This window comes from Ranitomeya imitator, chromosome 3, assembly GCF_032444005.1.
Source record: "Ranitomeya imitator isolate aRanImi1 chromosome 3, aRanImi1.pri, whole genome shotgun sequence".
Taxonomy (NCBI): Eukaryota; Metazoa; Chordata; class Amphibia; order Anura; family Dendrobatidae; genus Ranitomeya; species Ranitomeya imitator.
Window position 1 is genome coordinate 348014177 of NC_091284.1, and position 288358 is coordinate 348302534.

A 288358-nucleotide genomic window follows, 5' to 3' on the forward strand; every position below is an offset into this window, starting at 1 on the left:
GAATGGTCTGTGGGCATTATGTTGCGATTGCAGAGCCCCTGATGTACCTAAACTGTAGTAACCCCCCACAAGTGACCCCATTTTGGAAACTAGACCCCCCAAGGAACTTATCTAGATGTGTGGTGAGAACTTTGAATGCCCAAGTGCTTCACAGAAGTTTAGAATGCAGAGTCGTGAAAATAAAAAATATTTTTTTCCACAAAAAAGATATTGTAGCCCCCAAGTTTTTATTTTCACAAGGGTAACAGGAGAAATTGGACTGCAATAGTTGTTGTCCAATTTATCCCGAGTACGCTGATGCACCATATGTGGGGGTAAACCACTGTTTGGGCGCACGGCAGAGCTCGGAAGGGAAGGAGCGCCTTTTTGGAATGCAGACTTTGATAGAATGGTCTGTGGGCATTATGTTGCGATTGCAGAGCCCCTGATATACCTAAACTGTAGTAACCCCCCACAAGTGACCCCATTTTGGAAACTAGACCCCCCAAGGAACTTATATAGATGTGTGGTGAGAACTTTGAATGCCCAAGTGCTTCACAGAAGTTTAGAATGCAGAGTCGTGAAAATAAAAAATATATTTTTTTTTCACAAAAAAGGTTTGTAGCCCCCAAGTTTTTATTTTCACAAGGGTAACAAGAGAAATTGGACCCCAGAAGTTGTTGTCCAATTTATCCCGAGTACGCTGATGCCCCATATGTGGGGGTAACCCACTGTTTGGGCGCACGGCAGAGCTCAGAAGGGAGGGAGCACCATTTGACTTTTTGAGCGCAAAATTGGCTGTCGTGTTTGGAGACCCCCTGATGTACCTAAACAGTGGAAACCCCCCAATTCTAGCTCCAACCCTAACCCCAACACACCCCTAACCCTAATCCCAACCTGATCCATAATCCTAATCACTAACCCTAACCATAATCACAACCCTTACCCCAAAACAACCCTAATGTCAACCCTAACCATAACCCTAATCAAAACCCTAAATCCAACACACCCCTAATCCTAATCTCAACCCTAACCTCAAACCTAACCCTAATCCCAATACACCCCTAATCACAACCCTAACCTTAACCCTAATCCCAAACCTAAACCTAATCCCAAGCGTAACCCTAATGCCAACCCTAACCCTAATACCAACCCTAATCCAAACCCTAACCCTAATCCCAGCTCTAACCCTAACTTTAGCCCCAACCCTAGCCCTAACTTTAGCCCCAACCCTAACCCTAGCCCTAAGGCTACTTTCACACTTGCGTCGTTTGGCATTCCGTCGCAATCCGTCGTTTTGGACAAGAAACGGATCCTGCAAATGTGCCCGCAGGATGCGTTTTTTGCCCATAGACTTGTATTGCCGACGGATCGTGACGGATGGCCACACGTCGCGTCCGTCGTGCACTGGATCAGTTGTGTTTTGGCGGAACGTCGGCACAAAAAAACGTTCAATGAAACTTTTTTTGTACGTCGCATCCGCCATTTCTGACCGCGCATGCGTGGCCGTAACTCCGCCCCCTCCTCCCCAGGACATAGATTGGGCAGCGGATGCGTTGAAAAACTACAGCTGCTGCCCACGTTGTGCACAATTTTCACAACGTGCGTCGGTATGTCGGGCCGATGCATTGCGACGGCCCCGTACCGACGTAAGTGTGAAAGAAGCCTAACCCTAAATTTAGCCCCAACCCTAACCCTAAATTTAGCCCCAACCCTAACCCTAAATTTAGCCCCAACCCTACCCCTAACCTAACCCTACCTCTAACCTAACCCTACCCCTACCCTACCCCTAACCCTACCCCTAACCCTACCCTAACCCTACCCCTAACCTAACCCTACCCCTAACCCTACCCCTAACCTAACCCTAGCCCTACCCCTACCCCTAACCCTACCCCTAACCCTACCCTACCCCTACCCCTAACCCTACCCCTAACCCTACCCCTAACCCTAACCCAACCCCTAACCCTACCCCTAAACCTACCCCTAACCCTACCCCTAACCCTACCCCTAACCCTAACTCTAATTTTAGCCCTAACTGCTGTTCTCCTGCCGGCCGGCAGATGGAGACAGATGGCGGGCGTACTGGGCATGCGTCCGCCATGTTCTTCTGCCGGCGGCCAGGAGGAGCAGCAAGAGGATCCAGGGACCTAGGTGAGTATGCTAGGGTCCCCGAATCCCCCTATTTCTCTGTCCTCTGATGTGCGATCACATCAGAGGACAGAGAATTACACTTTACTTTTTTTTTTTTTTTTGCGGTCGCCGGTAAACAGTTAATTACCGGCGATCGCAAAACAGGGGTCGGTAATACCGACCCCGATCATGCTCTTTGGGGTCTCGGCTACCCCCGGCAGCCGAGACCCCAAAGATTCTCCCGGTGCCGGCCGGCGGGCGCACTGCGCATGCGCCCGCCATTTTGAAGATGGCGGCGCCCACCGGGAGACACGAGGAGCATCGGGGGAGCTAGGTGAGTATTGGGGGGCCACCTGGGACCCCTTTTCTCTGTCCTCCGATGTGCGATCACATCGGAGGACAGAGAAATTAAAAAGAGATCGCTTTTTTTTTTTTTTTTTGCGATCGCCGGTAAACGGTAATTACCGGCGATCGCAAATGCGGGGTGGGTTAAAAACCCCCCGAATCATGTTCTCTGGGGTCTCGGCTACCCTCGGCAGCCGAGACCCCGGAGAAAATCGGCCTGTGGGGGGCGCTATTGACTTTTTCCACAGCGCCGTTAATTAACGGCGCTGTGGTTTAAGTACCCTTAGCGGCCGCCGTTAAAAGGCGTTTCGGCGGTCGCTAAGGGGTTAAACCTTCTTTCCTCCAGACATAGAGGATGCCCCCTTGTCCCTGTCTCAGGTCTATGATTAAAAAGATCATCAGAAAGGTCTTTGTACTGTCCCTTCATATATTTATACATTAACCCCCTCCCGACCTTTGACGCCACGTAGGCATCATGAAAGTCGGTGCCAATCCGACCCATGATGCCTATGTGGCGTCATGGAAAGATCACGTCCCTGCAGATCGGGTGAAAGGGTTAACTCCAATTTCACCCGATCTGCAGGGACAGGGGGAGTGGTAGTACAGCCCAGGGAGGGTGGCTTCACCCCCCTCCCCTCCTTCGTGGCTATGATCGCTCTGATTGGCTGTTGAAAGTGAAACTGCCAATCAGAGCGATTTGTAATATTTCACCTATTAAAACTGGTGAAATATTACAATCCAGCCATGGCCGATGCTGCAATATCATCGGCCATGGCAGGAAACACTGGTCTGCCCCCCCACCGCACCGATCGCCCCCCAAGCCACCGATCTGTCCTTTACACTGCTCCGCTCCCCTCCGTCCTCCTGTCCGCTCCCCCCGTGCTCTTTTCTGCTCCCCCGTGCTCCAATCCCACCCCCCGTGCTCCGATCCAACCCCCATGCACTTCGATCCACCCCCCGTGCTCCGATCCACCCCCCTTGCTCCCCCTCCACCCCATCATACTAACTGAGCCTCCCGGGGTCCGTCCGTCTTCTCCATGGGCGCCGCCATCTTCCAAAATGGCGGGCGTATGCGCAGTGCGCTCCGCCGAATCTGCCGGCCAGCAGATTCGTTCCAATGTGCATTTTGATCACTGTGATAAAGCCTATCACAGTGATCAAAATAAAAAAATAATAAATGACCCCCACCCCCTTTGTCACCCCCATAGGTAGGGACAATAATAAAATAAAGAATTTTTTTTTTTATCCCCACTAAGGTTAGAATTAGGGTTAGGGTTAGGGTTTCGGTTAGGGTTAGGGTTTTGGTATGTGCACACGTATTCTGTTCCTCTGCGGATTTTTCTGCTGCGGATTTCATAAATCCGCAGTGCTAAACCGCTGCGGATTTATGGCGGATTTACCGCGGTTTTTCTGCGCATTTCACTGCGGTTTTACTGCGATTTTCTATTGCAAAACCGCTGCGGAATCCGTAGAAAAAAGTGACATGCTGCGGAATGTAAACCGCTGCGTTTCCGTGCAGTTTTTCTGCAGCATGTGTACAGCGATTTTTGTTTCCCATAGGTAAACTCATGGGAAACTGCTGCGGATCCGCAGCGTTTTCCGCAGCGTGTGCACGTACCTTTAGAATTTTTTGTGCGGATTTGGCTGCGGATCTGCAGCGGATTGGCCGCTGTGGATTCGCAGCAGTGTTCCATCAGGTTTACAGTTCCATGTAAACTTATGGAAAACCAAATCCGCTGTGCCCATGGTGCGGAAAATACAGCGCGGAAACGCTGCATTGTATTTTCCGCAGCATGTCAATTCTTTGTGCGGATTCCACAGCATTTTACACCTGTTCCTCAATAGGAATCCGCAGGTGAAATCCGCACAAAAAACACTGGAAATCCGCAGTAAATCTGCAGGTAAAACGCAGTGCCTTTTACCCGCGGATTTTTCAAAAATGGTGCTGAAAAATCTCACACGAATCCGCAACGTGGGCACATAGCCTTAGGGTTAGGGTTGGAATTAGGGTTGTGGTTAGGGTTGTGATTAGGGTTATGGCTACAGTTGGGATTAAAGTTAGGGGTGTGTTGGGGTTAGTGTTGGAGGTAGAATTGAGGGGTTTCCACTGTTTAGGCACATCAGGGGTCTCCGAACGCAACATGGCGCCACCATTGATTCCAGCCAATCTTGTATTCAAAAAGTCAAATGGTGCTCCCTCACTTCCGAGCCACGACGTGCGCCCAAACAGTGGTTTACCCCCACATATGGGGTACCAGCATACTCAGGACAAACTGCGCAACAATTACTGGGGTCCAATTTCTCCTGTTACCCTTGTGAAAATAAAAAATTGCTTGCTAAAACATCATTTTTGAGGAAAGAAAAATTATTTTTTATTTTCACGGCTCTTAGTTGTAAACATCTGTGAAGCACTTGGGGGTTCAAAGTGCTCACCACATATCTAGATAAGTTCCTTGGGGGGGTCTAGTTTCTAAAATGGGGTCACTTGTGGGGGGTTTCTACTGTTTAGGCACACCAGGGGCTCTGCAAACGCAACGTGACGCCCGCAGACCATTCCATCAAAGTCTGCATTTCAAAACGTCACTACTTCACTTCCAAGCCCCAGCATGTGCCCAAACAGTAGTTTACCCCCACATATGGGGTATCACCGTACTCAGGAGAAACTGGACAACAACTTTTGGGGTCCAATTTTTCCTGTTACCCTTGGGAAAATTAAAAAATTCTGGGCTAAATAATTATTTTTGAGGAAAGAAAACGTATTTATTATTTTCACGGCTCTGCGTTATAAACTTCTGTGAAGCACTTAGGGGTTCAAAGTGCTCACCACACATCTAGATAAGTTCCTTTTGAGGTCTAGTTTTCAAAATGGGGTCACTTGTGGGGGGTTTCTACTGTTTAGCCACATCAGGGGCTCTGCAAACGCAACATGACGCTCACAGAGCATTCCATCAAAGTCTGCATTTCAAAACGTCACTACTTCACTTCCGAGCCCCGGCATGTGCCCAAACAGTGGTTTACCCCCACATATGGGGTATCAGCGTACTCAGGAGAAACTGGACAACAACTTTTGGGGTCAAATTTCTCCTGTAACCTTAGACCTTAGAGAAAATAAAAAATTGCAGGCTAAAAAATCATTTTTGAGAAAAGAATTTTTTTTTTCTATTTTCATGGCTCTGCGTTATAAACTTCTGTGAAGCACTTGGGGGTTCAAAGTGCTCACCACACATCTAAATTAGTTCCTTTGGGGGTCTAGTTTCCAAAATGGGGTCATTTGTGGGGGGAGCTCCAATGTTTAGGCACACAGGGGCTCTCCAAAGTGACATGGTGTCCGCTAATGATTGGAGCTAATTTTCCATTTAAAAAGCCAAATGGCGTGCCTTCCCTTCCGAGCCTTACCATGTGCCCAAACAGTGGTTTAGCCCCACATGTGAGGTATCGGTGTACTCAAGAGAAATTGCCCAACAAATTTTAGGATCCATTTTATCCTGTTGTCCATGTGAAAATGAAAAAATTGAGGCTAAAAGAAATTTTTTGTGAAATTTTCATTTTTACGGATCAATTTGTGAAGCACCTTGGGGTTTAAAGTGCTCACTATGCATCTAGATAAGTTCCTTGGGGCGTCTAGTTTCCAAAATGGGGTCACTTGTGGGGGGCTCCAATTTTTAGGCACACGGGGGCTCTCCAAACATGACATGGTGTCCGCTAAAGAGTGGAGGCAATTTTTCATTCAAAAAGTCAAATGGCGCTCCTTCCCTTCCAACCCCTGTCGTGCACCCCAAACAGTGGTTTACCACCACATATGAGGTATCAGCGTACTCAGGACAAATTGGACAACAACTTTCGTGGGTTCAGTTTCTCCTTTTACTACTGGGAAAATAAAAAAATTGTTGCTAAAAGATCATTTTTGTGACTAAAAAGATAAATGTTCATTTTTTCCTTTCATGTTGCTTCTGCTGCTGTGAAGCACCTGAAGGGTTAATAAACTTCTTGAATGTGGTTTTGTGCACCTTGAGGGGTGCAGTTTTTAGAATTATGTTTACATTTGGGTATTTTCAGCCATATAGACCCCTCAAACTGACTTCAAATGTGAGGTGGTCCCTAAAAAAATGGTTTTCTAAATTTCGTTGTAAAAATGAGAAATCGCTGGTCAAATTTTAACCATTATAACTTCCTAGAAAAAAAAAATGTTGTTTCCAAAATTGTGCTGATGTAAAGTATACATGTGGGAAATGTTATTTATTAACTATTTTGTGTCACATAACTCTCTGGTTTAACAGAATAAAAATTCAAAATGTGAACATTTTCAAAATTTTCAAAATTTTTGCCAAATTTCTGTTTTTATCACAAATAAACGCAGAATTTATTGACCTAAATTTACCACTAACATGAAGCCCAATATGTCACGAAAAAACAATCTCAGAACCGCTAGGATCTGTTGAAGCATTCCTGAGTTATTACCTCATAAAGGGACACTGGTCAGAATTGCAAAAAACGGCCAGGTCATTAAGGTCAAAATAGGCTGGGTCATGAAGGGGTTAAAATAATATCACCCCTTAGCCTTCATTTTTCCAAACTAAATAGCCCCAAGTGTAATAACCTATCTTGGTATTGCAGACCCCCCAGTATTCTAATAACGTTGGTCGCTCTTCTCTGCACCCACTCTACTTCAGCTATGTCTTTCTTATACACCGGAGACCAGAACTGTGCACAGTATTCTAAGTGTGGTCGAACTAGTGACTTGTATAGAGGTAAAATTATGTTCTCCTCATGTGCATCTATGCCTCTTTTAATGCATCCCATTATTTTATTTGCCTTTGTAGCAGCTGCCTGACACTGGCCACTGAATATGAGTTTGTCATCCACCCATACACCCAGGTCTTTTTCATTGACGGTTTTGTCCAGAGTATTAGAATTAAGCACATAGCTATACATCTTATTACTTCTACGCAAGTGCATGACCTTACATTTATCCCCATTAAAGCTCATTTGCCATTTATCAGCCCAAGCTTCTAGTTTACATAAATCATTCTGTAATATAAAATTGTCCTCCTCTGTATTGATTACCCTGCAGAGTTTATAATCTGCAAATATTGAAATTCTGCTCTGTATGCCCCCTACAAGGTCATTAATAAATATGGTAAAAAGAACAGGGCCCGATACTGACCCATGTGGTACCCCACTGCTAACCGCGACCCACTCCGAGTGTGCTCCATTAATAACCACCCTTTGTTTCCTATCACTGAGCCAGCTCTCAACCCACTTACACATATTTTCCCCTATCCCCATTATTCTCATTTTATGTATCAACCTTTTGTGTGGCACCGTATCAAAAGCTTTTGAAAAATCCATATACAGTACGTCCACTGGGTTCCCTTGGTCCAGTCCGGAACTTACCTCTTCAAAGAAATTGATCAGATTTGTCTGACAGGAACAGTTCCTAGTAAACCCATGTTGGTATTGGGTCATGAGGTTATTCCTCTTCAGAAACTCCAGTATAGCATCCCTTAGAATAAACTCCAGGATTTTACCCACAGTAAAGGTTAAGCTTACTGGCCTATAATTTCCGAGTTCAGTTTTTGTCCCCTTTTTGAATATTGGCACCACATTTGCTATACGCCAGTCCTGTATTACAAATCCTGTTATTGCGGAGTCTTTAAAGATTAAAAATAATGCTCTCTCTATGGCAGTACTTAATTCCTGCAGTACTCGGGGGTGTATGCCATCCGGGCCCAGAGATTTGTCAATTTTAGTGATTTTTAGACGCCGCCATACTTCCTGCTGGGTTAAGCAGGTGACATTTAATGGGGAATTTTTGTTATCACTGATCATATTGTCTGCCATGGAATTTTCTTGCGTAAATACTGATGAAAAAAACTCATTTAACATATTGGCTTTTTCCTCACCCTCATCCACCATTTCACCCATACTATTTTTAAGGGGGCCAACACTATCATTTTTTAGTTTCTTACTATTTACGTAGTTAAAGAATATTTTGGGATTATTTTTACTCTCTCTGGCAATGAGTCTCTCTGTCTCAATCTTTGCTGCCTTGATTTGCTTTTTACAGAATTTATTTAATTTTTTTGTATTTATTTAATGCCTCCTCACTACCTACTTCCTTTAATTCTCTAAATGTTTTCTTTTTGTCACTTATTGCGCCCCTTACAGCTCTATTTAGCCATATTGGTTTCCTCCTATTTCTAGTATGTTTATTCCCATACGGTATATACTGTGCACAGGTCCTATCCGGGATGCTAATAAACGTCTCCCATTTTCTTTGTGTATTTTTATGTCTCAGGATATCGTCCCAGTTAATTGCACCAAGATCATCTCTCATCCATTGGAAATTTGCCCTCCTGAAGTTTAGTGTCCTTGTAACCCCTCTATTACACATCTTATTAAAGGATACATGAAAACTTATTAGTTTGTGATCACTATTTCCCAAGTGACCCCAACCCTTATATTTGCTATGCGGTCTGGCCTGTTGGTTAATATTAGGTCTAGCAGTGCCCCCCTTCTTGTTGGGTCCTGAACCAGTTGTGAAAGGTAATTGTCTCTCATAGTTGTCAAAAACCCATTACCTTTGCTGGAACTGCAGTTTCTGTTCCCCAATCTATTTCAGGGTAGTTAAAGTCCCCCATAATAATGACTTCTCCTTGAGTCACAGCTTCATCTATTTGTTTTATGAGGATATTCTCCGTTGCTTCCATTATTTTTGGAGATTTATAACAAACCCCTATCAGTAATTTATTATTTTTTCCTCCTCCCCTTATCTCCACCCACAGGGACTCTACATTTTCATTAGATTCACCTATATTATCACGCTGGATGGGTTTTAAGGATGATTTTACACACACGTCCCCCTCGCTTATCCGTTCGGTCATTTCTGAACAGACTATAGCCCTGCAAGTTAACAGCCCAGTCATGGCTCTCATCCAGCCATGTTTCAGATATCCCCACCATGTCATAATTATGCTCCAACAACATTAATTCTAATTCCTCCACTTTGTTGGCGAGGCTTCTGGCATTTGTATGCATGCACTTTATGTATCTCTCTGTACCTCTATTCTTTCTTAAATTATTAACTGTTCTAACCCCACCCCCATGCCACCGCCACCCCCAACTTCCTTCCTATCTTCCCCTACTATAAAATGAATACCCTCCCCACAATCCCTAGTGTAAACACTCCTCCAACCTTCTAGCCATTCTCTCCCACAGCACAGCTGCACCTTCCCCATTGAGGTGCAGCCCGTCCCTAGCGTAGAACCTGTAGCCAACTGAGAAGTCGACCCAGGAAACGAAACCCCTCCTTCATACACCAATTCTGGAGCCACTTATTAATCTCCCTAATCTTCCGTTGCCTCTCTGGCGTGGCACGTGGTACAGGTAGTATTTTGCAAAATACCACGTTGGAGGTCCTTGCTTTCAGCTTGCAGCCTAATTCCACCATTACGTTTTTAAGGACCGTCCACCTACCTCTAATTTTGTCATTTGTGCCAATGTGCACCATGACCGCTGGGTCCTCACCAGCCCCTCCCAGTAATCTGTCAACCCGATCAGTGATGTGTCGGACTCCAGCGCCAGGTAGGCAGCACACCGTTCGACGATCCCTGTCGTTGTGACAGATTGCCCTATCTGTTCCCCTAATAATTGAATCCCCCACTACCAGCACCTGTCTGGCCTGCCCTGCTCTCCTATTTCCCTCCTTACTGTAGCAGTCACTCCTCTGGCTTTCAGAGGACATGCCTGGCTGCAGAAGTGCTACCCCTGTACTGGCACCCCCCTCATCTGCCAACTTAGCAAACTTATTGGGGTGTGCCAGATCAGGACTAGCTTGTCAGCGTAGTGCGTTATTAACCATAATGTTGGAGACTGTGTTACCAGCTCTCTTTGGGTCATTGACTATGTCCTTCCATGTAGTTCTGGGCTGATTCCTGACCTTTCTCAGAATCATCCTTACTTCATGAGGCCAGACCTTGTATGGAGCCCCAGACAGAGGAAGATTGAAAGACATCTTGTGTTTCTTCCATTTCGTAATAATTGTACCAATAGTTGTTGCCTCCTCACCAAGCTGCTTTCCTATTGTCCTGTAGCCCAGTCCAGCCTTATGCAGGTCTACAATTTTGTCCCTGGTGTTCTTGACCAAGGTGAACAGGTTTGAGTGGGATTGATAAAGTGAGTGGACAGGTGTCTTTTATACAGATAACGAGTTCAAACAGGTGCAAATACTACAGGTAATGAGTGCATGGTAGGAGGGCTTCTTAAAGAAAAACTAACAGGTCTATGAGAGCCAGAATTTTTGCTGGCTGTTGGGTGATCAAATACTTATTTCATGCAATACAATGCTATTTAATAATTTAAGAATCATACAATGTGATTTTCTGTTTTTCTTTATTGTAGTTTTTTAGTTGTAGTTCACTACAATAAAAATTACAGACCTCTCCATTCTTGGTAGGTGGGAAAGCTTGCAAAATGCAAAATCGCAGTGTATCAAATACTTATTGTCCCCACTGTATGTACCAGGATGAAGGGTATATATATATATATATATATATATATATATATATATATATATATATATATATATATATATATATATACAGCTCTGGCAAAGAGACCACCACATCAAAACCCTGTCATGGGCAGCCCAATCTCCAGACCTGGATTCCATTGAAAACCTCTGGAATGTAATCAAGAGGATGGTGGATAGTCACAAGGCATCAAACAAAGAAGAACTGCTTAAATTTTTTGTGTGTTGGGGATATTTAGCATATATGATTGGAAATGGATCATTGTGTATGATTTCATAGTGATCTTGGCTATATAAAATATTAAAATCTTCTGTACTATAGTTATCTCGACTCTATACCACTATACCAACCCCCTTGTTGGCAGACCATATGACAATATTGGGTTATTCTTAAGGGATTGTATCTCCATCTTTCTGTCCCACTAACATGACTGATGATTTCAACATTTTTCTTGCCCTTCATGCTTTTATCAGGAAGTTAACTTTGAAAAGACAATTTCCATAAATAAAAATAAAACACCTCCACAGGATGCTCCACCTACAGATTTTCATGTTGATGTCCAGTCCAAGTCTAATTTTATCCACTTGAAAGTCAGGGCCATTTTATAAATACATTTTTAGAGTTTATACTTGATGATTTCAAAAGCGTCAAAAGTAACACACATGATATTTCAAGAACAGGCTCACAAAGCAAGAAAAAATGGTAATACAATCCCTTAAGAATAACCCCAAATGTATAGTCATCAAATAACTTCAGCCTTAATCATATGACATTACATTTGCACCTTTGTTTTGAAGCAAAATGGTTCTAATAGTAAAATTTATTTATTAGAGTCTTATTCATTATTTAATTTGCACCTTTTTTAAGATAACTTTATTTGGGTTTAGGTACCTTCACACTGAGTGACTTAACAACGATATCGCTAGCGATCCGTGACGTTGCAGCGTCCTGGATAGCGATATCGTTGTGTTTGACACGCAGCAGCGATCTGGATCCTGCTGTGACATCGTTGGTCGGAGCAGAAAGGCCAGAACTCAGAACGCAGGGCCGCGCTTAGTAACCCGATGTTTACCCTGGTTACCATTGTAAATGTAAAAAACAAGCAAACAGTACATACTTACATTCCGGTGTCTGTCCCCTCGCCGCCAGCTTCCCACACTGACTGTGAGCGCCGGCTGGCCGTAAAGCACAGCGGTGACGTCACCGCTCTGCTTTACGGCCGGCCAGCGCTGAGACAGTGAAGGGAAGCTGAGGCCGGGGGACAGACACCGGAATGTAAATATGTAGTGTTTGTTTTTTTTACATTTACAATGGTAACCAGGGTAAACATTGGGTTACTAAGCGCGGCCCTGCGCTTAGTAACCCGATGTTTACCCTGGTTACCAGGGGACTTCGGCATCGTTGGTCGCTGGAGAGCTGTCTGTGTGACAGCTCTCCAGCGACCACACAGAGACGAAACAGCGACGCTGCAGCGATCGGCATCGTTGCCTATATCGCTGCAGTGTCGCTTAATGTGACGGTACCTTTTGTCTTTTCTTCTTGTTTGACTCACCATATCACCACATCAAGGGTGTGGCTGGGAAGTTAAATGTTCAGCCACTGTTTTTTTTTTTGTCTGTGTAGCGTTTTGGAGAGGAGAGTCTCCAGATGTTGTTAGGGCTAGCGGAACGCACCAAATAATAAGATAGAATAAGGTGCGTTCACAGCCCGGGGTCCACCGTGCAGAGATGGAACCTGCTGCCAAGTAATGACGGACTATATGGCGGTACAATGTGAATGCACACACGGGTTAACTTCACCCTGTGTGATGGCAGCGAACCCTGTTGCATCACAGAGCCGCAGTACCGCACGTAACAAAACTAATAATTAAATACCACGAGAGTGCTAACTGTGCCGTACTGGCGGACGCCACTAACCACCCAGACTTGGGCTAAAGAAGCGCTCTAATGGCGCGTGGCGCCATACTGGCGGTCACAGCAGTAGGCGCTGTTTCGTGTGTTAACTCTGTGAGTTCAGCCAGGCGCTAGATTGCAGCCGTTCACCTTAAGAGAACAGTCATACACAAGGGATAGGTTTTTTAAGGAACGACTTGCACTCATCAACACACACACGATTACAATTGTATACTAGCGCATGGCCGTGCGGTCATGCGAACCTTATATAGCTGCAGCATGTAAATGACCTTCCCACAAGGACCAATGGGAGGCTGCCACAGAAGAGATGGTTCGAGATTCCCCCTGTGCAGAGGCGGGAACTCGACACCTAACAGACGTGGCAACAGAAAGAGCTGAAGACATATGGTGGCCTTAGCGGGCGAGACCCTCAGATATAATGACTTTGCTGTGATTTATCTTTTGTTTTGCCGTTGTGCCAGAAAGGCCATGTTTGCTTTACTGAACCCTGCTATGGTTTATGCTGTTCCATAATAAATAGTGTTGAGCATTCCGATACCGCAAGTATCGGGTATCGGCCGATACTTGCTGTATCGGAATTCCGATACCGAGATCCGATATTTTTGTGATATCGGGTATCGGTATCGGATCAATAGGGATGTGTAAAATAAAGAATTAAAATAAAAAATATTGATATGCTCACCTCTCCGGCGGCCCCTGGACTTCACGCTGCTAACCGGGAGGCTTCTTTGTTTAAAAAGCGCGCCTTTCGGACCTGGGAATGACGTCCCGGGTTCTGATTGGTCGCGTGCCGCCCATGTGACCGGCACGCGACCAATCAGAAGCCGCGACGTCATTCGCAGGTCCTCAATTCCTAGAATTAGCAGTTTTGTGAATGAGAATGACGTCGCGGCTTCTGATTGGCCGCGTGCCGCCCATGTGACCGGCACGCGGCCAATCAGAAGCCGCGACGTCATTCTCATTCACAAAACTCCTAATTCTAGGAATTGAGGACCTGCGAATGACGTCACGGCTTCTGATTGGTCGCGTGCCGGTCACATGGGCGGCACGCGACCAATCAGAACCCGGGACGTCATTCCCAGGTCCTAAAGGCGCGCATTTTAAACAAAGAAGCCTCCCGGTTAGCAGCGTGAAGTCCAGGGGCCGCCGGAGAGGTGAGCATATCAATATTTTTTATTTTAATTCTTTATTTTACACATCCCTATGGATCCCAGGGCCTGAAGGAGAGTTTAGTCTCCTTCAGACCCTGGGAACCATGAGAATACCTTCCGATACTTGGTGTCCCATTGACTTGTATTGGTATCGGATATCGGTATCGGCGATATCCGATATTTTTCGGGTATCGGCCGATACTATCCGATACCGATACTTTCAAGTATCGGACGGTATCGCTCAACACTAATAATAAACCCTTAACTGAATTACCTAAGAATCGTTCTTGTATCAACTAGTGTTGAGCCACCCCCCTGGTGTTCGAGTTCGAGTTCGGTTCGGTTCGTTGAATTGGGGCGTGTTCGACAAATGTTTGTCGAACGTTCGACGAACACCGTTGAACCCCATTGAAACCAATGGCAGGCAAACACAAACACGTACAAACACATAGAAAACACATAGAAAACACTTTAAAAGGTGTCCAAAAGCTGACAAACTGCTCAGAAGACACAACAAACACATGGAAAAGTCACAACTAACATAGTAACATAGTAACATAGTTAGTAAGGCCGAAAAAAGACATTTGTCCATCCAGTTCAGCCTATATTCCATCATAATAAATACCCAGATCTACGTCCTTCTACAGAACCTAATAATTGTATGATACAATATTGTTCTGCTCCAGGAAGACATCCAGGCCTCTCTTGAACCCCTCGACTGAGTTCGCCATCACCACCTCCTCAGGCAAGCAATTCCAGATTCTCACTGCCCTAACAGTAAAGAATCCTCTTCTATGTTGGTGGAAAAACCTTCTCTCCTCCAGACGCAAAGAATGCCCCCTTGTGCCCGTCACCTTCCTTGGTATAAACAGATCCTCAGCGAGATATTTGTATTGTCCCCTTATATACTTATACATGGTTATTAGATCACCCCTCAGTCGTCTTTTTTCTAGACTAAATAATCCTAATTTCGCTAATCTATCTGGGTATTGTAGTTCTCCCATCCCCTTTATTAATTTTGTTGCCCTCCTTTGTACTCTCTCTAGTTCCATTATATCCTTCCTGAGCACCGGTGCCCAAAACTGGACACAGTACTCCATGTGCGGTCTAACTAGGGATTTGTACAGAGGCAGTATAATGCTCTCATCATGTGTATCCAGACCTCTTTTAATGCACCCCATGATACTGTTTGCCTTGGCAGCTGCTGCCTGGCACTGGCTGCTCCAGGTAAGTTTATCATTAACTAGGATCCCCAAGTCCTTCTCCCTGTCAGATTTACCCAGTGGTTTCCCGTTCAGTGTGTAATGGTGATATTGATTCCCTCTTCCCATGTGTATAACCTTACATTTATCATTGTTAAACCTCATCTGCCACCTTTCAGCCCAAGTTTCCAACTTATCCAGATCCATCTGTAGCAGAATACTATCTTCTCTTGTATTAACTGCTTTACATAGTTTTGTATCATCTGCAAATATCGATATTTTACTGTGTAAACCTTCTACCAGATCATTAATGAATATGTTGAAGAGAACAGGTCCCAATACTGACCCCTGCGGTACCCCACTGGTCACAGCGACCCAGTTAGAGACTATACCATTTATAACCACCCTCTGCTTTCTATCACTAAGCCAGTTACTAACCCATTTACACACATTTTCCCCCAGACCAAGCATTCTCATTTTGTGTACCAACCTCTTGTGCGGCACGGTATCAAACGCTTTGGAAAAATCGAGATATACCACGTCCAATGACTCACCGTGGTCCAGTCTATAGCTTACCTCTTCATAAAAACTGATTAGATTGGTTTGACAGGAGCGATTTCTCATAAACCCATGCTGATATGGAGTTAAACAGTTATTCTCATTGAGATAATCCAGAATAACATCCCTCAGAAACCCTTCAAATATTTTACCAACAATAGAGGTTAGACTTACTGGCCTATAATTTCCAGGTTCACTTTTAGAGCCCTTTTTGAATATTGGCACCACATTTGCTATGCGCCAGTCCTGCGGAACAGACCCTGTCGCTATAGAGTCACTAAAAATAAGAAATAATGGTTTATCTATTACATTACTTAGTTCTCTTAGTACTCGTGGGTGTATGCCATCCGGACCCGGAGATTTATCTATTTTAATCTTATTTAGCCGGTTTCGCACCTCTTCTTGGGTTAGATTGGTGACCCTTAATATAGGGTTTTCATTGTTTCTTGGGATTTCACCTAGCATTTCATTTTCCACCGTGAATACCGTGGAGAAGAAGGTGTTTAATATGTTAGCTTTTTCCTCGTCATCTACAACCATTCTTTCCTCACTATTTTTTAAGAAGCCTACATTTTCAGTTTTTATTCTTTTACTATTGATATAGTTGAAGAACAGTTTGGGATTAGTTTTACTCTCCTTAGCAATGTGCTTCTCTGTTTCCTTTTTGGCAGCTTTAATTAGTTTTTTAGATAAAGTATTTTTCTCCCTATAGTTTTTTAGAGCTTCAATGGTGCCATCCTGCTTTAGTAGTTCAAATGCTTTCTTTTTACTGTTAATTGCCTGTCTTACTTCTTTGTTTAGCCACATTGGGTTTTTCCTATTTCTAGTCCTTTTATTCCCACAAGGTATAAACCGCTTACACTGCCTATTTAGGATGTTCTTAAACATTTCCCATTTATTATCTGTATTCTTATTTCTGAGGATATTGTCCCAGTCTACCAGATTAAGGGCATCTCTAAGCTGTTCAAACTTTGCCTTCCTAAAGTTCAATGTTTTTGTGACTCCCTGACAAGTCCCCCTAGTGAAAGACAGGTGAAACTGCACAATATTGTGGTCGCTATTTCCTAAATGCCCAACCACCTGCAGATTTGTTATTCTGTCAGGTCTATTAGATAGTATTAGGTCTAAAAGTGCCGCTCCTCTGGTTGGATTCTGCACCAATTGTGAAAGATAATTTTTCTTGGTTATTAGCAGAAACCTGTTGCCTTTATGGGTTTCACAGGTTTCTGTTTCCCAGTTAATATCCGGGTAGTTAAAGTCCCCCATAACCAGGACCTCATTATGGGTTGCAGCTTCATCTATCTGCTTTAGAAGTAGACTTTCCATGCTTTCTGTTATATTTGGGGGTTTGTAACAGACCCCAATGAGAATTTTGTTACCATTTTTCCCTCCATGAATTTCAACCCATATGGACTCGACATCCTCATTCCCTTCGCTAATATCCTCCCTTAAAGTGGACTTTAGACAAGACTTTACATAGAGACAAACCCCTCCTCCTCTCCGATTTTTACGATCCTTTCTAAACAGACTGTAACCCTGTAAGTTAACTGCCCAATCATAGCTTTCATCTAACCATGTCTCGGTTATTCCCACTATGTCAAAGTTACCTGTAGATATTTCTGCTTCTAGTTCTTCCATCTTGTTTGTCAGGCTTCTGGCGTTTGCGAGCATGCAGTTTAGAGGATTTTGTTTTGTTCCAATCTCCTCACTGTGGATTGTTTTAGAAATGTTCTTACCTCCCTTCTGAGTATGTTTTCCTGGGTCGTCTTTGTTCGAGTCTAATGTTTTTCTTCCCGTCCCCTCTTCTTCTAGTTTAACGCCCTCCTGATGAGTGTAGCGAGTCTTCTTGCGAATGTGTGTTTCCCAGGTTTGTTGAGGTGTAGTCCGTCTCTGGCGAGGAGTCCATCATACCAGTAATTCACACCGTGGTCCAGGAATCCAAATCCTTGTTGTCTGCACCATCGTCTTAGCCAGTTGTTTGCATCAAGGATCCTGTTCCATCTCCTGGTGCCATGCCCGTCTACTGGAAGGATAGAAGAAAAAACTACCTGTGCATCCAGTTCCTTTACTTTCTTCCCCAACTCTTCAAAGTCCTTGCAGATTGTCGGTAGGTCCTTCCTTGCCGTGTCATTGGTGCCAACATGTATCAGAAGAAATGGGTGGACGTCCTTGGAGCTGAAGAGCTTTGGTATCCTATCGGTCACATCCTTGATCATCGCACCTGGAAGGCAGCATACTTCTCTTGCAGTTATGTCCGGTCTGCAGATGGCTGCTTCGGTGCCTCTCAGTAGTGAGTCTCCCACCACCACCACTCTTCGTTGCTTCTTGGCTGTACTTTTTGCTGTCACTTGTTGCTGTGTGCCCTTTTCTTTTTTGCTTGCTGGTATTGCTTCATTCTTAGGTGTGCCATCTTCATCCTCTACAAAGATTTGATATTGGTTCTTCAGTTGTGTGGTTGGTGATTTCTCCATGGTCTTCTTGCTTCTTTTGGTCACATGCTTCCACTCATCTGCTTTTGGAGGTTCTCTGACACTTTTTGCACCTTCTGTGACCAGTAGAGATGCTTCTGTTCTGTCTAGAAAGTCTTCATTCTCTTTGATGAGTTTCAAAGTTGCTATTCTTTCTTCCAGACCCCGCACCTTTTCTTCTAAAAGGGCCACTAGTCTACACTTCTGACAGGTGAAATTGGATTCTTCTTCTGGTCGATCTGTGAACATGTAGCACATGCTGCAGCTCACCATGTAGGTTGTCACATCTGCCATGTTGCTCCTAGATCCTGCTGACTTGCTGTGTGTTTTCCTTCTTGTGTAATCTACTCAGCCAAGCTCTCTTGCAATAATGTCCTACAGGCAAAAATTTGCGCGCCGCAAGGCGCGCGGTTTGGTGATGCTTTCGAAGCAGCTGGTCCCGGCTGTACCCAACGATCTTCTAGCTTAGGGAGACTTCGCTTCTCCCAGAAGGCACCTGGAATATGCAAATTAGCCTCCTGAAGCTTGAATCCCTGGTTTGGTGATGCTTTCGAAGCAGCTGGTCCCGGCTGTACCCAACGATCTTCTAGCTTAGGGAGACTTCGCTTCTCCCAGAAGGCACCTGGAATATGCAAATTAGCCTCCTGAAGCTTGAATCCCTGGTTTCATAGTCATGCGAAAAGAAAAGAGGTGGAGGAGTAAAAGGAGGAAGAGACACAAATATAGACATGCCATGCCCTTCTGAAATCAAGAAAGGCTGGAGTAAAAATCTAAAATCTAAAGTCTATGAGGAAAATGCTTGTCAAGCGTACACGGATCTGGTGGAACAGGATGTTCCTGGAGCAATACCTCTCCAAAAAAATGATCCCTAGGGGTCTCCGTGTCAGGGTTATGCCAACATTTCCTGTTGAAGATACAGAGTTGTTCGCTGGATGGGAGGAGGCTTGCGATTTATGTTCAGTGGCACTAATGAAATTATTGATCGGCTTTAACACTAGGACCATTGATGGCTTAGATAAAGACATTGATGGGGCGCTGTCAGAATTGCGTGGGAAATGCACTGAGGAACAAATCAAAAACTATGACACTCAGATGGACAAATCTCTGGAGATGATTGTCAAGAGGATAAGTGACACACAGACCTCTAAACTAAACAGAGACATCAGGGATTACCAGACTCAGAATGTATATCAGTGGAGGAGATCGGTGCCACAGCAACGTCAGTTCCAGCGGAGTACATCTAATACATCCTTGTCATCGAATAGCACTCAGTCTGAGGCTTCCACATCCTCAGCAGTGACACGGTCTGGTGCGAGTTATAACAGATCGAGGAATTATAACTACCACCCATACAAGAGGCAGAAACCTCGCCATTTCGATATGCCAAGTGATACGAGTAAGGTAATTAACCTGAGTAAATATGTACTGTCGAAGACCGACTGTTCGCTCCTGTACAAGGGTTTATCCTTCTCGCCAACAGCTGGATTTGATGGCTTTACGGCGGTGAAGGATCTGCATTTGTTTGCTCGTTCACTTTTATTTAAAAGATTCTTTTATGATGATAACTTACATCAATTATTCCCTACAGAGAGCGAACAGTCAGCCTTGAGGATACTAGAAGAACTATCCAGGGAGCAACAAGTTGAGGAAGGAGGTAGGATTCCACAGTCCATCCGTTCAAAATCAAAGAGATTTCCGCCACTGTCCAGCTGTGGAGCCATCGATATGTTTGTGAAGGTGGTTAGTGAAGAACTTATACGTATCCCTAAATTCATACTAAATGATAATCTTACGGCCAGCGAGCGAGTTAGACTTAAAACCTTGAAGGATCTCCCTGGGGTCGTGATCAAGCCGGCGGACAAGGGGGGTAATATCGTTTTATGGCCTACTGACATGTACGAAAAGGAGGCCTTGCGCCAATTGTTAAATACAACATGCTATAGGAAGTTGACGTATAACCCCTTGTCCGCCTATTGTGTGGAGCTCAGGGAGATCCTTCAGAGAGCTACGGATAAAGGCACCATAACGAAAGAACTTGGCACAGCTTTGACCATAATGGAGCCTACGATTCCAATGTTTTACCTCCTTCCTAAGACTCACAAAAATATCTCTGTGCCGCCTGGCCGCCCTATCGTGTCAGGGCGAGGTAACTATCTTGAGGCGATTAATAAATGGATAGACTCGGTATTACAGCCACTGGTAGAGGAGCTCCCGTCTTATCTAAAAGATACTAATCAGCTCCTACGGCGGGTTGATGACCTGAAGCTGGGTACCGATACAGTTATGGGGACAATGGACGTAGAATCATTGTACACGAGCATTCGGCACAATGATGGTTTAGCAGCTACCGATTTCTTTCTATCTGCGTCCAATTGTTCCCCTGACTTTCGGGACTTTCTTCTGGACATCTTAAGATTTACACTCACTCACAATTTCTTCACGTTTAGGGGGTCCTTTTTCCTGCAGCTCCAGGGAACAGCCATGGGAGCGGCCTTTGCGCCCTCCTATGCTAATCTGTTCCTGGGGCTGTGGGAAAGGGACCTCCTACGGTCAGACAGTCTGTTATCTATGGAGCGCGTCCTTTTATGGACGCACTACATAGATGACATTTTTGTGGTCTGGCAGGGTGACCAGAGGACCTTTTCTGAGTTCGTGGTTGCCTTGAATGCAAATGATAGAAACATCAAACTGACAGCAATATCCAGTGACTCTAGTGTCGATTTCCTTGATGTTAGGCTTACTAAAGATAGGGCCGATACTGTTCAAACTACAGTGTACAGGAAACCAACTGCCACGAATATGCTCCTTCATGCTTCCTCCTTCCATCCAGCGCATATGGTCCGTTCTGTCCCTATTGGACAATTTTTGCGGATACGCCGCATCTGCTCCACTAACGCTGAGTTTGAAGCACAGGCGGATGCTCTAAAATCCCGTTTTAAAGAAAGAGGGTACAGCAATCGCGCGATAAAGAGGGCATACCTACGCGCTAAGCACAGTAATAGAGACACACTCCTTTATAATAATGCAGAAAGGGGTGATGGGTCCGGCACCATTAGGTTTGTCACTAATTTTAGCTCACGTGCGGGTGCCATCCGTGCTGCCCTAGAACGGGCCTGGCCTATTCTTAAGACCGACCCGACGTTAGCTAAATTGGTGCCCAATCGACCTACAATTGCGTACCGTAGGGCTAAGAACTTACGGGACCACTTGGTGCGCAGCCACTACACAAGCACGCCTCCTAGGACATTTTTAAATGATCCTAACAATAGACTGAGAGGTGGCTGTCGCACCTGTGGCAAGTGTATAGCCTGTAAAAATATCATAAGAGCAGATACATTTGTGGACTCTACAGGACAGAAGTCGTTTGATATCAAAAAGTATATAACATGTACGTCTAAGAATGTTGTATATTATGCATCCTGCCCGTGTCCTTTAATTTACGTGGGGCTTACCACGCGTCAATTAAAGATTAGAGTAAGAGAGCACGTTAGGGGGATCGAGGCAGCTGCTTCTGAAACAGATATTCAGTTACTGAAAACGATACCCCGACATTTTAAACAACATCACAATTGTGACAGTAGTGCTCTACAGGTTAGGGGTATTGATTCGATCAAAACAAATATTAGGGGCGGGAACACCTCACAACGTTTGGCACAGCTCGAGACTCGGTGGATATGGACGCTTAATAGCGTCCACCCCTATGGTCTGAACGAGACCATTAGCTTTGCGTCATTTCTGTGATCGCGGCCGGTATATAGGAGATGGTTGGGTGCACGATCGGGTGCACCTCTATTTGTTTTTAACATTGTTTTTATTTTTTAGATTCGTTTTTTGTATTGTGGACATGTCAGACGACTTCTTGATTGGACCCGAGCCATTATCTGTCCATCGTGTGATGCTTCGGACCGATTGTGTCCTGCAGAAATACCATCCAACTTCCTTTTGTGGGTCTTCATCCTGTCGGTGGACAGCTACATATATTTATATATCTCTCATGTATATGTTTTTTATGTTTTTCCCTTGTTTTTTTCCCCTTTGGTGGTATATTTGTATTTGCTATTGTATTCTGTTGTTTTGTTTGATTTATGGTATCATGGCGTATGCCATGTATGGGTATCAATCGTATACTAGTGTTATTATGCCGGTTTTTATGAAAGCATTTGTGGCGACGCCGTTTGATCTCTGAGGAGGATATTGAGGGGATTACACCACACATGAGTGGGCATCATAGGGGCACCTGGGTGAGTGAGATATATATAGATATATATATATATATATATATATACAAGTTCTTTAAATCAGCCCAGTTGGGGGTTGTCACTAGTTACTTACATGTATTGCTGTGGGTATCCCTAATCCAGTCAGTGCCTCACATCTGCAGTTGCGCCGCCTGCACGCATGCGTGCTGGGCATCGCTGCTCCCTGCGGCTTGCGGCGTCTTGTCGCTCGGGCGGTTGCCATGACTTTGGCGGCGCCCCTGTGTGACGTCGCCGCCGCTGTGAGTTGGTGTGTTCTGGCAACGCCTGCGTCACTTCCGGCGGACGCCGCTGCAGATATTGGCGGCCACGTATTTAAACTCCGGCTTAGTGACAGTCTGACACGCACCCCTGACGAAGGAGCCTCGGCTCCGAAACGCGCGTCGGGTAGACGTGTCGGCCGCGCACTTGGCTCACTCCCGCTAACACCGCCCAGGACCAGGTAATATAGATCAGACCATTTCATCTGCCTTCATGTATATGGGTGCATGTGCACCTTCCTGGTTGTGTTCCTGGGGTCGGGGTTAGTGTTTTCAGGGATGGCTTTTTCCATATGTCACTTTCTTGGTTCCAGCGGCCATTCTGGATGTTTAGAGTAGTCAAAGTTCTCTGGGCCTTATTTTTCACATGTGTATCATAGTTTAATGGGCGTGATGGAGACTTATACACCATATATCCGTTGGTTTCAGGGTATAGTGTTCAGGGGTATGTAGTGTATTTTACACTTACTGTAGCCATTCCATTACCTTTGGGGTTCCTTCCCATTATCCATACTCTGTTTTTACATTTGATAGGGAGCCAGTGCGAGGCCTACACGTTTTCTATAGGGGAGTACCTATATTGTGACCTATACCATTTCCCCATATGTGTCCTATTTTTGTCATAGTTATTTTTAATATGTATATTGAATAAAGAGTTTTGTATTTTGATTATAGTTACCCTTGTTGGTCGTTCTTTTTGTGGTTTCCACATCTTCTCTGTACTATACAGCTACGACTGGTACGGTTAATAGTCCGGCAAGTGAGCAGCAGTGAGTGTTTAAATCCATCTTACTCACTCTATGTTGCCCTTGAGCACCGCCATTTGGATACTAGCTTGAAAAAGAGAATATTCCCATCTCGGCGAGTTTGAGCATTGCGCCGACCGTTAAACCAGGAGCTGTTGTGGGGCAATTCCCGCTTCATACTTGTAAGTATATATCTGGGCTGCTCTATACAGGTTTATGTAAATATTGTTACAATGATTTCATGGGTAACTGGCACCGTTAACTTTTCAAATATTACGCAGGACCATAGCTATGCGTCGCCGTTTAGCTTTTCCAATTTTGCCCCGTTTCGCTGCTATCCGACGCTTGTATCTTTTCTTTTAGATACGCCGAATCTTCAGCAACGCGTTTTGCAACGGCGTAATTACGGAGCTGCAGAGAATCATCCACAAAGAGCTAATACGGCGGTGAGAACAACATCTCTTTCGCCCATCTGTGTTGAGGATCGTGATGAATGCTACGCGTCACCAAAACAACCCGGGAATCCAAGCCCCAAGATTCCACATCAGAAATATACGAACGTTTCAAGAGAGAGACGTGCATCGCGGGACGCTAGTCCCTGCATAACTCGGGACGCCAATAGCGCAGTCGCCATACCACAAGTTACTCCTGAAAACAGAGAAATTGAACAGCTCTCCGAGGGTATGTGGTCACCCATAGACCCCCTCAATATACCTGTGTGTCAGACTGTGCAATCTGCAGATACTGCTCTTGCAGGCTCTTCTAGCGTTTTTGCCCCTGTATTACCTCTAAAGAAACGCGCAGTAGCCCGTCGCCGTGTAGGTAAAAAACAGAAAGTTGCTGTACATACACCTTACACAGGTCGTCCTTCGTGGGATGATGACCATGTCAAAATGTTTACTGACATGGCTGCGCAGTACGCTCAAAGCAAACTCGCACAGATGGATCTAAAATCTTTCTGTGATACATATGAAAGACTGTTAAATGCCAGCCCAACCCCAGCCATTATCGCGGAGCTGTGTTCTTTCAAACTAAATCACCCCTGATAAATCTAAATCCCCATTCTTTCTGTGACACGTGTGAGCTACTAAAGTCTTTTAAATCACATACAATGATTGTCATTTTTTCATAATATGTGCTTGTTGTGTGTTGTGTGTGTGTGTTCTGTATGTGTTGTGTGTTCTTTACAGAACCATAAACTTATAATAGCACAATGTTGATCCCGCCAGCCGCCCACAGATGTATTTTTGCATTATTTCACAGTGCCTGGTGAGTACCAGCTGCCGGTGTTGCTGAGAAGCGCCCGTGGGTGCAGAAGTGTTATTTCTATAAAGATATATTGCACGGCTTCTTATGCATGCCCAGTTATTTTCAACAAAACATGGATTCGAAATGGTTCTATAATGGTGTATTCATTTACCCATATTTATACAGAAAAGATATGGATCATAACTGTTGAAGACGCCAGTAATACATGTGCATAAGTAACACACTGAAAATAAAATACTGTAACATAAGTAAACTAAATAATATTCATATTTTTAAAGACGCCAGTAATACATGTGCAAAAGTAACACCAGAAAAATAAAATAGTGCAACATAAGTAAACTAGATAATATTCATATTTTTAAAGAATCCAGTAATACATGTGCAAAAGTAACACCAATAGAAATGTAACACCAATATGTATGTAAAAAACGCTTTAAAAGTCCGCATATGTTAGCTGTCTTTGAATAAAAAGGAGTCAAATTATAGGCCGCACAGGCAAAGTGTAAAACATAATAACATAAATAAGTCCTAAATGTCTATTTCATGTGTGTGTGTGTGTGTGTTTGTTGTGTGTGTGTGTTGTGTGTGCCGCATGTGATGTATGTGTTCTGTATGTTGTGTGTGTGTATGTTTGTCATGTGTATTGTATGTGTTGTGTGTTTTGTATCTTATGTGTGTTTGTTGTGTGTGGGTTCTGCGTTGTGTGTGTGTGTGTGTGTGTTTTTGTGTTCGTGCCTGCCTGACCGAGATTTTACACAAAAAACAAGAAAAACAGTAATACGGGTGCAAAAGTAGCACCAGGAAAATAAAATAGTTCAACATAAGTAAACTAGATAATATTCATATTTTTAAAGAATCCAGTAATACATGTGCAAAAGTAACACCAATAGAAATGTAACACCAATAGGTATGTAAAAAAGCTTTAAAAGTCCGCATATGTTAGCTGTCTTTGAATAAAAAGGAGTCAAATTATAGGCCGCACAGGCAAAGTGCAAAACATAATAACATAAATAAGTCCTAAATGTCTATTTCATGTGTGTGTGTGGGCTTAAAAATTTCCAATGAATTTGTAAGTTTCCAAAAGTAACCCCCAATGTATAATTAATATGATATTCTGCCATCTAGTGGCCGTGGTAGGTAATTGGTTATGCCACACATTTCTCAAAATGACATACACTGCAGAATATATCTGCAATTCACTACGCTTGTAACACATATTTCATCGCCCCAACTCCTGACTGTTATACAAATAGACCAAATTTACGCCTAAAATAGCACAAATAGTTAATATTGGTGTATTTTCATACACTTATCAAAACTTTGGGTTTCTACATAATTTTCTATTTATATGGACTAATTAGCAATACTATTCAGATGCATTCTGAGATATATATATTAATGTACACTCTACACGCCATCATGCCTGAACAAAACAGAAATGTAGATTTTTTGCGAATTTATTAAAAAGAAAAACTGAAATATCACACGGACATAAGTATTCAGCCCCTTTGCACAGTATTGAGTGCAATATTACACTCAGTCATGCCGACTGTTACTGTATACCGGCTGTAATCCACATATAGTGTGTAAAAGTGCGAATTACAGTGCCATGTAAATACACGCCTAAGGTATAAGCATAATTATAGATAGCGCAGTCAGCTGGGAAATTAATTGAGAAACGAGTCCGGTGGTACCGCTCAGCGATCTGCAGTAATTCAATATAAAATGGCTATTTTCATCATGTGATAAAATAATGCAGAATTAAAGAAAGCTGGAATAATATATGTGGATGTGTCAGCGCTAAAATAGAAAAATGTTAGTAATTCAATATAAAATGGCTATTTTCAGAATTTGGCATTACCACTTGCTAGAGTCCAAAACAATATTAGTGTGTGTGATTTAAATAATACCAGGATGATAATCGTACAGATCCTCGAGCTGCGTATAAAATATAAATCAAATACGTGAATAATATCAAACTGCAACAAATTAAAATATATCAAACTATATCAAAAGGGGGAAATCAAAGATTTTCAGTAAATGGATGTGGCAGCGCTAAAATAGAAAAATGTTAGTAATTCAATATAAAATGGATACTTAAAATTTGAGATGCTGTTTTATTGTGAGAAATAAAATTTATATTCGTATAAAACACACCGCTTCTTACTTGCTTGTGTTGTAACATTGGGTCATATTATATATATATATATATATATATATATATAGGCACAAAAGAGAAAATCTGGTACACTGTGAATAAACACAGCTTACAGAATCAAGGTGACAATCATTTAGTTAATGCTCAGTAGAAACACAAATAACTTCTCAGATGACATCTACAGACACAAAAAAGAGAAAGCAAATATCAAACATTGTGCGTTATAAAAACATAAATAATACACAATGCCTGGGCAAATGACCCGCAGATAACCCTACATAACCCTACAGTACAATACATGTACAAACAGAAAATCTGCCTCTTCTGTTTGTGAAAATAAACATTTATTGGGAAAGCAAATACAACAACAATTGACCTAGGTGTTATAAACCTCTGACCCACAGTTAACCCAAACAGAAAATCTGGCTCTTCTGTTTGTGAAAATAAACATTTAGTTAATGTTCACCATTTAGTTAATATTCAGTAGAGCCACAAATAAACAGCTTGGTGTGTTATAAGTTCTGAACTATATGGATACATGAATAAAACACAGCTAACAGAATCAAACTCGAGCTACGTATAAAAATATAAAACAAATACGTGTAGAGACACAAATAAACAGCTTGGTGTGTTATAAGTTCTGAACGATATGGATACATGAATAAAACACAGCTAACAGAATCAAACTCGAGCTACGTATAAAAATATAAAACAAATACGTGTAGAGACACAAATAAACAGCTTGGTGTGTTATAAGTTCTGAACTATATGGATATACTGTGAATAAAACACAGCTAACAGAATCAAACTCGAGCTACGTATAAAAATATAAAACAAATACGTGAATAATATCAAACTGCAACAAATTAAAGTATATCAAACGATATCAAAAGGGGAAATCAGCCAGCCTCAGGGACAGCTGGCTGACAGGAGGAGGGGAGGGGTTACACACTTTGATACACTTTGATAGGGGCGAGGCACCTGTCAGATTGAGTTTGACGAAACCACCCGATTATACACTACTCCTGTAGATCCTCTCTAGGCGTTGGCTATGAATCAGACTTCTTGTCTCCTGTGGCCTTGCAAAGGATGGTCTAAAAAAATCTTGAAATGATTGGAAAAAATTGCTGTTACCACAATATACGATGTTACTGTTATGGTTTGAGTGATGACTCGATAGTCCCACGGTTGGCAAGCTAGAACTCAGAGATTCACTACGTGCACCACTGGTGTTTTGTGGAAAAGCAGATGTAAGATTCTGTAACAGTCTCTGCTGATACTCCTGTCTGCGTGAATCCCTTTCTATGGCAGGAATTATTTAGGCAAATTTACTTTTGTAGCGGGGATCTAACAGTGTGGCAACCCAGTAGTCGTCATTACTTTGGATTCTGACAATCCGAGAGTCATGTTGCAGGTAGTGCAGCAAGAAGGCACTCATGTGTCTTGAGCATCCAGGAGGACCGATTCCTTGTTGTCTTGGTGGCGGCGAGGAGAGAATCATGCTTCCTTCCTCTGCCCTCTCCCCCCAACCTCGCACAACAGAAATTTGATCAAGGTCTCCCTCATCTGATAAGTCTTCCATGCCCAGCGCCAGGTCATCCTCCACTTCTTCTGCGCCTCCTGCACCATCCTCAACAGTTTGGCTGCTACCATGCGCCCTCGGTAATCCCTCTCCCCCAGCCTCCAATGCCAGCCGCCTTGGTGCTGCCGACCGTCTGGAACTTGGAGATATTATCCCTTCCGCATACGACTGCTCCTGTTCCTCCTCCTCTTCTTCTGTTGTGAATTCCGCTCTTGGGCTCCCTCCGGTGGCTGTAAGTGGCACTTTTGTGAGTTCTGCTCTTGGGCTCCCTCCGGTGGTTTTAAGTGGAATGGCTGTTCCTTGGATTTAGCAGTCTGCAGCTGCTTACACTGATTGTCTTTCTGCTCGGCTATTTTTGCCTGGCTCTCTCTTCAGCCAGTGCCACTTGTCAATGGTTCCTGGTTGGATTCACATCTTTGCTTGGATTTCCCTGATATCCTGACCAGTTCAGCAAAGATAAGTCCTTGCATTGCTCTTTTCTGTCCACATGTTGTGGACTTATTCGTTCTGTGTATTCTATGTTTTGTCCAGCTTGTCAGTATGGATTAATTCAGTTAAGCTGGAAGCTCTGGGAAGCAGAGTTACCCTCCACACCTTTAGTCAGGTGTGGAGATTTTTGTAAACTCTGTGTGGATTTTTGTAGTTTTTAATACTGACTGCACAGTATTCTATCCTGTCCTATCTATCTAGCTAGACTGGCCTCCTGTGCTACATCCTGGTTTCATTCTGTGTATGTCTTTTCCCTCTCGACTCACAGTCATTATTTGTGGGGGGCTATCTATTCTTTGGTGATTTTCTCTGAGGCAAGATAGCTTTCCTGTTTCTATCTTTAGGGGTAGTTAGTTCTCAGGCTGTGACGATGTGCCTAGGGAGTGACAGGAGCATCCCACGGCTACTTCTAGTGTTGTGTTGAGCTTAGGGACTGCGGTCAGTATAGGTACCACCCCCTTCAGAGCTCGTCCCATGTTGCTCCTAAACCACCAGTTCATAACAGTACAAGTGGCCAAAAATGAATTAAATGCATCTTAAAAGAAGGAAAAAAAATTCTGAGCCATTTTTTTCTGTGCTCTGTTTTGTCTTTTTTTTCCTCTTGATCTCTGGGTGGTTCAGGATTTATGCTCTGGCATGGATGTTCAGGGTTTGTTTTCTCGTGTGGATCAACTTGCTGCAAGAGTACAGGGTATCCAAGATTATGTTGTCCAGACTCCGGCTTTGGAGCCTAAAATTCCTACTCCTGATTTGTTTTTTGGGGACAGATCCAAGTTTTTGAACTTTAAAAATAACTGCAAATTGTTTTTTGCTTTGAAACCCCGTTCTTCTGGTGATCCCATTCAGCAAGTTAAAATCATCATATCCTTGCTGCTTGGTGACCCTCAGGACTGGGCATTCTCCCTTGAATCAGGGGATCCGGCATTGCTGAATGTAGACGCATTTTTTCAAGCGCTCGGATTATTGTATGACGAACCTAATTTTGTGGATCATGCAGAAAAAACCCTGTTTGCCTTGTGTCAAGGTCAGGAAGCGGCAGAATTATACTGCCAGAAATTTAGGAAATGGTCTGTGCTCACTAAATGGAATGAGGATGCTCTGGCTGCTATTTTCAGAAAAGGTCTTTCTGAAGCCCTTAAAGATATTATGGTGGGCTTCCCTACGCCTGCTGGTTTGAGCGAATCTATGTCTTTAGCCATTCAGATTGATCGGCGTCTGCGCTCGCGCATAGCTGTGCACCATATGGCAGTGTCTTCTGAGCAGAGTCCTGAGCCTATGCAATGTGATAGGATTTTGACTAGAACAGAACGGCAGGAATTCAGATGTCAGAATAGGCTGTGTTTTTACTGTGGTGATTCTGCTCATGTTATTTCTGATTGCCCTAAACGTACTAGGAGGGTCGCTAGGTCTGTTACCATTAGTACTGTACAGCCTAAATTTCTTTTATCTGTGACCCTGATTTGCTCATTGTCATCCTTTTCTGTCATGGCATTTGTGGATTCAGGCGCTGCCCTGAACTTAATGGACTTAGAATTCGCCAGGCGCTGTGGTTTTTCCTTGCAGCCTTTGCAGAGCCCTATTCCTTTGAGGGGCATTGATGCTACACCATTGGCCGAGGATAAACCTCAGTACTGGACGCAGATGACCATGTACATGGCTCCAGCACATCAGGAAGATTGCCGTTTTCTGGTGTTGCATAACCTGCATGATGTTGTTGTACTGGGTTTTCCATGGTTACAGGAACATAATCCGGTGCTGGATTGGAAAACTATGTCTGTGACTAGTTGGGGTTGTCAGGGGGTACATGGTGACGTTCCTTTGATGTCAATTTCCTCTTCCCCCTCTTCTGAGGTCCCTGAGTTTTTGTCGGATTTCCAGGATGTATTTGATGAGCCCAATTCCAGTTCCCTTCCTCCACATAGGGACTGTGATTGTGCTATTAACTTGATTCCAGGTTGTAAGTTTCCTAAGGGCCGACTTTTCAATCTGTCTGTGCCAGAGCATGCCGCCATGCGGAGTTATGTTAAGGAATCTTTGGAGAAAGGGCATATTCGGCCGTCTTCGTCACCATTGGGAGCGGGTTTCTTTTTTGTTGCTAAGAAAGATGGCTCCTTGAGACCCTGTATAGATTATCGTCTTCTTAATAAGATCACGGTCAAATTCCAACACCCCTTGCCTCTGCTTACTGATTTGTTTGCTCAGATTGAGGGGGCTAGTTGGTTTACTAAGATTGACCTTCGAGGCGCATATAATCTTGTTCTTATTAAACAGGGTGACGAATGGAAAACTGCATTTAATACGCCCGAAGGCCATTTTGAATATGTCGTGATGCCATTCGGGCTCTCTAATGCTCCATCTGTGTTCCAATCTTTCATGCATGTTATTTTCCGCAATTATCTTGATAAATTCATGGTTGTATATTTGGATGATATTTTGATTTTTTCCGATGATTGGGAGTCTCATGTGAAGCAGGTCAAGATGGTATTCCAGATCCTTCGTGATAATGCTTTATTTGTGAAGGGGTCTAAGTGCCTATTCGGAGTTCAGAGGGTCTCTTTTTTGGGTTTTATTTTTTCTCCCTCGTCTATGGAAATGGATCCTGTTAAGGTCCAGGCTATTCATGACTGGATTTAACCCACATCTGTGAAGAGCCTTCAAAAATTTTTGGGCTTTGCTAATTTCTATCGCCGTTTCATGGCCAACTTTTCCAGTGTGGTTAAGCCCCTTACTGATTTGACGAAGAAAGGCGCTGATGTGATGAATTGGTCCTCTGCGGCTGTTGAGGCCTTTCGGGAGCTTAAACGCCGATTTACTTCTGCCCCTGTGTTGCGTCAGCCGGATGTTTCTCTTCCTTTTCAGGTTGAGGTTGACGCTTCTGAGATTGGGGCAGGGGCCGTGTTGTCTCAGAGGGATTCTGATGGTTCTTTGATGAAACCGTGTGCTTTTTTTTCCAAAAAGTTTTCGCCTGCGGAACGCAATTATGATGTCGGCAATCGGAAGTTGTTGGCTATGAAGTGGGCGTTTGAGGAGTGGCGACATTGGCTTGAGGGAGCTAAGCACCGCGTTGTGGTCTTGACTGATCATAAGAATCTGATTTACCTCGAGTCGGCCAAGCGGCTGAATCCTAGACAGGCTCGATGGTCCCTGTTTTTCTCTCATTTTGATTTTGTGGTCTCGTATCTTCCTGGATCTAAGAATGTTAAGGCTGATGCCCTCTCTAGGAGTTTTTTGCCTGATTCTCCTGGAGTCCTTGAGCAGGTTGGCATTCTTAAGGAAGGGGTGATTCTTTCTGCCATCTCCCCTGATTTGCGGCGGGTGCTTCGGGAATTTCAGGCTGATAAACCTGACCACTGTCCAGTGGGGAAGCTGTTTGTTCCTGATAGATGGACAAGTAAGGTAATTTCTGGGGTTCATTGTTCAGTGTTGGCTGGTCATCCTGGGATTTTTGGTACCAGAGATTTGGTTGCTAGGTCCTTTTGGTGGCCTTCCTTGTCGCGCGATGTGCGTGCTTTTGTGCAGTCCTGTGAGACTTGCGCCCGGGCCAAGCCTTGCTGTTCCAGCGCTAGTGGGTTGCTTTTGCCTTTGCCGGTCCCTGAGAGGCCCTGGATGCATATTTCCATGGATTTTATTTCGGATCTTCCTGTTTCCCAGAAGATGTCTGTTATCTGGGTTGTTTGTGACCGGTTCTCTAAAATGGTCCATCTGGTACCTTTGCCTAAGTTGCCTTTCTCCTCTGATTTGGTTCCATTATTTTTTCAGCATGTGGTTCATTTGCATGGCATTCCGGAGAATATTGTGTCTGACAGAGGTTCTCAGTTTGTCTCTAGGTTTTGGCGGGCCTTTTGTGCTAGGATGGGCATTGATTTGTCTTTTTCTTCGGCGTTTCATCCTCAGACTAATGGCCAAACTGAGCGAACTAATCAGACCTTGGAAACCTATTTGAGATGCTTTGTGTCTGCTGATCAGGATGATTGGGTGGCTTTCTTGCCGTTGGCCGAGTTTGCCCTTAATAATAGGGCTAGTTTGGCTACTTTGGTTTCACCTTTCTTTTGTAATTTTGGTTTTCATCCTCGTTTTTCTTCTGGGCAGGTTGAGCCTTCTGATTGTCCTGGTGTGGATTCTGTGGTGGACAGGCTTCAGCAGATTTGGACTCATGTGGTGGACAATTTGACGTTGTCTCAGGAAAAGGCTCAACGTTTTGCTAACCGCCGTCGGTGTGTTGGTCCCCGGCTTCGTGTGGGGAATTTGGTTTGGTTGTCTACTCGTCATGTTCCTATGACGGTTTCTTCCCCTAAGTTTAAGCCTCGGTTTATTGGTCCTTATAAGATTTCTGAAATTATTAATCTGGTGTCTTTTTGTTTGGCTCTTCCAGCCTCTTTTGCCATTCATAATGTTTTCCATAGATCTTTGTTGCGGAGATATGTGGTGCCTGTTGTTCCCTCGGTTGTCCCTCCTGCCCCGGTGTTGGTTGAGGGAGAGTTGGAATATGAGGTTGAGTAAATTTTGGATTCTCGTTTTTCGAGGCGGAGGCTTCAGTATCTTGTCAAGTGGAAGGGTTATGGCCAGGAGGATAATTCTTGGGTTGTTGCCTCCGATGTCCATGCCGCCAATTTGGTTCGTGCTTTTCACTTGGCTCGTCCTGATCGGCCTGGGGGCTCTGGTGAGGGTTCGGTGACCCCTCCTCAAGGGGGGGTACTGTTGTGAATTCCGCTCTTGGGCTCCCTCCGGTGGTTGTAAGTGGCACTTTTGTGAGTTCTGCTCTTGGGCTCCCTCCGGTGGTTTTACGTGGAATGGCTGCTCCTTGGATATAGCAGTCTGCAGCTGCTTCCACTGATTTTCTTTCTGCTCGGCTATTTTTGCCTGGCTCTCTCTTCAGCCAGTGCCACTTGTCAATGGCTCCTGGTTGGATTCACATCTTTGCTTGGATTTCCCTGATATCCTGACCAGTTCAGCAAAGATAAGTCCTTGCTTTGCTCTTTTCTGTCCACATGTTGTGGACTTATTCGTTCTGTGCATTCTATGTTTTGTCCAGCTTGTCAGTATGGATTAATTCAGTTAAGCTGGAAGCTCTGGGAAGCAAAGTTACCCTCCACACCTTTAGTCAGGTGTGGAGATTTTTGTAAACTCTGTGTGGATTTTTGTAGTTTTTAATACTGACTGCACAGTATTCTATCCTGTCCTATCTATCTAGCTAGACTGGCCTCCTGTGCTACATCCTGGTTTCATTCTGTGTATGTATTTTCCCTCTCCACTCACAGTCATTTTTTGTGGGGGGGCTATCTATTCTTTGGGGATTTTCTCTGAGGCAAGATAGCTTTCCTGTTTCTATCTTTAGGGGTAGTTAGTTCTCAGGCTGTGACGAGGTGCCTAGGGAGTGACAGGAGCATCCCACGGCTACTTCTAGTGTTGTGTTGAGCTTAGGGACTGCGGTCAGTATAGGTACCACCTCCTTCAGAGCTCGTCCCATGTTGCTCCTAAACCACCAGTTCATAACATCCTCCTCTTGTTCCACCACCTGACTCCGAATACTGTTTAAGGTGTGCTCCAGCATGTAAATCACCGGTATAGTCATGCTGATAAAGGCATCATCAGCACTAAACATCTTCGTCGCTATTTCAAAACTGTGCAGAAGTTTGCATAGATTCATGATCTGAGACCACTCCTGCAGTGTGATTTGCCCCACCTCTGGATCTCGTTGGCCCAGGCTATACATCATAGCGTATTGCACCAGGGCTCGTCGGTGCTGCCACAGTCGCTGCAACATGTGCAGAGTTGAATTCCACCGTGTGGGCACATCGCATTTCAGCCGGTGAACTGGCAGGCCCAACGAATTCTGTAGAGATCTATGTTGTTGAGCTGCGAGAAGCGAACGGCAGAAGTGAGCACACAGTGACCGTGCCATCTGCAGAAACCCATCTAGTCCGGGATAGTTGGATAAAAATTGCTGGACAACCAGGTTCAAAACGTGAGCCATACAAGGCACGTGTGTGACATTGAACCGGCGAAGGGCTGCACCCAGGTTTGCAGCATTGTCGCACACGGCCTTCCCTGGCTGCAGGTTGAGTGGAGACAACCATTGATGCAACTCGGTCTCCAGAGCTGACCACAACTCCTCAGCTGTGTGACTCACATTTCCCAGACATTTCAATGTAAACACCGCCTGATGCCGTTGAGCTCTGGTGACAGCATAGTAAGGAGGTGTGCAGGATTCCTTCTGTACAGTTAGAACACGGGTGGCATTACCAGACAGGTTTTGGGTGCAGGTGGAGGACTGAGAGGAGGTTGAGGAGGCAGAAGCAGTGGAGGAACTTCTAGATACAGAGGATCAACGGGCAAATCGTGGGGATGGCAAGACTTGGAATGCAACCCCTTCTCCTAATGTCACCATAGTTACCCAGTGCCCAGTCACTGACATGTAACGCCCCTGTCCATGTCTACTCGTCCAAGTGTCTGTGGTGAAATGCACCGTGTCACACACAGAGTTTCTCAAGGAAGCGGTGATGTTGCGTGCGACATGCTGGTGTAGCACAGGCACAGCTTTCTTTGAGTTGTAGTGATGACTAGGCATCTGGTACTGGGGCACTGCGACGGACATAAGGTCTCGAAAATCCTCTGTGTCCACCAGGCGAAATGGCAGCATTTCTGTAGCCAATAGTTTGCAGATGGTGAAATTTAACCTCTTAGCTTAGTCATGGCTAGGAGGAAATGGTCTTTTACTTGTCCACATCTGAGGGACTGAGGGCTGGCTGCCTGTTGTGAATTCTGTTGTCGGGCTCCCTCCTGTGGTCATGAATGGTACTTCGGCTGGTTCTGTCCATGGACTTCCTCTGGTGGGTGTTTCTGAGTTTCACAGGTGACGAGGTTAATTCGTTAGCTGCTGCTCTATTTAACTCCACTTAGATCTTTGCTCCATGCCACCTGTCAATGTTCCAGTATTGGTCTGTTCACTCCTGGATCGTTCTTGTGACCTGTCTTCCCATCAGAAGCTAAGTTCCAGCTTGTATTTCTTTGGTTTGCTATTTTTCTGTCCAGCTTGCTATTTAATTTGTTGTCTTGCTTGCTGGAAGCTCTGGGACGCAGAGGGAGCGCCTCCGCACCGTGAGTCGGTGCGGAGGGTCTTTTTTGCGCCCTCTGCGTGGTCTTTTTGTAGGTTTTTGTGCTGACCGCAAAGTAACCTTTCCTATCCTCAGTCTGTTCAGTAAGTCGGGCCTCACTTTGCTAAATCTATTTCATCTCTGTGTTTGTATTTTCATCTTTACTCACAGTCATTATATGTGGGGGGCTGCCTTTTCCTTTGGGGAATTTCTCTGAGGCAAGGTAGGCTTTATTTTTCTATCTTCAGGGCTAGCTAGTTTCTTAGGCTGTGCCGAGTTGCATAGGGAGCGTTAGGCGCAATCCACGGCTATTTCTAGTGTGTTTGATAGGTTTAGGGATTGCGGTCAGCAGAGTTCCCACGTCCCAGAGCTCGTCCTTATTATCAGTAACTATCAGGTCATTCCGTGTGCTCTTAACCACCAGGTCCATTATTGTCCTGACCACCAGGTCATAACAGTACAGGTGGCCCAAAGTACTAATGCATCTCAATAGAGGGATAAGAGAAGTTCTGAGACCATTTTTTTTTCTTTGCAGTGTGTTTTGTCTCTATTTTCCCCTTTACCTCTGGGTGGTTCAGGACACTGGTGTAAACATGGACATTCAAGGTCTGTCCTCTTGGATGGATAATCTCACTACAAGGATACAAAACATTCAAGATTTTGTGGTTCAGAATCCGATGTCAGAGCCTAGGATTCCAATTCCTGATTTGTTTTTTGGTGATAGATCTAAGTTCTTGAATTTCAAAAATAATTGTAAATTGTTTCTTGCCTTGAAACCTCGCTCTTCAGGTGACCCTGTTCAACAAGTAAAGATCATTATTTCTTTGTTACGTGGTGACCCTCAAGACTGGGCATTTTCCCTTGCGCCAGGAGATCCGGCATTGCGTGATGTTGATGCGTTTTTCCTGGCGCTTGGATTGCTTTATGACGAACCTAATTCAGTGGATCAGGCAGAGAAAATCTTGCTGGCTCTGTGTCAGGGTCAGGATGAAGCGGAGATATATTGTCAGAAGTTTAGAAAGTGGTCTGTGCTCACTCAGTGGAATGAATGTGCCCTGGCAGCAATCTTCAGAAAGGGTCTCTCTGAAGCCCTTAAGGATGTCATAGTGGGGTTTCCCATGCCTGCTGGTCTGAATGAGTCTATGTCCTTGGCCATTCAGATCGATCGACGCTTGCGTGAGCGTAAAGCTGTGTACCATTTGGCGGTACTATCTGAGCATGGGCCTGAGCCTATGCAATGTGATAGGACTTTGACCAGAGCTGAACGGCAAGAACACAGACGTCGGAATGGGCTATGTTTTTACTGTGGTGATTCCACTCATGCTATCTCCGATTGTCCTAAGCGCACTAAGCGGTTCGCTAGGTCTGCCAGCATTGGTACGATACAGTCTAAATTTCTATTGTCTGTTACTCTGATTTGCTCTTTGTCATCCTATTCTGTTATGGCATTTGTGGATTCAGGCGCTGCCCTGAATTTGATAGACTTGGAGTATGCTAAGCGCTGTGGTTTTTTCTTGGAGCCCTTGCAGTATCCTATTCCATTGAGAGGAATTGATGCTACGCCTTTGGCCAAGAATAAGCCTCAGTATTGGACCCAATTGACCATGTGCATGGCTCCTGCACATCAGGAGGATATCCGCTTTCTGGTGTTGCATAATCTGCATGATGTGGTCGTTTTGGGGTTGCCATGGCTACAGGTTCATAATCCAGTATTGGACTGGAAATCTATGTTTGTGTCCAGCTGGGGTTGCCAGGGGGTACATGGTGATGTTCCATTTTTGTCTATTTCGTCTTCCACTCCTTCTGAAGTTCCAGAGTTTTTGTCGGATTATCGGGATGTATTTGATGAGCCCAAAGCCAGTGCCCTACCTCCTCATAGGGATTGCGATTGTGCAATTAATTTGATTCCTGGTAGTAAGTTTCCTAAGGGCCGATTGTTCAATTTATCTGTGCCAGAACACGCCGCTATGCGGAGTTATATAAAGGAATCCTTGGAGAAAGGCCATATTCGCCCGTCGTCATCACCGTTAGGAGCAGGGTTCTTTTTTGTGGCCAAGAAGGATGGTTCTTTGAGACCTTGTATTGATTACCGCCTTCTTAATAAAATTACAGTCAAATTTCAGTATCCTTTGCCGTTGCTGTCTGATTTGTTTGCTCGTATTAAAGGGGCTAGTTGGTTCACCAAGATAGATCTTCGAGGGGCATATAATCTTGTGCGTATTAAACAAGGCGATGAATGGAAAACAGCATTTAATACGCCCGAGGGCCATTTTGAGTACCTGGTTATGCCATTCGGGCTTTCCAATGCTCCATCAGTATTTCAGTCCTTTATGCATGACATCTTCCGAGAGTACCTGGATAAATTCCTGATTGTGTATTTGGATGATATTTTGGTCTTTTCGGATGATTGGGAGTCTCATGTGAAGCGGGTCAGAATGGTGTTCTACGTCCTTCGTGCGAATTCCTTGTTTGTGAAGGGGTCAAAGTGTCTCTTTGGAGTTCAGAAGGTTTCATTTTTGGGGTTCATTTTTTCCCCTTCTACTATCGAGATGGACCCTGTTAAAGTCCAGGCCATTTACGATTGGACTCAGCCGACATCTGTGAAGAGCCTGCAAAAGTTCCTGGGCTTTGCTAATTTTTATCGGCGCTTCATCGCTAATTTTTCTACTGTTGCTAAACCGTTGACTGATTTGACCAAGAAGGGTGCTGATGTGGTCAATTGGTCTTCTGCGGCTGTAGAGGCTTTTCAGGAGTTGAAGCGTCGTTTTTCTTCTGCCCCTGTGTTGTGCCAGCCAGATGTTTCGCTTCCGTTTCAGGTTGAGGTTGATGCTTCTGAGATTGCAGCAGGGGCTGTTTTGTCGCAAAGAAGTTCTGAGGGCTCGGTGATGAAGCCATGTGCTTTCTTTTCTAGAAAGTTTTCGCCTGCTGAGCGTAACTATGATGTTGGTAATCGTGAATTGTTGGCCATGAAGTGGGCATTCGAGGAGTGGCGTCATTGGCTGGAAGGAGCCAAGCATCGCGTGGTGGTCTTGACAGATCACAAGAATTTGACTTATCTTGAGTCTGCCAAACGGTTGAATCCGAGACAGGCTCGATGGTCATTATTTTTCTCCCGTTTTGATTTTCTGGTTTCGTACCTTCCGGGCTCTAAGAATGTGAAGGCTGATGCCCTGTCAAGGAGTTTTGTGCCTGACTCTCCGGGTGTTCCTGAGCCGGCAGGTATTCTCAAAGAGGGGGTAATTTTGTCTGCCATCTCCCCTGATTTGCGGCGGGTGCTGCAAAAATTTCAGGCTGATAGACCTGACCGTTTCCCAGCGGAGAAACTGTTTGTCCCTGATAGATGGACTAGTAGAGTTATCTCTGAGATTCATTGTTCAGTGTTGGCTGGACATCCTGGAATCTTTGGTACCAGAGATTTGGTGGCTAGATCCTTCTGGTGGCCGTATTTGTCGCGGGATGTGCGTTCTTTTGTGCAGTCATGTGGGACTTGTGCTCGGGCTAAGCCCTGCTGTTCTCGTGCCAGTGGGTTGCTTTTGCCCTTGCCGGTCCCGAAGAGGCCCTGGACGCATATTTCTTTGGATTTTATTTCGGATCTCCCCGTCTCTCAAAAGATGTCGGTCATTTGGGTGGTTTGTGATCGCTTTTCTAAGATGGTCCATTTGGTACCTTTGTCTAAATTGCCTTCCTCCTCTGATTTGGTGCCATTATTTTTCCAGCATGTGGTTCGTTTACATGGTATCCCGGAGAACATCGTTTCTGACAGAGGTTCCCAGTTTGTTTCAAGGTTTTGGCGATCCTTTTGTGCTAGGATGGGCATTGATTTGTCTTTTTCCTCGGCTTTCCATCCTCAGACAAATGGCCAAACCGAACTAACTAATCAAACTTTGGAAACATATCTGAGATGCTTTGTTTCTGCTGATCAGGATGATTGGGTGTCCTTTTTGCCGTTGGCTGAGTTCGCCCTTAATAATCGGGCCAGCTCGGCTACTTTGGTTTCGCCGTTTTTCTGCAATTCTGGTTTCCATCCTCGTTTCTCTTCAGGGCAGGTTGAGTCTTCAGACTGTCCTGGTGTAGATACTGTGGTGGATAGGTTGCAGCAGATTTGGACTCATGTGGTGGACAATTTGACATTGTCCCAGGAGAAGGCTCAACGTTTTGCTAACCGCCGGCGCTGTGTGGGTCGCCGACTTCGTGTTGGGGATTTGGTTTGGTTGTCGTCTCGTTATGTTCCTATGAAGGTTTCCTCTCCTAAGTTTAAGCCTCGTTTCATTGGTCCGTATAAGATTTCTGAGGTTATCAATCCTGTGTCATTTCGTTTGGCTCTTCCTGCTTCTTTTGCCATCCATAATGTGTTCCATAGGTCGTTATTGCGGAGATACGTGGCGCCTGTGGTTCCATCCGTTGATCCTCCTGCCCCGGTGTTAGTTGAGGGGGAGTTGGAGTATGTGGTGGAGAAGATTTTGGATTCTCGTGTTTCGAGACGGAAACTCCAGTACCTGGTCAAGTGGAAGGGTTATGGTCAGGAAGATAATTACTGGGTTTTTGCCTCTGATGTTCATGCTGCCGATCTGGTTCGTGCCTTTCATTTGGCTCATCCTGGTCGGCCTGCGGGCTCTGGTGAGGGTTCGGTGACCCCTCCTCAAGGGGGGGTACTGTTGTGAATTCTGTTGTCGGGCTCCCTCCTGTGGTCATGAATGGTACTTCGGCTGGTTCTGTCCATGGACTTCCTCTGGTGGGTGTTTCTGAATTTCACAGGTGACAAGGTTAATTCGTTAGCTGCTGCTCTATTTAACTCCACTTAGATCTTTGCTCCGTGCCACCTGTCAATGTTCCAGTATTGGTCTGTTCACTCCTGGATCGTTCTTGTGACCTGTCTTCCCATCAGAAGCTAAGTTCCAGCTTGTATTTCTTTGGTTTGCTATTTTTCTGTCCAGCTTGCTATTTAATTTGTTGTCTTGCTTGCTGGAAGCTCTGGGACGCAGAGGGAGCGCCTCCGCACCGTGAGTCGGTGCGGAGGGTCTTTTTGCGCCCTCTGCGTGGTCTTTTTGTAGGTTTTTGTGCTGACTGCAAAGTAACCTTTCCTATCCTCGGTCTGTTCAGTAAGTCGGGCCTCACTTTGCTAAATCTATTTCATCTCTGTGTTTGTATTTTCATCTTTACTCACAGTCATTATATGTGGGGGGCTGCCTTTTCCTTTGGGGAATTTCTCTGAGGCAAGGTAGGCTTTATTTTTCCATCTTCAGGGCTAGCTGGTTTCTTAGGCTGTGCCGAGTTGCATGGGGAGCGTTAGGCGCAATCCACGGCTATTTCTAGTGTGTTTGATAGGTTTAGGGATTGCGGTCAGCAGAGTTCCCACGTCCCAGAGCTCGTCCTTATTATCAGTAACTATCAGGTCATTCCGTGTGCTCTTAACCACCAGATCCATTATTGTCCTGACCACCAGGTCATAACAGCTGCCGTGCTTAGACGGGGTTGAGTGGGGTGCCCCCTGCAAACTGCTGATCTGTGAGGAAGGTGCAGATGGAAATGTTATGTTGCCTTGATCAAAATGTGATCTAGATGTCAGAGAGCGCTCAACACCAGCAGGTGTTTCCACTTGCAAATGTCCTGACGACCTGCCAATCACACTGGCTGTTGCGGGTAAAGAGGTGGAAGGTCTGCGCCCAAAACCATGTGTGACTGCTGTCCCCACAGTCTCAGAGGATGAAGAGGATGCGCATGCACTTGATGGGGCAGACGGTGGTTGACCCGGCCCACTAAGCTGCATTGTAGCACAGTGAGCTTCTCACTGCAACTTATGCCTCATATCCATGTGATGGTTCATGCATGAAGTACTCAAACTAGTAATTTTTTGGCCTCTACTGAGATTTTGGTGACAAATCTTACAGACAACATGAGTTGGGTCATCCTTTGCGATGTCAAAAAATGCCCAGGCTATGCAAGGCTTAGAGCCCGTGCGACCTGAAGAGCAACCACAACTTCTGCCCAGAGGCACAGTTGGGGTTGAGGATGCAGTTGTTGACGTGCTTCCAGTACTCCATCTCTGTCAAGGAAGGCGCAACCTAACTTCGTCGTCAGACTCTTCACTAGCATCCTCCTCCACCTCCTCTGCTGACCTCATGGACTGGCGAACTGTGGTTTGACAGTAAGTGGGGTCTCCACCCTCGTCATCATTATCCTGTGTGTTCTCATACCTGTTGTCCTCAGAGCCAATCTCTTCCTGCCCTGACCGAAAAGTCAAGTTTTCATTTCAATCAGGTATCTCAGTCTCATCATCTTCTTCTTCATTGTCTCCACCAACAGGAGTTACAGTTTGGGAACGAGGGTCTACATTATGCTCAGAACCTTCTTCATCTGGGCCTGGATCCAACTCACAAAGATTCTGGGCATCAGTGCAGATAATTTCCTCGTCTGGATTCACAGAAGCTCTGGAGCAAACCTCTGATTCTATAGGCTATAGTATGAGTAAACAGCTCTGCAGACTCAACCATCTGTGTTACCCCATACTCAGACGGGCGGCTGGAGACTTGGGAGCTGTGAGGAAGCAAGTGCAATTGGGGTGACACCTCTGAGGACTGGAGTAGTTGTGATGTTGAAGTTGACATGGAGGAGAGCCCACTTGAACGAGCACTTGATATCCATTCAAGCACCTGCTGTTTTTGTGCCTCATCTGGAATTTTTAGCAATGCTCATAGCGATGGTCGTAAGAAAGGGATCATAACAGATTGTCTATGAAAAGAAGTAGACATCTTACTTTGGCTGGAAGATAGTCTTTCTTCTGCAGATGTTACTGTTGCTTTACCACCTACCCCATGGACACAACCTTTTTTTCCCTTTCCAACACGCCTATTCCCCTTTCCACCAGAAGCAGGCCTTTTGCCACTCATTTTGGTGCTTAACTAATTGTCAACTCTGTATCTGTAGTTGTTGGCACAAAAAACAATGGATGAAAACCGAGCAGAACTGAGTGGCCAAACTGTGGTACTAGGCCCAAAAGGATTTACTGGGTTAGATGCAGTAAAAATTTAGATGCACAGGCGGTGTAGCTAGCTTCACAGGCAGGCTACTCCGCTGACGTGCAGACACTGCTCCTAGGCCCAAAACTATTTACTGGATTAGATGCAGTAAAAATTTAGATACACAGGCAGTGTAGTTAGCTTCACAGGCGGGCTACTCCGCTGACGTGCAGACACTGCTCCTAGGCCCAAAACAATTTACTGGGCTAGATGCAGTAAAAATTTAGATACACAGGTGGTGTAGCTAGCTTCATAGGCAGGCTACTTCGCTGACGTGCAGACACTGCTCCTGGGCCCAAAACTATTTACTGGGTTAGATGCAGTAAAAATTTAGATACACAGGCAGTGTAGCTAGCTTCACAGACAGGCTACTCCGCTGAGGTGTAGACACTGCTACTAGGCCCAAAAGGATTGGCTGAGCTAGATTACACCAAATGCTGTGACAAACACTTGCACAGCACTGGCACAGACCTGCCTGGCAAAAAGTGCTATGAACTACTGTAACCTACCTTGAAAAGGGCTGATATTACAACTAATCCCGACTCCCTAAACCTTTCTCTCAGAAAATTTGCCCGCAAAAAAACACTCTTAGACTGTATAGCGCCCACAGAAGCAGCGGTGCCATCTAACAATAAGTTGCAGCAGTGAGGAAATGGTGGCGATGGCAAAAATGGCTGGTTTTTATAGGGCAAAGACATGTGACATACACAGCCAATGACACATGCCCTTTCTTGTGTGCATCATATGCACATTGCTGTGTGTGTGTGCACTGCTGATAGGCTAAGAGACTGCACGTCCCACTGTAAATGCGGGAAAGAAAAAAAAAGTAGATCGGCGTTTTTTCAGCACAGATCTGTCCCCCGCCCACTATACACTGAAACAGTCTATTAACAATGATAAACAGTTTTAATGTGAAAATCAAGTTAGGCTTTTGGTGAACGAACAGTTATCGAACAGAAACTCAAACAGACGAATTTTCTTTCAAACATTTTTATTAACTTTTCAAACAGTTGTATAGAAGGATGGGAAGTATGGGGAAAGGAGAAGAAAGACAAGGGCAGGGTATCTTAAAAGAAAAAATAGAGGATTCAAACTATTTACATAGATATTTAGTCTAAGAATAACTATATATGAACATTAGTAATTATAACAAGCGTAATGTTACAAAATAAATAAATAAAGCTGAAAATTTATTACAAGTCTAAAATACTAATGAGTCCAGAGGTTAAATTATTTCTACAATGCAATATATTTAGCGTTCCACAAATCCCATTTTATATGGTATTTATAGAGGAAATTGTTGTTCAAAGCGAACCTTTTTTCAATGGAGCTGTGGAGTTGAATTGTATTAATAATATCCGAACATTTTGGTGTTTGGGATTTTTTCCACCACAATGCAATGGAATTTTTAATTACCAGGAAGATATGAATAATTATATATTTAATTGAAGGGTCAACACTCTCGAGTCCTATTGAGAAGAGCGCCATTTGTGGCGTAACTATGAGTTTGATATGTGTAAGAGAATTAATATGTAGTATAGCGTCTTTCCAGAGTTTCTTTATTTTTGGGCATGTCCAGAAAATGTGATATAAGTTAGCAGGTGATCCACATCCTCTCCAACAAAGGGGGGAGTTATCTCCATTAATGTGTGTAAGTCGTATCGGTGTGAAATACCACCTTGTGATCAGTTTATAAAAAAACTCATGGAGGGGAATGGAAATATTTGACGCATAAGTGTGCTTGATAGCATTTTCCCATGTTTCCATTGAAAAATCTCTATTTAAAGGGACACTGTCACCTGAATTTGGAGGGAACAATCTTCAGCCATGGAGGCGGGCTTTTTGGGTGTTTGATTCACCCTTTCCTTACCCGCTGGCTGCATGCTGGCTGCAATATTGGATTGAAGTTCATTCTCTGTCCTCCGTAGTACACGCCTGCACAAAGCAATCTTACCTTGCCCAGGCGTGTACTATGGAGGACAGAGAATGAACTTCAATCCAATATTGCAGCCAGCATGCAGCCAGCGGGTAAGGAAAGGGTGAATCAAACACCCAAAAACCCCGCCTCCATGGCTGAAGATTGTTCCCTCCAAATTCAGGTGACAGTGTCCCTTTAAGTCAGATTCCCATCTTCGAAGATAAATATTTTTAGTCTCAAACAGACAAATTTTAAGCAAATTGTTCGAGTTCGACGAACGACTCGAACACCGCCCAAAACAGCTTGAATTTGAAATTGGCGAACAGTTCGACTTGAACACCGCTCATCTCTAGTGTCTACTTCTAAAAGCAGCTGAGTGAGTCAACCCCTCACAATATGTTATCATTTATTAGTTGTGACTTTTAAAAAAGTTGCTACATTTTTACATAATTGTACTCTAGTACCCTATTTGAATATGAAAAATCTGTCTAATTTTTTGGTGCATAGTTGAAAATTGCACAAGATTGCAAGATTGAAGATTGAAGATTGCAATGCTTAAAATGATCACGTGAATTTTTGCTCTAAAAAGGCCACAGAAAAGGTAAAAAATAGGTTGGTTCTGCACAAAATTAATTGCCTCACAAGCTTTAGTTTGAAAAAATTGGTGCACAAACATAGCAATGAATATAACAAAACAAAAAAGCCACTTAATAATGACTTGAGGCTATAAAATCAGAATGTTCTGGGATGTGTTTGCTTGATAATTCTTCGTATACAGCACAGTTTTTTTTAGTTATGTTTTATATCGAAAATCAGGCAATGTTATCTTAATGTAATTTCATTTAACTGGCAATTCTACAGTTGATGCCTCAAATGTTTGTGAAAATATTTAGAAAAATCCTGTTTAGGTATATAAATGTTAGACATTTATAGAAATGTATACCTGATACATGTCTGGTGGTGAGGTCATGTTTGCAAACAATAATAGGGAATGGCAAAGCTTATTTATTATTTGTGCATTGCTTATATAGCCTTATCATAAACCACAGTGCTTTACATTATCATCACTGTCCCCATTGGGGCTCACAATCTACATTACCTATCAGTATGTCTTTTGAGTGTGGGAGGAAACCCACCCAAAAATGGGGAGAACGTAAAACCTCCTTGTAGATGTTGTCTTTGGTGGGATTTGATCCCAAGAACCCAGCACTGCAAAGCAGCGGTGCTGAGTGCTGACCACTGAACCACCTTGCTGCTCAATACCAGATTTGAAAAAATAAATAAATTAAATGAATACATTTTTTTTACTCAATTCGTTGTGATTTTGAACAACTGCTGGGTTTTATCTCTCAAGGTAAAATGCTGAGCTATACACTATATACTATATACCATAGTACAAATGTAACTCATGGTGGAGATATTCTGATATATTTCATGGATATTTAATACCACAAATATATATATAATATTATGTAATAATACAATTTGTTTAGAGCCAGATCTGGTAACTAATAAACAGTCAGATCTTCAATAGTCAGTAAACAAATCCCACAGTCAATGAACAGTTCTTATTTCTGGTTGATTAATGCATTGTGACACCGGCTTTTTATCTATGATGTCATTTTGTCAGAATCTACTAACTATGCTTGTTACCATAATCCTTGAGGAACCGTTAATAATTAATTTCTGTTGAATGATCATTTAAAGCTCCTTAGTTTTAGGATTACACGCTCTAATTAAATCAAATTATTGTGTGCATATTAAGCAGAGTTATTATCCACTACATAACAGATATAGGCGACATCACATTGTAGCTCTCATTGATGCAGAACCGTAGTTCTCGTAAAATATCAGCAGAAAGAGTTGGCAACGTAACTTTTAGCCTTGGGGGGAGAAGTTGTAATACAATGTAATCTGTATTGCTTCTCTAAGAAAAACGCAAGAAAAATTAGGCAGAATCACACTAAAATTATTAACAAATTAAAGAGGTATTCTAGAAAATTTTAAAAAAAATTGTTTGATTCAAAGGCATTCATTCATATGAAGGCTGGTAGAACATTCAAGCATAGGCAGAGTAGGGCACAGTTGTTGGTGTGTGCGTGACTGTCATTTAATACAGTTGTCATACGCTGCAGCAACATCATCTTAAGGTGGTGATCCAATAGTTAAAAGTTTCTATTATTGCAACCTGAGGACTTTTGTAATTGGCTTTATAATAAAATACCTACACTTCTCACAATATAGCGAGTCTAAATGTTTTTTACTTTACTTCTTGTGATGCTCCATTTGAGAGGATTCTCAAACGCAGCGTTTATCATCCCACCTGTAACAGGACGTCATCAGGAGGTAGAATTACAGTCACTGAACACACTTTCTATCATCGCCACTTCCTGAAGATGTCTTGAATAGTGATGGGCGAGCACTAAAATGCTCGGGTGCTCGTTGCTCAGGTCGAGCAGATTGGAATACTCAGGTACTCGGCCAGAACAACGAGCCCAATGTAAGTCTATAGGAGACCCGAGTATTTTTACTTTACTGCGATCCCTCGGGGGTCCTTTTAACGTCTAAAAAAATCTGAAAATGATTGAAACATTGCTCAATTGACACAGGGACATCATGGGGATCGCCACTGGAAGCATTACTGACTCCTAGTTCACAGCTTTAATCATTTTTTTTCCAAGATTCATGCCATTTTTCCCGGAGCCACAAAAAACACATTAAAAAGAAACCAAAACGGATTTTGCTTGGAAATTTGTCAAGGTACATCCTTTGCAGGTTAATGACTTGACTGTAAGGCCAAATATTTAACCCCAGACCAAAAATTTCATCCCCCACTTAGGCTTAGTTCAGACGCAGCGTTTTTGAAGCGTTTTTCAACTTTAACATTGCTTTCAACCACTACAAATGCGTTCACTGGGAAATGTCATTGTAACATTTAACAACCCTAGCTGGCCATGTGGTGTGTGACACATAAGCAGACCCATCTTGTTTCATGTATGAAGGAGGGACTCTTAAATTCACAGGACCTATTTTTACTGGTGCATCAGGTGGCATTAATCTTCTTAAAGGGCCATTCTGAAACAGTGGGTCTCCTAAGCTGTTGTAGCCTATGCTGTGAGTGGATGGGCTGCCAAGAATTACGACGCACCACAATACCCCTGTCATAAGATGTCCAGGGGGGACACCTGAAAAAGACCTGCCCTGCTACCAATTCATATGCACCCCAATAAGCATTTGAACCCACATACTGGATGGGCCCATGCAAATCCACTTCACAAAATTAATTTTGTACGCCTGTATTCCTTCGTTTTACACATTGGCAACAAGGCCATTTCTGCTGCATAGTCAGTCATATGCACCCCATTACACCTTGAAACCCACATACTGAATGGGCCCATGAAAATCCACTTCACAATATTCATTTTGTACTCCAGTACTCCATTGTTTTACACATTGGCAGCAAGGCCAGCCCTGCTGCATAGTCATATGCACCCCATTACGCCTTGGAATCCACATACTGGATGGGCCCATGAAAATCCACTTGTATTTTTTTAACCCCTTAAGCCCCGAGGGTGGTTTGCACGTTAATGACCGGGCCAATTTTTACAATTCTGACCACTGTCCCTTTATGAGGTTATAACTCTGGAACGCTTCAACGGATCTTGGCGATTCTGACATTGTTTTCTCGTGACATATTGTACTTCATTTTAGTAGTAACATTTATTCGATATAACTTGCGTTTATTTGTGAAAAAACGGAAATTTGGCGAAAATTTTGAAAATTTCGCAATTTTCCAACTTTAAATTTTTATGCCCTTAAATCACAGAGATATGTCACGCAAAATACTTAATAAGTAACATTTCCCACATGTCTACTTTACATCAGCACAATTTTGGAACCAACATTTTTTTTTGTTAGGGAGTTATAAGGGTTAAAAGTTGACCAGCAATTTCTCATTTTTACAACACTATTTTTTTTTAGGGACCACATCTCATTTGATGTCATTTTGAGGGGTCTATATGATAGAAAATACCCAAGTGTGACACCATTCTAAAAATTGCACCCCTCAAGGTGCTCAAAACCACATTCAAGAAGTTTATTAACCCTTCAGGGGTTTCACAGGAATTTTTGGAATGTTTAAATAAAAATGAATATTTAACTTTTTTTCACACAAAATTTATTTCAGCTCCAATTTGTTTTATTTTACCAAGGGTAACAGGATAAAATGGATGCCAAACATTGTTGTACAATCTGTACTGAGTACGCTGATACCCCATATGTGGGGGTAAACCACTGTTTGGGCGCATGGCAGAGCTCGGAAGGAAAGGAGCGCCATTTGACTTTTAAATGCAAAATTGACAGGAATTGAGATGGGACATCATGTTGCGTTTGGAGAGCCACTGATGTGCCTAAACATTGAAACCCCCCACAAGTGACACCATTTTGGAAAGTAGACACCCTAAGGAACTTATCTAGATGTGTGGTGACCACTTTGACCCACCAATTGCTTCACAGAAGTTTATAATGCAGAGCCATAAAAATAAAAAATCATATTTTTTCACAAAAATGATCTTTTCGCCCCCAATTTTTTATTTTCCCAAGAGTAAGAGAAGAAATTGGACCTCAAAAATTGTTGGCCAATTTGTCCTGAGTACGCTGATACCCCGTATATGGGTGTAAACCATTGTTTGGGCGTATGGCAGAGCTCGGAAGGGAAGGAGCGCCATTTTACTTTTCAATGCAAAATTGACTGGAATTGAGATGGGATGCCATGTTGCGTTTGGAGAGCCCCTGATGTTCCTAAACATTGAAATCCCCACAAGTGACACCATTTTGGAAAGTAGACCCCTTAAGGAACTTATCTAGAGGTGTGGTGAGCACTTTGACCCAACAAGTGCGTCACAGAAGTTTATAATGCAGAGCCGTAAAAATAAAAAAATCATATTTTTTCACAAAAATAATCTTTTCGCCACCAATTTTTTATTTTCCCAAGGGTAAGAGAAGAAATTAGACCACAAAAGTTGTTGTGCAATTTGTCCTGAGTGCGACGATACCCCATATGTGGGGGTAAACCACTGTTTGGGCGCATGGCAGAGCTCGGAAGGAAAGGAGCGCCATTTAACTTTTCAATGCAAAATTGACTGGAATTGAGATGGGACGCCATGTTGCGTTTGGAGAGCCCCTGATGTGCCTAAACATTGGAACCCCTCACAAGTGACACCATTTTGAAAAGTAGACCCCTTAAGGAACTTATCTAGATGTGTGGTGAGCACTTTGACCCAACAAGTGCTTCACAGAAGTTTATAATGCAGAGCCGTAAAAATAAAAAATCTTATTTTTTCACAAAAATGATCTTTTCGCCCCCAATTTTTTATTTTCCCAAGGGTAAGAGAAGAAATTAGACCACAAAAGTTGTTGAGCAATTTGTCCTGAGTGCGACGATACCCCATATGTGGGGGTAAACCACTTTTTGGGTGCATAGCAGAGCTCGGAAGGGAAGGAGCGCCATTTGACTATTTAATGCAAAATTGACTGGAATTAAGATGGGACGCCATGTTGGTTTGGAGAGCCCCTGATGTGCCTAAACATTAAAACCCCCCACAAGTGACACCATTTTGGAAACTAGACCCTCTAAGGAACTTATCTAGATGTGTTTTGAGAGCTTTGAACCCCCAAGTGTTTCACTACAGTTTATAACGCAGAGCCGTTAAAATAATTTTTTTTTTTTTCGCAAAAATTATTTTTTAGCCCCCAGTTTTGTATTTTCACAAGGGTAACATAATAAATTGGACCCCAAAAGTTGTTGTCCAATTTGTCCTGAGTACGCTGATACCCCATATGTGGGGGGAACCACTGTTTGGGAGCATGGCAGAGCTCGGAAGGGAAGGAGCGCCATTTGGAATGCAGACTTGGATGGATTGGTCTGCAGGCGTCACGTTGCATTTGCAGAGCCCCTGATGTACCCAAACAGTAGAAACCACCCACAAGTGACCCCATATTGGAAACTAGACCTCCCATGGAACTTATCTAGATGTGTTGTGAAAACTTTGAACCCCCAAGTGTTTCACTACAGTTTACAACGCAGAGCCGTGAAAATAAAAAATCCTTTTTTTTCCCACAAAAATGATTTTTAGCCCCCCAAATTTTTATTTTCCCAAGGATAACAAGAGAACTTGGACCCAAAAAGTTGTCCAATTTGTCTCGAGTACGATGATACCCCATATGTTGGGGTAAACCCCTGTTTGGGCGCACGGGAGAGCTCGGAAGTGAAGGAACACTGTTTTACTTTTTCAATGCAGAATTGGCTGGAATTGAGATCGGACGCCATGTCGCGTTTGGAGAGCCCCTGATGTGTCTAAACAGTGGAAACCCCCCAATTATAAATGAAACCCTAATCCAAACGCACCCCTAACCCTAATCCCAACTGTAACCCTAACCACACACCTAACCCTGACACACCCCTAATTCTAATCCCAACCCTAATCCCAACCGTAAATGTAATCCAAACCCTAACCCTAACCCTAGCCCTAACCCTAGCCCTAACCCTAGCCCTAACCCTAGCCCTAGCCCTAACCCTAATGGGAAAATGGAAATAAATACATTTTTTTAAATTTTATTATTTTTCCCTAAGGCTAGGTTCACATTGCGTTAGGGAAATCCGTTTAGCACTAGCGGATTGCGCTAACGCAATGTCTTTTTAGGTGTCGTGTTTAGTGGTCGCGTTAACGTCCCCGCTCTGGAAGATCGGGGATCGGACCTCGGGCGCGCCGCGGACGCTGCAAGCAGCGTCTGAGGCGCGCCACAAAAGAATGGCACCTTGCTAGCGCGAGCCGAAAATGGCACGCTCTAGCGATGCGCTACACCCGAAAATCACATTGCTGTCAATGGTTGTGCTAACGGACCCGTTGCACGGCGTTAATTGTGACATTTTCGCCGTGCAACGCTGTCCGTTAGCGTTAACCCATTAACGCAATGTGAACCTGGCCTAACTAAGGGGGTGATGAAGGGGGGTTTGATTTACTTTTATAGCGTTTTTTATATCGGATTTTTATGATTGGCAGCCGTCACACACTAAAAGACGCTTTTTATAGCAAAAAAGTTTTTGCGTCTCCACATTTTGAGACCTATAATTTTTCCATATTTTGGTCCACAGAGTCATGTGAGGTCTTGTTTTTTGCGGGACGAGTTGACGTTTTTATCGGTTACATTTTCGGACATGTGACAGTTTTTGATCGCTTTTTATTCCGATTTTTTGTGAGGCAGAATGACCAAAAACCAGCTATTCATGAATTTCTTTTGGGGGAGGCGTTTATACCGTTCCGCGTTTGGTAAAATTGATGAAGCAGTTTTATTCTTCGGGTCAGTACGATTACAGCGATACCTCATTTATATCATTTTTTTTATGTTTTGGCTCTTTTATACGATAAAAGCTATTTTATAGAAAAAATAATTATTTTGGCATCGCTTTATTCTGAGGACTATAACTTTTTTATTTTTTTGGTTATGATGCTATATGGCAGCTCGTTTTTTGTGGGACAAGATGACGTTTTCAGAGGTACCATAGTTATTTATATCCGTCTTTTTGATCGCGTGTTATTCCACTTTTTGTTCAGCATTATGATAATAAAGCGTTGTTTTTTGGCTCGTTTTTTTTTTTTTTTTCTTACGGTGTTCACTGAAGGGGTTAACTAGTGGGCCAGTTTTATAGGTCGGGTCGTTACGGACGCGGCGATACTAAATATGTGTACTTTTATTGTTTTTTTGTTTTTTTTATGTAAAGAAATGTATTTATGGTAATAATATTTTTTTTTTTTCTGCTTTATTTAGGAATTTTTTTTTTTACAAGTGTGGAAATTTTTTTTTTAACTTTTTCACTTTGTCCCAGGGGGGGACATCACAGATCACCGATCTGACAGTGTGCACAGCACTCTGTTAGATCGGTGATCTGACATACAGCCGGGCAGGATTAGAGCTGCAGTTGCAGCCTGATCCTGACCCGGAAGTGCTCCCTGCAGGACCCGGATGCAGCCCGCGGCCATTTTGGATCCGGGGACTGCAGGGAGAAGACGCTCGGTACACGGTGAGCACATCACCGTGTACCGATCGTCTCAGGGAAGCCCGCAGGGAGCCCCCTCCCTGCGCGATGCTTCCCTGCACCGCCGGCACACCGCGATCATCTTTGATTGCGGTGTGCCGGGGGTTAATGTGCCGGAAGCGGTCCGTGACTGCTCCTGGCACATAGAGCCGGATGTCAGCTGCGATAGGCAGCTGACACCCGGCCGCGATCGGCCGCGCTCCCCCCGTGAGCGCGGCCGATCGCATATGACATACTATCCCGTCCCTGGGAATTAAGTCCCAGGTCACCTGGACGGGATAGTACGTCATATGGGATTAAGGGGTTAATGGTATGATGGTTCCCTCTTTCCAGAATTATTTACAGGAGAATTTGGCAATTTTATTTGCCATGTTTTTAACACTAAGGTTCACGGCTTTAAATAATGTATATGCGCAGAAGCAGTTTTTGATTGGCTCGGTGCTTTTGTGTTTATGGTAGTCCGTATACCGTGGCTGTGCCTGCTACTGTGCAGGTTTGGTGACTGATAACCCACTATGCGGCAGCAATGTGGCAGACTAGCTGTACTAGTTCAGTACTTTGGCTGGGTTGCTATATTGCGCAGGTGTTGATGAGAATGTTCCCTGATTTGAAGGTTCCTTTTTGAACGTGAATGTGCATGCGCAACCTCTGACCATTATAGCGTTCCTCTAGCCATGGTAACCCCTATACCGGGACTGCACTCACTACTGCGCAGTCTCGGTAACTTTGCTGGGACAATCCACTGTGCAGGCGCAATGAGGGAAAATTTGTTGAACCGGGAGCAGATGCCGGTCTGTGCATGCCTTGAGGAAACCACACGTTGCCGCATCCTCACAGATGGAGAATATTGCATCTCATTATTCTATTATAAAAGAGTGAGGTAAGGTGGTTTTACTTCATACTTCCCCTGATGAAGACGCTCTTGCAGCCTCGATACGCGTGGGGCTCCAATCCCTCCAGCACTAGCACCTCATGCTCGTTTGGTACATTTCTGTTTGGCGTCCTTTTTGGAACTTTTTAGGATTTTGGACTACAGCATTTGTCTCGCTCCCAGGCTTTTTGGAAATATCTACTTCAATCCTGTGGCACCTATCTTTGTATGGCATCACTTGGTAAATATGCCTGGGATGCGGAATTTATGTCCAGTTCCTATCACTATTGTGTGGTGTAAGATTGTTTGATGCCAATGGGGTATAGTTGGTAGCAGACGGGCATTTACTGTTAATGCAAAAGCCAGGCAGCATACTAAAAAGACACAGGGAGGATAGAGCACTAAATAGTGCCACACTGCCCCTCACCCGAAGAGAAAACCCAACTCCATACAAATAGTGAAAGATAGGAGTACACCAGGAGCATATTGGTATTTTAGAAAAATATATTTTATTAAATCACATATAAGATCATATATTAACCCCTTAGTGACCGAGCCAAATTTTTGAAATCTGACCAGTGTCACTTTATGTGGTAATAACTCTGCAACGCTTCAACAAATCCCAGTGATTTTGAGACTGTTTTTTCGTGACACATCATACTTTATGATAATGGTAAATTTTGTTCAACATTTTTTGTGTTTATTTATAAAAAATATCAAAAATTTGAGAAAAATGTTAAAAAATTAGCACTTTTCTAAATTTGAATGATTATCCCTTTAATCCAGATAGTCATACAACAGCAAACCATTAATAAATAACATTTCCCACATGTCTGCTTTACATCAGCACCATTTGTAAAATGTTATTTTATTTTTTTAGCATTTTAGGAGGTTTAAAAATGTAGCAGCAATTTTTCATTTTTTCAAAGAAATTTACAAAATTTATTTTTTTAGGGACTTATCCATGTTTGAAGTGATTTTAGGGGTCCCATATATTGGGAAACCCACAAACGTGATACCATTTTAAAAACAGCACCCCTAAACATATTGAAAACTGCTGTCAGGTAGTTTATTAACCCTTCAGGTGCTTTACAGGAATTAATGCAAAGTGGTATGACAGAAATGAAAATGTGTATTTTTACCACCTAAATGCCGCTAACTTCTAAACAGATTACTACAGCCGTCAGACTCTAAGGCCACTATCTGGTCATGAATTGCCATCGCAAACATCAGGACAACAAAATCATGATCTGAGGGCACCAACTGTGACAAAGAAGAAGCCCCCACACTCTGTTAACCATTTATAATGATGTAGTCACTATTGACAGCAGCATCTAAGGGGTTAAACAGATTTAGATGGTGCAAATACTGATCGTGGCTGGTACAGCAAGTTGTCAGCTATAGTGGACAGCCGACAGATGCTGGATTGTCATCTGTATGGGGAGGCTATTCTCTTATATCTCAGGTCAGTTAAAAGACGTATTGGTGGTCATTAAGGGGTTAAGCATATAAATTAGCAATGATAAGTGATATTCATATAATCCAATCAGATACAAAACTAAAGGATGGAAAAAACGTGAGTGGGCAACCCCCGGTGTACACCATCATCGGAGCCAACATGCATGCCAAAAAGGTAGAAGAATTGTACTACTGCTAACTACCTGTCACACAATCCATGTGGGGTGCCAAGAAACGGCGTGAGGAGACAGGTAAATAAAAAAGGCTCTTACCACAGAAAGGTCAATGCGAGGCACCGAGACAGGGCACACCGGGTGGGATCCACAAACCAACCCCCGACGCGCGTTTCGCCCACGAATAAAGTTGCTTTTTCAAGGGGAGATGCCCGGGAATGTATGTGGCTCCCTTAAATGCCGCCGGCCGGAAACCATGTGACCACTCACATGGTGACTATAGGCCAATGAATGCGGGATAAAACGGCGCGTGCGCGTGTAACCAACCGAGTACAGCGTCACGGAAGGCGTCACACCCCGCACGGGCACCTGGGAAAAAGCCCAGGGCGCACGCGCGAGGCCGAAGCAGACGCCGCCGCGGCGGAGGACAGGAGAAGGAACACAGCGCACGCGCACACCCGCAAGACACCGACCGCCACCCAGAACAGCCTTAATGCCCATACACCAGAAAGCCCAATACCGGCCAAAAAAGACCGGGTAAACCACACAACGTACATACCGATACTGACAGTATAATGTATATAAATAAATAAAATACATCTAAATGCATAACAATTATCATGAAAAATCGGCCTGAATAGTAACAGCAACAGTAATATAAATTGTAATGGATGGGATCCTGGAGGCGGGCATCTATGTTGATCATAGAAGATGACAGTAGAACAGGATGGAAATTTTGGTGGTGCCGGCGGCGATGTAACAATGGGAAAATGCCAATCATACGGACATCATGGAATAACTGCTAAAAAAAGTATACAAAAAACACACATGAGAGAAAATTCAGAATAAAACAACAGTTAAAACCAAAGATCCCAGGTAGGGACCCACTCAGCGGGGTAGCTGGTACGGAGGGCAGGAGATAAATACAAACAAGAACACCATTGAAAAATCTGTATAATAATAATAAATAATGATACTAAGGATCTAAGGAGAATGGGAGGAAAAGAAGGGGGGGGGGAAAGGAAGGGGGGGAGGGTTTGTTGGGGGGGGTTAGGAGGTTTGGAATGGGGGGGGGGAAAGGGAAAAGGAGCCACGAACCACCAATACGGTGGATCAAAGGAAAGACGAGAAACTTAGGGACTCATTGAGTCCTTTAGGCATCATCGTGTCTACCCGAACGATCCAACCAGCTTCACGCTGGGCAAGGACCTTTCTATAATTCCCACCTCTGACTCCTAGATGGATACTCTCGATGCCCCGGACCTGAAGAGTCCCCGCATCACAATCATGAAAGCGCTTAAAATGGCGGGGGATTGTCTTCAGGTCAGAGGCATCGTCCATGGTCTTAGCAGCGCGAATGTCCCTCACGTGTTCACGGACACGTACCCGCAGCTCCCTAGATGTTAAACCGATATATATTAGGGAGCACCCGCAATAATACACAACGTTGGACGTGTTGCATGTAATTCGCTGCCTGATTGAGAATTCCTTACTGCCATCCGAGGATTTAAAAGTTGTGGCACGCACCATGTTTTTACATGCCACACAATGGCCACATTGAAAAGAGCCCACCGTGGGGCCCGTGGCACTGAAAGGATTAATTATGGGTGCGACATAATGGCTGCGTACCAGCAAACTACTCAGATTTGGTGATCTCTTGGCGGTCATTAGTGGAAAATCGCCCAGGGCCTGTGCCAGTGAAGGTTCGGTTTTCAGAACTGACCAATGCTTTTTCAATATACCTCTCATATTGGACCATTCGTGGTTATAAGTTGTGATAAAACGGACTTTCTCGCCATCTGTCCTTCTCCTCCGTCTATTATCACTAGTATATAAGAGATCCCGACGAGGAGTCCTCCTAGCCCTCTCCCACCCCCGTTTAATACTTCTATGGCTATATCCACGATCTCTGAAGCGACCCTCAAGGTCAACCGCCTGTGCTAAGAATCTATCCTCAGTTGAGCAGATCCGCCTCATTCTAAGGAACTGTCCGACCGGGACGGCCCCAATGGTGGCAGAGTTATGTGCGGAATCAGCGTGCAACAAAGCGTTGACCGCTGTCGACTTCCTAAAGACGTCAGTCTGGATCCGGCGAAAATTGTCGACCTCCAGCTTGACGTCCAGGAAGTCGATTTGCTTCGAATCAAAATTATATGTCAATTTGATGTTAAAAGAGTTCTTATTCAATTGACCCATAAAATCCCCGAGCTGCTGCGCCGTGCCCTCCCACAAAAAGAGGACGTCATCAATATATCTTAACCAGCACAGCACATGGTCCGCGGCCCGGACCCCCCCATCGCCAAAAATGTGTCTCTCCCATGAGCCCAGAAAGAGATTGGCGTATGAGGGGGCGCAGGCCGCGCCCATGGCTGTGCCGCGTATCTGTAAATAAAATGCGTCCTTAAAAGTAAAAAAATTGTGGGTCAGGGCAAGGCGCAGCAGCTCGAGGATTAAGCCACACATGGGGCCGCCCAAGTCGGAGGCCCCCAAGAAGAGGCGGACTGCAGCTAGACCTTGTTCGTGATCAATGCACGTATAAAGAGTCTGCACATCGGCGGTGACCAAAAGGACGCCTTGGTCCACAAGGACACCGTCAACCCGCGTAAGGACGTCCGTCGTGTCCTTAACATAAGATGGTAAGATCTCGACTAAAGGTTTAAGGTAAAAGTCGATAAATCTGCAAACAGGGTCACATAGACCCTCAATGCCTGACACGATCGGACGTCCCGACGGGTTGACGGGATCCTTGTGGACTTTGGGAAGCAAATAGAAAGTTGGTATCTTAGGTGACCTCACTGTTAAACCCTCCAAAACTTTCTTGTCAATGATCCCTTCGTCAAAGGCCCTGCCCAGGATAGCCTGTAGCTGAGACGTGAAGGAGGACAAAGGACTATGGGTCAATTTTGTGTAGGTAGAGGTATCTTTCAATTGACGAAACGCCTCTTTTTCGTATTTGTCACACGGCCAGATCACTATGTTCCCCCCCTTGTCGGCTGGCTTAATCACAATATCCTTCAAGGATTGCAACTCTTTAATGGCTTTTCTTTGTTTAAATGTAAGATTATCGAATTTACGCCTTGAGGATAGACGTTTAAAATCCTCAGTAACCAGGCGAGTGAATATATCAACCGCAGGACATAACGACAAGGGGGGGAACCTAGTTGATCTGGGCATGCACGCTGGTGGAAACCTACCTTGTGGATCAATAGACTGTTCTTCCAATAAGTCCTCCAGAGCCTGCAGCGCCTCCCTCTCCGTCTCAGATAGAGGCCCCTGGGCAGGGTTACTCCTATGATGTAATTTTTTCAGGACGAGTTTTCTAGAAAAGAGATGGAGGTCCTTCATTGCTAAAAAATAATTGAAAGAGTTAGTAGGTGAAAAACTTAACCCCTTACTCAGGACCTCCATCTGAGTGTCCGACAGAGACCGCGTAGACAAATTAAGTACCTGGAGGCCCCCATTGCTGCTTGTCGCCTGTTGTTTACCCGCCGCATTCACAGCCTTAGTAGCTTGTCGCGTGACAATCTTTTTAGCCCGTGGATATGATCCAGGCTGTTCCGCCCTTACTTCCACATGTGGGGGGTTTGTATCATCAGAAGGGGCATTTGATCGAGTTGATCTAGAACGTGATCTGGAACTTGAAAAATTCCTGAAGCGGGGACGAGACCGATCCCCCACGCCACGCCATCTATAGACATTAGAAGTCTGCTTATCTTGCACATCACGTTTAAATTTCTTAGCCTTCTGATTCTGAATTTCATTTACCCATTTCTGCAATTCATTGTCCATATCGTCATTTAATTTTTTTAGAGCTTCCCCCGACATATCTTTTTTGAGTTTCATCTGGACAGCCTCTATCTCGGTCTCAATCTCGTCAAGTTTAGATGAGTCCAGGCCCTTCAGTAGTGTCATGAACCCAACGGAGCAGGTGTTTGCAAGCTCTTCCCACCTATTTTTAAAGTCCTCATCTACGATGGGAAAAGACGGAAAAACCTGGACTCTGAGTCCGCGAGGAATCAGCCCCCCCTCCAGATATTTTTCAAAATAGGCATGATTCCACCACACCCTAGTTCTCTTTTTTAAAAGATCCTTAAAACGTCCAATGGTCTCCTGTAGGTCACCACCTGACCCATCCAAACCCCCATTAAAACCATCCTTGAAAGTATCGTTGATCTGAGCACGCCATGTGGAGTCTCGTGCTCTAAAGTCCATATTGGGCCTGAAATAAGCTGTGAAAAACACAGAAACAATGGTAATGCAAAAGCCAGGCAGCATACTAAAAAGACACAGGGAGGATAGAGCACTAAATAGTGCCACACTGCCCCTCACCCGAAGAGAAAACCCAACTCCATACAAATAGTGAAAGATAGGAGTACACCAGGAGCATATTGGTATTTTAGAAAAATATATTTTATTAAATCACATATAAGATCATATATTAAGCATATAAATTAGCAATGATAAGTGATATTCATATAATCCAATCAGATACAAAACTAAAGGATGGAAAAAACGTGAGTGGGCAACCCCCGGTGTACACCATGATCGGAGCCAACATGCATGCCAAAAAGGTAGAAGAATTGTACTACTGCTAACTACCTGTCACACAATCCATGTGGGGTGCCAAAAAAACGGCGTGAGGAGACAGGTAAATAAAAAAGGCTCTTACCACAGAAAGGTCAATGCGAGGCACCGAGACAGGGCACACCGGGTGGGATCCACAAACCAACCCCCGACGCGCGTTTCGCCCACGAATAAAGTTGCTTTAACATTGTTGTACATATGAATATATATACCTTATCATTTGATACACTGTAAAATCATTGGGTGCTTGATGGCATTTGTTTCCATTTGCTTGGGGGGTTGCATGTAGCTTATCAGCCTTGTGCCTGTTTTTCTGGTTTTTAATATGTTTTTAATGTGTGTCTTACCTTGCTGTGCTTTCTGTATTAATAAAGTTACTTTTTGAATGTTGATCCCATTGTTATGCATATCTTTCCTCTTGTCTGATGTTCATTGATCCCTTTTATATGCATATGGTTGATCCCTGACTTATTTATTTTTGTGGTGCCCGCTACTCCTCTTTGTAGGCTTTAAATAAGGCTAATACTTGCAATACAATGCAATTTTATTGCAAACTACAAAATTCAGGGAATAGTATGATTGAATAGTGTGAGTGCATACACCTTTGTATATGTTAACATACAAAGGTTAATAAGTACATATAAGGATTAAATACATATAGTGATATAAAAAGATTAACTACATACAATACAGTATACTTACATCATCCACAAGAGGCTTTTAAACATCATCCGTCTGGAATATCAGAGAAGCAAGACCAAGACAGAGAACCCCAGTTAGATTACCTACACTACATGGGTGTCCCCAATTATGCAGGTATCAGCACACTGCACATGTACAGGTACCGCAGTTTTGGCATCTGTCTTAGTCATGTTTCTCTGGTCTTATATAGTGATTTACACTATGTAGTAACTCTAGTTTCACCCAGCCCTTCAAGTGGACAGCTTTCAAGGTTGTATGAAACTGAGATATCATGGAGTCATCCGACGAGGGGCCATAAACCCCTAGAAAATAAAAGCCACAAGGATTTAGATCAAACCACCACAGGCAGAGTTTCAGTAAACCTTAATGTTTTACAATGACAAACTGCAAACATAGAGGCTTTGAACTGTTTGTGAAGTGAATAAACAAACATTTCTCAAAATCGTGTCACTATGAGCATTGTCTGTCACATCTGTAAATGTTTTACAAGAAATGCAGCTATGTGATTGTCTGAATGCATTCGGTATACAGAATTTTAATCTGGATTCCAAATCGCCACTTGTATATTCGCCATTTGTACATTTGAGGCAGCCAAAGTTATGGCTCTCAAGGAGAGAAACTAATATAGTCGACAAAGAAATATTTGTAATGAACTACTGAGCCAAACTAACAGCATTGCTTTATCAAATTTCTCTGAAGTGTATTGTGTCCAATTTGAGCAACCAGGCAACACAAAAAGGAGCTTTTCAAGTGAGCTCTTTAAGGTACACAAATGTTATGAAGTCTTTGCCAACAAGGGTGTGGTTTCACCAATGGGGGGTACCTTTTTAAAAAATATACTATTACCATCACAGCCCCCCTTGCTCAAAATTCTGGGGCCTATAAAAGTTCAGAACACGTTCACCAAGGTCATGTCGTCGGAGATAAGAAATAGACATTGCAGGAAGCAGAGTTAAGAAGTATGCCCAATGTAAGGATGTGGATCTCTGAAACTTGTTATGGAGGGCATGAGCTGACAAATAATTCCCCAATGTGGGGTTCTTTTTTACTAAATAAACAACCCCCATCACAACCCCCTTGCCTCAAATTCAGTGGCCTATAACAGTACAAAGCATGTTAACCCAGGTGATCTAGTGGCAGTTAAAGGAGACATTGCAGGAGACAGAGTTAATAAGTAGGCCCAATGTAATGTAATGCCCAATTATCTAATGTGGGGTCCTTTTTTTTACTAAATAAAATAATGCCATCGCAGCCCCCTTGCCCAAAATTCACAATACAGAGCACGTTCACCCTGGTCATCTAGTGGCAGTTAAAGGTTACATTGCAGGAGACAGAGTTAAGAAGTAGGCCCAATGTAATGTAATGCCCAATTCCCCAATGTGGGGTCCTTTTTTTACTAAATAAAATAGTGCCATCACTGCCCCCTTACCCAAAATTCACTGGCCTATAACAGTACAGAGCACGTTCACTCTGGTCATCTTGTGGCAGGTAAAGAAGAGACATTGCAGGAGACAGAGTTAAGAAGTGGGCCCAATGTAGGGGTGTGGGTCTCTGAGACTTGTAATGGAGTGCCTGGCCTGACAAGTATTTGCTTATGGGGTAAATTTAAAAAAAATATTTCATGTGGATCATAGACACCCTTTCCAAAAAATTGATTGTCTGTAGTAGCACACAACAAGTGAACCCTGGTGATCTATTGGTGGAGAATGAGGAGACATTGCTGTAGGCCTCATTAAAACCTAGGCTCAATGTAAATGATTGTGTCTCCTACACTTGTAATGCCCATACAGTAAGTGTATAGGCTGACAAACATTTCCTCAAGGGGGAAACATTTATTAACCCCTTCCGATCACAGGGTGGTGCTCACAGCAAGCCGGCATCAACAACCATAGAGGTCTCAAGGAGACCTCAGGTTGTCATGTTGACGCATCGCTGACCCCCGATGCGAGCACTTCCGGCCGCGCAGCCGGAAGCGGTAGTTAAATGCTGCTGTCAGCATTTGACAGCGGCATTTAACTAGCTAATATGGGCAGGTGGATCGTGATTCCATCTGCCGCTATTGCGCGCACATGTCAGCTGTACAAAACTGACCATAGGGCCTTTCTTGCATGAATTATTTAAAAAATTCCCATCTGAAAACACTGGCAGAAGAGGTCACAGTTCGTTGGCCAAGCAAGGAGTACAGATGAGAGAAACACAACTCCAATCCAGCAGAGGCAGTGGAACACTGACAAAGTTTGGGGAGAGTTTTCTCAGACCCTCCTATTACCCTGGCCCTGAGGCATGGGGGACTCTCACAAGAAGTGCTTTGTTTGGGAAAATGCTGAGGGAGTACCTTGCTGACCATACCAAAGTCTTCTGTTATTCCTCTGTGCCCTTTCATTATTGTTTTGCAAAGCTGAACACGGAGCATGAACTTCCTCTCTCTACTGCGAGCGTGCTCTGTACTCATGGTCATGGAGCGCACGGTGCCTCGCTCTCTGGCGGTCACTGTGAACATGGCTCCTCGCTTTCTGGCAGTGCCGCTTTTATTGGCGGGAGAAAACGTCTTCGTAAAATAGAGACAGAGTTCAACACCGCCCAAGCATTCACACTCTGCTCCTCAGACTTTCTCTATGCGCAATGACTGCCTCTAGGCAGAAGATGATGGTGGTAGTAGTAGTTGGAGCATTTAACACAGTCATGAAGCAGCCATAACAACATGAAAGAGAAGTATTTTTAACAAGATAACACACTGTTCGATATGTGGCCTGTATTTTTTAATTTATTAAACTTAAATACTGTACTGAACTAGGGTAACACACAGCAAATAAAGCTGAATGCAGGCCTGAATTTCCATAATTTGTAGGCCACAAAAACATCAAACGTCTGACAGCGATAACACAGTGACAAATATGTGGCAGGTATTCTTTTAATGCAAAATAATGCTGTGTATAAGTAGAGTAAGAGACAGCAAAAACAGTGGAAAACTGGCCTACAATGCCCAAACTTGGAGCACGCAGATATATGAGGCCTGTCACAGAAATACCACACTGGCAAATATGTGGTCTGTTTTTTTTAAATCAAAATAGTGCAGTATATAATTAGAGTAACAGACAGGAAAAAGGTGGGAAACCGGCCTACAATGCCCAAATTTGGAGCACGCAGATATATGAGGCCTGTCACGGAAATACCACACTGCCAAATATGTGGCCTGTATTTTTAGTTTAATGCAAAATAGTGCTGTACATAAATTGAGAAACAGACAGGAAAAAAAGTGGTCCACCGGCCTACAATGCCCAAACTTGGAGCACACAGATATATGAGTCCTGTCACAGAAACACCACACTGACAAATATGTGGCCTTTTTTCCTTTAAAAGCAAAATAATTCTGTATATAATTAGAGCAACAGCAAAAAAAAGTGGTAAACCGGCCTGCAATGCCCAGGCTTGGATCACGCAGATATATGAGGCCTGTCACGGAAATACCATACTGTCAAATATGTGGCCTGTATTTTTAGTTTAATGCAAAGTAGTGAGGTATGTAAGTTGAGTAACTGTAAATTTATTTCTAGTTTTAACAAGACAGATGGACCTCCTTCTTTCAGGGTGACTTATACCTAAGATGGGGTTCCTGTTCTCTCTCACAATTGCTATAATCTACTATATAATTGTTTAAGGGTCACTTCCGTCTTTCTGTCTGTCTTTCTGTCTGTAACGGAAACCCCAAGTCGCTGATTGGTCGCGGCAAAACAGCCACGACCAATCAGCGACGGGCACAGTCCGGCGGAAAAATGGCCACTCCTTCCTCCCCACAGTCAGTGCCCGCTCCATACTCCCCTCCAGTCAGCGCTCACACAGGGTTAATGGCAACGTTATCGGACCGCGTTATGCCGCGGTGTAACACACTTCGTTAATGCTGCTATTAACCCTGTGTGACCAACTTTTTACTATTGATGCTGCCTATGCAGCATCAATAGAAAAAAAATGTAATGTTAAAAATAATAATAAAAAATAAAAAATCATTATATACTCACCCTCTGTCGGCCCCCCAGATACAGCCCAGGCCTTTCCCGCTCCTTGCAACGCTCCGGTGAGCGCTCCATGCATTGCGGTCTCGCGAGTCCGCACATCAACATCTCGCGAGACCGCAATGCACTCTTGGGAGTGACGGGCACAGTACGGCCGCTCCCTACTCCCCTGCAGTCAGTGCCGCCTCCATACTCCCCCCCAGTCAGCGCCCGCCGCCCACATAGGGTTGTAGCAGTCCGTTAACGCTGCTATTAACCCTATGTGACAAACTTTCTACTATTGATGCTGCCTATGCAGCATCAATAGTAAAAAGATATAATATTAAAAATAATAAAAAAATAAAATATCATTATATTCTCACCTTCCGTCGCCTCCGCAGCAGCTTTTCCTGCAGTTCGCGATGCTCCGCTCCCACCGCTTCGCTGATTGGTTGCGACCAGCCGGCGCGACCAATCAGCAACATTGCCGTGGGATTTAAATCCCGCTTCGCTGATTGGTCGCGCCCAGCCGGCACGCGCAACAAATCAGCGACATTGGCACGGGATTTAAATCCTGCTTGGCTGATTGGTCGCAACCAATCCTGCTTCGCGACCAATCCCTATGACCTCATCTGTTTGCGTTCCAATGCGGAACGCTTTTTTTTGCGGTTGGGTCAGGAAGTGTATCTGAGGTTCAGCTGACACGCACAGACCGCACTTCAGGATCCCGCTTCGCTGATTGGTCGTGCCCAGCCAGCGCACGCGACCAATCAGCGACATTTGCGCGGGATTTAAATCCCGCTTGGCTGATTGGTTACGCCCAGCGAAGCGGGATTTAAATCCCGCACCCGTGTCGCTGTTTAAATCCCACTTCACTGATTGGTCGCACCCAGCCGGCGCGACCAATCAGCAACATTGCCGCTGGATTTAAATCCCGCTTCGCTGATTGGTCGCGCCCAGCCGGCACGCGCAACCAATCAGCGACATTGGCACGGGATTTAAATCCTGCTTGGCTGATTGGTCGCAACCAATCCCGCTTCGCGACCAATCCCTATGACCTCATCTGTTTGCATTCCAATGCGGAACGCTTTTTTTTTTGCGGTTGGGTCAGGAAGTGTATCTGAGGTTCAGCTGACACGCACAGACCGCACTTCAGGATCCCGCTTCGCTGATTGGTCGTGCCCAGCCAGAGCACGCGACCAATCAGCGACATTGGCGCAGGATTTAAATCCCGCTTCGCTGATTGGTTGCGCCCAGCCGGCGCGCGCTGTCATGACCTGGTGGTTAGGACAACAATGGACCTGGTGGTTAAGAGCACTCAGAAAAAACCTGATAGTGACAAAAATACAGGACAAGCTCTGTGAAGTGGAAACTCTGCTGACCGCAATCCCTAATCCTATCGCACACAAGGATCGCCAAAACCTCGAAACAAACTGGGAACCTCTGTCAGAAACGATGTTCTCCGGAATGCCATGCAAACGAACCACACGCTGGAAAAACAATGGCACCAAATCAGAGGAGGAAGGCAATTTAGACAAGGGTACCAAATGGACCATCTTCGAAAAACGATCACAAACCACCCAAATGACCGACATCTTTTGAGAGACAGGGAGATCCGAAATAAAATCCATAGAGATATGCGTCCAGGGCCTCTTCACCTGTGAAAGGAAACTCAGAAGCAGCAGCACCACTCACCGCCACCAAAGGAAGTTCATGGACAGAACTAGCCGAAGTACCATTCCTGACCACAGGAGGGAGCTTGACAACAGAATTCACAACAGCGCGCGACCAATCAGCGACATTGCCGCGGGATTTAAATCCCGCTTCGCTGATTGGTCGCACCCAGCCGGTGCGACCAATAAGCGACATTGCCGGGGGATTTAAATCCCGCTTGGCTGATTGGTTGCGCCCAGCGAAGCGGGATTTAAATCCCGCGCCAGTGTCGCTGTTTAAATCCCGCTTCACTGATTGGTCGCGCCCAGCCGGCGCGACCAATCAGCAACATTGCCGCGGGATTTAAATCCCGCTTCGCTGATTGGTCGCGCCCAGCCGGCACGCGCAACCAATCAGCGACATTGGCACGGGATTTAAATCCTGCTTAGCTGATTGGTCGCAACCAATCCCGCTTCGCGACCAATCCCTATGACCTCATCTGTTTGCGTTCCAATGCGGAACGCTTTTTTTTTGCGGTTGGGTCAGGAAGTGTATCTGAGGTTCAGCTGACACGCACACTGACCGCACTTCAGGATCCTGCTTCGCTGATTGGTCGTGCCCAGCCAGCGCGCGCGACCAATCAGCGACATTGGCACGGGATTTAAATCCCACTTCGCTGATTGGTTGCGCCCAGCCGGCGCGCACGACCAATCAGCGACATTGCCACGGGATTTAAATCCCGCTTGGCTGATTGGTCGCGCCCAGCCGGCACGCGCGACCAATCAGCGACTTTGGCACGGGATTTAAATCCCGCTTGGCTGATTGGTCGCGACCAATCCCTATGACCTCATCTGTTTGCGTTCCAATGCGGAACGCTTTTTTTTTTGCGGCTGGGTCAGGAAGTGTATCTGAGGTTCAGCTGACACGCACACTGACCGCACTTCAGGATCCTGCTTCGCTGATTGGTCGTGCCCAGCCAGCGCGCGCGACCAATCAGCGACATTGGCACGGGATTTAAATCCCACTTCGCTGATTGGTTGCGCCCAGCCGGCGCGCACGACCAATCAGCGACATTGCCACGGGATTTAAATCCCGCTTGGCTGATTGGTCGCGCCCAGCCGGCACGCGCGACCAATCAGCGACTTTGGCACGGGATTTAAATCCCGCTTGGCTGATTGGTCGCGACCAATCCCTATGACCTCATTTGTTTGCGTTCCAATGCGGAACGCTTTTTTTTTGCGGTTGGGTCAGGAACTGTATCTGAGGTTCAGCTGACACACACACTGACAGCACTTCAGGATCCCGCTTCGCTAATTGGTTGTGCCCAGCCGGCACGCGCGACCAATCAGCGACATTGGCGTGGGATTTAAATCCCGCTTCACTGATTGGTTGCGCCCAGCTGTCGCAACCAATCAGCGACATTGCCGCGGGATTCAAATCCCGCTTCGCTGATTGGTCTTCGCGCACCAATCAGCGAAGCGGAATCCTGAAGTACAGTCAGCGTGCGTGTCAGCTGAACCTCAGATACACTTCCTGACCCAACCGCAAAAATAAAGCGTTCCGCAATGGAACGCAAATAGATGAGGTCATAGGGATTGGCCGCTTCACTGATTGGTCGCGCCCAGCCGGCGCGACCAATCAGCAACATTGCCGCTGGATTTAAATCCCGCTTCGCTGATTGGTCGCGCCCAGCCGGCACGCGCAACCAATCAGCGACATTGGCACGGGATTTAAATCCTGCTTGGCTGATTGGTCGCAACCAATCCCGCTTCGCGACCAATCCCTATGACCTCATCTGTTTGCATTCCAATGCGGAACGCTTTTTTTTTGCGGTTGGGTCAGGAAGTGTATCTGAGGTTCAGCTGACACGCACAGACCGCACTTCAGGATCCCGCTTCGCTGATTGGTCGTGCCCAGCCAGCGCACACGACCAATCAGCGACATTGGCGCAGGATTTAAATCCCGCTTCGCTGATTGGTTGCGCCCAGCCGACGCGCGCTGTCATGACCTGGTGGTTAGGACAACAATGGACCTGGTGGTTAAGAGCACTCAGAAAAAACCTGATAGTGACAAAAATACAGGACAAGCTCTGTGAAGTGGAAACTCTGCTGACCGCAATCCCTAATCCTATCGCACACAAGGATCGCCAAAACCTCGAAACAAACTGGGAACCTCTGTCAGAAACTATGTTCTCCGGAATGCCATGCAAACGAACCACATGCTGGAAAAACAATGGCACCAAATCAGAGGAGGAAGGCAATTTAGACAAGGGTACCAAATGGACCATCTTCGAAAAACGATCACAAACCACCCAAATGACCGACATCTTTTGAGAGACAGGGAGATCCGAAATAAAATCCATAGAGATATGCGTCCAGGGCCTCTTCACCTGTGAAAGGAAACTCAGAAGCAGCAGCACCACTCACCGCCACCAAAGGAAGTTCATGGACAGAACTAGCCGAAGTACCATTCCTGACCACAGGAGGGAGCTTGACAACAGAATTCACAACAGCGCGCGACCAATCAGCGACATTGCCGCGGGATTTAAATCCCGCTTCGCTGATTGGTCGCACCCAGCCGGTGCGACCAATAAGCGACATTGCCGGGGGATTTAAATCCCGCTTGGCTGATTGGTTGCGCCCAGCGAAGTGGGATTTAAATCCCGCGCCAGTGTCGCTGTTTAAATCCCGCTTTGCTGATTGGTCGCGCCCAGCCGGCACGCGCAACCAATCAGCAACATTGGCACGGGATTTAAATCCTGCTTGGCTGATTGGTCGCAACCAATCCCGCTTCGCGACCAATCCCTATGACCTCATCTGTTTGCGTTCCAATGCGGAACGCTTTTTTTTTGCGGTTGGGTCAGGAAGTGTATCTGAGGTTCAGCTGACACGCACACTGACCGCACTTCAGGATCCTGCTTCGCTGATTGGTCATGCCCAGCCAGCGCACGCGACCAATCAGCGATTTTGGCACGGGATTTAAATCCCGCTTGGCTGATTGGTCGCGACCAATCCCTATGACCTCATTTGTTTGCGTTCCAATGCGGAACGCTTTTTTTTTGCGGTTGGGTCAGGAAGTGTATCTGAGGTTCAGCTGACACACACACTGACAGCACTTCAGGATCCCGCTTCGCTAATTGGTTGTGCCCAGCCGGCACGCGCGACCAATCAGCGACATTGCCGCGGGATTCAAATCCCGCTTCGCTGATTGGTCTTCGCGCACCAATCAGCGAAGCGGGATCCTGAAGTACAGTCAGCGTGCGTGTCAGCTGAACCTCAGATACACTTCCTGACCCAACCGCAAAAATAAAGCGTTCCGCAATGGAACGCAAACAGATGAGGTCATAGGGATTGGTCGCAAAGCGGGATTGGTCTCGCCGGCTGGGCGCGACTAATCAACGAAGAGGGATTTAAACTTCGCGCCAATCATCAAAGCGGGATTTAAATCCCGCGGCAATGTCGCTGATTGGTCGCGCGCGCCGGCTGGGTGCGACCAATCAGCGAAGCGGGATGTAAATCATGTGGCAATGTCGCTGATGGATCACGCTCCGGCTGGGCGCGACCAATCAGCGAAGCAGGATTTAAATCGCGGCTGGACTGCGCCTGTCGCTAATCAGCCACAGACATAGTCCGGCCGCGAATAGGCACGGGATTTGAACCATGCTCCAGGCCAGACTGCGCCCGTCTCTGATTGGTCGCCGCCGGCGTGCCGTGACCAATCAGCAAAATCACGCGCCAATTTGCGGCCGGGGGTGGGACAGGCCAAGTCCAGCCGCGAATTGGCGCGGGATTTGAACCAAGCTTTTCTGATTGGTCGCGCCTGCTGGCCACGACCAATCAGTGATATCGGTGCGCAATTTAACCCCCACTCACAGCGAGACGTAGTTCACTGAAGTTTACTGAATAAGGTCTGTCAGGTCAGTCACGGTGCCACATAGTTCAGTCAAATTTAATGAACACTTTCTGTCAGTCACATTGAGTAATAGTTCAGTTATGTTTAATGAACATTTTCTGTCACTCACAGTCACGTTTAATGAACACTTTCTGTCAGTCACAATGTGACATAGTTCAGTCACATTTAATGAACATTTTCTGTCAGTGATAGTGCCAAGTAGTTCAGTCATGTTTAATTAACATTTTCTGTCAGTCATAGTGCCACGTAGTTCAGTCACGTTTAATTAACATTTTCTGTCAGTCATAGTGCCAGGTATTTCAGTCACGTTTCATGAACACTTTCTGTCAGTCATAGTGCCACGTAGTTCAGTCACGTTTAATTAACATTTTCTGTCAGTCATAGTGCCACGTAGTTCAGTCACGTTTAATTAACATTTTCTGTCAGTCATAGTGCCACATATTTCAGTCACGTTTAATGAACACTTTCTGTCAGTCATAGTGCCACGTAGTTCAGTCACGTTTAACATTTTCTGTCATAGTGCCACGTATTTCAGTCACATTTAATGAACACTTTCTGTCATAGTGCCACGTAGTTCAGTCACGTTTAATTAACATTGTTTGTCAGTCATAGTGCCACATATTTCAGTCACGTTTAATGAACATTTTCTGTCAGTCATAGTGCCACGTAGTTCAGTCACGTTTAATTAACATTTTCTGTCAGTCATAGTGCCACGTAGTTCAGTCACGTTTAATAAACATTTTCTGTCATAGTGCCACATATTTCAGTCACGTTTAATGATCACTTTCTGTCAGTCATAGTGCCACGTAGTTCAGTCACGTTTAACATTTTCTGTCATAGTGCCACGTATTTCAGTCACATTTAATGAACACTTTCTGTCATAGTGCCACGTAGTTCAGTCACGTTTAATTAACATTGTTTGTCAGTCATAGTGCCACATATTTCAGTCACGCTTAATGAACATTTTCTGTCAGTCATAGTGCCACGTAGTTCAGTCACGTCTAATTAACATTTTCTGTCAGTCATAGTGCCACGTAGTTCAGTCACGTTTAATTAACATTTTCTGTCAGTCATAGTGCCACATATTTCAGTCACGTTTAATGAACACTTTCTGTCAGTCATAGTGCCACGTAGTTCAGTCACGTTTAACATTTTCTGTCATAGTGCCACGTATTTCAGTCACATTTAATGAACACTTTCTGTCATAGTGCCACGTAGTTCAGTCACGTTTAATTAACATTGTTTGTCAGTCATAGTGCCACATATTTCAGTCACGTTTAATGAACGTTTTCTGTCAGTCATAGTGCCACGTAGTTCAGTCACGTTTAATTAACATTTTCTGTCAGTCATAGTGCCATGTAGTTCAGTCACGTTTAATGAACATTTTCTGCCAGTCATAGTGCCACGTAGTTCACTCACGTTTAATTAACATTTTCTGTCAGTCACAATGCCACGTAGATCACCGACATTGGTGCGGGATTTAAACACAGCGCGCGACTAATTAGTGAAGCGGTGTTTAAATTCTGCGCCAATTCGCGGCCGGACTACGCATGTTGCTGATTGGCGCAGGATTTAAACACCGCTTCACTGATTGGTCGTGGCCAGCCGGGCAGGACCAATCAGTGACAAGTGCAGTCTGGTTGTGAATTGGCGTGGGATTTGAACCACGCTTCAGGCCGGACTGCGCCTGTCTCTGATTGGTCGCGGCATGCCGGCGGCGACCAATCAGTGAAGCGTGGTTCAAATCCCACGCCAATTCACGCCGGAGGTTGGACAGGTCCAGTCCAGCCAAGAATTGGCACGGGATTTGAATCATGCTTCGGTTCTGTGACCGCCTAAAGGTAATAGTGGGATTATTGTTAATACATTTGGCAATAACCCTGTCTGTCATAATTATTGGCCAATGTTTAGTGATAGCATTCCTGACTTCGTCACTCCTGGAATTAAAATCCAGGATGCACCGTACCTGATCCATGTTCTTATCCAATTTCCGTTTTTGTAGAAGTGTATTTCTTTTGCTGTGGTATGCCCTTTGGTAAGAGTGGCAAATAGACTTCTTCCCATACCCACGATCCTTAAATCGTTTGCAGAGATCTGAGGCTTGTTTCTCAAATAACTCATCATCCCACTATTACCTTTAGGCGGTCACAGAACCTTAGGGATCAGTTGGTTCACAGCTACCATAAAGGACCTGGCCCGAACCGCATATTTGAGGCGAAGGGCCCTAAATGGGGCTGTACTAGCTGTGGGAAGTGTGTAGCTTGCAAGAATGTGTGTAATGCCCTGGAGTTTACTAATTCTAGGAATTATAGGATTTTTTGAATTAGGCACACTATTACATGCACCACAAAAGCCGTTGTATATCATGCAACCTGCCCGTGTGGTCTCATCTATATCGGGATGACCACACGGGAGCTTCGTAGGCGAGTATGTGAGCATGCACTTGATATTGAAAGAGCACGAACTGAAGATGATCCTCATAAACTCAAGCTTATCCCACGGCATTTTAGGGCCTTCCATGGATGTGATCCTAAGGGACTGAGCATTAAGGGTATTGATAGAGTCTTTGTGGGACTCAGAGGTGGCAATTGGAAGAGAATGTTGGCACAAAAAGAGGCCAGATGGATTTTTAAATTGGATACCATCTCACCATCTGGCCTTAATGACCATAACAGCTTTGCCCCTTTTTTGCCAATCTGAGTCTGTGGCATTTCTGAAGGGGTTAGTGTTTAGTGTTTTGCGTTTTCATTGCTGTCTTTTGATCTTGGCCTTTTAGCTTGGTTTTAATGTTTTTAATATATTCTATGTATTTTTCTATTTAAGGACCTCTAGTTCTGGTGCTTCTAAACCTACAGTGGATCGTTAATTTTTAGACCTAAGTGCTTCTCCTCACTACGTTCACTTCGTTGGAGTTCCCTATGAAACTAGCTTTTGTCATGCGGCTGTGTGTCCATGCACTTTTTTGCACTATATGTTATTCATCAATATTATATGTATTGCTATCACTATGTACTGTAGCTATTATATTTTTTATATATTTTTTAAAAATTTCTTTCTTTATAATTATATATGCCTATGCACATGTACCTTTTATTGTGTAATATCACATAAGTATCATATATATATATATATGTATATCTTTTTATATGCCCTAATGTCTTTTTTCCTTAGGTCCTGTACTCATTTCTTCTGCACAATACACTTTATTCACTTACGCACTTTTTACGCTGCCTGTTACGGCTTTTGAGTAAATGCGGTGTTGCTATTGCGCACTAGATACTTTCATTTCCGGTCATGCGCCTTGTACTTCTTTGCTTGGTAGTTCCCCGTGTGCAGTTCTCAGGAGTCGCGTCCAATGACTAGAGGGTGCGCAGATATGACGTCAGCGGCCTTTACTCCGTGTTACACGGCGGCCGCATACCTGGGCTGTGGAATCGATTCCATGCACTTGCGCTCTTCATCTCGGTGGCGTATCTAGTTCCGGTATATCAGCGTTCTAAGTTGCCATGCGGTGTTCTTGCACAACAGGTATTCATTATTCATTTGATTAGTGCACCTGTTCTATTGGTCCTTGGGGGATATATTACCATAGCTGGCCAGTACCCAACCACCCCTGGACGAAGCATTTCTGTGCGAAACGCGTGTCGGGTGTGGTGGGTCCCCAGGAGTGCTCCTTGGTAACTATACCATAATATTGGTTCTCTCATACACTCACTGTCTCTATTTTTGTGCTTAACTGTACATGGTCACACAGTTGTCAGACAGTACTTTTGTGAGTTTATATATATGCATTGTTTGGAGTTACTACCAGGGTTACCCACCTTTTGTTACCTGTGCCTGTGGTTATATACCTGTTGTACTTATATTATTGTTTTTAATATGTTTAATAAAGATTATGTGAATTATATTGGCCGTATGTGAAGGTTTTCTCTTTTGGTGATTTATTCATTTACCAAATCAACACCAGCTTTATTTCTTTGAAGATGCTGAAGTCAAAGATGTCTCAAAAACTTTAAGCACGACGTCAACATTAATGGAATGGTTTTTGCTGAACCAACGTAACGAAAACGCAAGGCAGTATTTGTACCGAGAAATTCCAGAGCATTACGTTTGGAATAAAACTTGGAATCCAAGACAACGAGGAGTTAACAGAATAATTGGACGTATGTATACTGTTAGTGTCAAGGATCAAGAAAGTTATTGCCTTCGGCTGTTACTACTGCATGTCAAAGGAGCTACAAGTTATGAGGATTTGAAAACAGTTAACGGAGTATTGCAGGATACATTTAAAGCTGCAGCTTTGGCCTTAGGACTTCTATTGGATGATACTGTGTGGAAACTTACTTTAGAAGACGCAATTACCCTACATATGCCTAAGCAACTTCGTGATTTGTTTGCCTACATCTGTGTATTTGGACTACCAACAAATCCGGCTCAACTTTGGGCAAATTTTAAAGAACATCTAATCGAGGATTACTGCTTACATTTTCACAACAGAAGTAGAAGTTGTCAAAATTGCGAATCTTATGCCATGCAAGATATCCAAAATGTGTTACTACTGCATGGAAAAACGTTTTCAGACTTTAATTTGCCACAGCCTGCAATTCAAGTTCCACAAGTTCTAGAGTATGACGAAGCTTACTAATTATTGTTGTCAACAGAGAAAAGAAACTCCTTAAATGAACAACAACGGATTGCATATGACACTATTGTGAGTGCTATAGAAAACCAAGCAGATGCAAGGCCAAAATTCTTTATTGATGGTCCAGGAGGGAGCGGTAAAACATACCTCTATGAAGTTTTAATGCATCACATTAGGGGGTTGGGAAAAGTCGTATTGCCATCGGCTACAACAGGTATTGCAGCAAACCTTTTACGAGGAGGTCGCACTATCCATTCACTCTTTGGGATACCAGTTCCAGTCAACGAAATCTCTGTTTCTAGAATAAAACAAGACATATTTGCAGGAAGACTGTTAAAGAACGCAAATCTTTTCATACTTGACGAGTGCACCATGGCACCCAAATACGCTTTGAGCTTAATTGACAGACTTCTGCGTGAAGTAATGACTACAAATGTTGCTGAAAAAAATGAAATTCCATTTGGGGGTAAAGTTTTTGTCATTGGCGGAGATTTTAGGCAATGCCTTCCATTCATACCAAATGGAACAAGAACAGATGTTATCGAGTCCAGCTTAAAAATGGCTGACCTTTGGAAACAATTTAATAAACTCCAACTGATTAACAACATGCGATCTTCTGACCCAGAGTATAGCAACTGGCTTCTTAAACTTGGTAATGGTGAACTTAGCAATGAATACAACCTTGGAGAAGACATTATTGAAATACCAGAAGACATGTTGTGCACTGACTGCATCGTAACTGATGTTTTGGACAATGCATTGAAATTGATGTGAACGACCAAAGCAGTGTTGAGAGGGCCCCTTCTCATGCAATTCTCTGTCCCAAGAATGATGCCGTGGCTCTGCTAAATTCCCGTGTGATGGATAGAATAACTGGAGAGCATAAGTTGTACAAAAGTGATGATTCAGTGGATGTAGACAATGAAGATGAACGAGAGCATTATCCAGTTGAATTTTTAAATAGTCTTACGCCATCAGGAATGCCATCCCACAGACTTCAACTAAAAGTTGGAACAATCATAATGTTGCTGGAGAATCTAAATACAAAAAATGGTCTATGTAATGGAACTCACCTTATTATTACTGGACTCCATTCTATAGTCATTAAGCAAGAGTGATAACTGGATCAGGAAAAGGAGATGAAGTGTTCATTCCACGCATTGATTTATGTCCTTCAGACACTGGTCTTCTATTTAGGCTTCGACGTCGACAGTTTCCAGTTAAACCAGCTTTTGCCATGACAATAAACAAGTCACAAGGTCAAACTCTACACCGTGTTGGCATATATCTACCGCAGCCCGTTTTTGGTCATGGACAACTCTACGTTGCATTTTCAAGAGTTAAAATGAGATCCAACGTCAAGGTGCAAGTTCTTCCTACCCCGTTACAAGGAAAGTTGCTTATAGGTAGTCAAAAGGTATTCACAAGAAATGTGGTGTACAAAAATATTTTGGGTTGATATTGTTAACAAATATATTATACTGTCTATGTACTTCTTTTGTTCGATGATTTATTTAAATTCAGTCAGATATTCATGTAATGGCTTATGTATTTTGATTATCCGTTTCATAATTTCATTCAATTGTATTAAGTTCTATGAGCAATAAAATTTAATGATAATAAATATATTTTACCCAGAAAATCCTGTGTATTCATTGCATTATTCTGGAATCTTCATAAATAAACTACAGACATATTCTAGAATACCCGATGCGTTAGAATAGGGCCATCATCTAGTATATATATAACTGTCTGTCTATGCCTCTGGTTGATGTGTTGAACTAATCAACAATTGGCAGAAATGTTTAAATGCACAAGGGGTGCCAAATGCTAAAAGAAATTTTTCACGTACATTTGACAATCACAAACTTGATATTTGAACATTTTTCTAATGTAAAACTTACAAAGTGTAATATTTTTGACTCTTTTGTTTGATTTTGTCCTTTTTATCTACTTTTAGGATTTATGTGAAAATCTGATGTAAATTATGCTTCACAAACTGTCAAGCACCACTGTATTATCTGTAATCCTAATTGCACAACAAGCATAGCATGGAGCACCGTATAATATTAAAAAATCTCCCAAGCTAACACCAGAGGGCGCTCTGTATTTATTTAGCTAGAGATGCTAAAGCACATCTGTCACCAGTTATCACACTACAAACTGTATATATTATTAACTAGATATCTTAGATCTATGAAAGAGGTGTATTTACACTGAAAATCTCTGTCGGAATGGAAAGACAATTCTAATATTATAGAATGAGATAGCAATGAGTGCAACCTGCAACTTGTACTGAGCAGTGTGAGATCTCAGCGGCAGGAAGGAAGGCTACTGAGCAGCTGTCAATCAGGCTGAGAGGAAACTGAATTAAACATGTATATAGAATAATTCAGACTGCCTAGCAGAGATTTTCATACATCAGTCCCATTAGGTCTAAGAAATGTATTTAGTAACTTGTAGTTTGAGGCGTGAAATCTGGTGACAGAGTTATTAATATGAATTTGCTGTATTTTACTATCAAGTTCTGACTATGCAACTGACAATTGTAAATGACAATGTGTTAAGGAGAATTATTATATTAATGCATATACTAAGTATTGTTTTGCGGCATCACTCAAAGTCTATGCAGATAAATAGAGTATTATAATAACACAATACATAAGAAAAACAAGGAAACAAGTATGGTCGTGAAAGGCTCAAACATCACTCTGGTCATGAGAAGAAGGCTCCTGTGCAAGAACAATATCTCATCATAAAGCACAATTTCACCTGCTTTGAAGGTGGGCCCCCTTACCGCTTGGACCCCTTTGCAGCTGGCACAGGTTGCACCAATGGTATATCCGCCCTTGGCGCTCATTAAACATGTTTTGGCTAGGTTCACATTGCGTTAATGGGTTAACGCTAACGGACTGCGTTGCACGGCGAAAATGTCGCAATTAACGCCGTGCAACGGGTCCGTTAGCGCACCCATTGACAGCAATGTGATTTGTGCCTGTAGCGCATCACTAGCGCATGCCATTTTCGGCACGCGCTAGCGATGTGCCGTTCTTTTGTGACGGGAATCTGCGCTAGCGGGGACGGCGAACGCGGACCCTGGATAAACATTGAGTTAGCGCAATCCGCTAGCGCTATGCGCTTAACGGATTGCCCTAACGCAATGTGAACCTAGCCTTTGCCAATCCAGGCTTGACAACCTTTTCACAGATACATACACATTGTGAGCATTAATGTCTCAGATGACCTCTGGATCATGTAGTGTGTATGGTGGTGTCCATGGTTAGAAATATTCTAGAATTGGGTCCATTGCTGCAGTTCCGGGCAAAAATCTTCAGTAACCTATTTATAATAAAAGCTTATCCAATGAAGAAGCAATGAGTGATGACTTAACCTTGCTATGCATCATTCTTGTACCATATTTTACACCAATGGACACAGATTACCTCTTGTGGCTGTGCACAGACCACTAAGCATGCCTACAAATGTGCAACAGAAGACACAAATTGCTAATGTCCATGTGGCTGCTGTAAAACAAGTTTCTGAATGGCTGATCACAGAACAAAGAAGTAGCTTCGTCAAGATGGCTCCCCCATAATCATGTACTGAAAAAAAAAAACTACAATTGCAAGAAAAAAGAACAGTAGTTTTAGAATAGTACAAAGTCTAGAAGATGCATTCTTTGTAAAGCTTAAACGAGCAGACATTTAAATATTGATAAAGTTGCTGAGAACGACAAGCGAGCCGCACTGCTATTCTTCTACAGAACGCCGGTAGACTTCAAATGAACGCTCCCTAAAATCTAATCATGTGCACTGACTTCCCAATTATAGTGAATAGGCCTGCTGCAGACAATCCACACTATCTATACCCATGCTAAATAAGGTTTATTTTCTCTCCAAATCGTCTTGTGGTAATTTTCCAAACCAGTTAATTAGCCCCTTGCAGGCTGACATGCCGCTAATTGCATGAGCTGTTAATTAGCTCTCAGCCGTATTTCCCTGTAAATGCTACAGCCTCTCCTGTAAGAAAACAGGGCAATGATGATACAGATAAGTATGCCACTAGAGTTATTGTCTTGCCTTCTCATTGTGATCAGCTATATCGGCGGCCAAGATGGCAATCATCAGATCCCTTTCTTAGGAGACACAAGTCATCCATTACCTACGAAACTGAGGCAAGTACGTAGCCGTTAACTCCTCAGAATGTAGAATGTACAACAGATGCACTGAATCCATGATACACAAATATCTCTCTTTTTCAAGAAAAATAATTCTTTATAATACTCTTAAAGGGATTTCCTTACATAAGCCAGTTATGGCATATTACTAGGATACGAGTGGGTGATGTTCCATAAAATCAGGAGAACATGTTTTCCTGCAGAGCTGTCCCCATGGTCGGATACTGTGGCGAGAAATTCTCTACTCATGATATCTTCCGCCTGCATTCTGGCCTTTTACAGCTTGGTCCACATCTCACTTAGCCAGTCCACATATTGAAATGGAACAAAAAGTATGTTGTGTTTTATAGCAACCAAAATGAGTAGAAGTCAGTCGATAAACAAATATTGTACTACAGCTTACAGAAATGTTGAAATATGGGCCCCTCGAAACAAAGGAGTTACAAATATCAATGGAGTGACAGATAAGATTTATATAGAGCCTTTTAGGTGTGTATACTATTGCTTTCCTGTATTACCTAGGAATTCAGCAGCTTTGCCTTTAATGATGATGGGTTAACTCTACTTATTCTTCCTCAGTCAATGCAACAAATTTAACAACTGCAGAGGTGTACACTAATGAGTGAGCGTGTTTTAATCGAGCATTTTCGGTGTGCTCAAAAAAATGCTCGAGTCGCCGCGGCTGCATGTCTCACGGCTGTTCAACAGCCAAAACAGATGCAGGGATTGCACCAACAAACAGCCAATCCCTGCATGTGTTGTGGCTGTCGTACAGCTGCGAGACATGGAGCCGTGGCGACATGATCACGCCGAAAATCCTCAATTAGGACACAAGCATGCTCAGATAATGCCATATCCTAGCACGCTCGCTCATCACTAGTGTGCACTCTTAGGTCTAATGTTTTATGAACGTGTTGTAAGAACAAGTACCGTTTCTTTCTTTGGGGTATTTTTTCTTGTTTTTTTTTCTGTGATCAATGATCCTGAAGAAGGAGAGATGTCTGTTTCTAATCAGATTTGGGGAGCAAACTCACCCATTTGAGCTAATGGGTCAGTGGAAAACATGGATAGCCCTAGGATGGTATACAAGTTTCATCTGTGTTATGTCCGTTTTCACACTGTCTAATGCTACATAGGAGTCTGCCATAAGATGTTTTTAGCATTCAAGAAAAACTAATGACGCGGATAGTAAAAACTGACACATTGACCAATGATGAAAATCTGAAACAATGATGAAATGGTCCTTTGATTTTTGTGCAAGAACGAGTAAACTGATGTGTTTATGAGGCCTTGCTTTTCCTTCTAATTGGTTAATAAGTTTAGAGTTCAGATGAGCTTATAATTGGTCCTAGTGTGATCTGTGCCCATGACCCATTATACAGATGCTTCTCTCAAAATTAGAAAATCATCAAAAACTTAATCTATTTCAGTTCTTCAATACAAAAGGTGAAACTCATATTATATAGAGTCATTACAAACAGTGTGATCTATTTCAAGTGTTTATTTCTGCTAATGTTGATGATTATGGCTTACAGCCAATGAAAAGCCAAAGGTCATTATCTCCGTAACTTAGAATAATTAACAAAGAATACCTGCAAAGGTTTCCTAATCGTTTAAAAAGGTCCCTTAGTCTGTTTCAGTAGGCTCCACAATCATGGGGAAGACTGCTGACTTGACAGATGTCCAGAAGGCAGCCATTGACCCACTCCGCAAGGAGGGTAAGCCACAAAACATCATTGCTAAAGAAGCTGGCTGTTCACAGAGTGCTGTATCCAAGCATATTAATGGAAAGTTGAGTGGAAGGAAACCGGGATAACCGCAGCCTTGAATGGATTGTTAAGAAAGGGCCATTCGAAATTTGTGAAGATTCACAAGGAGTGAACTGGTGCTGGAGTCATTGCTTCAAGAGCCACCACACACAGACGTATACAGAACATGGGCTACAAGTGTCACATTCCTTGAGTCAAGCCACTCATGACCAATAGACAACACCAGAAGAGTCTTACCTGGGCCAAAGAAAAAAAGAACTGGACTGTTGCTCAGTGGTCCAAGGTATTGTTTTCAGATTAAAGTAAATTTTGCATTTCATTTGGTAATCAAGGTCCCAGAGTCTGGAGGAAGAGTGGAGAGGCCACAATCCAAGCTGCTTGAGGTCTAGTGTGAAGTTTCCACAATCAGTGATGGTTTTGGGAGCCTTGTCATCTGCTTGTGTAGGTCCACTGTGTTTCATCAAGACCAAAGTCAGCGCAGCCGTCTATCAGGAAATTTTATAGCAGTTCATGATTCCCTCTGACAACAAGCTTTTTGGAGATGGGAATTTAATTCTCCAGCAGGACTTGGCACCTGTTCACACTGCCAAAAGTACCAATATCTGGTTCAAAAACAACAATATCACTGTGCTTGATTGGCCAGCAAACTCGCCTGACCTTAACCGGTATTGTTAAGAGGAAGAGGAGAGACACCAGACCCAACAAAACAGATGAGCTGAAGGCTGCTGTCAAAGCAACCTGGGCTTCCATAACACCTCAGTAGTGCCACGGGCTGATCGCCTCCATGCCATGCCACAATGATGCAGTAATTGATGCAAAAGGAGCCCCGATCAAGTATTGAGAGCATTTACTGAACATACATTTCTGTAGGCCAACATTTCAGATTTTAAAATCATTTTTCAAGCTGGTGTTATAAAGTATTCTAATTTACTGAGATAATGACTTTTGGGTTTTCATTGGCTGTAAGCCATAATCATCAACATTAAGGCTATGTGCACACGTCCGGAATTGGTGCGGCAATTCCGCAACTGTGCCGCTGGTAAAACGCATGCTGAATTGGCATGCGTTTTCCCGCTAAACACTAGCATTTTACAAGCGTAATTAGCTTGCAGAATGCTAGTGTTTTCCAAGGGATCTGCAGCATCGCTTGGAAAACTGATTGACAGGTTGGTCACACTTGTCAAACAGTGTTTGATAAGTGTGACCAACTTTTTACTATTGATGCTGCTTATGCAGCATCAATAGTAAAAAGATCTAATGTTAAAAATAATAAAAAAAATAATACATCATGATAATTTCACCTTCCGTCGTTCCCGACAGTCTTCCCGCTCCTCGTGAAGCTTCCATTCCCAATAATGCCTAGCGGCAATGACTTCAGATGACGCAGTGGTCTCGCGAGACCCACGTCATCACAGGTCATTGCCGCAAAGCATCACTGGGAACGGAAGCAATGCGAGGAGCGGGAACGCTGCGAGGGACGCTGGAAGGTGAGAATATCACGATTTATTATTTTAATTATTTTTTTTAACAATTATATGGTTCCCAGGGCCTGGAGGAGCCATATGCGGAAAGTAAGCAGATCAATGCATTCCTATGTGTGCGGAATACCTGCGATTCTGCACAAGGAATGAATATGCTACGTTTTTTTCCGGAATGCGATTCCGCCGTGGAAAAAAATGCAACATGTGCACAAAAATTGCGGATTGCATTGTAATAATAGGATGCTTAATGTATGCGTTTTGTTCACGGTTTTATAGCGAAAAAACGCAAAAAAAAAAACACAAAAAATCTTGAACATGTGCACACAGCCTGATAGAAATAAACACTTGAAATACATCACTCTGTTTGTAATGGCTCTATATAATATATGAGTTTCACTTTTTGTATTGAAGAACTGAAATAAATTTACTTTTTGATGATATCCTAATTTTGTGAGATGTACCTGTATGGGAGAATAAATACACACTTCATTCTTGTATTGATTTTTTCCTATTGTGTTCAAGTGACTGGACATTGTGTACTAATCATGTATTTTCTCTTTCGGTCCAGGAATTTTTAATATTATAGTGCTATATAAGTTTAGACATTTCAAAGAGTTCAGGAGCTTTTTTGATGATATTCTAATTTTGTGAGAAGCACTTGAAACCAGTGCATACAACTCCTGCTCCACATGGACCGATGGTCTGCAAGAAAAAACTGCATAGTGAACTATTCTTTCCATTTTATGTAACAGCATCTTCAGGTCTGGGACAAGGAGCTGCAAACATAGCCAATCATGTCCACAATTAGCCAACGCAACTGGCCCATTTTTCATTGCGGGAATCTAAACCCAGCATTAATACAATGACATGCGCATTCTAGTAAAACATTGGACATAGACAGAGTAAAGCAAACCATTAATAATCAGCAGCATGTATAGTAATCATTACAAAACAATAAAGCAAAAAATGACAATAAAATAAAAAAGTTCAAATGTTTTAAGTTTTATTTCCTTAATGGATACAGCACAGAGATAATTATAAAATTATTAAGATACATTAACTGCAACATTGCGTAAAGATCATTGGCAAAGTTATAGTTTTCTTTTTAAGTGAACAGCTTTTGTTTGCTTGTTGCTCATGTTGCTTTAGCTTTTGGCTTTAAAGTCTGTGCTATTGAGACACATTCAGAACAGACTTTAAGAAGCAAATTTTTAATGCTAAAATCCTAGTGAATTACATACTGTACATACAAAAAATGCTCTATTACAGTATAACCCCAGTTACCGACCCTTTCTAGAAATTATTTCACCACTTGCAACAGATGTTTTGTAAGAAATGAACCCACTTTGTAATTACAGGTAGACTGGTAGAATAATGTACAAAAGGAAAATATCCCAGGTTTTGATATGGACCAGTCAAGAAAATGTCTACCAAAGAGGGCTTCATGTTATTGAGAGTTGCTGTAAAGACGCCCCTTGGTATGTTACATTCGGTCTCCACAGTGAAAATAACAAATACGTAGACTGCCACATAAATGACATTCAGCTTGCTTGAGAGAAGTTCCATATTGGACGGGAGCATCGTCTCATAACTCCTATTTAATGTCTTAATCCTAAAAGTGTTTAGTCATTTTATCAGTTATGGTTAAGACGAAACGTCTTCTTTAACCTCACTGCCAGTATATCAATCCATTTTCTTAGTGGCCTTGTGGAACCCTCCAGCTCAAGGATTCTGGGAAAGGGACTAAGGCCTCATTTTTCCCATCTTTGGTGCTCCATTACATTGACTTACAAGTGGACAGCATATAGAAAACAACCATGAGCTCTTCCGGAAGGGTATAAGACACATCTAGGAAAGAAAACATAATCTAGGAGTATGAACACATGGAGGAAAACATTTTATTCCAAAAATATAGTCCTTTAGTAGCCAATTTCTAACAAAAATTGGCCCTTCCATCAAGCCCTGTTAACATGTGGCTGGAGGGCTACCAGGGCAGGACACTACTTTACGCTTTTTTTCACCAATCAGGGTATACCAGTGATGGCATATGACCAGGGCATCTACAGTATGATCATTGGGATTCCGACCTCCAAGAATGAATGGTTTCACAGTTGAATTCAATTGACAGTTTATTCTCATACACTAGTAAAAATAACTTAGATCTCGTTTTTTATTTGCAAAGTTTAGTAGCTCTGTTGTTAACCAATCCAAAAAACGTGATGTTTCCTTCAGATTACATGCTCTTTCTCAAACATCGGGATGTAGGTGTTGATTAGAAGACAATAGAGAAGCACAGTGAATAGAAGTATGACAACTCTGGTCAGAGGCACTGTGCAGTACGCAGCAGGAATCTGGTATACTCGCTCTGGTGAGAGGGGCTGTGCAGTACGCAGCAGGAATCTGGTATACTCGCTCTGGTGAGAGGCGCTGTGCAGTACGCAGCAGGAATCTGGTATACTCGCTCTGGTGAGAGGGGCTGTGCTGTATGCAGCAGGAATATGGTATACTCGCTCTGGTGAGAGGGGCTGTGCAGTATGCAGCAGGAATCTGGTATACTCGCTCTGGTGAGAGGGGCTGTGCAGTATGCAGCAGGAATCTGGTATACTCGCTCTGGTAAGAGGGGCTGCGCAGTATGCAGCAGTAATCTGGTATACTCGATCTGGTGAGAGGGGCAGTGGGGCTGTGCAGTACGCAGCAGGAATCTGGTATACTCGCTCTGGTGAGAGGGGCTGTGCAGTACGCAGCAGGAATCTGGTATACTCGCTCTGGTGAGAGGGGCTGTGCAGTACGCAGCAGGAATCTGGTATACTCGCTCTGGTGAGAGGCGCTGTGCAGTACGCAGCAGGAATCTGGTATACTTGCTCTGGTGAGAGGCGCTGTGCAGTATGCAGCCAGAATTTGGTATACTCGCTCTGATGAGAGGCGCTGTGCAGTATGCAGCAGGAATTTGGTATACTTGCTCTGGTGAGAGGCACTGCGTAGCATAATGCAGAAGGACACTAGCTACACCAGCTTCCTGCTGCATGTCCTACACAACGCCTCTGAGCACAACGTATTTGTGCTACTCCCTGTGCTTCTCTATTGCATTCTCATTAGCTCCTGCAATCTGATATTTGAGAATGACATGTAATCTGACATTTTTGTATTACCTATCAGTTAACAGAGGAATTATGCGAGATGTAAATTCTTTTTACCACTGTATACGGGCTAGAATCATACTTGAGCACCTTGTATTGGGACTGGAGTGCTGTGTTCCCTTGTAATACTTGCACCATAGCCACCGGCTGTGCAGGAGAAATGTACAAACTAATGTAGCATTAAATTATCAATCTCAGGATTTGTGAAATGGCATACACTTCTGGATTGCCAAAAAACTGATTTAGAAAGTCTGTTGAAACCCAGCAAACTGCTGAGATCAAACTTTTTGGAATGGATTAGAAAACAAAAAATTTATGAAGGTTTCTGGCAGAATAAGACCTGTGATAAACTAGGTTTAAACTAAGTTGTTGATGATCAAACTGGATTTTCATCCAGGTACAAAATAACTAAGGTATTTTCCAACTAACTGTACTCATCTGCATAAAAATGTCCAGAATCCTTAGCTGTGGCCAAATTGATGAATGACAAAGGCATTTTTTTGGTTCGGTAAAACAAGCATAGTGTTGGTTGAACTGTGCTCTTTATTTTTTGTGTTTACGGTGTAACTTTTAATTACACTTTATAACACCTCTCATAAAGAAGAGGTTATAGTGTTAAGGCGCGTCCAGACATCCATACAAATCGCCCCGATTTAGACTGGCTGTAGGTCTCCCTATCGGAACATGACACCTTCACATATTTTTATCAGGGCTGTCACGCTCAGGTCGGGGGAGCAGCGGCCAGTCTGTGCACTGCGGTTCCAGATTGGACCGATTTGGATGGACTTCTGAATGTGCTCTTAGAACAGATCAGGACAAGTGTAACCATTAAAAAATGAGAATTGCACCTTGTGGGGTTGGAACAAAAACATTTCAACCATGTCCCTCTTTATGGCACTACATTTAACCAAAACACTAATCTCATCCCTTCACCACCACAGTACCATTTCAACATTTAAAGATGCATCCCTATTTTAGTCTTGATATTCACATAAGCATATTTGCTGGAGAATGTTTTGTCTAAATGTTTTAAAAGTTCTTTTTTTCCAATAAGACTCCCTAAAATTTCTTCATTTACACCAGATCATATTTACAGCTTAATGGCAGAGCCTGTGGTCGGATTATAAATTCATATGTATAGGTCTAATAGAAAGATATATATATATATATATATCGGATTTTTGTACAACATTCCAAATCCCCTTTAGCATGTACGTAAACTTCTTACTTTGGAAATATTATTAAAAAGCAGATGTCGATCTGGGGCTGCAGAACATATTTCCTAGTATATGCCAATACTGCAATATAAGGTGATCTAAAAGGCATCACTTGTGCTTTCGTGGGTCCTGAATTTGCTACGTGATGGCCACAACAGCATTATCAGTCATACATGGCAAAAGAACCCTCAAGGAAGCACCGGGCAGCTGTGGCCATTTACAGTGTACAAAACCCAAAGAGGAATGAACAGAATAGAAATCCCACAACAAAGAGTGGTGACGTGTCCTGATCTAATTTCACATGTCCGCACTTCAGGTAGTTGTGATGTAGAAATGAAGAAAAAGCCCACATCCGGGATCACTGAACGTGGGAGCCATTAAAGAAAGATCCGTCCACAGGCCCTTTGATCATCATCAGAACTGGAAAAAGAGAGGACACATTCCCCCTACTATGCGTAGAATTCCTCATGATTGTCCGGTTTTTGATAGGAAACGCTGGCTGGTTTGGGCTCTTCCAGGGCGTAGCTTCCTTCATCTTTCTTTTTCATGCGGTAAATCAGCAGCATCACTAGAAATGCAGCAAAAAGGGCTCCGACCACTCCTCCTACTATCACCGCTGGAAAAGAAGGAAACGCTCATTAGATATGGCTTATGATTTCTATGAAAACTTCAGAATTGTCTAGTGTTTTATATTATCATGGTACTTGTATCTGTAGCATATTGTTCATCTACGTAAAGACTAACATATAGCAACTGAAATTAGACTGGAAAACTGATATCCTGAATGTAACTAGGACGCTATGAATGGAGGCCGCTACATATACATATACATACATATATTAGATCTGAACTTACTGAACCGCCGCACAACCTGCCCTGCGTTTCATCACCCATCCCCTGCAGACTGTGAGCCCTCGCGGGCAGGGTCCTCCCTCCTTATGTACCCGTGTGCCTTGTTATTTGCTCATGTTTAATGTATTTGTCTATATTTGCCCCATATTCACATGTAAAGCGCCATAGAATAAATGGCGCTATAAAAATGTATAATAATAATAATATACAGGAAAGATGGCGATCATGTGTAATTCCCACAAGGCCCCAGTCATCATTTCCAATTGTTTCAAGTCACTATTCTTTTTTTGTCTTGTGGAATTTGCTGACAAAATGTGCGCCAAATTCATCAAAATGGCGTACACAGTTCATGAATTTTTCACACAGTTGAAACTGGCCTTTATTTTTGACTTGAACCTTTTTTGCAATTTTTTAGTATAAGAAGTTGCATGAACTGCACCAAGATATCTGGCATACATAAAATCACTCCAGGTAGGGACTGGGGTACATTTGCAATGAATTTTGCCACTTTTCAAAAAGTTGCAAATGATGAATTGAGTGAAAATCTCTGGAAAACCTAAATTCCGCCCACAATGGCACAAATTAAAAGAGGAATTTGACGCAAATGAAAGACTGTCTAGTTTTTGCTGTTTTTCGACTAAGAACAGGTGCAAATACAGTAATGAATCGGGACCGTCGTTTTGGTGTATGAAAGGTATTACTTCAGCCACTAAGCAGCTCTTTGGAGTATCGATCAAAGATCTGCCTTTGATGTGAGGTCGGTGACTTTTCCCCATATGTGTAAACTATTGTATAAATGTGACCAATACCTGAAATAATACGCAAGGTCCAAAGCCATTAATAAATGTTTCAGCAGTCTTTTTCTTTCAAGACCGGTGTGATAAGCAGTGAAATGATAAGTTAGTAACAGTCCTTTCAATAGACTGATAACTTGCCTGAAACAAGTGCTAATCAAAGTTAGATCCGGTTTAAGAAGTGACTGCAGACTGCTGAATTCCCATATATCCCCATGCAGGTGGGCGATCAAATGACCACATGTATGCTATTTGCGACTAATCTCACCAGCTCTTTATTCTCTTCTATTGAGAGAAGCAGGATGAGACTTGTTAGCACGAGATTGCAATTATGCAAAATTCATTTAATCAAGTGACTACCCGCACCCACGGGGCATACAGGGGAATTGTGACTGTGGGCACATCACACACTATAATAATTTGTCAGTCTGCAGTCACTCTGACAACTTCTTAAAGAAACACTCCTCTCATCAAAATGTGCATAATAAAGTGCAATTATCATATTATATAGCACTGTGTACTTACTATTGCTCATTTTGCCTTTCTACCCAGATAATTCTTCTCTTTTCTCTGCTTTACTTAGAATCAGGAAATTTCTTGTCCCTACAGAAATAATTCTTCTCTTCACCTCCTGACTCAGTTCCTTTCCCCCCTCCCCCCTGCCATTGACTTTCTCAGTGTATCATGAGGCACACAGCAAAAATTGACCTGTTTCTACATGGCGCTTAGAAGGATTTAGCTAGTCACTGTTTAATTATGTGATGTCATAGACCTAATGGAAAAGGGAAGAATTAACTGAGTAGAAAGGCAAAATGAGCAATTGTAAGTACACAGTGCTATATATTAAGAAGATAAAAATGTTGATAGGAAGAGTGTTCTTTAACCCCTTAAGCCCCGAGGGTGGTTTGCACGTTAATGACCGGGCCAATTTTTACAATTCTGACCACTGTCCCTTTATGAGGTTATAACTCTGGAACGCTTCAACGGATCTTGGCGATTCTGACATTGTTTTCTCGTGACATATGGTACTTCATGATAGTGGTAAAATTTATTTGATATAACTTGCGTTTATTTGAGAAAAATACGGAAATTTGGCGAAAAGTTTGAGAATTTCACAATTTTCCAACTTTGAATTTTTATGCCCTTAAATCACAGAGATATGTCATGCAAAATATTTAATAAGTAACATTTCCCACATGTCTACTTTACATCAGCACAATTTTGGAACCAAAATTTTTGTTTGTTAGGGAGTTATAAGGGTTAAAAGTTGACCAGCAATTTCTCATTTTTACAACACCAATTTTTTTTAGGGACCACATCTCATTTGAAGTCATTTTGAGGGGTCTATATGATAGAAAATACCCAAGTGTGACACCATTCTAAAAACTGTACCCCTCAAGGTGCTCAAAACCACATTCAAGAAGTTTATTAACCCTTCAGGTGTTTTACAGGAATTTTTGGAATGTTTAAATAAAAATGAACATTTAACTTTTTTTCACACAAAATTTATTTCAGCTCCAATTTGTTTTATTTTACCAAGGGTAACAGGAGAAAATGGACCCCGAAAGTTGTTGTACAATTTGTCCTGAGTACGATGATACCCCATATGTGGGGGTAAACCACTGTTTGGGCGCATGGCAGAGCTCGGAAGGAAAGGAGCGCCATTTGACTTTTCAATGCAAAATTGACTGGAATTGAGATGGGACGACATGTTGCGTTTGGAGAGCCCCTGATGTGCCTAAACATTGAAACCCCCCACAAGTGACACCATTTTGGAAAGTAGACCCCTTGAGGAACTTATCTAGATGTGTGGTGAGCACTTTGACCCACCTAGTGCTTCATAGAAGTTTATAATGTAGAGTCGTAAAAATAAAAAATCATATTTTTTCACAAAAATGATCTTTCTGCCCCCAATTTTTTATTTTCTCAAGGGTAAGAGAAGAAATTAGACCACAAAATTTGTTGTGCAATTTGACCTGAGTATGCTGATACCCCATATGTGGGGGTAAACCATTGTTTGGGCGCATGGCAGAGCTTGGAAGGGGAGGAGCGCCATTTGACTTTTCAATGCAAAATTGACTGGAATTGAGATGGGACGCCATATTGCGTTTGGAGAGCCCCTGATGTGCCTAAACATTGAAACCCCCCACAAGTGATACCATTTTGGAAAGTAGACCCCTTGAGGAACTTATCTAGATGTGTGGTGAGCACTTTGACCCACCAAGTGCTTCATAGAAGTTTATAATGCAGAGCCGTAAAAATAAAAAATCATATTTTTTCACAAAAATTATCTTTTTGCCCCCAATTTTTTATTTTCCCAAGGGTAACAGGATATATTGGACCCCAAAAGTTGTTGTCCAATTTGTCCTGAGTACGCTGATACCCCATATGTGGGGGGAACCACTGTTTGGGCGCATGGCAGAGCTCGGAAGGGAAGGAGCGCCATTTGGAATACAGACTTAGATGGATTGGTCTGCAGGCGTCACGTTGCATTTGCAGAGACCCTGATGCACCCAAACAGTACAAACCCCCCACAAGTGACCCCATATTGGAAACTAGACCTCCCAAGGAACTTATCTAGATGTGTTGTGAGAACTTTGAACCCCCAAGTGTTTCACTACAGTTTATAACGCAGAGCTGTGAAAATATAAAAAATATAAAAATCTTATTTTTCCCACAAAAATGATTTTTAGCCCCCCAAAATTTTATTTTTCCCAAGGATAACAAGAGAACTTGTTATCTTTTTGCCCCCAATTTTTTATTTTCCCAAGGGTAACAGGATATATTGGACCCCAAAAGTTGTTGTCCAATTTGTCCCGAGTACGCTGATACCCCATATGTTGGGGTAAACCACTGTTTGGGCGCATCGGAGAGCTCGGAAGGGAAGGAGCACTGTTTTACTTTTTCAACTCAGAATTGGCTGGAATTGAGATCGGACGCCATGTCGCGTTTGGAGAGCCCCTGATGTGCCTAAACAGTGGAAACCCCCCAATTATAACTGAAACCCTAATCCAACAACACCCCTAACCCTAATCCCAACGGTAACCCTAACCACACCCTTAACCCTGACAGACCCCTAATTCTAATCCCAACCCTAATCTCAACCGTAAATGTAATCCAAACCCTAACCCTAACTTTAGCCCCAACCCTAACCCTAACTTTAGCCCCAACCCTAACCCTAACTTTAGCTCCAACTCTAGCCCCAACCCTATCCCTAGCCCTAACCCTAGCCCCAACCCTAGCCCCAACCCTAGCCCCAACCCTAGCCCTAACCCCAACCCTAGCCCCAACCCTAGCCCCAACCCTAGCCCCAACCCTAGCCCTAACCCTAGCCCCAACCCTAGCCCCAACCCTAGCCATAACCCTAGCCCTAATGGGAAAATGGAAATAAATACATTTTTTTAATTTTATTATTTTTCCCTAACTAAGGGGGTGATGAAGGGGGGTTTGATTTACTTTTATAGCGGGTTTTTTAGCAGATTTTTATGATTAGCAGCTGTCACACACTAAAAGACGCTTTTTTATAGCAAAAAAGTTTTTGCGTCTCCACATTTTGAGACCTATAATTTTTCCATATTTTGCTCCACAGAGTCATCTGAGGTCTTGTTTTTTGCGGGACGAGTTGACGTTTTTATTGGTAACATTTTTGGACACGTGACAGTTTTTGATCACTTTTTATTCTGATTTTTGTGAGGCAGAATGACCAAAAACCAGCTATTCATGAATTTCTTTTGGGGGAGGCGATTATACCGTTCCGCGTTTGGTAAAATTGATAAAACAGTTTTATTCGTCGGGTCAGTACGATTACAACGATACCTCATTTATATCATTTTTTTATGTTTTGGAGCTTTTATACGATAAAAACTTTTATAGAAAAAATAATTATTTTGGCATCGCTTTATTCTGAGGACTATAACTTTTTTATTTTTTTGCTTATGATGCTTTGTGGTGGCTCGTTTTTTGCGGGACAAGATGACGTTTTCAGCGGTACCATGGTTATTTATATCCGTCTTTTTGATCGCGTGTTATTCCACTTTTTGTTTGGCGGTATGATAGTAAAGCGTTGTTTTTTGGCTCGTTTTTTTCTTTTCTTAAGGTGTTCACTGAAGGGGTTAACTAGTGGGACAGTTTTATAGGTTGGGTCGTTACGGACGCGGCGATACTAAATATGTGTACTTTTATTGTTTGTTTGTTTTTTTAAGATAAAGAAATGTATTTATAGGAATAATATATATATTTTTTTTATTTAGTAATTTTTTTTTTTTTTTTTACTTTGTCCCGGGGGGACATCACAGATCGCCGATCTTACAGTTTGCATAGCACTCTGTAAGATCGGCGATCTCACTCACATCGCTGCAGGCTTACCAGCACCTGCAGTCGACCCGGAAGTACTCCCTGCAGGACCCGGATGCAGCCCCGCGGCCATTTTGGATCTGGGGACTGCAGGGAGAAGACGCTCGGTACAAGGTGAGCACATCACCTTGTACCGATCGTCTCAGGGAAGCACGCAGGGAGCCCCCTCCCTGCGCGATGCTTCCCTGTACCGCCAGCATGTTTGATCACGGTGTGCCGGGGGTTAATGTGCCGGGAGCGGTCCGTGACCGCTCCTGGCACATAGTGCCGGATGTCAGCTGTGATAGTCAGCTGACACCCGGCCGGGAACGGCCGCGCTCCGCCCGTGAGCGCGGCTGATCGCTATGACGTACTATCCCGTCGGTGGGAATTAAGGCCCACCCCACCTCGACGGGATAGTACGTCATATGGGATTAAGGGGTTAAGCTGGATAAAACTTTCAAAGGGCAATCACACCTACAAAAAAGTCCAGAAAGAATGAAGTAACACCAAATAGTTTTATTGATAAAAAGTTGGACCGAGACAACTGAAAACCAAAAACACAAGACAATTAAACCATGAGGTGGAGATACACAGCGCAAAAAGTTATAATAAGAAACACATGATGCAATATGTGTATTACAACATGAGGCCGCATAGCTAGAATATAAAGAAGTATATATATATTATGAATCATAATAAAGTGCACTGGGCACAAATTAATAATGCTAATAATGAAAAGGAGCCAAATTAATTAATTCATAAATACACAGTTATAAATAGCAAGAAGTGACAATAGATTATCCTTGAAGAGATTTATGTTATATCTGCCTACATGAATAATATAGTTCATCTACCATGACAGAAAAATAATATGATATATATGACGGTAAAAGGGTCAATACAGAACAACGGTTTCCATGAGTGCTGTATATCCTTCACCCACCCTTTAAAGAGTAAAAGAAAAGGGGCAATTATTGATCAAGCCACACGATGGGGCAGTACTTACTTAATGATTCAGCGCTTGGTTGAACTGAAAACCTTTCTTGTAGACATGGCTAACCCTCAACTGATGCTAAATGAAAGTCAGTGGAATCAGGTGACTGAGCTGGAAAAATTGCTAGAGCACCCATTTACAGTGACTAAAAAATTACAAGCAGAGGACTTAACTCCAGGTATTTTCTTAAAGGAGTGGAAGAACCTGATGTTTCGCCTGTCCCAAAGAGGAGGGTTAATTGCAAGTGGCATTGCTACATCAATGAAACGGAGAGAGGAGCTACTATTACAAAATAACATTCTTTTGGCAGCTGTTTATGTAGACCCAATCCATCGGATTCTTCTAGATGATCAACAGCTAACTAAAGGAAAAGAAGCTCTGTTTGAAATAGCAGTAATGATGAAAGGGTTGCGGAACAGTCAAGAGGAACAAGAAGAATTTGGTCGTCCTGCCACATCTTCACCCTCATCAACTGATGAAGAATTTAATTTAGAAAAATATTTGGATCACAAGGACCGTGCAAAGCATTCCCGCATAGAAGAGTCATCTCCATCAAAGAACACAGCCAGTACATTTCAGCAGAATTTTTCATGTGCACTAAAAGAAATTGAGAAATTTGACCGTTCATCAAAAATAACAGAGCAACAAGTGATTCCTCTGTATCCTGACATTGTCAGAGATGTTGCCCGAGTGGTTACTGCTTTGCCACCAACCCAAGTTAGAGAAGTTGTTCTCTGCTCTCAAAATAATTAGATCAGATTTGAGGGCATCCATGAAGCAGGATCTGACAGAGGCAATACTTTTTCTGAGGACAAATTTATAGATTTCTTCTTACTAACTGCATAACAGTGTTTATTGCATATTTACTTACAAGAGTTTAGAAAAGTTTATAAAAGTTATTTGCTATATTCTAATTGTATTCTAATAAATATAGTTTTTGCTGTAAGTGGTCTGATTACTTATATGATGGTGAAAAACTGAATAAGCACGATGTTAATATTTGACAACAGTAAATTTATTGTTACGAATTGGCCATTTATGAAGGAGTCGGAGTCGGAACCTGATAAAATCCAGGAGTCGGAGTCGCAACTGTGGCTTACCGACTCCACAGCCCTGATATTGTCAGTAAACATATACATATATTTAACACTTTTATATAGCACCATTAATTCCACAGCAGCCTCACTGTTCCAATTGGGGCTCACAACCTATACTCTCTATCAATAAGTCTTTGGAGTGTGGGAGGGAACCAAGAGTACGTGGAGGAAATCCACACAAGCTTCTTGCAGATGTTGTCCTTGGTGGAATTTAACCCCAGGACCCCAGTGCTGTAAAGCTACAGTGCTAACCACTGAGCCAACGTGTTGCCCATTGTATACTGCCATATTATACTGACATTATTATTCTAATATTATTACATTCATTGATGGTTAGCCTGATGGGAGAAGACAATGTGTAAAAACAAGCAGAGTATATCAAAATCATCCAAGATTCATCCAGAAAACTCAGGCAATTTGGGGGTGAGAATGACGGGCACCAGGCAGTGCTTGGAGATCCTATTAACATCAAGAAAAGGCAGGTAAGTATTACACCGTACCCAACAGCACATTTACACTGGTGACCACAGTGGTCAACTCTCATCTATTGGCAGTTTATAAAGGGCAACCACACTTCCATGAGCATAAAACTGATCACTCTGTGTGCACAGAACATCATATTATCGGCAGCAAATTACCGGGTTACACAGTGCGATATGCTGCGGATATCACTGATTTTTCAGTAATCATAATGGAGTTGTCCAGCCTCAGAAGAACAGTCTGCAGGTGCTCTATGTGACTGCAGACTGTTGAATCGTTTAGAGTAATGCGCACACTATCATCATGACGGCATGTGTGAGATTTGTAGACTTGTGGTCACACACCAACTAGTCTCATCAGGTTTTTTTCTATTCTCTTCTCCTTAAAAAAGCTGGATGAAACCACCCACCAGCACAGAGAATACAGGTGAATCGTAATAGCCTGCACATCGCATATTGCCCTTATGTGGCGGACAACCCATGACTATATTGTTAAAACCATTTTACCTGAAAAACAAACCTTCTGGGTAACCTATTGAGATAGGAAGAGAGCGGTCCTAGGAACACTCATTCCCGATTAAATATGCCTTAAAGGGAACCTGTCACCCCGAAAATCGCGGGTGAGGTAAGCCCACCGGCATCAGGGGCTTATCTGTTGTGAATTCTGTGGCAGAGTTCACTCCTGTGGTCACAAGTGGTACTTCGGCTGATTCTCTCTGGGAGCTTCCGTTTGTGGAGGAAAGTGGTACTGCAGCTTCTGAGTTTCCTCCCTCAGGTGATCTGGTGAGCTCGTTAGCTGCTTCTCTACTTAACTCCACCTAATGCTTTGATCCATGCTTCCTGTCAATGTTCCAGTGTTGGACTTGTGTATCTCTGGATCATTCTTGTGGCCTGCTGCTCTGCATAGCTAGTGCTTCTTTGCTATTTGTTGCTATTTTTTCTGTCCAGCTTGTCTATTTGTTTTGCTGGAAGCTCTGGGACGCAAGGGGTGTACCTCCGTGCCGTTAGTTCGGTACGGAGGGTCTTTTTGCCCCCTTTGCGTGGTTTTCTTTTGGGTTATTGTTAGATCACTGTATGTGCTCTGATCGCTATGCACATTGTGTTCCTGAATTGCCTATCACAACAGTACAGGAAGCCAAAAGTACTAATGATTCTCAATAGAGGGAAAAAAGAAGTTCTGAGACCATTTTTTTTCCTTTGCACTGTGATTTGTCTTTTTTTTCCCCTAGACATTTGGGTGCTTCAGGACACAGGTGTTACAATGGACATTAAAGGTCTGTCTTCATGTGTAGATCAGCTCACGGCAAGAGTTCAAGATATTCAAAATTTTGTGGTTCAGAATTCTTTGTTAGAACCGAGAATTCCTATTCCAGATTTGTTTTTTGGAGATAGAACTAAATTTCTGAGTTTCAAGAATAATTGTAAACTGTTTCTGGCTTTGAAACCTCGCTCCTCTGGTGACCCAGCGCAACAGGTTAGGATCGTCATTTCTTTTTTGCGTGGCGACCCTCAGGACTGGGCATTTTCTCTTGCGTCAGGAGATCCTGCATTGAGTAATGTTGATGCGTTTTTCCTGGCGCTTGGATTGCTGTACGATGAGCCTAATTCAGTAGATCAGGCAGAAAAGAATTTGCTGGCTCTTTGTCAGGCTCAGGATGAGATAGAGCTATATTGCCAGAAATTTAGAAAATGGTCCGTGCTCACTCAATGGAATGAATCTGCGCTTGCAGCCATTTTCAGAAAGGGTCTCTCTGAAGCCATTAAGGATGTCATGGTGGGATTTCCTATGCCCGCTGGTTTGAATGAGTCTATGTCTTTGGCCATTCAGATCGGTCAACGCTTGCGTGAGCGTAAATCTGTGCACCATTTGGCGGTATTACCTGAGATTAAACCTGAGCCTATGCAGTGCGATAGGACTATGACCAGAGTTGAACAGCAAGAACACAGACGTCTGAATGGGCTGTGTTTCTACTGTGGTGATTCCACTCATGCTATCTCTGATTGTCCTAAGCCCACTAAGCGGTTCGCTAGGTCTGCCGCCATTGGTACTGTACAGTCAAAATTTCTTCTGTCCGTTACCTTGATATGCTCCTTGTCGTCGTATTCTGTCATGGCGTTTGTGGATTCAGGCGCTGCCCTGAATTTGATGGACTTGGATTATGCTAAACGTTGTGGGTTTTTCTTGGAGCCCTTGCAGTGTCCTATTCCATTGAGAGGAATTGATGCTACACCTTTGGCCAAGAATAAGCCTCAATACTGGACCCAGCTGACCATGTGCATGGCTCCTGCACATCAGGAGGTTATTCGCTTTCTGGTGTTGCATAATCTGCATGATGTGGTCATGTTAGGGTTGCCATGGCTACAAGCCCATAATCCAGTATTGGATTGGAATTCCATGTTGGTGTCCAGCTGTGGTTGTCAGGGGGTACATGGTGATGTTCCATTTCTGTCAATTTCGTCATCCACCCCTTCTGAGGTTCCAGAGTTCTTGTCTGATTACCGGGATGTATTTGATGAGCCCAAGTCCGATGCCCTACCTCCGCATAGGGATTGTGATTGTGCTATCAATTTGATTCCTGGTAGTAAATTCCCAAAAGGTCGACTGTTTAATTTATCCGTGCCTGAGCACATCGCTATGCGCAGTTATGTGAAGGAATCCCTGGAGAAGGGGCATATTCGCCCGTCATCGTCGCCATTAGGAGCAGGGTTCTTTTTTGTAGCCAAGAAGGATGGTTCGCTGAGACCGTGTATAGATTATCGCCTTCTTAATAAGATCACTGTTAAATTTCAGTACCCCTTGCCATTGTTATCTGATTTGTTTGCTCGGATTAAGGGGGCTAGTTGGTTCACTAAGATAGATCTTCGTGGTGCGTATAATCTGGTGAGAATCAGGCAAGGCGATGAATGGAAAACTGCATTTAATACGCCCGAGGGTCATTTTGAGTATCTAGTGATGCCGTTCGGACTTGCCAATGCTCCATCAGTGTTTCAATCCTTTATGCATGACATCTTCCGTGAGTACCTGGATAAATTCCTGATTGTGTACTTGGATGACATTTTGATCTTCTCGGATGATTGGGAGTCTCATGTGAAGCAGGTCAGAAAGGTTTTTCAGGTCCTGCGTGCTAATTCTTTGTTTGTGAAGGGATCAAAGTGTCTCTTTGGTGTGCAGAAGGTTTTATTTTTGGGGTTCATCTTTTCCCCTTCTACTATCGAGATGGATCCGGTTAAGGTCCAAGCCATCCATGATTGGACTCAGCCGACATCTCTGAAAAGTCTGCAAAAGTTCCTGGGCTTTGCTAATTTTTATCGTCGCTTCATCTGCAATTTTTCTAGTGTTGCCAAACCATTGATCGATTTGACCAAGAAGGGTGCTGATTTGGTCAATTGGTCTTCTGCTGCTGTGGAGACTTTTCAGGAGTTGAAGCGTCGTTTTTCTTCTGCCCCTGTGTTGTGTCAACCAGATGTTTCTCTTCCGTTCCAGGTCGAGGTTGATGCTTCTGAGATTGGAGCAGGGGCTGTTTTGTCACAGAGAGGTCCTGGTTGCTCAATGATGAAACCATGCGCTTTCTTTTCCAGGAAGTTTTCGCCTGCTGAGCGAAATTATGATGTGGGCAACCGAGAGTTGCTGGCCATGAAGTGGGCATTCGAGGAGTGGCGTCATTGGCTTGAAGGAGCTAAGCATCGCGTGGTGGTATTGACTGATAATAAGAACTTGACTTATCTCGAGTCTGCCAAGCGCTTGAATCCTAGACAAGCTCGTTGGTCATTGTTTTTTGCCCGTTTTGACTTTGTGATTTCGTACCTTCCGGGCTCTAAAAATGTGAAGGCGGATGCTCTGTCTAGGAGTTTTGTGCCCGACTCTCCGTGTTTATCTGAGCCGGCGGGTATCCTCAAGGAAGGAGTAATTGTGTCTGCCATCTCCCCTGATTTGCGGCGGGTGCTGCAAAAATTTCAGGCTAATAAACCTGATCGTTGCCCAGCGGAGAAACTGTTTGTCCCTGATAGGTGGACGAATAGAGTTATCTCTGAACTTCATTGTTCGGTGTTGGCTGGTCATCCTGGAATCTTTGGTACCCGAGAGGTAGTGGCTAGATCCTTTTGGTGGCCGTCTCTGTCGCGGGATGTGCGTACTTTTGTGCAGTCCTGTGGGATTTGTGCTCGGGCTAAGCCCTGCTGTTCTCGTGCCAGTGGGTTGCTTTTGCCCTTGCCGGTCCCGAAGAGGCCTTGGACACATATCTCTATGGATTTTATTTCTGACCTTCCCGTTTCTCAAAAGATGTCAGTCATTTGGGTGGTCTGTGATCGCTTTTCTAAGATGGTCCATCTGGTACCCTTGTCTAAATTGCCTTCCTTCTCTGATTTGGTGCCTTTGTTCTTCCAGCATGTGGTTCGTTTGCATGGCATTCCAGAGAATATTGTTTCTGACAGGGGTTCCCAGTTTGTTTCGAGGTTTTGGCGAGCCTTTTGTGGTAGGATGGGCATTGACTTGTCTTTTTCCTCGGCTTTCCATCCTCAGACTAATGGCCAGACCGAACGAACCAATCAGACCTTGGAAACATATCTGAGATGCTTTGTTTCTGCTGATCAGGATGACTGGGTGTCCTTTTTGCCTTTGGCTGAGTTCGCCCTTAATAATCGGGCCAGCTCGGCTACCTTGGTTTCGCCGTTTTTCTGCAATTCTGGGTTCCATCCTCGTTTCTCTTCGGGACAGGTTGAGTCTTCGGACTGTCCTGGTGTGGATACTGTGGTGGACAGGTTGCAGCAGATTTGGACTCAGGTAGTGGACAATTTGACCTTGTCCCAGGAGAAGGCTCAACTTTTCGCTAATCGCAGATGCCGTGTGGGTCCTCGACTTCGTGTTGGGGATCTGGTTTGGTTATCTTCTCGTCATGTTCCTATGAAGGTTTCCTCTCCTAAGTTTAAACCTCGTTTTATTGGTCCGTATAGGATTTCTGAGGTTCTTAATCCTGTGTCTTTTCGTCTGACCCTCCCAGATTCTTTTTCCATACATAACGTATTCCATAGGTCATTGTTGCGGAGATGCGTGGCACCTATGGTTCCATCTGTTGAGCCTCCTGCCCCGGTTTTGGTGGAGGGGGAATTGGAGTATATTGTGGAGAAGATTTTGGATTCTCGTGTTTCAAGACGGAAACTCCAGTATCTGGTTAAATGGAAGGGTTATGCTCAGGAAGATAATTCCTGGGTTTTTGCTTCTGATGTCCATGCTCCCGATCTTGTTCGTGCCTTTCATGTGGCTCATCCTGGTCGGCCTGGGGGATCTGGTGAGGGTTCGGTGACCCCTCCTCAAGGGGGGGGGTACTGTTGTGAATTCTGTGGCAGAGTTCACTCCTGTGGTCACAAGTGGTACTTCGGCTGATTCTCTCTGGGAGCTTCCGTTTGTGGAGGAAAGTGGTACTGCAGCTTCTGAGTTTCCTCCCTCAGGTGATCTGGTGAGCTCGTTAGCTGCTTCTCTACTTAACTCCACCTAATGCTTTGATCCATGCTTCCTGTCAATGTTCCAGTATTGGACTTGTGTATCTCTGGATCATTCCTGTGGCCTGCTGCTCTGCATAGCTAGTGCTTCTTTGCTATTTGTTGCTATTTTTTCTGTCCAGCTTGTCTATTTGTTTTGCTGGAAGCTCTGGGACGCAAGGGGTGTACCTCCGTGCCGTTAGTTCGGTACGGAGGGTCTTTTTGCCCCCTTTGCGTGGTTTTCTTTTGGGTTATTGTTAGATCACTGTATATGCTCTGATCGCTATGCACATTGTGTTCCTGAATTGCCTATCACAACACTTATCTACAGCATTTTGTAATGCTGTAGATAAGCCCCCGATGTTACCTGAAAGAGGAGAAAAAGATTATACTCACCCAGGGGTGGTCCCGCTGCTGGTCAGGTCGGATGGGCGTCTCTGGTCCGCTGCGGCGCCTCCCATCTTCTTTCCATGACGTCCTCTTCTGATCTTCAGCCACGGCTCCGGCGCAGGCGTAATTTGTCTGCCCTGTTGAGGGCACAACAAAGTACTGCAGTGCGCAGGCGCCGGAAAGGTGAGAGAGGCCCGGCACCTGCGCACTGCAGTACTTTGCTCTGCCCTCAACAGGGCAGACAAAGTACGCCTGCGCTGGAGCCGTGGCTGAAGATCAGAAGAGGACGTCATGGAAAGAAGATGGGAGGCGCCGCAGCGGACCAGAGACGCCCATCCGACCTGACCAGCAGCGGGACCGCCCCTGGGTGAGTATAATCCAACGTCTTTTTCTCCTCTTTCAGGTAACATCGGGGGCTTATCTACAGCATTACAGAATGCTGTAGATAAGCCCCTGATGCCGGTGGGCTTACCTCACCCGCGATTTTCGGGGTGACAGGTTCCCTTTAAAAGGGTTGTTCACACTCAGAAAACCTCTTCTTGATTGCTATGTTCCCCAATATAAAATAAAAACTGCTTGTAGCCAACTCTGGTACCAGCGCTGTTCCAGACGAAGACTGGACAGGAGAAGTATAGCAAAGGGTATAATGGATACCGTTCACTTTATGATGCTTTATCCCCTGTGATATACAGCATATTTGTATATTACTGCTTTCTGATTCTGGTATATGTTCTATACACTTGGCATATTATCTTACATTATTGGGCATTATGCTATTGGCAGATTAGCATCTATTGAGGTTCCTATGTATTAAATGTATACTGTACTTTACAATAACATCTCACAGACAATATTCTAAATAGAAACTTTACTTATTCTCCAATTCATGTGCACTGTAAACATTTACTTTTGTCCTATCCTGCTGTAACATGTTGCCACTTTTTCGGTGGACTTTTTTCTGGAGATTTTTTTTAACTTTATTCCCTATTATTAATGAAATGTAATACAGAATATACAGTGGCATGTAAAAGTTTGGACCCCCCTGGTCAAAACTGCTGTTATTGTGAACAGTTAAGCAAGTTGAAGATGCAATAATCTTTAAAAAGCCTAAAGTTAACGATGACACATTTCCTTTGCATTTTATGCAAAAAAAAAATATTTTTTCATCTTTCACATTTTAAAAAATACAAAAAGGAAAATGGGCTGATGCAAGTTTGGGCACCCTGCATGGTTAGTACCTAGTAGCACCTCCTTTTTGAAAGTATCACAGCTTGTAAACGCTTTTTGCAGCCAGACAAGAGTCTTTCAATTTTTGTTTGCGGGATTTTCATCCATTCTTCCTTGGAAAATTCTTCTAGTTCTCTGAGACTCCTGGGTCATCTTGCATGCACTGCTATTTTAAGGTCTAGCCAAAGATTTTCAATGATCTTCAGATTGAAAAACCTTCAGCTTGCGCCTATTGAGGTAGTCTATTGTGGATTTTGACATGTAACATAGTAACATAGTAACATAGTTAGTAAGGCCGAAAAAAGACATTTGTCCATCCAGTTCAGCCTATATTCCATCATAATAAATACCCAGATCTACGTCCTTCTACAGAACCTAATAATTGTATGATACAATATTGTTCTGCTCCAGGAAGACATCCAGGCCTCTCTTGAACCCCTCGACTGAGTTCGCCATCACCACCTCCTCAGGCAAGCAATTCCAGATTCTCACTGCCCTAACAGTAAAGAATCCTCTTCTATGTTGGTGGAAAAACCTTCTCTCCTCCAGACGCAAAGAATGCCCCCTTGTGCCCGTCACCTTCCTTGGTACAAACAGATCCTCAGCGAGATATTTGTATTGTCCCCTTATATACTTATACATGGTTATTAGATCGCCCCTCAGTCGTCTTTTTTCTAGACTAAATAATCCTAATTTCGCTAATCTATCTGGGTATTGTAGTTCTCCCATCCCCTTTATTAATTTTGTTGCCCTCCTTTGTACTCTCTCTAGTTCCATTATATCCTTCCTGAGCACCGGTGCCCAAAAATTTTTTTTTTGGCGTCAACGGTACCAGGGATTCCCAGCCAGTCTCCCATGCTGGTACTTGCCCAGCCTTAAGCTGCTTTGCATTTGCGATCTGACGAGGGCAGGCACATTCAGCTTAGAGTGACCGTTGATGTGTTTAGGATCATTATCCATTTGTAGAAGCCATCCTCATTTCAAATGCAGCTTTTAACAGATGGTGTTATGTTTGCATCAAGAATTTCTTGAAATTTTATTGAATCTATTCTTCCTTCTACCCATGAAATGTTCCCCGTGCCACTGGCTGCAACACAACCCCAAAGCATGATTGATCCACCCCCATGCTTAATGGTTGGTGAGATGTTCTTTTCCTGAAATTCTGTGCTCTTTTTTTCTCCACACATATCTTTGATCATTGTGGCCAAAAAGTTCTATTTGAACATCATCAGTCCCTATTTCTTCTTTCCAAACTGCATCAGGATTGTTTAGATCTTCGTTTGCAAACTTCAGATACTGAATTTTATGGTGAGGACGCTATTTTCTTCTGATGACTTTTCCATGAAAGCTATATTTGTGCGGGTGTCTCTGAACATTAGAATATACCACAACTCCAGAGTCTGCTAAATCTTTCTGATGGTCTTTTGCATCAAGAGGAGATTTTGATTTGCCTCTTTAGCATTCCTACGAGCAGCTCTCGCTGAAATTTTGCTTGGTCTTACAGACCTTATCTTGACCTCAACTGTTTATGTTAACTGCCATTTCTTAATTACATTTCGAACCGAGGAAAGGGCAACTTGAAAATCTTCTTAAAGGCTTCTCCTACTTTGTGGGCCTCCACCATTTTCATTTTCAGAGTGCTAGGCAGCTGCTTAGAAGAATCCATGGCGGATGTTTTTTGGTACAAAGCTAGAGGAGGCTGGGTTTAATTAAAGCTGGGAATTTTGCATCATTGGCCTTTCCTAACAATGATAGTAAACAAGCCATAACCCTAACAGGCTAATTAAGGTCTGATACCTTGGTCAAATTTATCTGGGCACACAAATTCTCCAAGGGTGCCCAAATATTTGCATAGGCCCATTATTCTTTTTGTAATTTTATTAATTCTTTATTAAAGAAACAAACATATCTAATCAAAGTACATAACATCTTATGATAATCTGACATGTAGGATATAGTATAGGAAAGGAGATGTGGGAACTGGGGAGGGTAAGGAAGGAAAGGTAGAAGGGTGAATGAGATAGGAAAAAGGGGGGAGGAAAAAGTATTAACCGGGTACAACAAAAACAAAGTTAGGTACACACATCAGAGCCAAGAACCATGCTTACAGTTTGTCGGAAGGGAAAATGGAGGAGCTAGAGACACCTGTGAAATAACATTGAGTGAGGGTCATATCTGATCACCCACATACTAAACCTAACCATGCAAGTAAGACCCCTACTTTGGAGATACCTCTTGAAGTTTTTTCCATAGAGACCATATTTTGTTATAGGTTTCATGGGTATCTGTTTCCCAACTGGTGAGTTCTTCAAGTCGGGAAATTTGATTTATCTTAGAGGTCCATTCCCCAGGGTGGGAGGAGACTCGTCTCTCCAATCCATGGCTATTAAATGTTTTGCTGCGCTAACCAGTAATGGGAGAAGCCTGTGTTTCAATGGTTTAAAACTTTTGGATGGGCAAGATAGCAAAGCTTCGGTAGCCTGTAGATCAGTATCAATAAGTTTAAGTTTTTTAAGATTAAGACTCGCAGCAGACCAAAATTCCCTGAGTGTTGGGCAATCCCCAAAAAAATATGAGTATGTTGATCAGTTTGACTATCACAGCTGTTTCACAGCCAATGAGAGCAATCGTAGCCATGGGGGGGGGCGAATATTTTTTTTATTTTATTATTGTCCCTACCTATGGGGGTGATAAAGTGGGGGGTTATTTATTATTTTTTTTATTTTGATCGCTGTGATAGAACCTATCAGTGATCAAAATGTACCTGGAATGAATCTGTCAGGCGGTGCCCATGAAGAAGACGGATGGACACCGGGAGGGACACGGGAGCTCGGTAGGTAAATGGGGGTGAGATTGGACCATAGGGGGGTGAGATCGGACCGCGGAGGACAGGACGGAGGACGGAGGGGAGAAGATCGGTGGTGGTGGTAGATCGCGGTCTCCAGCAATGGCCGATGATATTGCAGCATCGGCCATGGCTGGATTGTAATATTTCATTGGTGAAATATTACGATTGATCTGATTGAAAGTGAAAAGTCACTTTCAACAGCCAGGGTGATTGAAGCCACCCCCCTGGGCTGAAGTACCACTTCCCCTGTCCCTGCAGGTCTGGTGAAATTACAGTTAACCCTTTCACCAGACCTGCAGGGACGCGATCATTCTGTGACACAGCATATGCGTCACAGGTCAGACTGGCACAGACTACAGGTCGGGAAGGGATAAATATAAAACAAATCGATTTAAATACACTCCTGTATTAAGTTGCTGAGGAAATGAAGAGGTGAGTGCAGAATGAAAGAATGCACTTACCTATTAACACTTCTCTTCTCTCCAGAATATTCTTTTGAGGCATCTGTGCCAAGGTATTCCCAGAATCTATTGTGTTATCAATGAGACCAGTGTCTAATTTCCTTCCTCGACCATGATCAGTGGGTGGTGTGCCAGGTGGTAATACTTCATTGCCCAGGTCAAATACGGTGGGTGACTGCGTCTTAGATGTTTCCTCCTCCTCTTGGATCTCAAAGTCACCACTTGGACCACCGATCACTGGCACCTCTACATCGTCACGAGTAGTAGCTATGGTCACCACCCAGCTGTCTGTCTGTCAACAAAACACAGAAAGTATGGATTACTGAAGTGGTCCAATGCTTCATCAAAATTAAGCATTTGATAAGAAAGATCAATTTTCCCGGCTTACACTATTTGCCACTTTTGCTTCTCAGTTTTCATCATTTCTTGACAATTGCCCATGCTCTTGTTGTAAAATATTGTTTTCTCCAAAGCAGGTGGGCACGATCTAGGCTCCAGGGGCCCCATGCTGTTCACTTAGCTATGTGGTCAGGGACATTTTGTCTGTATCTGCTGACATGTATATTCCTCGCCAGAGAGAAGAGGAATAACGTATAATGCAGTATATTAACTAAAGTAGAGGGAGAAGGGGATTCCTTATTTTTGTGATAGGTGGTTGTCCAGGAACTGAAACTTACAGGTATATGACATTTATGGTGGTTGTTAATTATAATATTCTATAATGTCTCAGATTGTTTTACTACAGATTTTGGAATTGGTCCATTGTGACAATATGGTACTTTGAAAAGAAAAGGTGGTTCATCTGTTCTAAGGCCTAGTTTACACTGAAGCCTTTGTTTGACTGCAGACAAACAAGCAGTGGTTTGAATTCTGAGCATCTGATGGACGTTACAATTGGAACAATAATCAGGAAGGTCCATGAAAAGTTTGGGATATATAAAATGCAGTAGAAAATAAAACAACCATTTCTGGCTCTTTCAAACACTTCTCTCAAATCCTTACAATTTGCTTTTTTTAATTCCAATATATATACTCACAATTTTTCAGGAAGAATATTAGTGCACTATTTTTTATTAAAATGATGAATACTGAAGCAAAACGTGACAGACTGCATGAGTCAATGGAGTTCATTAGTGGTCACCAGTGTCCACAACAGAAACTCCAAAACAGATTTTAACAGGGCCTAAGGCTAAGTATCCATTCATGTACACTTCTGCTGATCCATTCCTAAAAACTAACACATTAGAAAGGCCTAAAATCTCATTTCCATTTAGCTGAAAGACCGCGTGAAACCAAACGCCTAAATGAATTGTCCACAAATCATTCAACTGTACTATATTTATTATATTCTATAAAAATCTACTTCCATACTGTGCCGTCTTTTCTGCCGGTGGCCTGAATCCTCACCTGGGGTTGCTGAGTTGGAGACACTTCTTCCAAGTCCTCTATATCATCTGCTACAGTTGTCTGTATTGTTCTGTAATCTTGAGTAGACCACTGCATGCTGCTTCCCTGATCTGGGATGGTCCCAATGCTTTCAGTGAAATCATCCCATTCATTTGCTTCTTCCTCTGTTGTAGTAGGCATTAGTGTTGTTAATGTGGAAGCTATAATCACAGGCTGTAACCGGCGTACTTCGGTTGTCCTAGCAGTTGCTTGGGTTACAGCAGCAGGGGTTGTTGCATCTTTGGTAGGTATAGTTGGTGTAGGTGCAGGAGTTATAGATGGTGTTTCGGGGGCTTCAGGCAGAACCCATGGGTGGTGTCGATGTACTAATGTTGCTTGTGTTGTCGGAGGAAGCCAAGTTGTCTGTACAGGAGAAAGAGGGTATACTGTAGGTGCAGGTTTCAGTGCTGTGGCTGTGGGAGGAGCGACGGGTGTTTCTGTAGTGAATCTGATACCAAAATCCAGCCTGGACTCCATCTCAAAATCTAAAAACAGATGAAAAGAACAATTCATTTCATCCCTGGACAAGAACAAATGATTTTAAGAAAGTATAAACTATCAGATCCCTGATATAAGTTAACAAAATTAGCCAAGGGGTCAGTTTACATGGACCGAGCGGTGGGACGATGCAACCATTGATTGGTAGACCTTTACTGATCGGCGGTTATTTAAATGCCTGTTTACACAGGCAGATCTAAGTAAACTGTAAAGGTTGCCATAGTTCTTAGCAGTGCATGTCCCGTTTACACAAGCCACTGCATCGCCGAGAATGATGATTTTTTTTTCAGCTGCGCAAAAGATCATTTCACCCGATGAACAAGCACTTTTCTAGTTCATCGGATGATTGACAGCATCTTTACACAACAAGATAATGGTGAAACAAATGTTTTTAAAGGGAATCTGTCACCCCATTTTTGGCCTATAAGCTGCGGCCACCGCCATCAGGGGCTTATCTACAGCATTCTGTAATGCTGTAGATAAGCCCCCGATGTAACCTGAAAGAAAAACAAGTTAGATTATACTCACCCAGGGGCGTTCCCGGTGCGGTCCGGGTCCGATGGGCGTCACAGGTCCTGGTCCGATGGGCGTCACAGGTCCTGGTCCGGCGCCTCCCATCTTCATACGATGACGTCCTCTTCCTTGCTTCTGTCGTGGCTCCGGCGCAGGCGTTCAGATTTGCCCTATTGAGGGCAGAGTAAAGTACTGCAGTGCGCAGGCGCCGGGCCTCTCTGACCTTTCCAGGCGCCTGCGCATTGCAGTACTTTACTCTGCCCTCAACAGGGCAAATCTGAACGCCTGCACCGGAGCCACGACAGAAGCAAGGAAGAGGACGACATTGTATGAAGATAGGAGGCGCCGGACCAGGACCTGTGATGCCCATCGGACCCGGACGGCAGCGGAACCGCCCCTGGATGAGTATAATCTAACCTCTTTTTCTCATCTTACGATACATCAGCGGCTGTACAGAATGCTGTAGATAAGCCCCTGATGCCGGTGGCCGCAGCTTATAGGCCAAAAATGGGGTGACAGATTCCCTTTAACTATGCTCTTTCACAATTATCTTGCAGTGTAAATGCCCCCAGTTTAAATGTAGATATTGGATAAAAGTAAGCTACTTTTGGTATTTTTGTACATGCAGACCTTTGACTTAATTGAACAGATTGCTGGTAAGGTTTTCTTTTAACTTTTGTGTACAAATAATGCTGCACAAGCAATAACAGCAACAGAGCCAGGGCCCAACAGTAATATGGGTTTTTCTCTTGATCTTCCAATAGGGCAATCAGGAAGAGCGAATGCGAAGCACCAGAATTGGCGCATCTAATGTGATGTGCTACTTCTGGAACGCCTGTGGCCTGGTATTTTCAGGCTGGGAGGTTTCATGGATATTGGGCCCTTCCCAGTCTAAAAGTACCAGCCCGCAGCCGTCCCAGAAGTGGTGAATCACATGAGATAATATAAGCTTGCATGTGTCTGTTTTTACATTTTGGGTCCATGGCCAGGAAACTCCCTAGATCTCAGTCCCGTTGAGATCTTGTGGTCATTCCTCCTAAAACAAGTGGACAAACAAACACAGACATTGAAATTGTGATAATCTGCAACCACTGATCAGACTGGGTTACCATGAGTCAGGATTTGGCTCACAAGCTGATATCTAGAATGCAAGAGCGAAGGGCTGAATTCTTGAAAAATAAGAGTCAACACTGAAAATATTGAGCCTAATAAAACTTAATGTATTGTCAATAATAGTGTAAAAACTTATAAAATGTTTAGAATTATAGTTCAGTAACCATAGAAAGATTTGATTACAAGATTGAAAAACACCTAAACAGCAGTGTCAGTCTCAAAACTTTTGGCCATGACTGCAGTATTACATTTCAGTCCAGTCAAATGAATCAAAACAGGAGCGGCTTACTCAGAGTGGCACTACATTCTGGCTCCTAAAGGGGGATCCCAAGGTCAATTTTACATTTAGAATTGTTGCCATGTGAAGTATTGAACACATAAAACATAGATTACGAATGACCATTTCATAAAAAGCTATTGCACATGGATTCTCCGTACTCCCTATGTACTGAGCCCTCTGCTCTGCCTCTCCATAGCTCCCAGACAATTTGCTTATAATGAGCACAGAAGAGGATAAAATACACCGCGAATGTCTGCATACTATTATTTCGGGATCCATGCTCCGCTTATCTGTATTGTCATGTAAACGCCGCGAAGTCAGCAGAACCAAGAAAATAAAGAATTCCAAATAGGCAGAGGCAGAAGACTGAATCTTCATTCTACAACGAAAATATGTGGTAATGGTGAGATTACGGTAATTGTCTTCATAATCTACTACTCTATGACTTGGATCTACTTTGTGAGAGGAAACTGCATTTCAGGTGTCTGGCTTATGGCAATACTGCTAGGCTTACTGATCAGAGAGGAGTGCAAAGGGTTAATGCACACAGGGCACTGACCGATGGCCCAGGGGCAGGTTACATAGGTTGCAGGTTTGGGGCATCTGTGAGGAAGCACACTTTGTATTGGAAGGAATTGGCTCCGCGGCATTCCTTTTGCACTTGTCAGGTGAAGCCCTGTTCACGTCTGTTTATCTTTTCAATAGACAAATGGAATAGACAGAAGGAATTAGAATCCACTGCATTCCGGTTTCAAATGGAGGCAGAGGGAGCCCTAGCCATTCATATGGGTCTGTCTGGTTTCCGATTGTGGTTAATGTTTACAATGGAAGAAAAAGTTTGATGTGCTGGAGTTTTTTACTCCGTCGTAAAAAACGGACACCAAATGGGAACCAGATGGACCTCAAGTAAGTCAACGGTCCGCCTCTGCTTCCATTTCAAATAGGAATATTTGTATTCTGCTTGTCTGTTCTAAACAGACCAGATAAAAAGAAATGATAAATGGAATGGGGAACTGAGCCTTAGGCCGGAATCAGACTAAACATATGGAAAATCGGTCCGAGTCTCCCTGTCGAGAGTCGCACGAGTGTTCTCCGTATGGTCATCCATGTGTGATGTGTTTGCAATGCGATGATGCGATTTTCTCCCCCCCATGTTTCCGTATGACATCCGTATGGCTTTACATTTCTCACTGCTTTTCCCCATTGAATTTAATGAATCAGGAAAATGTGTGCAAATTTGTCGCAAGCTAGACAAATGGTCCGTGTGGTGTCTAGAGTTTTTCTCGCACCCATAGACTTGCATTGGCGAGTCTCAGCCGATATACGTGTACAGTCGTAGCATGCTGCGAATTTACACACATGTAGAATACCCCCGAGAAAAAAAAAACGCTGATGGGAGCTGCCCCATAGATTATCACTGGTCCGAGAGCTATGAGATGTTTTCTAGCACAGCACTTGGCCATATTCTACGGCAGTGTGACCCCCGGCTTTATTGTCAAACACTGAGTTGATGACTCTTAATTTTAGATCCCAATTTTGGGGTGTTTCATGAAATTTTGGGGCTATTCTGGGTACAGCTAGAGAGTGATAAAAATATAGACATTTGCTTAACTCCTTAGTGACCGAGTCAATTTTGACCTTAATGACAAATTCTTTAAATCTGACCACTGTCACTTTATGTCGTTATAGCTCTGGGACGCTTCAACGGATCCCACTGATTCTGAGAACGATTTTTCGTGACATATTGTACTTCAAGAGAGTGGTAAAATTTGTTCGATATGACTTGCATTTATTTGTGTAAATATAGGAAATTTGGCAAAAATTTTGAAAATTTTGCAATTTTCAAACTTAATTCTTATACTCTTAAATCAGAGAGTGGTGTCACATAAAATAGTTAATAAATCACATTTCCCACATGTCTGCTTTACATCTGCATCACTTTTGAAGCATCATTTTTTTGATAGGAAGTTATAAGGGACCAGCGATTTCTCATTTTTCAAACAAAACTTACAATACCATTTTTTTAGGGACCACCTCACATTCAAAGTGACTTTGAAGGGCCTATATGACAGAAAATACCTAAAAGTGACACCATTCTAAAAACTTCACCCCCCAAGGTGCTCAAAACCCCATTCAAGAAATGTGTTAGCCCTTTACGTGGTTCACTGGAACTAAAGCAATGTGGAAGGAAAAAATGAACATTTTACATTCACAAAAATTTTACTTTAGCCCTAATTTTTTTTATTTTCACAATGGTAACAGAATACAATGAATCCGAAAATGTGTTGTGCAATTTCTCCTGAGTACTCCTGAGTATGCCTAAACAATGGAAACCCCCCAGAAGTGACCCCAGTTTGGAAACGAGACCCCTAAAGGAATGTATCGATGTGTGGTGAGCACCTTGAATCCCTAGGTGCTTCACAGAAGTTTATAACAGAGCGGTGATACCAATTATGTGTACTTTTTTGTTTATTTTTGTCTTATTACAAACGCTGCGTTTTGAGTAGCAAAACACATTTTTGTGATTTGTGCATAGGAGCAAACAGTGAGTCACTGAATGTGCCTGTGAGACCCAGCTAACAGGCCACCGTACCCTGGGGTCATCACATGACCTTAGGGTACCATGGTAACCATCAGGACCCGCGATTCTCATTGCAGGGGTCTAATGGTTACTAATGGAGTCTTGAGCCCCCTTGCAATCACTTAAATATTGCTGTCTTGATTGACTGCAATATTTAACGGGTTAATCGTCCCCAATCGGCTTCAAAACCAGCTGGGGCCGATACTGCAGGGTGTCAGCCGTCATGTACAGCTGACACCTGTGGGAATTGCCGCCGCCGGGTAGCGCTATACTCTTCTTCCTCAGTGCCACTTTTTAACGGTGCTGAGGAATAAGAGTATAGCGCCACCCGGAATAAAGCCTCTTAACGACTGCCGTTAAAAAGCATATCAGTGGTTAAGGGGTTAAATTAGTGCATTTAGGTTTCATTAAAAAGTTTAAGTTTTCCCATTATAGCCTCTGCACTGTCTATTGCTGGATGCAGAATGAGTAACTGAGCTTTGAGTTCGTAACTGTTATCTTCCCTCTCCTGAGCTCACGCAGATTTAGGGCTGCATGAAAGTTGAGCTGAACTTTGTTTTCATAAATCAACTTATACAAGTCATGAATTATAAACTCAGAAACTCAGGCTGACAGACGAATTCTTAGAAAAGTTATTCTGCAGACTGCAATAGCAGATGTAGAGGGCAAAGGGCTACATTATTAATGAAACCCAATTGCAAAAAAGATTTTGAGACAAAAATTAATGTAAAAAGAAATCCCAAAGTGACATTTCCTTGAGGGGCATGATACAGGTGCTTCTCGCAAAATTAGGATATCATCAAAAATTTAATTTATTTCAGTTCTTCAATACAAAAAGTGAAGCTCATATATTATATAGTCATTGCAAACAGAGTGATCTATTTCAATGTTTATTTCTGTTAATGTTGATGATTATGGCTTACAGCCAATGAAAACCCAAAAGTCATTATCTCAGTAAATTAGAATAATTAACAACAAACACCTGCAAAGGCTTCCTAAGTGTTTAAAAAGGTCCCTTAGTCTGTTTCAGTAGGCTCCACAATCATGGGGAAGACTGCTGACTTGACAGATGTCCAGAAGGCAGTCATTTACACACTCCACAAGGAGGGTAAGCCACAAAAGGTCATTGCTAAAGAAGCTGGCTGTTCACAGAGTGATGTATCCAAGCATATCAATGGAAAGTTGAGTGGAAGGAAAAACTGTGGTAGAAAAAGGAGCACAAGCAACCGGGATAACTGCAGCCTTGAAATGATTGTTAAGAAAAGGCCATTCAAAAATTTGGAGCAGATTCACAAGGAGCGGACTGCTGCTGGAGTCATTGCTTCAAGAGCCACCACACACAGACGCATCCAGGACATGGGCTACAAGTGTTACATTCCTTGTGTCAAGCCACTCATGACCAATAGACAATGCCAGAAGGATCTTACCTGGGCCAAGGAGAAAAAGAACTGGACTGTTGCTCAGTGGTCTAAGGTGTTGTTTTCAGATGAAAGCAAATTTTGCATTTCATTTGGAAATCAAGGTCCCAGAGTCGGGAGGAAGAGTGGAGAGGCCACAATCCAAGCTGCTTGAGGTCTGGTGTGAAGTTTCCACAATCAGTGATGGTTTGGGGAGCCATGTCATCTGCTGGTGTAGGTCCACTGTGTTTTATCAAGACCAAAGTCAGCACAGCCATCTACCAGGAAATTTTAGAACACTTTACGCTTTCCTCTGCCGGCAAGCTTTTTGGAGAAGGAAATTTCATTCTCCAGCAAGACTTGGCACCTGTCCACACTGCCAAAAGTACCAATACCAGGTTTAAAAACAACAGTATCACTGTGCTTGATTGGCCAGCAAACTTCAAGAGGAAGATGAGAAACAGCAGACCCAACAATGCAGACGAGCTATAACACCTCAGCAGTGCCACAGGCTGATCGCCTCTATGCCACGCCGCATTGATGCAGTAATTGATGCAAAAGGAGCCCCGACCAAGTATTGAGTGCATTTACTGAACATACATTTCAGTAGGCCAACATTTACGATTTTAAAATCATTTTTCAAGCTGGTGTAATAAAGTAATCGAATTTACTGAGATAATGACTTTTGGGTTTTCATTGCTGTAAGCCATAATCATCAACATTAACAGAAATAAACACTTCAAATCGATCAACTTTTTGATGATATTCTAATTTTGTGAAAAGGGTATGTACAAGATAAGTGTTACAAGATAAATGGGGACTCTGAGATGCTTCCCTAAGTAACATGATTACAACATTTATACATAACACCAAATACAGATTATTATATGAGGAAGGGCCCACTGTGCTTTCAGTATAGACATGTATAGCAAACTAAGGAGTATTAGAATGTATGTATAATTGTATAGCCTCAATATTTACCACCAGATCCTGATCCAGAATAAACATCATCTGTGTCATCCTCATCAAGGAAATCATCATCTCCAGAACTTTCCAGATCAAATGGTTTTTCATCCTCAAATTCCTTGCGCCATCGCTGGGCCTACAAAGGGCAGAGAAATAGTATTACATCGATGGGTATCAAAGAATTTTACATTGCCAACGTTGTCCAGCCACTTTTTGGACTTCTGTGACACTCAACTTATAGTACAGAAGTGATGTCTAATACCACATAGTCCAGCTGGAAACAAGTTACTGTGCATTTTTGAACTACAAATATCACTGTAGAAATCTTTGAATTATTTTAATTCCCAGACGATAAAAGTTCCATAGACCTTAATAGAAAGTAACCAAAAAATTAAACTACAGTAAGTTTACACTCTTAAGTTCAACACTTTAATTAGGATTTGGAATTAGGAAGGTAAAGTGATGTGAATTAATTGAAATGTAACTTTTATTAATATATTAAAATATGCATAAAAAGCTGTGCCTTTCATAATAGGAAATCATGCCACCTTACCCAGGCGGGAAGGTAGCAGCGTGGTTATTCACAGGATTTATGTCAACCTCTAATTATTTCTGCTATTATGGAAATGGCTGATGTCCCCATTGCCAGTTACCATATATTGCATTTCCTCTTATTGCCAATAGAACAATGTTATGGTATTCTGTAAGTACAGGACATATACACTCTTTAAGAATAAATGATGGGGGATAGAGATTATTATATGTTTTATTTAAAATTGTAGTAAATGGTGTTCTAGAAAAGAAATAATCTTTTTGTAGTAATAGATCTCATTAGTTAAGGCAGTCTTATTAGGGCTGTTATATTCAGCGTGTTTGTAGCAGTGTATCAAGCGAGGTATAAAACATAGTACTTTAATATACAAATAAAAATGATATTCTAATTAATTCACACCACATTACCTTCCTTGTTCTCCATCCCTTATTTAAGTGTTGTTACTGGTTCTAGTGGTGAACACGATGTGATTAGTCATTAGGTTGTCCAGGGAATGCTGCATATATTTGGTTAAATCCTAAGTTCACACAAACCAATAATCAATCATTGCTATGTCTTCCATTATAATAGAACATGACCTTCTGCCAATAGCTGTTGGGCCGATATCTCTCTCTCCCTGTCTTATTGGAACAAGCCCCATCAATTGCAGTATGGGTCTATGTCAGCCGGCCATGCTCCATCTGCGGTGATCACCTCTGATTATATACTGCTGCTCAGAAACACTTAAAGTTTGGGCACCCTGCATGGTTAGTACCTAGTAGCATCCCGTTTGAAAGTGTCACAGCTTGTAAATGCTTTTTGCCGCCAGCTAAGAGTCTTTCAATTCTTGTTTGAGGGGTTTTCATCCATTCTTCCATGGAAAATTCTTCTAGTTCTGTGGGATTCCTGGGTCGTCTTGCATATACTCCTATTTTGAGGTCTAGCCACAGATTTTCTATGATGTTCAGATCAGGGGACTGTGAGGGCCATTGCAACACCTTCAGCTCGCGCCTTTTGAGGTAGTCTATTGTGGATAGTGCCATGTGTTTAGGATCATTATTAGGGATGAGTGAATAGCTTTGGATAACTCCTTATCCGAATAGCTATAGCGCTTCTCAAATAGCTGCCTCGGGAACCGGATACCTGGATTGCTCCCGATAATCAGCTATTCGGCTCTGCAGTTGCATGTGTCATGGCTGTGTGACAGGCACGACACCTGCATGGAGAGCCTGTTTGTTTCTTATAGTCCGAAAAATACTTTTTTTTTTTTTTTTGGCTAAAATACAAAGGAAATGTGTAATCTTTAACTTTAGACCTTTTTGAGATTATTTCATCGTTAGCTTGCTAACTGTTCACAGTAACAGTCATTTGGACCAGGGGTGTCCAAACTTTTACATGCCACTATATTTTGTTTCCTATTTTGAATTTCACCTGAAATGTTTCCAGACATTGCCATTAAATCCTTCTGACCCCTGTATATATCTTGTTAATTGAAATCTTGCCAGCTGTATCTTGGATTTGTATGAGCAGGTTTATGTTTATCTATTGGTACCCTGTTTTGGGGGTATTAGTGAAAAATCTCCCCTTTAATGAGAATTCACGTAACGATTTAAAACTACATTTGCAAGTCAAACACAGGCTACCCATTTCTGATCAATTCTCATGAATGAATAGGATTCCAGCACCTAGCTCCCTGTAACACACAGTCATTAGATAAGGGCGCTAATATTACTAAAGAGCTTACTCCATTCACTGACATCCAGAGCCGTGTAAAGTGCATCATGCGGAATATTACTAATGTAAAGCAGTGGAAGAATTTGGATATGTACAGATAATTATGCTAATGATAGTGTAAGATCATTTCCATGTTAATACTACATGCCTGCGGCTTTAGATGTTAGTCTTAGAACAGTGTGATATCTAGTCTACTAACCCAGTTTGATGATCGCAACATCATTTTCGACATACAGAAATCTCAAAACATCTCTCACTGTTTCCTCCTCAGTGTGTTCTCTCACTTTATTTTGTTCAAAGACACCCTCCACTCTGGGACTGAACATCGACTGTACATTTCTCATGATTAGTCACTCCATTCACCTCCCGCTACACCTCCAGTGGTGTTTCACCCCTTCTGCTTACAAGATGGCCACCCAGTGGCATGAACAGTGCCCTGAAGAATCAAAGCCATACCTCTCCTGGTTTTACCGATAGGAAGGCAGGGGTGGCACGTTTTAGATTTTCCACTGACCTCCCCACACATTGCTTATTTTTTACTTGCAGATTTGGAGCAAGAAATTTGGAGTTAATTCTACCGGCCTGTAACTAGTCAATAGCGCAGCTCGGTTTCCAGCGGAAATTAAAAGCATGTCTCTCTCACAGAGAATACGTGAATGCTGGGAAGAGGGCTTGAGTTGGGTGAGATAGTTGCTGGCCAAATGAGCACCCAAACCAGCGCTCAGCCGAAACTAATGACTATGTATGGGGGCTATATGATCATGACACTAGCTCACATTACTTGCAAAAGAATTTACAGTCACCATCTTTGTGTGCTATTCTGGGGTATAGGTATGTCATACAGGAGAAGCCCTCCTTACAACCAAAAATGTCTGTACATGTATTACATGATCACATGAAAGGCTGGCATGTAATAAAACATTTCCCCTAGGAATAAAAGTAGATCACCAGGTTTTTGAGGCTGGAACTGTGACTATCTGCCAACTACTCTTTGAGCCAAAGTTGAAAAACCCCTTTAAATGTTCTCTGTCATAATGAAATGTGTTAGCGAACAGTTACAGCTACCTTTACCTCACTTAATACACAGAATATTAAAGACCGAGCTGTGACTCTGCATAGATTCCGAAGTAAATAACAAGCCCTCTCTTATGTGTACAGCATCCAGAACTAATCCTGTGGCAAATAAGCCCGCACTGTATTCTAAGCTATTCCGGACTATTTCCCTTCACATAAGACCACCGAAAAAACGTTACTACTGATCAAATCTGTATGCAAGCAACAAATGGTCTTTTACCTGTACATCAATATTTACTTTAGTTTTTACCTTATCATAAATGTTATTTTCTTGAATACATTGTTTTAGTTGATTCATATGGAATTCAATAAAGAAGTTTTTATTAAATGGATATAGAGGTACAATAGAGGCCTTTATGCACCTCTGTGGCAGATCTATTATACAGCTTTATACAAAACAGAGACGATATATATGCAGCTTGTGCTGTCATCTGGTGACAGGATCGTCTTTAAAAGAGGTTATTCAATTTTTCTCTTAATGGTCTAAGAATTTACAGACAGGTAGTTGCCTGTCGTGCCCGCCACCGATCTCTGCCAGCTCAGAGCGATTACAGACCAGTCCTGTCTGCGATTCTGCAACTGCTGCTTCCTTTCTGTGACGGGGTGAGACAGCTGATGTCATGCTAACTGATAGCCATCACCCCAGGGAGTCTGCTGTCCATCAGCATGATGTCATCAGTGACGCACCGGAGAAGGAAGAGCTGCTCCGCTGACGTGCAGCAGAACTGCCGGCCTGAGCAGTCTCTGATTGCGGAACAAGCAGGTAGTTAGCAACATCAGTTCATAGTCCAATAGGAAAAAATAGAATAGTCACAGAAAACTGATTTAAATACTGTAATACCAGAGAAATTAATTTGTGTAATGTCTACAAAAGGGGGTTGTCCAGCCTTAAACAGTTTTAGAGCAGTTTAGATTTTTTTTTTTTTTAAAAAAAGCATATTTACCTTACCGACTGGCCAGCATGCTTGCAGGATTCCTATTCTCGGCACTACCCCACAGCAGATCAGGTGCTGTCTAGCGGATCACTAGATGGCACAGCAGTTACAGGTGTAGATTTTGACACTTTGATACAATGTTAATTAATCAGTGAACAACTTGTATAACATTGTAAGTTTGGTGTGCTCCCTAAATAACTCAATACACAGCCATTAATGTCTAAACTGCTGACAACAAAAGTGAGTACACCCCTAAGTGAAAATGGCCAAATTCTGCCCAATTAACCATTTTCCCTGTCCGGTGTCATGCCACTCATTAGTGTTACAATGTCTCAGGTGTGGATGGGGAGCAGGTGTGTTAAATTTGATGTTATTGCTTCACACAACCTCATACTGGAAGTTCAACATGGCACCTCATTGCAAAGAACTCTTGAGTATGTGAAAAAAAAGGAATTGTCGCTTTACATAAAAATGGCCTAGGCTATAAGGAGATTGCCAAGACCCTGACACTGAGCAGCAGCACAGTTGGCATGACCATACAGCGGAATAATAAGGCAGGTTCCACTCAGAACTGGCCTTAACATCGTCGACCAAAGAGGTTGAGTGCACTTGCTCAGCGTCATACCCAGAGGTTGTCTTTTCAGAATAGACGTACGAGTGCTGCAGAGGTTAATGGGGTGGGGGTTCAGCCTGTAAGTGTTCAGACCATACACCGCACATTGCATCAAATTGAAAACACAAAAAAGCACAGTAAAACCAAAAACACTTTGTTGCAAAAAAATCACAGTGGACAGCAAGTGCTGGTAAAAAGATGGAAAAAACAGGGTATTTGGTTGATACGTTTTTTGCAAAAAATGTATATTAAGCCACTCTACCAAACGTCAAGGTATACCCATATCAGAGCAGTCCTATCTAATTGCATCAAATTGGTCTACATGGCTGTCATCCCAGAAGGAAGCCTCTTCTAAAGATGATGCACAAGAAAGCTCACAAACAGTTTTCTGAAGACAAGCAGAGTAGGGGCATGGATTACTGGAACCATGTCCTGTGGTCTGACGAGACCAAGATAAACTTATTTGGTTAAGATGGTGTCAAGTGTGTGTGGTGGCAACCAGGTGAGCAGTACAAAAACAAGTGTGCCTTGGCTACGGTCATATATGTATGTAGAGGGGGCACCACGGACAAAAAAGTGGGATCACCCTGACCTGCAACAAAATATGAACTTAAAAGCAGCCGAGAGAAAAGTGAAGGTAATAGGGCTTACAACTGCGCCAAAGAGAGTGGGTCAATACCCAGTAGGAGAATGCCTATATGGACACCACTGTACATATACATTTCTATATCTGGCCAGGATTTTACCTCTCTTAGGGCCGCGCCAATCAGTTGGCCGGTTAATATGCTAACATTTTGATGCTCGGTTAGGGTATAGACCTCAAATAGGCTGCAGAGTCTTTCTTTGAAGTCACTTAATGTATGGGACCCTCCGGAATATTGGTTTAACCAGGCCGCTGCAGGAATATAAGGCATGGATAGCGGCATTATTGGAGCTGTTACTGCGGTGGGGTCTGGCCTATTTGCAGGAGCTGCAGGCACTGATGGCATTATGGGACCTGCGGCTGCAACCACTGCTGTGCCTGGGGGCATCATGGGACATGCGGCGGCGACCGTCGCTAGTTCTCCTCCCAGGTCCGACATTTCCATTCCCCTGTGCTAACCTTCAGTTTGGCTGACGTCTCTCTTCTGGAGTCTGCGGTAGTTCCTCCTGTGTGCGGTTAGTTACTCTTTCCGGTCCCCTATCCAGGGCTTTGCAGCATCTTCACTTGTGGTTCTCCTGCACGGCGTCCTCACTTGCAGCTCTCACTTCAGGTTCCGCCCACAATGGCACACCCCTCTTTTCCTGCGCTCCTCGCGGCGCTCTTTCTGGTGGCTGTTGGCAGTTATTTTGAAAACAAAGTGCGCGCACCGTGTTACGAAGTTATGGTGTGACGCAGTTATGGCGATGTTTTGATGGCGATGTTTTAGAAACCCATTAAAGTCTCTGGCATACAACTTATTAAAGTCTCTCTTTTAAGTACAGTCGCTTAGGTGCACAAGACCCACTTCAAAGGGTCAGTCCATCCTGTTCGTGACGCCAAAATGAGTCGCCTGCCAGAGCAGTGGGGTACTCGGTACCGGGTCCGGTACTTAAAGGGACATGTCATGGCGGCGGTGACCCGGTCCGTGGCCCTGGGCGCCCATGTTAAAGGGACAGTCTTTAAAGAGATTTGTAAAATAATAAATGTTTGTGATGCCACCTGTGGTATTTGGTCAGGGATGACCAACGATGATTAAAGGGGTCCTCTGGGGTGATGTTATGGCAGTCAGATGGTATAGCTTCCCACAGATGAAGTAGGTCCCCGGGGCTCCCGATGAATAGATGGAGGATGGCGAGTGGTGCAATGAAGAACAAAGGACACAGTTGTGCAGTCTTTTTAACTGGCTTACTGATGGTAGCAGGCAGCCACGTTCCAGGGCACCAGATCACAGGTACAGGCAGGGTCCGACTGGCTTGGAAGCGAGTTCAGAGTCCAGCCTTATCAGGTGGAGTTAAGAGCCTTCCTTCTAGCACTGTGTTGTTGTAGTCCCTTACTACTTATGGTTTCTCAGCAAGGTCCTCTCAGTTATCTCTGTCCTTTAGTGAAGTGGGACACAAACCTGTATGACAGGTGACTCAAGCCTTTTTACAGGGTCTCTATCATGACCTGGACTCTATGTGTCACTGTCTCCTGGGTGATAGGGCGAACAGGTGATGTATAATCTAACTGTCCTGATGATTTCTGCTATGTGTCTTAGAGTCCCACAAAAGCCTCGGTCTTCCGGTTACCAGTATCTGCGCTCAATCAGGGAGGAAGCCCTCTCGCAGCTATTCTCCCTTGTTATCACACTCCTGTGCTTCGCTCTCTGCCATGTTAGCTAAAGGCTGTTCTTCCTTCTGTATCTCGCTATCTAGGAGCTACAGCACTTAAGGCTGTAAGGCCCTTCACCCGTCTTTCTGCCTCAGACTGCTCCAGTCTGTTGTCTGGCACCAACTGTCTAAATCTTCCTAACTGTCTAGCAACTAACTCCTCCTCCCGACCAAAGAGATCAGCTCCCCTGAAGTTGGGTGTAGAGCTCCCCCTTCTGGCCTGGAGTCAGAACGGTGTTGTATGTGCTAATTACTTGTTAAAAGGAATCCTCCATCCCTTCCAAGTGTGACATCACTCTCCCCGTGAGGAAAGCAATGCCACTGTGACAACCAGGACCCTGGGGCGTCACATCAACACTATTATAAAACTTGAAATGCAATAGATCAATTTTTCAAGAGGTTATTAAAAAAAATGATTTGACCTATGCTAAAAAAACAGGACATGCTAAAAAGAAATACAAAGTATAATACACAGGAAATTCCAAAAACAAAAAAGTTAATACAGGTATGGAAGGTTTACTAGAAAGGTCCTTAGGATCTTCATGACTTCCTGGTGTTTAATGAATTCCAGATTCATTCTTCAGCAATCTTTAAAAAAAACAATTGGCCTCTGCAACTGCAAACATATGGGAGGCAGAAATCCACACTCACATTTTATATCTTCTATATTTTTAGCAAAGTTCAGCAACATCCCAAGACAGGATCTATTCCCAAGCATCCTAGCAATGAAGGTGTTAAGCAGATTAATTCTCACATGGCAAGACAGAAATGTAATCCCATCAACAGCGGGTGCCATATAGGAACGGCAGAGTACAACAAATGTAATTAGCGGAGTGTCTGGAACCTAGGCAGGCGGCTGCCAGGGCAAAAACTCAAGAGTGGCTTCTCTAAAAAGCATGATGCTACACTTGTGCTGAAGTTCCATCATCATAGACTAATTACAGTTACAGAAGCTACAGTTATTAAAGAAAGTACCGTAATTGCTCCATCTCCTCCATTGCCTGTCTCGAATCGGCATAAATCGGACTGCACTGGGATGAGATCCAAATGCAGTACAATGTTTCACACGCACCCATAGACTTGTAAGTGTTCGTGTGGGCCGAGTCTCACTGCCAATCGCGATGTTTCCTAAACATCATTGGAAATAAAATATGAACAGTAAAGTACATTTTTCTATTGAATACAATAGTTAGAGTATTCAAAATGAATTACCGTACTTTTTTGACAGACTTATTTGTTTTGTGGAGGGAATCTGGTCAGAAAAAATCACAAAAATTACCTAAAAAAAACCCCTTGAAAGACTCTTGTAATTCATTTCAATGTTAATCAACTTAGTAGTTAACATGTAGACTTTGAGTCATTTGTCTACTTCAGGTTTTGAAAACCATCTGGTGAAAAAAGCAAAGCGCATTGAAGTGTGTCTTGATAGAGTCCACTAAAAACTAGACACTGACAAATTAAAAACCTGAAAAAAAAACTTCATAAAATCTAAAACACTTCAGGAAACGCTTAGGGAAAAGTAAAACTCCTCCAAAAATATGTGTAAAGAGGGAGAAATAGTCAGCTCACCATGTGTCTGGCACTGGATGGGGGAGGAAATCCATGCAGCCCTGGTCCTGGATGTTTCTTGAAGCAGAAAAAGAAAAAAATGTTCTCCAGGGTAGATAACCCCGCCAGTCAGAGAGCTGCGTCAGAAGACAGCGGGGACTGCTCAGCTGTGATCACAGGTGTAAACTCACCTCCGATCACTGGTGTCAACTGATGGGACTACTGATCCCATCATCTGACACCTACAGCCACTGATTACAGTGAGAGGAGGAGCGGCGGGAGTTTTCATCTGCCGCTCCTGCACTATAAATAAAAAAAAAAAAAAACGGCGTGGGTTCCTCCCTAATTTTGATAACCAGCCAGACAAAACTCATAGCTGGGGGCTACACCCCCAGCTGTCAGCAAGGCTAGTTATCAAAAATAGAGGGGTCCTCACGCTTTTTTTTTAAATTTAAATACATAATTTAAAAAAAAAACGGCATGGGGTCCCCCCCCCCCATTTTTGACAACCAGCCTTGCTAAAGCTCACAACTGGGGGCTGGTATTCTCAGGCTGGTAAGGGGCCATTGATATAGACCCCCCACCCTAAAAATAGCAGCCCGCAGCTGCCCAGAAAAGGCGCATCTATTAGATACGCCAATTCTGGCGCTTTGCCCAACTCTTCCCACTTGCCCTGTAGTGGTGGGAAGCGGGTAATAAGGGGTTAATGTTATCTTGCTATTGTAAGGGGACATTAAGCCGCCTTAGTAATAGAGAGGTGTCAATAAGACACCTATCCATTACTGATCCTATAGTAATTAAAGGGTTAAATAAACACACACACATGCAGAAAGTCTTTTAATGAAATAGAACACCACACAGTTTTGATCATCTTTTTATTATCTGCAATTCCAAAGAGAAGCCCTCGATCTTCTGTAATAAAAAAAAAAAAAAGCAAAAGTATACTCCCTGATCCGCCGTAGTCCGATATAACGAGTGCCCCACGCTGTATCTGGGGGAGATAAAGCTTACAATCGGGAGTGCTGCTAATGTGACCGCTCCCAGCTGTAAGCTACTGGGGAATAAATAAGACGGAGCGGGCGCAGGCTCAGTAATGAGTGGTGACATCACCAAGCCTGCGCTGCCTCACAGCCTGACCGGAGGTAGCCTCTGCACCGTGGGAAAATGCTGGGGAAGAGGTTACCACAGGGAATGTATCTATTCTATCAATCTATCTATTCATTCTATCCTATCTATTCTATCTATCTATTCTATCAATCTATCTATTCTATCAATTTATCTATTCATTTTATCTATTCTATCAATTCATTCTATCTACAGGAAGTTGTTTATTTTTTTCCTCTGTGGGCACTCAACTTTATTGGCATGCACAAAGAGAAAAAAACGCATGAAAAAAAGCGGCAAAAAACGCAACAAAAACTAACCTAAACCTGGGTTTTTGGCGCAGCTTCTTTCCTGCCAAGATGATCAGGTTTTGCTGCAGAAAAAAAAAACGCAGCAAAAATGCCCTGTGTGAACTTACCCTAATGATGGTTAATATTAATAGGCTCTGCTGTCATTTTACAGCAATATCTTTGTAAATTATCTGGACCAACAAGTGTGTGCTTATTGATTCTTTTTTTATTGGGAGGACAGAGAAAATTCCATCCGGCCGCAGTTTTGCTCCCCTACTATGCTGAATGTACCAGATCCCCAGAGTACTGCAGAGTACTCCTTCAAATTTTTACATGAACAAAGCAACAATAGAAGTGAGAAGGCTGTCTTCATATGTTCGTACATGGATTGTGGTCTCTTGACCCATACTAGAAGATTCATAGATGAGGCTCCTAGCTCAGGTCAGGAGACCCTCAGCCGGTCTGGAAGCCTATATCTGTACCATGAAGACGGCCATAATTACAATCTTTTCATTGTAACTACTTACCAATGATCTGATGTTAGATCTTTTTGCCAGATAATTTAACGTCTCTGAAGAGAATAGTCCACTAACCTACAATATGACACTTGTTCTAGTTCCAAGGGTGAAAAACATTGTTAGGGAGGGATGGCAATAACATGTAGCGCATAACATAACGCCTGCACTTAGTATGTTGGATCCTACATAACCCCTTCTCCCTTATAATAATAAATGTAGTGTAAATGGATAAGAGGTGCGATGTTCTATCTAGTGTGATAGGGTGTGATCAGAAGAATCATTTTCAGCGCTAAACAGTGAGGTGCAGCTCCCGGCAGGGAGAACAGAGCGGAATGAGAAGGAGCAGGCGGGGGTGCGGATATCCATGATGTTGTTCGCGGGGGTCATTTCCTCAGTGATACATAATCTGCTGAAGCTGCAGATATAGAAAGCGCTGAATGCAGCACATAATGAAGCGATCTGCAGAGGATGGAAATCTGGAGTGAGCAGAAATAAGGCATACATCTTCTCCCGGGGAATGTGCACACGCTTTGTATGCAGGCTCACATATACTCGTCGTGGATTTATTTGGAGGAACTCCAGGAAACCTGAGAACCCATTTACATGATAAATTGCTGCTTTTATTTATTTTTACTAGGTGAATATCATGTAAAAGAAAAACCTCAGCACACAGGCATGCAGGAAAGGCCTTATATCTCCCCATGGGACCCATTTCTCCGTTGCCTCCTCCTCTCAGGTGCCATTTCTATCTCTAGATTACAAGTTGAGCATCCTTTTCTAGGCCTGGGTCCCTAGTGCCGTTTCCATAGTGACCATAACCATGGCAACCGCCTACTGCATCCTATGAGTATGTGTGTGATGGGGGGGTAGTTGCTCTTTAACTGTTTGCTTTCCAATATACCTGCCCATTACTAAGTGATACCTTAATGGAAGGAGGACAGTGATGCCAAGGACAAGCAGTAAGAGAAACGGTTAATGCTCCAGCAGAGAGGCCGCTTTCTGACAATGACATGAGATTCTTGCTGCAGGGATCCTAGTAAGAGGAGACACATTTGGTTCTGGCACACACTGTCTGCAAGGTGGAGTTCTGGTAATGCCGTGTTCCAATTGGGAAAGAAGTTCTACTTGTAAGAACCGTAGGTCTGTCTGCACGGCAGCATACATCGGTGGTCTGGAGCTAGCATTTCAATCAGCGCACAACTGGGGGGCTACGCCTAGGGCTCCATGCCGTACTTGCTCACGACTTTTGTTGGCTTTTTGTGTTCTGCACCACAATCATCATTCCATTTGTGCCTTTAATGAGGTGTATTTTTGTGGTCACATGCTGTTACTATTTTTTCAATTTGTCACTAAGGGTAGAGTTAGAGACGTTTGTGCCTAATTCATCAGTTGCGACTTTTAAAAACATAAAATGTACTCCAGTCCCCCCACCCACCATACAGTGATTTTATGTATGCCAATTTTTACTGAAAAAAGCACAAACAAAGCTGAAGAAGGAAAAAAGACTTTACTCTGCTCAAAACTCATCAACCACATGCACCATTTTGTAAAATAGAAAAGGGTTTCTAGACTGTAAGGTTATGATCAGGACCCTTGTTCCTCCTGCAGCTGTTTAATTATGTGTTACTTTGTATCGCCTTTATTCTCTGTACATGTCCCCTCTTAATTGTAAAGTGCTGCAGAATAAAATTATTACTATTATTATTATTAGGGTTTCGAATGCTGAATCAGGACCACAGACTGCGGCTCAATGTACGGACTGTGACTGGTGCACAGCACACGTGGTGTGGATGCGGTCTTTGCTGTGACAAAGACCGTCAGGTCGAAACGCGTAGCTCTCTTCACATGTGCTATGGCATTGTCCCAGGAGTACGTCCTTTCTAATTTTAATATGCTGGATTCAAGTTTTATATTTTATCAAGAAGCTGGAACATTTTCTGTTTGTTCTTTGTTTACCAACTGACTTAAAAACAATAATAATAATTTTATTTATATAGCGCCAACATATTCCGCAGTGCTATACAAATTATAAAGGGGATTTGTACAGATAATAGACATTACAGCATAACAAAAATCACAGTTCAAAATAGATACCAAGAGGAATGAGGACCCTGCTCGCAAGCTTACAATCTATAGGAAAAAGGGAGACACGAGAGGAGGATGGTAATAATTGCTTTAGTTGTTCGGACCGGCTATAGTGTAAGGCTCAGGTGTTCATGTAAAGCTGCATGAACCAGTTAACAGCCTAAGTATGTAACAGTACAGACACAGAGGGCTATTAACTGCATAAAGTGTATGAGAACATGATGTGATGGAACCTGAATTTGGTTTAACATATATGTGAATGGGCCACACAGGGATAGTTAGGTTAATGCGTTGAGGCGGTAGGCCAGTCTGAACAAATGAGTTTTTAGGGCACGCTTAAAACTGTGGGGATTGGGGATTAATCGTATTAACCTGGGTGGTACATTCCAAAGAGTTGGCACAGCACGTGTAAAGTCTTGGAGACTGGAGTGGGAGGTTCTGATTATGGAGAATGCTAACCTAAGATCATTAGCGGAGCGGAGGGCACGGGTAGGGTGGTAGACTAAGGCCAGAGAAGAGATGTAGGGTGGTGCTGAGCCATGGAGTGCTTTGTGAATGAGGGTAACAGTTTTGAACTGGATTCTAGAGTGGATGGGTAACCAGTGTAATGACTGGCACAAGGTAGAGGCATCGGTGTAACGGTTGGTGAGGAATATAATCCTGGCAGCAGCATTCAGGACAGATTGGAGTGAGGAGAGTTTGGTAAGAGGGAGGCCGTTTAGGAGAGTGTTACAATAGTCCAGACGAGAATGAATGAGTGAAACAGTAAGAGTTTTTGCAGTGTCGAAAGTAAGAAAAGGGCGAATTCTAGAAATGTTTTTGAGGTGCAGATAAGAAGAGCGAGCCAGTGATCGGATGTGGGGGGTGAAGGAAAGCTCGGAATCAAGTATGACCCCAAGGCAGCGGGTATGTTGCTTGGGAGTAATGGTGGAACCACACACGGAGATGGCAATGTCAGGCAAAGATAGGTTAGGGAGGGAGAGAACACGAGGAGTTCAGTTTTTGTCAGGTTCAGTTTCAGATAGAGGGAGGACAGTAAAAAACACTATAATAATGAAGGTATAACAATTATTGCGGATTTTCTGCAGATGGGCTGTGCTTTTGTAGCGTTCTTACCCCCTAAAACACATGGGTTTTAATAAAGGAAAATGATGGGATTTCAGCAAGAGGAAGAGGAAACTCCACATTTCTGTGCAGATCACTTATATGTGTATACAGGTGAGTATGTGTATGTAAATATATGTGTATGTGTATATACGGTAAATACACATAAATACACACACAGATATAATTAGATTTCTGCCGGAGATCTATATTTATGACTCCAGCAGATAAATAATTGCACATATTATAAAAGTGCACATATTATAAAATTGCATCCTTTAGTGCTTTGCATATTGAGTTTATTGAACAGCTTTGTATGAAGCTAATAAATAAACCAGCAAAGGTAAAGCAGACAGCTGAGAGCAGATATGATCCGGCTGGAAAGGTCCATCATTATTGGGCCCAACTAAGCCTAAAAATACCAGCCTGCAGCTGCCCCAGAAGTGATGCATCACATTAGATGCTCCAATTCTGGAACTTCACTTTGGATCTTCCTGATGCCCTGGTGCTTTGGCAATTTGGGTTAATGGTGCTTAGGGTTGATGTCAGCTGTGAAATGTCCAAAAACACAGCTGACATCAAGCTTTAGTGTTCTAGTAATCGAGAGGTGTTTATCAAAAACTCCCATTACTAACCCAGTAAAAAAAGGAAAAACACACAAAAAAAAGACTATATTGAAATAAACACTCCCCAACACTTTTCCTGGTTAACCACTTTACTAAAAAATGGAAAAAATCCTCACAGGTTCAACTGAATCTGACGTAGGCTTTATACGTTGGATCTGGTGGACTATGTTGGATTCGGTGGACTACGTCAGGCCACCTGCATGGGAACTTTTTTATTTCTAATATGATGGTGAATGAGGGAAAGTGTCTTCTTTTACTTCTCGGTGTTTATGTGTATGTTGTATTCAGGTTTCCATTTGTAGCCTACGTTGGATTCGGTGGAGTAGGTCGGATTCGGTGGAAACCACCGGACCCGAGTGGGATTTTTTAAATTTTTTAATGAAGTGGTGAACCATGGAAAGTGTGGGGGAGTGATTATTTCAATAAAGTATTTTTTGTGTGTTTTTCCTTTTTTTTACAGGTTTAGTAATGGGGTTGTCTGATAGGCACCTAGTATCAGTACCAACAATACTAGTACCAGGGTAGATGTCAGCTGTGTTTTTTGGACAATTCATAACTGACATTAACCACAAGAACCATTACCCCAATTGCCAACGCACCAGGGTATCAGGAAGAGCTTTAGGCGAAGTGCCAGAACAGGAGCATCAAATGTGACACTCCACGGCTGGGGCGGATGCCATGTAATTTTTTTCAAGCATCTGTTCGTGGTATACAAAGCTGTACAATAAGATCTATTCGTCATATCTAACAGACCGAACATTCAGTGTCTCCCTCTCCCACACCACTTCCTCACCTCGCCCCGTCTGTCGGTGTTCCTCAATGCTCAGCTCTAGGACCCCTGCTCTTCTCCATCTACACCTTCGGCCTGGGACAACTCATAGAATCCCATGGTTTGCAGTATCATCTCTACACCGATGACATGCAGATCTACTTATCTGGACCCGACCTCACCTCCTTACTCACCAAAATCCCACGATGTCTGTCTGCTATCACGGCCTTCTTTTCTGCTCGCTTTCTAAAACTGAACATGGATAAAACAGAATTCATCATCTTTTCCCCTTCTCACTCTACCCCTCCACCAAACCTATCCATCAATGTCAATGGCTGCTCACTTTCCCCAGTCCCGCATGCTCGGTGCCTCGGGGTGATCCTTGACTCTGCCCTCTTTCAAGCCTCATATCCAAGCCCTTGCCTCCTCCTGCCGACTCAAACTCAAAAATATTTCCCAGATCCGTGCATTCCTTGACCATGAAACCACAAAAACGCTAGTGCATGCCCTTATCTCCCGCCTCGATTACTGCAACCTCCTACGCTCTCTGGCCTCCCCTCCAGCACTCTGGCACCAGTCCAATCCATCCTACACTCTGCTGCCCGAGTAATCCACCTGTCTCCCCGTTATTCCCCAGCCTCTCAACTCTGCCAAGCCCTTCACTGGCTTCCCATTGTCAAGAGGTTCCAGTTCAAAACCCTTACTATGACATACAAAGCCATCCACAACCTGTCTCCTCTATACATCTGTGACATGATCTCCCGGTACTTACCCACACGCAACCTTCGATCCTCTCAAGATCTCCTTCTCTACTCCCCTCTTATCTCTTCTTCCCACAACCGCATACTTCCCCCATACTCTGGAACTCTCTACCCCAACACAGCAGACTCTCGCCTACTACGGAAACCTTCAAAAAGAACCTGAAGACCCACCTCTTCCGACAAGCCTACAATCTGCAGTGTTCCTTAGTCTGCTTAACCGCCGCAAGACCAGCTCTACCGTCTCCTAGTGTATGTATCCTCTCCCATCCCCTGTAGACTGTGAGCCCTCGCGGGCAGGGTCCTCTCTCCTCCTGTACTTGTGTGTGCCCTTGTATTGCTCATGTTTATTCTGCTTGTCTATATTTGCCCCTTTTCACATGTAAAGCGCTATGGAATAAATGGTGCTATATAAATGTATAATAATAAAGGGTTCAATTTTATATAATGTTGGAAGGTTGTGCAATTATATATCCGCCGCGTATCTATCTTTATCTAATAGCATTCATTATCGTCTAAAAATGATTGAAAAACACAGGTGAAAAAAAGACATAAAAAATGTGTGTGTTTCACGCTGCGTTTTTCCTGCCAAGAGATGCAGAAATGTCTGCATCCATATACTCAACGTGTGCACATACCCTAACAGTCTTACATGACAGTAAAAGTGCAGACAATGTTCCACTATTTTTAATTTCCAATTAAAAATTAAGAAACTGAAAATTATTTTCATATCAAACTAATGCAATAGCTCATCAACACCAACTGTTTTCAGACTGCAACACAATGAGAAATATCCATGAAAAGCCACATTTTATGCCGACACCCAAATGACAAACATGCCTGATTCACGCAATGTGGTGTTAATAGCGCTGATTTATTAAATTAATTTGAAAAAGCAGCAGCTCTATCAAATCAAATAATATTTTGCTCCTACAAGAAACATGCTGCAGTACAATTACTAATTGGGGCGGTGGTTACCAAAACAATTGGCGCAGATCCTAAAACCAACCATTAACTATTAATGAACCTGTCTACAAAAAAGTGGGTCTGGATGACAGAGAGTGAGCTTTCTAGATAATGATGACTGCTGACCCAAGCAGATGAAATCTATAAGGGAAATGATAGATCTAAAGATGTCGGTTTATGGCAGATTCTAAACGCAGTGTTAGTATTTCATGATGTACAATAGGAGATGAGGAAGTGCATGGCCTAAGACAAGAGTTGCATCTAAACCAAGCAGTTGTGTCAGCAGGCAGACAGAAGCCACATTCATTACTGTCTCTTTATAAGCTTGGAAGGCTGTGGGACAGACTGGAACATGGACAGCAACTTTGCGTCCAGTAAATACCTACACACTGAGCAGTCTATATTTCTATTAAAACCCCACATTTTCTTTTTAATGATAAAGTGAATGGTGTGAAGCCGCATGCAGAAAATGCACAAGTGCCTGAATTTTCCAGATGAAAAGCTTAACACCATGTAGCAAGTCTAGCACCAGTCTTTCTTCAAGGATCTGACCTGCAGATTAGAGACCTGTATGCTCCAAAGGGATACAGAGCAATCATTCTAGAGCTTTATTTAAGAACCCTATTATTGTATTTCAATTTTATAGTTTTCTTTCGAGAAAATTAATGGCTCCCATTTACAGAAACCAAGAGATCAAGGGTGGTGGGAGATCCTGGACCTCCATAAGTGGCAACCATAGCACACATTCACATGCCGTTTCATCTTTTCATCATTCATTGTGCCCAGAGACCTTAGGTGGGCACATGTATACCAAAAAGGTGTCTTTTTAACAAATGTTTGGTCCCAGGTACTGGACAATTTGGACATATTTTAATAAAAAGATACCTCGGAATAAACCAGTTTTAAATGACAAGTTAAGCGTTTTAGATGGATTCTAATCATTTAGGTGCATATTCTGACTGTCCTCTGATGAGAGCCTGTGATTGGAGTTTTTCCCCTTTAGATATGTGGCACCAGATGTATCGGACAGCTCTCCCTTTCCCAGTGGCGGATCAGTCTACAAGTCATTGATATTTGACAACCTAAAAAAAACACGTGCCCCAATTCATCCAAGCAATTTTGTCAAAATTCCGGTACTTGTTGCTCTGAAAAGTTGCAAAATTTCGGTGCAACTCGGAATTCTGCAAATATTTTACAACTTTTAGTGTTTTCACTAGTTTCTTCCAGCTCCGCCAAAATAGACAGAGCTGTGATGGGGTTCAGCAGAGGCATGACGCCATAGCTCATCTAAGTCATCGTGAGTTGTGGCAATCCATACCCCAGACATCTTACTCCAGTTAGGGAGAATAAGTAGCGCCTGACGACACCATACCTCTCATCAGCACCGGTGAGAGAATCGATAAATTGGGGTCAGGCAGTGCATAAATACTACAGAATAATAACATCTATGCACTTTTACATTCAAAATCAACTTAGAAACTGCATATATATAGAAGTACAATAACCAGACTGCAAATTAAAGTGGAATTACTTTAATTTGCATTAATTTATGGCATATCCATGAAATATCTTGAGAACTGGGCCATGACACGTTTGTATGGGAATTCTGACCACCCCTCCACTGAAAGCAGAGCACATCAGGGTCCATTCACAAGATAGATGCAAATCCCATTGGTAGAACTCACATATATAGATTTGCGGCAAATCAAACGGATATGACATAAATGAACAAGATGGGCATACCCCTTTAAAGGGAATCTGTCAGCAGGTTTTTGCTACCTCATCTGAGAGCAGCCTGATGTAGGCTTAAAGACCCTGAAACTACTACTGGGTGCAGCCGTTCTCACACAGTCAGAGTTCTTAGATTAGCAATGAAGCAGAGCTGAGTAAACGTCACCCAACCACACCAGACTCTGTATACACAATGTCTATAGACAGTGAGCTGCTTATCACAGAAGTGGGTGGAGACAGACCAGCAGGCACAAACTACTGTGTCCCAGCAATGATAAGAGGAAAGGAAACAAAAGCACAAGACACAGCAACTATACATTATTTTTTTAAACACCATATTCTATTCAGTTCAGGTGTGCCGAGATGCAGGACGTGGAACTACAACAGTAGATACTGATGTCTGAAAGATGACGGTAAGTTAAGTTCTAAAATCACATATTCTATTAAAATAACAAACATAAAAAAACTTGAAAAATAACCACAATAACAAGAATGCACATTTGTGCGGAGCCAGAACACAGCAGGAAATCAGGGAATGGCCTAATGGGGAGACTGGGAATGGTAGCAGGAGGGCATAAGAAGATGTGCTTAATTAAAAGCTCTTGACCTTCACTTTCAGCTATAATGCCATTGATATATTTTTGTGAGCCATTAAGCAAGTAGGTCCTCTGAATGACTGTGATAAACTGTGCTTGTTGCTGTGCAGGGGAAACGATGAAGTTAAAAACTAGCATGCAATCATTTTTTGTAGACTCAGAGGAAGAGGACACAGGGCAGCTCTGTCGTCTCAAGTGACTTTGTTCCATGCCATTGTTACACAGAGTGCCAAAGCCTTCATTGAAGCTCCGTGTTTGAAAATGGCCGAGCAAATGTGGGGGAGAGAAGACATGGGAATTTTTGCACTCCATGCTCATATTGACAGAAGGGCACTGTATTGAGAAGTCGACTTGTTTATTATGATCTGGTGATTCAAAGAAAAAAAATCTTAATTGTAGCTGATCCCTAGCAGAACATAAACTTGTGTGCATATACACTGCTCACAAAAGGAATAGGACAGATGCACAACACAGTATATCCACAAGACAAGTAAACCTCAGCAATATCAGTCTGTCTAGTCAGGGAGCATAAGTGATCGTGACTCAATCTCGCCTGCTTAAAGGGAACCTGTCACCATCCCCAGGCGTTTGTAACTAAAAGAGCCACCTTGTGCTGCACTAATCCTGCATTCTGACAAGGTGGCTATTTTAGTTCGGGTCCCTGGAACTGCTGAAATAATCGCTTTTGAAATTTGTCCCTCATACCGTGAAATCGCGAGGGGGACAGGTCTTTTCCCCCAAATCCAGACGCCTCACTGCCGTCACTCAGGGGCCTCTGCGCGTCGGCTCCTCTTCCTTCCTTCATTAGTGTCCCTGCGCTGTCAGTTCGAAGGGCAGCACAACTGCGCATGCCCCCCCAAAAAATAACAGCGCAGGTGCCGGGAACGCTAATGAACGCAGAGGAGGCGGCGCCCGGCGTGCAGAGGCCCTGAGTGACGGCTGTGAGGTGTCTGGATTAAGGGGGAAAGACCTGCCTCCCTGGCTATTTCACGGTATGAGGGATACATTTCAAAAGCGATTATTGCAGCAGTGCCAGGGACCCGAACTAAAAGAGCCACCTTGTCAGAATGCCCGGTGAGCATTGGTGGAGGAGGGGCCTCCAGCCAATTCCTCCACCAATCAGCCTATGAAACCGCTGGAGAGTCAGCGCATCGGAGACAGCAACAGAAGCAGGGCGCCTGGGAACAGGACCGAGGTGAGTATGCGGTGTTTTTTTTTTTTCATGTGTATGAACATGGGGATTCTATGTTTGCGAAAATGGGGATTCTATGGGGTGAACATGGGGATTCTATGGGGTGAACATGGGGATTCTATGGGGGTGAACATGGGGATTCTATGGGGGTGAACATGGGGATTCTGTGGGGGTGAACATGGGGATTCTATGGTGGTGGTGAACAATGGGATTCTATGGGGTGAACATGGGGATTCTATCGGGGTGAACATGGGGATTCTATGGGGGTGAACATGGGGATTCTATGGGGGTGAATATAGGGTGAATATGGGGATTCTATGGGGGTGAACATGGGGATTCTATGGTGGTGAACATGGGGATTCTATGGTGGTGAACATGGGGATTCTATGGTGGTGAACATGGGGATTCTATGGTGGTGAACATGGGGATTCTATGGGGTGAACATGGGGATTCTATGGGGGTGAACATGTGGATTCTATGGGGGTGAACATGGGGATTCTATGGGGGTGAACATGGGGATTTTATGGTGGTGAACATGAGGATTCTATGGGGGTGAACATGGAGATTCTATGGGGGTGAACATGGAGATTCTATGGGGTGAACATGGGGATTCTATGGGGGTGAACATGGGAATTCTATAGAGTGAACATGGGGATTCTGTGGGGAGAACATGGGGATTCTGTGGGGTGAACATGGGGATTCTATGGGGGTGACATGCAGCACATTGGGAGGCTATGAGGGTGTCATGCTGCACACGGGGAGACTATGGGGTGTCATGCTGCACATGGGGAGGCTATGGTGGCATCATGCTGCACATGGAGAGGCTATGGGGGTAACATGCTGCACATGGCGAGGCTATGTTAAGGCTGTATACTGTCATGCAATATATGGGAAGGCTGTGGAGGCCTCATGCAGTATATGGGAGGCTGTGTGGGGCCTCATTCAGTATGTGGAGAGACTGTGGGGCTCATGCTGTATATAAGAAGGCTGCGTGGGGCTCAGGCAGTTTATGGGGAGGCTTTGTGGGGGCTCATGCAGTACATGGGGAGGCTATGTGGGGCTCATGCTGTACATGGGGAGACTTTGTGGGGCTCATGGTGTTCATGGGGAGGCTGTGTTGGGCTCATGCTGAACATGGGGAGGCTGTCTGGGGCTCATGCTGTATAAAGGGAGGCTGGGTGGGGCTCATACTGAATATAGGGAGGCTGTGTGGGGATCATGCCCTATATAGGAAGGCTGTGTGGGGCTCATGCCATATATAGGGAGGCTGTGTGGGGCTCATGCCGCATATGTAGTAGGCTGTGAGGCTCATGCTGTATATAAGGGGCTGTGGGGGGGGTCAGAAATATATAGGGGGGTGTCAGCATACTTAATTATTCTCAATATTAAGTGATACAATTATTAATAAATTAATATTGATTAGAATTAATTTCAAGCTATTAGTTCAGCCCTCCACAAAAGTCATGGGCTCTCATGTGGCCCCACGGAAAAATTAATTGCCCACCCCTGCTCTATCTCATTATTCTGCCGTTTGGCAGATATTAGACACGGTGGCTCAGTGGTTAGCACTGCAGCCTTGCAGCACTGGGGTCCTGGGTTCAAATCCCACCATGGTCAACATCTGCAAAGTTTGTATGTTTTCCTTGTGCTTACATGGGTTTCCTTCGGGTTCTCCGGTTTCCTCCCACATTCCAAAGACATACTGATAGGGAATTTACATTGTGAGCCCCATGGGGGATAGTAAAATCAATAAATAAATAATCCTAATTGACCTAAAATGGGAAAGGTTTATTCTCATTTCATGTCAGATATTGAGAAAAATATTTATAAGCATCTTTTTATATATGGAAACTTCTAGTTTCAACTCTACATGGCTAAAATCATACAGCCAGCGTTTGACACACCCTTGCCATGGTTCAGGTAGCCTGTTTTAGTTGTCAGGTTCCCTTTAATTTTTTGAGCAGGAAAGTATAGAGAATAAAGAATGCTGAAAAACACTAAAAATAACCGCCAAATGTTACTGATTGACATTGCCTTTCACAAGTATCTTTTCTTCTGAGGTTGCTACCAAGACTTCGATTTCAGCAAGCATGTGTCATTTCTCTAGAAGACCAGACACCACAGAGGCGAGAGGTTCAGAGCTGCAGAAAACCCCACATTTTCAAAGGCACTTAGTCATTTCATACAAGAATGTACACTGTAGCCTTTAGGAAAAAGAAAGCTCAAAGTATTCTAACATCAAATACCAATTATACGATCCATACATTTGTATACATGTCATCAATACTAAAGTTCATCTAAAACATCATTTCTACAGCAGCACTGCAATCTCAACTTGTGAGAAAAAGCTGGAGACCAAGTGGAAAGAAAAAACGATCAACTTTATCTGCTCTCTGTTCCTGCTGTTTTTGAAGGTGTGCAAAAATGCTCAGGCACACAAGTGGAAACTGATTAACACGATTTTTATATCTGAAAATGAAAAGAGCACTCCAGATGAAAATGATGTAAAAAAGCTGAGAGGACCTCATGGGGCAGACGATGATTCACTCTTTTGGGTCCTATGGACAGAATAAGAAAAATGCCAAGAAGGCTGACTCGCTGCTGTGACAGGAGCTGATTATTTCTATTTTGGCCGTGGAACTCCTTGAATCTCATGGACAAGACTGACTATGGCAGCTAAGCAGTCCGGAGGAATACAGCACTCCTGGATAAGTCGGTGCTCGGATAGGGTGCCAACCCATAGCTAAGCAGTTAGACAGGAGGACGGTGTCTTTCCTTTCACTTCTGGTCACAGCAGTGTGGGTCAAATTAAGGTTCCCAGGTCTCTTATTAACCTGTTAAAAGAAATATTAGTGATGGAGCCAATTTTGACCCCAAGTACCAAGCCTCAGTTTTCAAGTCTGACATGTAACAAGTAATAAGTAGTAGTAATACGTTTGGAACGCTTCAAGATATCGCAGACATTCTGAGAGACAGTTTTTTCGTGACACATTGTTCTTCTTAAAAGTGGTAAATTTAGGTTGAAAATGTCAAAAATCATTATATTTTGTTAGGATGTTAGTAGGGTTAAAATTTAGCAGCAATTTTTCATATTTTTTTATCACAAACTTAAATATTTTATCAGTAGTTTATGTGATATATCAACACAAAGTAGAAAGGATTTGTGAAATGTAAAAGAATGTTTCATGGTTTTCTAATTATTATAAAAATATACCGTATATACTCGAGTATAAGCCAACCCGAGTATAAGCCGACCCCCCCCCAATTTTGCCACAAACAACTGGGAAAACTTAATGACTCGAGTATAAGCCTAGGATGGGAAATGCAGCAGCTACCGGTAAATGCCAAAAATAAAAATAGATACCAATAAAAGTAAAATTAATTGAGACATCAGTAGGTTAAGTGTTTTTGAATATCCATATTGTATCAGGAGCCCCATATAATGATCCATAAAGTTCATTATGGCCCCATAAGATGCTCCATATTAGAATATGCCCCATATAATCCTGCATAAAGGTTAATAATGGCCCCATAAGATGCTCCATAGACATATTTGCCCAATATAATGCTGCGCAAATGCTGATTATGGCCCCATAGGATGCTCCATAAAGATATTTGCCCCATATAGTGCTGCACAAACGTTGATTATGGCCCCATACAGACACTTGCCCCATATAGTGCAGCACAAACGTTGATTATGGCCCCATACAGACACTTGCCCCATATAGTGCTGCACAAATGTTATGGCCCCATATAGTGCTGCACAAATGTTATGGCCCCATATAGTGCTGCACAAACATTATGGCCCCATACAGTGCTGCACAAACGTTATGGCCCCATATAGTGCTGCACAAACGTTATGGCCCCATATAATGCTGCACAAACATTATGGCCCCATATACTGCTGCACAAACGTTATGGCCCCATACAGTGCTGCACAAACATTATGGCCCCATATAGTGCTGCACAAACGTTATGGCCCCTTATAGTGCTGCCCAAACGTTATGGCCCCTTATAGTGCTGCACAAACGTTATGGACCCATACAGTGCTGCACAAACATTATGGCCCCATATAGTGCTGCAGAAACGTTATGGCCCCTTATAGTGCTGCACAAACGTTATGGCCCCATAGATGCTCCATACAGACACTTGCCCCATTTGCTGTGATAAAAAAAAAATTACATACTCACCTCTCCGTCGCTCAGGCCCCCGGCGTTTTCAATATTCACGTACTCAATGTTCCGGCGCCGCTCCATCTTCAGCACTGACGTTCAGGCTGAGGGCGCGCACTAACTACGTCACTGCACCCTCTGACCTGAGCGCCACTGCTGAAGATGGAGCGGCGCCGGAGCGAAGAGCAGGTGACTATTGCGCAGCACAGCGCTCCCCTCCCCATTATACTCACCTGCTCCTGGCGCTGTGAAGTCCCTGCTTCCCCGGCGCTGCAGTTTTTTCCTGTAGTGAGCGGTCACCGTTACTGCTCATTACAGTAATGAATATGCGGCTCCACCTCTATGGGAGGTGGAGCCGCATATTCATTACTGTAATGAGCGGTACCATGTGACCGCTCAGTACTGGAGGAAGCTGCCGGCGCCGGGAAGCCAGGGACCTGCAGGGACCAGGTAAGTATAATTAGACAGCCCACGCTCCCCCTCACCTGCCGACCCCTGGGTATGACTCGAGTATAAGCTGAGAGGGAGACTTTCAGCCCCAAAAAGTGGGCTGAAAATCTCGGCTTATACTCGAGTATATACGGTAAATCTGAAAATGATAAAATTAGGACGCACAATTGCATTTAGCCCCCTTAATCTGATACCCTTGAGTGACTAAATGCTTGCAGAAGTCACATAATTAGTAAATTGAGTAAACGTGTGTGTAATTTATTCTCAGCATAACTACAGCTGTTCTGTGTAGGCCTCAGAGGTCTGTTTGAGTCATCAAACAGCCTCCTAAAAACCCAGGAACACACCAGACAGGTCAGGGATAAAGTTGTGGAGAAGTAAGGAGGCAGAGTTAGGTTACAAAAATAGCCCATGCTTTGAAGATCTCAAAGAGCACTGTTCAATCTAGATGGATGGAGCTAAATACACAGCAATCCCGGAGGAAACCCTGTTAGAGGCTGCAAAAGACTACAGACTGGGGAGCAGTTTCACCTTCCAGCAGGACAATTACCCTAAACATACTGCCAGAGCTGAAATGGAATGATTTAGATGAATGGTCCCCAACCTTTGTGACCTCGAGAGCCACATTCAGCTTTGGTCGCTACTGTACATGCAAATGTTTACTGCAGTTCAGGCACATTGTGAGACAAGCACACATGGAGCATTTGAATTTGGCGTTTGCAGAGGCTAATAATGTAATAACCCCCATTTCTCCTTTAAAGGACCTGAGTGGGAACATGTTTTTCTTGCAAAATTGAGTGAAGTTTTTATTGTTACCATTTTGGGGTACATAATTTTTTATAATTATTTTTCTATTCAGAATTGTTATATGCAGAAGAAACAAAACCCAACAATACAGGATGTTTTAATTAATTTTATTAATTTGTTTACATTTTTACTTAGTCCCAATACAGACTTAAATATTTTCACTTTGATCTCTGGTCTCACACACTGCAATACTTTTGTATTCTGCAGTGCATAAGACATGTCTAAGGCCGGCGTCACACACAGCGTAAAACAATACGGTCCGTATATTACGGCCGTAATACGCTGAAAAGTCCCGAAAATAGTGGTCCGTAGCTCCTCCGTAGGCAGGGTGTGTCAGCGTTTTTTGCGCATGGCATCCTCCGTATGTAATCCGTATGGCATCCGTACTGCGTGGTTTTCTCGCAGGCTTGCAAAACCAACATACCGCTATAGAAGTGATCCATGTGTCCCAAAAAGAAAAGAAAACATATATATATATACTGTATATATATATATATATATATATATATATGTCAGTAGACACATATATGTATATATATTAATATTTATTCCAGCGCTATACAGCTTGAAAGCCGGTAATTCAATTACCGGCTTTTTCTTTCTCCTTCCTAAACCCGACATGATTTGAGACATGGTTTACATACAGTAAACCATGTCTTCTCTCCATTTTTTTTTGCAGATTCCACACTACTAATGTCAGTAGTGTGTATCTGCAAAATTTGGCCGTTCTAGCTCTTAAAATAAAGGGTTAAATGGCGGAAAAAATTGGCGTGGGCTCCCGCACAATTTTCTCCGCCAGAGTAGTAAAGCCAGTGACTGAGGGCAGATATTAATAGCCTGGAGAGGGTCCACGGTTATTGGCCCCCCCCCCGGCTAAAAATATCTGCCCCCAGCCACCCCAGAACAGGCACATCTGGAAGAAGCGCCTATTCTGGCACTTGGCCACTCTCTTCCCATTCCCGTGTAGCGGTGGGATATGGGGTAATGAAGGGTTAATGCCACCTTGCTATTGTAAGGTGACATTAAGCCTTATTAATAATGGAGAGGCGTCAATTATGACACCTATCCATTATTAATCCAATTGTAGTAAAGGGTTAAATAAAACACACACACATTATTTAAAATTATTTTAATGAAATAAAAACAATGGTTGTTGGAGTATTTTATTCTACGCCCAATCCAGTCACTGAAGACCCTCGTTCTGTAAGAAAAAAAACATAATAAACCAACAATATCCTTACCCTCCGCAGATCTGTAACGTCCAACGATGTAAATCCTTCTGAAGGGGTTAAAACATTTTGCAGCAAGGAGCTGTGCTAATGCAATGCTACTCCTCGCTGCAAAACCCCGGTGAATGAGTCTAAATATAGATCAATGATCTATATTTAGCTTCATTTGCGGTGAGGCGCCCTCTGCTGGCTGTTCCTAGATCGTGGGAACTTACCTAGAAAGCTCCCAGGCTTTCTAGGAAAGTTCCCACGATCTAGGAACAGCCAGCAGAGGGCGCCTCACCGCAAATGAAGCTAAATATAGATCATTGATCTATATTTAGACTCATTCACCGGGGTTTTGCAGAAAGCTCCCAGGCTTTCTAGGAAAGTTCCCACGATCTAGGAACAGCCAGCAGAGGGCGCCTCACCGCAAGTGAAGCTAAATATAGATCATTGATCTATATTTAGACTCATTCACCGGGGTTTTGCAGCGAGGAGTAGCATTGCATTAGCACAGCTCCTTGCTGCAAAATGTTTTAACCCCTTCAGAAGGATTTACATCGTTGGACGTTACAGATCTGCGGAGGGTAAGGATATTGTTGGTTTATTATGTTTTTTTTTTTCACAGAACGAGGGTCTTCAGTGACTGGATTGTGCGTAGAATAAAATACTCCAACAACCATTGTTTTTATTTCATTAAAATAATTTTAAATAATGTGTGTGTGTGTTTTATTTAACCCTTTACTACAATTGGATTAATAATGGATAGGTGTCATAATTGACGCCTCTCCATTATTAATTAGGCTTAATGTCACCTTACAATAGCAAGGTGGCATTAACCCTTCATTACCCCATATCCCACCGCTACACGGGAATGGGAAGAGAGTGGCCAAGTGCCAGAATAGGCGCATCTTCCAGATGTGCCTGTTCTGGGGTGGCTGGGGGCAGATATTTTTAGCCAGGGGGGGGGCCAATAACCGTGGACCCTCTCCAGGCTATTAATATCTGCCCTCAGTCACTGGCTTTACTACTCTGGCGGAGAAAATTGCGCGGGAGCCCACGCCAATTTTTTCCGCCATTTAACCCTTTATTTTAAGAGCTAGAACGGCCAAATTTTGCAGATACACACTACTGACATTAGTAGTGTGGAATCTGCAAAAAAAATGGAGAGAAGACATGGTTTACTGTATGTAAACCATGTCTCAAATAATGTCGGGTTTTAGGAAGGAGAAAGAAAAAGCCGGTAATTGAATTACCGGCTTTCAAGCTGTATAGCGCTGGAATAAATATTAATATATATACATATATGTGTCTCACTGACATATATATATACCTATTCTATGTGTACACATTTATTCTACCTATTATACTGTAAGCTGTCAGTGTGATTTTACTGTACACCGCACTGAATTACCGGCTTTTCTCTCTAACAGCGCTGCGTATTTCTCGCAAGTCACACTGCTTGTCCGTGTGTAATCCGTATTTTTCACGCTTCCATAGACTTTCATTGGCGTATTTCTTGCGCAGTACGGTGACAAACGCAGCATGCTGCGATTTTGTACGGCCGTAGAAAGCCGTATAATACTGATCAGTAAAATACGGCAGATAGGAGCAGAGGCATAGAGAATAATTGTGCCGTATTTTTTGCGAGTTTTACGGACGTAGTTTCTGCGCTCTTACGTCCGTAAAACTCGCATGTGTGACGCCGGCCTAAGGCTGTGTGCACACGTTGCTGATTTTTTGCGTTTTTTAGCTATAAAAATGCTATAAAACCGCAAAAAAAAAGCATACAATATGCATCCCATCATTTAGAATGAATTCCGCAATTTTTGTGCACATGATACGTTTTTTTTCGCGAAAAAATCGCATTGCGGTTTTAAAAAACTCAGCATGTTCATTAATTTTGCAGTCTTTCTGCGGATTTCCCCTCTATAAAATGCATTGGGAAATGTCCAGGAAAAAAACGCATAAAAAACGCACTAAAAACGCACCAAAAACGTGCAAAAAAGGCATGCAGATTTCTTGCAGAAAATTTCAGGTTTTTCTCAGGAATTTCCTGAGAAAAACCGGACATTTTCTGCAAGAAATCCGCAAGAAATCTGCATGCGGTTTTGCCGCGTTTTTTTCTGGACATTTCCCAATGCATTTTATAGTGGGAAATCCGCAAAAAAACCCGCAAAATTGATGAACATGCTGCGGTTTTTACCGCAACGCATTTTTTTTCGCGAAAAAAACGCATCATGTGCACAAAAATTCATTCTAAATGATGGGATGCATATTGTATGCTTTTTTTTACGGTTTTATAGCGTTTTATAGGTAGTAAGCGCTGTCCCCTACTTTGGGTGCTGAAGCCGGAATTCATTCCTTCTTCCCAGCAGCGTTCGCTGGAGAGAAGGAATGAAAAATCATTTTTTTATTTTTTTTGTTGTTAAAATAAAGTTCCCGGTAATATCCCCCCTCCCACCCCCTGTGTGCCCGCCCGCTGGAGATAAAATACTTTACCCAGCTCCCTCGATGCTTCCTCTCAGCGTCGCAGCTTGTCCTGTATGAGCGGTCACGTGGTGCCGATCATTACAGTGATGAATATGCGGCTCCACCTCCCATTTTTCATTCCTTCTCTCCAGCGAACGCTGCTGGGAAGAAGGAATGAATTCCGGCTTCAGCACCCAAAGCATGGGACAGCGCTTACTGTAGCGCTGTCTCCTGCACGGTCCGTGTGGTACCCAGTCGGCACACGGCTGCCGCACGTGTGCCACACTGATGTGCCACGTGAGCACACGGACAACTCCGGTACCGATTTTTCCGGTATCGGAATTATCTGGACATGTGAGACCGGCCTTAAAGAGGGAGCTATCACCATCTGTTAATCATCTAGATGCCACTCTTGCGATTGACAGCAGCATCTATGGGTTGACACCAGCAGCATTTTCACCCGTCAGCTGGCCCTATTTCTTTGATCCTCATAGTACTGTATTAATAAAAGCAGCACTGAGAATTTCAGCCTCTTAATGACTGCCATAATTATTGGCGATCGTTATGGTGTTAAAAAAATATAAAAAAAATGAAAAATTACTAAGGAAGTCTTGTTTCCATCTCTCAAAAGATTCATTCGGAATCCGTCAAAAGAAAAGGACTGTGGCTTTGTATGCCCCTTATTTGCGCAAGTCAAAGCGAATTTCCAGCTGTTACCTTACATTTAAAAAGTCATTACTTATGTTTACCTGTTATTTATTTTCTTCAGTCTTTGCTACCTTAGGCTTTTAAGCTCTGCTTTATTAGAACACGGCTAATGGGAGTTGGTGTCCTTGAATCAAGACTGCTGGAATCATAGGAGACAGGTAATAATTTCACAGACTGCAAAACTAAAGAATTGCCGTATATTGTATAGGCAATAAAGCAAAGACAGGTTCAAGTCCCCTAAAAAAAACATAAATACAAGTAAACAAAAACATACAAAAGCTTAAATCACCTTGGAGAATTCTAAAAATGAAAAAAGTCCACATATTTAGTACCCAGTGTGTGTAATTTTCCACATTTATAAAATATAAAAATATGGATTCAGTACAGTGAGGAGCTCCGCAGCACTAACATTTCACATTAATCCAGTATTTAAAAAAAAAACAAAAAAAAAACAATGAATCAATTTATAAACCGAGCTAAAAAGATAGGGACACCAATCCCCCCTATTTATTTTAAGTTTTCTGAATCTCTTTTCACTAATAAAGTAATTGTAAAAAATGGACACGTTTGGAATTTTCGTCATCATACTGAACCAGAGAATCTTGATGCCATTTCATTTAAATTCTGCAAAAGTAACATTCAAAAAACAATGTCGTAAATTCTTTTCACAATTTCACTACACTTGGAGTTCTTACAGTTTTCTAATATATAACGTGGTAGAATAGATGGTGTCACTCTAAACTACAGATCGTAGACAAAAAAAAAAAAATGAAAAAATAATGGCTCTTGGAAAAAGGGAAAGAAAAAACTAAAAGAAAATTATCTGCAGCAGGAAGGGCTTATCAGATCTGTTTTTTTTTCGACAGGTGTCTGAATAATCTGGTAAAGAGATGACATAATGGATGATCCATATGACCTGTTACCCAAAGACTTCATTGTTATAAAAAAAAAATAGATTCAGTTGCTATACGTTTTAAGACACTAATGTTTCCCAATAAAATGAATGGGTCCTATATGCAAACAATTTATCTTTGTTTTTATGATCCCAAAATGGATCTAAAAACAATAATTTCTACAGGACTTGTGAAGAAAGCCTGAGCTTTGAGGGGAGTCACTTCACAAATGTAATGCACGCAAGGATGTGAAGGCACAGTTTTCACTAAAGCTATTGGTTAATATTACTGTAAAGGTACCTTCACACTGAACGATATCGCTAGTGATCCGTGACGTTGCAGCGTCCTGGCTAGCGATATCGTCCAGTGTGACACGCAGCAGCGATCAGGATCCTGCTGTGATATCGTTGGTCGGAGCTAGAAGGCCAGAACTTTATTTCGTCGCTGGACCTCACGTAGACATCGCTGAATCGGCATCTGTGACGCCGATTCAGCGATGTCTTCACTGGTAACCAGGGTAAACATTGGGTTACTAAGCGCAGGGCCGCGCTTAGTAACCCGATGTTTACCCTGGTTACCAGCGTAAAAGTAAAAAAAAACAAACACTACATACTTACCTTCCACTGTCTGTCCTCCGGCGCTGTGCTTCTCTGCACTGTGAGCACCGGCCGGCCGGAAAGCAGAGTGGTGACGTCACCGCTCTGCTTTCCGGCCGCTGTGCTTACACAGGACAGACAGCGGAAGGTAAGTATGTAGTGTTTTTTTTTTTTTACTTTTACGCTGGTAACCAGGGTAAACATCGGGTTACTAAGCGCGGCCCTGCGCTTAGTAACCCGATGTTTACCCTGGTTACCGGCATCGTTGGTCGCTGGAGAGCTGTCTGTGTGACAGCTCTCCAGCGACCAAACAGCAACGCTGCAGCGATCGGGATCGTTGTCTGGATCGCTGCAGCGTCGCTCAGTGTGAAGGTACCTTAAGAACCAAACAATTAAGGAAAATGTTGCAACTTACTCCCATTTTATAAACAACATAAATACTACTAGGTTATGCTTCATGTTCAGTGGGGTCCGAAATCTGTTCTAAATGCTCCCTGCACAGCGGAGACCCCGGCTATCTGGCTGTAACAGGAGCACTAGGGCAACAGGACTGCACATTCTCACGATAGTGAGTCACACTGGTTAATTACAAAAAGATAGTATAATGATAAAAATCAAAAAAAGTCAGAGGTCTCGCATTCAAATTCCACCAAGGCCAACATCTGCAATACATTTGTATGTTATATTGGGTGGGTTTCCTCCAAAGACATAGTGATTTTAGGTTGGGAGCCTCAATTGGGACAGTGATGGCAGTATTTGCTAATTTCTATGGAATATGATGGCACTATATACGTAAGTAAGAGCAATAAATGAATTAAAGGGATTCTTCAGGCATATCAGTGGGGGTCTGACCTCCTGCACCAACAGTGAGCAGAGCTGTGTCACTCCATTCAATGTACATCCACTCTGCCAGAATAAAGGATAGGTCACTCCACCAAAATGGGCTCCGACTCTGACTCCACAGCCCTGCATGCTGCGGCTAGTTCACCTGCACTGTGGGTGAGTTTACGCAGTGTCAAGTAGAAGCACAGTGGGCATGGGATTTCTCGAAATGCCATCCACTGTGCTTGTACCATACAACACAGCGTTTTGGACTTGACGCAGGTGAGCTGCATCCAAAACGCTGCTATTCCGGATCGTGGGCACACTCTAGGAAGTCTATATAATAAATGGATATATTTGTAGTGTGAAAGCGGGTGATACATTTGCTAGAAAAAAATATGAACCTGTCAGACACATAGCAGAAACTTGAGGTGTAGTGAAATCAAGTTTGGTACGTTGTTACAAAGAAGGAAGGAAGGAAGCAGCTCAGCAACACTATATGGCCTGTAGGACTAAGGTTTATCATTGTCAAAGACTACAATCAAGAGAAGACAGCATCACTCTGTAAGCACTAAGACGTATGCAAACATTGACTATATATATATACACTGTGTGCAGAATTATTCGGCAAGTTGTATTTTGGTCACATGATACTTTTTATACATGTTGTCCTACTCCAAGCTGTTCAGGCTTGAGAGCCAGCTACCAATTACTGTAAGTAAATCAGGTGATGTGCTTCTCTGTAATGAGGAGGGGTGTTGTCTAATGACATCAAAACCCTATGTAAGGTGTGCTTAATTATTAGGCAACTTCCTTGCCTTTGGCAAAATGGGTCAGAAGAGTGATTTGACGGGCTCTGAAAAGTCCAAAATTGTGAGATGTCTTGCAGAGGGATGCAGAAAGTCGATAATCATTGCACTCTTGACTAGAAAGAATTTGCTTCAAGTGAAAATGTTTATTTATAGGTGATAAGCGACAGGCAATTGAGACGTTTCGGCCACGACGTGGCCTTGATCACAGTGTCGCTGAAAAAAATGGAAACAATGGCTATATCAAAATAGATACAATATATACAGAAAAGATACACAGTATGATACATATTGACAAAGAAACAATGAGCCAATGTCACATAAGAGAGATATAAGTCGCCGAATGGTAGAGGGGCTATACGTTGGTTGATGTCAGATAAAGGAACAAATGTCCAAAAAGTGGAGACATCAGAACCAGGGCTGGGAAGAAGGGGCCAGAAAAGTAACTAACGGAGAGAGATGGAAGATGCAAAGGAAATGTAAAGATAATATAAAGCTAATGCAAATGAGGACATACCATAAAGTTTCCCATCCGGGAAAAGAGGTATTTTGAAAAGTATGTCCTAAAAGAGCCTCATAAGGAGATATACTGCAAGAACAGAACAGACCATGTATCGGGTACTGTTGGTAAACAAGGATATTCAGTGAAATAGTAGATGCATACAGTAATCTGAGATGGGGAAAGGTTAAAACATAAGTGAAATGTGTGACTGGGGGAGATATTAAGAAGTTCTACCGAAAGCTGATTAGATTAAGGTTCACCACATGGGATGCGGTCTATATTGAGGTAGTGGGATACACTGTAGAGGTTGTACTGTAAAAAGGGGGGGGGGGGTAAGGTAGCATGGAGTGAGGTAAAGGTCAGGAGAGTATGCGAATGTGAAAAGAACTGTATAGAAACAATGGTATTTACCACATTAAATAGGGCTAACGGAGAGTAACATTTATCAGAAAGATGGAAGGAAACAAAGGCAGGGCTCATGATCTGCAGCATACCACATCACCTGTCAGATGGCAGTGCAATGAGATGTATGGCTTTCATAGGAAATGGATCACTGCTGTTTACTGATGCTGTGACTGCAAACAGGAATGGCCAAGGTGAACATGCGATTATGAGCTGCATGTGTACCAACCTAAGTGAGGCTCAATTTTTGTGTTTTTTTTTCTCTGTATCGTTGCATTCTGTGCAAGCCGGGGTGTGGCCTCCCCTTCTCTGAGATGGAGATTGTATATAAGGCTTCCCAGAACTGGTGTTTCACTGGTTGGGCCCGGTTCTTTTGTGTGCCCTTATTCACAGTGAGGTCAATATTGACACATGGTAAGGTTTTAATATTAGACAGTGTAGGACGTGCACCTTGTCGTGGTGGGATGGCTTTTATCCTACTTTTGATTCAAAACAGTATTACTAAAAACTCTGTTATATAAATGCACTTTTTGCTTTTTATTTACTTAGTTACAGCAGGGTTTTTGCTCATTTCTTCTCTTCTAGGTTTTATATGCAAACAGCAATAGTTGAATCTATCTATCTTGACTCCCCACACATAAGAGAGCTGCTGCCAAACTCATCTGGCAGTGTCTAGTTTCCAGGAGGATCTAAAGGATGTGTCGTTGAAAATCAACATGCTGAATCCATCTTGTCTTTGAAATAATCTGTCACGGGAGAGTCAGGAGGTCTACAAACACATTATTTGGTAGGCCGATCCTGCCGAAATCAGTGGAATTGGCTAACTTTTATGTTATTTGAATGGGGCCTTAATTGGGAATGGTGTTTATAAAGCGTGCCTGTACTATTTGTGAACCGTGGCTGTTCATTTACTTTGTAAATGTGGGAGCATTATGATAATTGTGTATGAAACAAATGTTTGTGGAGTCTACAGTTTGTTTTACAATTGCAATATTTTTACCTTCATAGTACTAATGGATAATGACCACAGATGCATACAAAACATTTGTATATATTTAGTGTGCGTATACTGTACAGTATATGTTTGCGTGTTTGTTTATCTAAACACATGAAAAATGGTGATATGTGAATACAGGCATGTGTAAATAATAATTAAAAATCATAGAACATATAAAACAGGAACATGGCCGCATGACTGAAATTGAAAGATAAAAGAAATGAGGTCTGGTAAAGCCATAAAAAGGGGAAAATATGATGGAATGAAATTAGATCCACAATTCCCCCTGCACAACCACCCTCCCCAATATCCCGCATTCATAGGCCTGCAATCACTTCCAGATGGGAGCCTAAGCCTGGACACAGAGGGGTGAGGGTCGCTCTCCCAGACACAAATCTGTAACACTGTGCCAGGAAGAAAAGACTTATAGACAAGTGAGGGAGACTGATGGCTAACTGAGGGTGAGCACATAGAAACATGGCAGGACAGCAGAGCGGGCGTAAGGGAGAAGCAAACAGAAGACGAAGAGCTGAAAGAAGAAAAATAGCAGGGAAAATGGGAAGGATGCAGAAGTGAAGAGGAGGGGGAAAGGGCAAATAACTACTAGAAATGAACGGGTGGGGGAGGAGAGTGACTGTAAACAAAAAGCTGCTTTATCCTGCAATATGGCCCAGAAATGCTGAGGGCTCCCTCTGTCCACGGGGATGAGAGGTAACAAGGCCATGAATGCAGACCACAACACTTTCTTCTAGATGCATGATGATATAAACCTGACAGGGACATATGTATGGTTTCTATTAAAATGGACATGTAAGAATTGCACAAGTTCTTTCTATTCTGCTAGTCACATACATCACTACTGACTGCTCCTGCACATTCAGTATAGAAAAGGACCAGCATCACTGTGAATCGCTCGTACAAGCCTAGCGTCTTTCTGGTCTAAGGAAATAAGGCAGATCAGGAATAGGAGGGTCACGTCACACACTCCATTGTACAACACCAAATAACACCTTAAAGGGAACCTGTCACCCCGAAAATCGCGGGTGAGGTAAGCCCACCGGCATCAGGGGCTTATCTACAGCATTCTGTAATGCTGTAGATAAGCCCCCGATGTTACCTGAAAAAGGAGAAAAAGACGTTATATTATACTCACCCAGGGGCGGTCCCGCTGCTGGTCAGGTCAGATGGGCGTCTCCGGTCCGCTCCGGCGCCTCTCATCTTCATTACAAGACGTCCTCTTCTGATCTTCAGCCACGGCTCCGGCGCAGGCATACTTTGCTCTGCCCTCTTGAGGGCAGAGGATAGTACTGCAGTGCGCAGGCGCCGGAAAGGTCAGAGGCCCGACGCCTGCGCACTGCAGTACTTTGTCTGCCCTCAACAGGGCAGAGCAAAGTACGCCTGCGCCGGAGCTGTGGCTGAAGATCAGAAGAGGACGTCTTGTAATGAAGATGGGAGGCGCCGCAGCGGACCAGAGACGCCCATCCGACCTGACCAGCAGCGGGACCGCCCCTGGGTGAGTAGAATATAACGTCTTTTTCTCCTCTTTCAGGTAACATCGGGGCTTATCTACAACATTACAGAATGCTGCAGATAAGCCCCTGATGCCGGTGGGCTTACCTCACCCGCGATTTTCGGGGTGACAGGTTCCCTTTAAGGTACCGTCACATTAAGCGACGCTGCAGCGATCCAGACAACGATCCCGATCGCTGCAGCGTCGCTGTGTGGTCGCTGGAGAGCTGTCACACAGACAGCTCTCCAGCAACCAACGATGCCGATCCCCTGGTAACCAGGGTAAACATCGGGTTACTAAGCGCAGGGCCGCGCTTAGTAACCCGATGTTTACCCTGGTTACTAGCGTAAACGTAAAAAAAAAAAAACACTATATACTTACATTACGGTGTCTGTCCCCCGGCGCTGTGCTTCTCTGCACTGACTGTGAGCGCCAGCCGGAAAGCACAGCGGTGACGACACCACTGTGCTCTGCTTTCCGGCTGGCCGGCGCTCACAGTGCAGAGAAGCACAGCACCAGAGGACAGACAGCGGAAGGTAAATATGTAGTGTTTGGTTTTTTTTACGTTTACGCTGGTAACCAGGGTAAACATCGGGTTACTAAGCGCAGCCCTGCGCTTAGTAACCCGATGTTTACCCTGGTTACCAGTGAAGACATCGCTGAATCGGCGTCACACACGCCGATTCAGCGATGTCTGCGGGAGGTCCAGCGACGAAACAAAGTTCTGGATTTTCTGCGCCGACCAACGATGGCACAGCAGGATCCTGATCGCTGCTGCCTGTCAAACTCAACGATATCGCTAGCCAGGACGCTGCAACGTCACGGATCGCTAGCGATATCGTTCAGTGTGAAGGTACCTTACAATCATCTAGTGCTGTATCCAGCTGCCATCAAAGACTGCTAATGACTCCTGCGGGCCTTGTCATCAAGCAACCTCGCCAATGAGGTTCATGCGCATAAAAAACACAAATGCTTGCCAAAATGCATTTAAACTAATGCACACGCAGAGGTTTTGTTTGTGTCATGCGCAAGAGAATGCGCAGGAGTAAGCATACGTTTTGGCATACAGATGATACATTGGGCACAGAAACGCTAATGTGAACCTAGCCTTAAAGGGAACCTGTCACCCCCAAATTGGAAGGTGAACTAAGGCCACCGGCATCAGGGGCTTATCTACAGCATTCTGTAATGTTGTAGATAAGCCCCCAATGTATCCTGAAAGTTGCGATAAAGAGGTTAGATTATACTCATCCAGGGGCAAAAAATCAGTCAAACAATGACCATATTAAACAGATGTGTCTATGCATACGTAATCATACACAGCCGAACCACGCACGGCAGAAAAGAAAATGCCAGCATTTGGATTTAATTTACCTCACAGCATTCCTAGTCTTAGGGTACTTTCACACTAGCGTTTTTTGTAAATCCGTCACAATGCGTCGTTTTGCAGAAAAAACACATCCTGCAAAAGTGTTTGCAGGATGCGTTTTTTCCCCATAGACTTCTATTGGCGACGCATTTGCGACGGATTTGCACACTTCGCATCCGTCTTGCGACGAATGCGTAGTGCTTTGGCGGCCCGTCGGGAAAAAAAAACCCTACATGTAACGTTTTTTTCTCCCGACGGACCGCTTTTTCCGACCGCGCATGCGTGGCCGGAACTCCGGCCCCACCTGCCCGCACCTTACAATGGGGCAGCGGATGCGCCGGAAAAATGCATCCGCTGCACCCATTGTACAATGCAGCAAACGCTAGCGTCGGAATCTCTCCCCGACGCATTGCGACGGGGAGATTCCGACGCTAGTATGAAAGAAGCCTTACTCGTAGTTATAATTATGATAGATCCTCTATAGAGATAAAGTGAAGACACTTAAAATCAAGTACAGATAGAGAAGCTGTGAAGGAAGCTTTACCTGCATCAGTGCCACGCAGTGTAAAGTAAAGGAGTCCCGTCCCTCTGACCGTCACACACGTTTCGCCCAGCTTCTTCTGGAGATGGCCCCCGAAGAAGCTGGGCGAAATGTGAGCGTCAGGGCAGAAAGATGGGACTCATATTTTGCACTGCGTGGCACTGGTCCAACTGAAACTAAGATAAGGAACTGAAAGGAAAACAATAGTGTGTGGAGTACAAAGGGGAAACTTTCCTCTGTAGATGCATTAACAGGCATTATTACCAAATGGAGGCACAGAGGGGACAATGTTACCATTAGAAAGCACAGAGGGGACAATATTGAATTGTAAAGCGCTGCGGAATTTGTAAGATTATTATTACGATAAGGAGATACAGAAGGGAGCATTATTTTGTGGATCCACAAAGGGGAATTTTTACAATATGGGGGTACAGAGATGGTGCTGCTACCATCTGGAGGTACAGAGGTTGCATTATTAACATGTTAGGGGACCAACAGTAGACAAACAGTGAGGGACAATTACTATGTGGAGGGGCAGAACAGAACTATTGCCATGCAGAACCATAGAGGGGGCCCTATTATTACTTAGAGCCATAGAGACTGACAATTGCAGTATGGGAGCACAAAAGGGGGCCACTTTTAAGATGATGAGGCACAGAAGGGACACTATTCTCATGTATTGACACAGTTGGAGACAATGTGGGAGGGGAGAACACTATTGCAACGTGGAGGCACTACTATTAGAGCATGTGTGCACATTCAGGATTACTTCCGGATTGGATGCTCTGTACAACCGCAGCGTTCAACCTGCAGCGTCCAGATGTTACCACGTAGTGGAGGGGATTTTATGAAGTCCCGTCTCCACTATGCGTACGAACACTCATCCAGCGGCCCTGTGTTTACGGACATGTGGCGCATCTTTTTAGATCGCAACATGTCTGTTTACCTTGCGCTGCCAATACTCCCCGTGGACACATACCCTAAGGCACCTAAAGATGACATGCAGCTGCACAGTAAATATGGATTCAAAAGACTATCGGTTTAGTGTTCCCCTAAAATCTAAAAAAAATAACTTGTGCAACTTTCCAAAAGCAAACACACACCAGCTTTTCTAAGTGTACAATTTTTAACAAAGTGTTACCTATATGGCCACAGTGCCTTTTGTTACGAGCATTTGCTTTCCCCACGACTTGTTCCTCTGACTATGACCCGTATGTCTCTCCTATGGAGCGTGGTATAGCACAGCTTCTTCCTATAGTCTACTTCATATTTGACAAGTGAACAAAGGAGCAATAGAAGAGCATAGTACAGCTTATAAAAACCTCAGTCTCAGCTTACAGTTCTCCTCCAAAACACCAAAAAAACAATCCTGGTTTTATCACAAAACTTCTCCATGTGCTAAACAGAAACATCTTTATTCTAGCATGGACTGCCTGCCAGGGTACAAAAATATTACTCAAAAGTTGGAAAGTAAACCAGCCTTCTTCAAATATTATGGCAAAACAAATGTGACTATTGACTAAGACATGCTGCCAGGTTTGGCCTTTTATATATATACTAGATGGTGGCCCGATTCTAACGCATCGGGTATTCTAGAATATGCATGTCCGCGTAGTATATTGCCCAGTCACGTAGTATATTGCCCAGCCATGTAGTATATTGCACAGCCCACGTAGTATATTGCCCAGCCATGTAGTATATTGCACAGCCCACGTAGTATATTGCCCAGTCACGTAGTATATTTCCCAGCCACGTAGTATATTGCACAGCGATGTAGTATATTGCCCAGCCACGTAGTATATTGCCCAGCGACGTAGTATACAGCACAGAGCCATGTAGCATATTGCACAGCCCACGTAGTATATTGCCCAGCCATGTAGTATATTGCACAGCCCACGTAGTATATTGCCCAGTCACGTAGTATATTTCCCAGCCACGCAGTATATTGCCCAGCCACGTAGTATATTGCACAGCGATGTAGTATATTGCTCAGTCATGTAGTATATTGCCCAGTCACGTAGTATATTGCCCAGCCATGTAGTATATTGCACAGCCCACGTAGTATATTGCCCAGCCATGTAGTATATTGCACAGCCCACGTAGTATATTGCCCAGTCACGTAGTATATTTCCCAGCCACGTAGTATATTGCACAGCGATGTAGTATATTGCCCAGCCACGTAGTATATTGCCCAGCGACGTAGTATACAGCACAGAGCCATGTAGTATATTGCACAGCCCATGTAGTATATTGCCCAGCCATGTAGTATATTGCACAGCCCACGTAGTATATTGCCCAGTCACGTAGTATATTTCCCAGCCACGCAGTATATTGCCCAGCCACGTAGTATATTGCACAGCGATGTAGTATATTGCTCAGTCATGTAGTATATTGCCCAGTTACGTAGTATATTGCCCAGTCACAAAGTATATTGCCCAGCCACGAAGTATATTGCACAGCGACGTAGTATACAGCACAGAGCCATGTAGTATACAGCACAGACACGTAGTATATTGCCCACCACGTAGTATATTGCACAGTGATGTAGTATATTGCCCAGCCACGAAGTATATTGCACAGCGACGTAGTATACAGCACAGAGCCATGTAGTATACAGCACAGACACGTAGTATATTGCCCACCACGTAGTATATTGCCCAGCCACGTAGTATATTGCCCAGTCACGTAGTATATTGCCCAACTACGTAGTATAATGCACAGCGACGTAGTATACAGCACAGAGCCATGTAGTATACAGCACAGACACATAGTATATTGCCCAGCCACATAGTATATTGCCCAGTCACGTAGTATATTGCCCAGCTACGTAGTATATTGCACAGCGACGTAGTATACGGCACAGAGCCATGTAGTATACAGCACAGACACGTAGTATATTGCCCAGCCACGTAGTATATTGCCCAGCGACGTAGTATATTGCCCAGTCACATAGTATATTGCCCAGTCACGTAGTATATTGCCCAGCTACGTAGTATATTGCACAGCGACATAGTATACAGCACAGAGCCATGTAGTATACAGCACAGACACGTAGTATATTGCCCAGCCACGTAGTATATTGAACAGCCACGTAGTATATTGCACAGCGACGTAGTATACAGCAAAGAGCCATGTAGTATACAGCACAGACACGTAGTATATTGGCCAGCCACATAGTATATTTCCCAGTCACGTAGTATATTGCCCAGCTACATAGTATATTGCACAGCGACGTAGTATACAGCACAGAGCCATGTAGTATACAGCACAGACACGTAGTATATTGCCCAGCCACATAGTATATTGCCCAGCGACGTAGTATATTGCCCAGTCACGTAGTATATTGCACAGTCATGTAGTATATTGCCCAGTAACATAGTATATTGCCCAGTCTCGTAGTATAATGCCCAGTCACGTAGTATACAGCACAGAGCCACGTAGTATATTGCCCAGCCACATAGTATATTGCCCAGTCACGAAATACATTGCCCCACGACGTAGTATACAGCACAGAGCCACGTAGTATATTGCCCAGCCACGTAGTATATTACCCAGTCACGTAGTATATTGCCCAGCCACGTAGTATATTGCCCAGTCACGTAGTATATAACACTGCCAACGCAGTAGATAACAGTGGCCACGTAATATACCGCACAGCCCACGCAGTATATAGCACAGCCCACGTAGTACATAACAGCCCACATAGTATATAACACTGCCTATGTAGTATATAGCAGCCACGCGGTATCTAACACAGCCCACGTAGTATACAGCAGTGTGGGCACCATATCCCCGTTAAAAAAATAATTAAAATAAAAAATAGTTATATACTCACTCCCTGGGATCCACCGAAGCTCCGGCGATATGTGCGCGGCTGCCGCCATATTCCGTTCCCAAGAAGCATTGCGAAATTACCCAGATGACTTAGCGGTCTCGTGAGATAATTTTACAATGCATCGCAGGGAACGGAAGATGGCGGCAGGCACGAGCGGATCGTCGGACAACGGAGGGTGAGTATAGCAGGGTTTGTTTTTTTTTAACATTACATTTTTTTACTATTGATGCCACATAGGCAGCATCAATAGTAAAAAGTTGGGGACACTGTTATGATCAGGTAATTCAGTACCACAATGGACATAGAAGTCAGAGCACATACAGTGACCTGACAATAACCCAAAAACATAGAACGAGCTCTGAGACGTGGGAACTCTGCTGACCGCAATCCCTAATCCTCTCCAACCACACTAGAGGCAGCCGTGGATTGCGCCTAACGCTCCCTATGCAACTCGGCACAGCCTGAGAAACTAGCTAGCCTGAAGATAGAAAATAAGCCTACCTTGCCTCAGAGAAATACCCCAAAGGAAAAGGCAGCCCCCACATATAATGACTGTGAGTTAAGATGAAAAGACAAACGTAGAGATGAAATAGATTTAGCAAAGTGAGGCCCGACTTTCTGAACAGAGCGAGGATAGGAAAGGTAACTTTGCGGTCAACACAAAACCCTACAAACAACCACGCAAAGGGGGCAAAAAGACCCTCCGTACCGAACTAACGGCACGGAGGTACACCCTCTACGTCCCAGAGCTTCCAGCAAGCAAGAAAAAACAAATAAGCAAGCTGGACAGAAAAAAACAGCAAACAAAATAACAAAAGCGGAACTTAGCTATGCAGAGCAGCAGGCCACAGGAACGATCCAGGAGGAAACAGGTCCAATACTAGAACATTGACTGGAGGCCAGGATCAAAGCACTAGGTGGAGTTAAATAGAGCAGCACCTAACGACTTCACCACATCACCTGAGGAAGGAAACTCAGAAGCCACAGTACCACTCTCCTCCACCAACGGAAGCTCATAGAGAGAATCAGCCGAAGTACCACTTGTGACCACAGGAGGGAGCTCTGCCACAGAATTCACAACAGGACACACAGGGTTAATAGCAGCGGTAACGGAGTGCGTTACCCGCGGCATAACGCGGTCCGTTACCGCCGGCATTAACCCTGTGTGAGCGGTGACTGGAGGGGAGTATGCGGGCGCCGGGCACTGATTGCAGGGAGTAAGGAGCGGCCATTTTCTACCGAACTTTGCCCGTCGCTGATTGGTCGTGGCCATGACAGACAGAGGCCGCGAACAATGAATATCCGTGACAGACAGACAGAAGGAAGGACAGACAGAAGGACAGACAGAAAGACGGAAGTGACCCTTAGACAATTATATAGTAGATATAATTATATGTCGCCCGCATACTCCCCTCCAGTCACAGCTCATACAGGGTTAATGCCGGCGGTAACGGGTAACGCACTCTGTAACCGCTGCTATTAACCCTGTGTGTCCCCAACGTTTTACTATTGATGCTGCCTATGCGGCATCAATAGTAAAAAAATGTAATGTTAAAAATAATAATAAAAAAAAAAACCTGCTATTCTCAACCTCCGTCGTCGCGTCCTCTCCTCGGCAGTGCAAGCGGCAGGTTCCGGGGCCAAGGATGGTATGCAAGAAGGACCTTCCATGACGTCATAGTCATGTGATCGCGACGTCATCACAGGTCCTGCGCTCATCCAACCCTGGGATCAGAAAGCAACAGGACTACAAGGGCTCCTTAGGAAGGTGAGTATATGTTTATTTTTTATTTTAACTCTTTTTTAACCTGTTACATACGTGTCTGGGCAATATACTACGTGACTGGCCAATATACTACGTCGCTGTGCAATATACTACGTGGCTGTGCTGTATACTACGTGGCTGGGCAATATACTTCATGGCTGTGCAATATACTACGTGACTGTGCTGTATACTACGTGGCTCTGTACTGTATACTACGTCGCTGTGCAATATACTACATGGCTGGGCAATATACTACGTGACTGGGCAATATACTACGTGACTGGGCAATATACTACGTGACTGGGTAGTATACTACGTGACTGGGCAATATACTAAGTGACTGGGCAATACACTACGTGACTGGGCAATATACTAAGTGACTGGGCAATACACTATGAGGCTGGGCAATATACTACGTGACTGGGCAATATACTACGCGACTGTGCAATATACTACGTGGCTGGGCAATATACTACGTGGCTGGGCAATATACCACGTGACTGGGCAATATACTACGCGACTGTGCAATATACTACGTGGCTGGGCAATATACTATGTGGACATGCATATTCTAGAATACCCGATGCGTTAGAATCGGGCCACCATCTAGTGTATATATGTGTATATATATATATATATATATATATATACCGTATATACTCGAGTATAAGCCGAGATTTTCAGCCCAAATTTTTGGGCTGAAAGTTCCCCTCTCGGCTTATACTCGAGTCACGGTGGGTGGCAGGGTCGGCGGGTGAGGGCGCTGAGGCATACTCACCTAGTCCCGGCGATCCTGGCGCTCCCCCTGCCCGTCCCACGGTCTTCGGTGCTGCAGCTCTTCCCCTGTTCAGCGGTCACGTGGGACCGCTCATTAGAAAAATGAATATGGACTCCACTCCCATAGGGGTGGAGCCGCATATTCATTTCTCTAATCAGCGGTAACGGTGACCGCTGAAGAGGGGAAGAGGCTGCGGCACCGAAGACCAGCTGTCCGGGAGAAGGAGCAGGACGCCGGGAGCAGGTAAGTTTGTCATATTTACCTATCCCCATTGCACACGCCGGGCGTCGCTCCATCTTCCTGGCGTCCTCTTGCACTGACTGTTCAGGTCAGAGGGCGCGATGACGCATATAATGTGCGCGGCGCCTTCTGCTTGATCAGTCAGTGCGCCGAGACGCCGGGACGAGACGCCGGGAGCTGCAAGCAAGAGAGGTGAGTATGGCATTTTTTTTTGTTTTATTGCAGCAGCAGCAGCAATGGCACAGCTTTCTATGGTACATCTATGGGGCAATAATGAACAGTGCAGAGCACTATATGGCAGAGCTATGGGGCAATAATGAATGGTGCAGAGCACTATATGGCACAGCTATGGGGCAATAATGAACGGTGCAGAGCACTATATGGCAGAGCTATGGGGCAATAATGAACGGTGCAGAGCACTATATGGCACAGCTATGGGGCAATAATGAACGGTGCACAGCACTATATGGCACAGCTATGGGACAATAATGAATGGTGCAGAGCACTATATGGCACAGCTATGGGGCAATAATGAACTGTGCAGAGCACTATATGGCACAGCTATTGGACAATAATGAACGGTGCAGAGCACTATATGGCACAGCTATGGGGCAATAATGAACGGTGCAGAGCACTATATGGCACAGCTATGGGACAATAATGAACGGTGCAGAGCACTATATGGCACAGCTATGGGACAAAAATGAACGGTGCAGAGCACTATATGGCACAGCTATGGGGCAATAATGAACGGCCAGAGCACTATATGGCACAGCTATGGGGCAATAATGAACGGTGCAGAGCACTATATGGCACAGCTATGGGGCAATAATGAACGGTGCAGAGCACTATATGGCACAGCTATGGGGCAAGAATGAACGGTGCAGAGCACTATATGGCACAGCTATGGGACGAAAATGAACGGTGCAGAGCACTATATGGCAGCTATGGGGCAATAATGAACGGTGCAGAGCACTATATGGCACAGCTATGGGGCAATAATCAACGGTGCAGAGTATTGTATATGGGGCACAGCTTTATATGGAGCATCTATGGGGCAATAATGAACTGTATGGAGCATTATATGGGGCTCCTGATTCAATATGGATATTCAAAAACACTTAACCTACTGATGTCTCAATTAATTTTACTTTTATTGGTATCTATTTTTATTTTTGACATTAACTGGTAGCTGCTCCATTTTCCACCCTAGGCTTATACTCGAGTCAATAAGTTTTCCCAGTTTTTTGTGGCAAAATTAGGGGGTCGGCTTATACTCGGGTCGGCTTATACTCGAGTATATACGGTACACACACACACACTGGGGTTGGACAAAATAATGGAAACACCAACAAAAGTTAGTTTAATCTGGTGTAGGTCCACCTTTTGCAGCGATTACAGCCTCAATTCTCAGAGGTATGGATTCATACAAGGTGTGAATTGTTTCCAAAGGAATTTTAGCCCATTCTGCAGTTAGAACACCCTCCAAATCTTTGAGCGACGTCTAACTTGGATCTCTAAAATCGACCATAAATGCTCAGTAATGTTGAGGTCTGGGGATTGTGGGGGCCAGATGAGATGCTCAACTTCCTCGTGCCATGCTTTAACGATTCTAGCTGTACGAATTGGTGCATCATCATCCTGAAAGATGGCATTCCCCTCCGGGAACAGTTCTTGAACCATTGGATGCACTTGGTCGCCCAAAATGCCTAAATAATCTCGGCTGTTAATTCTTCCATGAAGGGATATTATTGGCCCGGCGGATCTCCACGAAATAGCACCCCAGATCATCACAAAACCTCCATGTTTTACGGTAGGGAGAAGGCAGTCTGGATGGAATGCTTCTTTCGGCTGCCTCCAAATGTACACTTGGCCGGAGGTTGGTAATAGGGTAAACGATGATTCGTCTGAGAATATCACATGTTTCCACTGCTTGAGGGACCAATTCTGGAGGTTTCTACACCACTCTAAATGCTTGGAAACATTGGTTATTGAAAGCAGCGGTATTCTAATTGCAGCTCTTCTGTGGAATCCAGATTTGTGCAGCTCCCAACGAACAGTTTTCATGGAAACTGGGTTCTGTAGGTGTTCATTGAGCTCAGCAGTGATTTTCGGAGCCGTGGTCTTGCGATTCTCTCTCACAATTCGCTTTAGGGTATGTTCACACGTTCCTGATTTCCATCCTTTTTTTTTCAGGACTGAAACCGCAGCTCTTGGCAGAAAACGCAGGTCCTTTTTTTGGTGCTTTTTTGGTGCTTTTTTTGTGCGTTTTTTGATGCGTTTTTTGATGCGTTTTTTGATGCGTTTTTTGATCCTTTTTTATGCAGTTTTCTATGCAGAGTGTGTGTTTTTTCTAGGAAGTTTTTTAGGGTTAAAATGGCTGAAAATACCCTAACCCTACCCCTAACCCTAACCCTACCCCTAACCCTACCCCTACCCCTAACCCTATTCTAACCTTAGTGAAAAAAAAAAAAATTCTTAATTTTTTTTATTGTCCCTACCTATGGGGGTGACAAAGGGGGGGGGGGGGTGTCATTTACTATTTTTTTATTTTGATCACTGAGATAGGTTATATCTCAGTGATCAAAATGCACTTTGGAGCAAATCTGCCGGCCGGCAGATTCGGCGGGCGCACTGCGCATGCGCCCGCCATTTTGCAAGATGGCGGCGCCCAGGGAGAAGATGGCCGGACGGACACCGGGAGGCCGGGTAAGTATAAGGGGGGGGGAGATCGGGGCACGGGGGGGCATCGGAGCACGGGGGGGGCATCGGATCACGGGGGGAGGGCATCGGAGCACGGGGGGGGGGGGCATCGGAGCATGGGGGTGTGGGATCGGGGCAGCCACACTCCGCCCACGCACTTCTGCCCGCTTCCCCGCACTTCCTGCTGCAGCGGTTCTGCACTACAAACCGCAATAAAACCCGCAGATATATTTTTGATCTGCGGGTTTTACTGCGGGTTTGACCTCACAATGGAGGTCTATGGGTGCAGAACCGCTGCGGCTCCGAAAAAAGAAGTGACATGCTCCTTCTTTTTTCCCGCAGCTATTCAGCGCGGCTTTTTTTTTAATTCAGGACCATGTGCACAGCGGTTCCTGTTTTCCATAGGGTACATTGTACTGTACCCTGCATGGAAAACAGCTGCGGAACCGCAGCGGCAAAAACGCTGCGGTTCCGCAGTAAAAAACGCACTGTGTGAACATGGCCTTAGAGTCCGATGGTCTCTCTCAGTCAACTTTGACTTTCGGCCGGACCTGTGCTTTGCTGCGGACGTTTTTCCTTCTCTTTCAAATGCAGTCATTACTTTGGAGACAGTACCTCTTGACACGCCAAGCATTCGGGCACTTTCTGTTACACCAGAGGAGTTTTTCCCCTATTCACTTGAATGGGTGAAAAACGCTGAAAAAAAATCGACATGCTGCAGATTAGAAACTGTAACTGCTTCAAATCTGCAAGGAGAAAGTACACAGCGTGTATACGAGATTTCAGGCATCTCATTTATTTTATTGGTACTGTAAGCTTCAGCGCTTTGGGGCAGAAATATCTGTCACAAATACTTAAAGGGAACCTGTCACCATCCCCAGGCGATTGTAACTAAAAGAGCCACCTTGTGCTGCACTAATGCTGCATTCTGACAAGGTGGCTCCTTTAGTTCGGGTCCCTGGAACTGCTGAAATACCGGTAATCGCTTTTGAAATTTGTCCCTCATACCTGTGAAATCGCCATGGGGACAGGTCTTTTACCCCCTAATCCACACGCCTCACAGCCGTCACTCAGGGCCTCTGCACGCCGGGCGCCGCCTCCTCTTCCTTCATTAGTGTCTCCGGCGCCTGCACTGTCAGCTCGGAGGGCAGCGCAACTGCGCATGCCCGAAAAAAATATAACAGCGCAGGTGCCGGGAACGCTAATGAAGGAAGAGGAGGCGGCGCCGGCAGGTGTTTGCCGTCAGGCTGAATCCGGATAATTTAAAAAAAAAAAAAAAACGGATCCGTTGTAAATTGTAAAAAACTGATGCAACGGATCCGATTAGGCTGGGTTCACATTACGTTACTGGCGTCCGTTAGACAGGCTACGTTACACTGCGACATAACGCGGTGTAACACAGTCCGTTAACGCAGCCATTGAGTCCAATGTCGGACGCATCGCTAGCGTACGCCCACAATGGCCGTGCGCTATCAACGTGCCTTCATAGAGTGACGGACCCTGGGACGCAGGCTGCAGCGTTTCCAGGTCCGTTAACGCATGTGCTGAACGGGCTGCTGTTAACGCAATGTGAACCCGGCCTTAGCTGATATGAGAGAGAGACTCCAGAACAGAAAATGCTGCTACGGGGCATGCGCAATTGAAAAAAAAAAAAAAACGGAATCAGTGGCCGGATTCATCATTTCACCTTGCATTTCTCCTATTATCCGCCAGATCAATCGCTGTCCAGTTTTTTGACAGACAAAAAACGTTCCTATGTATGTTTTTTCCGCCGGAAAATGGATTTTAAACAGATCCGGCAACAAACAGGTGAAACGTGAGGCCATCCGGCGCTAATACAAGTTTATGGGAAAAAACTGGATCAGGCGAAAAAATAAAAGGATCCATTTTTTTTTCAAAATTCGACAGATTGTGCCTGACGGCAAAAACCTGATGTGTGAAAGTAGCCTGACTGGGCTGATTCTCATTAGCTGACTGGTAAACCTGCTGCCATGTAGTCACGTGTATGCATGGTCTCGGTATAACCCCATCCCCATCTCCGATTGGCAGCTTCATACCCTGTACATGGGCAGAAAGCTGCCAGTCAGTGGTGTGGGCAGGATTAGACAGAGCTCAACATTCAGAGAACTGGTAGATCTACATATAGCACATAAAACAGGGATTTTATCAAAATGACGGCAAGCAGTTCAGTAAGCGACACACTGCTGGAATCAGGGTCTCTGCCCCCCATTATGCTGCTCTCAGTTGGGTTAGCAAAAACAACATAGATTCCCTTTATGGTGCATTTACACTGCCAATTATCAGCAGTGAAAAATCCTAACAAAGCGCATTTCCTGATAATTAGGCAGTGTAACCAAGCCAAACAAACTTTCAATCACCCGATGAACGAACAAAATGCATGTTTGTCAAGTGATAGGATTTTTAAACTCACTTAAAAATCATCTTGCTTAAACAAGACAACGTGCTGTCGAGAATAACGACAGACTGTACACATTGGCAGTCGTTTCACAACCTGCTGAGACAGGACGACCGCACTTCCACTAGCACCGAACCATGGGCAATAGATAGTTCTGTGAGTGTCAAAGACTGTCATTTTTCTCAGTAGTACATCTCCTGCTTACACAGGACAATGTGCTGCCGAGCAAGCCTACAAAAAATGTTTCAAATGAACGAGCATTTTGCTTATTCATTGGGTAATTGACTGCCTTTTTCCACTGCACAATTACTGAGGAACAATTATTCCCAATTATTGGTACACTCATATCATCATTATAAATTTGCTTAAAAGTGACTTTAGCAACACAAAATGAGTGTTCAAACCAAGCACAGCATCTTATAGGGGACATACAGATGCTTCTCACAAAATTAGGATATCATCAAAAAGTTTATTTATTTCACTTCTTCAATACAAAAACTGACACTCATATTATATAGAGTCATTAGAAACAGAGTGATGTATTTCATATGTTTATTTCTGATAATGTTGATGATTATGGTTTACAGCCAATAAAATCCCAAAAGGCATTATCTCAGTAAATTAGAATTCTTTGTAACACCAGCTTGAAAAAATGATTTTAAAATCTGAAATGTTGGCTTGAAATGTATGTTCAGTAAATGCACTCAATACTTGGTCGGGGCTCCTTTGGAGAACCAATAAAGGAAGTGGGCACTGCCAACAATAATAAAGAAAAAAAAAGGGGGTGCAACTAATTACGCTCTGAAAACTGGATAAGCATATTGACTCAAGTATAAGCTGGATATGCATTGTCCCCACATGGTGGCGTGACAGATCGGCATCACTTGGTCCTCTTCGCATATCAAAGCTCACACAAATAACACTGGCCTACAAAAAAAAAAAAAAATCTGGCATGGACTTTAAGAACAGTTTTAAACTAATTTGAGGATGCTGAATTCAAATCTGATCTTATAATTTCTCTATCACATCACGTTTTTGCGCTATAGGTATAAAGCCCATTTTCATGAATTCCATGATAAATATAAGTGTATGAAAAGTGCCGGTTTATACGGTTCACTAAGGTAAATTTAGTTTTCATTTAGTCTCCCAATAAATGTGAGAATATCTTGTTTTCTTTGAACATGCATAATTCCCATTTGTTATGATAACACCCTTGTTTTCTGTGCTACTGGGACAGTAGAGCTACAGCAGAGCATTGGGTGAAAACTGAATGGCCTCAGCGACAGAGTTTGGCATCTGGCGCTAAGAATGTAATCCATGATCCTATAGTGGATAGGAAGGACATTGTCTTTCCTCCCTAAGGGTACCGTCACACTATACCATTTCGATCGCTACGACGGTACGATTCGTGACGTTCCAGCGATATCGTTACGATATCGCTGTGTCTGACACGCAGCAGCGATCAGGGATCCTGCTGAGAATCGTACGTCGTAGCAGATCGTTTAGAACTTTCTTTCATCGCTGGATCTCCCGCTGTCATCGCTAGATCGGTGTGTGTGACACCGATCTAGCGATCTAGTGATGCGATCCAGCGATGCGTTCGCTTGTAACCAGGGTAAACATCGGGTAACTAAGCGCCGCTGTGCTCTGCTTTCACTTTACGGCCGGCAGTCAGTGAGTGCGGGAAGCAGACGGCAAGGGACCTGACGGACACCAGAATGTAAGTATGTGCTGTTTGTTTTTTTTTAGTTTTACGCTTGTAACCAGGGTAAACATCGGGTTACTAAGCGCGGTCCTGTGCTTAGTTACCCGATGTTTACCCTGGTTACCCGGGGACCTCGGCATTGTTGGTCGCTGGAGAGCTGTCTGTGCGACAGCTCTCCAGCAACCACACTACGATTTACCTACGATCACGGCCAGGTCATATCACTGGTCGTGATCGTAGGTAAATCGTATAGTGTGACGGTACCCTTACACATAAAACTTGGATTGATGAAGCAGTTCGTCAAAGCGCTCAATGATAGTGGAGAATGCTTTAACTATATATGTTCAACTTTTCCTGGTCTTAGTGAAGAGAAGAAAAAGGCTGGAATATTTGATGGACCTCAAATAAGAACACTTATGAGAGACCCAAATGTTATCACATCAATGAATGAGACAGAAGAAAGAGTTTGGAATGCATTTTGTAATGTGGTGCAGAATTTTCTAGGGAATAAGAAAGCAGACAACTATGAAGAGATGGTGGAAGAGCTACTAATGAGTCTGCAAAATCTTGGATGTAGAATGAGTATCAAGATTCACTAATTACACGGCCATTTGGACTTTTTTCCAGAGAACCTTGGGGATGTGAGCGACGAACAAGGGGAGCGTTTTCATCAGGACATTAAAACAATGGAAGAACGGTATCAAGGCCGGTGGGACTCACATATGATGGCTGACTATTGCTGGAGCTTGATGAGAGACAACCCAGAAGCCGTACATCACAGATCAGCCAAGAAAAGAAAGTTCAAATAACTGCCATTTGTCATTCATCTGTGTGCCATATATATGTGTTTTTATGTTTTGTAATTTCATTCTGTAAGTATATTTGATTTGCTGTACATAGACTTTGTAATCTTTGTTATTCCTTGATTAAAAATATACAAAATGTAGTACCGAAAATCATGTGTTTTTATCATAAAACATTAGGAGTAATTTTCATCAAAAATTGAAAATATCTCAATCCTGATGTGATAGCCAAAAACGGAGTTCATATTCGTAATCAGCATCCAAAATTGACTTAAAATATGTTTTAAAACCTTTTGCCAGAAAAATTACGTTGACCAGTGTAATTCTTAATTTATTCTATTTACTGCATTTTCTATTTGTAACACTCTTCTTCAGAAGAGGCAATTTGCATATTAACACTCTTCTATTCATTTTTACTCAATTATCCTTAAACATTTCGGTGTATTTGCCCCTATGTGTCTGCATATGTCCTGTTTCAACAGTGATTTTTACATGGGTGATTGTTTTTAAAAGTTTTAAATTTTATGTTTTTGGCATTTATGTTTATAATAAAGCCTTGTTAATTTGATTATTTTGGTGTGTGTGCACTATTTCTTACGCCATCGTCCTTTTCCATTTTCAAACACCTGTACCTACTATCTCCTCCCTCATTTCTGTCTATCGGCCTAACCGACCGCTGCGCTCTGCAAATGACTTTCGACTAACCTCTGCGCTCATCCGTACCTCCCACTCCCGACTACAAGACTTCTCCCGTGCTGCACCAATCCTTTGGAATGCTCTACCCCAAGAAATTAGGACCATCCACAATTTGCATAGTTTTAGGCGCGCCCTCAAAACACATTTGTTCAGAGCGGCCTATCACGTTCCCTAATCAGTTATTTTGTTTGTGTGTAGCCCATTCACTATCTCCATCTATTCCCCACTCCCTGAAGATGGCTGGACCATCATAGTAAATATATCATTGTAAATACACACCTGTACTTTGTATATCCCCACCTAGTTGTAGATTGTAAGCTCTCACGAGCAGGGTCGTCTTGTGTTGCTTTAATTACTGTATTGTTAACATTGTTACTTATGACTGTTGTGTTTGAAACTGTTAAACTGTAAAGCGCTGCGGAATATGTTGGCGCTATATAAATAAAGACTATTATTATTATTATAATTATTACTAAAAACCACACTATTAGTCAATATTATGCTAGATGACCTCCAGCATGGTCAAGCAGTTGAGTGCTCCTTCCCTCTCTTCACAACTCTTAGGGTATGTTTCCACGTTCAGTATTGGCAATGCTTTGGACATGTTTTCACTTAACCATGTGGAATCACAGCATCCTATATGTTGGACTGTCATATTTATCTTTGACAGCTAAATTGACATGCTGAGGTCTAGAAAGACGCGCCACATGTCCGGTTACGCAGAGAAGCCGGAGGCGTCCCTGCACGCATAGTGGGGATGGGATTTCATAAAATCCCCTTCCACTATGCTATAACATCTGGACGCTGTGGATTGGACGCTGTGGCTGTACGCAGCGTCCAACCCGCAGCGTTTACTGAACATGGAAACATACCCTTAGTTTTTTTTTTATCAAGAAAAGGGAGGAGATAGATGCTAAACAATCCAAAAGTATAAACTGGAATATAAACTGATGTGCATCATGCAGCGTGTAAGCGCATGTTCACACTTGGTCACTGAACAGAAGACAGAAACATAATGATTAAATACCCTGCAGCAAATAACTAAATAATATAGTGCATGAAAATAATATATGGTACTTAGTTGACATGTTTTTTGATTAAATGTATTATTATTACTATTTCCACTGGATCTTAACTCATGTAGGGTGTTAACTCAGCCCCTCATTATTTGGAGGTTGATTGGGGGGGGCTGTACATTTTCTCACAAATACAGGAGCCATTAGAAGGGTGTAAATACAGCAGTGTAGGTCAGAAATAGATGTGAATTGGGTTAAACATTAAGGGTACAGCTCCACAACTTTCCTGAAGTTTCAAGGGCCGCATTTTGAAATGAATCAAATAAATCAGGGCATGCAAATCTGTATTCTGTAAACAGGTGACATGGCCTTCCCACAGATAACCTCCAACCTCTACACAGATAAAAAGCTGTCGAATTCATGTCAGTCATGCTCTAATGCCTTGTCATGGCAGCAGGCTGACAGCCACAGTGCTGGGGAACAGAAAACTGGGAAGATTCACACCGCATGGATAACATGGCAGTTAGGCCCTGGAGGGAAACATGTCCTGATGAACGGCCAATGTCTTAACCTTCCGCAGGTGCTGCATGAGATAACACCATGTAGAACTTTCCGCTTGCAGCTTTTGATGAAATGAAAGGAATTATTTCATGCCAGCGCTCTATTACAGAGGCCAACCCTGGAAAGTCACAGCATAATAATAATAATAATAGGAGATTTTTCTCATGTAACATAAACCAGTTGCTGTCAGCCTGTACTTCACTGCTGGCAGGGGAAGGAGCGTGAATGCTTGGAGCACTCTCTGGGGTCTACTGGTATTAATAATTGGTGGCATATTTATCGGCATGGCATCAAATCTGTAAGATTACCCTGGTGAAGGTACACAAAGTGTATGCACACACCAGAAGCGAGTAGCGCAGTCACATGCAGATTTTACTGTGGTACATATCGAAGTAGTATTATGGATGTTTAGGAGCTTGTCCCTCCAATAAAAATGATATTTCATTTTTTTATTATTATCATTTAACTGCAAATTTTTCCATTTCTGTGAAACATGCAGCAAGGTCCTTTAGTGTTGGTTGGGAGAATTGGGGTGTCTGTCCTTGTGGGGTGCACTTATCTTGTGCTCAGTTGCCTGCCTGATCTAATAGTATGGGCGTCCTCAATGGGCTGTAAGCCAGACACTGGCGTACTATGCACTAGTGTGCATCTGGGTGCATGTTTAACCCCTATCTGACCTTGGACGGGATAGTACGTCCGAGGTCAGATCCCCTGCTTTGATGCGGGCTCCGGCGGTTTTCAACAGCTGACATGTGCCCGTAATAGGCGCGGGCAGAATCACGATCTGCCGCAGACAGCGGCATTTAACTACCGCTTCCGGCCGGGCGGCCGGAAATGACGTCATCGCCGACCCCCGTCACATGATCGGGGGTCGACGATGCGTCTCCATTGTAACCATAGAGGTCCTTGAGACCTCTATGGTTACTGATCGCCGGTGGCTGTGAGCGCCACCCCAGATCGCTGCTATGTAGCAGAGGGGATCGAGTTGTGCCTGCTTCTAGCCTCCCATGGAGGCTATTGAAGCATGGCAAAAGTAAAAAAAAAAAGTTGAAAACAATGTTAAAAAAATTAAAAAAATATAAAAGTTTAAATCACCCCCCTTTCGCCCCAATCAAAATAAATCAATAAAAAAAATATCAAATCTACGCATATTTGGTATCGCCGCGCTCAGAATCGCCCGATCTATCAACTAAAAAAAAGCATTAACCTGATCGCTAAACAGCGTAGCGGGAAAAAAATTCGAAACACCAGAATTACGTTTTTTTGGTCGCCGCGACATTGTATTAAAATGCAATAAAGGGCGATCAAAAGAACGTATCTGCACCGAAATGCTATCATTAAAAACGTCATCTCGGCACGCAAAAAATAAGCCCTCAACCGACCCCAGATCACGAAAAATGGAGACGCTACGAGTATCGGAAAATGGCGCATTTTTTTTTTTTTAGCAAAGTTTGGAATTTTTTTTCACCACTTAGATAAAAAATAACCTAGACATGTTAGGTGACTATGAACTCGTACTGACCTGGAGAATCATAATGGCAGGTCAGTTTTAGCATTTAGTGAACCTAGCAAAAAAGCCAAACAAAAAACAAGTGTGGGACTGCACTTTTTTTGCAATTTCACCGCACTTGGAATTTTTTCCCGTTTTCTAGTACACGACATGCTAAAACCAATGATGTTGTTCAAAAGTACAACTTGTCCCGCAAAAAATAAGCCCTCACATGGCCAAATTGACGGAAAAATAAAAAAGTTATGGCTCTGGGAAGGAGGGGAGTGAAAAACGAACACGGAAAAACTAAAAATCCCACGGTCATGAAGGGGTTAATACTACACAGCCACCCCCTCCATGAATTGGTAGGTTTATAAGTTGCTGCTTCATCAGTATTTTGCACCTGTGCTGCCCCAGCGTTCATCATGGGGGGTCTGCTGCATCCTGTTTGCACACAGGCATTCTGACCTGTGTTGGTAAGGCTGTTTCTTTTTCTGTGATATGTATTGTTAATCCCTAATACAAATTACCGTATACCTTTTTGTAGAGATCTGATGTGCCATTCATGAGAAAACTAGCATAGAAGCCAAATTCAAATCAGTCTGAACAGTGGGTGTGTCAATGCAAAATCAGTCTGCAAGTGCACATTGGGTGTGTCAATGCAGTCTGCAAGTGAACAGTGAGTGTGTCAAAGCACAGTCTGCAAGTGAACAGTGAGTGTGTCAAAGCACAGTCTGCAAGTGAACAGTGGGTGTGTCAAAGCACAGTCTGCAAGTGAACAGTGGGTGTGTCAAAGCACAGTCTGCAAGTGAACAGTGGGTGTGTCAAAGCACAGTCTGCAAGTGAACAGTGGGTGTGTCAAAGCACAGTCTGCAAGTGAACAGTGAGTGTGTCAAAGCACAGTCTGCAAGTGAACAGTGAGTGTGTCAAAGCACAGTCTGCAAGTGAACAGTGAGTGTGTCAAAGCACAGTCTGCAAGTGAACAGTGGGTGTGTCAAAGCACAGTCTGCAAGTGAACAGTGGGTGTGTCAAAGCACAGTCTGCAAGTGAACAGTGGGTGTGTCAAAGCACAGTCTGCAAGTGAACAGTGGGTGTGTCAAAGCACAGTCTGCAAGTGAACAGTGAGTGTGTCAAAGCACAGTCTGCAAGTGAAAAGTGAGTGTGTCAAAGCACAGTCTGCAAGTGAACAGTGGGTGTGTCAAAGCACAGTCTGCAAGTGAACAGTGGGTGTGTCAAAGCACAGTCTGCAAGTGGTGGGTGTGTCAATGCAAAATCAGTCTGCAAGTGAACAGTGGGTGTGTCAATGCAAAATCAGTCTGCAAGTGCACATTGGGTGTGTCAATGCACAGTCTGCAAGTGAACAGAGAGTGTGTCAAAGCACAGTCTGCAAGTGAACAGTGGGTGTGTCAATGTAAAATCAGTTTGCAAGTGCACATTGGGTGTGTCAATGCAGTCTGCAAGTGAACAGTGAGTGTCAAAGCACAGTCTGCAAGTGAACAGTGGGTGTGTCAAAGCACTGTCTGCAAGTGAACAGTGGGTGTGTCAAAGCACAGTTTGCAAGTGAACAGTGGGTGTGTCAAAGCACAGTCTGCAAGTGAACAGTGGGTGTGTCAATGCAAAATCAGTCTGCAAGTTCAGTGGGTGTGTCAATGCAGTCTGCAAGTGAACAGTGGGTGTGTCAAAGCACAGTTTGCAAGTGAACAGTGGGTGTGTCAATGCAGTCTGCAAGTGAACAGTGGGTGTGTCAATGCAGTCTGCAAGTGAACAGTGGGTGTGTCAATGCAGTCTGCAAGTGAACAGTGGGTGTGTCAATGCAGTCTGCAAGTGAACAGTGGGTGTGTCAATGCAGTCTGCAAGTGAACAGTGGGTGTGTCAATGCAGTCTGCAAGTGAACAGTGGGTGTGTCAATGCAGTCTGCAAGTGAACAGTGGGTGTGTCAATGCAGTCTGCAAGTGAACAGTGGGTGTGTCAATGCAGTCTACAAGTGAACAGTGGGTGTGCCAATCCAGACTGCAAGTGAACAGTGGGTGTGCCAATCCAGACTGCAAGTGAACAGTGGGTGTGTCAATGCAGTCTGCAAGTGAACAGTGAGTGTGTCAAAGCACAGTCTGCAAGTGAACAGTGAGTGTGTCAAAGCACAGTCTGCAAGTGAACAGTGGGTGTGTCAATGCAAAATCAGTTTGCAAGTGCAGTGGGTGTGTCAATGCTAAATCAGTCTGCAAGTGCAGTGGGTGTGTCAATGCAGTCTGCAAGTGCATAGTGGGTGTGTCAATGCAGTCTGCAAGTGCACATTGGGTGTGTCAATGCAGTCTGCAAGTGAACAGTGGGTGTGTCAAAGCACTGTCTGCAAGTGAACAGTGGGTGTGTCAAAGCACAGTTTGCAAGTGAACAGTGGGTGTGTCAAAGCACAGTCTGCAAGTGAACAGTGGGTGTGTCAATGCAAAATCAGTCTGCAAGTTCAGTGGGTGTGTCAATGCAGTCTGCAAGTGAACAGTGGGTGTGTCAAAGCACAGTTTGCAAGTGAACAGTGGGTGTGTCAATGCAGTCTGCAAGTGAACAGTGGGTGTGTCAATGCAGTCTGCAAGTGAACAGTGGGTGTGTCAATGCAGTCTGCAAGTGAACAGTGGGTGTGTCAATGCAGTCTGCAAGTGAACAGTGGGTGTGTCAATGCAGTCTGCAAGTGAACAGTGGGTGTGTCAATGCAGTCTGCAAGTGAACAGTGGGTGTGTCAATGCAGTCTGCAAGTGAACAGTGGGTGTGTCAATGCAGTCTGCAAGTGAACAGTGGGTGTGTCAATGCAGTCTACAAGTGAACAGTGGGTGTGCCAATCCAGACTGCAAGTGAACAGTGGGTGTGCCAATCCAGACTGCAAGTGAACAGTGGGTGTGTCAATGCAGTCTGCAAGTGAACAGTGAGTGTGTCAAAGCACAGTCTGCAAGTGAACAGTGAGTGTGTCAAAGCACAGTCTGCAAGTGAACAGTGGGTGTGTCAATGCAAAATCAGTTTGCAAGTGCAGTGGGTGTGTCAATGCTAAATCAGTCTGCAAGTGCAGTGGGTGTGTCAATGCAGTCTGCAAGTGCATAGTGGGTGTGTCAATGCAGTCTGCAAGTGCACATTGGGTGTGTCAATGCAGTCTGCAAGTGAACAGTGAGTGCGTCAAAGCACAGTCTGCAAGTGAACAGTGAGTGTGTCAAAGCACAGTCTGCAAGTGAACAGTGAGTGTGTCAAAGCACAGTCTGCAAGTGAACAGTGGGTGTGTCAAAGCACAGTCTGCAAGTGAACAGTGAGTGTGTCAAAGCACAGTCTGCAAGTGAACAGTGGGTGTGTCAAAGCACAGTCTGCAAGTGGTGGGTGTGTCAATGCAAAATCAGTCTGCAAGTGAACAGTGGGTGTGTCAATGCAAAATCAGTCTGCAAGTGCACATTGGGTGTGTCAATGCACAGTCTGCAAGTGAACAGAGAGTGTGTCAAAGCACAGTCTGCAAGTGAACAGTGGGTGTGTCAAAGCACAGTCTGCAAGTGAACAGTGGGTGTGTCAATGTAAAATCAGTTTGCAAGTGCACATTGGGTGTGTCAATGCAGTCTGCAAGTGAACAGTGAGTGTCAAAGCACAGTCTGCAAGTGAACAGTGGGTGTGTCAAAGCACTGTCTGCAAGTGAACAGTGGGTGTGTCAAAGCACAGTTTGCAAGTCAACAGTGGGTGTGTCAATGCAAAATCAGTCTGCAAGTTCAGTGGGTGTGTCAATGCAGTCTGCAAGTGCATAGTGGGTGTGTCAATGCAGTCTGCAAGTGAACAGTGGGTGTGTCAAAGCACAGTTTGCAAGTGAACAGTGGGTGTGTCAATGCAGTCTGCAAGTGAACAGTGGGTGTGTCAATGCAGTCTGCAAGTGAACAGTGGGTGTGTCAATGCAGTCTGCAAGTGAACAGTGGGTGTGTCAATGCAGTCTGCAAGTGAACAGTGGGTGTGTCAATGCAGTCTGCAAGTGAACAGTGGGTGTGTCAATGCAGTCTCCAAGTGAACAGTGGGTGTGCCAATGCAGTCTACAAGTGAACAGTGGGTGTGCCAATCCAGACTGCAAGTGAACAGTGGGTGTGTCAATGCAGTCTGCAAGTGAACAGTGAGTGTGTCAAAGCACAGTCTGCAAGTGAACAGTGAGTGTGTCAAAGCACAGTCTGCAAGTGAACAGTGGGTGTGTCAATGCAAAATCAGTTTGCAAGTGCAGTGGGTGTGTCAATGCTAAATCAGTCTGCAAGTGCAGTGGGTGTGTCAATGCAGTCTGCAAGTGCATAGTGGGTGTGTCAATGCAGTCTGCAAGTGAACAGTGGGTGTGTCAATGCAGTCTGCAAGTGAACAGTGGGTGTGTCAATGCAGTCTGCAAGTGAACAGTGGGTGTGTCAATGCAGTCTGCAAGTGAACAGTGGGTGTGTCAATGCAGTCTGCAAGTGAACAGTGGGTGTGCCAATGCAGTCTACAAGTGAACAGTGGGTGTGCCAATCCAGACTGCAAGTGAACAGTGGGTGTGCCAATCCAGACTGCAAGTGAACAGTGGGTGTGTCAATGCAGTCTGCAAGTGCACAGTGGGTGTGTCAATGCACAATCAGCCTGCAAGTGCAAGGTGGGGGTGTCAATGTACAGCCTGGAAGTGCAAGGTGGGGGTGTCAATGCACAATCCGTTTGGAAGTGCACAGTGGGTGTGTCAATGCAGAAGTACTGCTTCTTCCAAGTGCATTGATATGCCCTAAGTGCCGTTTCATCCTGGTTTGCATATGGATTCTGCACTACAATTGTGTGTTTCAACCAAATAACTAATGATATTTACTGAGAAGTAATTAGTTACTTGGGTGAAAAAAAAAATAGAGAGCAGGGGTGGGGAATCTTTTTTCTGCTTAGGGCCATTTGGATATTTATACCATCTTTCGGGGGCCGTACAAACTCCGCCCACAAAGTACATCCTGACTCTGGCATCGGTGTCAGGATGTAATCTTTCATTGCATGCCCTTCAGTGTTCAGTAGTGAACACTGCACGTGTGTGCTAACAGAGCAAGAAGAAATTAATGAGCTGGTTGTAATCAAAATACAGCTCCCTGCCCAAGAATGCGGTCCCTGAGAATCTGCTCGGGGGCCTGATAAAAGGTCATGGAGGGCTGAAGTTCCACACCCCTGTGATAGAGTTATGTATGCAGATATGTATACACAGCATAATAGCCGTTTCTATCACTACATCAGGCTTTTGTGCAGCACATCCATGATGCTCTGGCTCATATTTAAACAGATCTGATTCCCCTGCGAGATGTAAATCCTGTAAATCTCCTTATACAGAGTCCCTCCCTCTAGTCTCACCCTGAGCTGGCAGCATGGGGAGGGGGTAGCAGAACACTCTCTGCCATCATGTACTGGGAGGTCTGATACTCAGCGCACACTACTTAGGCTCTACCGTATGGTATGTGGAAAAGATCAAATCCCAGTTGCTCGCTGCTGCCAAGTTCTTCTAAAGAGCGGCCAAATCACACATCTACTCCTGTTAGCTATTAAACTAGCTATAATAATAGGTTTATCAGCATGGAGGAACTTTCACTGCAGTTATACTTCTGTTGTGTAATTAGATATGGAAGGAATATCTACAGTATATAACAGTAATAATAGGAACATGGTTTATGTCTAAGATACTGATGATATCTAGATGTCACAGAATAAATATCACAGGAGCATGGTAAAAAGGCTGTATGGGTGGTGGGAAAGAATCCCTGCTAGAGCTGCACAATACCGTGTTGTGGATATAGCCTACAGATTTTTCCAGGGCAAGTAAACATCCATTATATTCAATAAAACACAGCAACTATGTGACAGCAAAAAATTCTACATGTATCCATATTAAATCAGATGTCCATAATTCTCTATAATTTAGGGATTATATTGAGCCATGAGCCAGCCAAGCACACAGGATCAGCATCTCTACTAGTCTAAAGGTGCACTTACACGGAAGGATTATCATGACGAGGGATCTTGAGAACACTTGTTTAATCTCTCAGTGTAAACAGGCTGCCAATCACCCAATGAATGAGCAGCACAAAAGATCATAATAATAATAATAATAATCTTTATTTTTATATAGCGCTAACATATTCCGCAGCGCTTTACAGTTTGCACACATTATCATCACTGTCCCCGATGGGGCTCACAATCTAGATTCCCTATCAGTATGTCTTTGGAATGTGGGAGGAAACCGGAGTACCCGGAGGAAACCCACGCAAACACGGAGAGAACATACAAACTCTTTGCAGATGTTGTCCTGGGTGGGATTCGAACCCAGGACCCCAGCGCTGCAAGGCTGCAGTGCTATCCACTGAGCCACCGTGCTGCCCATCATCCTCATCAGCGCGTCACCTTTTGTTAACAAGACTTGTGAGGTCGAGAACAATGGCAGCATCCTTACCTGTGTAACTAGGCTATGAAATCACCGCTGGCTGCTAAACGTTTACTGCTTGAGTTGTCGTTTAGTGCTACTGGTTGGTCTACACAAACGGACCTTAACGCCATAACCTGCTTTATGCCAGTCTAATATGTACAGGGAGTACACAGGATCAAGCCATACAAGCTCGTCGTGTAGCTTATCGCTCCAGTTTGTGAGGGAAGCGGATTCCTTACCAATGCTAATGTCTGTATCTCTTATCTCTTACAAATTCAGCAGGGGACCAGGAGTAGATTTCACATACAGTGCACAAAAAAGTATTTGGCCACCTAAAAATATGCAAGATTTGTGGCTCTCACAGACCTGTAACTTCTTCTTTAAGAGGCTCCTCTGTCCTCCACTCACTACCTGTAGCAATGGCACCTGTTTGACCTCGTTATCAGTATAAAGAAAAACATGTCCACAACCTCAAACAGTCACACTCCAAACTCCACTATGGTGAAGACCATAGAGCTATCGAAGGACACCAGAAACAAAATTGCAGCCCTGCACCAGGCAAGGAAGACTGAATCTGCAATAGACAAGCAGCTTGGTGTGATGAAATCAACTGTGGGAGCAAGAATAAGAAAATTGAAGACATACAAGACCACTGATAAACTCCCTCGATCTGGAGCTCCACGCAAGATCTCACCCCGTGGGGTAACAATGATCACAAGAACAGTGAGCAAAAATCCCAGAACCACACCAGGGGGACCTCGTGAATGACCTGCATAGAGCTGGGACCACCGTAACAAAGGCTACCATCAGTAACACACTACGCCAGACTGGAGTGCCAGACATGTCCTCCTGCTTATGCCAGTACATGTCCGGGCCCGTCTGAAGTCTACTAGAGAGCATTTGGATTATCCAGAAGACTATTGGGAGAATGTCATATGGTCTGATGAAACCAAAGTAGAACTGTTTGGTAGAAACAAAACTCGTCGTGTTTGGAGGAGACAGAATGCTGAGTTGCATCTAAAGAACACCATACCTACTGTGAAGCATGGGGGTGGCAACATCATAGAAAACCCATGGAGGGAGTTGAAAGTCCGTGTTGCCCAGCGACAGGCCCAAAACATCACCGCTCTAAATGAGATCTGCATGGAGGAATGGGCAAACATACCACCAACAGTGTGTGCCAACCTTGTGAAGACTTACAGAAAACATTTGACCTCTGTTATTGCCAACAAAGGATATATAACAAAATATTAAGAAATTAACTTTTGTTAATGACTAAATACTTATTTTCCACCATAATTTGAAAAATCTTACCAAATCAGACAAGGTGATTTTCTGAATTTGTTTTCTCATTTTGACTCTTAATAGTTGTGGTCTACCAATGATGTCAATTACAGGCCTCCCTCATCTTTTTAAGTGGGAGAACTGGCACGATTGGTGGCTGACTAAATACTTTTTTTCACCACTGTATGTATGTATTGTCACGTGGCTGATATGAAAAGCATAAAAGTCAATTGATCAACAGTTCAGAGCAATACTGCATCTGTGGCACAACGGTGGAAATATAACAAGAAGCGGCTTATATTCTAAACTTTCCTTCTATGAATAAATTATGAATAGGAACATGAAGGGATTCATATGCAATAAAATAATAAACCTCACTAAAAAAAATGACTGACTTATCCTCTAAATGAATGGAAGTGAAAGCAGAATCCGATGACACGGTATTCTGGTGTGCGTGCTGTTGCATCATTTTGTCCGACAACAGAGAATTATGCTATTATCTGGCTTTTCAGAAAATCTGCACAAATCCTGCACAGCAAGAATAACCCATGGAGATGATAACAATCCGCCAGTTTTCCATCTATCAAACAAAGCCTTTCCTCGTAGCTAAAAGGAAGCAGATTTATTAGGAATGTAGGAAGAGGTCCCTTCCATCAGCTCCTGGGAGGCCCGCTGTGCTATCCTTCCTCTCCTGCTCATCCATACAGCACGGCCTCTGTTTTGTGGGGGAGACACAAGACAGACAAGACAGTAGGAAGGTCATAGCAGCCTAGAATATATAGCAGCACAAGAGGGTGCTTATCTTGTGAGAGGTAATGTCATTCATGAACGTGGCAAAGGCAACATCACATTGTTACAAAGGGAATCATAGCAAGTAGGTGGCAAGAGACATTTGTGGAAGGAAACGATTATGTGGGTCTTTTTGTTATTTTAGAACAATATGCTTCATGTCCCTGAATTACATATTAAAAATGCAGTCACAGGGGAAGATAAATCAGCAGCACTGTAGGATGCATGCATTTACGGAGCTGGCCAAAATCACCTCGAATAAATCAGCTTGTAGCCACGCTAGACACTGTTATAAGCATGGCTGACTAATATACACAAATATTTTCCAACAAAGAAAATCTTAAAGGTAGAGCATCTTATAACCCCTCTTAGCCAAACTTGACATTTTTTAAAAGCTTTTAGGTAGGAATAACTAGCCTGTAAAACACATAATAAACTTAGCGCTTGTCATGTACCCCATTTTTACTCCACAGATTATAGAGCTTAGTAAATCTCCCCTGTTATGGCCCCTTCAAACTGTGAAATCAAATCAAAGGCCATGATATCATAGCCTGTACTTTGGTTCACCTTTGGTTAAACCTTCAGGAATATATTAGGGTTTTGCATTATTATTACTGACATTCCAAGAATACAACAGACAAGCCTGGGGATGGCATTTATTCTGGTAGATTTGCAGGAGAGCAGCGGGGTATGTGAAAAGGCGTGCTGTCTGCATCGTATTATCAGAATGATCCCGCTGCCAAGTCACAGGAATTCCCATAATAAGTCTACATCAAAGATAAATGCCATTTATACAGATTCCTATTATGTTTCTCCAGGGTCACTAAAAAGATAAGCATTAAGTCTCCAGAATACTACACCGACCTGTGACAGTGGTATAAGAGGTGGGGGCAGCTATTAACCTCTGACAGTCACCAGGGTAAAGAACTGTAGAGCCTCTCACCTAGCCAAATTAGTTCTCATACTTTGCACTGATGAGTCCCAATAGCCCGAAACACCGTGTCTGCAAACTGAGATTCTGATTTGGCATTTATCCTAAGTCATATTGCAAGGCTTGTTAAAGGGTTGACAATGACTTGTAGGGTTGCTGCTTCCAACAGGTGGCAGTTTGCATGTCTACTCTTAGGTATAAAGATCTACAATGTAACACAACAGTAAAAACCAACAAGACACACATTGAATACACAGCAGCTGTCAATGAAAGTCCTTACCTGACTGCGTCTGATTTTGCTCCCACTTTCTGATCCCTGCCTTTCATTTAACATTGAGAGGTAATTTGTAGAATGCTAATGCCGCACTAGTTATTTCCCCTGATATGTATTTTGATACTACACGACTGAACTCCAGTGAATTCCTTGGTTTAAGCTGAAGAAAAACTGTAGCACTCTGCAGTCTTCTGCCAGTCATAATTTCACCAATGCAGCCTTTAGTTCAGCAGTTCAGACCAGCTACAGGATAAAAGAAATGTAAAACTGTAAGGCTATGTGCACACGTTGCGGATTCTTGTGCGGATTTTTCTGCACCGTTTTTGCAAAATCCACAGGTAAAATGCACTGCGGATTTACCGCGGCTTTTGTGCGGATTCCACCTGCGGTTTTACACCTGCGGATTCCTATTGAAGAGCAGGTGTAAACCACTGCGGAATCCGCAAAGAATTTACATGCTGCGGAAAATACACCGCAGCGTTTCCGCGCGGTATTTTCCGCACCATGGGCACTGCGGTATTTGTTTTCCATACGTTTACATGGTACTGTAAACCGCATGGAAAACTGCGAATCCACAGCGGCCAATCCGATGCGGATCCGCAGCAAAATCCGCAGCGTGTGCACATAGCCTAAAGGAGATGTTACTGGAGATAAGCAGACAGTCATGGGGTCGATCAATGATCCCTTAACTGCACCCCTAACAAAACGGGCTCCCCACCTCTGTTACTATGTGGATGGTGATCATTATTGGCGCTGATGGTCACATTTCCACTCCTGAAGATGTGGATACAACAATAACGTAGCAATAGGGTATTATATACCTACCAGTATGTAGTTTATTTATGAAGATTTCAGAATAATGCAATGAATACACAGGATTAGGCCTGCCGGGGGTGACCAATCAGTGAAGCCAGGGCCAGCTCCAGGTTTTTGAGGGCCCCGGGCGAAAGAGTCTCACAGCCCATGTAGCATATAACACAGCACACGTAGTATATAGCACATCCACGTACTATATAGCACAGGCACGTAGTATGTAGCACAGCCACGTGGTATATTGCACAGCCCAAGTAGTATATAGCACATCCACGTAGTATATAGCACAGGCACGTAGTATATAGCACAGCCACGTAGTATATTGCACAGCCCACATAGTATATAGCACAGGCACGTAGTATATAGCACAGCTACGTAGTCTATAACACAGCCACAAAGTATACTGCACAGCCACGTAGTATATAGCACAGCCACGTAGTATATTGCACAGCTACATAGTACATAGCACAGCCACGTAGTATATAGCACAGCCAACACAGTATATAACACAGCCCACATAGTATATAACACAGTCCACATAGTATATAGCAATGTGGGCACCATATCCCTGTTAAAAAAAAGAATTAAAATAAAAATTAGTTATATACTCACCTTGCGGTGGCCCCCGGATCCAGCGCAGGCCTTTAGCAATGCTCCTCGCGACACTCCGTTCCCAGTGATGCTTTGAAGCAATAACCCGTGATGACGTAGCGGTCTCGCATTGCAGCAATGCATTCTTGGGACCGGAGCGTCGCGAGGAGCGGAAAAGGCTGGCACGGACACTGGAAGGTGAGAATATAATGGTTGTTTGTTTTTGTTTTATTATTTTTAACATTATATCTTTTTACTATTGATGCTGCATGGGCAGCATCAATAGTAAAGATTGGACGCGGTTGACCAGGTGCGACGCAGGATTTCCGTTACAGACAGACAGACGGAAGTCGACCTTAGACAATTATATATATAGACTAGATGGTGGCCCGATTCTAACGCATCGGGTATCCTAGAATATGTATGTATGCATGTATGTATATAGCAGCCACATAGTATATAGCACAGGCCACATAGTATATAGGAGCCATGTAGTATATAGCAGACACGCAGTATATAACACAGCCACGTAGTATATAACACAGCCAACGTAATATATAGCACAGCCATCACAGTATATAACACAGCCCAGCCAGTATATAACACAATGCCAAACAAACAAGATTCCGAACTGAGCGACACCAGGTAACTAGTAATTTTCACAGGCTATAGAACATATGGGACCGGCTTTCCATCAGACTTAAAAACGCAATAATTGATGCATCCATCGGCGGTGCTCTACATATAGCAGAACAATATAGTTACACACTATGTAAGCATAAAAGATGTGGCACTCACCCCAAGATTGCTGAAAAACAACGTCCTTTAATTCGCTTTATGCGGCATTAGACATCTGTGGAGAGGCGGCAGGTAAAAGTGAGGGGTGCGGGGACAGGAGAACGGACGACGGCCGTTTCGCACAAATGTGCTTCCAGGGGTCCAGTGGAATTAAAGGACATTGTCTTTCAGCAATCTTGGGGTGAGTATATAACACAGCCCACGCAGTATATAACACAGCCCATGCAGTATATATAACAGGCCACGCAGTATATAATACAGGCCACGCAGTATATAACAGTGGCCACGCAGTATATAACACAGCCCACGCAGTATATAACACAGCTCACGCAGTATATAACACAGCTCACGCAGTATATAACGCTGGCCACGGAGTATATAACACTGCTGACATACTATATAGCAGCCACGCAGTATATAACAGAGCCCACGTAATATATAGCACAGCCCACATAGTATATAACACAGCCCACGCAGTATATAACACTGGCCACGTAGTATATAGCAGCCATGCAGTATATAACCCAATCCACGTAGTATATAGCAGTTTGGCACCATATCCCTGTTAAAAAAAATAATTAAAATAAAAAATAGTTATATACTCACCCGCCAGCATCCAGCGAAGCTGTTCCGATGCGCGCACTGCTGCCGCCAGCTTCTCGCGAGACCGCTAAGTCTTCTGGGTAATTTCGCAATGCATCTCTGGGAACGGAAGCTGGCGGCAGCTGCGCGCGCCTCGGCGGAAGACGGAAGGTGAGAATAGCAGGATTTTTGTTTTTTTATTATTTTTATCATTAGATCTTTTTACTATTGATGCTGCATAGGCAGCATCAATAGTAAAAAGTTGGTCACACAGGGTTAATAGCAGCTTTAACGGAGTGCGTTACCCATGGCATAACACGGTACGTTAACGCTGCCATTAACCCTGTGTGAGCGCTGACTGGAGGGGAGTATGGAGCTGGCGCCGGGCACTGACTGGACGGAAGTAGGGAGGGACTAATTCTTGGTCGGACTGTGCCCATCGCTGATTGCGACGCCACGACCAAACAGCGACGCGGGATTTCCATTTCAGACAGACAGACAGACGGAAGTACCCCTTAGACAATTATATATACAGTTGTGGCCAAAAGTATTGACACCCCTGCAATTCTGTCAGATAATACTGAGTTTCTTCCTGAAAATTATTGCAATCACAAATTCTTTGGGATTATCTTCATTTAATTTGTCTTAAATGAAAAAAACACAAAAGAGAATGAAGCAAAAAGCAAAACATTGATCATTTCACACAAAACTCCAAAAATGGGCCAGACAAAAGTATTGGCACCCTCAGCCTAATACTTGCTTGCACAACCTTTAGCCAAAATAACTGCAATCAACCGATTCCGGTAACCATCAATGAGTTTCTTACAATGCTCTGCTGGAATTTTAGACCATTCTTCTTTGGCAAACTGCTCCGGGTCCCTGATATTTGAAGGGTGCCTTCTCCAAACTGCCATTTTTAGATCTGTCCACAGGTGTTCTATGGGATTCAGGTCTGGACTCATTGCTGGCCATCTTAGAAGTCTCCAGTGTTTTGTCTCAAACCATTTTCTAGTGCTTTTTGAAGTGTGTTTTGGGTCATTGTCCTGCTGGAAGACCCATGACCTCTGAGGGAGACCCAGCTTTCTCACACTGGGCCCTACATTATGCTGCAAAATTTGTTAGTAGTCTTCAGACTTCATAATTCCATGCACACGGTCAAGCAGTCCAGTGCCAGAGGCAGCAAAGCAACCCCAAAACATCAGGGAACCTCCACCATGTTTGACTGTAGGGACCGTGTTCTTTTCTTTGAATGCCTCTTTTTTTTCTCCTGTAAACTCTATTTTGATGCCTTTGCCCAAAAAGCTCTACTTTTGTCTCATCTGACCAGAGAACATTCTTCCAAAACGTTTTAGGCTTTTTCAGGTAAGTTTTGGCAAACTCCAGCCTGGCTTTTTTATGTCTCGGGGTAAGAAGTGGGGTCTTCCTGGGTCTCCTACCATACAATTCCTTTTCATTCAGACGCCGACGGATAGTACGGGTTGACAATGTTGTACCCTCGGACTGCAGGGCAGCTTGAACTTTATTCCACGTCAACTGGCTGCAAGTGTGATTTAGTTATTGCCAACACCTGTTAGGTGCCACAGGTAAGTTACAGGTGCTGTTACACAAATTAGAGAAGCATCACATGATTTTTCGAACAGTGCCAATACTTTTGTCCACCCCATTTTTATGTTTGGTGTGGAATTATATCCAATTTGGCTTTAGGACAATTCTTTTTGTGTTTTTTCATTTAAGACAAATGAAATGAAGATAATAGAATTTGTGTTTGCAATCATTTTCTGGAAGAAACTGAGTATTATCTGACAGAATTGCAGGGGTGTCAATACTTTTGGCCACAACTGTATATAGATGACACAGTTTATTATACATAAAACATTTGAGCCTAAATATATTTCTATCTCTGAGAATCCTTAGTGGTAACACTGTCAGAACACCGCCGTAATACACTCTGGGGAATTTTGTAAAACATTGAAAGATTCACAAACTTGTCAAAATCTGAAAAAGTGTGGTCTAAAACTTGGTTCTGTACAATTTAGATGTACTCAAGCAGATGGCATGGGCAGGCGTGATTGAAGCCGGTCAATCTGAGCGTAATCCTCACTGCGGGTAAAACCTACCAATCGGTTTTGCATAGATGAAATTTCAGATGAGATGAGCAAAAAGGTATCAGACTGTAAAGTGTTAAAAAGCTTAGCAAGCCTCTGATAATCAAATCACATGGAAAACTATTCTCTCCACATGGAGACTGGAAATAGTGGAGAATCTTCCCTTCAGTTGGCTGTCTGAGACATTAAAGGGAACCTGTCACGCTGAACGCTATGCTTTAGCCGAATTTACCAAAACCAGAGAGAAGACAATACACTCCAAGCTCATGTTCGAAGGAAAAGCTCAAGCATGATTGCTAAGAACAAAAGCAATGAGTAGTGACAATCATTGCCTATGGCTGCCAACCCAAGAGCAGCTCTCATTTTATAGAAGTGCTGCTAAAAAATAAGGGTCCAACTAGGTGTACTGCAGCCTGCATTAGTGCAATCCATCTCCCCAATTTTATAAGGACAGAGAAACCAAAATGTAACTGCAAAACATGGTCCATTCAGGCAAGACATTTTGCAGTTTTGAGGCATTTTAGCATTTTTTTATGTCACACACCTCCAAAGCCAGATGATGGTTGTTAAAAAACTGGAACATATGAGACTCATTACAACTGTACATTTTTGTGGCGTTTTTCCACACTTTTATTGTTTTTCTTTGTCCTTGGCATTTGTTCCAAAACATAGCATTCTCTATGTGTACCATTTTTCCAAGTGTTTTCTTACAGACATCTCCATAGGAATAAAATATGTTTGAAATAAAACAAACACATTTGTGCATTAAGAAAAAACTCATATTCCAAAAAAATTAAACTTGTAAAAAATGGCTAAAAATCAAGTTAATGAAAGAAACCCAAATATAGTTGCATCTGAATTCTGGTGAAAATGAAGACAGGTTTCAGATGAGCATATAGTGGACGTATTTATGAACCATATCTGTGGATGAAAATCTCAGACAGACAGCAGGTCTAAGGACCTGAACTTATTTGCACCATAAATCCCACAATGCTGTTAATAGTGACTTTAAATGAATTTGCTTCAAGAAAAAAAATCACTTTTTTCTTATTTTTCGCTGGTGCTGTTTGGTTATGTGCTGCTGGCTCTGAGCAGATTCACACTCATTCCCTCTCTGGCATGTGAGAAATGAGTCCATCCTTGTTTCCCTAGCACACTGACTTGGGACTGCAGAAAGCGTTTACTGGCTGCTATCCAATGAATAAGGGATGAGTATGCAAGGAACTGGCGGCTGTGTGGAGAGTTACTGAGCATGTGTGTCCGTTACAGCTCAACTCATTGGGGGAGATACATAGAAATGGACAGGCAGGTAGAAATTCACCTGTAATTTTAGTGCCGTCTTACATTTATGAAACACTACATTTAGTAAGTAAACGTCGTAACTTTTCAATACATCGCTTTTCTACCAGGAAAAAAATGGAAAACGGTGTAAATTTTTTATGATGTGTGCCATGCTTGTACTTCAAGGGAACTTTATGTAAAATAACCCTATTAACCTGTAAATATTGGGATAATCTGCAGCTTAATAGCTTTCTGACTCCGTGTCACGCCGGCACTGAGAGCCCCACTGCCGGGAGGAAATAAATCTTATTCCCCCTGGCAGTGTTTGGTTTCCATTCATAGTTGTGGTGCCGCAACGGTTTCAGTCATCACTCAGTGTATAGAGAGCAGTGGCTGTAACCATTATATTCTCTTTGACTTATGTGACATTTTTATCTAATAACTAGATGGAAAAAAAAAAAAATCAATCATTGACCGCTTTATTACATTAGACATAAAATGACGTCTAAGGCCACCTCCCCGTTTGCTGCGGGCTCCAGCGATGAGCCTACAACTTTCTGGCACATGTCAGCTGATTTTATTAGCTGACATGTTCCCCTGACAGTCACAGGTGTAATCGAGATCCACCCGCGACTGTTAACATGTTAAGTGCCGCTGTTAATCTCTGACAGCGGCATTTACATGATTGCACCAGAAGCGCATCACTAATCGCGCCCATCAGCGCACGTGTCATATAACGCAAGTTGCCGATGGGTTGGCATGACAACCCGAGTCTGCAGTAGACCCCTGTGGTTGTCATTGCCGGAGTGCTCTGTATAGCACAAGTGATTGGATTATTCGCCCAATCTATCAATATACAAAAATAATTAACCCGATTGCTAACCGACGTAACGAGAACAAAGATCAAAATGGCAGAATTACCGTATGTTTTAAAATGCAATAACGGTATTAGGAAGAAGCTTGTCCCAAACAATTGGCCACGCTGCCTTTTTTTTGGATAGTATGCCTCTGGGAGTCATACCCTGGCTCATTGAGCCAAAATATATTGACACATTTGGCCTCTGGAAATCCCTGCCGGCCCTCCCAATTTCGCACCTACTTTCCAACCAAATCAACTGCACAAATAGTTGGCCTCGAGATGCCAAGAAGCAACCCAAAGACTTCATTCAAATACACCATGTACAACATATTATTTCTAAACTTAAGTCAGATATCCAAATCAACTCAGATTGGCTTTAGCTGGAACTTCTACTTAAACTCAATCCTACACCCCCTAAATTAATATCTAAACTATACCATAACTTAATCTCCCCTAAATCTCAATTTAAACCCCTATATATTTCCTCATGGGAGTCTGAGTTGAACATATCTCTCTCCAATAGAGAGACAGAGCAAGTTCTAGAGCACTCTCATGGGTTCTCAAGATGTGTTCTGCATTCAGGAGAATGCCTTTAAAGTCCTCTCCAGATGGTACAGAATCCCTGAGTCGCTCTACCACTTAGGCCTCTCAGACTCTCCTCTTTGTTGGAGATGTATGAAATCTAGAGGCTCTTTGGCGCATATATTTTGGTCATGCCCAATTATTACTAAATTCTGGGAGGATGTTTTCAACCAACTCCGCCAGATGAGATTAATAACACAGAGTCTAACTCCTCAAGAGGTCCTACTGTCACTCCCCACGAAGTCCTATAATCCTAAGAAGCACGACCTACTTCCCCTTCTAATTGCCACAGCCAAACACTTGATCTCCTTACATTGGAGACAAACGACCCCCCTCATATCAATGAATGGCTTAAAAAAGTCCAGGACATCTATAAGATGGAAGAATTGACCAGTTGGGATTCACATACACATGATGAATTCTTCCGTACATGGTTGCCTTGGCAGCTAGCATCTCAGGCTACCCCATAGTTTCTCATCAGCTACTCTTCTTGCCTAACACTTGGTTGTGCTACCTTGATTTCCCAAGGTTCTTTTACTGCACTGTGATGGATCCGGGTACAGCTCAATTACCTAGTTGATTTAGTCATACTTGATATTTTCCCTGTCTTTGTTTCCCAATTGGTCAAAACTATCTGTTTTTGCTCCCCGTATGTTTATGGTTTTATTCTGCTCGTTTTTTCTCTGACGAGGGATCTTTGTATAAGGAGCTCATTTTGACCACTTCACACCCCCCAAGGTACACCCCCTCCCCCTTCCCTTTTTTTCTTTTTTTTTTTTTATTATCTTATTGTTCCTGTCGGTTCCAATATCTGAACGATATCTTCTTGAGATACATGATTCGGATTGTGCAACCTAACTACTCTGATCGGAACTCTTTGCTAACATATCCAGAGCTGTGGACACTTCCGACAATTATTCTGTAAACGGGGTACACCCGAAATGTCACAATTTATTTCATTTAAAATTACGTACCCGTATGACTCAGATTCATGTACCCTGCATGGTTGTTTATTTGTTTATGTGTTTTGAAAAGTTGAAAATAAAAAATAAAAAAAATTTAAAAAAATGCAATAACGGTCGATGAAAAGATCGTGTCTACACCAAGATAGTATCAATAAAAACGTCAGCTCAGCACGCAAAACATAAGCCCCAGATCACGAAAAATGGAGATGCTACAAGTCATGGAAAATGGCAACTTTTTTTTTTTTCATAGAAACTTTGGATTTTTTCTTTCTGTTGACAGGTTCCCTCAAACACTGAAGATGAATTAAGCATCCTAAATTGTCCACAAAACAGGTGCTATGTACATACTGTGTGTAGGTGTCACATAAACATGTTTTCCTTTACTTTCCTCATTTATCTCTGTATAAATGATGTCACTCTCACTGGAGGTAGATCACTTATGTGATGTGGGAGGAAAATAAAAGGTGGCTGAGAAACAAGTCTGTTTTCTGCCGCAATTCTATTTTGTGATAGGACACAGAGAGACACGGACAGCCAGACAACTGTTTCACTACGTACGTGAGACAGGCCAGGCGTCACCTGTGACACATCAGAGAATATGTAGAAGCAATGGATAGCACATACAGAATAATCTCACAGACAAGTCTGATATGGCAAGAATGGAAGCTAGAATGGCACCAGCCATTGCGTTCAATGGATGAAGAACGCTGACAAAAACGCAAGAACCACTGTATTGCACCAAATAATGAGGACAAAAAAACAAGCTGTGTGCATGAGATTTCTGAAATCTCATAGACTTTGCTGGTACTGTAAAACGCAGCTAAAAATTTGCATTAGAAAATGCTGAAAAAATGCAACGTGTGAACATAGCTTCAGGGGACTTGAAGCTGCAATTGCCGAATAGCTTGTGCTACACATAACAATACATCAGCACTGCTGTGTATAGTGAAAATGAATGTCAGTCATGGCCTGGCTTTCACAGGATAGTTATGTCAGTAACGGGGGTCAACAGCAGACCCCCGGCTGTCATGTCAATCCATCGGTGCCCCGCCGATGGGAGCATGGAACAAAGCAGCTACCCTGCCACTGCATGTCATATGCCACTGTGAGAGATTGCCAGCAGGATTTAACAGGTTAACAGCCCCAGATAAAGGCACATGATGACTGACTAAATGAGCCATCATTTGCTGGAAAAGATGCAGGCTCGACATGTGAGCCCACATCAGAGGCAGGGACACAACAAATGACATATATGTAAGTCATATGTCATGAAGGGGTTAATGAAATCATAAGAAAAAACAGCAAAACGAGGCAGAGATGCTTACCTGCCTAGGCCTCTAAACAAATGCATCAGGATGCAGTGGACCCATGTGGTTAAGATGGAGACTACACAGGTGCAGCATAACCGATGAGGCAACCACTCTCAACCTGCCAAACTAATGGAGGGGGTTGCTGCTTGGCACATTGCTGCACATAAAAGACTTGTATGCGGCGCTGTTCACACAATGGAACACATTGTGTGAACAGCGCCGCATACAAGTCTTCTAAAGGGTACCTGTCAGCAGAATTGTGCTCAGTAACCTACAGATACTGTCATGTTGGTAATGTTACACTAATTAAAATTATACTTGGGGTGATGGAAGGACTAGTATGAAAATAGAATAAGTACGGTATCAACACTTTTGCCAAGCTTCAAGTTGCACAAAAAGTTTTGCAACATTTCAAAGTGTTTTATGTCAGAAAACTGGCAAAAACACCTTGCTGAATGAGGCCCCAAATGTTTCTCTGTCAAATACCTGGCAGAAAAGTACTATAATCCGCAACGCATGATACAAATATAAATACATGCTGCAGACAGTACATCACTACAAATCAGCATTAAGTACAGTACCTAGTATGCTCTATAAAATGATAGCTAATGCCACGATACCTCAGTTTCTATCTCTCGACCTAACATGCTGGGCAGCTCATCACCAGAGGGATGACTGCTGACTAGTATAGAACACTACATTACAGTATGATTTATATTAAATTGTATTACTGACCTCGGGCTACAGATATTCTCTTTTGTACAGCAGTAAAATATTCTCTTCCTAAATAATTCATACAAATAGGTCGGTTTTCTTCATATAAGCAACTATGAACAGATCAAGATGTAGAATGGGTAAGCTTAGAGACTAAAAACTGATCCAACACACAGAGACTGTAGTCTCAGATAAGTTTCACCAGTACAATGTATTTGACGTGGTCAATCCGCACTGTTAAGTGAACACATGCACCTACGTTCAAGAGAATGCAGTGCTTTGGACACAGAACATGCGTTGCATCAAAACCACTGCTACTTCCAGATCGTGGGCACTCGGCCTACAGCTGGTCCTCTCTGTAGCTTGGTGTGACCTGTATGGATATCCACTATATTGAAGACCTTGTGGATAGGTGACAATCTGTACATACATACGAGGGGCATTCATTAAAGATTTCCCCTGACCCACTTCTATTTATCACAGGATGCTGAAACTGCACGTGTGTAATTGTATAAGTCTCTATAGGTATATAGCCAATTTGCAACTCAGAACTGATAACGGTCTTGATTTTATAGGTGCTGGAGTGATGTGAGGTTTGATAATGGACCCAGTGAAATACAGAGCAGTCATCAAGTTCCTTTACTTGAAAGGCCACACACCAAAGGAGTGTTCGATGAGATGAAAGAGGTTAATGGTCATGATTCCGTCATATGATGTAGTCAAGTACTGGCATCGTCAGTTCAAATGTGGGTCCATCACTACGATCCTGAGACTAAGGGTCCCTTTCCACCAGTGTGAGAAAAAAACGGTCCGATTTACGGACCGAAAAAACTGATGTAACGTCTGCGAGTGCCATGCGAGTGTCATGCAAGTGTCATGCGATTCTTTTATCGCAACATCCGTATGACATCCATATTGCTGTCCGATTTTTACGCACGGGTCTCCTTTGAAAAGCCGGTAATTCAGCGCAGAGTACAGTAAAATCACACTGACAGGTTAGATTAGAGTAGATATATACACATAGAATAGGTATATACACATATATATATATATGTCAGGGAGACACCTATATATATATATATATTTATATTTAATGCAGCGCGAGACAGCTTTAAAGCTGGTAATTCAATTACCGGCTTTTGCTTTCTCCTTCCTAAACCCGACATGATATGAGACCTGGTTTACATACAGTAAACCATCTCATATCACCATTTTTTTGCATATTCCACACTACTAATGTTAGTAGTGTGTCTATGCAAAATTTGGCCGTTCTAGCTATTATATTTAAGGGTTAAATGGCGGAAAAAATTGGCGTGGGCTCCCGCGCAATTTTCTCCGCCAGAGTAGTAAAGCCAGTGACTGAGGGCAGATATTAATAGCCTGGAGAGGGTCCATGGTTATTGGCCCCCCCTGGCTAAAAACACCTGCACCCAGCCACCCCAGAAAAGGCACATCTGGAAGATGCGCCTATTCTGGCACTTGGCCACTCTCTTCCCATTCCCGTGTAGCGGTGGGATATGGGGTAATGAAGGGTTAATGCCACCTTGCTATTGTAAGGTGACATTAAGCCTAATTAATAATGGAGAGGCGTCAATTATGACACCTATCCATTATTAATCCAATACTAGTAAAGGGTTAAAAAAATACACAAACACATTTAAAATTATTTTAATGAAATAAAAACAAAGGTTGTTGTAATATTTTATTTAACGCCCAATCCACTCAGTGAAGACCCTCGTTCTGTGACAAAAAAAAAATAATAAACCAACAATATACTTACCTTCCGCAGATCTGTAAAGTCCAACGATGTAAATCCTTCTGAAGGGGTTAAAACATTTTGCAGCAAGGAGTTCCGCTAATGTTGGCTGCTCCTCGCTGCAAAACCCCAGGGAATTAAGCTAAATATAGGTCAATGATCTATATTTAGCTTCATTTGCGGTGAGGCGCCCTCTGCTGGCTGTTCATAGATCGTGGGAGCTTTCCTTGAAAGCTCCCAGGCTTTCTAGGAAAGTTCCCACGATCTAGGAACAGCCAGCAGAGGGCGCCTCACCGCAAATGAAGCTAAATATAGGTCAATGACCTACTTTACCTTCATTTTCCGGGGTTTTTGCAGCCATGAGCATCATTGCATTAGCAAAGCTCGTGGCTGCAAAATATTTTAACCCCTTCAGATGGATTTACATCGTTGGACGTTACAGATCTGCGGAGGGTAAGGATATTGTTGGTTTATTATGTTTTTGTACTTACAGAACGAGGGTCTTCAGTGACTGGATTGGGCGTAGAATAAAATACTCCAACAACCATTGTTTTTATTTCATTAAAATAATTTTAAATAATGTGTTTGTGTTTTATTTAACCCTTTACAACAATTGGATTAATAATGGATAGGTGTCATAATTGACGCCTCTCCATTATTAATTTGGCTCAATGTCACCTTACAATAGCAAGGTGGCATTAAGCCTTCATTACCCCATATCCCACCGCTACACGGGAATGGGAAGAGAGTGGCCAAGTGCCAGAATAGGCGCATCTTCCAGATGTGCCTTTTCTGGGGTGGCTGGGGGCAGATGTTTTTAGCCAGGGGGGGGCCAATAACCATGGACCCTCTCCAGGCTATTAATATCTGCCCTCAGTCACTGGCTTTACTACTCTGGCGGAGAAAATTGTGCGGGAGCCCACGCCAATTTTTTCCGCCATTTAACCCTTAAATATAATAGCTAGAACGGCCAAATTTTGCATAGACACACTACTGACATTAGTAGTGTGGAATATGCAAAAAAAATGGTGATATGAGATGGTTTACTGTATGTAAACCAGGTCTCATATCATGTCGGGTTTAGGAAGGAGAAGGCAAAAGCCGGTAATTGAATTACCAGCTTTAAAGCTGTCTCGCGCTGCATTAAATATAAATATATAAATATAGGTGTCTCCCTGACATATATATATGTATATATACCTATTCTATGTGTATATATCTACTCTCATCTAACCTGTCAGTGTGATTTTACTGTACTCTGCTCTGAATTGCCGGCTTTTCTAAGGACACGGGTGCGTAAAAATCGGAGAGCACTCGCATGGTGCGAGTGCTGTGCGTTTTTTTTCTCGCACCCATTGACTTGCAATGGCGAGTCTCATCCGAGAATCTCAGCAATACGCAGCATGCTGCGATTTTTTTCTCAGCCGACACAGATTTTTCTCAGTCTGATTTCGGCTGGGAAAAAAAAATCGCAAATGGAATGTCACCTATTGAAAAATATTGGTCCGAGTGCAATCCGATTTTTTATCGGATTGCACTCGTCCGTTTTTCTCACAAGTGGAAAGGGGCCCTAAAGTTCAGTCGATGCAATGGAAGCATCATGACTCACCGCCTCCAAAGAATTGGACCAGTATTTTGGGACCAGTACGAAATAGTATTGATGGATTTCCTAGAAAAGATTACCATGATCACTGGGGCATACTATGCTTCACTGCTGCGGAAGTTGCGGGAGGCCATCAAAACCAAAAGATGTTGCATGCTCACTAAAGGTGTCTGACTTCTGCAAGACAATGCGCCAGTTCACAACTCACATGTTGGCCAACTGGAAGCATGCACCTGTGGCTTTGAAATTCTACCGCATCTCCCTTATTCACCCGACCTCGCACCATCGGACTTCCACCTCTTTCCAACACTGAAGTTTTTCTTTAAGGTCAAGCATTTTGAAGATGATGAGACTCTGATTTCCAAAGTCACAAATGTGGCTTTTGGAGCAACCTGTCAACTTCTACAAGCAAGTTGTTTACAGTTGCTTAACCCCTTAGTGACAGAGCCAATTTGGTACTTAATGAACCGAGCCAATTTTTACAATTCTGACCACTGTCACTTTATGAGGTTATAACTCTGGAACGCTTTAACGGATCCCGCTGATTCTAAGAATTTTTTTTCGAGACATATTGTACTTCATGTTAGTGGTAACATTTCTTCGATATTACTTGCGATTATTTATGAAAAAAATGGAAATATGGCGAAAATTTTAAAAATGTTGCAATTTTCAAACTTTGTATTTTTATTCCCTTAAATCAGAGAGATATGACACGAACAATAGTTAATAAATAACATTTCCCACATGTTTACTTTACATCAGCACAATTTTGGAAACAATTTTTTTTTTTTTTGTTAGGGAGTTATAAGGGTTAAAAGTTGACCAGCAATTTCTCATTTTTACAACACCATTTTTTTTTTAGGGACCACATCACATTTGAAGTCATTTTGAGGGGTCTATATGTTAGAAAATAATGAAGTGTGACACCATTCTAAAAACTGCACCCCTCAAGGTGCTCAAAACCACATTCAAGAAGTTTATTAACCCTTTACGTGCTTCACAGGAACTGAAACAATGTGGAAGGAAAAAATGAATATTTAACTTTTTTTTGCAAACATTTTAGTTCAGAACCATTTTTTTTTTATTTTCACAAGTGTAAAAACAGAAATTAAACCATAAATTTTGTTGTGCAATTTCTCCTGAATACGCCGATACCACATATGTGGGGGTAAACCACTGTTTTGGCGCACCGCAGAGCTTGGAAGTGAAGGAGCGCCGTTTGACTTTTTCAATGCAGAATTGGCTGGAATTGAGATTGGATGCCATGTCACGTTTAGAGAGCCCCTGATGTGCCTAAACAGTGGAAACCCCCCACAAATGACACCATTTTGGAAACTAGACCCCTTAAGGAACTTATCTAGATGTGTGGTGAGCACTTTGAGTCCCCAAGTGCTTCACAGAAGTTTATAACGTAGAGCCGTGAAAACAAAAAAAATCGCATTTGTTTACACAAAAATGATCTTTTCGCCCACAAATTCTTATTTTCACAAGGGTAACAGGAGAAATTAGACCACAAAAGTTGTTGTGCAATTTCTCCTGAGCACGTCAATACCCTATATGTGGGGGTAAACCACTGTTTGGGCGCACCGCAGAGCTTGGAAGAGAAGGAGTGCCGTTCTACTTTTTCAATGTAGAATTGGCTGGAATTGAGATCGGACGCCATGTCGCGTTTGGAGAGCCCCTGATGTGCCTAAACAGTAGAAACCCCCCACAAATGACCCCATTTTGGAAACTAGACCCCCCAAGGAACTTATCTAGATGTGTGGTGAGAACTTTGAATGCCCAAGTGCTTCACAGAAGTTTATAAAGCAGAGTGGCGAAAATAAAAAATAAAAAATAAAAATTTCCACAAAAAAGATATTGTAGCCCCCAAGTTTTTATTTTCACAAGGGTAACAAGAGAAATTGGACCGCTAAAGTTGTTGTCCAATTTATCCCGAGTACACTGATTCGTGGGGGTATGTGGGGGTAAACCACTGTTTGGGCGCACGGCAGAGCTCGGAAGGGAAGGAGCGCCGTTTTGGAATGCAGACTTTGATAGAATGGTCTGTGGGCATTATGTTGCGTTTGCAGAGCCCCTGATGTACCTAAACAGTAGTAACCCCCCACAAGTGACCCCATTTTGGAAACTAGACCCCCCAAGGAACTTATCTAGATGTGTGGTGAGAACTTTGAATGCCCAAGTGCTTCACAGAAGTTTATAATGCAGAGTCGTGAAAATAAAAAATATTTTTTTTCCACAAAAAAAGAATTTGTAGCCCCCAAGTTTTTATTTTCACAAGGGTAATAGGAGAAATTAGACCCAAAAAGTTGTTGTCCAATTCATGCCGAGTACGCTGATGCCCCATATGTGGGGGTAACCCACTGTTTGGGCGCACGGCAGAGCTCAGAATGGAGGGAGCACCATTTGACTTTTTGAGTGCAAAATTGGCTGTCATGTTTGGAGACCCCCTGATGTACCTAAACAGTGGAAACCCCTCCAATTCTAACTCCAACCCTAACCCCAACACACCCCTAACCCTAATCCCAACCCGATCCATAATCCTAATCACAACCCTAACGATAATCACGACCCTAACCCTAATGTCAACCCTAACCATAACCCTAATCAAAACCCTAAATCCAACACACCCCTAATCCTAATCTCAACCCTAACCTCAAACCTAACCCTAATCCCAATACACCCCTAATCCCAACCCTAACCTTAACCCTAATCCCAAGCGTAACCCTATTGCCAACCCTAATACCAACCCTAATCCAAACCTTAACCCTAATCCAAACTCTAACCCTAACTTTAGCCCCAACCCTAGCCCTAACCCTAAATTTAGCCCCAACCCTAACCCTAGCCCTAACTTTAGCTCCAACCCTAACCCTAGCCCTAACTTTAGCCCCAACCCTAACTCTAGCCCTGAGGCTACTTTCGCACTTGCGTCGTTTGGCATCCGTCGCAATCCATCGTTTTGGACAAAAAATGGATCCTGCAAATGTGCCCGCAGGATGCGTTTTTTGCCCATAGACTTGTATTGCCGACGGATCGCGACGGATGGCCACACGTCGCGTCCGTCGTGCATTGGATCAGTTGTGTTTTGGCGGACCGTCGGCACAAAAAACGTTCAATTTAACTTTTTTTGTACGCCGCGTCCATTTCCATCCCCTCCTCCCCAGGACATAGACTGGGCAGCGGATGCGTTGAAAAACTGCATCCGCTGCCCGCGTTGTGCACAATTTTCACAACGTGCGTCGGTATGTCGGGCCTACGCATTGCGACGGCCCCGTACCGACGCAAGTGTGAAAGAAGCCTAACCCTAAATTTAGCCCCAACCCTAACCCTATATTTAGCCCCAACCCTAACCCTAAATTTAGCCCCAACCCTAACTCTAAATTTAGCCCCAATCGTAACCCTAAATTTAGCCCCAACCCTAACACTAAATTTAGCCCCAACCCTAACCCTAAATTTAGTCCTAACCCTAACCCTAATTTTAGCCCCAACTGCTCTCTCCTGCCGGCTGGCAGATGGCGACAGATGGCGGGCGCACTGCGCATGCGCCCGCCATTTTCTTTCCCGATGAAGAAGCCAGCGGGCAGGAGAGGACGCAGGATGACCCAGGGACACCGGTAAGTATAATAGGGTCCCCGAATCCCCCTATTTCTCTGTCCTTTGATGTGCGATCACATCAGAGGACAGAGAATTACACATCGCTTTTTTTTTTGCGACCGCTGGTAAACAGTTAATTACCGGCGATCGCAAAACAGGGGTTGGTAAAAACCGACCCCAATCATGTTCTTTGGGGTCTCTGCTACACCTGGCAGCCGAGACCCCAAAGATCCTCCCGGTGCCGGCCGGCGGGCACACTGCGCCAGCCATTTTTTTGCCGGTAAAAGATGGCGGCGCCCATCGGGAGCAACGAGCGGCATCGGGGGAGACAGGTGAGTATCGGGGGGCTATCAGGGACCCCATTTCTCTGTCCTCTGATGTGCGATCACATCGGAGGACAGAGAAATTAAAAGGGAAATCGCGTTTTTTGTCTTTTTTTGTGATCGCCGGTAAACGGTTAATTACCGGCGATCGCAACTCGGTGGTCGGTAACAAAAACTCCCCGAATCATGTTCTCTGGGGTCTCGGCTACCCCGGCAACTGAGACCCCAGAGAAAATCAGACTCTGGGGGAGCTATTAACTTTTTCCACAATTCCAACCAAACGGCGCTGTGGTTTAAGTACCCTTAACTGCCGCCGTTAAAAGGCGTATCGGCGGTCGTTAAGGGGTTAAAGAGATGTGAGAAGTGTGTCCCTAGGTGACACCTATGTAGAGAAGGACTAACAACTGTGCCAAGTTTCATTGCTCTCAGTCCAAAGGAAGTGGGTCAGGGGAAATCTTTAATGAAAAAGTGTTTGCCCCTTCCTGATTTCTTATTCTTTTGTATGTTTGTCACACTTATATTTTTCTGAACACCAAAGAAATGTAAATCTTAACACAAATAACACAAGTAAACAAAAAAAAATGCAGTTTTAAACTCCTTATCGACCGCTGATACACCTTTTAACAGCGGCACTTAAAGGGCCTTATTCCTCATCGCTCAGAAAATCTCTGGGTCTCGGCTACCGTGGGTAGCCCTCCAAGCCCTCCCTGGTACCTCCATCTCCGTCCCCCAACCCTCCATGTCATCTTCCTGGAAGAAAATGGCGTGCGTATGCACAGTGCACCCGCCAATACCCGGCAACAATAGATTTTTCCTATTGACTCCTTTTCAAATTAAAAAAAAAGTTAAATAAACCCCCCCCCTTGCCACCCTCTTAGTTAGGTAAAAATAATAAAATAAAAAAATGGGTTAGGAGTGGGTTTAGAGCTGTTATTAGGGTTGGGGCTAGGGTAAGGGTTGATGCAAGGGTTAGGGTTGGGGCTAGGGTTAGAGTTGTGTTGGGCTTAGGGTTGTGTTGGGGTTAGAGTTGTGTTGGGATTATGGTTGTGGTGTTGGGGTTAGGGTTATGGTTCAGGGTTGTGTTAGGGATGTAGTTAGTGTTAGGGGTGTGTTGGGGTTAGGGTTGAGGTTAGGGCTGTGTTAACGTTGGAGTTAGAATTGGGTGTTTCCACTGTTTAGTCACATCATGGGGTCTTCAAACGCAACATGGTGCCTGTCATCGATTCCATGCAATTTTGAGTTCAAAATGTCAAATGGTGCTCCCTTACTTCTGAGCCCTGCCATGCGCCCAAACAGTGGCTTCCCCCACATACGGGGTATCAGCGTACTCAAGAGAAATTGCACAACAAATTTTGTGGTCCCTTTTCTCCTGTTACCCTTATGAAAATAAAAAAGTTTAGGTCTAGTCTCTCTGTCTTTCTGTCTGTCTTTCTTTCTGTCACGAATATTCATTGGTCGCTGCCTCTGTCTGTCATGGAATCCAAGTCGCTGATTGGTCGTGGCAAAACGCCCACGACCAATCAGCGACGGCCACAGTCCGGCAGCAATATGGCCGCTCTTTCTTCCCCGCAGTCATCCAGTCAGCCCTCACACAGGGTTAATGCCAGCGTTATCGGAGCACGGTGTAACAGGGTAGAAAAAAAAGGGGAAAGAACCACTCTAAAGCACTGCACACCACAATAAGTAATGGAATATATAAAAAGGCAAACTTTATTGATGCAGAGATAAAAACATTAAAAACAAGTGAAAAACACCAAGAATCCCCACAATGATCCGTCAAAGTCACAGTGGCCAAACAGGGGCATGTACCCTACAAGTGATACAGAGGTGATATATCACGTGACCTAAACAATATGCATGTCTAAATAGCAAGTCAATATAATGAACATACACTGGATACAATGCATAAAGGTAGCCCTGTATAGCTGCGCCTCTTAAATAAACACAAGCTTCCCCGAGTAGAAAATATATACAATATTCATTAAAGTCAGGGTAAGAAAACAGACCCTATCCAAAAGTATAGGTGAAGATGACAAAAAATGTCAGTACCTGCATGTCAGCAAAAAGTACAATCGCCATATGGGGCAGCGCCAGACAAAGGTCAAAGAACAGGGTCAAAGAACAAAGGCGGATGCGCCAGGTGCTCTACATATGGGGCTGCAATGGCCATATACCCAAAATGTGCATGAAGGTCCCAGGTCCAGCCATATGGAGCTGTCAGAGCAAAACCGCCAGGAAGACAATGTGTGAGGAGGCAGGGATCAGTGCGGGGAAGGACTTGTAACTGCGATACGCGTGGGGTCCTTCCCCGCACTGATCCCTGCGATCTCGACGGCAATTTTCCTGAAGCCCAGTTCGCATCTCGGCTGCAGGAAAATGGCCGCCGCGATCTCCATCTGCGCACGCACGGCCTCACAAAGATGGCCGCGCCCAACGATAAACGCCTGAATAGCGCAGATCGCGCTATTTTCCTTGAAGCTGCGCAGTGGATTCGCCACTTGGACATGCGCACACCACTACGCCACCAACGGAGATCTGGGGGAGAAACAGCGCTTTCACCAAAATTAGAAAAATGTTGTCTCTGTCCAAATATATATGGACTTAACTGTATGCTACTATGTTTGCTGCAATTGTCTCCGCTAGAGAAACTGACATGCTGCGGTCTGGAGAGATGCGCCACATGTCTGTCTCCGCGGGTGATCCACAGGTGTCTGTGGACGCATAGTGGGCATGAGATTTCTTGAAATCCCATCCACTATGCTGTAACATGTGGCCGCTGCGGGTTGGAGGCTGCATAAGTACACAACCAACCAACCCACAATATTTACTGAACGAGTGCGCATACCCCAAGATTCCCATGGTGTGCACCCTTAAGGGAGTTCATAGAATTTGGCTGTTTTTTTTTGTTTACATTACGTTGTTACTTTTGTGGTACTGAACCTGATGGAATGTGTGGTTCATGCATGTTCTAAATACAGGCAAACATCTCCAGCAACTAACTCTGAGATGCCACTATCTCACCCCAACCAGATTTCTGGCAACAGTTTTTCTGATCTACCATATACAGTGGATATAAAAGTCTACAGACCCCTGTTAAAACGACAAGTTTTTGTCATATAAATAATACCAAGAATAATCATTTCAGAAGTTTTTTCACCTTTAATGTCACACATAAGCTGTGCAATTCAATTGATAAAACAAACCTTTCGGTTGGAAGAAGAAAATAAGAACAAAAATAATGTGGTTGTAGAAATATGCACAGTCTTAAACCAATACTTTCTTAAAGTATTTGTTAAATTTATTCATATTGTTCATCTGAGGGTAGTCACTATCCATGGATAAGCCATGAGGCTGGGTAGTCAAGAGGTCCGAAGTCAAAATCCAAGAGAGTACAAAGTCAATATTCCAAGTAGGTAGCGGATCATGACAAAAGGGCTAGGCAAATGGATGGTCAAGACAAATCGTAGGTCGAGCAGCAAAGATCAGAATATCAGACAAGCAGCACAGAACAAGCACACACCTCAAGACCAAAGCTACAATTGTCAGAAATCTAAGGCTAAGGCAGAGAACTGGTTAAATAGCCATGTAATTACTCTGGACAAGAGACATATGGATGAAGCCCCAGCATAACCTGGTCTAGATTGGCTAAACCATCACTGCAGACACTGAGAGGTCAGCACACCCCAAAATCCGATTGGACGGCTTAGCTGTCCATTACCACACTGACAGCTCAGCACACCTCATTCCTAGCTTGGACAGCTGAACTGTCATTCACTGCACCCCGACACTTACAGTAGATAGGAGGAATCATGACAATCTTTATTGAGTGGACCACTCCCTTGTCCATGACATAGGGTATACGTGAGTTCCGTGACCTGGAAAAAATTACCCCAACCCCCTTAAACAGATCTCTTAACAATCTAAAGAATAAACTTCTAACGTACTCAAAACAGCAGACGGAGACATATGTTGGATTTAATTGGCCACAGCAGCCATTTTATTAAATAAAAGATAACAGAACTTTTATGACAACCCAGAATAGGAGGGGCGGTCCTCGAAGCCCCAAAGTTATAAAAAACTCAGTATCCCAAAAACTCCACAATGTTCAGCCCAGGATGAGTCTTACCCCCAGCCGTAAAGCACCAGCTCAGGGATAGATAACAACCAATCCTGGTCCACCGAACCCACCCCCATGCCAGGGGTCCATAAATCCACCTCACGCGGAATAACCGTACCGCGCCTTGTTAAATTCTCTCATGGGGTGTCCAGGACCTCTCAAGATCCCCACCCCATTGAACCACGATTTACCATTTCCACCGACTTCGAGGACCTCCACCCCCGCCACGAACACGAATGGCCTGACACCTTAGCCATTCATGTCCCTCCACACCTTCAAGCTTAATTCAATGCCACTACGGATAGCCAAACACCACATATCATTACCCACCGCGTTCAGGTGCACGCCATCAGCTCTCCAGTAAGCTCCTTGACCCGATTCCAAGTCCACATGTCTCACGGCCATCGCGCCATTCCTCACCATAAACCGAGACATGGCCCTGTTTATTTTAATCCGGGCCCTGTTCACCCCCTCGTGTGATCTAGCACCTCTCCATCTTTTACGGGGAATGATGTCGGACCACACCAACAACACTTTTGGAAACATGACCCAGAACCTCAGGATATCGAATTTAATATCCTTAATCAGCTCCCTACAAGACCGTTTAGCCAAATCATTCCCCCCTAAATGTATCACCACGATCTCCGGCACTCTATCCAGTCTAACAAAACGATGAAATTCAGGTAACCATTCCCTCCACACCATCCCCCTTTTACCGATCCATCGTAAAGTCACTGTCTCTCGAGAAAGACCCAACTGACGACCGTCCGGACGAACCGCAGCACGCAACGCAGCCCATACAACATACGAATGCCCCATGATCCAGACGAGCATCGGATCAGGCCCTGTAACACAGAAAGAAAGGCAACAAACAATTAACTTAACACAGCTTCTAACTCACAATAGGTTTGGGCGAACATACGACTGGAATCTTGAAGATTCCCACCTCCCAATTCTCCGAACCACATCCTCACCAAGGCCCCACCTAGCGGCCTCAGTCGCTGCCCCGATCCTGAAGGAGTGACCACTATATTGTGTTGCAGGTAAGCCCGCTGCCGCCAAACATTTCCTAAAAACAGAAATAAACTGAAAACGGGACAAGAAAGACCCATTTTCGTGCACCAAGAATGGCTCGTCTAACACCCCGCCCTTTGCCATGTACTTCTTCACGGATGCCACCGGGCACACCGGGGATCCTTCAACATTGAACAACACCACTCTGCACCCTTTCCCATACACGTCCGTTTTGGAAGCCTTAATAAACACTACCACCTTATTCCCTTCGACATCCACGTTTTCTCTTAACAAAATACCTTTTTTACTAACGGACAGGCTAACCAACTCACCTAACCGAAATGCCCCAAAGAAGGCCAAAGAAAAGGCTGCACGGAACAGAACCACTTCCCATTCGGAAAAACACACCTCTTGCAAATTCCGCTCAATGGCTGAGAGCACCTCATAAGATACGGGTCGGCGACCGTCCGAAGCCTTCCAGCCTTTCTTCCAACCCCGAACAACTTGCCGAACCAAGAAGGATTTCGTTATATCCTTACCCCCCCTCCATTTAAGGTTGAAGGCTAGCCCCGCCAGAAACTTATTCAAACGTGTCACAGACCAACCTGCCTCCCAATGATGACCTAAGAACAACAACAAACCATACTCCTCCTCCATATCCTGGTCCATACTTGACATCCAGGATTCCCACAAGCTCCAAGCCTGATTCTAATGAGACCAAGATGAATCCGCGAGCGATTTGGTAAATAACTCTGTTACGGCCCTCGCGGCAGGTTCCACAACTCCACTGGACAATCCCGGCCCGCGCTCTCCGCCTGTGGTGCCAAATCCCGGAAAAGCTGCCACTGAAATTGAGAAAGAGCAACAACTATTGGATCAGGCGCTGACAAGCTAACTTCAGATACAATCCATAAGTTAAACTTAAGACCCAGGAAAACCAAGTGCTGCAAGACCTTCACTACTGCAGGCGTAGCCGCTGACAACGAGTTTACCGCCGTCACCGTTCCAACATGCTCACAATGAAAAGAAATCTTCAAATTCCTCAATTTGTCACCCCACAGGGCCAACGCAACTACCCTGGGGAACAAATGCAACAGTAGCCGGTTGTTTGTTAACCCCTCCTCCTTCCATTCTTCTGGCCAAGCCGCTGCTGACCAGCTACCATGAAAGAAAAGACCAAAGCCACTCATTTCAACGACATGCACCAAAATGCCCAAGGAGGTAGCATCTGCCACCGGCTGAATCCACAGAGATCTGCCATTGTACTCGTCCAGAAAATCCGCCCACATCTTCAAATCGTCCCGAAACTCTTTCTTTATCCTGATGAAATGCAAAGGGGACTTTACCCCTACTGTTGCCAAGGATAGGCGGCGGCAGAACGCTCGACCCATCGGCATGATCCTACATGCAAAGTTCAGTTTCCCTAACAACGATTGCAAACTGCGCAAATTTATCTTCTTCAAACCAATCGTATTAACCACATCTTGGCGCAACGCGGTAACCTTGTCTGCAGGTAGCCTACATTCCATTGCTACCATGTCGATTTCAATGCCTAGGAAGCTCAACACTGTAACCGGACCAACTGTTTTATCCTCCGCCAAAGGCACCCCGAAGTTTTTTGTCACACTCTCCATTGTATGCAACAAAATCGAACAATCTGCTGATTCCGCTGGCCCTATAAACAGAAAGTCATCCAGATAGTGCGAACATGAGCGTATCCCAGACACATCTTTCACCACCCATTCTAGGAACGTGCTGAAGGCCTCAAAGTAAGCACATGAAATCGAGCAACCCATGGGAAGACAACGATCAACAAAGAAGCCGCCATCCCAAAAACAACCCAATAAATGCAAACTGTCAGGATGAACTGGCAACAAACGAAAGGCCGCTTCGATGTCGGTTTTCGCCAACTTAGCCCCCTTTCCACATGCTCTAACCCACTCCATTGCTGAATCGAATGATAAGTACGACACCGAACTCAACTCGGGATCAATACCATCATTAACCGAAGATCCCTTCGGAAACGACAGGTGATGGATTAACCTAAATTTATTAGGTTCTTTCTTAGGGACCACGCCAAGAGGTGACACCCTCAGATTTGCAATCGGAGGGGCGACAAACGGGCCTGCCATTCTTCCCAGAGCAACTTCCTTATTCAACTTCTCCGACACGACCTCCGGGAATTGTAACGCCGATTTCAAATTTTTTCTTTTTAAACTAACATCCTGCTCAACATAAGGGATTTTGAAACCCTCCTTAAAACCGTCGCGCAATAAAACTGCAGCTGACCTATCAGGGTATCTACTTAGAAAGGCCTCCATCACGACCCACTGCACCGGAGTCACCCCTTTTGTCAGCTGAATCTCCAACTTTTTGCCTGTTACCCCTGAAACATTTTGAAGCGCTATGCACCCCCCCGCAGGTTGAACACTCGTGCCTATATTTACACTTGCTCCCGAATCTGCATACGCCATCATTGAAGGCGAAACACAGTCCCTTCTGCAAAGCCGCCGAGTGTCATGACTGCCCTGAACTCCCGGCGCCCCCGTGAAAAGGCTGGCTAGTCTGACCTAAACGGGACGGGACCATAACTCTCATCCACAACGCTATGTCCTTGTGATCCCACCTGATACTTGGCCTAAAAGCCTTACGCTGACGAAACTGTTTGTCATAGCGTAACCAACCCTGTCCCCCATAGGTCCTGTAAGCCTCCCCTATGGCATCTAAGTAACAAAATAATGCCGAGCAATTTTCCGGGGCCTTCTCCCCGATTACGCTAGCCATAATAGCGAAAGCTTGCAGCCAATTTGAAAATGATCTGGGAATCAGCCTATATCTCCGTTTCTCCTCATCTTCTTTTTTAGAGTCCTCCCTTCTAGGTCTATCCAAATTAAATCTCTCTAGGGGTAAAAGAGAAAATATTTCTATGTACTCCCCTTTCCAGATTTTTTCCCTAACCTCCTGTTTTAAATGTGCCCCTAACGGGCCCTCGAAGCAGACATAGACCTCCCCCCTAGCCGCATCGTCTAGTTGCGGTACATACTCCTTTTCCTTATCCTGCAAAGCTCCCTCACCTGGTGCATCAATTCCTGACCCAGGCCCTGGTGCTGTTCCGTCCTTCTCCCTTGATGAGCTCCCCGTGTCTGCCGCAGGACCCGCACTGCTGGATGTACCCGTAACTTCAGACAACTGTCTAGACCCCTCAAACGACCCCGTATTTCCCAACCAAGCAGCTGACGGCAAAGACCCCCTGCTAAGACCGGACCCCCACAAGCCCGCTAGCTCCCCTAAACCTCTAAGGATTAAACCCATACCCCCGCTAGCAACTCCCGAAGTAATGTCACTATTCCTAGCTTCAGGGGAAACTATGCCCGGCAAATTAAAGATAGGGAAAATGTTCTCACCTAGCTGCCTGGGTGCTGTGAGCCCAGCAGCCGAAGATCCAGCTCCCAGCCGAAGGTGTCCTGCATCCCGACCGGCTTGATCCGCGATGTTGCCCGCCGAACTCCTGGCGGCCGTATCCGTGTCCTGGCGACTCGGTGATGCCGTCGACTGCCCTGGTGCTGCGGAAAGGGAAAAGGCCGAGCCAGCATCCTGCCGACCGATGGAAGATGTGCGGCTCCTTGCCACGGATACGTCCCCGACACTGCGTACCGAAGCGACGGAATGTCGCCTGCCGGAATCCGGAAAATTTCCGCCACCACCAGCAGAGGACGCAGATCCAGGAAAGTTCCGGCCATCACCAGCAGAGGGCGCAGATCCAGGAAAATCCCGGCCATCACCAGCAGAGGGCGCAGCTGCAGGAAAATCCCGGCCAACACCAGCAGAGGGCGCTGAAGCTGTAATATCCAGGCCACCACCAGCAGAGGGCGCAGAACTTGCAATATCCAGGCCACCACCAGCAGAGGGCGCTGCTGCGTTGAAGACTCCAGAGCTGTGCGCTGCAGAAGGCCGCACGCTGATGCCAGGGCCAGCCGACTGCCGCCCGCATAATCCTCGGCGCTGAGGGGCCACCGCACCTGACCCCCGTCTCCTCGGCTGTCGCTGCCTCCCACGCTGAGCGGCGCCAGCGGGCATGCTGGCGGCCGCCGTACCGGCTCCTGCTCCTGCCGCCCCACGTCGCCCGGACACTGAAGGAGGGGAGGAAGGATCCACCCCCCGTTGTAGGCCCCGCCGCACTGGAGGATTCCTCCCGGCGCCGCGCTGTGAGGTGGAGGGAACAGCGCTGCTTACCGGAGGGTCCGCAGAGGGGCTCCTATTTCGGCGCCGGGCCCTGGGGATGATGTCCGGGCTTAGGCGCGCCGGAGGCCTAGTCCTCCGCGGCCGGCGCCCGTCCTGCGGTGCCTGCGATGGTGCTCCCGATGTCCCCTGGAGAAGGCTGTTAACGGATGCATTCAGCCAATCTGTCCCCTGGGAGCTGGCTGCCATCCGGAGATGCTGGAGGATCGCTTCAATATCCATGCTGGTAAGTGTGACAGATTCCTCACTTGTCACGCAGGCACCTAAAATGGATGCCTGCGTGAGGAGCGTGCCCCTTTTTATGTGCCCCCTCCCCGCAGTCCCCTAGTTCCACCCCTTATTTTCAAAAAATGCCCCTAAAGCCACCCCCTCAAGTTCCCAGTTAACCCCTTACCACCGTATCCCTTCTAACTGCTCCAGCTCCCCAGGTCCCACGTAACCCCGTCATGGCGGCCTCCCTTTACATGCCGTGGGCCCCCAGTACGGCCTTTCTGGCCAGATTTCTTACATTTCAATTTGCACCTGATTTTTTGCATAGTGGCCATCTTTTATGAGAAGACAACCCCACTAGAAGACCACTTTTCAATGTACACTGTAAAATAAAAATTGATCTTTCTAATGAAGCATCTGCTGTACTGTACTCTTCAATAGGGCTTTACACTCCCTTTGTTGTTGGTTCTAGGTTGTCAGAATCTTGAGCATATACAACCCCTGGTAAAAAAATATGGAATCACCGGCCTTGGAGGATGTTCACTCAGTTGTTTAATTTTGTAGAAAAAAGCAGATCACAGACATGGCACAAAACTAAAGTCATTTCAAATGGCAACTTTCTGGCTTTAAGAAACACTAAAAGAAATCAAGAACAAAAATGTGGCAGTCAGTAATGGTTACTTTTTTTTTTATCCAAGCATAGGGGAAAAATTATGGAATCACTCAATTCTGAGGAAAAAAATATGGAATCATGAAAAACAAACAAAAAAAAACACTCCAACACATCACTAGTATTTTGTTGCACCACCTCTGGCTTTTATTACAGCTTGCCGTCTCTGAGGCCTGGACTTAGGCCGGGATCACACATGCGAGAAACACGTCCGTGTCTCGCATGTGAAATCCAAGCTCTGGCGCCGGCACTTGGGAGCCGAGCATGCAGCTCCATGTGTTGCTATGTGGCCGCACGCTCCGCTCCCCAGTGCCGGCGCCAGAGCTTGGATTTCACATGCGAGACACGGACGTGTTTCTCGCATGTGTGATCCCGGCCTTAATGAGTGTCACACAGGACTCTTCATCAATCTGGCCCCTACTTTCTCTGATTGCCAGATCAACTTTGCAGGTTGGAGCCTTGTCATGGACCTTAATTTCTACAAAATTAAGCAACTGAATGAACATCCTCCAAGGCCGTTGACTCCATAATTTTTGCCAGGGGTTGTAAGGAGTACATTAAGGGTATGTGCACACGTCAGGATTTTTTCCTGACCAATTCCTGAGAATTCTGCCAGAAATCCGCGTGCTTTTTTCGCACGGATTTCTCGCGGAATTTGCGCGTTTTTTGCGCAGATTTTTTGCGGATTTCTTGCGGGTTTTTTTTTTTTCCCTGAATGACCTTTTTGATAGCAAATCCGCAAAAAATCCAGAAAAAGAATGAGCATGTCCGGATCTTTTGCGGGATGCGTTTTTTTTGCGGAAAAAAACGCTAACATCTGCACAAAAAATGCATTCTAAATGATAGGATGCATAATGTTAGCGTTTTTTTACTGGATTTATAGCGTTTTTATGGCGAAATTCCGCAAAAAAACGCTAAAAATCCTGACGTGTGCACATACCCTAAGGCTATGTGCACATGTTGCAGATTATTTGCGGTTTTTTAGCGTCTTTGCGCTATAAAAACACTATAAAACCGCAAATAATCTGCATACATTAAGCATCCCATCATTTATAATGGAGTCCGCAATTTCTGTGCACATGATGTGTGTTTTTCCGCATGAAAAACGCATTGCGGAAAAATAATGAACCTGTTCATTTAGGCTGTGTTCACACGTTGCGTTTTTTCGCGTTTTTTTTGCGGTTTTTCCCGATAAAAACGCTATAAAACCGCAAAAAAAACCGCATACAATAAGCATCCCATCATTTAGAATGAATTCCGGATGTTTTGTGCACATGATGCGTTTTTTTCCGCAAAAAAAACGCATACCGCACAAAATCCGGACATGCTCTATCTTTTTGCGGTTTTTCTGCGGATTTCCCACTCCAAAATGCATTGGGAAGTGTCCGGAAAAAAACGCAGAAAAAACGCGTCAAAATCGCGGCAAAAACGCATGCGGTTTTCTTGCGGATTTCATGCAGAAAATGTCCGGAATTCTCAGGAATTTTCTGCATGAATTCCTGAACGTGTGCACATAGCCTAATTTTGCGTTTTTTTCGCGGATTTCCCACTGTCTAATGCATTGGGAAATGTCCGGGAAAAAGCGCGCAAAAAACACGCAAAAAACGCGTCAAAAACACGTCAAAAACACGCAAAAACGCACAACAAAAAAAACGCATGCGGATTTCATGCGGAAATCTGGCAGAAATGTCCGGATTTCCACAAGAATTTTCTGCATGAATTCCTGAACGTGTGCACATAGCCTAAAAGTTTGTCCTTTTTACTTCTTTCACCACTTTTCAAAAATCCTTCCACACCGTAGTCTATAAACACATACAGTACATAAGTCAGTCCACAGTCTAGTATAAATGCTGCCAACCAAAACAATATTATTTTCCTCCCGTCATTAGACCAAATATTTCAGGATTTTTTTTATGCCTGGAGCCCTTTGTTCCCTATGAGGGTATGTGTACACGTTCAGGATTTCTTGCAGAAAATTCCTGAGAATTCCGGACATTTTCTGCAAGAAATCTGCAAGAAAACCGCATGCGTTTTTGCCGCGGTTTTGCCGCGGTTTTTCCGGACACTTCCCAATGCATTTTGGAGTGGGAAATCCGCAAAAAAAACGGAAAATTAATGAACATGTTCCTTTTTTCGCCGCGGTGCGTTTTTTTCACGGAAAAAACGCATCATGTGCACAAAACATGCGGAATTCATTCTAAATGATGGGATGCTTATTGTATGCGTTTTTTTTGCGGTGTTATAGCGTTTTTATCAGAAAAAAACGCAAAAAAACCGCAACGTGTGAACACAGCCTAAATGTTTATAGAGACGTTATTGGCCATGTAGAGAGGATTCATTGCAGGCTACAAGCTGTTGTGAAAACGTCTGTAATCTGTTGATGGGCTTTAGGGAAACAGCAGGGAATGTGATTTCCCTATGGCTTCCTTGCTACAGCTTCACATCCTGCTTGTGAGAGTACAGTAGTGAGTTGTGATAATGGAATTACCTAAAGTCTTAGGGTACCGTCACACAGTGGCACTTTTGTCGCTACGACGGTACGATTCGTGACGTTCCAGCGATATCCGTACGATATTGCTATGTCTGACACGCAGCAGCGATCAGGGATCCTGCTGAGAATCGTACGTCATAGCAGATCGTTTGGAACATACTTTCGTCGCTGGATCTCCCGCTGTCATCGCTGGATCGGTGTGTGTGACACCGATCTAGCGATGCGTTCGCTTGTAACCAGGGTAAACATCGGGTTACTAAGCGCAGGACCGCGCTTAGTAACCCGATGTTTACCCTGGTTACCAGCGAAAATGTAAAAAAAAAAAACAGTACATACTTACATTCCCGCACTCACTGACTGCCGGCCGTAAAGTGAAAGCAGAGCACAGCGGTGACGTCACTGACGTGCTTTCACTGTACGGCCGGCAGTCAGTGAGTGCGGGAAGCAGACGGCAAGGGACAGACACCGGAATGTAAGTATGTACTGTTTGTTTTTTTTTACGCTGGTAACCAGGGTAAACATCGGCCCTGCGCTTAGTAACCCGATGTTTACCCTGGTTACCCGGGGACCTCGGCATCGTTGGTCGCTGGAGAGCTGTCTGTGTGACAGCTCTCCAGCGACCACACTACGACTTACCAACGATCACGGCTAGGTCGTATCGCTGGTCATGATCGTTGGTAAATCGTATAGTGTGACGGTACCCTAAGGCCATTTTACAGCTGCGGGACCGCAGCAGTTTCCATAGCGTTTACAGTAACCTGTAAACCCTATGGAAACCGCAAACTACTGTGCACATGCTGCGGGAAAAACCGTGCGGGAACGCAGTGGTTTACAACCCGCAGCATGTCACTTCTTTGTGCAGAATCGCAGCGATTCTGCACCCATAGGAATGCATTGATCCGCTTACTTCCCGCATGGGGCTGTGCCCACCATGCGGGAAGTAATGCGGATAATGTGCGGGAAGTACCCGGGGAACCATATTTGTGGGTAAAAAAAAAAGAATTAAAATAAAAAAAATAAGCTATACTCACCTCTCAGCGCTGCACGCGGCCGTCCGGTCTCAGGTTTGCTATGCGACCAGGACCTGCGGTGACGTCGCGGTCACATGACCGTGACGTCACGAAGGTCCTTCTCGCCCAACATCTTTGGAACCGGACCGCCGCCTGCAGCGCCGAGGAGATCGGGACGTCAGAGGGTGAGTATATCATTATTTTATTATTTTTAACATTACTACTGATGCTGCATATTGCTGCATATGCAGCATCAATAGTAGGAGTAAAATCCCGCAGCGTAACCCGCAGGACAAAACGTGATAAATCTGCAGGGATAACCGCAGCGGCTTTGCCCTGCAGATTTATCAAATCCGCTGCGGGAGAACCCGCAGGGACCCGACGCTATGTGTGAACATAGCGTCGGGTCCCTTCACACTGAACAACTTAACAACGATAGCGATCCGTGACGTTGCAGCGTCCTGGATAGCGATATCGTTGTGTTTTGACACGCAGCCGCGATCAGGATCCTGCTGTGACATCGCTGGTCGGAGTTAGAAGGCCAGAACTTTATTTCGTCGCTGGATCACCCGCTGACATCGCTGGATCGGCGTGTGTGACGCCGATCCAGCGATGTCTTCACTGGGCCGCGCTTAGTAACCCGATATTTACCCTGGTTACCATTGTAAAAGTAAAAAAAAAAAAACATTACATACTTAAATTCCGGTGTCTGTCGCGTCCCTCACCGTCAGCTTCCCGCACTGACTGTGAGCGTCGGCCGGCCGTAAAGCAGAGCACAGCGATGACGTCACCGTTCTGCTTTACGGCCGGCGCTTACACAGTGCAGGGAAGCTGACGGCGAGGGACGCGACAGACACCGGAATGTAAGTATGTAGTGTTTGGTATTTTTTACATTTACAATGGTAGCCAGGGTAAATATCGGGTTACTAAGCGTGGCCCTGCGCTTAGTAACCCGATGTTAACCCTGGTTACCCTGGGACCTCGGCATTGTTGGTCGCTGGAGTTTAACATTGTGTGTCAGCTCTCCAGCGACCACACAAAGACTAAACAGCGACGCTGCAGCGATCGGCATCGTTGTCTACATCGCTGCAGCGTCGCTTAATGTGACGGTACCTTTAGTTGTGTGCTGCTGAAACAAAGAAACACTCTCTATGAGTCGTTTGATGAGTAATAACTAGGGATGAGCGAATAGCCTCGGGTAACTCCTTATCCGAATAGCTATAGGTTACCGAATAGATGCATCGGGAACAAGGATACCTGGAGCTCTCCGGATAACCAGCTGTTTTGTTGGGCTATCCATGCATGTGCTGTGACTGTCACACAGCTGCGACACATGCAGGGGCGGCGCTGAACAGCTGATTTCCGGGAGCGATATCTGAGTTATTCGGTAAGCGCTATAGCTATTTGGATAATGAGTTATACGAAGCTATTTGCTCATCCCTAATAATAACTCTTGTCTTCAGTTTTAATTCAATAAATATAAAAAAGCATAAATGTATTCACATGATATATGGATCACAAACCAAACCAAGAGCCTTGTGTACACCTGGCAGTATTTATGCCTCTACAGCTACAGAACAGCACCTGAAACAGGTCAACACTCACAACTCTTTGGTTGAAATCAAAGACAAATGTTCAGTCTATATCGATAACATTGAGGGTCTTAGATTTAGTACCTTTGGTGTGTGGGGGGGGGGGGGTGGCACAGTAACTGCTTTCATATTAGGGCTTGTATTCACTTGCGAGGAACACGTCCGTGTCTCGCATGTGGAAACGAAGCTCTGGTGCCGGCACTCCGGAGCGGAGCGTGTGGCTGCATGTGTTGCTATGCAGCCGCACGCTCCGCTCCACAATGCCTGCGCCAGAGCTTCGTTTCCACATGCGAGACACGGACGTGTTCCTCGCAAGTGAAAACAAGCCCTTAGAGTGTAATAATGAAGTGAGGTTTGCAAGGGAGACCAAAAGCAGTAAAAAAAGGATTTTGAGGGTAGGTCAGCGATTAATAGAATGGTATCTAACAGGAACAAATGCAAGATTCTTCATCAGGGCAAGAAAATGAAAAAATTACATCTACAGAAAGGGTTGAATAGAACTAAGCAACAGTGGTTGAAAAAGACTAGGGCTTTGCTCACATCTGTGCTACATATATCTGTATCTCTCTTCCACAATAAAGGACCAGAAATACAAAATAACAATACCGAAAACAAAGGAGAGCAGTAAAAACTATTCTGGAATCAGTAAAGGAGCCTCCATCGCAGTTGGGAACAGAGCCTTAAAGGGACTCTGTCACCTGAATTTGGCGGGACTGGTTTTGGGTCATATGGGCGGAGTTTTCAGGTGTTTGATTCACCCTTTCCTTACCCGCTGGCTGCATGCTGGCTGCAATATTGGATTGAAGTTCATTCTCTGTCCTCCATAGTACACGCCTGCGCAAAGCAATCTTGCCTTGTGCAGTCGTGTACTATGGAGGACAGAGAATGAACTTCAATCCAATATTGCAGCCTGCATGCAGCCAGCGGGTAAGGAAAGGGTGAATCAAACACCTGAAAACTCCGCCCATATGACCCAAAACCAGTCCCGCCAAATTCAGGTGACAGGTTCCCTTTAACAATGATTGCCATGCCAAGCAGATCATCAAAAAGAATACATTTTGTACATGAAGACCAAAGGTTTTTTTAGCTTCATATTTCAATCCTCTCAAATCTCCATGGCAACATGGAACTTACAGGATTGAGTGCTTGTTATATGCGGCCATAGCGTTGTCACTGTGACATCACTGACTACCAGTTCATAATATATACCACAGCAAACACTGAATAACACATATCAATAGTTTTATTTCCTTTCCTAATTGACGCAGCACTTTTCACAAAATCTCTTTCAATATCTTATCAGTACGTCTCACATTTCTGCTAACAAACCTGATTAACCCCTTTCTGATCTCGGACGGGATAGTACGTCCGAAGGCAGAACCCTCGCTTTCATGCGGGCTTCGGCGGTGAGCCCGCATCAAATCCGGGACATGTCAGCTGTTTTGAACAGCTAACATGTGCCTGCAATAGGCACGGGTGGAATCGCCAACCGCCCACGCCTACTAGCTAGTGAAATGCCGCTGTCAAACTCTGACAGCGGCATTTAATAAGCGCTTCCGGCCATCGGGACGAAACTACGCGCACCGGTGACCCCCGATGACGTGATCAGGGGTCATCGGTGCCTTGGCATAACAACCAAAGGTCTCCTGCAGACCTCTATGGTTGTTGATGGCAGATTGCTGGGAGCGCCACCCTGTGGTCGGCGCTCATAGCAATACAGAAATTCTACTACATAGGAGTGATCTGATGATAGCTCCTATGTAGCAGAGCCGATCAGGCTAGGCCAGCTTCTAGCCTCCCATGGAGGCTATTGAAGCATGGCAAACGTAAAAAAAAAAGTTGAAAAAAAATATTAAAAAATTATTTAAAAAGTTAAAAGAATTCAAATCACCCCCCTTTCGCCCCATTCAAAATAAAAAATAAAATCAAACCTACACATATTTGGTATCGCTGTGTTCAGAATCACTCAATCTATCAATAAAAAAAAGGACTAACCTGATCGATAAACAGCGTAGCGAGAAAAAAATTCAGAACACCAGGATTACGATTTTTGGCCCCATGACATTGAATTAAGATGCAATAACGGACGATCAAAAGATCGTATCTGCACCAAAATGGTATCATTAAAAACGTCAGTTCGGCACGCAAAAAATAAGCCCTCATCCGACCCCAGATCATGAAAAATAGAGACGCATCGGTTGTTTGCTTGGTCCCAGTGTTGCTCCACGCTTTTTGTGACGTCACACAGTGAGTGCTCCCGTCGGCCATTTTTTCTTTTCCTTCACTGCCTCCAGGGACGCCACCGGCCGAGGTGTTCCTGGTTTCTACGCCGACTCATCGCCTTCCTGTTTGGCTGCTGCCACCTGGCACTGGCCTCCTCGCCCAGTACTTGTTCCTCAGTGTCAGCGTCTCATGTGCCAGACTCTTTTCCTGAGCGCTCGGATCCTTGGTACCTCTGGCACTACGTCCAACATCAGACTTCGGTGAGTCAGACTCGTATTGGTTAATGCCAACACCTCTGGTACCACGTTGTGCTCAGCATAGTATTTATCACAGTGCACTTATCCTTCCTATTTTTTTTTTCCATTATATTTAGCAGGGACTCAGCGGGGAGTTTATTAATAGGGGTAACTTTGGTATACTCCACCTGTTGGTATATTGATTCCTCAGCACAGATAATTCCTTTTAGCGCAGTATGATCCTGTTTTACTGATATTGTTTACTTACATTGACAGCCCCAGCATCGGCTGTTTTGATACCAGCAGCAAAGGGTATCTTTTCTATTGGTAGCGCTGGTGTTTTCCTTTGTTAAAGGGAACCTGTCAGTAAGATCAACCCTCCCAAGCTGTCTACATGGGCAGGCAGGTCATAGGAAGATGAATCAAACAACACTTTGATATCTGAGATCCGATGTCTTATTCCATATTCTTTTTAGATGTAAATGGGTTGTTAGGAACTATGGGCCGGACACTGATCTGCATGAGACTCTGCCTCTGAGGCTTATTGTAAAGGAAAGGATGCGAATGTGAGACATGTAACTACCATACAACAGTAAAATTGAACTTTGTCTTGTAACTTACAAACATATTACATTGCACCAATATTGCAAGTCTGGCTGCCTGTGAGAAGGCAGCTGAAGTACTGAGAGGAACCTGCAGATGTGTCAGTAAGGACTCACTCACACCACCGTATAAATCGGACACGTGCACTCCGACAGAAAAAAGTATTGCATTCGGACCAAAGTTATTCAATGAGGCAGTGCTGATCTACATAATTTTTCTTTGGCATGAGTAAATAATTGCAGAATGCAGAAATCGGATGCCATACGGACCATCAGTATAACATCTCTAAGGATATGTGTCCACCGTCCATAATGACGGCGCTTTGGACGGAGCGGAAAACCCGCTCCGCCCAAAGCGCCGCCCCCTTCTGTACGCGCGGTGATTCCGGATGCGTTCATAGAACACATCCAGAATCTCCGCACCCCATACATAGGGTCCTGTAATTTACGTTGCGGTGACGGAGCGTCACCGCAAGGTAAACAGACATGCTGCGTTCTAAAAAGACGCGCCGCAAGCCCGTTAACGCAGGGCCGCCGGATGCGTGTTCGCACGCATAGTGAAGACGGGATTTCATAAAATCCCCTCCACTATGCTGTAACATCTGGACGCTGCGGTTTGAAAGCTGTGGTTGTATGTAGCGTTCAATCCGCAGCTAATCCGGATGTAAACCGGCCCGTGGACACATCCCCTTAGATGACAAACTGTAAATGGTCATGATTAATAGCTGCTGAGAAAAAAAACGGATTGTACACAGACAGCACACGAATGACAAATGAGAAACCATGAGTCCCACTCTCCTGGATGAGAATGGGAGCAATTATTTTTATATACGCTCTTGTGACCCCAGCCTTGTAACCACACACAGCTCTGCAGTGATACCAGGAGAGCAGAGAGCCGCCGTTACACATCACACTGGTAACACTGGTAAAAATTACACATCACACCGGTAACACTGGTAACCATTACACATCACACCGATAACCATTACACATCACACTGGTAACACCGATAACCATTACACATCACACTGGTAACACCGATAACCATTACACATCACACCGTTAACACTGGTAACCATTACACATCACACTGGTAACACTGATAACCATTACACATCACACCGGTAACACTGGTAACCATTACACATCACACCGGTAACACTGGTAACCATTACACATCACACCGGTAACACCGATAACCATTACACATCACACTGGTAACACCGATAACCATTACACATCACACTGGTAACACCGATAACCATTACACATCACACTGGTAACACCGATAACCATTACACATCATACCGGTAACACTGGTAACCATTACACATCACACCAGTAACAATGGTAACCATTAAACATCACACCGGTAACACACACATCACACCGGTAACACTGATAACCATTACACATCACACTGGTAACCATTACACATCACACCAGTAACAATGGTAACCATTACACATCACACCGGTAACACTGGTAACCATTACACATCACACCGGTAACACTGATAACCATTACACATCACACTGGTAACACTGGTAACCATTACACATCACACCAGTAACAATGGTAACTGTTAAGACACGGTGGTTTAGGAGCAACATGGAACGAGCTCTGAAGGAAGTGGTAAATGTACTGACTGCAGTCCCTAAGCTCAACACAACACTAGAAGTAGCCGTGGGATGCTCCTAACTCTCCCTAGGCACCTCGTCACCGCCTAAGAGCTAACTACCCCTAAAGATAGAAGCAGGAAAACTATCTTGCTTCAGAGAAAATCCCCAAAGGATAGATTAGCCCCCCACAAATAATGACTGTGAGTGGAAAGGGAAAAGACATACACAGAATGAAACCAGGATGAGCACAGGAGGCCAGTCTAGCTTGATAGATAGGACAGGATGAAATACTGTGCGGTCAGTATAAAACACTACAAAAATCCACGCAGAGTTTACTAAAAATCTCCACACCTGACTAAAGGTGTGGAGGGTAAATCTGCTTCCCAGAGCTTTCAACAAGACAGAATGAATTCATACTGATAACGCTGGATAAACATAGAAAGCACAGAACGGATAAGTCCACAATCTGTGAACAGAAAAGAGCAAGCAAAAACTTAGCTTTGCTGAACTGGTCAGGATAACAGGGAAATCCAAAAGAGATGTGAATCCAACCAGGAACCATTTACAAGTGGCACTAGCTGGCATAAATAGCCGAGCAGAAAAGACGATCAGTGAAAGCAGCTGCTGACAGCTAACTCCAAGGAGCAGCCATACCACTTGAAACTACAAGAGGGAGCCCAAGAGCAGAACTCACAAAAGTGCCACTTACAACCACCGGAGGGAGCCCAAGAGCGGAATTCACAACAGGTAACCATTACACATCACACCATTCACATCGGTAACCATTACATTTCACACCAGTAACACTGGTAACCATTACACATCACACTGGTAACTCCCCCTTCAATAAGCTCTAGGGGCGGTGTATCATGCAGATCAGTGTCAGCCCATAACCTGGAACATCTGATTTACATATAACAAAACATGGATTTCTATGGAATAAGTCATCGGATCACAGATATCAAGGAATCATTTTATTGATATTTATAGATACTTATTCAGCTTCCTATGACCTACATGCCCATATCATGGCTTAAAAGGGTTAATCCTACTGACAGATTCCCGGTAAAGAGAACTTGTCACCATGAAAATGCAGTACAATCTACCAGCACCATGTTATAGAGCCGGAGGAGCAGAGTACATTGATACAGATGCTTTTCACAAAATTTAAATATTAAAATATAGAGTCTGATTACAAGGAGAGTGATCTGTTTCAAATGTTTATTTCTGTTAATGTTGATGATTATGGCTTACAGCTAGTGATGAGCGAGTGTACTGTTGCTCGGGTTTTCCCGAGCACGCTCGGGTGACCTCCGAGTATTTATGACTGTTCGGAGATTTAGTTTTCATCACAATAGCTGAATGATTTACAGCTACTAGCCTGCTTGATTGATTACATGTGGGGATTCCCTAGCAACCAGGCAACCCCCACATGTACTCAGCCTGGCTAGTAGCTGTAAATCATTCAGCTGCCGTGATGAAAACTAAATCTCCGAGCAACGAGTACACTCGCTCATCACTACTTCCAGCGAATGAAAACTCAAAAGTCATTATCTCAGTAAATTAGAATACTTTATAACACCAGCTTGAAAAATTATTTTAAAATCTGAAATGTTGGCCTACTGAAATGTATGTTTAGTAAATGCACTCAATACTTGGTCAGGGCTCCTTTTGCATCAATTACTGCATCAATGTGGCGTGGCATGAAGGCGATCAGCCTGTGGCACTGTTGATGTGTTACAGAAGCCCAGGTTGCTTTGATAGCAGCCTTCAGCTCATCTACATTGTTGGGTCTGGTGTCTCATCTTCCTCTTGACAATACTGCATAGATTCTCTATGGGGTTAAGGTCAGGCAAGTTTGCTGGCCAATCAAGCACAGTGATACTGTTGTTTTTAAACCAGGTACTGGTACTTTTGGCAGAGTGGACAGGTGCCAAGTCCTGCTGGAGAATGAAATTTCCATCTCCAAAAAGTTTGTTGGCAGAGGGAAGCATGAAGTGCTCTAAAATTTCCTGGTAGATGGCTGCACTGACTTTGGTCTTGATAAAACACAATGGACCTACACCAGGAGATGACATGGTTCCCCAAACCATCACTGATTGTGGAAACTTCACACTAGACCTCAAGCAGCTTGGATTGTGTGCCTCTTCACTCTTCCTCCAGACTCTGGAACCTTGATTTCCAAATCAAATGCAAAATGTACTTTCATCTGAAAACGACACCCTGGACTACTGAGCAACAATCCAGTTCTTTTTCTCCTTGGCCCAGGTTAGATGCTTCTTGTGTTGTCTATTGGTCATGAGTGGCTTGACACAAGGAATGTGACGCTTGTGGCTCATGGATACATCTGTGCCAGGTGGGTCTTCAAGCAATGGCTCCAGCAGCAGTCCACTCCTTGTGAATCTTCCCAAAATTTTTGAATGGCCTTTTCTTAACAATCCTTTAAAGGCTGCGGTTATCGTGGTTGCTTGTGCACCTTTTTCTACCACACTTTTTCCTTCAACTTTCCATTATATGCATGGATATAGCACTCTGTGAACAGCCAGCTTCTATAGCAATGACCTTTTGTGGCTTACCCTCCTTGCGGAGTGTGTCAATGACTGCCTTCTGGACATCTGTCAAGTCAGCAGTCTTCCCCATGCTTGTGGAGCCTAATGAAAGAGTCTTTTTAAACGATTAGGAAGCTTTTGCAGGTATTTTTTGGTAACTATTCTAATTTACTGAGATAATGCCTTTTGGGTTTTCATAGGCTGTAAGCCATAATCATCAACATTAACTGAAATAAACACTTGAAATACATCACTCTGTATTGACTCTATATAAAATATGACTTTCACTTTTTGTATTGAAGAACTGAAATAAATTAACTTTTTGATGATATTCTAATTTTGTGAGAAGCATCTGTAGTTTTGTCAGAAAAGATTCAGTAATGATTTAAACCTCTGCTTTTTCTAGTCCAATGGGCTGTCTATCAGTGACTGTCAGCTACCGTATCTCTGTATGCAAATATACTAAGGCTATGTTTCCACGGTCAGGAAACGTTCAGGATTTGCTGCTGATTGGACGCTGCGTGCAGCCGCAGTGTCCAATCTGCAGCGTCCAGATGTTACAGCATAGTGGAAGGGATTTTATGAAATCCCATCTCCACTATGCATGCAGAGCCGCATCTGGCGGCCCTGTGTATCCAGACATGCGGCGCAGCATGTCTATTTATCTTGCGGAGACGCTCCGTCTCCGCAAGATAAATAACACAGTATATGAATACGATGCGGTGATTCCGCACGTGTTCAATGAACACATGCGAAATGAACGCGCGTACAACAGGCGGCGGTGCTTTGGGCGGAGCGGGGATCCGCTGCGTCCAAATCGCAGAGCTTCCGGACCGTGGATACATACCCTTATAAAGATGTTACTGATAGGCCTGAATACTAAATATTTTCTCATAAAACTATATATCAATCTTAAAGAGCAGTCAATAACAGACAATGGAAGCACAGTTTAGTTTTTAAAGCTAACCGCACTCAAGAAAAAAAAAATTTTAATGTCAGAAAACTAATATAAAGGCTAATTTCAGAGCCTCCATCATAGATAGGGTCAAAAACAAAGGACTAATTAGCGTAGCATACCAAACTTCCAAGTCTTCGATTTCCCTGACTCCCGACTCCACAGCTCTGCCTCACTACTAAGCATGTACATAAAGTGCAGCACAGAGTCATCCAACTAAAAGTCAAGATCCTTAGATCAGGAAAAGAACAGACAATTATAGGACATTTCATAACTTTCCCAATTTCTTATGAAAACATTTACAGAACATCCTGCATTGAACTACTGTAACCAATTTATTATACAGCTCTGGCAAAAATTAAGAGACCACTGCAAAATGTTCAGTTTGTCTGATTTTTCTCTTTATAGGTATATTTTTGATTAAAATGTAAATTGTTCATTTATTCTATAAACTTCTGATAACATGTCTCCGAAAAGGTCAAAATTAAAAAAAAACCATTGCTTTCAGACCTCAAAAATGCAAATAAAACAAGTTCATAATCATTTAGAAACAACAATACTAATGTTTTAACTCAGGAAGAGTTCAGAACTCAATATTATATTCCCATGCTTTCCACCAGTCTTTCACACTGCTTCTGGCGTAAAAATGTATGCAGTTCATCTTTGTTTGATGGCTTGTGACTATCCATCATCCTCTAGATTACATTGGGCTGCCCATGACAGGGTTTTATATGTGGTGGTCTCTTAATTTTTGCCAGAGCTGTTTATTTTAGCAGTTGGAGTCAGTCCACATTACGGTATATTGACTGCACGAAAATGAACACCGACTGACTCCACCTTCATCAAAATGGACACCAACTTCCGACTTCACAGCCCAGGAAGAAAGGCAAGTTTATGTAGCAGATGTGGAATGTCTACTTATAATACTTCTGGTCAACACATGTTCCTTCATTTTTTGTAGTTTTCCTTCCAAGACCACACTTTATTTTGCAGATTCAGATTTCTGAATTTGTGTATCAAATAATTTATCCTGGTATGCATTGTCCCCTCATCCACATCCTGGTATGCATGGCCCCCTCATCCCTATCCTGGTATGCATGGTCTCCTCATCCCTATCCTGGTATGCATGGCTCCTCATCCCTATCCTGGTATGCATGGCTCCTCATCACTATCCTGGTATGCATGGCCCCCCTCATCCCTATCCTGGTATGCATGGCCCCTCATCCCTATCCTGGTATGCATGACTCCTCATCCCTATCCGGGTATGCATAGCCTCCTCATCCCTATCCTGGTATGCATGGCTCCTCATCACTATCCTGGTATGCATGGCCCCCCTCATCCCTATCCTGGTATGCATGGCCCCTCATCCCTATCCTGGTATGCATGACTCCTCATCCCTATCCGGGTATGCATAGCCTCCTCATCCCTATCCTGGTATGCATGGTCTTCTCATCCCTATCCTGGTATGCATGGCTCCTCATCCCTATCCTGGTATGCATGGCTCCTCATCCCTATCCTGGTATGCATGGCTCCTCATCCCTATCCGGGTATGCATAGCCTCCTCATCCCTATCCTGGTATGCATGACCTCCTCATCCTTGTATGCATGGCCTCCTCATCCCTATCCTGATATGCATGGCCCCCTCATCCCTATCCTGGTATGCATGGCCTCCTCATCCGTATCCTGGTATTCATGGCCCCTCATCCCTATCCTGGTATGCATGGCTCCTCATCCCTCTCCTGGTATGCATGGCCCCCTCATCACTATCCTGGTATGCATGGCCCCTCATCCCTATCCTGGTATGCATGGCCTCATCCCTATCCTGGTATGCATTGTCTCCTCATCCCTATCCTGGTATTCATGGCCTCCTCATCCCTATCCTGGTAAGCATGGCCTCCTCATCCCTATCACAGTGTGCATGGTCCCTCATCCCTATCCTGGTGTGCATGGCTCCTCATTCCTCTCCTGGTATGCATGGCCCCCTCATCACTATCCTGGTATGCATGGCCCCTCATCCCTATCCTGGTATGCATGGCTGCTCATCCCTATCATTGTATGCATGGCCTTCTCATCCCTACCCTGGTTTGCATGTCCCTCTCATCCCTATCCTGGTATGCATTACCTCCTCATCCCTATCCTGGTGTGCATGGCCTCATCCCTATCCTGGTATGCATGGCCCCTCATCCCTATCCTGGTGTGCATGGCCTCCTCATCCCTATCCTGGTATGCATGGCCTCCTCATCCCTATCCTGGTATGCATGGCCCCCTCATCACTATCCTGATATGCATGGCCTCCTCATCCCTATCCTGGCATGCACAGCCTCCTCATCCCTATCCTGGTATGCATGGCACCCTCATCACTATCCTGGTATGCATGGCTCCTCATCCCTCTCCTGGTATGCATGGCCCCCTCATCCCTATCCTGGTGTGCATGGCTGCTCATCCCTATCATTGTATGCATGGCCTTCTCACCACTATCCTGGTTTGCATGTCCCCCTCATCCCTATCCTGGTATGCATGGCCTCCTCATCCCTATCCTGGTATGCATGGCCCCCTCATCACTATCCTGATATGCATGGCCTCCTCATCCCTATCCTGGTATGCACAGCCTCCTCATCCCTATCCTGGTATGCATGGCGCCCTCATCACTATCCTGGTATGCATGGCTCCTCATCCCTCTCCTGGTATGCATGGCCCCTTCATCCCTATCCTGGTGTGCATGGCTGCTCATCCCTATCATTGTATGCATGGCCTTCTCACCACTATCCTGGTTTGCATGTCCCCCTCATCCCTATCCTGGTATGCATTGCCTCCTCATCCCTATCATGGTGTGCATGGCCTCCTCATCCCTATCCTGGTATGCATGGCCTCCTCATCCCTATCCTGGTATGCATTGCTCCTCATCCCTATCCTGGTGTGCATGGCCTCATCCCTATCCTGGTATGCATTGCCTCTACAGAAAAATGTAAAAAAAAAAACCATCCCACTTATCTTCCATGAGCTCCCTCACATCGTCTTGTTCCAATGTCAGCAGCTGAGGCGGAAGGGCGATCACATGTGCCCGCTACTAAAGGGATTGAATATTCACTGCAATCCACGCCCATCAGCATGGAGGGCAGTGCATATTCATTCCCTTAAATAGCGTGCACACATGATGCCCGAACGCTACAGGAAGCCAGCGGCTGCCAATACTGTGCCCACTATTTAAGAGAAATGAATTTTCACTGCAGGCGCATACTCCAGTCATACCCAGGGGTCGGCAGGGGAGAGGGAGCGGGAGCTGTCTAATTATACTCACCTGCTCCTGGCACGGTCCCTGGCTGCCCGGCGTCCCAGCTTCTTCCTGTACTGAGCGGTCACATGGTGCCGCTCATTACAGTAATGAATATGCGGCTCCACCTCCCATAGAGGTGGAGCCGCATATTCATTACTGTAATGAGCGGTAACGGTGACCGCTCAGTACAGGGAGAAGCAACAGCGTTGGGGAAGTAGGGACTGCATAGCTCCAGGAGCAGGTGAGTATAACGGGCAGGGGGAGTGCTGCGCAATATTCACCTGCTCCGTGTTCCGGGCGCCGCTCCATCTTCAGCACCTTCTGCAGTGACGCTCAGGTCAGAGGGTGCGGTGACGTGGTTAGTGCGCGCCCTCTGCCTGAACGTCAGTGCTGAAGATGGAGCGGCACCGGAATGAGGAGCAGGTGAATATTGCAAGTGCCAGGGGCCTGAGCGGCGGAGAGGCGAGTATGTGATTTTTTTTTTTTTTTTTATCGCAGCAACAGCAAATGGGGCAAGTGTCTGTATGGAGCATCTTATGGGGCCATAACGTTTGTGCAGCACTATAATGGGGCAAGTGTCTTTATAGAGCATCTATGGGGCCATAACACTTGGGCAGCACTATAATGGGGCAAGTGTCTGTATAGAGCATCTATGGGGCTATAACACTTGGGCAGCACTATAATGGGGCAAGTGTCTGTATGGGGCCATAATCAACGTTTGTGCAGCACAATATGGGGCAAATATCTTTATGGAGCATCTTGTGGGGCCATAATTAACGTTTGTGCAGCACTATATGGGGCAAATATCTTTATGGAGCATCTTATGGGGCCATAATCAACATTTGTGCAGCATTATATTGGGCAAATGTGTCTATGGAGCATCTTAAGGGGCCATTATTAACCTTTATGCAGGATTATATGGGGCATATTTTAATATGGAGCATCTTATGGGGCCATCATAAACTTTATGGAGCATTATATGGGGCTCCTGATTCAATATGGATATTCAAAAACACTTAACCTACTGATGTCTCAATTAATTTTACTTTTATTGATATCTATTTTTACTTTTGACATTTACTGGTAGCTGCTGCATTTTCCACCCTAGGCTTATACTCGAGTCATTAAGTTTTCCCAGTTTTTTGTGGCAAAATTAGGGGTCGGCTTATACTCGGGTCAGCTTATACTCGAGTATATACGGTAATTTCATCTTCTGCTATTTATGGGATTCTTTGTCCGCTGGGTGGTCCTATCACTGACCGACAGCTATCTCTGTATACACTGCAGTCTTGTACAAAAGAAGCTCTCAGTCATCGATAGGACCGCACACTGGACCCAAAATCCCAGAATGAGCAGTGGATATACAAGTTATACTGGATCTTCTGTCAGAAAATTATATATCAATCTACTCAGCTCCACTTGCTCTATAACATGGTCCCTGCAGATTGGATTGAATTTTCATGGTGACAAGTTCGCCTTAACACCAGCTGTTATTCTGTCAGAACAAAGATGAAAACCTCACATGTCTGGTCTAGGTCTCCCTTGAACCTTACCATTCCTTCACCATTAGGACACAGCACTGATTATCAATATCAGTGTTGTTTATGCAAGTCTTGAAGAGGGGCAAGATGGAGGGGCCACGGCTCTTAATGAATGAAGGGCATCTTAAAAGTGTCATGTGCTTTGCCACAAATCTTACTCGAGTATTATTTGTGGTCTAAGGTAGGTACGCCACAGGTCATCATAAATTAGACAAGCAAGCACTGCAATGCCACGTCCCACTGTAACTCCAGCCATTTTGGTGGAGCTTGCTGAAACTGATCTTAAAATACCAAAAGTTATGACATTTCTGTGGAACCTCAGCTTGAGACTTTTTTAAGTGTTTTAGGTAAAAATTCTGGTCCAAACACTTTGAGGAGTCAGGGTTTTCTATAGCAGTGATAAGTAGGGAAGAAAATCTCTACACAGTAACTTATTGGTATCTCGATGTAAAAATAACATTTGGTGATTCTTTCCTTATCTGCTGAAAGTCTCTTAAAATCTCACTATGGCCCCTGTACTCAAAAAGAGTGTGCAAGCCTGGTCTAAAGTCGGGAGCTTTTCCTGACATATACTTTAACCCCTTCCCGACCCATGACGCCACGTAGGCGTCATGAAAGTCGGTGCCAATCCGACCCATGACGCCTATGTGGCGTCATGGAAAGATCGCGTCCCTGCAGATCGGGTGAAAGGGTTAACTCCCATTTCACCCGATCTGCAGGGACAGGGGGAGTGGTAGTTTAGCCCAGGGGGGGTGGCTTCACCCCCTCGTGGCTACGATCGCTCTGATTGGCTGTTGAAAGTGAAACTGCCAATCAGAGCGATTTGTAATATTTCACCTATTATAACGGGTGAAATATTACAATCCAGCCATGGCCGATGCTGAAATATCATCGGCCATGGCTGGAAATACTAGTGTGCCCCCACCCCACCCCACCGATCGCCTCCCCAGCCCCCCGATCTGGCCGGTACACTGCTCCGGCTCCCCTCCGTCCAGTGCTCCGCTCCCCCCCGTCCTCTTGTCCGCTCCCCCCGTGCTCCAATCACCCCCCCGTGCTCCAATCACCCGCCCTGCACTCCGATCCACCCCCCCCGTGCTCCGTTCCACCCCCCCGTGCTCCGTTCCACCCCCCCGTGCTCCATTCCAGCCCCCCCGTGCTCCGTTCCACGCCCCCCGTGCTCCGTTCCACCCCTCCCGCGCTCCGATTCCCCCCCCCCTGTGCTCCGATCCCCCCCCCCGTGGTCCCCCCCCACCCCATCATACTTACCGATCCAGCCGGGGTCCCGTCCGTCTTCTCCCTGGGCGCCGCCATCTTCCAAAATGGCGGGCGCATGCGCAGTGCGCCCGCCGAATCTGCCGGCCGGCAGATTCGTTCCAAAGTGCATTTTGATCACTGAGATATAATCTATCTCAGTGATCAAAATAAAAAAAATAATAAATGACCCCCCCTTTGTCACCCCCATAGGTAAGGACAATAAAAAAATAAAGAAATTTTTTTTTTCCCACTAATGTTAGAATAGGGTTAGGGTTAGGGTTAGGGGTAGGGGTAGGGTTAGGGCTAGGGTTAGGGCTAGGGTTAGGGCTAGGGTTAGGGGTAGGGTTAGGGGTAGGGGTAGAGTTAGGGCTAGGGTTAGGGTTTCGGTATGTGCACACATATTCTGGACCTCTGCGGATTTTTCCGCTGCGGATTTGATAAATCCGCAGTGCTAAACCGCTGCGGATTTATGGCGGATTTACCGCGTTTTTTTCTGCGCATTTCACTGCGGTTTTACAATTGCGATTCTCTATTGGAGCAGTTGTAAAACCGCTGCGGAATCCGCACAAAGAAGTGACATGCTGCGGAATGTAAACCGCTGCGTTTCCGTGCAGTTTTTCTGCAGCATGTGTACAGCAATTTTTGTTTCCCGTAGGTTTACATTGAACTGTAAACTCATGGGAAACTGCTGCGGATCCGCAGCGTTTTCCGCAGCGTGTGCACATACCTTTAGAATTAGGCTATGTGCACACGGTGCGGATTTGGCTGCGGATTGGCCGCTGCGGATTCGCAGCAGTGTTCCATCAGGCTTACAGTACCATGTAAACATATGAAAAACCAAATCCGCTGTGCCCATGGTGCGGAAAATACCGCGCGGAAACGCTGCGTTGAATTTTCTGCAGCATGTCAATTCTTTGTGCGGATTCCGCAGCGTTTTACACCTGTTCCTCAATAGGAATCCGCAGGTGAAATCCGCACAAAAAACACTGGAAATCCGCGGAAAATCCGCAGGTAAAACGCAGTGCCTTTTACCCGCGGATTTTTCAAAAATGGTGCGGAAATATCTCACACGAATCCGCAACGTGGGCACATAGCCTTAGGGTTAGGGTTGGAATTAGGGTTGTGGTTAGGGTTAGGGGTGTGTTGGGGTTAGGGTTGTGGTTAGGGGTGTGTTGCGGTTAGGGTTGTGATTAGGGTTATGGCTACAGTTGGGATAAGGGTTAGGGGTGTGTTGGGGTTAGTGTTGGAGGTAGAATTGAGGGGTTACCACTGTTTAGGCACATCAGGGGTCTCCAAACGCAACATGGCGCCACCATTGATTCCAGCCAATCTCGTATTCAAAAAGTCAAATGGTGCTCCCTCACTTCCGAGCCCTGACGTGTGCCCAAACAGTGGTTTACCCCCACATATGGGGTACCAGCATACTCAGGACAAACTGCGCAACAATTACTGGGGTCCAATTTCTCCTGTTACCCTTGTGAATCTAAAAAAATGCTTGCTAAAACATAATTTTTGAGGAAAGAAAAATGATTTTTTATTTTCACGGCTCTGCGTTGTAAACGTCTGTGAAGCACTTGGGGGTTCAAAGTGCTCACCACATATCTAGATAAGTTCCTTGGGGGGTCTAGTTTCTAAAATGGGGTCACTTGTGGGGGTTTCTACTGATTAGGCACACCAGGGGCTCTGCAAACGCAACGTGACACCCGCAGACCATTCCATCAAAGTCTGCATTTCAAAAGTCACTACTTCCCTTCTGAGCCCCGACGTGTGCCCAAACAGTGGTTTACCCCCACTCATGGGGTATCACCGTACTCAGGAGAAACTGGACAACAAATATTGGGGTCAAATTTCTCCTGTTACCCTTGGGAAAATTAAAAAATTCTGGGCTAAATAATTATTTTTGAGGAAAGAAAACGTATTTATTATTTTCACGGCTCTGCATTATAAACTTCTATGAAGCACTTGGGGGTTCAAAGTGCTCACCACACATCCAGATAAGTTCCTTTGGGGGTCTAGTTTCCAAAATGGGGTCACTTGTGGGGGGTTTCTACTGTTAAGCCACATCAGGGGCTCTGCAAACGCAACGTGACGCCCACAGAGCATTCCATCAAAGTCTGCATTTCAAAACGTCACTACTTCACTTCCGAGCCCCGGCATGTGCCCAAACAGTGATTTACCCCCACATATGGGGTATCAGCGTACTCAGGAGAAACTGGACAACAACTTTTGGGGTCAAATTTCTCCTGTTACCCTTGGGAAAATAAAAAATTGCAGGCTAAAAGATCATTTTTGAGAAAATAATTTTTTTTTTTATTTTCATGGCTCTGCGTTATAAACTTCTGTGAAGCACTTGGGGGTTCAAAGTCCTCACCACACATCTAGATTAGTTCCTTTGGGGGTCTAGTTTCCAAAATGGTGTCATTTCTGGGGGATCTCCAATGTTTAGGCACACAGGGGCTCTCCAAAAGTGACATGGTGTCCGCTAATGATTGGAGCTAATTTTCCATTTAAAAAGCCAAATGGCGTGCCATCCCTTCCGAGCCCTGCCGTGCGCCCAAACAGTGGTTTACCCCACATATGGCTTATCAGCGTACTCAGGACAAACTGGACAACAATATTTGGGGTCCAATTTCTCCTATTATCCTTGGCAAAATAGGAAATTCCAGGCTAAAAAATCATTTTTGAGGAAAGAAAAATTATTTTTTATTTTCATGGCTCTGCGTTATAAACTTCTGTGAAGCACCTGGGGGTTTAAAGTGCTCAATATGCATCTAGATAAGTTCCTTGGGGGGGTCTAGTTTCCAAAATGGGGTCACTTGTGGGGGAGCGCCAATGTTTAGGCACACAGGAGCTATCCAAACGCGACATGGTGTCCGCTAACGATGGAAATAATTTTTCATTCAAAAAGTCAAATGGCGCTCCTTCCCTTCCGAGCCTTACCATGTGCCCAAACAGTGGTTTACCCCCACATGTGAGGTATTGGTGTACTCAGGAGAAATTGCCCAACACATTTTAGGATCCATTTTATCCTGTTGCCCATGTGAAAATGAAAAAATTGAGGCTAAAAGAATTTTTTTGTGAAAAAAAAGTACTTTTTCATTTTTACGGATCAATTTGTGAAGCACCTGGGGGTTCAAAGTGCTCACTATGCATCTAGATAAGTTCCTTGGGGCGTCTAGTTTCCAAAATGGGGTCACTTGTGGGGGAGCTCCAATTTTTAGGCACACGGGGGCTCTCCAAACGTGACATGGTGTCCGCTAAAGAGTGGAGCCAATTTTTCATTCAAAAAGTCAAATGGCGCTCCTTCCCTTCCAAGCCCTGTCGTGCGCCCAAACAGTGGTTTACCCCCACATATGAGGTATCAGCGTACTCAGGACAAATTGGACAACAACCTTCGTGGTTCAGTTTCTCCTTTTACCATTGGGAAAATAAAAAAATTGTTGCTAAAAGATAATTTTTGTGACTAAAAAGTTAAATGTTAATTTTTTCCTTCCATGTTGCTTCTGCTGCTGTGAAGTACCTGAAGGGTTAATAAACTTCTTGAATGTGGTTTTGAGTACCTTGAGGGGTGCAGTTTTTAGAATGGTGTCACTTTTGGGTATTTTCAGCCATATAGACCCCTCAAACTGACTTCAAATGTGAGGTGGTCCCTAAGAAAAATGGTTTTGTAAATTTCGTTGTAAAAATGACAAATCGCTGGTCAAATTTTAACCCTTATAACTTCCTAACAAAAAAAAATTTTGTTTCCAAAATTGTGCTGATGTAAAGTAAACATGTGGGAAATGTTATTTATTAACTATTTTGTGTCACATATCTCTCTGGTTTAACAGAATAAAAATTCAAAATGTGAAAATTGCGAAATTTTCAAAATTTTCGCCAAATTTCCGTTTTTATCACAAATAAACGCAGAATTTATTGACCTAAATTTACCACTAACATGAAGCCCAATATGTCACGAAAAAACAATCTCAGAACCGCTAGGATCCGTTGAAGCGTTCCTGAGTTATTACCTCATAAAGGGACACTGGTCAGAATTGCAAAAAACGGCAAGGTCTTTAAGGTCAAAATAGGCTGGGTCATGAAGGGGTTAACATTACAATATGTCCCCTTAGCGTGTCTATTAGGCTTTTGTGTTGCATCTGCAGAATATTTAATTGTATAGGAAGGCACAGAAAACTACAATTTCCTATACAAAAGTATACTGTGCGGTATACATCTTTTTTTTTACAATGGGTCCCTATGGTCTACAGATGCCCGTGCATCCCTGCTATCTGCGGTCACTTTTGGGACATATGCCTCCTAAGTGAATGCACCCAATAGTGGCCACAAATGGAGTGTGGCTTTAGACTTCATGTATTTTTCAGAAGCATAAATCAATGAAGAGTATGCCTCATCTTCATTCCACTCCATGGCACACGTAGGGTTAACGTGATCTGGTTTTACATGTCTACTAATTGCAAATGTGCTTATGTTTGCTATCTGTAGCACACTAAAGCAATTCCAGCTTATTGTATCCTCCCCACCGTCACCTTTAGTGAGCTTGCCATATCTCTTCTACTGTCATTATGTCTTCGTTTGACTCATGGTAATTACAGATCTCTTCTGTGGTAAGCTTCCTATTATGCACCATTATGCATGATAAAGTTCTACCATTGACCAATTATGTTATTCATTCACCTGCATTGTTTGAGGCTGACCGTTTTGACATTAGAACAAAAAATAGTCTCATATCTGTGTATAGAGACAACTGAGAAACTGTAGCATTTCTATAGTTATAGAAGATGTACAATTCACGGCGAACATACCAATTGTGGGCACAAGGTAACGTAAGAAAACCTGAGAACCAAGGATCTTTTGTAGAGGTGTCCAATTTCAGCTGAGTGGAAGCAAACACAATAGTAAAAGGCCATCACCTTACCTTCTCACCTTAGAGCTTCCGTCACAATACTGAATCATTGTCACTTCCCTACATAAAGCAGGAGTAGAGGAAAGTCATATGGGGCTCTGTGAAAATGTGCGGATTTACCTGCGTTCAATAGAAGGCAGTGCTGATTGCGGGGAACATACACTGCGTCCAAAGCGCTGCTAGTTCCGGATCGTGGGCACCCGGCCTTAGATTGGTCATACATGCATACCCCACCCAACTATATTGTCTATGGGAGAACTGGATACAGCAAAGATTATCTCCAGCATTCCCATAGACAATGGATGGTGTTTAGCCATAGTTCCTTTCTAATGCGGAATTTCAAAGACAACAGTTGGTAATAACCCTTCACGTTAGGAAAACCTATTTTTTAATACACTGTTCTGAGAAAGTTACTGTAGCTACTGAAAAATATCTAAAGACATCTCACGTGTTCGATTAGTAATGCCTGTCTATTTATACAAAATGCAGGACAACATTTTCCCATTGTGAAAAAGAAACCCGTGTTATTACTAACAAGAAATTGTAGCTGTAAGATGTCTCGTGAAAAGATCTCTACCGGTTAGACCAAGAAGACACAGAATGTGTTCTGTGAAATAATTACAGATAAATTACTCATTATGACTAGATTGATTCAACAAGTGTCAAAACGTCAAGACAACCCAAATGAGGTGTGAGCATTGAAAGTTAGAAGAGAAATGTGCTTCCATCCAAGGTGTCTGAAAGATCTCTGTTTCCAGCACATCAAGAGGATTCCATTAGTATAATCAACTAAACGATAGCATGCGGTCATCTGAAAAAGACAACCCTCTATTCATGCCTACTTAATGAATGAAGTCAACCCCTGGGGCCCGTCCAAAGTCAATCACACTGGAACAAATCGGGAGCTTCTGAATGATGAGATGATGTATACAGAGAGAAGCTTTGCAACACAGGATATCAGTGAGCAGTTTTCACTTAATATGCTACCCTATGTAAGGACAGTATATCACAGCTACTGTACTACTAGTAGCCAAAATAACACAAACATGTTGGTCGTCTGACTGCTAGAAATGTTAGACCACACTGAAGTCATCTGTTGTGAGATCTTTGTAATCTTGAAGAGAGCATTCCCCACCTCTCCCATCCATACACAGCAGCCTGTCAATCACTTGGTAGGGATGCTAGCATTAGTTATCAGCACACCGGACCCGCAAACTATGTGTTCAGCGTATTCTTTCATTACTTCTAGTAATAAAAGGCATACTATTTTTGTGTTGTTTAGTCTACTAGGACAAACAGCTTGCAGTTACAGATGTAACAAGCACTATTTATATAGATGATGAGCTATTAACACGGTAAATAGCGTAGGCGCAGTCTAATACTTTTTCATGTAGTTGGCCAACGAAAACATGTATCTCAGAACGCCAGTTTAGCAAATCCAATCTACTAAAAATGGAAAATTGACATTACATTGTAACATAACTGGTGAAGTCCATATACTCAAACTACTAATGACTTCTAAACTGATTGGCCCGTGGTGCTCAAGAGGGCACCCGAGCCCCTTTGACTATCCTCAATTATGACATATTTTGTCTTTACCTGTGACTGCAATATTTGTCAAGTGTCAGCCAGCCATTTCTGTAAATGCAGATGGAGTCATCAATCACTCCCACCCAACCAAGAACGTTCTGCTATCTGAGGATTGCACAGCCTGATAAATGTAACACTGAATTTGGCCTGGGAAAAGGAGGGAATAAAAACGCCTGCTTTGTACAGTATATAGGTGGATGGATAGAAAGGTTGCTACAGTAGTTACACCATCATAATGCTTTGCAATCTTTATTACGCAACATAAAAAGAACTCATTTCCACGAAATGAGATACCACATTGTGTCTATTTCTCTCTAGGACGCCTGTGAATTTGACGTGGATCTTCCACTGCATATCTGCAGCGTTTCTCTATAATTGCCACCGCGTTTCCAATTCATGTGCGGAAAATTTCCACAATGTGAAGATGAGATTTTTAATTTCCCATTAACTTTTCTGGTACTGTATACGTTTCTTCTGTATGGAAATCCATGTGAAAGTTCCGCATCGAATCTGCAACTTGTGCATCCTATCTAAGGGTATGTGCAGACGATCAGGAACTGACAGCGCTTTGGACGCAGGGCATGTTCACTGCGTCCAAAGCGCTGGCATTTATTGGACGCAGGTGAATCTGCATGTGATCACTGAACCGTGCGGATTCACCGCATCAATACATTGTATGGGTGAAAGTTACCTTGCGGAGACGCAAGAGAAATTGACATGCTGCGTTCTGGACACAGGCGCTGCATGTCCGTCTCCGCGGGTGAGCCGTGGGCATCTCTGGGCACGATAAATGAATATCGTCTGTGTTTGGAGGCAATTTGCTACATGGATTTGCACGGGGAAAAAAAACGCAGGGTAATACAATTTGACCTACACATTGTGGACATTTTCCGAACATAAATTGACCTGTTATGCGGATTTTAAAATCAGCAGTATGTCAATTATTAGTGCAGAATTCATAGCCTTCTTCACTATTGTAATGCATATAGTGAAATTCACAACATAACCCATATATAATAGGTGCAGATTTTGATTTGGAAACCCTGCGGGTACACAGAGGAAAATCCATAGCAAATCCTCAAGTGCAGCTGACCTAATATGACCTAGAGTCAAATATCTCGCATTACAGTATATGAGATGTACAAAATAAAAGATGTTTTCTTTAGGAATCAATTAGATAAATCTGGAAGCTAATTGCACTCACAATAGGCTAGGCAATATCAGCTTCTACAGACACCAATGAGACGTTTCTTGGGGTCAGAGACTGTCACATTAAACAGGTTGTTCTGGGCAGTGTCTCAATGATTGACAGTCTTCTCTGCATGCACACTCACACAGAGATAGCTACCAATCACTAAATAGGACTTTGCTACACTGAATACTTTACCATAAACCTACATATAATAGGGCTGTCCTAACTCAAGAATGTTGTATCCAGCCATCTGTGGCAGTTCTCTTCTAACACGCCATTTCAGATCCTTACTCTTGGGATCTGTGGGGTTCCGAGCAGTTGGACCCACAGTGATCAGCAATAGATGACTATCAACTATCTGATGGATAGGTGGTAACTTGCCGAGTTGGCACAACCCTTTTAATCAGGTGAGCTTCTTCAGCTCTGTAACATGCTGCCAGTAGATCAGACCTGGCTCCCCATCATGGAGGCCTCATGGACTCTTTAAAGAAATTGCTGATTCGTTGTGGTTTATTACCATTGTATTTATGTTTGTTTGTATATACTTTTACTATTTCTGAAAATATTTACCCTGTTTTTTTCCTTTCCTATTTTCTAAATAAAGAGTGAATAGAAAATAAACAAAATATTTTAGTGAGGCCGGACATGAGGAATGAGAAGTTGTGCAAGTAGTGGACAACCCCTTTAAACCAAACTAAAAAAAATGATGGTCCTGATTCATGAAGGTGTTTTTGCTGGTTTTTCTTGCTGAAAAGCTGTGCAACTTTGACAGTTTTTATGCTAATTTAGGCCAGATGCCAGAAAATGGCTGGAGCTGGGGCGGGATGGGGTAGGACGAAGCCCACCTGTCAAATTCACCAGAGCTGACATTACTCCAGTGGCGTAAATTCTGCCAGAAATGTCCTAAAGTGCCTGGCAGGAGTGCCATCATGAATGAGGCGAATCTCAGTCCAGCGGGCGGTCGGACACAGCGCCACAGCTAACCGGCTCTGACCGTTTTCGGAGTTACCATGACAAGAATGAGAACGTGGCCCTTTGCCGTAAGTAACGTATGGAAAATAAACGCCTTCTACTATCACGTTTACCAATACCGTCCACTAATCAAAATCAGCGGAAGATGGCTACCGGGCGCACCACGCGGCCATATTTAGTAGCCCCACGTAATGATTCATATTCCGAGTACGCCCTCGGCGGAACACCCTTCAGGGCTGCAGTTGTATGGACCTGTATCTCCAATATTCCAGCACTTGACGGGAATCCATCTTGTCAGGAAGCACATGCCGCCCCCAGATATTGACAGCCATTCACTGGGAAAAGACCACTGAAAGGGAAATGTGATGAGGTGCAGGATGACACAATAGCCCCTGATCATGAGCATGCCATGCAGGATGAGGGGCTCGGGCACCGGGTGCTGTTACTCACCAGAGCAGCCTGCGAGATGAGGAGCAGCAGCCCTGCGCCATGTATCATTCCAAAGGCGAGATGCATCCTCCTTGTAAAGCCGGGGCAGCTGCCTGCGGAGAGCCGGGTGTCACACTGTGCTGTCCGCTCCCTATTATTCCTCCATGGGGCAGGATAGCGCCTCACTATGACAATCCCCCTCCTCGGTGTCTCTGGTATCCTCTCCTCCTCCGTTCTCCGCGCCCCACCTCAGCCTTTTATCCCTCTCCCCCTCTTGCTTCCCTTTCACCTCCGGTATTTTGTTCGCCTTCTATCCCACCCGCTACCGTCTTCCTCCCTTCCTCGTCCTTCTCTTTACCGTTCGGCAGGAAATGTCTCCCCTCCCTCTTTCCCTAGCGATCAATGTGAAGAAGGTATGAAGGAGAGGCGTCCTAGGCGCCATCTAGCGGCCACACGCTGGTGCTGCAGAAGAAGGGGCTCCGCGCCATTAGTCATCATGATACACTACCTGTCCGTCACTAGGTTCACCTCATCCCCGGGACATGAAGAGGCGCTCCTCCGGGGAATCGGGCTGTAACACGGCATTGCATGTTCAATGGGGCAGGCAGAGGAGGCAGCAGGAGGAATGCCTGCATCGTGTGGGTACATGCAGCTACGCCATGGGAGAATAGCACAGAAGTACACCTGAGGTGAACATTAGCTGTAGTTCTGAGAAGTTGGCAGTCATTCTTTACACACAAAAATATACAAGGCAAACTATTATCACTATTATAGAACATCACATAGGTCATGAAGCTGAGGGATGTCACGTCCCGTCACTGTTAGGCCACGTCTGCTCACTGTGATGCCATGTCTGCTCACTGTGAGGCCACGTCTGCTCACTGTGGGGTCACGTCTGCTCACTGTGAGGTCACGTCTCCTCACTGTTAGGTCACGTCTCCTCACTGTTAGGTCACATCTCCTCACTGTTAGGTCACATCCCCTCACTGTTAGGTCACGTCCCCTCTCTGTGATGCCATGTCTGCTCACTGTGGGGTCACGTCTGCTCACTGTGAGGTCACGTCTCCTCACTGTTAGGTCACATCTCCTCACTGTTAGGTCACATCTCCTCACTGTTAGGTCACATCCCCTCACTGTTAGGTCACGTCCCCTCTCTGTGATGCCATGTCTGCTCACTGTGAGGCCACGTCTGTTCACTGTGAGGTCACGTCTCCTCGCTGTTAGGTCACGTCTCCTCACTGTTAGGTCACATCTCCTCACTGTTAGGTCACGTCCCCTCACTGTTAGGTCACGTCCCCTCTCTGTGATGCCATGTCTGCTCACTGTGAGGCCATGTCTGCTCACTGTGAGGTCACGTCTCCTCACTGTTAGGTCACGTCTGCTCACTGTAATGCCATGTCTGCTCACTGTGAGGCCACGTCTGCTCACTGTTAGGTCACGTCCCCTCTCTGTGATGTCATGTCTGCTCACTGTGAGGCCACGTCTGCTCACTGTGAGGTCACGTCTCCTCACTGTTAGGTCACGTCTGCTCACTGTGAGGTCACGTCTGCTCACTGTGAGGTCACGTTTCCTCGCTGTTAGGCCACGTCTGCTCACTGTGAGGTCACATCTCACTGTTAGGTCACGTCCCCTCTCTGTGATGCCATGTCTGCTCACTGTGAGGCCACGTCTGCCCACTGTGAGGTCACATCTACTCACTGTTAGGCCACGTCTGCTCACTGTGAGGTCACGTCTCCTCACTGTTAGGTCACATCCCCTCTCTGTGATGCCATGTCTGCTCACTGTGATGTCATGTCTGCTCACTGTGAGGCCACGTCTGCTCACTGTGATGCCATGTCTGCTCACTGTGATGCCATGTCTGCTCACTGTGAGGCCACGTCTGCTCACTGTTAGGCCACGTATGCTCACTGTGAGGTCACGTCTGCTCACTGTGAGGCCACGTCTGCTCACTGTGATGCCATGTCTGCTCACTGTGATGCCATGTCTGCTCACTGTGAGGCCACGTCTGCTCACTGTTAGGCCACATCTGCTCACTGTGAGGTCACGTCTGCTCACTGTGAGGCCACATCTGCTCACTGTGATGCCATGTCTGCTCACTGTGAGGCCACGTCTGCTCACTGTGTGGTCACGTCTGCTCACTGTGAGGTCACGTCTCCTCACTGTTAGGCCACGTCTGCTCACTGTGAGGTCACGTCTGCTCACTGTGAGGCCACGACTGCTAACTGTGAGGCCATGTCTGCTCACTGTGTGGTCACGTCTGCTCACTGTGAGGTCACGTCTCCTCACTGTTAGGCCACGTCTGCTCACTGTGAGGTCACGTCTGCTCACTGTGAGGCCACGACTGCTAACTGTGAGGCCATGTCTGCTCACTGTAAGGCCACGTCTGCTCACTGTTAGGCCACGTCTACTCACTGTGAGGTCACGTCTGCTTACTGTGAGGTCACGTTTCCTCACTGTGAGATCACGTCTGCTCACTGTGGTGCTTGTGTAGTAAGTTTTAATGCCTCAGAATCGGAGTACTTCTTTTACTGGAAAGGACAAGAGATTGCAGAGGGCCTCAGCAGTAAGGCCTCCACTTTAAAAAGCACTTTCTTGTGAAAAAAGGGATTATCCTTGGTATAATGCAAGATATGAAAAAGCCAAGTAGTCATAACAGCAACACTAGAAGAATTTCAGAGGGGAAACTCCAACCTTGGGCAATAAGCAGCGGAAATGAATGGTTGACAATTGTAAAAGTGAAAAGGAGACCAGAGACATCAGAATGCACAGAACTATGCAGACTTCTAGTTGTCAGCAAGGCTATGTCATGGTGGCAGAAAATACCTTCCAAATATTGCAATAAATGTTCGCAACTGTAAATTGCGGGTGGAGCATGGATGGGCATAGCTAAGCCTGCCCGTCTAATTCATGATAGCTAATGCCAATTTAGCAACGTACTCCAGTCTTCTGACTGAAATATATTTCTGGTGGAGGCGCATAAGATGCACCTAACTAAGTGGTGTACGCCTCTTAATGAATTGGGCACATCTTACTCCAGCAGTACAGTTCATTAAGCACGGTGTTCACAGCACATGTCTTACAAGGGTTATCCGGCCTTAGGCTGTTTACAAGTCTGCAGTCACTCTATCGCACACACTGCACACTGTAAGGCTATGTGCACACGCTGCAGATTTTGCTGCGGATCCACAGCGTTTCCGCAGCTGCGGATCCGCAGCAGTTTCCCATGAGTTTACAGTACAATGTAAACCTATGGGAAACGAAATCCGCAGTGCACATGCTGCAGAAAAAGCCGCGCGGAAATGCAGCGTTTTATTTTCCGCAGCATGTCAATTCTTTGTGCAGAATCCGCAGCGTTTTTACACTTGCTCCAATAGAAAACTGCAGATGTAAAACCACAGCAGAATCCGCAATAGAAACCGCGATAAATCCGCAGGAAAAAAACGCCGCGGTTTTGCACTGCGGATTTATCAAATCCGCTGCGGAAAAATCGGCGGAGGAGCTTTCTACGTGTGCACATACCCTAAAGGATTCTCCAGTGCAGGGAGTGGGTGGGCACATAAGCGCAAGTGTGCGTTTTGCATACATGTGGTCACTTGTCAACTATGGGCGAATTGAGTGAGGCCGGTTACTGTCTTGTCGGAATGGAGCCAGAAATATGTAAAGCGTATAATCTTGGTTACATGACTGCCCACTGTCAGCATTGGAGAGTCACTGTCATGGGCTTACCGTGACAGAAAGGAGCCAGAAAACCACAGCTTCAGATTTCTCCTACTCCTGCACTAGTTAGAAGCACCTCTCCTTCATATTAAACAGTGTAAATTTCTTTTAGAAGTGCAGGGGTTAATCTTCTCAGTTGAGAGCTCCTGGAGCTGAAACTCTCAGCTGGGCACTGTTAGGCTACTTTCACACTTGCGTCGGTACGGGTCCGTCGCTAAGCTTCGGGCCGACATACCGACGCACGTTGTGAAATTTGTGCTCGACGTGGGCAGCGGATGCAGTTTTTCAATACATCCGCTGCCCATTCTGAAGTTCGGGGAGGAGGAGCCTTAGGCACTTCCATCTCCTATATATAATCCTGGTTAGCACTAATTGTCAAAGCTAGCTTTTGCTGCATGGCTGGAAGTTGTTTGTTATCATTGGAGAAGGCGTTTGGTGGGTTTATCTGTGACTGTTTAACCCCATCCTCCACTCTCTGGTGCATTTTTCCATTAAATGTGTGTGTATATTTGTGAGTCGCCCACCAGGGCAGTGGGGTTCCACCTGTGGTGTTCAGTCAGTTGGGATGGATGCCGCTTAAAGGGGTCCTCTGGGGTGATGGAATGGTGGCTAGATGGTGACGTTTCCCACAGGTGAAGCAGGGTTCCCAGGGCTTCCCAAGTGTAGAGCAACGATTGTGTGGTGGAATGTATGGCAAAGAAAGAGGACACAGGTTTGCAGTCTTTACCTGGTTTACTAATGGTAGTAGTCCTCAGTCCAGGATACCAAGTGCAGGGTAGCTGTGGTCCGGCCAGCTTGGAGGCAATAGGAGATCCCTCTCAGGTGAGGTCCGTAAGCCTTTCCTACTAGCGCTGTTTAGTTGGTAAGGTCCCTGCCGCTTGATGCTCAGTGCAAGTTCCATCTCTCCTGTCCTAAGACAGATGTCTGTACGATAGGCAGTTCGAGCCTGTTTATAGGGTCTCTATCATGAACCAGGCTCTAAGGTTACTGCTTCACCCCAGACTTGATGCACGCAATTTACATACAGTCCTATGCCCTCCGTTTCTGCTAAGTGTCCTAGAATCCCACTATAGCCTCGGGCTCCCGGTACCCGGTTCTGCGCTCTGGCTCCCAGGGTGTCCTTCCGCTGTTCCCCTGCTGAGCATCTTCCTCCTCTGAGCTTCTTCCCTCTAAGCTCCTCCACAATTCAACTCTTTCAGTAATCCTCTTTCCAGGGGTTGCAGGTCCCTCGTGGCTGCTCGGCCCCCACGTCTGCTCCAGACGTCCTTCTTCTCACTGCTGGAGACCAACTGTCTCCCTCCACTGTCTCCCTCAGACTAACTAACTCCTCCCCCAGACCAGGATACATAAAGTGTCAGGAAGCTCCCCTGAATCCGGGTCCTGAGCTCCCCCTCCTGGCCTAGATATAGATGTGTTGAATGTGAGTGCCTTACCTGATAGAGAGAATCTCCCTTGCCTCCAAGCGTGATATCACCCTCCCCAAAAGGAGAAAGGGGTTACATACAGAGTTATAGATATCGTTTACAGTAAACAAGTTTACAGTGACAGACTGGTACAGAGGGGATAGGACCCTGTCCTTGCGGACTTACATTCTATGGGATAGTGGGGAAAAGGCAGAAGGTAGGGGCTCTGGCGATGGCGAGGCGGCAGCTCTGGCGATGGTGAGGCAGCGGCTATGGCGAGGCGGCGGCTCCTGCAATGGCGAGGCGGCAGAATGGTTAGTGCAGGCTGTAGGCTTTCTTGAAGAGATGGGTTTTCAGGTTCCGTCTGAAGGATCCGAGGGTGGTGGATAGTCGGACGTGTTGAGGCATGGAATTCCAGAGGATGGGCGATAATCGGGTGAAATCTTGGAGGCGGTTGTGTGAGGAACGAAGGATACCTAGGATACATAGAATACCTAGAGATATGGTTTCTGATCGAGGGGGTGCAGTTTATTTCCAAATTTTGGAGGGCGTTTTGCACTTGTTTGGGGTCCATCTGTTCTTCTCTTCAGCATTTCATCCGCAGTCTAATAGTCAAACTGAACCGTTTAACCTTGAGACTTGTCTTGGGCGTTTTGTGTCTGAGAATCAGGAGGATTGGGTTCCTACTTACCTCTAGCTGAATTTGCGGTAAATAATCGTTGTCATGAGTCTACTGGTAAGTCCTCATTTTTCGGAGCATACGAGTTTCATCTTCAGTTCCCGTCATTTATTTGGAATCATTCTGTAATACTTGAAGAACGATTTTCATCATTAATTATGTCTGTGTGGCAAGGGGTTCTTGATAATTTGAGGGTGGGGTCGAAGTATAAGCATGTGGCTGATCGGAGACGTTTGGGTCCATACCTGTGAGCTGGTGACTTGGTATGGTTGTCCTCAAGGAGCATTAAAGGGAGTCTGTTACCCGCAAAATTGTATATGAGCTGCGGCCACAGGCATCAGGGGCTTATCTACAGCATTCTGCTGTAGATAAACCCCCGATATAACCTGAAAGATGAGAAATAAAGGTTATATTATACTCACCCAGGGGCGGTCCCACTGCGGTCTGGGTCCGATGGGCGTCGCGGTCCAGTCCAGCGCCTCCTATCTTCATAAGATGACGTCCTCTTCTTGTCGCGGCTCGCAAGCGTACTTTGTCTGCCCTGTTGAGGGCAGAGCAAAGAACTGCAGTGCGCAGGCCCCGGGAAAGGTCCGACAGGCCCGGCGTCTGCGCACCTCAACAGGGCAGACAAAGTACGCCGGAGCCACGGCAAGAAGACAAGAAGAGGACGTCATCTGACGAAGATAGGAGGCGCTGGACCGGACCACGACGCCCATTGGACCCAGACCGCAGCGGAACCGCCCCTGGGTGAGTATAATATAACCTATATTTCTCATCTTTCAGGTTACATCGGGGCTTATCTACAGCATTACAGAATGCTGTAGATAAGCCCATGATGCCGGTGGCCGCAGCTCATATACGATTTTGGGGGTGACAGACTCCCTTTAAGTTGAAAGTCCCCTCTTGGAAACTGGGTCCCAAGTTCATCAGTCCTTTATAAGATTCTGACCTTTGTCAATCCCATAGTGCCCACATTTAGGATCAATAATGTGTTTCATTGATCTCTACTCAAATATGTTGCATCCTCTCTACCATCACCGCCATTACCATCTTCAGTCATTGTGGATTGAGAGATAGTGGGTAAGACGAGAGTGGACCAGGCGCTCGAGCAGTTTAGAGATGAAGGGAAGATTAGAGACAGGTCTATAATTAGCGGCATAGTTTTGATCGAGGGATGGTTTTTTAAGTAATGGATGTATGATGGCATGCCTAAATGAGGATGGAAAAATACCGGAAGTGAGAGAAAGGTTGAATATTTTTGTTAGGTGAGAGTTGACAGCCGGGGAAAGGGACTGGAGGAGATGTGACGGAATGGGGTCACTGTTGCAAGTGGTTGGGCGAGAAGATTCAAGGAGCCTGATTACTTCTTCTTCTGTAACTGGTTCAAAGTCAGAGAGTGAACTAGATGCAGTGGGGGAGGGAGGACAGTGCATGGTATGAAGAGATTGGGAGATGATTTCCTGTCAAATGTGGTCAATTTTTTCTTTGAGGCAATTGGCCAGATCGTCAGCGCGGAGATCTGTGGTTGGGGCCAAAAATTTACATCTCCAAAAAGCTTGTCGGCAGAGGGAAGCATGAAGTGCTCTAATATTTCCTGTTAGATGGCTGCGCTGACTTTGGTCTTGATAAAACATAGTGGACCTGATTTCCAAATGAAATGCAAAATTTACTTTCATCTGAAAATAACACCTTGGACCACTGAGCAACAGTTCCCTTATTTTTCTCCTTGGCACAGGTAAGATGTTTCTGGCACTGTCTATTGGTCATGAGTGGCTTGACACAAGGAATGTAACACTTGTAGCCCATGTCCTGGATACGTCTGTGTGTGGTGGCTCTGGAAGCAATGACTCCAGCAGCAGTCCACTCTTTGTGAATCTCCCAAAAATGTTTTAATTACCTTTTCTTAACAATCCTTTCAAGGCAGCAGTTATCCCGGTTGCTTGTGCACCTTTTTCTACCACACTTTTTCCTTGCACTCAACTTTCCATTAATATGCTTGGATACAACACTCTGTGAACAGCCAGCTTGTTCATCAATGACCTTTAGAGGCCATTGGAGTGTATCAATGACTGCCTACTGGACATCTGTCAAGTCAGCAGTCTTCCCCATGATTGTGGAGCCTACTGATACAGAATTGGAGACCTTTTTAAATGTTTAGGTGTTTTTTGTTAGCTAATCTAATTTGCTAAAATAATTACTTTTGGGTTTTCATCGGCTGTAAGCCATAATCATCAGCATTAACAGAAATAAACACTTGAAATAAATCACTCTGTTTGCAGTTACTCTGTATAATATGTGAGATTCACTTTTTAGTATTGAAGAATTTAAATAAAATACTGTATATACTCGAGTATAAGCCGAGATTTTCAGCCCAAATTTTTGGGCTGAAAGTGCCCATCTCGGCTTATATTCAAGTCATGATCAGCGGTGGGGTCGGCGGGTGAGGGGTAGAGAGGACTGTCGCATACTCACCTAGTCCCGGCGCTCCTGGCGCTCCCCCTGTCTGTCCCATGGTCTTCGGTGCCGCAGCTCTTCCCCTGTTCAGCGGTCACGTGGGACCGCTCATTAAAGTTATGAATATGGACTCCACTCCCATAGGGGTGGAGCCGCATATTAATTCCTCTAATGAGCGGTAATGGTGACCGTTGACAGAGGAAGAGGCTGCGGCACCCTGAGACCAGCTGTCCGGGATAAGGAGCCAGGGACGCCGGAGCAGGTAAGTATGTCATAGTTACCTGTCCACGTTCCACCCACCGGGCGCCGCTCTGTCTTCCGCGTCCTCTTGCTCTGACTGTTCAGGTCAGAGGGCGCGATGACGTACTAATCTGCGCGCCGCCCTCTGCCTGAACAGTCAGTGTGGAGAGACGCCGAGACGGGACGCTGAGGAGCAGCGGGCAGCAAGAGAGGTGAGTATGTCATTTTTTTTTATTGCAGCAGCAGCATTATATAGTGCACAGATTTATATAGAGCATCTATGGGGCCATACTGAACGGTGCAGAGCATTATATATGGCACAGCTTTATGTGGAGCATCTATGGGGCCATACTGAATGGCGCAGAGTATTATATATGGCACAGCTTTATGTGGAGCATCTATGGGGCAAAACTGAACAGTGCAGAGCATTCTATATTGCACAGCTTTATGTGGAGCATCTATGGGGCCATACTGAACGGTGCAGAGCATTCTATATGGCACAGCTTTATGTGGAGCATCTATGGGGCCATAATGAACGGTGCAGAACATTATATATGGCACAGCTTTATGTGGAGCATCTATGGGCCATACTGAACGGTGCAGAGCATTATATATATGGCACAGCTGTATATGGAGCATCCATGGGGCCATAATGAACGGTGCAGAGCATTATATATGGCACAGCTTTATATGGAGCATCTATGGGACCATAATGAACGGTGCAGAGCATTATATATGGCACAGCTTTATGTGGAGCATCTATGGGGCCATACTGAATGGCGCAGAGTATTATATATGGCACAGCTTTATGTGGAGCATCTATGGGGCAAAACTGAACAGTGCAGAGCATTCTATATTGCACAGCTTTATGTGGAGCATCTATAGGGCCATACTGAACGGTGCAGAGCATTCTATATGGCACAGCTTTATGTGGAGCATCTATGGGGCCATAATGAACGGTGCAGAACATTATATATGGCACAGCTTTATGTGGAGCATCTATGGGCCATACTGAACGGTGCAGAGCATTATATATATGGCACAGCTGTATATGGAGCATCCATGGGGCCATAATGAACGGTGCAGAGCATTATATATGGCACAGCTTTATATGGAGCATCTATGGGACCATAATGAACGGTGCAGAGCATTATATATGGCACAGTTTTATATGGAGCATCTATGGGGCCATAATGAACGGTGCAGAGCATTATATATGGCACATCTTTATATGGAGCATCTATGGGGCCATAATGAACGGTACAGAACATTATATATGGCACAGCTTTATGAGCTTTATGTGGAGCATACATGGGGCCATAATGAACGGTATGGAGCATCTATTTTTATTTTTGAAATTCGGTAGCTGCTGCATTTTCCACCCTAGGCTTATACTCGAGTCAATAAGTTTTCCCAGTTTTTTGTGGCAAAATTAGGGAGGTCGGCTTATGCTCGGGTCGGCTTATACTCGATTATATATGGTAACTGTTTGATGATATTCTAATTTTGTGAGAAGCACTTGTTGTTGACTGAAAGTAGGTGCAGGCCTGCCAGTCTGAGAGCACTACTTCTAAGGGCAATACACATGAAGGAGACCGAAATTGGAGTCCAAGCATTTTCAAAACTCAGAGGCAGACACCACTAAAGTGGCATCAATTTCCCCATAGTAGAAATAGCATAATGGGGCACTGACACCCCTTCCACTACAGGCCACCTACCGGAGGGAGACCCAACTTGGAGTATCCACATTTCAAAAAAGTATCAATTTCCACAGAGTAGAAATAGTATAATTGCGTAGCATTTTGACAACTTCTATTACTGAACGTGCTACTCGACTCCCTTTTTTTGGTAGTCGCACAGCGGTATTATTATTGTTGTAGCGCCATTTATTCCATTGCACTTTACATGTGAAAAGGGGTATACATAATAAGAAGTTGCAAAAACTGGTCAATAGGGATAGATAGATGGGAGGAAGATGTGTGTGTTTACCACAGTACATTTACAGAAAAGATCTGTTTCCAGACAATTATGGGCATCTCTCTTGATCATCACATCCAGAAACTAGATAGAGTTCTTGTCAAAATGATACATGAGATAGACGTTGAACTCATTACAATGGAGAGATGATGAAGGAGTAAAGGGACTCGATGGAGTCCTACCAGATCAAGAAAATGTCATCAATGTACAGCTTCCAAAATTGGATGCGGTGCATTGATGCTTACTGATCTGACAGGAATATGCCCCTCTCCTACAGCCCCAGGAAAAAATTGACACAAGCTTGTGCAAATGATGCCCCTATGACAGTGCTTTAGAGCTGTAAGTAGAAGGATCCCTTGAACAAAAATAAATTCTGTGATATGGTAAATTTTAACAGTTGGATGCTAAATTTTGTCATGATGAGTGAAAAGGATGACGTCTAGAGGAAGAATTGAGTCACCCGTACGTCATCCGTGTGATGGATGTTGGTGTACAGGGACTCAACATCACAGGTTACCAGGCGAGTGTTATCATCAATGTGTAGCCCATCTACTTTTTTCAAAAAGTCACTAGTGACTTTTGTACAGTATGTGAAGATAATGATTCTACGAGTGGCTGTAGTTCCGCATCAATCTATTTACCTTCTCGAGGTAATTACCCCTACCAGAAATGATAAGCCTGCCTGGTGGTATGTCCTTGTTCTTATGGATCTTGGGTGTCACAATCTATTTTTGGATGCGTAGCAGCTCTGGTTCCACTGTAATTTAAATTTAACTTTTTCCTTTCAGACCAGCATGGGTTAATGTTAGTTTCCCTTGCTTGCAGCTTACTGCAACTGCAGAGTTGCTAGGTCAGCTGATGTGGGTGGTGACCACTCCCACCATCCTTTAAGTGGTCACCTGATGCATCAGTTGACTGTTCGTGATAGTTATTCTATTGAGACCAGCCGTGCAGTTGCAGCTCTCTGGTGTCAGCACTGTATCAGCTATTTCTGGAGTTTGGGGTTCTGTTTCCGTGTCCTCTGCTATGTGGAGCTTGGCAGAGGAGTCTAGAAGCTAAGTTTTGTGTTTTTTCCTTGACTGCCTTGTGCTTATCACCCCCTCGTGTAGTACCATCTACAGTGGTGAGGCTAGCACCCTTGCCAGCCAGTGCACTAGCCAGGGCAGTGTGAGCTGACAGCGATGGACGAGGTTTGTGTAGGTGGCAGGGGTAAGGACCCGATTAGGGCATTAGGGGAGTGCAGGGACAGGCTCAAGTTGGAGCTCAGGAGGTGTCCATCCGTCATTCCCTATCGGTAGGGCCTTCCTTTCCCCATTTCCAACCCATTGAGTGTGTGTTGTGCAGTCCGCTGAGCAACCCCCTGTTGGGTTGTTACATTTCGTGGATTCTTGCTTTTTTCAGACCATGGTCTATTTGGTAGGTCGCTGGCGAGATCCATTACCGTTCGGGCAATTGACTCTGTTGGAGGCAGCTAAGGTGCTAAGGGAGTAGGGGCAGGATTCAACCTCACCACAAGTAAACCCTGAGTCTTGATTTCCTCTCAGAAGGAGGGATGAGGGGAGAGTGGTAGTTTCCTCTGTATGTAGTGAGGGTATGAGTTTGGTGACACAGGGGGATGCCTCAGTTGTCGGTTCCTCAAAGGGTTCACCATCCTTTGGCAAACGCGTGCGTGGAAATAAACATTCAGGTCCTGACCTGTGTGTGAATGAGCATGTGTGGGTGTCCACCGAAAACATCATGTGGAAGTACACATCTGGGACCTGGAGTTCTAGACGTTATCGGGCCATATCAGGTGTCGGCCATTCTCAGCCTGGGGACTTTCCAGCTGGAGTTACCCCCAGTAATGCACATACACAACGTATTCCACATTTCGGCCCTCTAGAGATTTGTTGCTCCTCCAGAGCCTACGTTACTGCCATCTCCATTGGGCTGCGTTTGCCATAAACTTGAGGATCAGGTGACTGCAGGGGTGAATCCAAGTGGATCAAGGCATCCTCGCTGTACGCCGTTTCCGGTGACGTCCAGAGTTAAGGGTCCAGAGGCCCCTTGTTGAAAGGGGGGTACTGTCACGATTCATTTTTGGATGCGTGGCAGCTCTAGTTTCACTATAATTTAAATGTAGCTTTTTTTCCTTTCAGGCCAGCAGGGATTAATGTCCGTTTCCCTTGCTGGCAGCTTGCTACAACTGCAGAGTAGAGTTGAGCGACTTTTACTTTTTTCGGATCGAGTCGGGTTTCGTGAAACCCGACTTTGTCAAAAGTCGGGTCGGGTGAAATTGGCCGATTATTGCGAAAAGTTGGGGGCCGACTGAAACACGAAACCCAATACAAGTCAATGGGGAATCAAAGTCGGCAGTGAGTGGAGGACAGGAAAACACCTACAGTGCCCGTTTTAATGCAAAAAACATAAATTCTTATTACGTAAGCTTGTCAATCTTAATTTACTTTATAATAATAGTTAGGCATTGAAAACTGGGGGTCATTTGGCTAAAGTTGTGAGGGGGTAGAGCTGGCTCAAGATTTTCGTGGGCTGTTATGGACCTGGTGGTTAGGAGCACCCGGAACGACCTGATGGTTAAACTAACACAGGACAAGCTCTGGGAAGTGGGAGCTCTGCTGACCGCAACCCCTAATCCTATCACACACACTAGAAATAGCCGTGGAGCGTACCTAACTTGGCCTAGACACCTCTTCACAGCCTAAGAGCTAACTAGCCCTAGAGATAGAAAATAAAGCCTACCTTGCCTCAGAGAAATTCCCCAAAGGAAAAGGCAGCCCCCACATATATTGACTGTGAGTTAAGATGAAAGTCACAAACACAGAAATGAAACAGGTTTCAGCAAAGGGAGGCCAGACTTACTAACAGACTGAGGATAGGAAAGGTAACTTTGCGGTCAGCACAAAAAACTACAAAAGACCAAGCAGAGTGTGCAAAAAGACCTCCGCACTGACTCACGGTGCGGAGGTGCCACCCTGCATCCCAGAGCTTCCAGCTAGCAAGACAAAATCATGAAAGCAAGCTGGACAAAGAAACAACGAACAAATAATTAACTAGCAGGGACTTAGCTTCTGCTGGAGTAGACAGGTCACCAGAAAGATCCAAGAGCGAACTGAACCAGTACAAGAACATTGACAGCTGGCATGGAGTAACGATCTGAGTGGAGTTAAATAGAGCAGCCAGCCAAGGAATAAACTACGTCACCTGTGGAAGGAACCTCAGAAGCAGCAGCTCCACTCACAGCCACCAGAGGGAGTCCATGGACAGAACTCGCCGAAGTACCATTCATGGCCACAGGAGTTCGATAACAGAATTCACAACAGTGGGCCCAGGAAACGCGGAATACGTCACGGCGGTGGAGCAGGGAGAGGTAAGTATTTCAACTTTGCAAGTGCTGTGATCCTGAGCAAGCAGGGGGGGGCCATTCGTTGGCACTGGCACAGGGCCCCACATAGAATGGCGGTGTGTTTGACGGCGGGTGGCGCCTCCCACTGGCAGAGACACTTTTGCATACTATGAGGGGCCTTGTGCCAGTGATGTCGCCAACGAGTATGCCCCCCCCACCTGATGAAGGAACCTGCACTTTCATCTGCACCTTCCTCTTTGTCCCAGTGTAAGGTGGTATAGTAGGCGGGAAGGGGAACCTGACTTACAGCAGGGTCAGATTCTGGCTGTGTAGAGTGCAAGGGCAATGTAGTGGTCTAGGTCAATGTACCAGCAGACTCATCTAGCAGTGGCTGGGCAATGGGCAGGATGAGGAGGAAACACAGTTATAGGCCCAAATAATCAAGTAGGCTAAATGCAGTTCAAAATTGGTAACAGGACTAAACAGGCGGCATTGCTTTGTTCAGTGGAGGACAACTGTAATGAGTGGTAGGCACAGTTAGTAGGCCCAAATAATAAAGTAGGCTAAATGCAGTTCAAAATTGGTAACAGGACTAAACAGGTGGCATAGCTTTGTTCAGTGGAGGACAACTGTAATGAATGGCAGACACAGTAGGCCCAAATAATAAAGTAGGCTAAATGCAGTTCAGAATTGGTAACAGGACTAAACAGGCGGCATTGCTTTGTTCAGTGGAGGACAACTGTAATGAGTGGCAGACACAGTTAGTAGGCCCAAATAATAAAGTAGGCTAAATGCAGTTCAAAATTGGTAACAGGACTAAACATGCGGCATTGCTTTGTTCAGTGGAGGACAACTGTAATGAGTGGCAGACACAGTTAGTAGGCCCAAATAATAAAGTAGGCTAAATGCAGTTCAAAATTGGTAACAGGACTAAACAGGCGGCATTGCTTTGTTCAGTGGAGGACAACTGTAATGAGTGGCAGACACAGTTAGTAGGCCCAAATAATAAAGTAGGCTAAATGCAGTTCAAAATTGGTAACAGGACTAAACAGGCGGCACTGCTTTGTTCAGTGGAGGACAACTGTAATGAGTGGCAGACACAGTTAGTAGGCCCAAATAATAAAGTTGGCTAAATGCAGTTCAAAATTGGTAACAGGACTAAACAGGCGGCATTGCTTTGTTCAGTGGAGGACAACTGTAATGAGTGGCAGACACAGTTAGTAGGCCCAAATAATAAAGTAGGCTAAATGCAGTTCAAAATTGGTAACAGGACTAAACAGGCAGCATAGCTAGGTACAGGGGTGGGCTCCTCTGCTGAGTAGCAGACAGTGGTAGTAGGCGCAAAGTATTAACTGGTCTAAATGGAGGCCATGGCCCCTGTATATCTTAACTATCATCTATCATTTCAACAAATTTGTATTGGCAGTGCCATTGAAGGATTTAACAGCACAGACTACACAGAGGTGGAGCATGGAGAAGTAAGTATTGCAAGTGTTAGAACACTGTTCGAGCTGGGGGGAACACTCTCTCGTGGGCGGCAGTACTGGCACAGGACCCCTCATATTACGATGGTGTGTCTGACGTTGGTTGTGCAACAGCACCGTCAGAGACACTTCATTGTACTATGAAGGACCCTGTGCCAGTGCCGTCGCTCAAGAGTGGGCCCACCCACCTGTCCAGGCAAACGGCACTCGCACGGGTGCTTGCGCCAGGTAGTGACCACGGCCCTGTGGGGAGAGTCAGCCCATTTAGGGAGGTATAAACATGGCCTACGGTAGACATTCAGCAGCTGCAAATGGAGGAATTGGAAAAGTCAGTAAGAGGAGGAAAAAGCAAGACATTTTTCAGGCAAGCTACGTGTCAGCAGGGGAAGGTGGGGCAAAGTAATTTGAAATCCATGATTGGTTCATTTTAATGAAGGTTAGATCATCCGGCTTTAAAAGCTGTTTTCCTACTCCCAGATAAGGGAACCTTCGAGGCCTTGTGTAGCCAGACTATGACGCTGGCTCAACACCTCCAGCCTTAGGTGCTATTGTGCTTTTGTCACTATCACCAGATGCACCACCACCACCACCATCAGTACCAGCTGGCAACCACCGCCCACGGGCTCTTCCACCAGACTTCCTCATTTTTTGGAAAATCTAACCAAAATAACAACCGTTATATGGTACTGTAAAACATGGTAGAAGGTGTATATAAACTTGTTGAGAATTTAAATCTCCCTTTTTTTTGGGAGACTGAACCAAAACTCAGGCCCAGTATATATAACAACGCAATCTAAGTGGCAGAAAGTGGCTGGCTGACATACGACAAACGAACAGGACTGAAGTATATCCACTTTGTGAGAATTTGAATCTCACTTTTTTTGGAGGGGAGACTGAACCAAAATTCAGGCCCTGTGCATAAAACAACACAATGTAAGTGGCAGAAAGTGGCTGGCTGATATACGACAAACTAACAGGATTGAAGTATATCCACTTTGTGAGAATTTGAATCTCCCATTTTTTGGGTTAGACTGAACCAAAACTCAGGCCCAGTGTATATAACAACGCAATCTAAGTGGCAGAAAGTGGCTGGCTGATACACGACAAACTAACAGGACTGAAGTATATCCACTTTGTGAGAATTTGAATCTCCCTTTTTTTTGGGAGGCTGAACCAAAACTCAGGCCCAGTGTATATAACAACGCAATGTAAGGCTAGGTTCACATTGCGTCAAGTACATGGCGTTAAACGGATTCGTTAAACGCATGTACAGAAAAGGAGCCAAAATATGTGAAATTCGTCGTCACGGTAACGCTAGCGTTAACGCATGTGATCGCGTTTTTTCATTTGGATGTCCGTTTACGAAGTATCCGTTTGGCTGCGTTTGTCACTGTCAATAAAGTTGTTCTTTTTTTTTTTTTCCCCTTTTGTCATTGTCGGGTGTGGGCACAGACTCATTCTCCATTTTGAAAGCATTGAGTGAACTTCTGCTAGCAAGATGTTTGTGTCTGAGCTCGTCAGATTTCGCTTGATGCGGTTGCGACTTCGGCAGAGAAAGCGTAGTTCGCAAAGGAGATATTGGATCCATGAAGTGAATTTCTTGCGGACTACATATGGTGCCTTTCACACCCTGTATGTGCAGCTTCGGGATCATCCCTTCAAATTCCAACGCTATCTACGGATGTCCATTGAGACCTTTGATGTTCTGCTCTCACATGTGAAGCATGAGATACATCATCATCGCAGCACTTTTCGTGAAAGCATCTGTGCGGAGCAACGTTTAGTAGTGACTGTGAGGTAATTATACATTTTTTTTATCATTCTATTGACAAAGACTAGATCTCGGTATCGTGTGGCCTAATGTTCATTTAGCAATTGTATATTCTATTGTAACTAGCCTTTTGATGATCATTAAAATCCTAATTTTTTTTTTTTTGTTTTTGAATGTCGACAGATATCTGGCTACCGGAGAATCTTTTGCGTCACTGCATTATCAGTTTAGACTTGGGAAGTCAACAATTTGCCAACTGGTTCGGGAAACTTGTGATGCCATTTGGAACAACTTGCAACCACTTGTGCTACCAACACCAACATCAGAAATGTGGCTAGCGATTTCCCAACAGTTCGAGGATGTGGCTAATTTCCCCAATTGTATTGGTGCCGTGGACGGCAAGCACATTCGGATTCAGAAACCTGCGCATAGTGGTTCCCTCTACTATAACTACAAGAAATACTTTTCTATAGTATTGATGGCGATTGCGGATGCCAGGTACCGTTTTGTTGCTGTGGATATTGGTGCTTATGGCCGGACTAACGATTCCAGAGTCTTCAGAGACTCCAACATGGGCCGATGTTTGTACAGCCAAAGTTTCAACATACCCTCATCACGACCTCTTCCGGGGACCGAAGGCCCAAGTTTGCCCTATGTTTTAGTTGGTGATGAGGCCTTCCAACTAGGACAAAATCTCCTCAAGCTGTACTCAAGCCGTAGTCTAGACTCCAGCAGGCGCATTTTTAATTATCGCTTGAGCCGGGCTAGACGTTATGTGGAGTGTGCCTTTGGGATTTTGACATTAAAATGGCGGATTTTACTAACCTGCATGCAACTGCAACCAGAAAATGTGGACCGTGTTGTGAAGGCGTACATCTGTCTGCATAATTTTGTGGCGAGACATGAACCCCAGGTGTGTAGACCCCGATGATAGTGAGTCGAACCTCAGTAGCATTGAATCGAATGCAGTTCGGTCTACAGCACAAATAATGAGGATTCGTGATCAATTTGCACATTACTTCACACATGAAGGCCATGTTCCATGGCAAGACAGATACGTGTGAAAATAATTTAAAGTCTTCCTGATGTCGTGTAAAAAGTTATGTTGTTTAACCTGATGTCGTGTAAAAAGTTACCTTATGTCGTGTAAAAAGTTATGTTGTGTTAAAAGTCATACAAGAATCTTAAATTTGAAACAGTTTACTAAATGTTTATGGATTTTTCCAACAAACTGTTGGTAAACAGGTTTAACATATGATATCCCATAGGGATGAAAAAAAAGGAAAATAGAAATTTACAACAAAAAACATAAAAAAAAAAAACAAAAACTTGCAACGTGGTAATTGCACCTGGCTGGGGACAGTGAACGGTACTAAAGACTTTGGTACTGCACGGGAGTATTGTCTGCCCAACTGTATGATGGACTGCTACATTGTCTATGAGGTTCCACGCTCGTTTCACCCCGGCCTCTATATTGAGGGTTGTAGGCCGGCATGTCCATTCTTCTTGTTCCCGATGGAGTGGGTTCCTGGGGGCCCACAAATTCCTCAAGAAGGTCGTTCAGTCTTTGTCTAAACATAAGGTTTCTATGTGCCGGGATATTTTGTGCTACAGGCACATAGGATAAGAAAAGTAGCTTCCCCACTCATTAGCAGAGTATACAGACTCGAGGGCTTGCAGCTCGGTAATTTCCCGCCTCAGGTCTTTGAGCTCACTGCGACACATGTCCTCTACCCGTTGGAGTCCATCCACGATAATTGCATCAGCTTCATCTTTTTGTGATGCCCGCTTGCGTCCACGCTGTGATTGCAACCGGGCACTCACACCTGCAGCAACAGTGCTTCTCTCCACAGATCGTGGCTCGCTGATGCCAGACACATCTTCAGGTTGGGTTGGTTCCACTGGAGAAGGCTCCAGATCCTCTGCCGGTCTAGGCGCAGCGGTACTGCATATTGTGCTGTAACCCCAAAAAAAAAATTAATTATTTTCCTTTCAACAATTTTGTCTCGCACACAGACCTATTTGTACTTACGAGCGCTGAGACAATGTTTTTTGAAGAAAGAGCAATTGGTCGTAATGCACATACGGGGTCACCCGTTTGCCACCTGATCCGCTTGGTGCATTCTGACTGTTCCGGTAGTCACGGACAAAGCGATCGCGGATGGACTTCCAACGGGTATGGACAGCATTGGCTTTAAATTTAAAAAAATATATATATATAAAAATAGTAGATAGATAGTTTTAAGATATAGGAAAAATTGTTCATAGTTTGTTACGATAGTTGATATATAAATAGTAGATAGATAGTTGTTAGATAAGAAATAGTTTAGAAATAGTGTATAGATAGACAGATATATAGTGTACAGATAGTTGATAATTGATAGATAGATAGATAGCAGACAACAAGTGGATAGGTTGATAGGATAGAAATTTTTTTTTTTTTTAACATTTTCCGATGTTACGTCACCAATATTTACCAATTTTTTTCTTTGAGGTTGTCGACTTCTCCATGTATCGGGGATCAAAGTGACAGATAATTTGATCCCACAACTTGCGGTTCTTCACAATGTCATGGTGGGAGCTGTCACTCTGGTCCCATATGGAGGGGTTGGCTTCCACAAGGTTGATCAGTGTCTCATTGTGAATAGTCAATGGCTCTTCGTCAACGACAATCCTTTTTTTTTTGGTCGCTGACTTGGACTATGTAAACACAAAACGTTATGTTGATAGTGTCAATTTCACTGGATGGCCATATTCATATATACAGAGATAGATAGATACATAGATATAGCGATAGATAGATAGATACATAGATATAGATAGATAGATACATAGATATAGATAGATAGATACATAAATATAGATAGATAGATACATAGATATAGATAGATAGACAAATAGATGGAGCGATAGATAGTTGATAGATAGTTTATAGATATAGTAGATAGAAAGTGAATAGATAGATTGTTGATAAATATTGGATAGAATATTTCTAGTTTTATATTTACCACTGGCAGTTGTGGCGACGACAGACGGCTAGGGACCTTCTTTCTTTTGTGTCCTCCATGTGCCACAACCTATTGTGTATGTAAAATGTAAAAAAAATTAATTTAACATTAAATAATGTTAACATTAATTGGATCAATAAATTTATGACTGAAAAATTCAACATGTGTGCTATGTACCTTTGTGGTTTTTGCCTGTTTTTTGGGGGGAGGTCTAGCAGCCTCGGGCTCAGAAGACTCCTATTCACAATAAAACAATAAACATGATTTTTATTACGTGCCTAGCTCAATACAATGGAGTTTCACACAACATTACTGTAGTTTTTTAAAGTGCAAGCCTACCGACTGAGAAGAAAAAATCGCAGACACGCTGCTGCTGCTGCTGACATCAGTATCCGACATCTGCGTGCAACAAAGCAATACATGTTTAGTACACACACATCCGACGGACATTACAGACTCCCATGATGTATACAGAGATATATAATATATAGAAATGTACTTACATTTCCTGTGATCTCTTGCAAGACTCTGTCACGTGCAGTAGGCCTCAGGAGAAATGTGTGGGTGGGATACTCCTCATTTGGCCGAAATCACATTTCCTGTCACATGACCACATGTGACCACCCTCAAACGCTATTAAAACGTGTGGTCCTATTTGGAAATTTTTCATGATTTGCGTCTGACTGCATTTGCCATAGCCTTCTATGGCAGAATGAACGCTTCCGTTAGTAGTGCGTTAGCTTGGCCGGACCCGAAAACGCTGCAAGCCGCGTTGAAGGTCCGTCAGAAAAAAAACGTTATGTGACAAACGCATACCAATTTAGGGATGCGTCACGATGCGTCAGACAATGCAAGTCTATGGGCGCGTTAGTATGTGCGTTACATTGCGTTTTTACTACTTAAAAACGAGTCCGTTAGACGGACACACCTAGCGCAATGTGAACCTAGCCTAAGTGGCAGAAAGTGGCTGGAAGATATATGAAAAAATACAAGGACTGTAGTACAATCTCAATCTCCCTACAATGATCTCAGGAAAAGTATGGCAGCAATAAAATGGACTGCTGCACACAAGTGTGGACAAATAAACAAGATAGCTGTGCAGAAAGGAGCAACAGGATTTTTGCTTTTAAAAAAGCAGTTGGTTTGCACAGCAGCGTGCAAACAGCAATGCAGCTATCAGGGAGCATTATAAGGCAGCCTAATAAGCTACAGAGCTGATGCACAAAAATATAGCCTCCACTGTCCCTGCAAACAAATGGTGGTGTTGGACAGTGGAAATCGCTACAGCACAAGCAGTTTGGGGGTTAATCTTCCCTCCCTAACTATATCCCTTCTGATGAAGCTGCAGCAACCTCTCACTATGCTAAGATCGGCAGAAGTAAGGTGGTGTCCGGCGTGCACGCCCCTTTATAGCCCCTGTGATGCCGCAGAAAGCAAGCCAATCACTGTCATGCCCTTCTCTAAGATGGTGGGGACTGAGACCTATGTCATCACGCAGCCCACACTCTGCGTCCTCCTTCATTGGCTGAAAAATGGCGTTGAAAGCGACATACGAAACCTGACTTTTGCGTGCAGATCGCCGAACTCATGGCCGATCCCACACTAGGATCGGGTCCAGTTTCATGAAACCTGACTTTGCCAAAAGACGGCGATTTTTGAATTTGTCCGATCCGTTTCGCTCAACCCTACTGCAGAGTTGCTAGGGCAGCTGATGTGGGTGGTGACCACTCCCACAATCCTTTAAATGGTCACCTGATGCATCAACTGGCTGTTGGTGATAGAGTTATTCTTTTGAGACCAGCCTTGCAGTTGCAACTCTCTGGTGTCAGCTATTTCTGGAGTTCAGGGTTCTGTTTCCGTGTCCTCTGTGGTGTGGAGCTTGACAGTGGAGTCTGGAAGCTAAGTGTTGTGTTTTTTCCTTATGTGTCTTGTGCTTGTCACCCTCCCCGTGTAGTGCCATCTGTAGTGGTGAGGCTAGCGCCTTTGCCGGCCAGTGCACTAGCCAGGGCAGTGTGAGGTGACAGTGAGGGATGAGGTTCGTAACGGCGGCGGGGGGAGGACCCGCTTAGGTCACTAGGGGAGTTCAGGGACAGGCTCAGGTTGGAACTCAGAAGGTGTCTATCCCTAATTCCCTATTGGTAGGGCCTTCCTCTCCCCATTTCCATCAGGTTGAGTGTGTGTTGTGCCATCCGCTGACCGACTCCCTGTCAGGTTGTTACATATTGTGACATTGGGTGACAAGTTCAGGGTGGAAATAGATTACTCACTGACTTGCAGTTCTTTCTGTAGGTTTTGTCTGGTTAATACAGAATCAGTATGGTCCCTATTTGGACCCAGAGGAGCATGATTCCTCCACCTATAAACCTTATTAAGGGAGAAATCTACAGTGCCTTGTGAAAGTATTCGGCCCCTGGAACTTTTCAACCTTTTCCCACATATCATGCTTCAAACATAAAGATACCAAATGTAAATTTTGGGTGAAGAATCAACAACAAGTGGAACACAATTGTGAAGTTGAGCGAAATTTATTGGTTATTTTACATTTTTGTGGAAATTCAAAAACTGAAAAGTAGGGCATGCAATATTATTCGGCCCCTTTACTTTCAATGCAGCAAACTCACTCCAGAAGTTCATTGTGGATCTCTGAATGATCCAATGTTGTTCTAAATGCCTAATGATGATAAATATAATCCACCTGTGTGTAATCCAGTCTTCGTATAAATGCACCTGCTCTGTGATAGTCTCAGGGTTCTGTTTGAAGCACAGAGAGCATCATGAAGACCAAGGAACACAACAGGCAGGTCCGTGATGCTGTTGTGGAGAAGTTTAAAGCCTGATTTGGATACAAAATTATTTCCAAAACTTTAAACATCCCAAAGGAGCACTGTGCAAGCGATCATAGTTAAATGGAAGGAGTATCAAACCACTGCAAATCTACCAAGACCCAGCAGTCCCTCTAAACTTTCATTTCAAACAAGGAGAAGACTGATCAGAGATGCAGCCAAGAGGCCTATGATCACTCTGGATGAACTGCAGAGATCTACAGCTGAGGTGGGACAGTCTGTCCATAGGACAACAATCAGTCCTATAATATAAAGTAAACTTTGGCACTCAACTTTCAATGATTAATGTATTTTATTGGCAGCCACTTGTGCAAACGTTTTGGTCTGTAATAATGACCTTCTTCAGTGTACCCACAATTTTGAAGGTACTGTGTATGTGTGGCTCAAGGTCCAGGTGAGGTCCTGAATATGGATCCCATATACTGGTGTAGATGAAGAAAATCTGGTGAGGAGGGTCAAAACAAAATGTTCCTCATTTGGTATGCAGGGCAAGTCTCTCCAGGTGAGATTAAGTTTCTGTAGACAGATGCACCTATGTGGGGTGTATAATATAATGTGCCAAGAGGTGACCCTAAAGTCCTGATTTAATGGGTATAGTGGCGGAATCCTCTAGAAGGGTATCATATGTGTATGTATCATGAGAAGTGGATCCAAAGGTGGACCAAACTGAAAACCCTGCCGGTGAGTGGCAGTGATACAGATCCTGAACGCGGTGTCAGTCGTACACTGCACAAAACTGGCCTTTATGGAAGAGTGGCAAGAAGAAAGCCATTTCTCAAAGATGTCCATAAAAATTACCATTTAAAGTTTGCAACAAGCCTCCTGGGAGACACACCAAACATGTGGAAGAAGGTGCTCTGGTCAGATGAAACCAAAATCAAACTTTTTGGCAACAATGACAAACAATATTTTGGCATAAAGGCAACACAGCTCATAACCCTGAACACACCATCCCCACTGTCAAACAAGGTGATGGCAGCATCATGGTTGGGCCTGCTTTTCTTCAGTAGGGACAAGGAAGATGGTTAAAATTGATGGGAAGTTGGATGGAGCCAAATACAGGACCATTCTTGAAGAAAACCTGTTTGAGTCTGTTAAAGACCTGAGACTGGGATGGAGATTTGTCTTCCAACAAGACAATGATCCTAAACATAAAGCAAAATCTACAATGGAATGGTTCACAAATAAACATATTCAGGTGTTAGAATGGCCAAGTCAAAGTCCAGACTTCAATCCAATCGAGAATCTGGAGAAAGAGCTGAAAACTGCTGTTCACAAACGATCTCCATCAAACCTCACTGAGCTCGAGCTGTTTGCCAAGGAAGAATGGGCAAGAATTTCTGTCTCTCGATGTACAAAACAGATAGAAACATACCCCAAGCGACTTGCAGCTGTATTCGCAGCAAAAGGTGTTGCAACAAAGTATTAAGTTAAAAGAGCCGAATAATATTGCATGCCCTACTTTTCAGTTTTTGATTTTCCACAAAAATGTAAAATAACCAATAAAATTCAGCTCAACTTCACAATTGTGTTCCACTTGTTGTTGATTCTTCACCAAAAATTTACATTTGGTATCTTTATGTTTGAAGCATGATATGTTGGAAAAGGTTGAAAAGTTCCAGGGGGCCGAATACTTTCGCAAGGCACTGTATGTGGTAAATTTAGTAGATCTTGGATATCTTGGATATCTTAAATTTGGCTTTGGCTGCCAAACACTTATCCTTCAATGTCTTATCACTATCAGAAATAGTATTGAGGTAGAGATTAATAAGAGGTTCCATTAATTTTTTGGAAGAGTCATTACAGATGTTTTCCCTATTTTTAATAAATTCAGTATTTTCAACTGGGAATGATGGAATTACCCAAACCCTTAGTTCCCATGTTTGAGAAGGTAGTTTTTAAGGAAAGCCATGTTCCACTATGTTCACAATTGAAGATGCTGAATTTATAAAAAATTGAGAAAACATATGTAATGCAATATTATTTTGACAGGAACTCTATCAAGTTTCTGGATGTGATGATAAAGATTCTACAAATGATCTCTTCCGTAAATCAACGGCTGCAGTTAGAATTATTGGCCAGTTTTTGTGGCTCCAAAGGATTTTCTCAGATGAGCATGATTTTAAAGGGACACTGTCACCTGAATTTGGAGGGAACAATCTTCAGCTATGGAGGCGGGGTTTTGGGGTTTTTGATTCACCCTTTCCTTACCCGCTGGCTGCATGCTGGCTGCAATATTGGATTGAAGTTCATTCTCTGTCCTCCGTAGTACACGCCTGCACAAAGCAATCTTGCCTTGTGCAGGCGTGTACTATGGAGGACAGAGAATGAACTTCAATCCAATATTGCAGCCAGCATGCAGCCAGCGGGTAAGGAAAGGGTGAATCAAAAACCCCAAAACCCCACCTCCATGGCTGAAGATTGTTCCCGCCAAATTCAGGTGACAGTGTCCCTTTAAGTACCAAGCATTTGGCATTAAATCCAGATTCCTTGAGAGAGGGAAATTATTGAGCCCACTACATTCCTGAACAGTGTTAGACCAACATGGGGTTGCAAACCATGTGGAAAATGTGTGGCCTGCTTGAATATTATACAAGATAAAACATTCACCAACTCATATGAATGTACAGTGTATAACATCACACACACTATTACTTGTACCACGAAATCCATGGTGTATTATGCTACTTACCCATGCTCCGTTATCCGTGAGTCTTACAACACGCCAATTTAAAGTTCGTGTACCGGAGCATGTTAATGAAATTGGAGCTGCCAAGGAGGGTGAAGATTTGTCTATACTCAAGACAATCTCAAGGCAATATAAATTACACCATAATGGAAATGCCTAGTGATGAGTGAATAGTGAAATATTCGGATTCGGGAAAATCGCCACAATTCAGTAGCCACGTACTGTAAAATCACAGCAGGAGCCGACAGCATAGAATAGATGGATTACACACAGCATATACACATAGAATAGATAGATATACACATGTCAGTGACAAATATAATTAGTACATGTATTTAATTATTAAAAGATTATTTTTCTGAAAAAAAATGGTGTGGGCTCCTGCATTATTTTCTTAACCAGCTGAGGGAAAGCAGACAACTGGGGGCAGATGTTTATAGCCTGGGAAGGGGTTAATACCCATGGAGATGCCATGCTATTAATATCAGCTCACAGCTGTATTCTTAGCCTTTACTGGCTATTAAAATTGGGGAGCCCCCAAAAATTACGTAGGGTCCCCCTATAATTAATAACCAGCAAAGGCTATGCAGACAGCTGTGGGCTGATATTAATAACATAGGAAGGGGCCATGGATACTACTCCCCTCAGGCTAAAAACATCAGCTCTCAGCCACCCCAGAAATTGCGCATCTATAAGATGTGACAATTCTGGTACCTAGCCTCACTCTTCCCACTTGCCCTGTAGCGGTGGCAAGTGGGGTAATAGTTGGGGGAGGTTGATGTCACCTTTGTTCTGCCAGGTGACATCAAGCCCAGAGGTTAATAGTGAAGAGGTGTAAATAATTTGCCTGTGGATCGCCCCCACGTAAGGGCAATGGGGTACTCGGTACCGGGTCCTTCAGTTCCCTCAGCTGGGATGTCACGGTGGCCTGACCCGGACCGTGGCCCTATGAGGGGCGCCCAATAAAAGGGAAAAGTTTGTAGATAACGGTAGTGTTTGTGACGCCACCTGTGGTATTCGGTCAGGGTGACCGACGCTGTTTAGGGGTCCACTGGGGTGATGGAATGGCAGCTAGATGGTATACCTTCCTACAGGTGAAGTATATCCCCAGGGCTTCCCAGAAGTGTAGATGTTGATGGTGGATGATGTAAGGCGCGGCAAATAACGAGGACACAATGGGTGCAGTCTCTTTACCTTTACTGAAGGCTTCAGCATCCACAGTCCAGAGTGCCGGATAACAGGGTAGGCAGAGTCCAGCCGGTCTGATGGCAATTCCAGAGTCCCCTTATCCAGGTGGAAATCAGAAGCCTTCCCCTTGCGCACAGTAACGTAGTAGGTCCTTACTTGCATTAGCTACCATAAGGTCCTCACTCTTGTTACTCCTCTCTCTCTGTCCCCCAGATGGATAGGACAAACCCGTATGACGGTGGTGGCCTGAGGCTATTTTATAGGGACCCTAGCATCTCCCCTCCTCTGCGTTGCCACCTTGTCTGCTTAAGTTCTTAGGTTGGACAGCCAACTTGGAATCGACAGCCCTGCTGGTCTTTGAAGTAAAGCGTAGAGTCTATTTCTCCCTCGGTGTTCCGGCCACCGGATCTGCGCTCAGTGGGAGGCAGCCTGCTTCTAGCTGGTCTCCCACTGGTGTTTTACTCCTGTTGCTACGACTTCTGTGCTCACTCACTACGGCACACTTCCTTTCTTGTCCTTTCTTAGGAGGCTGCCGCATGGGTTGCAGGCGCAGCTCCGTGTCCTGCTTTCCCTTTCCTGGGCAGAGCCCAGTCTGCTCCTCTCCTCCTCCTGGCTCCAGCTCCTACTCTCTGACTTCCTAACCAACCCCCCAGTTTTACCCAAGTATGAGGAGTGGCCTAATAGATAGAACCTTTTTCTCCCCCTGGTGGCCGGCGTGTGAAATGTGTGTGTGGCTGTGAAACCTGGCAGGGTGAACTCCTTTGGTGCCATCAGACGTAACATCGCTTCCCCTGGTGGAAGAATGACATTACTGCAACGACCAGGACTCTGGGGTGCTGCACTTGCATTACTAACCCCATAGTCATATTGTATAAAAGCACAGACAACCAGAAAAAAAGTCCTTTAATTGAAAGAATGACACAGACTCCTTTAATAAACCATACTTATGACTTTGCCCATTGCACCAACGTCATTGTCTTCTGCAAAGGAGTTAAAATAAAAACAACAATATTCCTAACCTTTCCATGGAGAAGATGATAATTCATTAGTTCCGCGATGGGTCTAGCTCTGCTTCCTCTAGATGGCAAGCTGCATGGTTGGATGATGCGACCATACAGCCTGCCATCCAGCAGAGACACTGAGCAGCGTGTGCTACTGCTGCCCAGTGTTTCGTGGTGAACTCGTAGGACCTGTCTGATGTCACCACGAGCGTGAGAAAGTTCTTATGCTCTAGGTGCCATCAGAAAGGTCCTGGGAGTTCACAGTCAATGAACTCACTTCACTTATCTGAAATCAGCGCGAACGCTGATAAAAAAAAAAATTCTCACGGTGCTCGTACTAATGTCAAATCGGTACCAGAGATGTCAGTGTCCATGTGTGTAATACGTGTGGCACATGTGTAGCAACCGTGTGCCACCCGTGTGCTGTATCAGTACCACACAGCGGGCGCCAGGGACAAAATGGTATGGTACAGTAAACGCTGCTCCCCAGTGCCTGGTGCTGAAGATGACTCTCATCATTCTCCCTGCTCTGCCGGCGATCAGCACAAACAGGAGAGAATGATGAGAGTTGTATTCAAGTGAGAAAAATGACACTAATAACAGTGACAGAAGGTGCGGCTGATGAGGAGTATTTCTCACCTGCCATCTGCGCTATAAATAAATGAATGAAAAAAATGCCATGGGTTCCCCTGTATTTTTTATAATCAGCCAGGCAAACCTGACAGCTGGGGCCTACAACCCTCAGCTGTCAGTGATAGCATTGCTGGTGAACAAGAATAGAGGGGTCCCCATGACGTATTTTTTAATTAGATGGGCCCATGGATTGCTAATGGAGAGACGTCTATAAGACACCTATTCATTACTAATCCTATAGTTATATGGTGAAAAAAGACACAGCCAGAATAAATTATTTTATTAGAAGTAAAACAAAACACAGTTTTCCATTTTTATTTAAAAATAAGAAACACAGTTATACTCACCTAACGACTCATTCCACTGAATACCTCATCTTCTGTAATAAAGCTAAAATAAAAAAACAGCAATATCCCTTACCTATCCGACGTTCTGTTCCACACTTTAATCCGTGTTTGCGGGATTAATAGTTTTCAACCTGGATGGTGCGAAGATGTGACCGTGCAGGCCACTGGTGAATGAGCTGCCCCAGTGACTAGTGGTGACATCGTCGAGGTTACCTCCAGTCACTGAGGCTGCGTAGGTGTGTGGGTGGCTGTTTCTATCAGTAGATTGCACCTGTGCTGCCCCCGGCTTTATTAGTGGTGGCATGCTGCATCCTGCTAGTGCATTTGTCATCTGACAGGTTTTGGTAAGGCTTTTTCCTTATGGTATGTTTTTCTCAATTGTTCTATGTTATCTGTTTTTTAAATTAGTGTTAGGACTCAAGTACAGTTGTGCTCAAAAGTTTTTGCTTTCTTGGCCTTTTTTAAGAGAATATGAATTATAACACCAAAACTTTGTCTCCACTCATGGTTAGTGGTTGGGTGAAGCCATTATTGTCAAACTACTTTGTTTTCTCTTTTTAAATCATAATGACAATCAAAACATCTAAATGACCCTGATCGAAAGTTCACATACCCTGGTGATTTTGGCCTGATAACATGCACAGAAGTTGACACAAATAGGTTTGAATGGTTACTAAAGGCCCCGTCACACATAGCGAGATCGCTAGCGAGATTGCTGCTGAGTCACAAGTTTTGTGACACAACAGCGATCTCAGTAGCGATCTCGCTATGTGTGACACGTACCAGCGATCTGGCCCCTGCTGTGAGATCGCTGGTCGTGTCGGAATGGCCTGGGCCATTTTTTGATCGTTGAGGTCCCGCTGACATCGCTGAATCGGCGTGTGTGACGCCGATTCAGCGATGTCTTCGCTGGTAACCAGGGTAAACATCGGGTAACTAAGCGCAGGGCCGCGCTTAGTAACCCGATGTTTACCCTGGTTACCATCCTAAAAGTAAAAAAACAAACGCTACATACCTACCGCTGTCTGTCCTCGGCGCTTTGCTTCTCTGGTCTGGCTGTGAGCGCCGGTCAGCCGGAAAGCAGAGCGGTGACGTCACCGCTCTGCTTTCCGGCCGCTGTGCTCACAGCCAGACCAGAGAAGCAGAGCACCGAGGACAGACAGCGATAGGTAAGTATGTAGCGTTTGTTTTTTTTTACTTTAACGATGGTAACCAGGGTAAACATCGGGTTACTAAGCGCGGCCCTGCGCTTAGTTACCCGATGTTTACCCTGGTTACCGGGGACCTCGGGATCGTTGGTCGCTGGAGAGCTGTCTGTGTGACAGCTCTCCAGCGACCAAACAGCGACGCTGCAGCGATCCGGATCGTTGTCGGTATCGCTGCAGCGTCGCTATGTGTGACGGGGCCTTAAAGGTAATATCCCTGTGACCTGTTTGCTAGTAATCAGTGTGTGTGCATAAAAGCTGAGTGAGTTTCTGGGATTCAGACAGACTCTTGCATCTTTCATCCAGCCACTGACGTTTCTGGATTGTGAGTCATGGGGAAAGCAAAAGAATTGTTAATGGGTCTACAGGAAAAGGTAGTTGAACTGTATAAAACAGGAAAGGGATTCAAAAATATACCAAGGAATTGATAATGCCAGTCAGCAGAATTCTAACTGTGATTAACAAATGAAAAATCAGGGGGTCTGTAAAACCAAAACCACGGTCAGGTAGACCAAGAAAAATGTTGTCCACAATTGCCAGGAAAATTGTTCGGGATGCAAAGAAAAACCCACAGATAACATCAGCTTAAATACTGGACTCTCTGAAAACTAGCAGTGTGGCTATTTCAAGAAGCAAAACAAGGAGGCACTTGAAGAAAAATGGGCTGCATGGTCGAGTTCCCAGAAGAAAAGCGATTACTGCACAAATGCCACAAAGTATCTCACCTACAATACGCAAAACAGCACAAAGACAAGCCTTAAAACTTCTGGAGCAATAATTGCATCTGGTGTTATTTACATATTTTACTTCCTTGTGGTTCAGTACACTGTATTCAGTTATACATATTTTTAAACTTTATATATTTGTCTTTGATTTTATCAGATGTGTGGGTACCCGTCTCCTAAAATGCCACCATGTGACATACATTTTTTCAATAAAGGAGTTTCACTTTTAAGATCTTTGCTATCACCTTTCATATGACCACTCAGTTCGGTGTCCTCCTTTTTTGCTTTGTGCACCAGGCTATACGGGCACTATGCACCAGGCTGTAAGGGCAGCAGGCATCAGTCTGTACGAGCAGTATGTACCAGGCTGTACGGGCAGTATGCACCAGGCTGTACTGGCACTATGCACCAGGCTGTAAGGGCAGTAGGCATCAGTCTGTATGAGCACTATGCACCAGGCTGTACTGGCACTGTGCATCAGGCTGTAAGGTCAGTATTCACCAGGGTGTTAGGGTAGGTTGCACCAGGCTGGATTAGGGAACTCTTCACAAATGCTATTTATGGCACCAAGCTCTGAGCTCAACCAGTGATTTGGCTTTTATACAGGCCCACAGTCTTACAGCTTGTTGATTGGCTGCATTGTCGCCTTTCAACAAGCTTTATTCAGCTGGTGAACACGAACAGTAACACGGACGTCCATTTAGAAGACCATGTTCAGTGTTCAGCACAATGAACCCCAAACTTTACAATTCAGGTTTGCTCATCCCTAGTGGCTGGTATCAAATAACAGAAAATCACAATATTTTTTACTCACCAGACAACTTGCTTAGGTGATGATAAACTCCATACATGATTTTTTGTTTGATGAAACATATCTTATGAAGAAGAGATATTTCATGTGGACAGCAGGGAATGTTGAAATTCCAAGAACGTAATTAGAGCACTTCTGAGTGGCATTTTAAGACATTTGAGTCCTCAAACAGAAACAACTTTCTCAGTGTCATCAGTTAAGTTGTTCTCACTTTACCCCTGATAATCTCTTAGCTGTGAAACAGCTGTTGTGTAGTGAAAGGGGATGGCATTTTTAAATATGAAAGGATTAGTAAAGGCTCCAGTAGATTCTCATCAGTTACGGAAGACTCCATCAGTTACAGATGCCACTAGGATGGGACAGAACATGCTATAGTAAAACACTGTGGAACTGAATTCTACAGAAATATTTAAAGGGCATCTACCAAAAAAAATGCTGTCCAACAAACAGGTTTATATATTCAGGTTTTTTTTCTGAGAACTGGCTCATGTGGCCGTTGATTCATGTGAAGGAATCTGGCCAATTATGCTAATAACATTCTACTTCAACTCTGTCATAGTTTGAGCGGAGTGTCACCCTAGTGTGATCTGATTCTCTCCCATGAGAGACTCATATCACAGGTGCAGAGAAGACAGAGAACTAAATTTCTCCACCTTCTCCATTCTCTGTGTCAGCGGCTTAAATAGCCGAGCAGAAACGACGATCAGGTGGAAGCAGCTGAAGACAGCTAACTCCAAGGAGCAGCCATACCACTAGAAACCACAAGAGGGAGCCCAAGAGCAGAACTCACAAAAGTGCCACTTACAACCACCGGAGGGAGCCCAAGAGCGGAATTCACAACAGTCATCCAGGTACACCACCATGTACTTCTCCAGTCCCTGAAGCAGGTGGTTGACCATCTGCCGGAAAGTGGCAGGGCATTTTTCATGCCGAATGGCATGACTGTGGACTCTGTTGTGAATTCTGTTGTCGGGCTCCCTCCTGTGGTCATGAATGGTACTTCGGCTGGTTCTGTCCATGGACTTCCTCTGGTGGGTGTTTCTGAGTTTCCTTCCACAGGTGACGAGGTTAATTCGTTAGCTGGCTGCTCTATTTAACTCCACTTAGATCTTTGCTCCATGCCACCTGTCAATGTTCCAGTATTGGTCTAGTTCACTCCTGGATCGTTCTTGTGACCTGTCTTCCCAGCAGAAGCTAAGTTCCAGCTTGTATTTCTTTGGTTTGCTATTTTTCTGTCCAGCTTGCTATTTTTATTGTTGTCTTGCTTGCTGGAAGCTCTGGGACGCAGAGGGAGCGCCTCCGCACCGTGAGTCGGTGCGGAGGGTCTTTTTTGCGCCCTCTGCGTGGTCTTTTTGTAGGTTTTTGTGCTGACCGCAAAGTAACCTTTCCTATCCTCAGTCTGTTCAGTAAGTCGGGCCTCACTTTGCTAAATCTATTTCATCTCTGTGTTTGTATTTTCATCTTTACTCACAGTCATTATATGTGGGGGGCTGCCTTTTCCTTTGGGGAATTTCTCTGAGGCAAGGTAGGCTTTATTTTTCTATCTTCAGGGCTAGCTAGTTCCTTAGGCTGTGCCGAGTTGCATAGGGAGCGTTAGGCGCAATCCACGGCTATTTCTAGTGTGTTTGATAGGATTAGGGATTGCGGTCAGCAGAGTTCCCACGTCCCAGAGCTCGTCCTTTATTATCAGTAACTATCAGGTCATTCCGTGTGCTCTTAACCACCAGGTTCATTATTGTCCTGACCACCAGGTCATAACAGGACTCGTACAGTCCAAAGGATGTGAAAAAGGCGGACTTCTCTTGTGCCTCGGGGCTCAGAGGAATCTGCCAGTATACCCAACTCAAATCTATTATGGACACATATTTCACACCAGCTAACCACTCAAGCATCTCCTCGTTGCGTGGCATTAAGTGCCCGTCAGAGGCTGTAATGGCATTGAGCCCCCTCTAGTCCACGCCGTAGTACCAGCCGTAGTGGGGCATGATTCCCAGTGTCCACCTCATGGACTGCTAACTCAGTCCTTCCAGGTCTGTTGGTGAAGACAGCCCGGAAGGGTTCCAGCGTGGTCCGCAACTGCGACTGCTGGGGTTCGGATAGCAAGGCGTTTACCTCCATGTCCTCAATGGACCCAACGGCCTTGGCTTCGGCCAGCATGTCCAGAAAGGAGTCTTCCTCCCTGTCTTCAGGCAGGTTGCAGACCGGTGGGACGCAGGCTTCATGTTCGTGATGAGCCTTCATCATATTGACGTGAAAGGCCTTTCGCCTACCCCGAGCATGGTCAAGCGTGACCACGTAGGTGACTGGGTTGAGCTGTTGGTGGACGACATATGGGCCTTCCCAGGCTGCCTGAAGCTTATCCTTTGGCATGGGGACCAGCACCCACTCCTTGTGACCCACCCGGTAGGTCCGTTCTTGGGCGTTCTGCTCATACCAGTGCTTCTGATCAGCCTGGGCCTGCGCCATGTTGTCATGCACTAACTGCGTCAAGGTCTGCATTTTGTCATGGAAGCACATGACATACTCCACTAAGGACACTTCAGAAGGGTTTGGCTCCCAGGATTTCCTTACTAACCCAAGGGGTCCCCGGATTCGCCTGCCATACAGGAGCTTGAAGGGGGAAAACTCTGTTAAGGCCTGCGGAACCTCTCAGTAAGCGAATTGCAGGTGTGGGAGGTACCGCTCCCAGTCATGTCCTTGGGTCTCAACCAGCATGCGTAGCATCTGTTTGAGGGTACCGTTGAAGCACTCACACAAACCATTGGTCTGGGGGTGATATGCACTCGATACCAGATGCTTCACCTGCATTTTCTTACAGAGAGCCTCCATTAGGCGAGACAATTGGGTCCCTTGGTCGGTAAGCATCTCCTTGGGAAATTCTGCCCATGAAAAGAATGCCAACAGTAAATCTGCCACTTTATCTGCCCTAATTGAAGACAGAACCACTGCCTCTGGGTACCGAGTAGCATAGTCTACCACAGTGAGGACGTATCGCTTTCCAGAGCTGCTGGGGACAGCCAGCGGGCCCACAATGTCCACTGCTATCCTCTGGAAAGGCTCCTCTATCACTGTCAAAGGCATCAGGGGAACCTTAAGAGCAGGCCCCGCCTTCCCCACTCTTTGGCAGGTGATACAGGAGCGGCAGTAGTTTGTCACATCTGTCCCAATCTTGGGCCAATAGAAGTGGTGACACAGCAGGGCCTTAGCTTTGCTGATCCCCAAGTGTCCAGCGAGTGGGATATCATGGGCAATCCGCAACAACTCACCCCTGAATTGAGGGACGACCAGCTGTCTTTCCCTCAACCACTCCTTTTGGGATTGACCGGGAATTGTCTCCCGGTTTAACCTCCCTCGCTCCCAGAACACCCTCTCCTTATCAGTCATGGAGGTGGGCGTCTGGTCGAGGTGTCTCAAGTTCTCTAGGCTCACATCTGAGTGCAGAGCAGCCTGGAACTCCTGGCTTGAGGCAGCCAGAAGTGACATCAGGGTCCCTTCCCCACGGGGACCGTCTGGAACCTGCTCTGTGTCCATTTCTGGTTCAGTCACCCCTGTGACTGAGAAAGGTATGGAAGGCAGAACATTATCTGCGTTCCGGGCACTCTGACTGTGGGTAACAGCAGCTGCGTAGACTGTCTCCCCGGGAAATTACACAGACCCATCAGCCGGCGCTGCTGTGAGCTCTACCTCCCCATCCAACCCCATCACCTCAGGAGCAGTGCTCTATATGGGGCAGTTACTTTCCTCTGTGGTACTGGTCAGTTGCACGGCATCACCTTCCTCACGGATCCCATGCATCTCCTCATTTCCCTTAGCACCATCGCTTGCTCCTGTTAGGGGTTCCTCAGCCATCCCTCCCCGCAGAGTGATGTGGCTGAGCACTCCTTCACCTGTAGACACATCATCATTAGGAAATAAATGGTTAGCAGGTAAACATGCACATTTCCATCATCATCATCATCATCAGTATGAGATAAATCACTCTCAGGTAAAGCATGTAATTTCCCATCATTATCATCGGAATTAACATTACCCTTAGTATCAGATTGGGTAGGTGGATCAGGGACGTAATATGCAAGCATTCTCCCCAAATCAGTCCCCAACAAAACATTGGTGGGCAAGTTATCAGACAACCCCACTTCCTTCACCCCGCTTCCAGCTCCCCAATCTATAAACACCTGGGCCATTGGCAGGGGACAGTGGATGCCACCAATCCCGGTGACAGTCAGGGTTTTCCCCAGAATAATCTCTTCAGGGGCCACCATTTTGGGTAGGATGAGGGTTCGTTCAGCCCCGTGTCCTTGATGCCTCTAGCGACATGGCCCCCCACAGTGACGTGCTGCACATTGTCATAGACCCTTCCAACCGTCCCACCCACCAGAAGAACTGCGGTATTAGGCCCTGGGGCCCTGGCTGGGGGGTTCTTTTGCTTCTCGGGACAGTTGGCGCTGATATGCCCCATCTTATTGCAGGCAAAGCACTTGTGAAGGTCGGTGGTAGGTCTGGTGCTGGCAACAGGGACAGGGCCTCTGGTGAGTCGGCTGACAGGGGCACTGGGGTTTGTTACAGGCTTACCCCCTCTCCAGCTGGCGATAACTGACATCCGCACTTCCTGTTTACGGTTGGCCTCATAGGCGTCAGCAATCTGCGCTGCTTTATCAGCGTCTTTGGGCTCTCGGTCCATCACGAACTGTCACACCTCAGCTGGGCAAAGATGTAGAAAGTGGTCTTTGATCATTAGGTCTCGCAGCTGCTCAAAGGTGCTCACTGCCAGTCCTTGGATCCACTGGTCAAAGTGGGTCTTGAGTCCATGCACCACATCACTATAACTGTCATGTGGCCCACGTTGGATGTTCCGGAACTTTTTGCGGTAAACCTCAGGAGAGAGCCGGTACTTCTTTATCAGGGCCTGTTTGATGACCTCATCATCTCCATCTTGGTCTGGAGGGAGAGTAGCAAACACCTCCAGAGCTTTGCCTTTCAGCCCTGGGGTTAGGTATCGGGCCCATTCGGTCCCAGGCAGTGGGTACTGTCTGCAGGCTTTCTCAAAAGCCCTCAGAAAAGTGTCCAAGTCTCCATCCTTTTCCATCACAGGAAAGTGCTCTGGCCAGGGTTTAGGGGACAGAGCATTTCCAGACTCACTGTACTGCGTGGTAGATGGTACTGCCCCGAGTTGGGCCATCCACAGTTCATGGTCCCTCTGAGCTTGGTCCTCGGCGGCTCAGGCCTCCTGCTCAGCTTGGGCCTCGGCGGCTTGGGCCTGCCGCTCAGCTTGGTGCTCAGTTCCCTCTGCCTCCCGCTGAGCTCTCTCCACCTCCCGCTGGGTTCTTTCCGCCTCCCACTGGGCTCTCCACTTGGTATTGCTGGATCAGCCTCAGACGTCCATCACGGTCATCGGCGAGGAATTGTTCCAAGGCCATCTGCAGGTGGGGGTGTAATCTGTCCTGGTTGCAAGTAGGGCCGGCATTCAGTGGTTTGACCTCTGCAGCAGCACCATTTGCGCTTGGGCTGGCTTCTGCATCCACTGGGCTCTGAGTGATTTCCAGTTGCACCAGTGCCGTGACCAGTTGGCTTTTGTTCTTGCCCATGGCGTCAATATGTCTCAACCCGCAAAGGGCAATAAGAGTGTCCTTGTTATGCTGCTTATACCAGCCTTCTCCTTTTGCGGTCATCATTGCCAAATAAAAGCTAGGATAGAAAAACAAAGAGAAAGGGAGGGGGTAATCGAAAGTACACCGGGATCGTCTCAGAACTGAGCTCATTCTCCAAAACTTTTTACGCAGGGCCCTCACAAGAACCGTGTCAGTTATTAGTAAGAGGAATGACTATTCAAACCAGATCACTAATGCTCTATTATCGCACTGCTCTGCCACCAATATGTCGTGAACATGGGTGTTTGGTTGTCCCCAGTTCTTTCTTCAGGGATTTATTTATATCCCACTTCCCAGTTACAGTTTGGAACTTGCAGCTCTCTGGTGCCTTTCTTACCCTCAAGTCAGTCAGGGAACTGCATCCAGGATAATTAGTCACCAGAAAGGCTGCCTGATATGTACTGGCTATTGGGCACACACTGCAGTGAGGGCAATATAACTATTCCCAGCCACAGCCAGGCAATACTCCTATAAACCTCTTTCTGTCACGGTCAGTTTCCCCAAAAGCTCAGGACACTTCGCCACCACCAGTTCCTATTACTATGACTAATAGAGGATCAGGAGCCAAACCAATCAGTAGCATAATTTACTTCAGAGGACATTGGGGGGTACATTTTAGAGCAAGGAAAACAAAGCTAGTAGATATAACTTTCTCCAAAAAGATTAGGCAGTGTTTACAAACAGTATAAAAATTAGTGCCCGTTGCTCGGGTCGAGCAGATTGGAATACTCGGGTAATCGGCCAGAACAACAAGCCCAATGTAAGTCTATGATAGACCCGAGTATTTTTACTGCGATCCCTCGGGGGTCCTTTTAAGGTCTAAAAACATCTGAAAATGATGGAAACACTGCTCAAAAGACACATGGACATCATGGGAATCGCCACTGGAAGCATTCCTGACTCCTAGTTACAGCTGTAAACATTATTTTCCAAGATTCATGCCATTTTTTCCGGTGCAACAGAAACCACACTAAAACTAAACCAAAATTGATTTTGCTGGAAACTATTATTATTTATTATTATAGCGCCATTTATTCCATGGCGCTTTACATGTGAGGAGGGGTATACATGATAAAAATAAGTACAATAATGTTGAACAATACAAGTCACAACTGGTACAAGAGGAGAGTGGACCCTGCAAGCGAGGACTCACAATCTACAAGGGATGGGTGTGGATACAGTAGGTGAGGATAGAGCTGGTCGTGCAGTGGTTTGGTCGATCGGTGGTTACTGCAGGTTGTAAGCTTGTCGGAAGAGGTGGGTCTTCAGGTTCTTTTTGAAGGTTTCGATGGTAGGTGAGAGTCTGATATGTTATGGTAGAGAGTTCCAGAGTAGGGGTGATGCGCAAGAGAAATCTTGTATGCAATTGTGGGAAGAGGAGATAAGAGGGGAGTAGAGAAGGAGATCTTGTGAGGATTGGAGGTTGCGTGCAGGAAAGTACCGGGAGATGAGGTCACAGATGTATGGAGCAAATAGGTTGTGGATGGCTTTGTATGTCATGGTTAGGCTTTTTTACTGGAGTCTCTGGGTAATGGGGAGCCAGTGAAGGGATTGACAGAGGGGAGAGGCCGGGGAATAGCGGGGGGACAGGTGGATTCAGGGCCGGACTGGCCATTGGGCACTTCTGGCAAATGCCAGAGGGGCCGATGCCAGGAGTGGGCCGCTGCCGCTTTTAGCGGCGCCAGGGCCGACTCCTCCCACCAGCACCGACTCACCCCGCTGATCATCCACCATACTGATCGCCCACTATACCAGCGTCTATGACGCCGGTACAGTTGAATGCAATGATGGAGGAGAGAGCGTCCGCTGTCATTCCCTTTCCCATCATTCCCCGCTCTGCCTCGCTCTGACACTGCGGTTGCACGATGACGTCATATTATCGCGCACCTGCTGTGTGGCTGAGCAGACTGCAGCCGCTAAGACTGGAGCTGGGAGCAGCGTGGGGCACGAGGACAGGTGAGGAGAGTGGTGTTTTTTTTATATATATAAGTGAGTGATAACTGGATTGTGGGGCAATTGGGGGGGGGGCTGTATTACATTCTATGGGGGCTTTATTAAATTCTATGGGGGCTGACTGCATTACATTCTATGGGGGCTGGCTGCATTACATTCTATGGGGGCTGGTTGCATTACATTCTATGGGGGCTGGCTGCATTACATTCTATGGGGGGCTTTATTACATTCTATGGGGGCTGACTGCATTACATTCTATGGGGCTGGCTGCATTACATTCTATGGGGGCTGGCTGCATTACATTCTATGGGGGCTGGCTGCATTACATTCTATGGGGCTGGCTGCATTACATTCTATGGGGACTGGCTGCATTACATTCTATGGGGGCTGGCTGCATTACATTCTATGGGGCTGGCTGCATTACATTCTGTGGGGGCTGGCTGCATTACATTCTATGGGGGCTGGCTGCATTACATTCTATGGGGGCTGGCTGCATTACATTCTATGGGGGCTGGATGCATTACATTCTATGGGGCTGGCTGCATTACATTCTATGGGGCTGGCTGCATTACATTCTATGGGGGCTGGCTGCATTACATTGCTGTATTACATTCTATTGAGGGCTGGCTGCATTACATTCTATGGGGGCTGGTTGCATTACATTCTATGGGGGCTGTATTGCATTCTATGGGGGCTGTGCTGTATTACATTCTATGGGGAAAGGGCTGTTTAACATTCTATGGGGGCTGTGCTGTATTACATTCTATGGGGGGCTGTATAACATTCTATGGGTGGGCTGTATTACAGTCTATGGGCTGCTGTATTATATTCTATGGGGGGCTGTATTACATTCTATGGGGGGCTGTATTACATTTTATGGGGGCTACATTATATTCTATGAGGGATGATTGCATCATACTCTATGAGGGGGCTACATTATATTCTATGGGGAGCTGCATTATACTATATGAGGAGGGCTGCATTGTATTCTATGGGGGGTTACATTATACTCAGGGGGCTACAATATATTCTGTGGGGTGGCTGCATTATACTCTGGAGTGGCATCATTATACTATATTTGGGCTGCATTATACTGTATCGAGGACTATGGTGAAAAGTTATACTATGTGAAGAACTATGGGGTGCATTATACTATGGGAAGTGAATTGTACTACATGGATGACAATGGCGGTGCATTATACTATATGGAGCACCCTGAGGTGTGTATTATACTATTTGGAGGACTCTTGCAGTACATTATACTATATGTAATAGAAAGAATCCCAAAATCATATTGACGGTCTGGGTTAAAGCACATATAAATAATGTGCCCCCAGACAAATTAAATCCGCTCCATAGGATACATATAACCACAAAAACACGGAGCAAAAACGTCCACTTCAACATAGTTGTATAAAAATATTCAAAATGTTTATTAATGTTTAACAATCATATAAATGCCTCAATACACAAATACAAAATGTGTGTGCTATCAGCACAACCATATGGCAAGAGACACAAAAAGGAGAAACGTGACGGTAACCAAGTTAGAGGGGGAGTACTATAGTACACCCTTCAGGTAGCAGCATGCATCCGTAGGTCTAAGATTCCATATATGGCCATGTATATCTTATATCATTATGCCCAATAGTACATACTCCAGGGCCACCCAATATACACAATCACACAATTATATACGATTGCTGCTTACCCATTATTGTTCAGGGCTGGTACCCCCACCTCACTTGGCCCCCCCCCGGACACGCGTTTCGTTTCACCCTGTTGTTTTTGTGGGGGAGATCCATCCACCAGCTCGAGGACTTCAGGAGGACCCTTAATGACAACGTGTGTAATATACGACTCACATATACTTTCAATGCAGTTACGGTTGACTTCTTGAACGTCCGACTGGAAGTTGATTCCGACAGGCGCATCCAGACATATGTATTCAGGAAGCCCACCTCCGTGAATTATTTACTGCACGCTACCTCTGCCCATTATCCAGCCACGGTTAGGGCCGTCCCGGTCGGACAGTTCCTCAGGATGTGGCGAATTTGCTCCTCTGAGGCTAAATTTGGACAACAGGCAACTGACCTGAAACAGAGGTTTATGGCCCGCGGCTATAGCCGCAGATATGTTAAAGCTGGCTATGATCGTGCCAGGAAAACCCCTCGGAGTGATGTACTCTACTCTATTACGCGACGTCGTGCTGTGGGTGGTGGTGGGTCTATTAGGTTCGTCTCCACCTATAATCATGAATGGGAGAGTATGCGTTCCATCTTAAAGAAACATTGGCCTGTTCTTCGAACAGAGCCCTCTCTGGGTGCCGCCTTGGGCAGTCTTCCTCTCATGACCCCGAAAAGGTGTAAGAATCTTAGTGACATGTTGGTTAGGAGAGATTACATCCCTGCTTCATGAAACACTTTTGGTGCAAGTGGCCCCCGTCCGGGATCCACTCCATCTGGGCACTGTTTTGCCTGCACCAATGTCCTTCGCTGTGCAAACTTTACCTCGAGCGATGGCTCTAAAGAATTAGACAACGTATAACCTGTGGCACTACCAACGTGATATACTATGCCACTTGTCCATGCCCGAAGGTATACGTTGGTCTTACTACTCGTGAACTTAGGGTACGGGAGCACGTGTGGGACATTGGCGCAGCCAGCACAGTGTCTACTACGACTGACTTAAAATGATCCCTTGCCACTTTAAGTCACATCATAACTGTAATGAGAGATTGCTTTCAGTTAGGGGGATTGATGTACTCCATTTAGGCATCAGAGGTGGTGACAATAAAAAACGTTTGGCACAGATCGAAACCAAATGGATTGTATTGGTAGATACTCTGACACCTAGAGGTCTTAATGAATCTTTGAGCTTCGCCTCTTATCTTTAGTATGTTTTGTTTTATTTAACTCTTTGGTTCTTTTTTCTTTTTCCATCATGTTGTACCCCATCATTTTCTACCGGATTTATTGTTTTGTTTTTATCTTGTTTTTAATTCTTTTTTCTCTTTCCATTATCAGTAAAAATTCCAATCTATGGGTCCTGTTTTTGATTCCCTCTGCTCCGTATGGACTTAACTGATCACCACCCCCGCCATCTGAAATCATGGCTATCAACAAGGGACAAGAACATGCCGCTTATTGCCCGCATAATGTGAATGGACTTCTATATATTTATATAGTCCTTTCTGAGGATTGCATTATCTTTATATTATTAAGTGCCCTTTTTGAGTAGAATATTGTGGACTATAAGTATAAATGACTATATGGTATTATCTTTCCATCCTGTTTGTGGTTATTATACCTTTTGCAGCATGCTCCTCCTTGTGGCCGTGCGCATCGCACTGTGTATGGCCGGCTCCGGCGTGTGGGCGGGCGTCTTTGTGCTCTGTGCGCCCGCTCCGGGACATTTTCCCGGCGCGTGCGCACTTGGTTTGATGCCCTGTCTTCACGCGGGGACCTGGCTGTCGCAGTGCGCATGCGCCGCTTGTGCCGCTATGATTGGCTGTGTATGTAAATGTTACTGGGGTCGGGGGGTTATTAGAAGGTCCTGGACGATCTAACTTCATATCCCCTTGAGAAAGCGTCGCGGCAGTGCCGCGAAATGCGCGTTGGGGCTTCTTTTCCGGTTGTGCCTCTCCTTCTCCCCCTGTTTCTGGTAAGCCCATCGTCAATAGATGATGTTACGTCCTGGACAATTGATGATTTTCTATTTATGTTAGTACATGTGGCTAGATTGCCTGATACATCTTCTCTATATGGGCTTTCCAATTTTTCATTGTGTATGGGGACTGGTTTTTCCCTGTTTAACTACCTACTATTTACTGGGGTGAAAAGGGGCGGCAGCTCTCCCTCTGTTATTGATTGGAATATTTATTTATAACGACGTATTACTGATTGCTATTTTAATGTTTGTACTAATAAAGATACTGTTTACATACACTTCTACTATATGCTCCTTGTTCTCCGCTTTTGTACATTATGCTATATGGAGGATTGAAGAGTGTATTATGAGCAGATATGCGCGATATGCGCATGCGAGGGCGTGCTGTGACCGCACAGTATCCCGGAAGTGCTTCTTCTGCCCTGGTATCTTGGCACCATCATCGCAGGAGCACATGGGGATCCATGTGTCTTCCGTTATGTGACGTTCAGGTGTACTAGGAGCGGAATTAGTAGGTACTCCGCTGCTATTGGCTAGCCCCGCCACACTGTGCCCCTTTTGCTTTATATATTCTACCCAGCATTACACAGGCATACCCCTTGAAAAAGGCATCAGCCGAAACATGCGTTGGGGTGGACAGGGGTGAGGTGCCAGTCCATACTTGGGATATTTCTACGCTACCCGGTATGTATACACTATACATTGTGCATGGGCGTTGTTACAAAATTATGGACTGTATTGTTCTGTGTATATTTAGCCACACTAGGCCAGTCCTGCACAATTATTGATTCCTTTTGAGTCTTTTGTAGGGTTAGTAAGTGTATTTTTTGGACTGTAGGCTAGGCACCTATCCCCTGCCCGTTTAGGTGCATGCTATGTGTAGCGCAGGGATTGTTTTCCCTCTGTCATGTTTTTATCTGGCATTATTGTTAATAACGTTTTTTGCATTTTTTCATACATTTGGACTGTTTGCTGCTTTCTTCCTTTGGTTGGTTTTGGTCTTTAGTATTGCAGTTTGTCCATTATGGTCCTACCTTTGGTCCCATTCTTTCTACATATGAGTATACCCTTATTGGGTTAAATTAATAATGTCGGTGACCTCGTCTTTTTCCACATTATTGTTCTGCTTATATATACTATATGAAGGACTGAGGAGTGTATTATACTATATGGAGGACTGAGGAGTGTATTATACTGTCAAGGTAAAAATATATTTTCTTTATACTCTTTTGTACTTTTATATATTCTTATGCTGTGAAACAATAAGTTTTTCCCTTCGCTTGCTAATGCAAATGTAATTGTATTTAAGATGGCTGCCAGTATTCACCTTTGCCTTAGTTTGTGTTCTTGCCAAGAATCTACTTTCGTTTCTGAAGCTAAAGTATCGTTTCTGGAGAAATGGAAACTTAAAGTGATGTGGAGGAAGGAGGATCCATCATATGACGTCAGACCAACCAGAAGGACTGAATACTAGATACATTGCTTAAACTCCGCCTAACCCCGCCCTCTGCACACCTTCCCCCAATAGATCATATAATGTTGTGTATCAGGAAATAAAGTCAGTTGCTGTGACGTTGCTACACTATGTAGACACACGAGCATGCAATGAGTTTGAACCAGTTTTTGTCTGACTCATTCTTCACCCCGGTACCACTGCTCTTATTCTGATTTGGAATGACTGGTGAAGGAAGGGTATTGTCGTGACGACCCCGACAATTTGGCGCAACCAACGTGGGGCATGGCCGACGATCCGAGACCCCCTGGACCCATGCCTGGACGTCCGTGGACGACACCCGTAGTGGCTGACCTCGAGGACTAATCACCCTCCAAACACAGTAAGTGGAGATCACATACTATGTATGTGTCACACTTGCTAGTGTTTCAGCCGTTATTGGTTAGTCTGTGGTCTCCTTGGGTCTGGGGAGTGACCGGTCGAGTGGTGAGACCGAGCGCGATCCCGTGCCACGCTTCGAACCAGCAACTGAGAGACGTCACACTCTGCGCGTCCTTGTGTACATCACACCTCCTCCACCGGTCATTGTACTCCATTCAACCACCCTACCCGTGACTGTTGCCTAGTAGTGATAGAGTGAAAGATTGAGAAGTTTGTGGATTGGGGGCGGCTTAGAGGAAGGGATAGGAGACGCAGCCTCTGTGATATTGTCCAGATAGGTAATTAAGATGTCCCGAGAGGGGACCACCTACATTTCCGGGGAGGGCTCTCACTAGGAGACCGCCTCCCAACGTTTAGAATATCGTGACAGGGTAGACTGTTAATCACTGGTGTTCAGGGGTTAGGGACAGGATATCGAGCGCGAGGCTCTTTATTCATAACACGTCGAACGCAAGGCTCCGTGTTGTTTTTGTTGGGAACACAGTGTTGTTACCCCTGTCAGCGGCCTACTGCAGAAGGGCGTAGTATTCTGTGAGTCATGTTGCGTCTCTTATGGCAGAAGAAGTCCGTGCCCCACGAGTTAAGTGAGGATGCTGTGGAAGTCAAGACAATAGTAGAGTCACGGGAGGGCAAGAAGGCAGTCAAGAATGTTGAGAGGTTGTACAAGCATGAAGGATTGCCCTCGTCAGGGAGATTGCAGCCATCTACATGGCACCATCTCATGGAGAACAAAAGGGGCATGTTGAAAGAGAAAGGATTATTAGAACAAGCGCAAGCTCATCTGCGAGTTGCGCGAGGTTTAAAGAACGAGGAATGGAAAAAGGTTGATGGAGAGGAAAGATGAAAGGATGCAGAGCCCGTGTTTGGTTATAAAATACCTCAATCATTAGTTTTTCTAGGGTGTTCTGGCATATGAGTTGTGTGAAGGTTTTGCAGAAATGAATTAAGTCTGAGAACTGCTGTATTTCGTTACTCTGTGTGGTTTTCCGAGACACCCGATGGGAGGGGTCAAACAGCTGCGCTGTGCCTTTCTTCTTTGTGTTGAGGAATGCTGTGATGTTCTTATCTGTTCCGTGTTTCTGGTATGGAGGGGGTCGAGTCGCTGCGTCCTCTCCTTGTGTAGTAAGAATTATTGTAAGTTTAAAGTAAAATATGGTGTCTTGTTTTAGAAGGAAACCTGTAAGTGATAGTTTGGTTTTGTTTTGTTACTTTGAAAAAGGAAAGTTGTCTATTACTATGACAAAAAAAAAAAAAAAAACTGGATGTTTGTGGTGCATGAAGGAACTGAGAAAGTGACTGAGATTAATGTGATGGGAAAGCAAACAATAAGAAATTTGGTACAGGGGGGCTCCCTGTTAGGTAATATGGTCCCTCCCCAGGAAATTAAGTCTCTTCTCCCGACTGTAAGCTCTGTGCCACTTAACCCCAAGGCACCAATATATCCTAGACTGCCGAGAAGTTCTATGGGCGTCTTATGGTAGTGTTTAAAGATCTGGGGTTTTCACTGTATAATAAAGCCCATTCACACGTTTTTGTGGTAGCTTTGATGTCCGAGTTTTAAATCTGAATTGAAAGAGGCAATAATGTCAGTTAGACCTGACATCGAGAATTCCACTCCGGACGATGCATTAAAAGTAGTACTAAGTTTCCAGAAGAACTTAATCCGCTCTGTATCAGCAGCTGCAGCGACCTTTACTCGCTCTCTAGCCCCCCGCGCGCAGCTTCAAGGACACAGCTCGCAGCTCCATTCCTTATCAGTGGCCCACTAGACTCCAGCTCCAGCCCCCCTCCCTTACACAAAACCAGTCTCATACTCCAATATCCATTTTAACCCTGTGTCTGGAAATCTCCCTCGCCATGTTAATTCTCAGACCAAGACAAGACAGATGGACTTGTAAATATTGCGGTCAGACAAACCCAGACTGGAGAAATACTTGTATAATCTGTGCTGCAACCCAACCTAAGTGAATTACACTGAATCCTGTCCAGACAAGATCACATGTAGTGATATAAGAAGCTAACACAGGATTGTGGTTAGTGGGTAGTGGGGACATTAACTTTTGGGAGTAAGCTGACAGTAATCCTTTTGGGAAGGAGCTGTAGACCAGCATGTCATGTCACCCCCAACCGGTCATCTAGTTACCCCCACCACCAGAGAACCAACCACATCAGGTAGTGTAAGACAGATACAGGAGTATTATCCCTGGAGGCCCTCTGACTGGCTAGCTACGCTAAAATAATTGGCTGACCCTGAGAACAAACCTTTCCCATTTTACAGGCAAAGATAATATGATGGACGTATAAGTGCACCTGAGCAGACCTAGAGAGTTGGTGAGCTGGTATTTATGTTATATAACCCCTATGTAGATGAACATAATGAGATGTGTATCTTACACGCCCTTTCCCAATCAGTTTGCAGAAAAAAAAAAAAAAAATAGGGGGGATAGTGTGTTTAACCCTGTCAGTTAGAATATCCCTATGTCACGCTGCTTCAGTATGTGGGTAATTTTTTGTTTTTTTGTTGTGTGCACAGACAGAGCAGGAAGCCATTGTTGCCACTGTTAGTTTTCACAAGTATCTGGCAGATCTGAACTGTTGGGTTTCGGCCTCGAAACTTCGGTTCTGCCTTGGTCAAGTGATATTTTTGGGTCACTGTCTCCTTCAGGGTGCCAGACACCTCACAGAAAAAAAAAAAAGAAAAATAGCCGTCAGCTACAAAAGATGAAACTGAGCTCCAGCGTTTTCTTGGATTATGTACTTATTGTTGTTAGTGGATACCGGACGCATCCCGCATAATGCAACCTCTCTACAATGCCCTGAAAGACTGTTCAAGATATGATGATTTTGCCAGATTCCACACAGGATACGCTGTTACTACGGAAGATACTGTATTGCCCGGAGCTGCACTCCCTCCCTCACTGTCAGGACAAGAAGCAGAACGTCAGGCTCTGTCTACTGCATGTGTTCTGGTCAGAGACATGCAGGCTATTATATACAAGGACTCACAGTATGCATTTGGTATTGCTCATGATTTCGGAGCCCTATCGAGGATTTGTTACTACTGCCGGGACTCAGTGAAGAATGTTGAAGCTGTTAAAACCCTCATGGACTCAATCGAATTACCTACCCAGGTGGCCATTATCAAAGTTAAGGAGCATGGTACTATGGAACAGTCCACAGACTGGTGGTAACGCCTTTGCGGATATGCAAGCAAAAGCCGCTGCTCTTCTGCCTGTTGAACAGACCATACCAGCTATGGTGACCACACGCTCTCAGCGTAAACAGTTACAAGAAACACTGACTCTACAGGAACCTGATGATCTACGCCAGACTGAGGTTTTCTACCGGACCCCGCAAGACCGCTTAATGACGATGCAGAGAATGTCTCCAAAGGAAGAAGTGAAGCAGTGGAAAGCTGATGGAGCACGTATGGACAATGGTCGCTGGAAAAAGGACCAACTTGTGTGTCTCCCTAAGCGGATGTACCCTGCTATTGCCACGTGGGCGCATGGGCCCACACATCGAGGTATCTGTCAGACCTGCAATCCCGGTCAACTTCAACGTGTACCCCCGAAGCACCTTGCTAAGCCCGACTATCCTTTCCAAAGGCTCCAGGTGGACCACATCACGTTGCCTAAGTCTGGAAGGTATGAATATTGTCTGGTGGTTGTCGACATGTTCTCCAGAAGTATTCCCCGTTACCAACGTGACTGCAAAGATCACAGCAAAGAAACTGGTGATGGAAGTTATATGCAGATATGGTGTTCCAGAAGTTGTTGAAAGTGACCAAGGCCCGGCCTTTTCTTCTCATGTGTATCAGGAGGTTCTGACAATGCTTGGATCCACTGTAGCCCTCCATACTCTGTACCATCCACAATCCAGTGGGAAAGTTAAGAGGCTGAACGGCACACTGAAGGGACAATTGACCAAAATGATGCAGGAGACTACGGCTCCATGGCCAGGGCTCTTACACATTCGTACTACCCCTATTGCAAAATATGGCCTGTCCCCATATGAGATATTGTTTGGTGCTAGGTTCTCAGTTGTAAATTTTCAGTCTCAGTAGTTGTCAGAAGAAACTGACTGTGCTGTTCAATATGTTATTCAGCTTAGTAAAAATGTTGCTAACACCCATGTTTTAGTTTCTTCTTCCCTTCCAGATTCAGCAAAAACCGATATTGGTCACAATTTGAAGCCTGGTGGTTTTGTGGTCGTGAAAAGGCTATGTCAGAAAACACGGACTAGAACCCTTGTATGACGGTCCCTACCAAGTCCTCCTCATTACTCCTATGTCAGTAAAGCTGGAAGGAAGGCCGACATGGATCCACGTATCGCACTGCAAGCTGGTCAAACAGACTAGTAGCAAATAAGGGGACATAATGTTTTAGTTTTTCATATTTCCATATAATAATATTGGTAACCGCATGAGACAGTCTAAATTCCCCAATATCCTTGAATATTAAGTTTGTACAATATCATAAAAGATTAGTAGTACAGATGGGTATAGCCAATAAAATTGTGGGATAAATTGGTTAGGGCCACAGATTATCCAGATGATCAAATTTGGGATATATTGGATATACTTAATACTACTGCCTGTGTTATGAATCTGTTGAAGGGTTTAAAGCCCACTGATTGCTCAGATTATGTCCCACTAATTCATGAAGCACCTAAACTAAAGGTCCCAGGAGGGATAACTTTCAGAAACCTGACCGGCACATCCAAACATAGACTCAGTGTGAACAGGTGCTGAACCCAGAGTAGCCAACTCGTATATAGTTAAGTAAATAAGGCAGCACACTGCATCGCTAGAACATGCAAACTTGAAAAACGAAATTTGAACTGCATTACTGCACTAGAAATATGAAAAATGAGAGCGTTTAGCGCATAAAAATGGCCAATTTTATGTGTACCTGGTAGCCCCTTTACAGCATCTCTCTTATACCAGGTCCTACACTTGCCTTACCTCGCTGAGAATAAACGTCTCCATCTGAATGGGTACATGTGAAACCTCTTCCTAGACTAAAATTCTCTCTCTCTGTGGAGGGGTATTGGACCTGCTGTAATTAAAACACCTGTGGCTAGGAGGCGGAGTGCACGATCAGAAGGCTAGAGAATACATTTCAAAAACCTGACCGGCACATCCAAACATAGACTCAGTGTGAACAGGTGCTGAACCCAGAGTAGCCAACTCGTATATAGTTAAGTAAATAAGGCAGCACACTGCAGCGCTAGAACATGCAAACTTGAAAAACGAAATTTGAACTGCATTACTGCACTAGAAATATGAAAAATGAGAGCGTTTAGCGCATAAAAATGGCCAATTTTATGTGTACCTGGTAGCCCCTTTACGGCATCTCTCTTATACCAGATCCTACACTTGCCTTACCTCGCTGAGAATAAACGTCTCCATCTGAATGGGTACATGTGAAACCTCTTCCTAGACTAAAATTCTCTCTCTCTGTGGAGGGGTATTGGACCTGCTGTAATTAAAACACCTGTGGCTAGGAGGCGGAGTGCACGATCAGAAGGCCTGAGAATACATTTCAAAAACCTGACCGGCACATCCAAACATAGACTCAGTGTGAACAGGTGCTGAACCCAGAGTAGCCAACTCGTATATAGTTAAGTAAATAAGGCAGCACACTGCAGCGCTAGAACATGCAAACTTGAAAAACGAAATTTGAACTGCATTACTGCACTAGAAATATGAAAAATGAGAGCGTTTAGCGCATAAAAATGGCCAATTTTATGTGTACCTGGTAGCCCCTTTACGGCATCTCTCTTATACCAGGTCCTACACTTGCCTTACCTCGCTGAGAATAAACGTCTCCATCTGAATGGGTACATGTGAAACCTCTTCCTAGACTAAAATTCTCTCTCTCTGTGGAGGGGTATTGGACCTGCTGTAATTAAAACACCTGTGGCTAGGAGGCGGAGTGCACGATCAGAAGGCTAGAGAATACATTTCAAAAACCTGACC

General features: G+C 44.3%; 1 protein-coding gene, 1 long non-coding RNA gene and 1 pseudogene across 2 annotated transcripts; 1 reads left to right on the forward strand and 2 right to left on the reverse strand.

Moving 5' to 3' along the window:
* Positions 1-83557: 83557 nt before the first annotated feature.
* Positions 83558-238074, reverse strand: SDC3 (syndecan 3). The gene is made up of 5 exons (XM_069756801.1): positions 237715-238074; positions 114687-114807; positions 107285-107808; positions 105878-106169; positions 83558-87541 (listed from the first exon to the last, which is right to left on the reverse strand). The coding sequence occupies exons 1-5, from the start codon at positions 237778-237780 to the stop codon at positions 87375-87377; spliced, it is 1170 nt and encodes a 389-aa protein (XP_069612902.1). The 5' UTR covers positions 237781-238074; the 3' UTR covers positions 83558-87374.
* Positions 103389-103507, reverse strand: LOC138673361 (5S ribosomal RNA; annotated as a pseudogene).
* Positions 195590-234027, forward strand: LOC138672088 (uncharacterized). Its single transcript, XR_011319570.1, has 3 exons — positions 195590-195670; positions 216643-216831; positions 234000-234027. It is a non-coding gene; the product is annotated as an uncharacterized lncRNA (long non-coding RNA).
* Positions 238075-288358: the final 50284 nt, after the last annotated feature.

Excerpts from the sequence above, each read along its gene's own strand:
- SDC3 (XM_069756801.1), bottom strand. The coding sequence starts at position 237,780 with ATGCATCTCGCCTTTGGAATGATACATGGCGCAGGGCTGCTGCTCCTC. Across the intron at positions 107,809-114,686 it reads TTCTGGATCAGGATCTGGTG|ATTTTGAGATGGAGTCCAGG; the intron begins GTAAATATTGAG and ends ATCTGTTTTTAG. Across the intron at positions 87,542-105,877 it reads GAGAAGAGAAGTGTTAATAG|CGGTGATAGTAGGAGGAGTG; the intron begins GTAAGTGCATTC and ends CTTCTTTTCCAG.